This window comes from Eretmochelys imbricata, chromosome 8, assembly GCF_965152235.1.
Source record: "Eretmochelys imbricata isolate rEreImb1 chromosome 8, rEreImb1.hap1, whole genome shotgun sequence".
In the NCBI taxonomy this organism is placed as follows: Eukaryota; Metazoa; Chordata; order Testudines; family Cheloniidae; genus Eretmochelys; species Eretmochelys imbricata.
Window position 1 is genome coordinate 95,664,407 of NC_135579.1, and position 219,301 is coordinate 95,883,707.

A 219,301-nucleotide genomic window follows, 5' to 3' on the forward strand; every position below is an offset into this window, starting at 1 on the left:
CCAGGCAGACTGGAATGGGAGTCCAAGAGGAAGGAGCTCCCCCTGGAAGAGGCAGGAGAGCCGCTTTCTGGCTAGGGGACAGCCCAAATCAATGCTTTCTATGAAGGGAGGAGAACCGCCCCTGTTATAGCAAGGGAGGTGGGAATCGCAATTCTCCCAGCTTTGTCACAACCCAGCATGGCCTCGAGAAGAAGGGTGATTAGAGCCCTGCTCCAGTGCCTTAGCCACCAGGAGATCTGAGGTCAGTCCTAGCTTAGGCACAGGCTTCCTGGGTGAGCTCGGGCAAGTCACGGTGCCCTATCTGTGAAGTGGGGATACTCCTTCCTGTCTTCTACTGTGTGTCTGCTCTAGTTAACTGGCAAGTTCTGCAGGGAAGGGAAAAATCTCTTACCATGTATAGGTACCCCTAGCACAGTAGGGTTCTGATCTTGGTCCAGAGCCTCTAGGTGTTACTGTAAGACAAGTAGTAATACTATTCTGTGCACCTCTGACCCCATCCAAACTCAGTGCCTCAGACTCCCAATACCATCCACCTCACCCGGGGACGACGAGACTTGCAACACATCAAGATCCTTGGATTAGAAGCCCTGTATCATTGCGGGAGGGCCATTAGGACACATCGTTCTGCCTCACCTGCATGTTGGCTCTCAGATGTGCTCTCAGGAGTTTTGTTCCCCCTGCACTCCACCGCCACCCATATTTCCTGCTGGTAGTCTTCTTCTGCAACATCTTGCTCAGATGTTTGCAGCTGGATAACCTGTAGACAAAGGTTGCCTGGAATTAGCATATCAGGCATAATTTGTATTTTTTATACGACAGTACTAGCTAGAGACCCCAGCCCAGGTTGGGGGCCCATTGTGATCAGCACCATAAAGACACATTAAGAGAGATTTCCTGCACCTCAGAGTTTACCGTATGTATGCCTCCCTCCTTCAAATGAGATGAAAAAGGGACGTCCTGATGAGTTATCGTCATTAAAGATCCATGGCACTTTGAGGAAATAGGGCATTTCACCCCAGTGTCCTACTGGCCACATTTTAATTCTGATTGTTACACTCCAGCCACTTCCTTTCCATGCCAACGGCAGGAGAAACCATTCCGGGGTGTCAGGTGCATAGCTTGCAGAGAGCGTTGGCACCCTTCCCAATGAGGTGCTGTATCAACGCAGCACATCACCACATCTCATTCAAAGCTAAGGCCCACCCAGCCTCGCAGAACGTTCACGTCTCTGCTCTATGACAGGAGCAAAGCGCTGTTCGAAAGTGCCGTGGGAACCTGGTCCTCAGCTTAGAGCTCACCCTGACCTCTCCCCCAACAAAGGAGGAGCTTGCAAGCCAAGGGATACTTGCAGGTGTTTGCAAGCTGGTTTGTAGAGTACTAAGCAAGCCAGGGAGGCATAACACCTTCCTAGCAAGAAGCTTGTCTAAGTACGATTCACTAGAAAGTGATACCAGCACAGGCTCCCTGGCCAGGGAGGATCGGTCACAGAGCCAAGTCAAGCAAGACACCCAGGGTATCCCAATGTCTTCCATTCTCGGGCTGAGGAATACCAGCTTCTCTTTCAGACAAGGTTTAAGTGAACCTGGGCAAGTTAAACAGGATCAGACCCTGAACCTTCCTCAAACCTCAGACTGGGGTGGAGCCTATAAGAAATTGGTTAACATTGGACAGAGGTTAAGTTTTTGTTTCCCTGAGTTTCTGCCCTTCCTGGTTCAAGCCAGAAGCAGTAGTGGCTAGATGCTCAGAGAAAGGCTGGAGATGCCGCAGGAACAACTAACCTGGCAGTTTCAAAAGGTGTGGAACCAAGGAAGCACCTGGAAGCCTAGATGCCTCTCAGAGCATCTTGCAAATTCACCATTCACAGACAGGAGCATTGACAATTTGCCTGAGTTTTCACCCAGAAGAGCTACCAACTCCAAACCAGGGCTCCCATGCCAGTCCTGAAGAGCACACTGGTCAAGAGACATGGTAAGCATTCGTGACCTTTGGGCTGTGAGCTATGACCTGGATAACCCAGCAGTACTTCTTCATGTTACTGAAATCCTTCTGAGCCACAAACTCACACCAGAGTTTCCTGGGGTGCCCAAATAGCAAGCTCATGTCAAGGTTTGAAAAAGCTCTGGGGGACGATTTGAAGCATGGAGAGAGAAGCATGATTAGAGAAGAGGACCCAGCTCTGGATTCCATCACTGAGTCAGTCACTCAACGATCCCGGGCAAGTCACAATTTTACGTACAGCGGATAGTTTGATGGCTACCTTTAATAGCACTATTAATTATGTTACTACTTGGTTCATATTCATTTCCCTTCCCCTGCCATCTTCCCTTTTTCTGTTGGGAAAACAATCTTGGTGTTTGTTTTGAAAATGCTGTTTAAAGAAATATAGACTAGTCAAGTCAGACGAAAGTCCTTGGGGAAACATAGCTATTGGCTATTGCCATAAATCCCAGCTAAGGTCAATGGAAGCTGGTATGTGCTCAGGATTCTTGAAAACCTAGCCATTTCTTTAGTTACCCAAATACAGGAAAGTGAAAAAAATATGTAGGAATTTAGGGTTAGGACTCTATTCCCCCTTCCCCTTCTCCCGATCTTGGCCTAAATGCTTATCCAATCCTTTTGGTTTTTCATAAAGACAAAAAAAAAAAAAACACATTCAAAAACGTATAGGATTATTTTGCTTAATAACAGTCAAGTGTTAAAATGGGGGTGAATGCACCAAGATTGTTCCCCCACCAAAAACTTTAAAAAAATTTACAGATGAGTTTGTTTTAGTTATATGCCCCAGTCTCATCAGCAATCTGATCATCATCCTGGCTTTAAGAAGTCAGAACAACTCCAAGTGTGGCTCGCTGGATTGTCTAAAGTTTCTAAGAAAATTTTTAACTTTCACTAAATGAATTAGAAATTAATAACTTAATTCACTTCACCTCTTTCTGGGAGCAAGTTTTCCGGAACAGATTAAAATTATCTCAAAATGTATTCACTATTCAGAATTATTTGCTAAGTAGTTTCTGGGAATAATTCTTGTTTGGTGCATCATTGACAGCTTGGAGCTATTGGATAGTCAACCTCTAAGCTGTTTGATTAGACATCAGAAGCAGAAATTTATCACATAACCTGTTTAGCTAAGCATGACACTTAGGTAAGTTGCATTTGCTCTGCACACACAGACTCCTGCCAGTAAACAGTCACGAGAACACCTGCAGAACAGAGACATAAAAAGAAGTGCAAAGAGCTCTAGATCTGCAAGGTGCTCAGATACCACAGCAACTGGCAATATAGAAACGTCTTCTCAGCAGTCTGCGTTCCCCACCTCCTCTAAAAGCAGAGTCCACACAACACGTGAAGCCGAAAAATCATCCCCTTCCCGAGTTTGGCTTTATTAACTAACAAGCGAGCAAGAAAGAGGACATCAAACCTTCTCTGGGGGTTTGGCTGTTCAGCTCCTCTATTGGGACACAGCCTATATCCTAAATCCCCTCAGACCAAGAGATTTCAGACTGGTCCACACTTAAAATGCTATAGAAGCACAGCTGCACGGATGGAGCTGCACCGCTGTAGTTAATGTCAATGGGAGAAGCCCTTCCATCGATAGAGCGCTGTCTACACTGGGGATTAGGCATCGCTCATAGGGTGTGGATTTTTTATACTCCGAGTGACGTAGGTAAGTTTGCAGTGTTGACCAGGGCTCAGTGAGTTAGCAGAACCCCCTTAACCCTTTCCCGTCTGGAACACCGCATGCTAACGGAGTGGGGCATTTCAGGCGAACACTGACAGCCTGTAGCAAGTCTATAAATAAACTGAGCAAACAGCCACACCAAGCTGCAGCTTCACATGAACAGTCCCAGCACATTTTGCGGTAGGAGCTCATCTGGGATTACTGAGAATCTGAACACACTCGGATCCATGGAACATTTCGATCTGGAGCCAAACTTTGTGCTTCAGCCCACTTCTGGATGCAATCTAACCCTTCCAATTTACTCTATTAGCACCCTGTAGCATGCTTCAAAACAGTGTACCCATCCCATTAACACTACGTCCACATGTAAACGATTTTTAAGAGAAAGCTGCATTCAAAATGGGTGCCTGGGACCGGGGACTTCCCCAGGCAATAAAAAAAAAAAAAATTGCTTCGAACATGGCTTCACAGCCACCAGGCTCATCCAGTGACATCACATGGAAGATGTGATACAAGAATACATTTGTTATGCCAGCCACATGGTCAGTGAAGCTGTATACTGAGGAACACAATTTCAGGAGTTCCCCAGGCAAAGGCCTTATCTCTAAAGCAAACCAGTTCTGCTCGGTTCCCCAGAATAGCACTTGCAGCTCCTCACGGTGCTTCTCTCTCCCCTCCCCATCATTTAGATGATCTCACTAAAGCAGAGACACCCTCAGTTCCCTGCTGGGTTAGCTTCCTGTATACCAATAAATCACAGCTGATTTGACTGCTGTGACAAAGAACTACTGTTTCAATTAAAGAAGCAGGGGAAAAAAATTAAGCTGCTTAAACCAATGTACTTTTAATAGGTCCATGGAAAATGAGAGTCTGGAAAGCCCTGCATTTCATACAACTGGCAGACAAAAGGTATTCTGCGGGGTCATAACAGGACCCCAACCCCAGGCAGATTCAGCAGGGGACTAGCAAGCAATACAAAATAAAAGGAAAAAAGGAAATCAACAAGCCACAAACATTGGCAGTTAAAAGGAGGGATTCTACAGCACATAGGTGCTCGGAGGGTTCATTCATGCACGTGTACGAGGTGGAAATACTATGTGAGCAGTACTAGAGAAATACCTCTCAGTCGCATTACTTGCAAGGAACTGATCTCGCGCGAACACAAGCTCTAAGGAGACACTGCACACAAACTGGAGTGAAACCTGTGTCGATACTACAGAGGCTGAGTTCAGAGGCTAAATGTTCTGAGACAGCCATCTTACTGCAGCGACTGCTGGTAACAGTTCAGCAAGGATTCCACAGTCCGAAACATTTTCAGCATAAAATGCAACCATTACAGAATTGATGTTGGGGGAGGGGAGAAGAGCTAAAGAGGGGACACGCTTGTACCGGAGCTATTGTTCCAGAAACCGTATGTGCAAGCTTTAGTAAATCTCAGTGGTTAGTATATAAATGCTATGCAATTCTTTACCAAGAGAAGGAGTATTCGATGGCGCTTTTTAATTTCACATTCTTGTGTTTTTCGGCTAGCAGTGGCTCGTACAGAACGTGACAGACACTGACTGTCTTCCTAGAACTACTGTCGGTGCTGCAGCAGTCCCACTATAGCTCCATCACCATGGAGGAGCAGCCAGCCTGAATCTGAGTGAGTGGCGCTGTGACCTGGCACACAGGGTCACAACACCGCTTAAGTGAAGTCGTTTCAGTTCACGTGCAAACCCACACCCGTGCATGAGTGGGCAAAGGTTGTCTTCCCCCACAGCGGAGACTCATTTCCTATTCCCAACAGAGCCCAGGAGGGAGGAAGGAAGTGGGTAAAGGAACCACTTCCTTCTCCAGCAGTATTAAGCTATCAGGCAGAGATGGGAATCCACTGGCACTTACTGGAGGGGAACATCACTGAAGTGTATTTCCCCCCCCCCCGCCCCGATCTTTATGTTTCTTTCCTTCCATCTCTGCTCCTCCTCACTTTTACTACTGCATTTCCTGTCATTGTGACTTTTATACCAAACAATGCCTCTTTCGGGGGCACCAAAGCATATAAAGAAGGAACCAGAGCAAGAAAAATGCAAGTAGCAAAGGGTGGCATTAGAAAGACTTTTACAATTCAGAAATATTGGCTGAAACGCACGCATATGTATATATTGGCTGTTTGTGGTTGTTCACATTAAAAAGGTAGGAGCCCAGAAGTGAATGTTTGCCTAGGGCTCAGTGATGAGTCAGTCTGGCCCTGTTTAGGGGGAGAATCTGGATTTCTGTGCATTAGTTGAAGGCTCCAGAACAGGCAAAGATGCAGAGGCCTCATTTGGATAAGACCCCAGGCCTTTGGCTGCTTTCTTGGAGCCGTCCGATTCTACAGCATTAGGTAAAGCTCAACATTTTCATCTCTTCCTTTTCTCCCTTATGGAAAAGGCCTATAGAATTTAGCAGGGATGGAACAGAGAGCCTGATAGAATTGACTCTTAAAAGCTACAGAATTTGATGAAAAATGCTCCCCTTTCTGTAGGGTGACTGAAACATGCTATGGAGCTCTCTAACAAGTTCTGTAAGATGGACCAAAAGCCTATAAAAAAAGTCATAATTTGCTATGGCACTTCTCCATGACACTCCCCCTCCCCCGCACACCCCTGTAGGGAATAGGAAGGACCTTTTCCCATTAATGATTAGCTGAGATGAAAGATCAGTGAGCAAGTCCCACCAATGAATTCCAATGGGAACACCTTGGTGACAAGCCCAGCTCCCTCTCACATCTTCTGGGCTTCCCCTCAGGGCGCAGTCCCTGGGCTCCATCTTTTGGATCAGTCTCTAGCTAGCAGGGTTCCAGTTAATGGGATGCCCCCAAGGCCCTTCTTGCTCTCCTTGCCCATCCCCACCACTGCTTTTAGAGGGCAAGACACACGGCTCTATTACTCAGCTCTTCCCCCAGCCCACTTGTCAGTCTTCCTCCCTGCAGATAGTTCCACTGCCTGATTTTGCTGCTGTTCAGAGATTTCCCCAAGCAGCCCCACAGCAAAATGGGCAGGACTCTTTTCAGCTTCACTGCGGGCCACCTGGCTGTGCATAGCAGATGTGGAAGTGCCAGGTTCCCCTCTGCTGCTGTGGAAAGGCAGGATCAGCAGTAGAGGCCCTGGAGCGCTGTCTGCAGACTCAGTAACACAGCTGTGCCTGGGCTCATTTTGGCGAAGTCTCCTCACAACATTTTAAAAACAAAACTAAAGCTGGAAGGCTGCAGAAACCGATAACGGATTCCCTGCTTCCCCCCTCCGCAAAGTCACCAGAACTCACCAGTGGCAAAAAAAGGGAGGTTTTCCCCAAACTCACCCTGATGCTGCTCCTCTGCAGTATTGCCTCAGTGCAGTCCACACCCTTCTCCTGCTGTATCCCTCACAGAGCCAGAGGGCCCAACATTCCACATGGGGGACTCTCTTTTCCTTCCTTCATTGCCCCGATTATTAACTGTAGCATTGGTCCCACCTGATGTTTCAGGGGGGCTGGGCATGAACAAGTCCTGCTCCATTGCTAACCCACAGACCGACTAAGTCTCCTATGACCTGACAGCGTTGACACCTCAGCAGCAGCCATTACAAAGCAAGAATCAGCAGCGAAAGGGTTAAAATAACTTCTGACAATATGAAGGGTGTTCCTCCCACAATCTACTGCACTCCTGCCCTGCAAGGAACTCAAGCCGAACCCAGTTTGTGCAGTATGTCTCCAGGTGACCTGGCTTCTTCCATCCTAGAACTGAAGCCGGGCAGTCCTACGGATGAACAGAAGAGGAAGGTAATACCGGTGCCAAGGAAGAAGAAAAGGGAAATATTTGCAGAGTTCAATAAGAGACCCACGGAAGGAAAGTCACAACTGAGAATTCAGTTAAGATGAAGCAAGAACCAGAGCAAAAAGTCTTTCTATTAAAGGTGCAAAAGATCTGTGGGGTCATTGGACAGGGTCTTAGCTGAACCCTCCCCAGGACAGTTTAGCAGCAAAGGAGATGCACACGCTGCAGAATAATGTAAACAAGCAGTTCGGGAGTTAAGGGGACCAGCTCCTGAGACTGACTTTAGAAAGGAAAAAAAGAGACATGACAGGATCACCTCACAAAAGGAATAAGAAAGTTAGGTTTCCTCCACACTGGGGGTGGAAACTGCAAGGTCTTTAAGTACAGCTGTTAGAGCTTTAACTCAGCCAGGATTGCCCCTAATTAAAGCCTAGGCCAATCTAATTAACTTGGGAAGTGCCCAGATCCTATGGGGATGGGTGCCAATACTCTTCTCTGTTCCTGTCAGGTTTTGTATCTCGGGTAATCAGTAGCATGGCTTGATTTTAATAAGTGACTATTGATTACAAAACAATTATACTAAACATAGGGACAACATGAACTACAGACAAGCAGAACCCCACCCCCCACACACAGTGTCCTGGATGCTATGCCCCCGCCCCTTAGTACCTTATGTATCCCTCATTAGCACATCTGCACGGCTCTTTAGAGAAGACAGAAGTTCTTCAATTCCTCAGTGATGTCACAATTCTTAAGAGGCTCATAGAGAGTAGTTTTTTACCATATAAACAACCACCACCACCTTTTGAGAGTGGGAAAACCAACAGTTTTTCCACCTTCTCAGGATCAGTCTCTTGACACCACCCAGAGCAGCTACAATCCTTTTTTCAAAAGAGGTTTTGTAAGCCCCACATACTGCAGAAAAAGCCATAGAGCAAATCTGAGTTCCCATCACATAAGGCTCTGCATGATTGCAGGGATTTGCCCACGCGAAGCCTATTGAAGGATCCCAGCCATAATTCTAGGTCAACTGGTATGTTTTATACTGTTGCAAAATCCAACCGCAGCGCCAAATATTAGGACGCTACCAAGTAATGAGTCCACAATTCCCAGAACCCTGCCTGTGCTATAGGCCACATTTGTAGCAGTTCAGTAAGTTCCATGTAGGACATTAAGTTGTTGCAATTCCATTTTAGATCCAGTAGCATATCTTGTTATCTAGTTCAGCCTATACAGCCTGGCTTTATAACACCCGTACAAAACAAAACATCTTGGCCTACATAGGGTAGGGAGATTGTTTTAGAAATTTGCTCGCTACAGCCACATTGAAATCAGTTCAGCCAGCATGTGTATGCTCCCAGCCTAGATAGGAGTTTAGAGTTACCAAGGTAGGCAAGGTACCAGGGCCCTTAGAGCTCAGACTCCCGAGGTAGGCAGCAGAGAATAGAATAAGACTAGTGATGGGCAAATCTCCAAAGTAGAGAATCAGAAGGTCCTTTGATCTAGAAATCAGGTTGGAAATCCGAGGAGAACACACATGTGAAGATTTGATGCTGTCTGTCCTGGACAAAATCAAGAAGTGCAAAGATATGTGGAACTAAAGCTTCGACCAACAGTAAGGAACACATGCCTAACAATTCTGGTAGGATTTTACAAGGGAGTTTGGGGTGGGGAGAGATCAGTGGTGGAGTCAAATCAAGAATGGAACTAGCTCAAGGAAATTAACTGTACTTATGAGCTTTCAGGACAGCATCAGATAAAAGATCAATGTAGCAGGAGGAAAGATGTACTTGGGCTGAGGCATAGGACTGAGAGTTAGGAGACCTAGATTCTAATTCTAGCTCCACCACAGGCTTCTTGTTTGACCTTGGGCAAGTAAAGGAATCTCCCGGTCTGCAAAATAAGAGCAAGAACAGTCCCCTACCCCTAAGGGGTGGTGGGAGGGCCAGTTCATTAGCATGTGGCCAGGCCAGAGAGTAGTGAGGCACACCCCAGCAATGCCTGCAGATAAATGGGCAGGGTGTGGGGGCAGTGACAGGGCAAGCAAGAGTATCTTTCCCTTTACTGTGGTAGGAGAAACGCTAAAACCGGAAAGCAGAACTCAAATGGGAGTTGGCCACTTCCCCTTTCCTATCACTGTTTAGGATATGGTCGGCCTACTGTGCAGCCACAGACTTTTAGGTCTCATTACCTGTTTACTCTGACCTTTCCACAAGCTAGTGAACTCCCTTTGCCCATCCCACCCCAGAGCTCACCACTCTTGCCCATTAGAAATCAGGAGAACCCATGTGCTAGCAACACAGGGCTCCACACACTGAAGTGGGTCTGTCCCCTCAGAAGCCTCCCCTAGCCAAACAAAGGACAATGTGGTTTTATGTCAGTCTTGTCTAAGGTATTTCTATATCTAAACCAAACACACACTTACCAGCTCCCTTTCAGCAGCCCTGTCAGAAATCCCTTGTACGCAGCACCCACCATTTTGATCACTTTATGCACTGAGGCTGTATTGCCCTGTGGGAGCAATAATGACTCAGCTGTCTGAGGATTTTTCCATGATGCTGGTTTGCTCATTGAGGGGATATTTAATTGCACAGCTAGATATCCCTTTAAGGGAGAGAAGGGCTAGAAGGAAAGCAGGTGTAGAACACAATAGAAAGGTCTGACTCACCAGCCTCTCAGCAGTTGACACTGATGTACACAAGTGGGGTAAGAAAACTGGATAGAGAGGCAGGACCTTATCCAAGGTATCAGGGTGATTAGCATGTGATGTTTTGCTGTTAATTTGTTTGCTATTTACTGCATCAAGTTTTCTCTGGAGTCAACCCTGCCTTGCCAACTCTGTAGCAATTGAGAATGGAGAATAGAAATACAGTTATCCACTTCAGTTTGAGATCAGAAGCAAAATATGACTACTCAGTAATGGTCACTTTAGGCTAGGTTCTCAAAGCGGAGTCAAGTGTCATAACATCTAATTCCTAAGCACCCTGCTTCCTAGTAGAATTCACAGTCCGCAGCTTGGTGCCCAGGTTCCCCATGCATTGTGTGGGGAGAGTTAGGCACTGAAAAAAGGAATTCACAGAAGCCACCAAACTGAACAGGGAGCCGCTTAAGCTAGCCAGGAGTGAAACACAGAGAACAGAAGTAGGACGTAGGGACCAAATCCACAATAGTACTTAGGTGGCTGGTTCCCATGATCTGGGTCTAGACAGGGTCCTCCTGCCCTCAAACAAATTATTTTGCCCTTACATAAATAGTTTTTAAGTATCTAATCAGATACTCAGGCTAAGTTCACAACAATCCTGGGAAACAATATAGTTTGGTCTTAACGTACCAAATGGAGAATGCCCCCAGAGACAGTTCACTCTCAAAGGCACAATCTCTGTTAGAAACTCTGGACAGAAAGGCATACAGAAGACAGCATAACAGAAGTGCTCTGTCATTTGTGTTTTCTTTCATAACAGAACTCCTGTTGTCGATAATAGTGATTATTTTGCTTCGTTATAACAGTGGCATAGCTAGGAATGGAAATTTGGGTGAGCCCCAATGTATGGTGGATGGGCAATGTCCAATACCCACCTTCAGAGTGCATGGTTTAAAAAAAAAACCAGACTGATAATTAAGTTGAGTACTCCCCTGGAGTTTGTCAACCCTTTCCAGCAATTCCTCCCCCGGCCCCAAAGAACAGAGAGAAATCCATCCCCTTATAGCCCAGGGGTTAGAGCATTCATGTAGGATGTAGGAGAGCTGCTTTCAGACTCATGCTCAGCCTGATTTGGAGCAGAGACTCGTATTGGGGTTTTCCCACTGCTCTGCTGCTAACCCTCTGTGACCTTGGGCAAATCACTTCACCTCTCCTGTTTTCCCTTCCTCCCTTGATCTGTCTCATCTGTTTAGACTGTAAGTTCTTTGGGACAGGGATTTTAAATTATTATGTGTTTCTACCACCAAAGAGGCCTTGATCCTAGCATTTCTAGGTGCTACTGTATAAAAACAAATAATAACTGCACGTATCTGTATCCTGGCTGATAGAAGATGGAGTAATAAGGGAAATGGAGTAGTGGTTGGCTGACAACACACAGGACAGAAATATAACTTGAGATCTCATATACTGTTAAGTATAAAGAGACTAGGAAGGATCTGGGGGGCTGAAATTCTAAAACCTTTGGCATGAGGCTTAGAAGCAGTTCAAAACAACTAATTAAATTCTGGTCTGCTTAATCAGAGGTATTGAACACCAGTCAGAAGAAATTATTCCAGCATTTTGTATGGTGCTGTTTGAAGCCACACTTGGCATCTCATTCTCACTTCTCATCTTCTTATGAGGAAAGGAAAAGAACATACGTAGAGAATAGCGAGTGTACAGCAGATGGTGACCAGAATGATTCAGGGACTTGAGGAACTAGTTGAAATGATAGGGGTGTTCTTTGGAAAAGAAGACACATCATTTACAATACATGCAACGTAATGTTCTGAATGAAAAATTCTGCAAGACTACCTGAGCTCTTGCAAAGACGAAGAGTTTGTGAACTAAAATAGGATCCTAAATAAACATGAGCTCCTATATATAATATATTCTAAATGATTGTTGTGAAGGCCAAGTGTATAAAAGGGTTCAAAAAAGAACTAGATAAGGTCATGGAGGATAGGTCCAACAATGGCAATTAGCCAGGATGGGCAGGGTGCAAAACCGTGCTCTGAAGTGTCCTAGCCTCTGTTTGCCAGAAGCTGGGAATGGGCAACAGGGGATGGATCACTTTATGATTACCTGTTCTGTTCACTCCCTCTGGGGCACCTGGCACTGGCCACTGTCGGAAGACAGGATACTGGGCTAGATGGACCTTTGGTCTGACCCAGTATGGCCGTTCTTATGTTCTTTATATGTAATACAGTGTTTCCCAAACTTGGGACACCGCTTGTTCAGGGAAAGCCCCTGGCGGGCCCACCTGGTTTGTTTACCTGCCCCGTCCACAGGTTCGGCCGATCACAGCTCCCACTGGCCGCGGTTCGCTGTGCCCGGCCAATGGGGGCTGCGGGAAGTGGCATGGGCCGAGGGATGTACTGGCTGCCGCTTCCCACAGTCCCCATTGGCTGGGCACAGCGAAACACAGCCAGTGGGAGCCGCGATCGGCCGAACCTGCGAACGTGGCCGGTAAACAAACTGGCCGGGCCCCCCAGGGGCTTTCCCTGAACAAGTGGCATCCCAAGTTTGGGAAACACTGATGTAACAGATTATAGGCTACAACTGATTTATGTAACATAGTGGTGGTATGTAACAGAGAGGAGTAGTTCCTTTCACAACCACATATTTTGGAGAGTGGGGTGGGAGGAGGTATTGTTTCATGGTCTCTGTGTATATAATGTCTTCTGCAGTTTCCACAGTATGCATCCGATGAAGTGAGCTGTAGCTCACGAAAGCTTATGCTCAAATAAATTGGTTAGTCTCTAAGGTGCCACAAGTACTCTTTTTCTTTTTACATATTTTCTGATGCTCCCTCACTACAAAGTTGCCTTTATATGATGCCTTTCTGTGGCTGGCCCTTTAAATCTGGCTGAGCCAAACAGCTACAACCCTAACCTTTTGGGCCAAAATCATTGGAAACAGTGAAGATGGTAACATGAAGATAACATACAATGAATGCTGGGACATAAGTGGTCGACGTGTAGGAAAAAAAATCAATATGGCTCACATCAGTAGGGTTAAAGTGTGGACAAAGGATCTTAGTGAAAAGAAAGGCCTAAAAGAGGTTAAAATCTATAGCTGTGGACAAATGCTTTATAATTGGAAAATTATACCTCCTGAGGTAGATATGGAATTATATAATGAAACTGAAAGAAGAAAAGAAGTGTTAAATGTGCAGGAAGAGTGGGAGAAGCATTGTGTATTCCTACACTCAGAATCAAGAAAGCTGTAAGGCTATCAAAGTTTGTAGCCGTTTTGATGGCTGAACTGGCAGGGATAATGCTTACATTAAATTGGGTCAGAGATGTACACCCAACTGCCATGGTCATCTTGGCAATCAGTACTGCCAATCAGAAATAGTCCTTCAGATAGCAGAAATGATACACTTAGTGCAATATTACTGTTAACAACAGAATTGACACAGTTGGGTATAATCATAGTACAGTGGAACTTCAGAGTTACAGACACCAGACTTATGAACAGACCAGTCAAAAAGTTTACTACGCAGAAGAAAGTTCAAAGCTGCATTAAGTCAATGGTCAGTTGTAAACTTTTGAAAGAACAACCATAACATTTTGTCCAGTTACCAACATTTCAGAGTTACAAACAAGCTCCATTCGGAGGGTCGACTGTAACAGCACACGTAGGGGTAGTAGGCAATGAGCCAGCAGACAAAGCGGCAAAAAATGCTGTTAAAAAGGAGCAAGCTGATTTAGAGATTCCCTTTAAATAAAGTGGAGTTTCAAAATCTAATTAAAAATGAGTTAACAGAGGAATGGCAGGAAACACAGGCAAAAGAAACAAAGGGGAAACGATTCCGTGAAACATGCCCAAGAGTGGAAAATGCTGAGATACTCCAAGACCCTGAGAGAAAGCATGAAGTGACTCTATTTGGCATTTGAAATGGCCATTGTGGCTTAAATAGTAATTTGTTTCCAATAAACAAAGGCAAAAGTGGATTATGTGGGAGGTGCAAGGTCCAGGAAATGGTTGATCATCTCATTTGGGTGTGCAAAGCATTTACCATTGAAAGGGGGTATTTATAAGAAAAACTTAGAAGCCTTCCGGTATCAAAATTTCTCTGCAATGCCTAGTAAGAGCATCAGGAAAATGGGGCCCTATAAAAAAAAGCAATAATGAAATTCTTCAAGAACATTGGGAAAGGTGACATATTTTAATTCTTGAATTGTGCTTAGCTGCCATGGACTCAGCTAGGGAGTCTGCTGTGCCATGAAACACAAGAAGTAGAAGCTACAATCCTAGAGTGGCCATTTTGCAACTGGGAGCCGCTGCTGCTTGTGTGTTCTTCTCTTTCTCTCAGGCAAGTACACTGAATTCCAGTCTTGCTTTTGCCCTTCTTATTCGTAAGGCAATGGCACATTCTCAAAGCGTTCTCAACTCTTTTAAAAGGAGGGAAGAGAAACGTGCGCAACATGGCAGCAGGTTCAAGAGAGGCAGTTGAAACCAAGAGCAGTGGACTTCAGAGAAAAGCAGCTAAAATGATTAGAGCATTTTTAAGCAGTCCTGTTGCTTTCATTATTTAAAACCAAGCAAGGCCCTAGAAAATACCCAACAAGGAGAAACCTGTGCTAGGGAAATAACTTAATTGAGCTTTTTCTAGATTCACCAGAGCTTGATTGTACATGAGACAATTGATACAGGCTTACATGACCATGCTAGATACACTTGCTGGTCTTCAGTCTTTGATTTCCTGTTTAAACTTTATAGAGCTACCGAAGTAAGTTTCATATCTATGGTAAAATGTTATTTCAATTAGTCGCCTTCCAATCTTTATTGGCAGTTGTGTCCAGAATTCTGGTTTATAAACTAATGTGATCATTAGGCTGCAGAAGTGGGAAAACTAAGGGAGGAGTGAGGAGTGGGCGGCTGCCTTCCGCACTAGATGAAATCATAGCGATCATCAGGGACAGCCCAATGAAAAGCATGCTGCAGTAATCCACTATGGGGTGACAAAGGTGTGGCTAATCAAGGCAAAGTTTCTGTCTGACACCTTCTAGCCAAGCACAGCTGAAATGACATAGCTAGCTGTACTTCCAGAAGCAACCCAGCATTGGATAAAACCTCAGCATTGGAATCGTTAGAAATAAACAGCAGGCACACACTTGAAGATACATTACTTCTGTCATTGCCTCTTTGCCCCAAGCAGCCAATATTATTCCTGTTTGTATCCCAGCTGAACTTCAGCCAGCTAGTTCCCATCTGTAACCCAGTTTTGCTAGACACTGGGATAGTGTTCAGGTCCAATGAAGCAGCAATGTAGAGATGACTGTACCTGCTGTATCTTCTGATGGCAAATCATCTCGCTATTCTGTCCAGTGAAAAAGAAAATGGGAGCGTACTCAAGGGCAACTTAATCTGTCCTTGCGGACCTGCCTCTCAATCTATTCCAGGATCCAGAGGCTTGTCAGCAATACCTCACAGCTGACAGCATCAAGGGCAGCTGATGAATCTGAAAAATTCAGTGTGGAAATGTTATATGTGCCATCACCAGGAGATCAGTGAAGGTTTCGTATCACACCAAAAACAGGTGGAAAAGGCGCAAGGAAATCCAAGTCCAGTTTTTGTCTATGTTGCTTCACCATCTTCTTGGTACCTTTTCCCCCCAAAAAAGATTGTCAGCAGCAAGCAGTGGGGCTGTTTTGGTTTGTTTGTTTGAGCACGGGAAAAACTAGTCTTTTGTTGAAGGGCTCCTAGCACCTGGTCCTTCTACGGGGAGGTGTTGAGGCTCTCCACCTACAATGTCTCTCCCGAGATCCGCAGGGTGTGTCTCAATCACCAGTCGAAACCAGAAGCTCCCCTATCACCTCAAGAACAGTAATCAAAACTGGATGACAGACGGCTACTCCACCACAAACAGATCTGCTCATCCGGTACCAGTCGGAACTATCTGATCACCCTGTAGCTGAGCGAAGGCAGCCTGGATTCACCAGGCTGTCCACTCCTAGGCACAGTTCGGCTGGACTGTCCTTTGGGGGAACATGTTTGAAAAGACCCAGCAGCAGCAGCCTTGTGGGGAGGGATAGCGCAGCGGTGTGAGCATTGGCCTGCTAAACCCAGGGTTGTGAGTTCAATCCCTGAGGGGGCCATTTAGGTATCTGGGGCAAAAATTTGGGATTGGTCCTGCTTTGAGCAGGGGGTTGGACTAGATGACCTCCTGAGGTCCTGTCCAACCCTGATATTCTGTGATTACACAGCACTGTAGAATAAGAAGAGGGAGTTTAGTGAGGCAGAACCTGAGCCAACCAATCAGATTGCTAGGATGCCTATTACTCACTGATAAAGAGTTAAATTATAAGACTCCATTCAGGAAAGCAAAGTATAAAGAAAGCCTGCACGCTTATGGCTAAAGATTCTGATGGACCACATTGCACTAGAGCTGTTCTCAAATCAAAATTCAGCAGAAAAGTGAGAATCTGTTACTCTATTGAAACAACATATTATTGTGTCAGGTAAAATGATTTAGCTTTGCTCCAGTCACTTCTTACATGGACACCACCACCGGAGGAGGTTTGTAGCTTTACTGAATGCCTTAAACCAGCCAGGAGCGGCAGGTCTCATGTAAAATAGTGTTGACTTTAGTGGTGTTTTGTGAAATTAGATTTCAAATTAAAGCAAAGATCTATTTAATTTTTTTTAAAAGCTTCCAGGGGCATTTACAGTTTTTGTTACTTTAACCAGATCATAGCACATTATAGAGAGATTTTTTTTAAAAATATTGCTATTCAAAATGTTTGAGGCCCTGATCTTTCAAGTACTGACATGCACAAACAATCCCATTTGTTCCAATGGAACTACTGCAATTACTCCTGCATGTAAGTATTTGCAGGATTGGGGCCTGGGTTATTGCCTACCTTGCAGAAGTTTTGTGAGACTTGATGATGCTGAGTTTGCAAGAGCAATGGGACTGCTCATGTGCATAAAGTTATTAAAGTGTGTAAGTGTTTTCAGGGTTAGGGCCAATGTTTGTAAAGTGCAAATGATAATTGTTAATATTTTATTCTGAAAAATTCTTTAACCAGCTTGAAGTGCTATAGACTTTGAAAGCAAGTTTCTGGCTCTTGTTTGGAGAATGAGGTTAGAACAACAACATCAAGGTAGAGGCAAAGTCTGAAAAAGGGTCTCTTTCCAGCCTTTTCCTTATTTTTAGTGCTGATCCAACATCTGTTCCCGTGGAAACTGTAACTATAAGCCAGTAGCTGAGAGCAGCAGTTCTTGTTAGTTTCAGTTGCTGGCTTTCAGTTCCTGTTTATGCCCAGATTTCCATAGAAATGGCCATTGGAAGGTGAAGACAAGGAAAGGTAAGGATTATAAAATACAGCTTTTGAAAGCTTGATCTTGAGAGAAGAATGCTTGGTACAAGGATTATAACTGTGGTTAGAATCAGGACTCCCGAATGCTATTGCTGACTCTGTAACAGACTTGTTGCTTGACCTTGGTCAAGCCACTTAAGCTGAGTTTGTCTCAGATTCTCCAGCGGTACAATGAATCAAATACTTAAACCTAACTCCTGGCAGTGTTCTGAAACGTATTGAAGGCTTGGAGTTCCATAGCAAGAGCTGCTATAGAACTGCAAAGGATTATTTCCATTGCTTCAAGTTGTTCTACAGAAACGGTGTGAGGAAAACTGCTGCTAGACGGTGGGCAACCAGCAGCAGAGAAGGAAATGCTAGGGTTCAGCTCCTGGCTGCCTGCTGAGATCTGCACGTCCTACTTTCAAAATTCAGCCACTGGCTTTCAGTGGAAGTTGTGCTTAGAGGTTGCAGGATCAAGCCATTTACAAACCCAAAGGGTTTAAAATAATACCTAACCTCAGTGGAAAAGCCCAAAAATGTATCTAATCCTACTGATCCAGGACTGTTCCCTAGAGTGGTTTTCTAGTCTGTTGTCTAAATGAAATATTAAGTTTTGCATTAAACTGGGTGAATGTGCTAAGTTAAGGGAGGACTTGCTGGCTGAATTGTGACCTGGTGGTTGTCTGGATACATGCACAGCCTGACTTCTGACTAGCCAATTAGATTTCTTCTGCTGCCAGGCTGTGAAGTCCCCATTTTCATTAAACCCCCTCTAAAGCATGGAACTGCCCTGCCCTCAATAAGTGATCTGGTTATTATTAGATTGCTCAGTTTGAACAAATTTGGTGAATGTTTTAATAGCTTTGGAGATAATAAAAGACAGTCTAAAATGTGCTTCATAGCATATAACAAATGCCAGTGTGGCGGAGGGCTCTATGTCAGCTGGCATGACATGTCATGAAGTAGGATCTGGCTAGTGCAGCTTTGGGGGACTGGAAATGGAACAGGGCAAGGCCAGGGAAGACCAGGATGAAACTATTTGTGCTGAATGTCGGTTACCAGTGCTCTCTGGGACATTCTACACATAAAACTACATTTAGGTAGCTTTTGATCGGAGCATTTGCAGGTGACCTGGGTCGAACTTGCAAATATAACAAACTTAAAATATAAATTAATATTTTTCACAGTTCATCCCTTTCCCCATTTTTGAAGATGTTTAGTGGAGATGAAGGTTGGCTCCCTCCCAGCCCAGCATGCCCCTACTTGGGCTTGCAGTGAAGTCAGAATGCTGAATCTATCACATCATTCTAATTCCCCTGGTAGCCAAGTGATGTCACAAACATCGGCCTCTGATTCACTGCAGCATCCACCAGCAGAAGTTGGGCAGTCAGGGAAAAAGCAGAACATTCTACAACAGAAGTCTGCAAAAATGGCAAAGAAATGGGGCAGAGGGTAACGGGCTCAAGCATTTAGCCTGAAGACACGATCTTTTTGTTGAAGTTTTCCCCAGTGTGATGTCACTTTAAATTTAAAAAAAAAGCTAGTTTCTAAAGAGAGAGCCCCCCACTTTGAGTAACCCTGGTTCAGAAACAGGATCTGTTGTCCCACCCTGCCACTGCTGCTGTTCTTGTTTGCTTCAACTGACATTCCTAACGTGGGTGGGGAAACTGTCCACTCTCTGCATGATGTCAGTATCCCTCTGTCCTGCAGGCAAGTGCCAGGGGCTAAAGTAAGGAGGAGGATCTACTCTGATAAAAGCAAGAGAGAGATCTCACTCCTCCTTGCCCTGACATGGAGGAGTCCCTCACAGTCCTCCCTCCTCTGTGGTTGGCACTGAGAGCTCCCACTCCTGTTTCCATCTACTTTAATAGTATTTGTAGGGAATAAATAGATACTGGCGCTCTCCACCTGGAGCTTCCTACATGCACTTAAAAAAACCAGAAACCCTCCTTTCCTCTTCACCGGCTACCTACACTGTCTGCTGAGCCTCTGGAGTCAAGCCATCCCTGGAAGGATGACCATTGGAAGGGGCTGAGTGCAAATGACTGGCATCAGAAGTCAGTAGTGCATACTGAAAGCCATCTCCGTCTACCAGCTGTGCTCCCAAAGTATATGCCAACACTTGCCATGAAATACTGCTCCATACTTGCCAGGCTTTTGTTTTTGGTGGTGGGGCAAAGGGTACTGTTTTATTTTTAGAATGAATTATTACTAGCATTAGTATCCCTTATTTAAGTAACATTGCAGGAATTACACATGTATTCTGTGAGGGTGAAGAAATGTTCTTCTTGGGAAGTAGCTGAATTTGTCCAAATGTGCCTCACAAACATAGCTAATCCCCACCCAAAGGGCACAACTAGCCCATATTCTAATAATAATCTTGCAAGTAAAGGGCAGGGAAGAGATGGTTACAACTTGGCTGACAAGTGAGTGATAGATAAGAGAGCTAACCTTTGTGTTTTACAAACCAAAGATTTAAGGAAGTTCACACTAACAATTGTAGCAGCCTAATTTGATTACTGCTGGCTGGCTCAGAGAAACCCGATTTACTCCTGATACAAAAAATGGCTAGAAACCCTTTTATATTCTATGTAGAGCGTGTCTCCCCCTCCCCTGCTCCATGCCCCCCCCTCTTCTCTCCCACACAGTCACACACGCAAATCTTATTTAAAACTTAAGAGTTTCCACAGTAGACTGCTCAGCAGCCCCCTTGAATGTTACCTTTCCAAATAAATCTCAGTGACCCCGCAGTGAACAGATTAAGTCAAGGGGCGTACACAGCGTTTAGGGCTTTCGCATTTTTTGGGAGACCATTGCATTCATGGGCACACATTACTCCAAAAAAAAAAAAAAAAAAAGCCACCTAGAGTCTCCTTTCCAGACAGGCACATAGACACCGCTCTTTCCTGGCGTGGAAAAGTCCCTTTTAAAAAATGCACATTAGCACAACGGCAGTGATATTTAATGGTCTGGTGTGGTATTTTAGCTTAGATTAACCGGGAGGCTGAGTTTCCCTACTTCCACTGTGTTTTCCCCGGGACACTGACCTAGCCTCTAATTGTTTGGTGATAGGCATGTAAGGGGGAGGGGCGTTACTTGTTTATTGGAACAGCGCAGTTAAAAAAAATCAACCAAGGCGAACAGTTTCAAGGCTCCCCTTAGGATATATCCAAACAGGCAGCCAATCGGCGCGTACACGGCTTTTTCAGCTTGTCTCTTTTAAAGGGACAGTACCAACCAGCTTATATCACCTTTAAAGAGAAACAGACATGAAGGAATGGGCTGGAAACACCGCCTCTCCCGCCCCCCTCCTCCCAATCAAGAGTTTTTAACTTCACACTGGAGAGAGAGGCATGAATTGCAAATTCTGGCCTGTGGCTCTGTCGGTTAAGACAGGCTCCAGCCAGGCTCCTCGCCTGGGTCACGGAGCTCGAACCCTCGTCAATTTCCTCCCTCATCCTGGACTTTCAAGTTTGCCTTGTTTAAAAAGCAGGCGCCTGCCCCACGCCCCCAGTCACTTCCGATGGCTCCGGCGCTGCGCCAGGCTCCCCCCTGTCCCCGGCGTGAGGCGCTCCGAGTCCTCGCCTGCCAACGGCAGGGCAATTCGGACGCGGGGTGGCATGGTCCCCCGAGACAGCTTGGGCTGGGTGCCTAGGAGCACCCAGCGCTTCCCCACGAGGGGAAATAGCCTCAAGAAAAAAAGTGAGCAGCGGGCGGGGGTGAGGCACGGGGGTACACGGGGGGTACGGGTAGACTGGGGGCAGCTGAGGGTAAAGGGATTTAAGAGCAAGGCGGGGGAGGGGTGGAAAAGGGCGGCTGGGGAGGGTGGCTGCTGGGGGTCTTGGGACTAGAGGAGGGTAGGGGAACGGAGCGTTAGGGCGAGGGAGCTAGCGGGGGTGGCTCACAGGGGTGGAGAGGGAGGTGGGGTGTGAAAGAGGGGAAGGGCGGGTGGATGGGGGGATTAGGGGGCAGGGCACGTGGGAGATAGGTGGGAACACTGGGAGGGAAGAGGAAGCCAGAGGGTAAGTAAGGGAGGTAGGCAGGACCAGCACACCCCCAGGCCTCCAGCAGCAGGAGAAGCCCCACACCCCATGGGGCCCTTTACGAGGCAGGCTGAAGGCGGCCGCCTCCGCCTACCGCGGAATAGCCCAGCTCTCGCATTTAGCTCCGTATTACCTTAACATGCCGCTTGGGGGCGGGGCGGCCCCGCCCCCCGCCGGTCGCCGATTGGCCGGGGCGTGTATCAATTGTGGAACGTTGACGCCCGCCGCGTTCCATCCCAGGGTAGCCACGTTCGGTTGAGCTCGGAGTAGCCGTGGTGGTAGCGGCAGCCGGGGAAGGAGCTGGGGCAGGAGCGGTTCCAGGGTGATGGGGGCCAGGCTGGGGCTGGGGCTTTGACAGCTGGAGCCGGAGCGAGCCAGCGGGGAGGCAGCCAAGGCCGGGGCGAGCCAGAGCGAGAGGATCGGGGCTGGGAGACCAAGCGGCACCGAAGAGACCCAGGCAGCGGCGGCAGAGCCAGTGGCGGCTTCGCCTCCTCCTTACTGCGGACCATGTTCGCCAAAGGCAAAGGCTCGGCGGTGCCCTCGGACGGGCAGGCTCGAGAAAAGTAAGCAGGGCTTGCGGCGCTGGGGGAGCCCCGATGTTGGAGCGGGCTTCGGGGAGCTGGAGGTTCGGATTTGGCTGGAGGCTCCGCTCTCACGGGGTCTCCCTTAGGGCATTTTTCAGACTTGGCTGCTGCTCTGTCCGGGGCGGGGGGACGGGGACGGACGGGACGACGGGGACGTGCTGCTTCCACCGCGTCCTTTTGTCTGACCCTGTCTGTCCGTCCATGCAAGTGTAAGGGGCGAGGGGCTTTGTTTGGGCACGATCACTTGCTCCCACCTCTGTGCCCCGTCTGGCCCCCTGGCTTAGTGCTGGCTGCTGGAGTTTGTAAGCTGGGGCAGGCAGAGGAGGTTGGGGCAAAGGGACTGGAGACGAAGCATTCTGTCCTCCCGCCCCCTCCCTATATCCTTATACCCTCAGCTTTCCTCATGCACTTCCAGGGTTGAACCAACCTTTCCCCCCCCTTTTGTGTGTGTGGAGTTGCTGGGGCTCTGGCTTGCCCGCGGCTGGCTCAGTGACTGGGGATGCTGGCTGCATGCTGGATTGTGCATGTGCCTTGAGAAGTAATTTTGTTTCCTGCACGAAAGTAGGGTCAACTTTTGGGGCGGGAGGGGGGTAGAGGAAGGGGCAGTTTCCATCGCTCCCACTCTGGGGGTGGTGGTGGGGCCTTTCCTGCCATAGGTTTTGGCATGCATCTCCCAGGAGAGGAGGCACTGTTTTGTCGGAGTGGGACGGTTTCGTGAAGTATTTCCCAGTGTAATGGTGTCTCTCTCTTTCTGTACTTTTACAGGTTAGCTTTATACGTCTATGAATATCTGCTGCATGTAGGAGCGCAGAAATCAGCACAGACCTTTTTATCAGAGGTAAGTGTCTCTATTTATTTTTGACCCCCCCCCCCTCCCCTGATAGCCTTTGTTTTCAGAAGCAGCCACTGTGGCCTCCATTTTGAATTTTTATCACCTTTTGCCATTTATTGCTAGTTGGCCTCAGAGCCTCCTGGCTATTTGGAGGAGCGTCCTCTCTCCTCTCGCTCCGCCTCATCTAACCGATTTGCACGCTTTCTTGTTTGTAGATCCGATGGGAAAAAAATATCACACTAGGAGAGCCTCCTGGGTTTCTACATTCATGGTGGTGGTAAGTGTGCATTCCTAGTTCCCCCTGAAAAAAATAAAAGAAAAATGTTTGATCTTAACCCGTCTGTAAGAAGAAAAAAAATAGCCTAGGTAAAAGTTTTGGCTTGATCCATGTCTCATTTGATAAATAAATGCTGTGTAGTAACAGGGTATGGTGGTGAACTGTGGCCTTTTACTAAGGGATAAATTTTTTTTTTTCCTTTGGCATGAGTAGAAACTTGTCCTTTGTTATAAGGAAGAAGGGGAGAACTTCCTGTTGGTTTCTTTCTTCTTCTCGCTGGGTAGTCAGGGTATCAAAATAAATGCTTGCTTGTCCCTCTGCATCATTCTAAAGCAAGGGCAGAAAGGATCTCTTGCTTTCTTTGAGATGGTGATTCAGGATGACTTGATCTTTTGGGGGCTCTTTTTGGGTGAGGGGAGGAGATGCCATTTTCCATTCAGTGCCGACTGGTGGAAATAACAGTTAGACAGACCCAATAAGAGGTTTGTTTTTGTGGCTTATCTTTGGCAAAGGTGTTTTGTTGTGGCAAACTTGCAGGGCTCCTAAGTTTCTGGAGAATCTACTGTTCTGCCCTGAGAAGCAAGGGAAGACTAATTGCGTCCATGAATTACTGTCAATGGATTTCAAATGCCTTTTCATTTAAAGTTTGCAGTAGCGTTGTGAGCATGCGGCAGGTGTGTTGTTTTTTTGTTTGTTTGGTTTTTTAAATAAAAAACCAAACAAACATACTGGCTAGACTGAGAGAGATTTTGGTCATATTGCCAAAATTCAGGAAAACCAGGCATACACGCCTCCCAGTTTTCCAGAGCAGACACTTTGCATTTGGGAGTGGCTGAGACTGGAGCCACTGTGAGTTCCCCTGCAGCCAGTCATGGAGAATGTTGTATTAGCTGAGAAAACCAGTTCCTAATTGCATTTGCCAACTTAGTGCAGGATGCTTATGACATACAAAGCATATAGCGTAGACTCGTCTCGGAAGATCAGATCTGTGGTATTACTGGACGTGTGGAGGGAATCGGGTTATGTTGCATACATAGGCAGTCTAACTTCTGCCCCTGCCTGCATGTTGGGTAACATGGTTAAAGAGGAAGGGTTCGGGGAACATGGTATAGAATGAAGGCTTTTGGATCCTGCAAAACGGGATTCTCTCTGCCTGCTGCCATATATATGCTAATACTGTCACTGGATTGCCATCCAGTCAACTTCAGGCTCTCAAGTGGCAAGATGCTGCCCTGCAATCAGTGCAGGTCAACAAGAAGTAATGAGTCAGTACCTACATGCTATGCTGAGTGGGGCTCTCTGTATCTGAGGGAGAGTAGTCTAGGGGCGCTTTGAGATGTTCTTAACTAGAAATCCTGTGCGCAGTCAACACCAAAGCGATCAAAGAGAGTTTTATGTATGGCTTCCCATGCCAAAGTGAAATTTCTGTGTTTGGGTTGTACTCATTGTGGGAATACTTCCTACATGTGAGAAACGTTATTTCGAGGTTCAGTAGATTAACACTGGAACTTGAAGCTCCAGACTGGATTCTTGTAAAGGGTTGCTCAAAATTTTAAGTGTAGAAAGGAGGTTTGAACAAGCTGAAACAGCTGGCTACTGGAACACCTTTTGGGGGTAGGGGAGAAGAGGCATCCTGAGATGACAATGTTGATAACCTCTTAAGTTGAGGTTTTAGAAGTCCATGAATTACCTTTCTTCATTTCAGCAGATTGCCAGCTCACTGTAACTGTTACCAGGACTAATTTTGTCTCTTAAAATGTTTAAGGTGACCCAGTTTGAAATGCTTTTATTTGGAGTTGTTGCTAGAAGGTTTGAATGGAATGAAATGGGATGCATGATTCTGATGGACTTTAAATGTTCTCGACTACAGGCCAATTGAGGTGGAAAGCTGTTTACCTTTACTGAACTGTTGGCACAGTTTGTACTATGGCCCTGTACATTTGCTGTTTAGTATATAGGTAATAATTAGTAACTGGATCCTGTTTTGCTTTTTCTGCCATGCAGTGTATTTTGGGACCTTTACTGTGCAGCTCCTGAAAGGCGAGATACTTGTGAACATTCAAGTGAAGCAAAAGCCTTTCATGATTACGTGAGTAACCAATTTTTAATCCTTGTTGTAATTAGAGGGTCAGATAGCTTGATCCTCTTCAACACACCAAAAGCAAACTTAGCCAACTGGCCGTACTTTTTTTTTTTTTAAATCACGAGTGTTCTGACTTGGTTGAACAGTATTCCATAATGTTGCAATTATGTAAATTAGTTCAGATGTTTATCTTGAGTGCTTAAAGGTATTCCGACTATTGGTGGAATTAAGTAGTTTTGTATAACAATGGACACCAAAGCATTACTGTAGCTGTGCTTTGGGGGAGCACTACTGAGATTTCTTATGTTGAGGACATCTCCTTTACCTTTTTCTGTGCAACAAAAAGGCTGGTATGTAATCTATGGATCTGAAAAGGGGGAAATCTTCAAAGTGCAGTTTCTTTGGGGGGGGGGGGGCATGGACTCTCCACTCATTGCAGACAAAGTGCACTTAGGGCTACTAGGAAGCTTGCGCTGGACGTCCAATAATCCTGTCTCAAAAATATCAATATAAAGGTACTTCATTTCATTAAGACTGCATTGCAGTCTTTTTCTTTAACCCGTTTTTGTTGAAGGTCCGGTTTTTAAGGGCTGTGGAGTGTCTGGAAGAGAGAAATTATTTGAAAATAATTTAGGTATTGGTTGGGAGTGAACAGGTTGGACAGGCTATATTCTGGGATTGGATGTGAAGCAGTAACTGTTTGTTCTTCAGATTTATGTCCAGGGGATCCCAGGTAAATAACAGATGTGCATAATAAGGGTATCGGCAGCTGGCTTTTTTTTTTTTTTTTTCGGTAATACAGGGCAAAATGCTTCCTGAGCAACTCCATGACTAGAAGTCACAGGGCTGCTGTTGCTTGAGGCTTTGCAGCCTTCTGAAACTGTTGGTGGACATGTTAGGCTGACTGTTCTGTGTACTCCTAGGCAAACTTTGCAAATTGTCAGTCTCTGGGATGGAATTGTTCTAAAGACCCTGGCTTGCTCGCAGTGGTGATTTCAGAGTGGAAGGATTTTAAGATGCTTGATAAGAGCAGACTTTGTTCTTTTTGGATCAGGTCATATCAGCATGGCCTCCAAGGTACACATTTAAAACTGCAGTAGCCAGATAATCTTGCTGGTGCTCTGAGTGTTTTATGAAACAATTTGGCACTTAAATCAGACTTGACTAGTGGGAATCTTCCTCTGTCATCAGTGTCACTTCTACCATGACCTCTTCCAGGGCGGAATCCAGGGTAATAAAGGGTGGAGCTGTGGAGGGGGGAAATGCTCCTGTGCAGACGAGATGCTCAATTAAGACTCTAGCATTCACATGAACTTGAACATAAGTTGTTAGGATAGTGACCGTGGAATGTGAACTGAGGAATTGATGCAAGCTTGGGCTAGGTTGCTACAGGAAAATGTCAGTGAGCTTCATTTTACTATCAGCAACAGCAGCCCTCTTCTTCCTGTCCAGCTCATAGTATCTTCAGGAGAAAATGGTACAGAACCTTTTCCTTTCCTGTTGTTACTGCCGTGAACCTGCCTGTGCATCTGCCAGTCTCCTTTCGAACATATGTAAGGTTTTGTCCTGTAAATATGACGCAGTGGATGAGTTCCAGACCACACTAAAGACCTCCCAACTGCTCCATCCGTTGCCTGGTGAGGCATTTGTTGCTGGGGTGGCAAAGCATGAAAGCTCATGGGATATAAATAGTGAAGTGCAGTTTGAAAATATTTGCTGTGAATGTGTTAAAGGTGGTGTTTCCATCAAGCTAGCACATGTTTTCAGAACCGGTTAAAAAATAAATGTCTCAATAGTGGTTCAGGATGCAGAAGTAGAATTCCCCCTTGATATAAGCCAATCGGGAATTGCTGAGCTGTCCCCTAGAGAAATACAAGGGGAAACCGGCAGAAATTGCTCTGATTTCCTTGGGTCTGTGTGTTCTACTGTGATTTTTCCTCTCTTCCTTGGAATTTTGTTTTGTGACTTGCTGACCATTGGTGAATACTCTTGTATCACATGTGCCATTCTGTATGCACTGCAGATTTCAGAATATTTCAAATGATGTGGCAAGGTCCTTCATGTATTGGTTTTTTAGATAGATTGAATTAAAAGCTTAGACTTCATAATCAAGAGTATGAGATACAAAGTGACTGACTACTTGCCAGCAGACCTTTCCTATTAAGGCTAACTTTGATAACTCAAGTTCCTGAAAACTCTGCTGGAGATTGCAGCTGTGTCCTAGTGGACAGTTATTCTTTAAGCATCTCTTCTGTAATTTTCAGTTTCCTGAATGTGTTAAGACTCCATGATTGGCACAGCAGGCCAGATTTTTTTTGGGGTGGGTCTTACGTGCACAACAAAAGGTGTGCTTGATGGTATTCACAGCCAAGATATAGCAATGCTAGCAGCAGTCTTACAATAGTGTCTGAGGATTTAGTGTATTTAGAGAAATTAATCTTTTTTAGCTTGGTAATAATTCTAACAATAGGCATGAGTGCATTAGAGTCACAGACTTCTTTAATACATGTTGCTTTAAGCTTACAGCAAATAGACACAATCCTGATTGTTTTTTGATTCTCAGTATAATACAGTTTCATAACAGCCCTAATACTTTACCTTTTTAGTTTTATTATGAAGACTCATAAGAAGATTTGCTTTCTCCCCATTCCTCTCCCTTCTCTTAGTTACAGTTTTATTCTCATCATCCTCTCATTGGCCTTAAAGTGGTTGATTACGTTTCTGCTTCACGTTGTTGCTTACTGCAGATGCTTAAGGGTTTTTTCCTCAAGAATCAATGTTTTCACAGCAGGAGAATGTAGTGTACTTTACAGGGTGAGGAAACTACCTGTATAAAACTTAAATATTGACCAAAGAAAGAGAGCAAACGATAACCTTTTTATGTGAATAGGAACCCGTTTCTCTGAGAGACAGGTACATGGCCCATGGCTCTTGTGTGAGCGCTCTGAAAATGCAGAGAGACATAGCACGTTCATGGGGCAGTGATGCTAGATTCTCCTTTAATGGCAACACCAAAGCTGTCTCTTGTTGACGCACTGGTCTTTTCCATTGGGAGTTCTGTTGTAGGGTGGTGTTCGTGCCAGTCTTTGTTTATGTAATATGTGGAAGGATGAGGAGGCAGAGGATATTCTTGTTTGGGGAGGTGGAGTTGGGGGAAAATTTATCCCCTCAGGGTTACTAAGGAGCGCCAAAGTCTAAATGGAGGCTCTTGTCACCTTCTGAACTTCCTCTTAAATTACTGTTCCAAAGCAGAACATCTGTTGCTGAAGCTGAAAGGAGTGTTGAAAATGTGTGAAGAACTGCCTGCAAATCTTGCATGACCTAAAGTTATGGGGCTGCTCAGTGGTTCGAACCAGGGTTTGATTCCTTATCCCTTGCTCATTGAGTGTGAAGGGGCTGGCAGTACTGTTCCTGTGCGGTTTGCAAATCATGAACAGAGTGGCCAGATAACTAATAGTGTGTGTTGGATGTGGTAAAAATAACCCATTATACAGCATGTCACAGATTTGTAGAACATTGTTTAATCATCACCAATTACAGAACTTGGTTTTTGGAGGTTGCACATGTCTGCAAAGCATAAAACGACATTTATTTACCAATAGACTTTGCAGTTGCTCCGATATACACTTGTGGACTACTCTCAACTTTCACCTTTGTGTAAATGGAGCACTGTAAAATAATCAGCTCTAGATGTTTTGGTCTTAAAACCGCTCATGCCTGGTGCCTAGCACAGAAATCATACACCACTTTGAAATACACTTCAAACTTGGAAAGTTTCCCTTCCATGCTGCTTTCCCATTGTTTACCTTGGAGGTGTGGTCATTTGGCCACATGAAGAGGCATCTCTCAAGATCAGCTGGCTTAGGGAACACACGCTTTGGAGTAAGAGCAGCAGCATGCTTCATTAGCAGAGCGTTAAGTGTGGTATTTGCATGCTGTGTAATTTCCATTTCACTTCCCAATATAACCTTATGAAAACTAATAGTAGCAGCAGGAGAAATTACCAATTTCCCCCATCACATTTTAATATTTAAATAAAAATCACTCTTTCACTTCAGTCTCTCATGACTTTTCATGACATCTTGATTAACCCAGGTCCTCACCTGGTTAGGAAATGCTGTTTCCACAGAGTTTGAGCTCTTAGCTTAGTTTGAAAGATGCTGTGCTTCGGATGAGATGCTGTGCCATAATACCTGGTAGTGGGAGCGTAATGTATAAGAGCAGGATTGTGTTAGGGGTCATTATTCTATCCAGACCAAGCCAAACACTGAGTGTGTGAAAAGCCAACACTCCTCAATAAATTATTCTTGTTTGTAGCTTTGCTATAGCCAGCCTACTCCACAACATCTACAGAAACAGTTTATCCAATAGTAAAAAGCATTAAAAATTATGTTCATTTTAAGCCGCATACGTTGATTTCCAGTGGACTCTTCTAATTTGACCTTGTCTGAACTTTGTACGCAATCCTTATCAATTAATGTACTTTATTTTTTGGATCTTGCGTGCAGTGGGAATCTGGTCGAATTGGATACGTTTTATTCTCTGCTTCATTTTGGGGTTGTGAAAACATCAAAAGGGAGTGTGAGGGAGAAATATCCAAAATCTGTCTCCAGTTTCAGTATTTTTGTGTGCGTTTCCAATAGAAAATGTTATATTCTCTCTGGAGGTTACTGTTGTTGGCACGGCTGCTTTTATCTTGCTTCTAGGCAAAGCCCCTCTGTAAGCACACTCATATTACAGTGTGCGCTGTGTTGCCAGACACTCTTGTTGCAGGTTTCATTGTGCATCTTCTGAGCCGGTGAGCTACAAAGGGATTGTACAGCATGACAGGGAATTTCAACCACCACGTTATCTCAGAATTGGCCGATTGATGGTTGCAGTTCAGCATTTCAACATTGTGAAAGCCAATACAATTTGAGTTAGCTGTGATGACTGCCAGTTTAAATACCGCAGTGAATTTCCGTCAAATAGCTAATACATAGAATGGGGAATTGCAGAAAACTTGATCACCAGAACCACTTTAGTCGATTTTGGCCTCAAGCTACAGAAAATGAACTTAAATCTAGTTGACTGTCGCTACATACTTTTTGTGGCATTATTCTGTCTGCACAACCTCCTTCAAGCTGAACTTGAGAGGGCGAGAAGTATCGAGAAAAATCGCTCTTTGGTCACGAGATTTGAAAAAAAAAACACAAAAACCAATTTCTCCACCCCCCCGCCCCCTTTTGCATTCATATGTAGGTTTCAAAAGGTGTCTGTCCCCCTTAGGGCCGCTGATGGGGTAAGAATACTAGATCATTAGATTGTGTCTGTATGTAAAATAAAGCACTGGGTTTTTTTTAATGGTTTAAATGATTTTTAAAAATGTAAATCAACCCAGCTCTTCCTGTCCAACTTCTCCTGTCTTGTTGAAAGATGCATTTCTAAAGGATTAATGGGCAGTGCAAGGAAAGCTGTGATTAGTCCTGGAAAAGATGGTATGGCTGGTTCTGCAAAAATATCTCATTTGCTTCACATGTCTAATAGTCCATGGTTTTTTCTTTCTTTTTAACGTCTAAAAATCACCTGTTGTGTTAAATGGTACCTTTTGGAAATCCCTTATGGCAGGGGTTCTCAAACTTCATTGCACTGGGACCCCTTCTGACAACAAAAATTACTACAGGACCCCAAGAGGGGGTCCCAAGCCTGAGCCTGCCCAAGCCCCACTGCCTTCGGGGGTGGAGAGGGGGCAAAGCCCATGCCCCGCAGTCCCAGGTGAGGGCCCAAAACCAAAGCCCAAGGGCTTCAGCCCCAGGCAGGGGGCCTATAACCTAAGCCCTGATGCCCAGGGCTGAAGCCCTTGGGCTTGGGCCCTAGCATGTCTAAGCTAGTCCTGGCAACCCCTGTTACCAGATGTGCCCATTACTTCTGGGTATGCTCATTTATTAGGGTTACTCTTCGGGGTGTTTGGGGGTTGGGGTTCTGTAATTCTATTAATGTACAGTAACTCCTCACCTGATGTTGTGGTTATGTTTCTGAAAAATGCAACTTTAAGCGAATCCAATGTTCCCATAAGAATTAATGTAAATGGGGGGATTAGGTTCCAGGGAATTTTTTTTTTGCCAGACAAAAGACTGTATAGTGTGTGTGATATATATGCACGCACACACAGTACAAGTTTTAAACAAACAAGTAAATACTGTACACAGTGATGATGATTGTGAAGCTTGGTTGAGGTCGTGGAGTCAGAGGGTGGGATATTTCCCAGGGAATGCCTTACTGCTAAATGATTAACTAGTAATTGGCTAAGCCCACAAGGGTTAACTCGTTGTTGTTAATGTAGCCTCACACTCTACAAGGCAGAATGAATGGAGGGAGGGGAGACAGCATGGCAGACAGAGACGCACCCTGTGTGTGCGAGAGGTGCGCGTTTCCCCTTTAAGCATGCTGACACCACTCTTAAGTACCCTACCTTGTTAAATTAATCAGCAAGCTGAGACCACAGCTCCTGCCAGGAAGCTCGCTTGGTCCTGAACCCTGTGTTGTCCCTTCTGCTCTATGGAGATGGAGTAAGTGGGGTGCAGGAGCAGGGGGAAACCCTGACATTACCTCCGTCTCCCCCCCACCAAGCAAGCAGGAGGCTCTGGAGAGCTGTTCCAAGGCAGAGGACAGGAGCAGCACATGGCAGTGAGGGGAGGGACAGCTGAACTGCCATTGCTAGCCTGCTGGGCGGCTGCTGTACAGGGAACTTAGGGGAGCAGGGAGCTGATAGTGGGGCTACTGGTCCACTTGGGTTCAAGCCCCCACCAGCTAGCTGCAACGGGCTGCTCCTCCTGCAAGCAGTGGACAAAGCAGGCGGCTGCCAAAGGATGTTATAAGGAAACCTTGCACAACTTTAAATGAGCATGTTCCCGAACTGATCAGCAACGTAACAACATTAACCGGGATGACTTTAAATGAGGACTTACTGTACTGCCTATGTCATTTGTGTGTTCATATGGAGCTCTACTCCTTCTGCAAGTCCCCTCCCAGTGGAGCTACCCTGCAGGACCTAGGTTCCCCAGGGTTGGGTTCCTCCAGCCCTAGAACCAGGTGAGCGAACACACACACACACTAACAGAGCAGGTCTGAGCAGACCAGGTCAATCAGCACTCTCAAGGTGTGACACCCCCTTCTTTATTGAATAGTAGTGATAACTACACAAGGAGAGCCTAAACCAACCAAAAGCTCATGCTCAAATAAATGGTTAGTCTCTAAGGTGCCACAAGTACTCCTTTTCTTTAAACCAACATAAGTTACATTAATACCTGAGATAGAAAAGAAAATAGAGAGAGAGAGAGCTCATCCACTCCATGGAGCTTGAACTGTTCAGGGTTCCCAGGTGATGGTGGTAGCTCAGGGTCCTGAGTGTTGGAGTCAGGCAGAGCCCCCAGCACAATCAGTTAGGAGACGGAGCCCAGTGGAACAGATGCAGAGTTTGGGTCCATGCATCAGAACGCTGACTGGAGGGTGAGTAGGGATTTTTGTCGAGAAAATAAAATGGTTCAAGGGAGAATGCTAGATTTGTTTATAGGTAAACTGATGACTCAAGGGTTTTCTTTAGGCTAGACAATAGGAGCTGATCACTCTTCGCTATGGGTGGTGTTTTCTTCCAGGGAGCTCACAATGCAACTAGGCTGCTTCAGTATTTTGCAGAAAGAAAAGGAGTACTTGTGGCACCTTAGAGACTAACGAATTTATTTGAGCATGAGCTTTCGTGAGCTACAGCTCACTTCATCAGATGCATACCGTGGAAACTGCAGCAGACTCTATATATACACAGAGAATATGAAACAATACCTCCTCCCACCCCACTGTCCTGCTGGTAATAGCTTATCTAAAAGCCATTTCCAGCACAAATCCAGGTTTTCTCACCCTCCACCCCCCCACACAAATTCACTCTCCTGCTGGTGATAGCCCATCCAAAGTGACAACTCTTTACACAATGTGCATGATAATGAAGTTAGGCCATTTCCTGCACAAATCCAGGTTCTCTCACTCCCTCACCCCCCTCCAAAAACCCACCCCCATACACACACAAACTCACTCTCCTGCTGGTAATAGCTCATCCAAACTGGCCACTCTCCAAGTTTAAATCCAAGTTAAACCAGAACATCGGGGGGGGGGGTAGGAAAAAACAAGAGGAAATAGGCTACCTTGCATAATGACTTAGCCACTCCCAGTCTCTATTTAAGCCTAAATTAATAGTATCCAATTTGCAAATGAATTCCAATTCAGCAGTTTCTCGCTGGAGTCTGGATTTGAAGTTTTTTTGTTTTAAGATAGCGACCTTCATGTCTGTGATTGCGTGACCAGAGAGATTGAAGTGTTCTCCGACTGGTTTATGAATGTTAGAATTCTTGACATCTGATTTGTGTCCATTTATTCTTTTACGTAGAGACTGTCCAGTTTGACCAATGTACATGGCAGAGGGGCATTGCTGGCACATGATGGCATAAATCACATTGGTGGATGTGCAGGTGAACGAGCCTCTGATAGTGTGGCTGATGTTATTAGGCCCTGTGATGGTGTCCCCTGAATAGATATGTGGGCACAATTGGCAACGGGCTTTGTTGCAAGGATAAGTTCCTGGGTTAGTGGTTCTGTTGTGTGGTATGTGGTTGTTGGTGAGTATTTGCTTCAGGTTGCGGGGCTGTCTGTAGGCAAGGACTGGCCTGTCTCCCAAGATTTGTGAGAGTGTTGGGTCATCCTTTAGGATAGGTTGTAGATCCTTAATAATGCGTTGGAGGGGTTTTAGTTGGGGGCTGAAGGTGACGGCTAGTGGCGTTCTGTTATTTTCTTTGTTAGGCCTGTCCTGTAGTAGGTAACTTCTGGGAACTCTTCTGGCTCTATCAATCTGTTTCTTTACTTCCGCAGGTGGGTATTGTAGTTGTAAGAAAGCTTGACAGAGATCTTGTAGGTGTTTGTCTCTGTCTGAGGGGTTGGAGCAAATGCGGTTGTATCGCAGAGCTTGGCTGTAGACGATGGATCGTGTGGTGTGGTCAGGGTGAAAGCTGGAGGCATGCAGGTAGGAATAGCGGTCAGTAGGTTTCCGGTATAGGGTGGTGTTTATGTGACCATTGTTTATTAGCACTGTAGTGTCCAGGAAGTGTATCTCTTGTGTGGACTGGACCAGGCTGAGGTTGGTGGTGGGATGGAAATTGTTGAAATCATGGTGGAATTCCTCAAGGGCTTCTTTTCCATGGGTCCAGATGATGAAGATGTCATCAATATAGCGCAAGTAGAGTAGGGGCTTTAGGGGACGAGAGCTGAGGAAGCGTTGTTCTAAATCAGCCATAAAAATGTTGGCATACTGTGGGGCCATGCGGGTACCCATAGCAGTGCCGCTGATCTGAAGGTATACATTGTCCAAGGATTCATTACTAGAATTGGCCTGGTAACTGCTGAGCTGGGTGTGTGCAGGCGTAGGTTTATTAACATCTGGAGCAGAGATCCCCCATGATGGAGTGCGTCCCTACTTTTCTGGTCCCAGAGTTCAGTGCGGTTCTCTGTTCTCCATTCTGTATGCAAATGGAGATGTCTCCCTGTCCCATCTTTGCATGCAGATGGGGCTAGGGGAGTTGACTCTGTTCTTCATTTTGTATGCTAATGGAGACATCTTAATCTTGTCACCCTTGTCAGGAGGGGTCTAGGTGTGTCTCCGAACCCCAGTCACTGCTCTCTGGAAGTCTTTTCTCCTATCGGTTTGGCTCAAGTAGAGACTGGGGGTACGGGGAGGGGTGTCTTTCATACCCGACCCACAGTTTGAGAACCGCTGCCTTACGTGATGCAGAGACAGCAGGTGTGGTGTTAATATTTTTTTCTAAAAGGCTTAAATTATTGGTGTTAACACACAAATTTAATCAATAGGGGACAAGCTGAGGTTCCTTCAATAGAGCCTCATCTGGGCAGAATAAGATATGTATTTCAGTCCTGCTCCTTCAATGGCCACACACCAAGTATAGGATCCAGACAGTGGCTTTTGAACCCTGAAAACTAAGCTGCCAACTCCTCAGGCCAAGACTGTTCTCTGCAAGTGCTGTACTGTGGAATGTGTTGCCTTCTCAGGGAGGTGATGTGCCCTAAGGTATCTGTAGAGGTATTCTCCACTCCTATTACTCCTTCACTACCAACAAAAAAACCCTCAGCTTTTTTGTGGCCTTGTTTCCACAACTTCCACTAACCTGGCAGTCTGTGCTAGTTTAAATGTGATTGCACAATGCCTTTGTTTGGTGCCCTTTAAACTAGTGTCTGTAGGGGATGATCTTGGTGTTTTAAAGACTTTTTTTTTCTTTTTTTCCCCCTATCCATTGGTCTAAACTGTAGCTCTAAAGTACATTGTAGCTGTTAAGATCTGTTTTGTCAATGTCCTCTGTTCTTGGTACAGGATTGTTTACCATTTCAAATCTGTGCATCTTAGTGTGGAAGGCAGGATGTTGTGTCCCCTTAAGAGTGGTTCTCAACCTTTCCAGGCTACTGTACTCCATTTGGGAGTCTGATTTGTCTTGCGTACCCCAAGTTTCACCTCATTTAAAAACTACTTGCCTACAAAATCAGACATAAAAATATAAAAGTGACTCAGCGCTCTATTATTGAAAAATTGCTGACTTTCTCTTTTTTACCATATAATTATAAAATAGAACTATTGGGATATAAATATTATACTTCCAGCTCAACATATAGAGTAGTATAAAACAAGTCTTCATCTGTAGGAAATTTTAGTTTGTACTGACTACTTTTTATGTAGCCTGTTGTAAAACTAGGCAAATATCTAGATGAGTTGATATACCCCAGGAAGACCTTTGCGTACCCCAGGGGCACCTGTACCCCTGATTGAGAACCACTGCCCTAAGAGATGTAAAGTGTTTGGATGTGTATTCGGTAGGCTAGCCATGGACTCAGTTGATAAATCGTGTTGCATTTGTTCTGGGTATTCAGTGTCTATTCTAGACCATTCACGTGCATGGTTCTTGGTACCTCTTCAGCACCAATGAAGAGCTGTTGTTCTTGGCTTATGTGTAGTAGACCCATATCGTAAGACTTCATAGTGGTTGCTACGCTGTGCAACCGTGTCTTCTCAGGACTTCAGAGAGCTGGTCTTAAGCACCTCTCCTTTCGCGTCCGTTAAAGTGATGAGCAATATAGCGCCTATGAGGCCAATCGGATTCCGTCGGTTAGAGGACATCGGTGCGCATGCATGCTAGCCACTTGGTTGCATACTCTACCATTTAAAAATTTGTCCCCAAAGGCTGGGGTTGACAGGAGTCTAATGCCATCATTTAGGAGCCTCTTGTAGCCGATCAGTGACCAACTAGGAAGTCAGTTACATCTGTACTGCACTCTCTGGCCACAGCATCTTTTACAGTAGCAGCGATGCTGGAACTCCAGTTCTGCTGCTGCAAAAGAGCAGAACCTGTTCCATGCAGTAATTTTGAAGAATCCGATTTTGTCATGTTTCCATTGAAAAGAGGACATGGACAGAGGGGATTGCCAGCAAACTTCACTCCCTTGTGGCTTTGGTAAGGAGATGTTTGCACGGGCACAAACTAAACAGCCTGCTTCCCTGGTAAGAAATATGCCTCTTCTGTCTCCAAGGCATGTTCATATCCGTTCAGTAGGGCCAGAGTTTCCCAATAGGTAACGGAACAGAGGAATTTTCTTAACATTTGGCACCTTTGCAGGATTATCTGTAAAACCCCTAAAAGGAACGTAGAATTTTCTCCCAACCTAGCAACATGCTTATTTTACAATCTTCTGCACATGTCTACCCATCTCTTTTTGGATGGAGGCATTTGAGGGGAAAGGATGGTGGTCTTTTCAAGAAGAATAAATCCATGTGCCTTTAAGAGTTTCAACAATAGTCTCCAAAACAGACGCTTACGTAACTTTAGGTGTCTCTCTCCCCGCCCTCCCCATAGAAGTTCACTTTTTAATGAGCCAAAGCTGATAAATATTAACTGTCCAGACAAGTTTATTTAAGATATGTAAAAGCAAAACTGTATCATTAAAATACACCCCTTCATTTAAGCTCTCAGTTTAAAGTTGCGCTGTTTTAATAGCATTGACGGTTCTTACAGACAAAACCATCTCTTTTTGCCTTGGAATGATAATGTGCGTATAGCAAGGATTATTGAAGTGTTGGATAGTTGCACCTTCGTTTAGTTGATATTGATGGAAAAACAAGTTTAGGGCACTCTGAAGTCATGGCGCAGAACTTACGCTATATTCTTTGTGATTGGGGTTCCTAAATATTTATCCTGTTCTGTCCCTAATGAAAACAAATTGTCAACAGTTGTTCAGTAACTGACTAAATTAAAATCTGTAATTAGTCAATTAGATTAAAGAGTTGGCACAACCTGATTGTATCATGCTGGTTAGGTTATTAAGAGAAAGGGTGTGATTTTTAATTACTGAATGCTAATTTTGACAGTTTCAAATAGAAACAGACGTTTTTCCCCCCCTCTGATTCTGACTGCCTCTGTAAAGTAAGACCGCCACATTTATTTTATGTCAACAAATAGTGGGAAGATGCAAACTTTTCAGATTAAATCCCTTGTGGATTTAAACCCAAGAAAGAGTTGGGTGGAAAAAAGTTACATTAAACAAAATGTTTTAAAAAATGGTCTTTCGAAGACCATCAGTAGCAAAGTAAATCACTTTGTATTATAGCCAGGAAACACGTGCAGATGGAATTTGTGTGCCGCCCCCCAGCTCTGAAGTTGAGCACACCACGAACCGAGGCCGCCGATAGATCCAAATCTAACAATGCTCTTGTAGCAAATAAAATGATCCAATCATAGATTTGTTGGATGTGGTGGTTGTTTGGGGGTTGGGGAGTAGGAAATCTCCCCTCCTCCCCCACCCCCCACCTGTGGGTGTTGCAAATCACACTTCCCAACGTAAGGCTTAAGAAGCTCAAAGGCCTGTATGTCTGTGTTTTCTCTCTCTTCTCTCTCTCCCCCCGCCCCCCAACACACACACACACAATGTTCTTGCTTGCTGAGATCACGTATGTTGTGTGTTAGCTTTTTGGGGGTGGCGGGAGGAGGGTTACTTTGTATCATTCTTTCTCCTCCCTGCTTTCCCCTGATTAATGGCCATTTTGACCACCCTTTAGCCAATCGATGTTTAGGGCTGAGATTTCAGTGATACAGAAGTGAGTCATTTTTTCAACAACCTCCTTTCTGCCCCCCATACTGTTAGCTTTGGTCACCGTTGGAGGGGCCTTGGTGGCATTTGGAAAGTGAAGCCAGTCAAGGAGTAGTAGGTGGTTAGGGAGTGGGAATCACTTCCCCGGGCAGTATAAAAGGCTACTTTTTGTTTGTGATGCAGGATTCCATTGTTTGCTTCAGGAAAACACAGCCATGTGTAATGTCAAGCACCCAGGCTGAGCTGTTCTGAGACGCTTGCTGTAGAAATCCCTCAATGTGCTCTAGGTGTTTTGTCTGTGATTGACCACCGTCTCAGTGGAAGTTTGGAGGTGGGTGTTCTTTAGGGCCCAGACACTGACAGATTTGTAGCTCTGGATAAATCCAAAGCTTGTAAGCCTTCGTTCATTTCCTTTGTGGTCCTTTCAGAGGAACAAAGAAAATGAAGTAGAAGGTGCATATGCAGTTCACGTATGAAGCCAGGGTGACGATGACCTCTTTTATTGGGGAGCTCAGAGAGCTCTCTGAACCAACAGTATGGGCCAGTCAGGTACTACAAGGGGTGCAGCAAAGGGTGTGTTTGTGGGGCAAGGTTCTTGTTCAGAGGCAGCAGAATTTCATTCTAGAGTTGAAAGGCCAGAAGAGACTACCAGATCAGCTGGTCTGACCTCCTGTATGTCCCAGGCCACCAGCAACCACAGAAATGAGACCAAAGCAATACAGCCCTCAGGAGAAAACGTGTGTCTGCTTCTCTGATTGGCAATTGAAGATTTGTTAGGTCAGTGCAACATGTATCGGTATGAGCGAGGCTTTCCTGTTCTCCTGATCATTTCCTTCCTTACCTTGGAAACTTGGATTTTCTCCTACCTTTTGTTACATATTTTCCCTTTTCAAACCACCTCTTGCTCCATTGAAAACAGCTGCAGGCCAGTCCTAGGAAGCTAACCGAATACTCAGGGTTTTTAGAATACCGCATATGCGTTTGTGTGCTGCAGCTGCAACAGCCTGTAAAACAGAATAAAAAGTAACCTTTGCCCAGATGCTGAGTAAATTAAATGGCAACTGATTGTGCAGAATCCTTGCTTGTGCACAGGGTTTTAGAGGCGGTGTCCGTACCACTGTTGGGTAATTTCCTTTCTTTAAGGAGTCATATAAAGGTAGAGGATTAAAGAATGGGAGAGGAGAGAAACCTAATGCTGAAACTAGTTTATCCGATTGACTGTAGTCCAGCTGCGAGAGAATGGACATAGAACTGCCTTGGTTCTATACATTCTTGCGCAACTAAACATCAAATGTTGGGTGTCTGAGTGTTAACGCCTGACAAATGGCTTTGGATGCACTATGCAGTTGGATGGCTTTCTGAGGTTTCATCTCCCAAGAACCACAGATACAGTTCATTTTGTGATAAGCGTTCCTGCTATTTAGTAGGAGCCTCAGAGTGGAGCTTGTCCTTTAAAAGCATAAACTTTTGACACGTTGCTGGTGCTTGTGATTTTGTTTACCAATTACGGTAGAATCAAAAGTGACTTGAACTCCCCGTTCCGGGGGGAAAAAAGAGTACTTTGTCAAGAGAGCTCGTTGCTGACCTTTTTTCCTTTTCAGTTCCGAACCTCTGGCGAGTGAATGCAAGGGGAGAAACGCTTGCCTATGCAGATTGTAAACGCTCTGCGACCCGTTCTCTTTTATTACGGGGCGGTGTGGTCTAGTGAGCAGAGCACCGACTTGATACTTGGCAGACATAGGCTGTGTTCCCAGTTGTGCCGCTGTTGACCTGTTGTGTGACCTTCCCCTTTGTGTCTTTGATTTTCCTCTGACTTCTCCATGTAGTTTGTAAGCTGTTTGGGGCATAGACTCTGAGTGTTTACAGCACCCAGCACAGTGCGATCTGGCTCCTCAGTTGGAGGGGACCCTTCAGGTGCTCCAACAAGAAGTAATACATTATAACAATGGTAGGGTGTCATTTTAGTTGAAAATACTTGTCAGTTTGTACAATCTCTTCATACCTTTGGGGAAAGTGGAAAGTACCCCTTCTGATTTGCCATTTTTAAAATAATCCACCAACCCCAGGGGACAACGGTATGTAAATTGTGCATTTCATAACCTTTATAGGACATGTAGAAAGAAACCAGATTGCTTCTGAACCTTCTGCTAGGTGTTCCAGCTTTCCCTCTTCTATCCATGCCTACCAAATAGCTTTTGTCCATCCGGGGAGTGAGTGGATGCAGCTTTTCAGACAACCTATGCAAAACCCCTTCCCATGAGTCAGCTAATCTGTCACAGCACAGCCATAACTAGGTAAAATTCAGATCACATTTGTCACTTGCTGGCTTCTTTTGTCAGGAGTTGGCATTGAAACCTGCTCACCAGGTTCTGAGTAAACAGACATATATGTTGTAATCTGCCACAATTTATATGAGCAGAAATGAGTGGGTCTGCAGGGCTTGTAACAGGGTTGTTGAAGCAATAATTGTGCCCGATAACTGATTCAGGTCGCAGAACAATTGTGAAGATCGTTAACTTAGCAAGCACTTTCCCCGCTCTGTGATCATCTGTGATCACCTTGTGGTGAAAAGCTGCGAGATTCAGAATTGAGGGTGGAAGGGGAGTTAAGGGAAGAATACTGAAAGCCTTTTTTTAAAAAAAAAAACAAACCCCAAACGGAGCCAGAGATGGGAGTGCTGCTGTTTCTTTAAACTGAAAACGCTGTTGGTTTACTGCTAACTGTGGGGGAGGGGTGATGTTTTACCCTGGTGACTTGCTGAGAGTGAGGTTTGTAGCAAGCTTAAGCCCTGATACAGCAGGATGGGAGGAGCAAGGAGTAGCCGCTGCCTTACCAGTTGAGCACACTGTGTAGTTTAGAGGTTTCCTTGGCTTTACTGTATTAGCACGTCTTTTATTTTCTGACCAGAAAGTTAAATTACACACCGTGCTTGAGGATGAGCAGGAGTTTGTGCCTTTTGAGATCACAACGGTGCATGGTCTGGGGCACGAGCACGGAGCAGAACAGGGGTGTTGGGAATGAATACCGTGCTCTCTCCTCACCATGTGAAGTTGCATCATTAAAGCACTTTTCAAGATTCTAGCATAATGTGGCTTTGGCTGACTTCCCCTCTCCCCGGTGTAGAAAGCATCCCCTTCTGGCCCGGCCCTGACTTGACAGGAACATTTCTCTTCTCAAAATAAACAAAGGTCCGCGGCTTTGAACGTCTGATCTTTGCCACTTGCATCAACAGTGAATCTACCTGCCAAGGAGCTGGTGAGAGTGGGGCCTGTTCTCAGTGACAGGGCATTGTTGGCTTTGGCAAAGGGAGTGGGGTGGGAGATTGGGGTGGGGGACTGCAAGATGAGGATGGGTGCATACTGAAAACCTTGTGCTTTTCTCCTTCAAACTCATGTGGATTAGTCTGTTGGAAAACCTAAGACTTCCTTCCCCGTTTTTATATGACTAGAGCATCATTTCCTTCCTGTCCTCTTTATCCCCATTTCGCCTGCCCTGCAGCCTTCCTCTCCCAAGCTGCTCCAGCCCTGTGTTGTGTGCATGCAGTGGACCTGAGGAGTTTATTAACCTAAGCCTTCACTTCGCTGCCTACAGTGCTTTTGCATGCCTCAGAGATGCCCAGCGTCACAGCGGGGCTCTCAGCCCCTTGTGTGGTGTGCCCCCTCCCACCCAGTGAAAACAAAAGTGAAATTTAGAGACTGAGAATGTCTACATTACAACAGCACAGCTACAGCGCAGTAGTGTTGACGCTGCCTTTGTCGACAAAATGGGGTTTTCCATCAATGTAGCTAATCCACCTCTCTGAGAGGCTGTAGCTAGATTGCCAGGCCGCAGGCGGAATGCTGCCATTTGTGTCTACACTGGAGCTCAGGGCAACTTCTCTACGTCACACACAGTGCAACGTTTTTCACAGCCCTGAGCCAATGTGGCTAGGTCGATCTAAGTGTTAGGTGTGGGCTTAGGCACGGAAAGTTTCACTTAGTGGCTTCTGGGCAGCAGACATGCTGAGGGCACTGAAGCTGGTTGGGTAACGCTGTGGAAGTAGAGGGTGACACAGGTCCATCTGCAGGAGTGCTATGGTACTGCAGTGGTGAGTTTCTTTTGTTGTTGGGCCTGTGTGCTTTGTGTTAAAGGAAGAGGGGAAAATCCAGTCTTCTGCCAAAGATGTAAAGGTTAAATGTGTGTTGGTGGACACTGCTTGTGTTGGAATAATGGGACTCCCCGTGTGCAGAGCAAAGTGGTGGGGGACAGAGAGGCTAGTGAAATGGTGCTGGACTTGACAGGGAGAATAATGCTTTGCATGGAGCCATCCAACGCTCTTCTGACCCACAGGACTGCCTGCCTTCGTCACTCCTCTTAATTCATGGAAATTGCCATGAAAAGACAGATGGTTTTTAAAAGTTGATTTCTGTCTCGGCTTTATCTGCTTGGGATTCGTTTCTCTTTACAGAGCAGGCACTGCTTTGGCTGGTAGAAGCGGTGATGGAAGCTGTAGTACAAATTGAGGTTATTGACACCATAAGTCTTCAGTTTTTATATCTGTAGATTTCTCTTTGGCATATTGATGTTTCAGACTGGACACAGGTTAGGGAATCTACATCTGTACGCTGTTTGTCTAAGGAGAAATACTCAAGTGAGCAATAGCTTGTCAGGCGGCTGTTCAGAGTTTACCTTCACCAGGCTGATACTTGCCTTTGCATTTCAGTTTGAATAGTGCTAGTGTGGTTTTAAAAGCACAAGTCTCTCTCGGGGTGGGGGTGTGTGTGTGTGACTTTTGGGTGCCCAATGTTGATTATTCTTTTTCCTTAGAAACTTTTCATATTTTTATTTCCAACAAGCTCAGGTTTAAAATAACAAAACCGAACCCTAACCTGGATGTTTGACTTAATTTTGAAACCAGAACATTAAATCCGCATCCCTTTTTTATGAACTACAAAAATATTAAAAGTTTAAGATCCATTGTCTATATTTTGAACCCCTTTTATTTTAAGATCAGTTTGCCAACTTTCTCCATTGGAGTCTGAAGGGCATGGTTAAAAAACCTGGTTTAGCAACCCTCTGATAGCTGGGGTGTGTCTCTCATCCATGTGGAGGCGCTGTAAATAAATGTTGTTTCTGGTCGCTTTCCCAATATGAAATCTATTGGTTCTGCCAAGTCAGAAGTATGGTGCTGGGCACTGGACTTCCATTAGGAGTGGAACGTCCATCATGAAATCCTAATGAGCAAACTGTGGTATTTTATTTCTTTGCTAAGGTCAAGGATTTTTTTTTAATGAAGCTTTCCTCCTAGTTTCTGTGTGGTGCTTATAATGGGTTAAATTTGTGCATGGCTTGATGGGGGCATGTACCTCGTTAGAACATTGATGATTTTTTTCCTTATAAATCCTGTTTAAAATAAAGACTAGGTTAAATCTGCAGAGGTGCTCTGATGGAAAGCGAGAGATGGAGATGATCGCGATTCAAAAGGGAACATTTGTGGCATAGAGTTTGCATGGGCCGAACAATAGAAACACTGTGGCTTGTGCGCAAAGGACGTGGCGCAGATGCGGAGCAGTTAGACTGGCGTGTGGAAGGAATGGGGGCAGGGCTTATTTGCATAACTGATTGTTGCCCTGGGGATTAAGGTGGGGGAAGGGAAGGGAGGCGGTGGGAGCACAAAGAAATCTACAGAAAATGCAGATTTTTTTTTTTTTGCGGGCTCTGCCACTTCTGCTGTTGGGTGCTGGCTGTGTGCAGTGTTGCTTCAACCCACGCAGTTCATTCGTGCCATCCTGCTGACATACGCTTCTGCCTGGTGCTGCTACTAGAGCTGTCATCTGGGTTTGTTTTCACTCAGAGGGCAGGAGGAGGTCCACAAGGGAGACAGCCTGGTTGCCAAGGGATGAGGTTTTTAGCCGCTCCTGATGTCTCTTATAAAGGCAGTGACTCTGCAGCCTGTCGTGTCAAGATAAAGTCCAAAGGAAGACCTCTGGCTGTGCCTTATGCTAACGTTTTTTTAAAAAAAAGTGTGTGTGTAAACCCTTAAATATTTGATCTTGAACGTTTATCCCCCCAGGATGCAGGAGCTTTTTGTAGTGAAAATCTGCTTTTGCTTCCCATCTTTTACTGCCTGTAACAATTTTTTCCCCCGAGCCGTTTTTGCTTCAGAGTTTACTTTATGGAGCTTCACAAGGCTGAGCTTGTACCTCTGATGATTTTTCTAAATACAAATAAGCTTTCAAAGCAGAGGATGTGTTCTAGCTAGTGCTGTCTTACCTGAACACTTGTAAGTGAAACCTGCCTTGCAAGGGGACATGTCCACCGGCACATCCTACCCCAGGGGAAGAGGGGGTGTTTAACTTGCTCTTAAAACAGTGTGTAGCTTTCAGGGTTGGCTTTCTTATCTGAAAGATGTTTTTGCAAGTCCTGGTTGCTAATCCAAATTATTACATTTGAAAGGCAAAGCTACCGCAAATAAACTTGAAATTTAAGTTCTGTTTGGCTACAGTCTGTAGCTTAGCTCTGGCACGCTCTAGAAATGTGCTATGGACAGGGCAGTGAGGAACACTTATGGTTCTGCTGTTTGGCCCAGGGGGTGAGTAATGTGGAATGGAGGATTTCCAGGCAGCGGGGCAGGATGGATTGGGTCAGGGGCTTCTGGGTTCTAACTCAGACTGTGGCACTGACTCTGTGCATGGGCTTTGGCAAACCACTTCATCCTGTTGCCTCTACTTCCCATTCTGCAAAACGAGCTTAATTTCTTGTTTTGCAAGGTGCTAAGGGTGTTACACAATGAAAGTACTGGATGCAATAGATAGTGCTAGCTCAGAATGGCAGCTAGTCAAATGAACCCTCCTGTCTGCTTTGCCAGGTGAGTGCACGAAAGTGTGTCTTATTTACTGTAAGGAATGTAGCTCAGTTTAGCCAGTTAGTTGCTTGGACAGAGCAATTAGGTTAAAGGGATAAGGGGAAAGAAGGGCCTTTTTCCAGTGAACAAAATTAGCAGCAGCAAGGGGGGCTTCCTTGCAGAAAATGCTGTAGCCTGTCTGTTTGGGGTCAGCAGGTTTTTATTTGCAGTTTAGGGGCCACCTCTCCCAAAGTGAGATGGGGCAACACTGTAAGTGGAAATGGTGGCTGGAGCCCAGCTATGCACCAAGCAAAGCCTCTTTCTTCTGAAGGCTGAGTACAGCTGCATGTTTGTTTGAAAACCCCTTGCTCTGGGCTGATCAAGGCCACATCTACACTGGCATAGCAGCAGCCTCGCTGTGCCGGAAGGGATTTTTCTGTTGCTGTGGGTAATCCACCGCCTCACGTGACAGGAAGCAGGTTGGCATCGGTAGGGCATTCAGGCCAAAAGAATGGCTAACGGGGAGGCGAGGCTGAGAAGTGGTCAGCCACTTAGAGCCAACAGACAAGCTTCTTGCTGAGTTGGACTAGTCTTTCTCCTTTGGGCTAACAAAATGGTGGTGAGCAGTGTCCTGCCTTTTACACACCTCCACCCCCATCAAACACAACTTCTCACGTGCACCTAGATAGCTGTGGGTTCTTCTAGTTGGTAGCAGAAGGTATCGGCTCAGAGGCCTTAGTGTTTGATTCCTCAGACTTTTCCTCTTGGCCCTCAGTAGAAAAACAATGGTGCTGATGGACTATGTAACGCATAGGGCCCCCACCACCTTCTGTGGGAAGCCCCTGCCTATGATGGAGCTGCAGCTGCTAGTGGGGGCAGTTGGGGTGACTAGGTGGAGCAGCCAGTGTTCGAGTGGCAGTGCGAGCTGCCTGGTGTATGTGACTGGTGATTTACCCCACTGTTCTGTCACTGCATGCCAGGGAGACCCAGTGCCCAGTCATGGGACTTGGCAAAGCAGCAGCATGGCCTTCATTCCTGGCAGCTGCAATGGAGATGATGGCTGCCCTGAGCATTACTGATGTAACTCTTTTCCCAGTGCTCATGTCTTCTGGTCTCATCATGGAGGGGAGGGGGAAGACTGGGTCTGGGGAGGCTGTGTGGAAGTGACCAGATTCCTGTGTCCCCACTTGCATGGATTCATGCCTGAAAAGTAAGGCGTTTCATTGTAGGCTCTTCCCTTCTCCTTTCCTTCTCTCTCTTCCCCCCCCCCCCCCCCAACCAAGAGAGGCGCAGATGGGGTCTGTGTGTAAATCACATAGAAGGATTCTGTCTCCTGGAGCCTATGCCCATCTGCCTGCAGGATCGCAAGGTGAAGCCATTCTCTTTTATCTGAGAGCCTGAACTGTGACAGAGTTGCCACTTTGAATTGGCGGAGTAACCTCAGCATGAGTTTTAACACACATGATAAAGCAGTCCTGAAGTGTGGCTTTGTTCTGTAAGTTTCTCTGCCATTTGCACCTGCTCCCTGGCGACCTTCTCTCCAGCTGAGTGACCAGATGCGGCTGTTTCAGGAGCCAGCCAATGTCTCTCAAGTGCCAGCCAGTTGCAGTTGGTAGAACAGAAGGAGTTTCTCCTTTTTTCCCAGCCTCCCTCCCTGATGTGCAGCGTGCTGTGGTGATTTCCCTTGCTTCCTACGGGGGCTCTGAGTTGGGACTGTAGCTTCCGTCTAGGTTCTGGGCCCACTTCAAGGTCTTGCTGCTCTTTCAAGTGTATATTGCAGGATTCTCCATTTCTCCTCTGACACATCTGGCTACATCTCAATACTGGGTTACTAGATGAGCTGTTCCACTCAGCAGTTCCCATGTTACCCATTCAGTGTGGAATGGCTCTTTCTTAGACGTTTCTCTGTGTGAGGCAACATAGCATTAGGGATGTCACAACCATTTTCGGAGAGCAAGAGGGCTATCTGTTGCTGCATAAGGTAGGAAGTGGCCTTGGCTATTGCTTTGTGAAAGTAGGAACTGCCAGATCGGATCAGAATCAAGGTCCCATCTAGTCCGATGGCCAGTACCAGATGGTGCAAGAAGGTGCAAGAAACCCTGTGCAATATTTAACTCAGCTACTTCATTGCTTTTAGACAAACATAAAATGATGGGGTCTAATTTAGCTGTTACCACTCGAGAAAGAGATCTTGGAGTCATTGTGGATAGTTCTCTGAAAACATCCATTCAGTGTGCAGTGGCAGTCAAAAAAGCGAACAAAGTTGGGCATCATTAAGAAAGGGATAGATAATAAGACAGAAAATATCATATTGCCTCTATATAAATCCATAGTACGCCCACAACTTGAATACTGCATGCAGATGTGGTCGCCCCTTCTCAAAAAAGATACATTGGAAAAGGTTCAGGAAAGGGCAACAAAAAATTATTAGGGGTATGGAATGGCTTCCATATGAGGAAAGGTTAATAAGACTGGGACTTTTCAGCTTGGAAAAGAGATGACTAATGGGGGGGAGGTTATGATAGAGGTCTATAAAATTCTGACTGGTGTGGAGAAAGTAAGGAAGTGTCATTTACTCCTCCCCATAACACAAGAACTAGGGGGTCACCAAGTGAACTTAATAGGCAGCAGGTTTAACACAAACAAAGGGAAGTATTTCTTCACACAACGCACAGTCAGCCTGTGGAACTCCTTGCCAGAGGATGCTGTGAAGGCCAAGACTATAACAGGATTCAAAAAAGAACTAGATAAATTCATGCAGGATCAGTCCATCAATGGCTATTAGCCAGGATGGGCAGGGATGGTGTCCCTAACCTCTGTTTGCTAGAAGCTGGGAATGAATGACAGGGGATGGATCACTTGATTACCTGTTCTGTTCATTCCTTCTGGGGCACCTGGCATTGGCCACTGTCAGAAGACAGGATACTGGGGTAGATGGATCTTTGGTATGACCCAGTATGGCCATTCTTATACTGCTGGTGATCATCCTTAACACTTGAAAAGATGCCACCTCTGGGCTTCCTGCTCCATTGATACAGATCACTGCTCAAAAGATTCTTTCTTTTTTGACATGACTATCTACCTTCTCTCAGGTCTTTCAAAGGTGCCTACCATGTACATCGAAGTCCTGATTAGAGAAAGTGGAAATTTCTGCAGTTGGGGGCAGTTTGTAGTGAAAAAGTTGTTTCCCACTCTTTTAGTGGCTTGGGTGGTACTCCTCCAACCCTCTTTGACAACCAGAGCTCATTTCACTGTAGAAGCTGGGGACAAGTTCGTAATTGCCTTATGACTGGTACATCAATGGTGACTGTCTGCATCTCATTGCTGTCTTGACTTCATCATCTTGGCTGTGTAAATCGCTTCCTCTACAGCCTTAGAGTAATTCTGAGGCCTGAGATTCTTGCCAAGTCATACATGTAGGAAAATAACCTTTAGGCGAGGATGGATGGAACAGAGGTTAGGGTGCTAGTATGGGAGACCCAGATTCAGTTACGTCTGTGACCATGGGCAAGCCGCTTAAAGGCCCTGTGCCTCATTTTACTCTCACTATATGGGGATGATTGTACTTGCTTGCATCACAGGGATGGTGAGGATAAATACATCATAGTGAGGTGCTCATTGCTGTGGTAATAGGGGCCATAGGAGTACCGAAGATACATGGTTTTTGTTTCGTGGCAGAGAGAGTGGGTATTGGGGACTGAAGTGGCACCATTTAATAAAAGGATGTGGCCTGCCGCCTGAAACTAACTTTGTTCCTATGGATTTTGTGTGTGAGGTCTTATCCCAGACCTGTATTGTTGCCCACCTTGACAAATCAGTGATACTGTAGTGACTTGATCAGAAATATAGTGAGTAATGCAATACTGGGGTGTCTGGAGGCCAGGAGGAAACCTTCAACCAAGTTTCAAAGCCCTTTTTCACAAAGGTGCTGCTCTCAGGGTGAGTCCTGGAACACTGGGCTGGGGTGAACACTATTCATATTTTCCCATCCAGGCTTTTTTTTTCTTTAAAGCCTATGGGACCCAACACAGACGAGCTTTACGAGGCTGTGTTAAAAGAAGCGTTACTCGTGCTTCTCTTGGAGCCTGGTTGGTGTCATGGCATGTCTTAACAGTGCGTCTATCTTTACCTGCAGTCATTAAGGAGTTTTCAGCATTACTTATATAAAGCCTTTGCACTTTCGATTGCTTCATTGTGCAGTACGATGGATTCTCTGTCAGTGTGCCAGCTAATTAATTTTAACTTTTAATGTTGCTTCATCTCGGTTTGCTCTCCGCATTGTCCGGTTTTAGTATGTTCTAGGGAGTTTGTAGCTCCTGCGGTCCGTTGTCTTGTTGCTGGAAATGATGGAATTGGATGGCATACTTCTCCCTTTTGGTCCCCCTCTCAGCAACTAGTTGTACTCGTGTGTCTCCGTCCTTTTGTTACAAATATATTGATCGGTTTGGGGTGGGGGAGGGAAGCAATTAGGGGACTGTTCAGCAAGTTAGTTCACTCAAGCACATGGTTTATTCTGGGTGGAAGCAGGCTCTGAGTGCAGTATTCACTTAGCGTAATCTGATGAAAATAACAGGCTATCACTGCTTGGCTTGCTGATTTGTAGTGAACATGCCTTGTAGGAAATGATTGGGGAGGTGAAATAGTATTGTTTGAATCTTCGTTACACAAGGGCTCATTCATCATTCCCATGAAGCACACACAATCAGGAACAGAACTATTCCCCCGCCCACCCCCCCCCCCAAAAAAAAAAAAAAAAAAGGGCCACGGTATGTTAATTAGCAGCTTGGAAAACAAGTATTTTTGTCCTTTCTCACCTTCAATATAAGATTTTTAAACATCATTGGGGTAACATTGCGCTGTTGAGCGTAAGACTTACAAACTCTGCCGACTCGAAGGCACGGTGCTGTTTGGATGTAACACAGGGATGGTGAAATGTCACATCCGATCAGTTCATCATCACAGGGAATGTTCTGTGTGTCGGTGGTCAGAATCCTATTGAATTTAGTGACCTGCTGAAAGGGGGGATAAAAGAGAATAGTGGGGTGTGTGGAATAGGGCCACATACAGAGCCCTGAGAATTAGGGGACCTCAGAATTGACATATGGAGGACTTCAGTAAATGGAAGAAGGGGGAGAGAGGGTCATGGGTCACACGCATGGTCCTGGCATAGTGGAATAGTGAAGCACCCTGGCAAGGGAGAGCCCATGGCATTGGGGGAAGATGGAGGACCCTAGCATGTTGGAGAGCAGGGAATGTGGGGGCGGGGGCACACAGGCTGGCATGGGCGGAGGGTTGCAGCATGTCGCTAAAATCAAGGGGCAGGGAGCTTGTGTGTGGGACGGAGAGATGCAAGGAGCCCAAGGTGCAGGCAGTGCACTCAGCCTGCAGAATCTGCAACTTCTTTGGATCTTTTTGTAAGAGGCACCTCTCCGTTTCAGTTCTGAGACCCCTTTGAAACTCCTGTGTATGGGCAGACCATTGGACAGAATTTATAGAAAACCAGGGAAAGGCAGGTTTGTATTGCAATCTCTGTTTCGGGAACATGCATTTGAAATAAGTGAACATGAAACCATCCCCATCCTTCCATCCCACGTTTTCCATTTTTGGAAGATAGAAGGAACCAAGTACATAGCTCATGGACCAGGTTTTTTATTGCAAAAACAATAATTTGATCCTCAGGACCCTTCCTTCTCTCCAGCGTTTGCATCAGATGGCTTCAGTTGTGTGCACCATATCTTCATGGTGTCTTGTACGTTACCTCCCTCCTGCTCATGACCACTCATGCTACCTCTCCTCCTGTCCTTGTTTGTATAACATGCACACATGGAAAAGTAACTTTAGGAAAGTATGGACATATTTTTAGTTGTCATAGTGGAATAGACGTGATCATAGCACCAGGTGATCACGCAGGTCACTTTCTTTGGGAGAGGAAGGATGGACTGGTGGTTAGGGTGCTAGCCCAGCTCCCCCATTCCACCCAACTTCCTGTGACTTTGGGGAAAGATTGCTAAGTCTCTCTAGCCCTCATCCCTCCCCATTTGTAAAATAGGGGTGGTGGTAATTTCCCTACCTCAGAGAAATTTGTGAGGTTAGATACATTAATGGGGGCCATATAAGTAGCACTCCTGTCATCAAGTGACCAGCCAGGGATCCATGAACAGCAGCCAGGGAACTGGTGTTGAGTTTTTCAGTGCTGGAGGGTGGAGCGGGGAATGGAGATCTGTATATACATGAACTCCAGCTTTTGAATTTGAAATGGTGGGTTTTGTCTGAATGCTGCCAATTCGTCTAGGAGGAAAGGCTACTGCAATGGAAGGGAGGGAGCCCATCCTCCGGTCAAGGAATTTGAAATTGATGCCTTTGTGTTTAATCTGGTTATAAGGGCAGCTATTACAGATAATGAATTTTGCCTGTCCACATAGCTGTAATACAAGAACCTAAATGTCTTTCAATGTAGAGAAGGTTACTCCTCTTTATTTCGGGTTGTAAATTTTGCTAGTTACAGATGTTGAGAGTTGATATACATAGCTAATTAAGTTATTGTTTAAGCCAGTTGGCAAGGAGCAGGGACGAGTGTATTGAGAGGGAGCAGCTAAACTGTTTCATTATAACTTACGGAATTGTTACTAGCTATGCGCATTTGTAGCTCCCAAGCCAGGACTGCTGGTCTCCCCTGACCAGGCTTGTCTTGCTGAGGAAGCATGTCATCTGGGCTCTGATGAGGGCAGCATAAAGAAGCTATATGGCTTTGCGGGGGGGATTGAGCAAGGCTTCTGGTTTGTGTTTTAAATCTGTTTTCTTAAGCTGCTTGGGAGAGATTTCTAGTAGAGTCATATAATGTGGTAAATGAGCTGGGTTTAAAAAGAGGAGCATTTCTGTAGCAAAGAGTGTTTTTGAGAACAGCATACCTCTAAACGCTGTATGTGTAATGGGGGGGTGTGCGCGGGGTACACACTGATATCAAGGGAGGAACAGGTTGGCTGAGGCATGGTAGTTCAGAGAGATGGCAAGCCTTGATAGCCTGCATTATCTTACAAGACAAACCTACTTGGGCTACTGTTGCTGTATATGTGCTCTCGGGTCAGGTGGATAGCTGCATGTGGCAGTGGCCAAAGCTCTGAGCCCACTGCACCTGCTGCAGAGTGATCCTCCAACCCAGGTCCTTTCCGCTCCACAACTGGTGCAGGATGTGTGCACTAGTCTTGGGTGACAGCATTTGTTGATCATGGTTCAACTGGTTTGGGCTTTTGAGCCAGGCATACCTGCCTGGTGTGAGCATTGAGGGCAGGGCTAGTCAATTAGATTTTTCTCAAAGTCCAGATTTCTGGGTAAAGGTATAGTCGAGACTCCAGAGAAAATAATAATGGGGAGGGGAAAGATAAATAGATTTTTGGGGTCTGTTCAAAAGAGTCTGGCGGTCCGGGGTTGGCCCGTGGTCCCCCAATTGACTACACCTGTATTGGGGCCTAAAGCTACAGCACGGTGTCTGGGAGTGATTTAAAATGGTTTGGCCCGTTCTACATTTGCCAGGCAAACTATTTAAACACTTAAAACTAGTTCAGTGAAAGGCCAGTGGAGATGGGGGATTGAACTGACCCAGCAAAGAAGTTAAGTGATCTGCCGTGAATGGTGGTGGTGGTTGGTCCTTACCCATAATGCAGTGTGATGGAGACCCTTGCAGCAGAAGAAGAGGAAGTGCTGCAATGAACCGTTAGCCCAGTTTTGCTGTTTCTGAAGATGGCTGCTTCTCTCCTAAGATAAGCTGCAACAGTTTCCAGCCCCATCCCTTAATAATGTCCATGTGCTGCCTGGCTCCTGCCCTGACTTTGATGGCATTGGGTATATATCAGCACCAGACTTTTGGTGCTTTTCCTCTACAGGTCACCATGGAATTCATCCTCCAAGGCTTGCTGTGATGTGAACATGCATGCATGCCCCCTCCCTGCCCCCCCCCCCCCAAAAAAAAAACCCACAAAAAACAAAACCATTTCGGGTCAGGGCAGAAATCTCATGGACTTCAGTGGGGACTTTGCCTGAAAGAAGGACGGCAGGACAGTCTTCTCTCACTACCACATGCATGGCACTTTGCATGCTTGACAACCACTAGGTGCTACTCATTTGAACTCATTAATGTGAAATGAATTAGAATGAACTTCGAGGCATTCAGCTTGTCTCGACCCGAGAGCAGCCTGGGGAAAACGGGGGTGTGGTGGCGGGGGGGAAAAGAAGGACCCTGCAATACTGGAACATCTCTAACAATGGCAAATGTAAAGAATTGTGCAGTTACCATCTCATGTTCATACTTTGGCAGGGCAACCTCTTGAGGTTCTAACAAATGTCTGAAATCGGCTGTTTATAACTGCTTGGGCCCTGCACCGTGGCAGGCACTGGATATTTTTGAACCTGGCAAGTACATGGTTAATGTTTCTGTTGCCAGTTGAGGCTTTTTCTTCTCTAAAGAGATTTTGACTCTCGGAATGACAGAGTATTAAATTGCTTTGACTGCAGACCAAATGCTCCTCGCCGCCAGTGTCAAATTAGTACTTGAGGGGGGGCGCGATGGCAGTCTAACAAGGGCATCGTTTTAATTTTTGGGGGGTACACGGGGTGTTATCTTGGGGAGTGTGAGGCAGCCCTGCTAAAGCTTTTACTGTAGCTGATCATATTGCGGGGTGCCTGTCCCTTTTAGAATCCGTTGGGTAGTTTCTCAAACATTCCATATCTGTATCCCTTACATAATAAGAGCTGGCAGATTACCAGATTCAGGTTCAGTGTGCAGCCCAGCGATAAACTCTAGAAACAGTGGCTGCAGGGCCCAGCCCCAGCCCCGTTGCCATTCTATCTCTATCCCAGCATCTCTGGTCTCCTTTTATTTAACTTAATAAAAACAATGTAATTCCCCTCAGCAGTACTTAATGCTGACCAAAGGCAAAACCTGAAATTCGCCTCACTTTCCCAGGAGCTTGTTGGGACTAGCTTGGAGGCGGGAGGGAAGGGCCGCCTCTCTCCCTACAGCACATTCTCAAGTGGGGGAAGGATTCCAAGGGGTTCTGAGTGCATTTGGCTACACCTCTGTCCTATTAAAACTCAGCAGGTGCTTTCTTCCCCCTTCTCTCTGCCCCCTCCCCTTTCCTGCACTTCTCGTCTGCTTCACCCTTGAGTTCTGCCGTTCTCCATTTTCTTCTCCCTTCTGTGCATCTTCCCCTCCCCCTCTTTCTATTTCAGTCCCTTTTGTTCCAGGCTCTCAACTTCTCCAAGGAAGAGAACCCTTGTTTTCTCCCCAACATGTGCTCTTTGCCCCCTTCTCTTAGCTGTGCCTGGCAGAGACCTTTCCAGCAGAGAGCAGTTGAGTGTCTTTCCAACATGCTGTTAGTTAGCTGGTCAGAAAGGGGGTCACTAGGGACCTCAGACTCTGTCCTCCTTCCTCTTGAAACTTTTAGCTCCTGTTTGTTAGGGAGCAAAGGACTGAATTGTATCCCCCTTTGTGACATGCAGAGGACTGAGTTGTATCCCCCTTTAGTGCCGTACTCAAGCTTTTTGCCTTTTTCTCCTCCCTCTTTTTCCCTACCTGAGGATCACCCCCATTCTGATTCTGCTGTACACTAGATGCTTGCTTGGCTGGTGGAATCAGCAGCTGAGTGTAACTGATAAGATTCTAGTCAGTTTCACCCTGTCATGATGTGTGGGAGCTGTAGGGGCAGATGTGATCCCGATCAAGCTGGTGGATTTATTACCCGCACGAAGGAGGGAGGCAGAAAATAAACTTTCTGCAAAGCGGAGGGATCCCTCATTCGGCTGCTCCCAGTGAACTGTGAAATAGCCTGGGATAGTCTAGTGTTTGAACTTTACTCCTCTTTAGAAAATCCTGTTTTAAAGATCTCGTTCAAGGCCTGTGAACAACTAAAACGTGCTGATAATTTGTTCTTCCCGTAGCTAGGATGAATTCCTAGAGAGTCCCCCCGTCTCTCAAATTACATACAAAGTTGACAAAACATTTGGCAGTGCCAGCATTCTACTTTATGTTCTCTGACTGTATTTCTGTAAAGCCTTGGGCATGCCGATACAAAATTCTTCCATGCTTGTGAGTGAGAGAACTTACTGTGGAGCCATGTGGGTGCAGGCGGGTCTGCGGCATCGCTGGTGGACTTCTTTGACATGAAGCTATTTGTGTGGGGAGGGGGAGAACCTTGTCATTTGGCAGTGGGTTCCTTTTAGCCAACTGGAAGGTGCTAGTACGCCATTGGCCATCTGTCGCCCTTAGTATGGCTTCAGTCTGCCTTCTGTTTACCACAGAAGGGTTTACCCGTATTCTGTAATACAAGTCCACTAATTCTGACCACGAGGGGTAGTAAAAGTTCCATTTTTGCCTTGCATGTTCATGTTTCATATGCATAACCTGGGGTTGTTTTTTTCATTGCCTTGCCAGATGCATATGAAGTTTGCTAGATCTTTTTTTATATTGTTCAGTAATGTTCGTTACTAGGAAAATAGCTAAAACCAAGTATATCAAACAGAAATTTCTGCGGTGTTAACAGACAGTAACCCCAAATTTGTGTATGTTGCATTATTGGCATTACCCTCTTGTTCTAGTTAAAGGGTTAAAAATTATGGGGAAGTTCAGCTAGCACTTGCAAGATATGGTTGCCGTAGCAACAGGCCTTCTAATCTGGTAGGTGACCTGAGAGACTGTGGAAGATGCAGGGGTTGGTTTGGCATTTCATTATTTCATGAGGCTGCAGCTCTCCAGCTGGTTCATTTCTGAGCGTAAAGCTGCTGTTCCTGCCACTAGAATTACTGGCATTCCAAAACAAAACAAAACCTGTTTGGATTACCCAGAACAATGCAGACTACTCCTTCTAGGCTTGGCGCACTGTCCCTCTTGCAAATAATTTTTTTTAAACTTTGAATTTCTTTGTCCCCGCGAGAGGTTCCTTGTTAATATCACAATGACAGTGTGGCCTGGTTTTGTTGAGGCAATTATTGTTGGAGACAATGTGCAATTTACAAGTAGTTTTGTGATCTTACAAATAAATTAGTAAGCCAACCTGTTTTTAGAGGCACTGATGCTCAACTTGTTTCTCTTTCACCTGCCTTTTGTAGGTGATCCACAAACTCCCTTGGTGCCATAATCACACAGCAAATCTCAAGCCCAATAAATACTATTTAAACTTGTGTATTATAGATAGGATTTCCTTTTTGCTTAAAGGATTGGCCTTATTAGCTAAGCAGAATGGATTTCATTTTCTGTGGTGCTAAGGTATTTCCCTAGGCCCTTTTGGAACCTTGGCGAACCTAACTCCTTTCTGATTTGCTGATGTAATGCAACGCCAGAAGGGACAAAAGCCATCAAACTCCTTTTAAATAGGAAGCTGGGGTTTGAACAAAAGCAGAGGGAGTAGGGGGCAAATGTGGATCTAAAGGCTGGGGGGGTAAATGAACCCAGTAAAGACAATATAAGGTTGTAGAGTGTCAGACTGGTCAGTGAATGACTTATCAGCACTTTGTAGAACATGAGTCTCAAAGGAGAATTAGGGATTTGGGGTACTCTGACTGCCCAGAGTAGCATGTAAACTTTTCTTTACACCGCTGTTCAATGCAAATGGGAATGCTGGTCTATAATATATAGGGGGAGTTCATGCATTTCAGGGGTCTCACCAGTGCGTGTGGGTCACTTGCCAGGGTTATTTGGGTATAGCGCACTTAATCTTCCCCTGCCGTTGCAGGGGCTCAGGCATTGGTGAACTTTGGTCCTTCCTGCTGGCTGTCTGTGGCACATAATAGTTGAATTTCTTGTGGGCTGTCCAACTTTGGTCTAATTCCAGTATTGTGCTGGGTGGCTTGTGATATACAGGAGGTCAGACTGGAAGACCTAAGTCACTTTTGGAAATGAACATAGGCACTTTTGGAAGCGTGGTCGTCTGTGATGCCTTCAGCACCGTGATTACACTCCGCTTTGGTCCATCTCGTCAGACTTGACTAACAACTTACTCCAGCTCTAGGTAGACCTGGGGCTTGGGTGAGGATAATTGGCTCAGAAGACGGTTGTGGGAACAAACATCATATTTGCCCCATTGGAGGTAGTGCAATGACTGTGAACTACTCAAGTCCTCATTTCACATAGCATCCAGGAGCAAACTCAGGGGGCAGAAGTGTGGCCAAGGCTGCTTTTGTCATCTGTACATTTAGCTGGACCAGCATAAGGGTCACCATGGGGTGTCCGCCCTTGTCACCTTGAAACCGGGTTCTGGCAATACACTCTGCATAGAGCTGCACCTTAAGATTTCTTAAACTTAGTTTGGCCCAGAATGCGAATGTCCATTTAAGTAATACTTCACATTGAGAGCATTCATTTTGTCCGTTCTCCAAGATCTGCACGGGTTCAGAGTTCATTTCGGGGTTTAATTTAGGATGTTGGTGTTGACCTATAAAGCTCTTTCTGGTTTGAGCCCTGGGCTGCAAGAGACCACCGGTCTGCCTACGTGATACCCGTGCACTTGCAGTCATTGCTGTGGTTTGAGCTATCAATGTATGGTGTGAAAGGTGGTGATACAGGAAGGCCGGACTCCCTGTCTCTGGAACTCTCTCCTTTTGTCTGACCAAGCATCTTGAGGGTGTGGTGCAAAAGGGCCTGGGTGGTATTGAACATGATTAAGGGCAGGATATATTGAGAGCTATGGTAGATCTTTAATTGCAAAAGGCAGTTAGGAGCTGCATTAGTGATAGGCTACTGTGAAGTGTCTTCAGGTGGTAAAATTGCATATTAGGGATATTTATCCTTTGTGTTAATATTTTTATAGGTGCCTAGAGCATGGATAGATGCTATTAATAAACCTAAATAAATAAACTCAGGATTTGGAAGGCAGCAGAGAAAATGACAAGAGCCTTGCTGATTTCACTTGCTCCTGTGGGAGAAGCACTGAGTAGTAGGGAAGGGGGCAGGCCCTGTGGAGAGGGAACCCAAGGGAAGAGGTGGCGGGGGGGGGGGGAGGGACGGGAGAGAGAGAGGGTTAGGTTACAGGAGACTCCCTTCTCCTGGCAACAGCCTGAAAGCTGAGCGCCAAGCAGAGTCGTGGAGTCCCAATGGCCCGCAGATCCAGTGGGAGAGAAGGAGCTTTATTTTCCTTTCCAAACACCAGTAGCTGTGAATGAGAGCTTCACATTTCAGACATCTGCTGGTTGGGGTTGATATGAAAATGCCCCCATCCCCACCGCCACCCAACAGGGGCACACCTTGATAGGAATCCCAGCCCTGGCGGTCTAAGGCTGTGCTCCTTTCCAGGCAATTGACCCCTGTATGTGGCTGGCAACGACCCCACAATCTACCCTGTCAGCTGCTGGGTTTGTAGCCTGTGTGTCCAGCCTCTGGCTGGTGGTCGGCTTCGTTCTCTTACCAGCTGATGTTTGAGCCCTGAGGCTATTGATTGATCCTTGCTGTAGGAGGTTGCAAATAATATGTTGGCTGAGGAGCTACAGAAGCTCCGGTGGAATGAGGCAACTCCTCGCAGTGCACTTATCAAACAGCTTGCGGTTCCCACCTCAAGGCAAGTGAAGGAAAAATGCACTGTGACCAAAGAGTGCATCCTGAAAACTTCAGCGTTTTAGATGAGATGCTCATTAGCTGCAGCGAACTCTGGTCTCAGATGGCATTGGTGTGATGTGAAGCCCTCGATTACATAGTGTACAGAGTCAAATAGGAACAGGCCTTTTAGTACCCTCATGATTTTCCTGAACATGTTAATTGACTGCAGAGCTAATGAATCAATTAGAAAAATTACTTGCTGCAAAGACCCCCTAGCCAAAATACAGTGGAGAGTCTTTCTAGAAAGTGATCTGAAGGCTGAATGTTATAAATCTCTTAAGCTTTGGCTCCAGCCACAGTAAATCTTTCTGCTAAGTATCTTGCACACGCTCAGTGCTTGGCATGTGGGGAGGGGGGAAGAGGGCCTCTTTGCTAGTGAGAGCTGTTGTGAAAGTTTGTCCCATCTCTTGGTAAACCCCAGCCAGAAGCGTCTGTGTTGGGGATGGACAGGATGTCTGTAGTAAGAGTCATGGGATGGTATCTCAGCTCTCTCCATTGCCACGCTTCCCTCCCCCCCACACCCTCCCCTTGTGCGGGACTGTTTGGTGACTTTAAGCCAGCGAGCGATCTCTCTTTTCTGCCTATGACCGTTTATCTTGCACATCAAGAGGAGTTTTTGGACCCTTGCCTGTTGAAGAGACGGTGGAGTCGATACAAATGCCGGGTGGTGTCTGTTCTGCAGTTACTAAAGTACAGCAAATCCTGTCTTAACTTAATGGATAGCCAGAAGTTCAGATGTTCTTCTGTGCAGGCTCGGTCAGTACAGGGGTGCTTCATTACTACAGCTTGTGAGCTCCTCTCCTGCCTAAGCTTCTGCACTAAAATTGTGCTTCTCTCAGAATGAGTCCCCGTGTCCCCATTCCACATGCTGCCTATTGACCCCGCTCACCAGTGGTTGGTCTCTTGCCTTGTTGTATATGTGCATGTTGTAGGCAGAAGGGAGGAAAGGGGAGAAAAGTTCCCAAGGCTTAAAGGCACATGATCAGCTTGTTGGCTGAGTTCACCAGTTAAGGTAGCCTAAAAGCTGGTCAGAAGCATCGTAGCAAAGGCACCGTGACTCCCCCTATGCATGTATATGCTGATGGGTGAATATGAGTGATGCGAAAGGGAGGTTGGTAGAGCCCTGCGTGGATACAGAATTTATATCTGCAGAGCTGCAGGACTCTAGCAACAATGAGCGAGACCGGCCAGGGCCAGCGACTGGGCCAGGAACTGCAGCGGCAAAAGCAGTAGTATGTCGGGCCACGGCTTGCAGGAGTCCGCACCCAGCGCAGACAGCTCCTCTGGCCTGGCTCTGCTGCTCCCAGTCCTGCCTGCTGGGGCAGGCACCAGGCTCACCGGCAGCTGTCCCTGGTCACACTGTGTGCAAGCACCTTGCACGCTCCCAGACAGGAGTCACACACCGCTGCATGGACGGGACTGCCTCGTTGGCTCGGAACTGGCTCTGGGGGAGTGGTGACCCGCCGAGTACTTTCTGCAGCGCACAGTTTCTAATCCAAGTAGTGACCCACCCTGACCCTCATGACCTCATGGGATCCTAGTCCGGTTTACAGCCTTCTGGATTAAAAGTAAATGGTTCTCACTCAGGGCGTGGTTCTTGGCATACCAGCTATACTATGCTTTAGCTGTAGGATTGCGTGGAGATGGAAGTTGCCACGAAGGAAGCAGAGACTAAAGGATCAGAAGGCAAAATCCTTTACTTGAGCATCTTGTCTCCTCGGAAGTCTGAGACTGATGTTGATTTTTGGGGATTTTATCCCTTTTCGTGGGGATTTTTCAGAGTTCCTGCAGTTCCAAGAGCAGGCCATGGAGAGGGTGAAGAAATGCTGCCGTCGGTAGTGTACTTGTGGATCATTCGGGAGTGTATTTCTCCTGCTGGGTGATGAGCTATTAACCACCCCACCCCTCTCCACCCGCACCATTTTTACAGAGAATTTTCAGGAGGAATTTAACTGATCACCTCTATTGAAGATCCTGCCTGAGATCCTAGGTACGTAGGTGTGCCACATGGGGGTGTAAAGGTTAACTGGTTAACCGATAAGCATTTGGCTTACTGTTAACCGGCCTTAACTATTAACCCCCTGTGCGCTGGCTGGAGGGGCCTCGGGGCCAGCCTCGTTGCGCTGGCTGGAGCGACCCCAGGTAACTGGTTAAGTGATATAATTTTAATCGTTCAACTCATTAAGTTTTCTAAGACTTCACTTATATCCCTAGTGCCGCACCCACCCTGCTATGTCTAGCATGCACAGGCAGAGCTAGCATATGTGAATTACACCTCCCAGCGGCACTGCAGGCGTACCAATTGGCAGTCTCTGTTTAGGAAAGCGGAATACCATTGGATGGCTGGGGGGGTTGCGTTATTGTGGGGGTTTGCGTATCAGCCCATACATAACCTATAGATCAAGCTACAGGTCCCATTCACTGGCACATGTTGTCTTTGGCTATTTATAATGCTGTTCAGGGAGGGGTGGGGGAATAATTCCAAACAAATGTTTGCTTGGGACTCAAGTTGAGATCAGCAATCTTGTTTTCACAAACAGCTTCTGTCTCCAGAGGGCGAAGAAGGTGGTATTAAACCAGAGCAATACCTAGTTCTCTAGGTAGCTACTGATTTTATTGCCACACGTTCGATCAGCACTGGAAAGGTTATTCCAAGCTGCTTGTTGTTTTTTTCCCTTCTTCCTCTTAGAAACCGTGATGATTGCTTTACAAACTAAAAGAAATAATTCCTTAATGGAACAGGTACTTGGTCGAGTGTCCTATTGAGGAAGTATCCAGAAATTCTGCAGAATGTGGACAGTGAGTATTGCCAAGCCTCGTGCTGCTTAGTGATTTCCTGTTGAAAGTGTACATGGGGAGGAAACAAATTTCTCCTCCTTACCCATGTAGGAAAAATGGGATCTTGCACTGGACACATTCAGTCATAAACACAAAGATGGAAAAGTGTCTGGAAGACCTTTCTTGCCAGTACATTTTGAAGAGGGAGGATGGTAGCTGTTCTATCAACCTGAAACCTAATCTTGTTCAAACCCACTGCCACAAACTGTTCTTAATCACCTCCCCAGTCGTCTTGAAACTTGGCATGCCACATCTCATTCCAGGCCAGGATTTTTCTAGGAAGTTTGAGGAAATTTTCACAACACCCTAATTGTAGTACACCTCTTCTTCTTTTTTTTTTTTTTTTTAAACCGAAATTTGAGTTCATTTGAATTTTTTCCCAGTTTATTCTTTGGCTCATGTTTCCAATCTGGCTTGACCTGGAAATGCCAAATTCATGTAGATTTTCCCCCCCACCAACCCCCCACCTTGCTGAGAAATGCCCTTTCATCTTGTCTTTGTTCTTTGGAGAGGGGGAAAGGTCCAGCACCAGTTACCTAATTAAAAAAAAACACTTGTGATTCTGAACACCAACATAGGCAGAGAAAGGGTTACCCATGGGCTCATAAAAGCAGTAATAGAAAAGGGAGCCTGTGAAATGCTCATAGAGGGCGCTGAAAGGAAAAGTAAGGGCCTGCCGAGCCAAGCCACGGGACCATGAAGCAAGGAGGGATGGGAAATTGAAGGGCAATTAATATGCTTAAGATTTCTAAGTTAAGAACTGATAGTTTTATTTCTTTACTTCAGGGGAGAGTTTGCGGGGAGAGTTTGGCTCAGTATGAAGAAAAGCCTGGTTCTGACTTGCTTTATATTAAGCTGGGGTAGAGAAATGGTGGGTTGAGTCCCTTAACTGTTCACCTCCAGGCTTTAACTATTTGGTTTATTTAGAAGATGCAGTATTCTCGTAAAAAAAACATATGGGTACTTGGGTGCTAAATGGGCTCTGCTGAAATGTAGCTATTTTTAACCAGGCTTTTTTGGGGGGGGTCTAACAACTTGTTTAGATTTCCCCTTTAACCGGTGTGAATTTTTAGCGATTACAGCTATAAATTAACTGAGTAGTCCACTTCATTTAAACTCCTGGGTACAGAAGATTGCCTCCGAGTGCGGGCAGTGCGCTCGGAACCACACAACATTAGTGAAGGGACCAACTCTCCTAAGGAGCTTACAATCAAAAGACAAACAATAGACAATAGTTTAGAGAGAGAAAGCATCAGGTGACGATGCAGTGGGTTTATCACCCAGCAGTGTGCTAATGGGGTTGCAGAATGACACTGATCGGTTTCATGGTCACTCGTAAATGAAGCGGTTTAATGTAGACGTACACCCTGTAGTTAGGATAGAACAATTGACTTTTACTGAGAGGAGTACTCATGTTGCTACAAATCTCAGCTGGCAAGCTTGAGCAGTGACTTTGCAATGTGCGTTTTGCTCTTTATTGGCAACTACCGTGGGCCAAGCTCATCTCCAGAAACGTATTCTAATTGATTACAGCCTGTCTGGCTGTTGCCCAGAGTAGCTACTTTATAAACTTTCATTTGTGATTGTGTTCTCCATGAAGCTGCCAGGAGAGTGAGGATTTGTGACTCTAGATTCTGAGTTGTTTTTGTTTTGTTTTTTTCCCCCTCCAAAGTTTGTGATTTACACTTGAGCTGTCACTTGCTGTGAAGTGTTTGGGAGTTCAGTTTGGTGCTCAGGAAACCAACAAGGCAAACAGTCCTTGGGAAGGTTTTGTAACCAATATCCAAGTCTTCTGCGGAGAGGCTGGGTGTTGACATACTGTCACCTAGCCACACATTGCCAGCTTTGGTGATGCTATTGGATTCACTTACACCCATAAGTCACTTCAAGGTGAGTAGTCCCATTAAGCTCAGTGGGATTACTCAAGGGTGTAAATGTTTGTGGGATCAGGGCTTTTATTCTTGTATAATGTGGGGTGGGGACATTCCTTCTGGACACAAGGTAATAGCTTGACTGTCTTCTCCCTGCCATCCATGCCAGCTTTGCCTCCACTGGGAATTTCCAGCAATCGGAAGTGAGGCACCAGTGTTAGGTGCAGTTGTGCAAATCCAAATTGTAGACAAGGAAAGCTGAGATTTGAACGGTTGCAAACTTGCCTTTTGCTGGAAGCAGTGGTTAGCGAAACTGCTTTTGGCCCTTTCTGCCGTTGGGTTTTGTGCTGGTGCATCAGTTGCTGGCCATTGGCTGCGGGAAATGGGGCTGGTTCCAAGTGTGGGCAAGGCTTAGGTTAGGTATAAAGTGCACTGAAGCATCTTGTTTGACTGTAGATATTGCAGTTTGACACTTGAGTACGTTTCTGGGCACCCCAAAGCGTATCTTACTGAAATGATTTTATTTCAGTCAGCACATGCCTAAAAGCTAGCAAAAATTGTGCAAGTACTATAAATGTTCTACCAAGATTAGTAAGATCCAAATAAACTCTTGTCAGGCAATTTCTGCAGTATGCTTCATACATCCTTGTAATCAAAACTAGTGTAAATGAAAGGGTTTGTACGCATTATTAGCACGTCTTGTTTATGAAATCCTTAGGATTATGGAGGGTTCTCAGCTGCTTTCAGTAGAGCCCTACGCTGATATCACACTTACATGTAGCACCTTTCATCTAAGGGCACTTTATCTGTGACTAAAGTTCATCCATATGTGGGATGAGTAGCAGTCTCTATTTCAGATCTCACAGCGACACTTCAGAATGCAAAATGTGTGACATGTAAAGTATAGGTGGAATCGAGGGATGATATGAAATACTCAGATTTCCATCTTGCAAGGATGCTAACACCCCTATTTACATATGAGGTGCCATAGATTGAAAACAATTAGTCTTGTCTTAAACCTCTCTATGCCTTAGCGGAAAGATATCAATCACCTTGGAACGTCGTCATACTAGGAGGCAGTGGTTCACTGCCCGCTTAAAGAAGATTCAGCCTGCGGCAGTCACAACCTCCCTGTAGCAACATCCTTGGGATTGTGAAATCTGATACTTCTGCTGTGTTCCAGTCCAGGGAACTGGCGGATTCTGGCTGAGGTTCACTCAGTCTGAGCAGGGCAGAACCAGGTTCCTTTCCAAGGGTGCAAAAAGAAAAGGAGGACTTGTGGTGCCTTAGAGATTAACAAATTTATTTGAGCATAAGCTTTCGTGAGCTAAAGCTCAGTTCATTGGATGCATTCAGTGGAAAATACAGTGGGGAGATTTATATACACAGAGAACATGAAACAATGGGTGTTACCATACACACTGTAACGAGAGTGATCAGGTAAGGTGAGCTATTACCAGCAAGAGGGGAAGAGGGGGGGAACCTTTTGTAGTGATAATCAAGGTGGGCCATTTCCAGCAGTTGACAAGAAGTCTGAGCAACAGCGGGGGGAGGAAATAAACATGGGGAAATAGTTTTACTTTGCGTAATGACCCATCCACTCCCAGTCTTTATTCAAGCCTAAGTTAATTGTATCCAGTTTGCAAGTTAATTCCAATTCAGCAGTCTCTCGTTGGAGTCTGTTTTTTGAAGTTTTTTTGTTGAAGAATTGCCACTTTTAGGTCTGTAATCGAGTGACCAGAGAGATTGAAGTGTTCTCAGACTGGTTTTTGAATGTTCTAATTCTTGACGTCTGATTTGTGTCCATTTATTCTTTTACGTAGAGACTGTCCAGTTTGCCAATGTACATGGCAGAGGGGCATTGCTGGCACATGGTGGCATATATATCTCAGTGAGGATAAGTGACAAGGTGTGGGTGCACGCGTGCACATCTTGAGTGAGTTACAGTTTTATTGGGGGTGAGGGGAGACAACAGGATGAAATACTTGGAGTGAAATTGCTTGGAAGAAGAGTGGATTTCCTGCACAGGCTTTAAAGTGTTCCAAGCTGGCCAAATTCCAACAGGTTTCCAGGAGCTTCAATCAGGAATCCCCTGGTACTGTCCACACCCTTCCGCAGTGATTTGCTGTGCAGGATAACTGAGGCCTTCAAATCGTGTTGCACGTTGGTGGTGGGTGTTCCATTATTCCTTGGGACCCAGTATTGTGTGTTAGTAACTCTGGAGTCTTTTTTCCTCTTTAAACCTGTGCTGCTTGTGAAGGGTTCTGGGCTAAGAGCTCTAAAGAGTGAATCCCTTTGTTCACGGAACAGGTTCAGCATGGGCAGAAGCAGTGCAAATTTGGTCATGCTTTTCCCTTCTTTGAGTCAGGGAGTGTCTAGATGCTTTTCAAATGTAAAGGAAGAACATCTGGGGTGCTACCTCAATCCAAGTAATAGGACAGTGCTCCTAACAGGTTTGGAGCAGGCAAAGTGGAGTGGAGCAGGTTTGGAGCAGGAAGTGGTGAGAAGGTGGTTGTCTCCATGCCTGGTCTGTCCTGGACCTCTGCTCAGGCTGTTGACAAGGGTACCAATTTGTGATTTAGCTTCATGCCTTCTAAGGAAGGGGGTGAAGCCTGAACAGCTTTCAGACTGTAAAGACTCAGTCATTACTGAGCTGGGCTGGATTTCAACCAGAGGGTGACATAGAGGTGAAAGTCTCTCTATATCCCATTACCAATCCCCTGAGCCATCCAGTCACTCATCCTAATAAGGTATAATACACTGGGAGCCAAATTACAATAGCCGTAGCAGAAGAAACCAGTGTATAGCCTACCTTATTTTGTAAGCCCTCTGTCCCATCTGAAATACGTTGGCATCTAAATTGACAGTCTGTTTTTTGTCTCCTGACTATATAATGCTTAAAAGACCCCAGACACTTTGTAGGTGTATCTGGAGTGTAATCTCCTAGTATAATGGATGCCTGGTAGAGAAAGTTGTGAAGCAGTTTGTACTTCAGTAAGCCCCTGTTTTCAGATAGTAGCTTTGTGACCTGATCGCCAGGTTTAGTCTGTTGCCAAAGGTGAAAATTTGAGCAAAAAAATAGTTCAGCCATTGGGATTAAATTAAAAACAAAGCATCCTCCCCCCTTGTTTAAAAACTATACAATGATGGTGACTTTAACACAGCTGCTGAGGTAGTGCCTGGTGTCTGAAGTTTGGCGTGGAAGGCGTCCTTGCTGGGAAGCGGTGTTTGGCCTTAGGAGGGAATTGGTTTTGATTCTACAGTTACAAGCATTTGAAAGTTGTATCCCAAGCACGTACACTGTAGGTTTTTTGCAGCCTTAAATGCTTATCTAAGGAATGACCTACCGGGCGTGTGCACAGAGATAGCTCTGCTTCACGGTAGATTGTTCGGTCCCTTGAATTGCTCTGAACTAGCCCAACAGTGGGCCAAATATTTCATGGAAAACCATGGGCCAGCAACAGGGATCCTCTTGCAGTAACTGTGCTCCCCATCAGAATGCCCCAGGAATTAGGGTGTTGAACACAGGGCAGGGTGGTAGGAGATCCTGTGTTCTGTGCTCTGCTCTGCAACTGGCCTGCCTGATTTCTGTCCACTCTTCTGTCAGGCTGCCTGTAAATGGGGGCTTTGTAAAGCCCTCTGAGAGCACCATATTAATAAATTAAATAAAACCACTAAGGGTCCGGTGTTCATGTTAACTGGAGATGGAAGGTGGTTCAGCAGCTAGGGCATTTGGGTGGGGTCTGCTCTGCTACTGACTTGCTGTGTGACCTTGGGGAAGTTGCTTCACTTCTGTGCCTCTGCTTCCCCTCCTACTCCTTTTCTTGTCTATTTAGGCTGTAAACTCTTCAGGGCAGGTTGTCTCATACGGTGTTTGTACAGTGCCCAGCTCAGTGGCCCTTGATCTTTGTTGGAGTCTCTGGATTCTGTCATATGGATGCTTATGAGGATAGTGCCTGGAGAAGTTGTCCTTCCTAGAGAGAGGCCCTATGGTCTAGTGGTCAGGAGAGCTTACGCCTAATGCAATAGACGTGGATTTTAGACTTGGTCTGAAACTTGCTGTGTAACCATGAGCAAGTCACCTCAGTCTGCCTGTCTGCCCATCTTTAAGCTGATACTTGCCTAGCCCATGTGCATGGAGCTGGAGGTTGTGCTTCTGTTGTAATGTGTGCACGCCAGGGGTCAGAGTGAGGGGTTGGAGTTGCCTGGCTTGTAGTGCTTGCACATGCAGCCTTGCAGTGTTAAATTCACGTTTGCTTGCATTTAATGTTACAGTATATCCCAAATGCCAAGTTTGTTTTCTTGCTCTCCATGACAGTCAAGGTTGAAAATAAATTCTCTTGTTGTGTAGGGGCGGTTAAATAGGATTGTGGAGGTAGGGTAAGTAGGTCTCGTTTACGGTAAAGTGTATGTAACGCTTGCACCTTTTCTGCATTAACTTCCTCCAGAAGACCAAATCTGAGATCTTTGTGGGTCTCTTATTAAGCCTGGAGACCAAGCTAGTAATCAGTTATCCTCTGGTGGTGGAACACTTGTGGCTTGAGCTATAGACTAGACCAGGGGTGGCCAACCTGAGCCTGAGAAGGAGCCAGAATTTACCAATGTACATTGCCAATGAGCCACAGTCATACGTCAGCAGCCCCCCATCAGTGCCTCCCACCCACCAGCAGCCTTCCTGATCAGTGCCTCCCCCTCCTGATCAGCTGTTTCATGATGTGCAGTAGGCTCTGTAGGGAAGAGGGGGAGCAGTGAGGGCACTGCAGGCTCAGGAGGTGAGGCGGGAAGGGGTGGAGTGGGGGCAGGGCCTGTGGCAGAGCCAGGGGTGGAGCAGCGAGCACCCCCCGGCACTTTGGAAAATCGGTGACTGTAGCCCCAGCCCCGGAGTCGGTGCCTGTACAAGGAGCCGCAGATTAACTTCTGAAGAGCCGCATGGGGCTCCGGAGCCACAGCCTGGCCACTCCTGGACTAAACTGTTCTCTCTCTCAAATAGAGTGCGGGCTGAATCCCACAGCCCGGTGTCCAGTATTCCGACGCTAATGAGAATATGTATCTAAAGTCTTGGTGCGATGCTTGTCTGTCTTGGTGTCACACTTGAAAAATGCTTACCCAGAAGGAACTTTCCTTTTAAATTGAATTAATCCTTTGAGTGCTCTAGGATATACAACATTGCTCCCATTCAAGGAGACTTGCAGGGCCCTCAGGATGCTGCTTTCTTACTTCAGTTGAAGAAGTAGAAATTAAGCGGTCCTTAAGAGTTGTGGCCAAGGGGATGTAGAGGGCAGCATGGGAGTAGTTTTTGCTAAGAATCTCAGGTGAATTATTCTAGCCAGATAACGGCGGAAGACGCTATTGAACGCAGGAGATACATTCCCCCCTACAGCTCCCTCCCCAAAAAGTCTTAACTTCTTTAAAATAAAACTGTTCTGTGTGATCTAAAATTAGTCTTTGCCATCTTGTAATACATTTTAATTATGAAATTTAATTTAAGCTCCTGCCATGTCTTTCATTCCAGCCTCCCAAAGTGTTCCTAATGGTGGACTAGCCGGACTTTTTGGCATTATTTTAGCACGTCTCTTGGTTCCAGGAAAATGTAGCTCTTCCAAATCCCTTTTCCCTAAAATATTATGGGAATGTGATAAACCAGATTATGTTTACACTTGAGATACAGAACTGGTTGCAGTGATATGTGGCAGGCAGGGGAGACTTTGTGCGGTTTACTCCATATGGTTTTATTTTGGAAGCGTAATTTTTTTTACTTATGAGTTAGCTAACAAGAGACTTGTTCCTATCACAGAACCAATTTAAGAGTAAAGTGGGGAAGTTCAGAGTATATTGACTGCCTCTCTAGTCTCATGTGATTTTTAAAAGCTGGCTTTATTTGAGTATTAAACAGCTTGAACCTTCTAATTGACCACACCTCAGCCTGCATCCCCCGGGTCCTTGCCAGTGCAGAGCAGGGAGACACCTGGACAGCTGTGCTCCAGCCCACTTGAGAGCAGAAGTGCTCTGTGGATGTGAGGGTGCTAGCGATTGTCCTCTGCCCTGACTTAGAAGTCATTGTTGCTCTCCTAGTGTGCCTGGTATGTTACATTGCTCGTGCAGCAGTGTGGACTAGTGGCTAGGACACTGTGCTAGGAGTCAGACCTGGGTTCTATACCAGCCTCTGCCAGTGACCTGCCCTGTGACCGTGGGCAGATTACTTTCCTTCTTCATGCTTCTGTTTCCCGTCTTGCCCCTATCTGTTCAGACTTGTACCTCCTTGGAGGTAGGAACTTTCTCTCCCAATGTGTATACAGCACCTAGCGCATGGGTGTGGGGGGGGTTGGTGATGTTTCTTGGGGCCTCTAGGTGCTACCACAATTCAAAACTAACCGAAGCATTAGATTAAAAAGGGGCAACATGTGGGCAAAGACTGGGCTTGTATGGGTTTAAAATCCTGATGCTAATGAACTTAACTACACTCTTGTTAACTTTGTTTGTTTTGGTAGTGCCTGAAGACCAATCAAGAAGGGGTCCTCGCTGCACTAGGCCCTTTACAAACAGTAGCAGACAATCCTTGCCTTGAGCAGCTTGTAGTCTAAACAGACAAGACAGCCGCAGGGTGGGGGAAGGGGTAGGACACACAAGCAAGGGCGTTCACCAGGATGGCAGCAAATGAGACATTACTGCCCCTGTGTTTTAGGGGTGGCTTTGGTTCAGGGGGGATCAGCTGACTGGGAAGAAAAGTGAAGGGGGGTGAATTGAAGGGAAGCAGGGGACCAGGTGGGGAGAAAAGGGAAGGAGGGGCAGGTGTGAAATACTGAGGGGAGGAAAGACAGAGACTTACAGCAAGCAGCCGATCAGTACAGGCAGAGAATGACCAGTTGAAGCTGTAGAAAGATCTCTGAATGTGCAAAGATCCAGCTTTGGCTGCTTCTGCAGCTGCTCCTGCTGGCTGGAGTCTGTCTGGTCCGGTCGTCGTGTCCCCCCGCCCCCCCCCCCCCCCCGCCTTAGCCCTTCCCTCATGCCTTGCTTCTGGTGCTAGGCAGGGGTCATTTGGCACCCATTCAGCTACGCTCTGGTTAACCTCACACTCCAATTCATGCTCCCCATCATTTTGTCATTTTGCACTGGGCAGGATCAAGCCCCTAATCTCAGAATAAGTTAGTGTGACCATCTGATAAGGACCAAAATGGAAACAACTGCAGTATCGTCCAGCTGACTAGTGTGGCTTCACAGACTTTTTTTCTGAGGGTTGTTTGCCTCGTTACTTTCAGAACAACCTTATTATATGTTCCCCATTGACTGCTTTAAACCATGGCTTTTTGTGGGTTGCCAGCTCAGCCCCAGCAGTTCCAGGCTGGTGGAACTGAAGGGGGGGTCAGTGTGGGCAGGAGGGTGAGACAGTGAGTACACGCGTGTGTACGCCTCAGCCCACCCACCCCGAGCCTTTTCTTGTGTTCAGCGTTATAACAATCCTCACAAATCTTGCACGGATAAATGGAAGGAATTTGTGGTGGGTGATGCACAGGACTGGAACTCAGGAGACCTGGCTTGTAGTAATGCTACACACCAGCCGCTCAAAATCCGGAGCGTGTGGATCTTTTGGTGCTGTGGCTTCTCAGAAATATCTATGGATCCCCAATTATTTATGCTGGTGGCTGATTGGTGCTTTGGGCACTTCCCAAAAAGTGAAGAAGTTCATGCCTGGCTCAGAGGAGCTCGCAGTCCAACTGACAAGACAGACTTGATTTACTACATGCAGCACAGGAGAAATAAGTCTTCAAGAGGGACTTTAATGTGGACAGGTTAGAGGTCTTGTGGAGAAGCTCAGGGGCGTGTCTCATACTCGGGGGCTGTGTGGAAGAGGCCCAGAGTTGAGAATCTGACAACCTGGCACACCAGGTTGGAAGTATGGGAAGATTGGAGGGATGCCAAGCAATGTCAGTTTTGCGAGAGGGGATGAGCCAAGTCATGAAAAGCTTTGGTGGTGGTGACGAGGCTTATATTTGGGATGATGCTGGTGGCGAAGCCAATGGAAGGATTCACAGGGGAAGTTACAGGATCAAACTGGGCAAGGAAGAGGAGGTGTTCAGTGGGTAACCTTTTGTATGGGGGCAATGTGTACGCTGAACGCTTGGAGGGGACGGAGGGAGGATGTTGCAATAATAAAACTGGGTTGTGATTAGAGCCTGAAAGGGAAATACGAGAATGAAGAGAAAAGGATGGAACGTGGAGGAAGGAGCAGCAGGATTGGGAAATTGCCTTGCTCCAGACAATAAGACTGAGGAAGGAGTTGAAAATAAATAATCCCCAGATTGCAGGTGTGAGTGAGGGAGAAGATTCGGGGGGAGGGGTGTACAGTGGTAGGAGAGGAGATGACTTGGAAAGTTTTGGGTTTGGCTATGTTCAGGTTGAGCTGGTGATAAGACATTCAAGAGGAGATGTCAGAGACAAGCTGAGATGTAGAGATGGATCGAAGGCAAGGCTTTAGGGGTGGAGAGAGATTTGTGAGTCATCAGCATGCAAATGATCACTGAATCCTGTTAGCTGAAACCAGACACATGGTGTAAAGTGAGAAGTGCAAAGGGCTGAGGACATGCCCACAGACTAGAAGTGGGGGAGTAGGAAAATAAGATCCACTGAACATGCAGTCAGAGGGGTAGGAGGAGAACATATGTCCAGGATGTCAAGGAGAGGATGTCAGCAGCAGAGATGTTTGGACTCAGTAGACAACTTGAGATTTGGCCAGCAGGAGGTCATTCGAGACCCTATTGGGAGCAGAATCAGAGAATGTCAGGGGTCTTCCAGTCTGAATTCTAAGACAGAGTTGCGGGAGGAGAAATCAGTCGAAGGGTTGAAGGTTAGAGATTAAGTGATGACGAGAAGGCCAGGTGGAGGGGTAGCTGGGGAAGCAGGTGGGGAGGGGGGTGTTTATATGGAGAGGGGAAGGAGTCTGAGGACAATGAATGGGGTTGATATGGAAGGTGAGGGAGGTGGTGAGAAGGGATGGGATCAGAGCAGAAGGTGGAGAGATGACTTTGAGAGGCTGTAGTGTGTGTTGTGGGGGGAATAGATAGCTGGGAGGTGGTGTTGGGAGATCTTGAGGGAGGGAGTAGTTGCAGATTAGTAACTGGGATTGGCAGAGGGAGAAGTGTTGCTGTTTGGCCTAGCAATGGAGGTGCAGGACACCTGTTGGAGAACATGGATGCCCTTAGGGTTGCCTAAAGGTAGGTTTGCTGTGAACTGTACAGGGTACATAAGGGCTGAGTTCTTTCCTCCTGCAGCCTCTGCTTTCTCCTTGGTGTGCATGGAGACTTTCCTTCTTGCTGTTTGCTTGATAAAACTTTGTTACCCAAAAAGATGGCATTTATAAGCTGAACTGACAAATGCACCTGCAGTGCGCACCTCCCAGACACACAGGTATTAGTTGTAATCTCTTTCTCAGAAGGGGGAGAGGCGGGGCTTGGTGAGACCTCCAGTAGTGCATTTTACATCTGTCTGCCTTGTCGTCTGTCAAGGACAGCTGACCACACAGGTTAACTTTTGATCCCTGTGTGGTGGATTCCTTTGGGTTCATTGGAAAGTCTTGTGAATTTTGTAAAGCAGCGAAAGAGCCAGCCTCTTGATCTTTTGTTTTTCCCCTTTTGCAATGTGCGAACTGCATTACAGTTGGAAGAATGTCAGCAAGGGGTGTTACTGATATTGACATTTTGTAGAAGATCCCCTGGGATCACTGGGTCACTGCACTGTGATCTAGTGTATATTTACTACCTGCATGGTCTGCTGCTGAGGGCAGGCGATATCTGGTCATATAAAATGTCTGAATTGCAATGTGGTCTAGTGGCTCCAGCAAAGTGTTGGTGGATAATGAAATCCAGGGTTTCAAAACGAAAAAGCTGCAACTCACTCTGTTCAGACAAGTCACTTTGACACAGGCAAAAATCAGTAACCAGTCAAAAAATTGAGGCCCTGGAAAAGATGTGGAGTTGAGTGAAGGAGAGACAGACTTGTATGTGAGGTGCCATAGAAATTGATGGAATAGAAAATGTAGTGTATAGCAGAACATCTCAAGACACTAAACACCCTTTTCATGGTAGCTTTCCTTCACATTATTCATAATTCATTTGATTTTATAGAAAACAAATTCATTTGCATGCATTAATTCTGGCAACGGTGCTGTTTTCACGGAAGGAAAAATATAAACAGGTTTATTCCTAATCTAACAAGCTTAAAAAAAATGCATCTTTGATTTAAGGATCTTGGTTTTTTGGAGCATACTTACAATGTCACTGAGAGAAATTTGTAGTTCTTTTTTTATTGTGATAGTCTGTGGTCTAGTTTTAAAAAGAGAATTTAAAGCCAGTCTTGGAGCATTATAAAATGTTGTTGGCTGCCCAGTCACCCATCTTTCTGTGCTGTTAATCTAAATCTTCCTGGTGTTGCAATGACTGCTGATAGTGGACATAAGGAAAGTAACCAAAATATGCCAGATACACATCACGTTTCAGGTATTGGTGCTGAATTTTTTTCAAGTCAGCAAGTGGAATAGCTGCAATGTGTATAATCATGTAAGTGAAGAGCTGTGTATCAATAATCCAGTTGCTTGCTGCGTGCAGTGTTCGTTTGCTTTAGAAATGATATGGCAGAACATCCCTGAGGGTGTACTAATATATATTTGGCATTGTATTCCACTGAATTTAAAGGCGGGGTCCTCCTTGTGCAGAGATATCCAAGTCAGTGGAGCAAGAGCTTTAATTCAGCTGTGTTTGTGGCCCGCTAAACTTCATTCCACAGGTGCATGGATCAATTGAAACTTCTAACCAGACTAAAGAGCGCCTCAGACGTGACTTCTGAAAAGGATTTGGCAGTGTATTTGCAACAAAACTCCTAGAAATTTAGGGTTACTCTATCACTGACATGTGCATTGTTGGAACTGCTGAAATGCTGGTTTTGAAGCCAGAAATCAGATAATTATGGCAGAAGGTCTGTGACAACATTTTTGATCTTTGTTCTGGGCTTAATTAACCTGAAATTTTTGGAAAAACAAGAAATTTAGTCCTTTTGATCACTACATGGTCTTCATAGAAGGAGGTGGGAGACAACATGGAGCATAGTCAGGAGCATATAGCACTGAACTGTTAGTAAGAATGAACTAGTACAGATGCTAACCCGTAGAGCCAGTTGTTCCAGGGCATACTGTGTGCTTGGGGTTAGCTTCACATGGAATTTATTGACCCACTTTGTATAGAATGTGGTGGTTGTAGAGACGTGGGCTCTCTTAATATTTGTGCTTTCTTTTTTGTTTCCCCACTTTTCTGCAAAGTATTTTGGAAAACTCTGACAAATGCGTATTGAGAGCTTCATGACACGGATTCTCTTACTCAGTGTTCAAAAATAAATGCTGGCTTTCAGAACCATATTCGTACAAAAGCATCTTCCATTTAAATGTATTTAAAGAGCAAGCCCTTTATTCTAGGGGCAAAAGGAAGCTTAGAAGCCAAGTAGTGTCAGGAATAGGGTGGGTGAGGCTAAGGATGGTTAAGTTGTAGCTGGGTTTGTCAGGATGAAAATAGCTGCGTCAATCCCATTCAATCTCTCGCCTCTTTCCCTGGGGACAATTGCAAAACAGGTTTACTGGTGCTTACAAATTCATAGAAAAGCATTCCTTATCACAACGTCATAATTGTTATGACTCAGAAAAGTAGAATTGCCATTTTCCTTTGCTTCCCCCCGCTCCCCCCCCTCTTTGTTGCATGAAGAGTCCCTAGCAGCAGCTGCAGAATCCTAAAAACAGGGCAATGCTTTATTTATGCTAACTGCTACATTTGACTTGAAAATTGTGTCCCACTGGGTCTTGTGGTCAGCATATTACTGCTTGATTGATAGCTGTCAGAATGGCAGTTTGGGGCAGACTGCAAGGGGTGGAGGAGAACAGATGCCCATTGACTTTAGGGACTGAGTGTAGCCCAGGACTGAAGAGCACATTTGAAAACAAAAGCAGATGGGAGGGCTCTGGTTAAGCCAACTATTCTGACACTTGCCAACCAGCAGAGAAAGGAAAACCCGTAAGGTGGCCATGTTGCTTTCATGCTGCTCTAGATGGCGAACACGTCTGCCTTGAGGAAATTAAAAGATGAGCCCCACTTGATGCTAGAACTTAGCTTAAACGTTTGTTCGTGTTCTCAGCCATCCGTAACAAGCATTTTTTACAAAGGCCATTAATGCAGATATCTGAATGGCAACCTCTCCTGTTCTCACCCCAGCCCCCGAAAAGAATAACTTGTCTCTAGTGGGTTTGTGCTCCTTTCCATGGTTACCGGTAACCCCCGGTCCCAGTGACACATCCACGATTACATTTCCTACCCCAACCAGTGAATTTTCAGCACAACATGTTGTGGGAGCTGCGCTGAAGGGAAGGATGCAGCTGGGAAGAATAGCGGATTGAAGGTCTGTAAATTGCAAAGCCAGCTCAGTCAAGTTAATTGTAAGGATTACAGGTGACCATAACCCCCTTGCTGCCGTTTTGACTCCTGTGTCTGTAGCCTTCTGGTTTTTTTTTTTCTGTCTTCTACTTGGTCCCTGCCTCGAAGGGCTTACAGTCTGTCTCACTGTAGCACAACAGGGTGACCGCAGTGCAAATGAGCTGGATGAATTATGGAAGTGACAGGAGTCTGACACCCTGGTCTGAATTGTCTAGCTTAATGCTCCCTTGGGGAAGACTCCTCCTCCTCCTCCCGGATCCACAAGATGTGCTCCTGCTGCCATCTGATAATACAAGCGAGTGCAGAAAAAGTACCTAAAGAGAGGGGACAGATGGTCAGTGAGTCTCTTGAATAGTTTTAAAAAATAGTTTTTTCCTCTTCCATTTTCATTCTCAGAGCTGGGTGACTTATCAGCTGATAATAGAGGATAACATTTTTAGATCATGCTTGCTCACTGGATTCAATTTGAAACTTTCTCTCTCTTAGTTGTACCAAAAGCAGCTAAGACCAAAATGTAAAGGCGCCCTTGAAAAATGTGCCCAACACTTGCTAACCTGAGATTAAGCCTGCCAACCTGGCTGATAAATGCCTACCCACCATGCCCTCTGTGATTTAAAAGGAATCAAAGAGCTGGGTACTGTTCGTTGTGTTTTATTTAATTGTAGATTGTGAATTGCCTTTCTATTTGATACATTAAGTGTTATTAGCTAGTCAAATAACAAAATAATTTTTCATTTGTTTACTCAATGGATTTCACTGGTTGTGTCGGAGCAGAAATTAAATTAATTCAGGGAAGTCCTACAGTCCTTACACTGTGTTATGCAAGTGTGTCAGACTAAATGATTGTTGGTCCCTCCTGGCCTTCAAATCTATCCATCTTTGATGTGTTTACCAACTAGTATTTGATCATCCAACAGAGCTGGTAGAGAACCACAGGAAGTACCTGTTTAATAGATTATTCCACAAACAGTGGATTTTGAATAATCTATCCACGGTTCTGCCAACCTACTTGACATCTTTTGCTTCTTATACCCCGTTTCCCTCCTGGCTTCACTACTTTGCTATAATGGATCATGATCTGTCATTTTCAGTATTTGCCCGCAGTTTCCTTTTGTCCCTCCAACTCAACTTCACTGCCCCTCATGTTCTGTAGTTCCTCCCATCTGTTTTCTTTCCTTTCCCCCCCAAATTCTTTCTACTGTTTCCTTTTTCTTGGTTATTTCCCCAAATTCTCCCTATCTTCCTGCTTACCTCCTTGTCCACCCACATTTGCACAGGCTGCCAATGTCTTCTGAACTCCCTGGTAGGGGATTGGAGAGCAAAATGGTTGTTAATGGAGGAATTTCATTGCTGTTTTAAATTAATTGAATCATCAGCATGAGTAACGGGAAAGAGCAGTATCATAATGTATATGATATGGATCTTTACGTTAGCTTTGCTACAAAATCTAGAGGGCTAGATCTTGGTGTAAGTGATTGTTAACTGATGTATTGCATCTACATCTGCAACACTGAGACGTCTGCTGCTACTTAAAATGTTCAGGTCATACATCTGACTTGTATCCTTTCTATGTTGCACCTAGATTGGGCATTAAAGGAATATTGGAGCCAGCTTTTGTCTATGATCTGTTCAGCTGCCGTCGTTAATAAAATACATGCGCATGCATAAATGCACTTATTTTTGATAGTAAAGAAATATTGAAGGTGTTAACCTCCAGTGATCCCAACGTTCTCCTTAAATGCTGCTGTACTCAGCCAGATCTAGGGGCTCTGGAAATGTAAGCATCTTAACCGCCCATTCCTTTGCTTTTTAGATTGCCAGAGGAATTCTGTTGAATCAGATTGGTTTGGGTCTCGAATAAAAATCTCAGCCAGGGGTCTAAATTTGAGACAAACGTGCAGGAATGGAGTTCCTTCCCATTTTTTGCCCCTCAGCATTGCTGTGGCATCTTTTCCATACCCCGTCAGTAAAGTCATTGCTTCCTTCGTGGCACTGGCGACACTGGTCTGAATCATCAGCATGAGTGAAGCCAAATAGTATCTGTGACTCCCTTCTCCCACGTTGAAACAGGTATTGGGGAAGAGACCTGGTTGCTTCTCTTCTGAGCAGACAAATCAAGCTTAAAGCTCCTTTCTGTTAAAGGATCTGTCTCGCATGCTGAGTTTCTATACAGATAAGTTTCAGAACCAGAAAACTTTCTCAGTGTGTCTGGGTACTCCATATTGGACTAAACTAGTGATAAAATTTGGCACCATGTCAGACAATCCATCTTAAAAATCGCCCTTACAAAACCACCTCATTTAGCAGATTTACTGACATATTGGAGACATTAGTTTGCAGGTACTAAATCACCGCAAATCCACTGGACTTCATCTGCTCAATGCAGAACTTTTCAAACTACGAAGCAGGATATATTGCTACTACATCAATTTCATATCATTAATCTGTCCCTAAAACTGGAGTTTTCCCAAAGGACTGGAAGAGAGCTAAAGTCATTTCAGTCTATAAATCTTAGGAGACCAACAGCTGTGGACCTCAACCCACCTTCCCCATTGTATGCAAAGTTATGGAATGTTTAGTTTGCTATCAAATCTCCGAGCGTTTACAGTAGAATTCACCACTGAATATGATGGGCAGTCAAGGTCGAGGCTTCTACAACTTATTCTCTGTAAGTCACATACAGTGTGCTTTGCCAGGGTTTTTTGGAAACATGGGAGAACCATGTTGTTCTTTTTCTAAAGAGAAGCTTTGACACAAAGAACCAAGATATTTAGAATCTGTTTCAACATCTGGACTTTTCTGATAGGCCATAACTCTAAAATGGTGTCAAATCTGACTTGGAGAGAGAACAGTAAAATGTAAAACCTAAATCTTTACCCTCTGTTCTAGAGGCATTGAGAAAAGAGCTCAGTTGTGGGCCCCTTACTGCATTTAGGTACACATAAATGTAAAGCTTTCCTTGGTGCGTATACTGAACTGGATGCACTTAATATGCTGTCCTGTCTTATCTTGTCTAAAAGCGTTCTTAAGCTGTTCACTACTGCGGTGTAGCTGGTTGTCCCAGTTACTGTGCTAACAGGCTACTAGTTGAAGTCAGAGGAATGCAAGGGCATAACTGTTATATCCAGCCACACTGGCAAATCCTTTTTTATGTGATACTTTGTGTCCCAGGAGATCTACTATTTTGATGCATCCTACATGCATCAAGCAAATTCTTATATTTAATTGGTTTAGACTGATCTGATTGGAGCAGATCATGCTTTGTGGCATGTGCCTTTCACCTGAAGATCTTAAAGTATTTTATAAGCACTCTGGAAGGGAGGTAAATATACCCAAATTTATGTATGGGTAAAGTTAGTCGCGGATTGACTTGCTTATGGGTTTGTAGTAAATCTATGATAAGCAGGCATAGAATGGTTTTAGAGTAACAGCCGTGTTAGTCTGTATTCGCAAAAAAAAAAGGAGTACTTGTGGCACCTTAGAGACTAACATAGAATGAGTCCTGATTTCCAGTTCTAAACCCGAATGCCATTCTTATGCTCCAAACAGTGGAGCATCTGTGAACTCCGTACACAGGGAAAGGGGTTAATGGATATCTATTTCAAAACTTTTTTTTAATTCCATGAAGAACGTGTTCATTTTCACCCAAACCAAATTTCTGCATTCTAGCCTACTAATCTGATGTTCACTCTTAATGGCTACTTACTCCAGAGAGTTCAGTTCTACAAAGTATCTTGAGTGTATCGTACATTCATTACTGCATTTCAAGGTACAAATCTCAAGGCTGCTTAACCAACTATAAAACCAATCAGATGCTGCCTTGTTATGAATATTGCTCTTCACTTTTAACTTGTGCTTTACCCAGTTTATAACGTACGGCTATTGGGTCCAGCTCAAGAAAAGACTCTTGGGAAGATGTTTCACTTTCCCCAGTCTCAGAATTCCTCGGTGAGCATTTTCAAATATGAATGCAAATGGCTGCTGCTCTTGTGCATGGATGTTTCTAGAAAAACTCTATATTGAGCGTATCACAAATCAGTGCTGAAGCGCTCATCTTGACAAATTATTTTAAGCTTTATGTTTTGAAGATCACATAATGACCAATTAAAAGTGGCACTTCCTGGAGGAGAAAAGACTCATTTATTGTATCTGCTAGTTTATCCCTCTACGCAGTGTTGTTGTAGTCATTTTGGTCCCAGGATATTCGAGACAAGGTGGGTGAGTTTGAAAGCTTCTCTCACCAACAGATGTTGGTCCAATAAAAGATATTACCTCACCCACCTTGTCTCTCTAGTTTGACACATGGCATACCCACACAAGGATATGCTTACAGCCTTGCAAATCTGCAGATATCTGCTTTATATCCATGGAGCATGTTCGCGGATCGGATGCGGATACAAATTTTTTATCCATGCTGGGCTCCAGGTACGCTGAAGAAAGCAAGAGGCTGACACAATAGGGAAGCTAGTAATTATACCTCAAATATTAGGAGTAGGAAAAGACCATTAGGGCCAACAGACCAACTGCTTCCATGGGGTTTTAACCCACTGTCCTGCTTGTTCCCCCTACACCTCAACATCTTCATTCTCACCTCCCTGCCCTCAGTACATGAAGTGGGATGTTCTGTTTTGAGGACCTCAGCTCTGCAGTGCCTGTTAATGCTGATGGGAATATGTACAGAGACAGCATCCACTCATCAAGGTGAGAATAACAATGTTCACTGATCTCAGTTGGAACCCATTCGATTTAGACAATACGCTCTTGTTGTAGAGTTGTGCTTACCCTCTTTTCTTCCTGTCTACTTAACGAGTAAATAAATCCTGGTCTTCTGTGCCCATTGCCATGTAGCAAGCTGTAGCTCACGAAAGCTTATGCTCAGATAAATTTGTTAGTCTCTAAGGTGCCACAAGTACTCCTTTTCTTTTTACAACTATTTACGTGGTCTATGCTGCATGGCTGCCCTGTGGCACTTTCTTTACTATGAAATCTGTCTGGTTATGTCCATCTAGTGCACTTACTTTTAATATATGGCTACTACTTACCATGTCTACAAATGCAGTCTTTTCCTATTGTATATTATTGTGTGCTCTGGCACTTGGCAAATTTCTCCTTTTCCAGATTCACGCGTTTCTAAAATTCAGGCATTTCTCAGATAAGCTTTTGCTCAAAAACTTTTTTTTTTTTTGCTTTATCCATTTAATATATTAAATCTCTTGTGCATTTCCTAACATAAAAGCAAAGTAAACTAGTCTGGCTATGTGGACAGAAGTTTGAAATTGCGCCATGTCGCCATAAAGAAATACTTTACTAGTAAATCGTGAACTGAGTTTCAGAAGTTCTCCGTTTTTAAACAGTTGTTTGTATTATAAACCAGAAGCCTGAATTGTAGTTGATTTTCTATTTTAAATCTATACACTAAGCCCATCAGCATGAGGCCTGCTCTAAAATAGGCTAATTTGATATCCTTGCTCTGTCTAAATGTCCCTAATAAACAAAAATGCAGAAGTGTTGCTGATCAGCTAGGCTGACCAGAGAAGAGTTTGCTTGATCAGATCAAACCTGTATTTGTATTCCCTTTCCAGATTTAAAGTCTAGAACCTGAGAACTTGCCTGATCTCTCCAACAATTGAGATGAGACAAAGGAGGAGGGGTGTCTGGGAAGAAAGTATTAAATGTCAATTTACTCCTAAAGGGGGAACGTACCCAAGGATTTCTGGGTGTGTTTGACTACCTTAATTTGAATTAATCTCTCTGTTCCCGTAAAGCCTTGCTAATGTAAAACTGAGCTTCCTGTCTGGATTTAAACAGTTACTCAAACCATTCCCTGCCTTTTCATTAACCACAAGAGTAAGCATTGAGTCATGTCAAGAATTTTAAAAACAGGGTTAAAGTTTATGCTCCCGAAGCTATGTTTAGGCTTCCAAATAAGCTTGACCTGATTGAAAAACAGAGTACCTACCCTCTGCTTCTGTTTGTTTGTGTGGAGCTTTCATGTAGCAATAAGGGGGTGGGGGAAGAGACTGTCTGAGGTTATTGGGAACTGAGCCGGATTTATTTATGACCTTAACTTTAAGCACCCATTTTTGAAAATCTCAGTCAAAACTTCAGGCTTCTATTTTAAAAGTGCCTGTGATCTAAGTGCATCCCACAGTAAATTAAGGGACACTAGAGTTGGCTACTTTTCAGGTTGACAAAGAGTTAAGTTGTTTCCACAGTTTTCCTTGCCTCTGATGACTTGTGTTAATTTTTGTGGGTTTGTCGCCATGTTCTTTTTTTCTTTTCCCTCAGTCGTTTTCTCTCCCTTATTGTAGTGTATGAGACTTACACAAAGTGAATGGGTGAAGCTGTAACCTGACCTGACCTCTCAAATTCACAGGGTAAAACTGAAAAACAAAGTCTGGTTTCTGATCTTTGTGTTACAGTAATCATAGGTGCTACTCGCAACATTTACTTGTTTATTATGTCCCTTTAAGAAGTCGGAATGTTGAGCATGCCGTGCAAAACGCTTCATGTACAAGAATGACACGGTTCATTCCTTAATTCTGGCATCTTTACACACTAAGGCTGAGATTTGCACATAGGAGTTAGTGATTTGGGTGCCGCAGTTTCTCAGGGTCCAACCAGAGACACCTCAAAGGCAACTTGATTCAAAAAGTGTTGAACAGCCATCCACTCTAAAAAAAAAATAAAAAAAAAAAAAAAGGGGGGGGGGAGAAAGAAATAAAAATAAATCCTTGAAGGTGTCTCAGGTTGGACAAGCAGAATCACTAGTTAGTCTTGAAGATATTGATCTAAATCTCCCACTTTCCATATAGTAGAGTTCCCGGTAAGAAATTGGATTACATCTGTGGATAGGCTGGGTAAGGTAGGTCTCCATTCCCTCCTCTCCTTCAACTATAGGCTGTCTACACTGCAGCTGGAGGTGTGATTAGCAGCGTAGGTAGGCGTGCGGTAGCAAAGTAACAGTGAAGAGATGCAGTGCAGACTAAAAACAAGAGTATGTACCCGGGGGATGGGGCATGTTTGTGTAGCCCATGCTGAGTTGGTGTTGCCATGTCTTTAGCAATCTAGCTCGATGAAAGCTCACCACGGGGCTGCCTGCCTGAACTGCAGTCCCACTTCTGACTGCAGCGTAGATCAACGCACAGACTGGATGGCCCTGTTCTTGGTTGCATGACCCTCACGGAAGCCCTGGACCGTGCCTGATGAATGGGGGGGCCTCACTCTTGGCCCTGTTGCTCCTTGTGGTCACGTCAGCTCATTTTTTCCATGGCATATGTGGGTTTTTAACTCTTTCCTGTTCCTTTTTCCTCACCATTAACCCATGTGTGTTGGAAGTGGAAAGGCACCTTTGGGCAGATCTATCAAAATATTCTCAAACAAGCTTTTTTTTTTTTTTTTTTTTTAAAGCTAATCATTGTGACTGCATCCCAGCTGCATTATGTTGTTTTTGCAAGTTCCTTTATGGCCCAATGGAGGGGGGTGATTTTGCTGTTATTGCCTCGCGGTAAAATCAGCCGTAATTCCATTCGAAGGAGGCCCAGCTTAAAGATGATAGTTAACGAATCCAGTCAAGGCTGTTGTGGTAAAGGCACCACAAAAGCTGCAGCCTGGGGGAAGATTTGAAGGGCCCTTCCCTGCAATAAGAGAACCTTTTAGAATCCACATTGCCGCTTTGTAAAGCTTAGCAGGGTGCTGTGCTAATAAAAGCCCCTGGCTTCTGATGTCACTTCCTTTGGCTATGTGGAAAAAGCTTTCCCATGATGGGAATTGCCCGGCTTGTAGCTAAGTCATCTCTCATAGGTTTGCACTAAAATATTGAGTCTATTCATTGTTGTTCACGTACTGCCTTGATTCCTTCATGTCTGAGGAAATCATTGAGAGTGTGTTTTTTATTTATTTATTCATCGGAGTCTGGCTTACAAATGCAGTAGTTGTTTTCCTGGGGTACGTACAGGACAGAGGTTGTGTGTGCTGCCTGCTTCCCATCCCTTTTTTCCCCATCACCCCCACCCCCAACCAGAAGTTTGTGTTAATGAAGGGTATTGTACAGACTTTAGTCACTTCCAGTCTAACCTGATTTGAACGTGTGATCTCAGTTGAAAGTCTCCATATCTCATTACGAAGCCCCCAATTTCACCCATTGAATGATGCAAATTGTTGTACGTAACAAAGTTGAAAAGATTTTTAAAATGTAATTTTAGTGCATGTAAATGATGCTAGTCATAAACTCAAAAGCCAGGTGTCAAGAAGCTGAGAGAGCCTCCATACGGATGTGTCACAACTCTGCTGTTCGAGCACTGGACCTCACTTGAACTTTGGCCGTCCATCATACCAAAACAAGAATTTGATATAAATCCAGCAGAGGCCAGATTGACTTACTCCAGTGCTTTACTGGAAAACATCTAGTACGAGGAGCTAGCAGTGTGCAAACTCTCCAGATTTTAGCTCCCACAGCATTCTGCCAACTTTCTCCTCGATCCAGTTCTGTTCCCAAATCATAAAATGTGAATGCACAGCTTGAAAAATCTATAGATATGCAAGTTCATACCCCCACAGTCACTGTTCATTGCAAGCTGGTAGGTCTCATTGTTTCCTCTAGCACAGTGGACAAGTGTGGTCCGTCTCCCCACCCACGCTGTAGATTCTGGGTTTGTAGAGTGGGGGAGGAAGTGATGGCTGGGTGAGGCAGATGTATTTTTTTAAAAAGTACCCACTTCATGTCGTGCACATCTGTGGCTATTTGAATACAGGCCAATATGTCTGTAATGAGGTAAAAAATCTTATCCTATAGCTGGCCAAGGCATGCCAAATTGCAGCCTGTACTGTTCTGAGAAGCTCTGGGACAGCTTAAGTCAAGAGGAGTACCCCTAGAAGCTATCACCACATAGTTAGAACCATCTCAGGTTTACCAGTGTTCCACCACTCAATAAAGCATTGGGCCATTTGACTTCCCTGGAGTTGCCTACATTAGGACCATGTTATTGAGAACAGCAATATGTCACATAGCAGGAGTACATGAGGTGTGCTGCAGAGGAAAACATGCCCTTCATGTGAGCACTTTTGGCCCACTGCTGCCATGGGGCAAAGCCATCTCTGAACTGCAAAGATTTGTCCGCTCTTCTGCATCAGTCTGTTCTCCTGGTCATCCTTCCTCTTGCTTGTGGGCACGGTTTTATGGTGTCATTAATGTAGCAATTTGATGAGGAACCCTCTATAATCGGTCTCCATAACAGCATCCACTTTGATGGATTCCCTAGCCTCTGACATGAGCCTCCATAACTGTTGCTTGGCTTTGTCTGTATTTGATATATTTAAGATGCCTTCAAGCAGAAGCTCAGAGGTTCCTAGGTGGAACTTCAGGTTGGGGGAGTGCCAGCGTTGAATAAGCTGTGGCCTGTCTTCTCTCATGTGTCTAGCTGTGTCTTCTTGAACATGCCACCCTGCTGCAGTCTGCTCTTGAGTCTGATCAAACGTTTAGCTACTAGGCGATAACTGAGAGAATTCCAAAAGATGGTACTGGAAGCCAAGGGGCTTGTGGGCTCTGTTAGGAGTAATAGTCTGTAGGTGTCACTCTGATGGCATAAGACAACTCTGGGTTCCAGAAAAGCATGTAACACTGGGAGGTGCTTACATCTGGCCAACAAAAATGAGTTTCCAGAAGAAAAATAGAAGGTGACAATTACACTGGGTCCTAGGCTGCTCAATTCAGACATATGCACATGAGGGTTAAGACTGTGTATGTAGGGGGGAATTTGAACATTTCCGTTTTTCCAGTTGGTTTGAAAATTCAGCAGAAACGCAGCCCTGCTGGGAATCTAGATGAAAATGGTGCCTGCTGAACTGCACCGATTCTCCTGAGCCGATGTAATTGTCTCCCTCATGTGAACAGTCTCAGCGGTCCAGGCTCCAGCTCTGAATGCACAGAGCAACCAGCAGCCTCTGATAGTTCAAGAACCCGGTAAAGCAAAATAAACAAACCTAGCAAGACGTTTCTATGGGCAGTTTGTAGTCCCAAGAATTCCCCCTCTTTATCGAATGCCTGTTAGTTCCTGGGTGCAAGTCAAATTCAACCAGTGCTGGGATATTTGACCATGCTTGTTGTTTGAGTTGAACAGATCTGACAACTTAATCACACACATTTAATTCCCTTCCTCATCTCAGTGTTTTTCTGTTGAATCCTTTGGATTCTTTTTCCATCCACTCCAAAACCAGTGTTTCTTTAATATTGTTGGGGGGGTGATGGTCTCTAAACAAGATCCTGTGATATTAACTCCTTTTTAAAATGAGTCCCCACCCCCCGTTGTTTATATTGCCCCTTGACAGTGATAAACTAAAATCTCCTGCTACTGAGGCCTTGTCTGCACTGGCAATTTACAGCGCTGCAACTTTCTCGCTCGGGGGTGTGTGTGTGTGTGTGTGTGTGTGTGTGTGTGTGTGAGAGAGAGAGAGAAAAAACACCCCCCTTGAGCGCAGCAAAACGCCAGTATAGACAGCGCTCCCAGCGCTGGTAGCTACTCCCCTCGTGGAGGTGTTTTTTTGTTTTGTTTTTTAAGAGCGCCAGGAGAGCTCTCTCCCAGTGGTCTGCCGTGACTACACAAGCCACGTTAAAGCGCTACCGCGGCAGCTCTTTAGCGTTGCCAGTGTAGACTAGCCCTAAGACTGGTTTCCCTGCATCGTACTCCAATTTATTATTGGGTGAAGAAGTCAGGGTTTTGAATCCTGGTGTGTTAGGGTTACTTGTGAGCCTGCTTCCCTAAGCTGAGTTTGTTTTTAACCGATTCACAAATGTGTCCAGCTTGTATTAACTTTTTTTCTTTCGAAGAGGAAGCATCTTTAAAAGAAGTGAATTTTGCAAACGTTAGGAACAGTGTAGTGCTTGCATTACCAAACCGACTGTTCCTTTGCAAGCTAAAAATCTGATGGGGTGGGAGGCATTTTCTTCAAATTCATTACTCAAACACTAGTAAGCTTAAAAAAAAAAAAAGTATGGTTTTGATTTAGGGTCCAATAAGCAAGTGCATAAGTCTCAGCAGGATCGGGATCTTTTGCTTTTAGGTTACAAAATCTTGCCACAAAAGAAATGTGCAGCATTGCAGAGCTTTATTAGATAAGGGGTTCCCCCACCTGCAACTTGGAAGTTCGTATTGCATAGGCAATTGGAGTTGTGGGTATTGAGGGTACCTAGGAACAAGCAAAATCCATGGTAGGCTACAGTAAGTAAAATTTTGGGTCCAACACAGAGGTGCTTCCTCATGCTTGATTAAGGCAGTAAGCAATGGCAAGGCTTCTTGTCTTTTTAACCCCTGGTGGAATAAAAATCTGGAAGCAAGTACGGGAGATGAGGGTAGTAGATGCTGAAAGGTGAAACTTTCTGGGCACTGTAAGAGGATTTAATTGTATTAAACCCAGAGATGTTAACGGGAGGGTGTCATGCAGGTAAATCCCCATGTAGCATCCAGGAACTTCACAGTATCAAGTGCATTTCAACTAAACCTCCCAAACTGGAGACCAACTTAACATTCTGGCTAGTGGTCCAGAGAGTTTGTGGGGAGTGGGAACTTGGCTGATGTAGCTGAAATCTTGGAAGACTGTAAGATGCCTGTTGAAGGGAAAACAAGACGTCCTTGGCTAACAGTAGCAGAAAGATGTAATGATTTGTCCTTGGAAGTCTTGCATTGTGTTGATGCACAGATGAGGCTGTATCGGCTTTTCCTTTCCTTTTCACTGTACAGTTGCCATAATTAGTTCCCGCGGGGCGCCCCCCCCCCCCCAATGTGCACTCTGTATCCTGCTCTGGAACACACCTAAGAGTTAAATCACTCTGGAAATCAGACTGCTCTGACCTATCCTCTTCCGAGCCAAAGGATCTTCCTACCGGTCGTTTGAAATCTGACTGGCCTCTATAGCTAGATTAGTCTCTGGCTTTTTCAGTGTGGAGAAAGCCACCAGTGATAGCAAATAATGCTGAAGTACATGGTAGCTTACCTCAAATTTACTTCCCATCACTCAAGCTAGTCTGTTAACTTTAAAATGTCTCCAGTAAGTACTGATTCTGGGAGACTGGCTTTTGGAGCAGTACCCCACAGATAACTGCAGTAAACTAATTACTCCATGGAAACAGGTCCCCATGCTTATTTTAAAAAGCCCTCGTCAGTGTGCTGACTGAAATTTTGCCTTTTCAGTCTTCCCTGTTTGTTGCATCCTGTAATACGTTGTTAAACTCGCTTCAGCACAACACTAACAGGTGGCAGGTCTCCTGGATCCCTTTGCAACAACTAGATGTGACTGGGTGTGGTTATCAGAGGCAGTGTGGCCCAGTGGATAGAACATTGGGCTGGTACTTGAGACCTGAGTTCTGTTCCTGGCTGTGCTGGGTCAGCGCTGGCAAGTCGCTCCCCCTCTGCGTCATTATAAAATGGGGATAAGGTCTCCTTTGTAAAGCACATTGAGACCTACTGATGGAAAGGAGCTGATTTCCAGAGGTGAACCGGAGCTGCTCCTGCTGCAAACCAAGAGAATCTCCATGATAGTCATTTTCTTGCGGATATTTAGAGGATTTAAAAGCTAAACCAAATGGTGCTACTCGGGACATGGTGCATGGTCCATCTGTTTCAGTGTGTTTGTCTCAGCGGGGAGATGAGCTGTAGCTATACGCCTGAGTAGAGTTTGTTAGTAGTCATTAGTCACCTTACATGGGTGGTGGTCACTTTTTCAATGTGTTTTGGAGGTAGTAATAATTTAAGGTGTCCAGATGCTGCAGTGCTGGTTAACATGTGCAGTTGCAAAAATAAACAATGTGAGGGAAATTGGCAGTAGGTGTGCACTATTCAAGCCATTACTGCTGCATTGTATTGGAGACCAGATACACCCTACCCTCTAAAGTGAGCCTAATTTGTGTTCAGGCCTGATTGCAAATCTGATAAAAAGCTGGGAGAAGGGGGAAACGTAGCTCTTGGCCTACTGAGTCGGTTACCTTGCCCAGATAAGAAACTTGAGCCTACAGAAAAAGATGAAAAAACATGGGGCAGTCCCCCATCTAACCTGTGCTCCTCCCTGCTCTTCTGTGGCTGCATAAATTCCTTTGATACAAGAGCAGTGGTCCAGCTCTCTATTCTTGTAAATCACATGGCTGCTCCTTATCATGCATTTCAGAGGGGAATGGGAGAGAAGAGGCAAAGTCTTGTGGATGAATGGAGGTTGAACGGTTCAGAAATGTTTGAACATTTAGCGGTGGTCCAGCAATTGTGAGAACCTGGCAATGTTGTATGGTTTGCAACAGAGGCCTGAGTCTCTCTCCCCATCAGCCTCTCAAGCATCTTTGCATTAGAGCTGACCTTGACATGACTCAGAGTTCCTAAGAGAGGGAAGGGAGGGGAGCAGCGTTTCTGGGTGGGTCTAATCCCTCACCACCTTTCCCTGGAGCCATCAGATCTCAGCGGCATTCTGGAATTTTGTGTCTGCTGCTGCAGCTGCACTTACAAGGTGCTGCCCCATCCAGCACTAAATATTCTGGAGGCATATTTGGGATCTGAATGGTTCAAGCGCCACATGGCACAAAGGGATCAGTCAAGACTGGTCGTGTGTGGGGTGTCCTATGGAAAGGAATACTCTAAGGACATGGGAATAGGATATATATTTGTGCATTGTCCAGTGAATGAGTTATGTTTGCATTACATCAAGTGCACATGGTCGTTTGCAGACTAGTAAGAAGACAAGGTCCAGTGACGTGGCAGGCACAAGTGTCCTGGAACAAATCTTACAGTGAGGGGCCCGTGGCATTCATCATCTTGTTTTCGGTTTCTCCATCTTGCAGGAATAGAGATTTAAAAGGCAACCTGTGTGATAAGAACCTTAAAAACTTTCAGGGTGGCACCAATGTCCTAGCACCACATGTAACGTTTACAGTCCCATGTGTGGCTGTGTAGCTAGTAAATTCTGTTTCACTTGTAGCATTTAAAGATACTTGGTCTTAGGAGGATTTTTCGGGAAGCTTTTCAAGCTCACCTTTTTCATATAAAAAAAGCCTACCCAAAAATACTTGACAAAGAATTTCATGGTAACGCCCCTGTGTGATTGTTGCGTGCTGTCCAGAGAGCTTAGCAAAGCTAGACAGCAGTTGGTCCACTCTCAAAGAATACAACCACAAAGTCCATGTACCATTTCCAAGCCCTGCAGGGCCTTTGAAATGCCTTCAGGGTGAAAAACTCTGAGGACTCACCGAGGGAGTCCTCTCGTAAACCTTGTGGTTGGATTATAATGCACAGGACTGCCAAAGGAAAACCTCCCCTTTGTCAGGATAAAGCAGGCCCTTTTGGGCTTTGATTCACTGTAACACGCCTCAGCCGTGTTTCTTTTGTGGCTTACTCTTTCTAGCCAAGTGTTCCCTAACCCCACAAGCTGCCATCTGATACACCCCATGATTTAACCTCACTGCCGGCTCAGCGCTGACTTGAGGGATTTTGCTGTGACCTGGGCAGACTGGAAATGTTGGTCTGTGACAGCCATTCAGCCGCAAAACGTTTGGTGGCCCCTAGTTCTACTGCCTTAAGTTACAGCCGGTTCTTCCCCATATGACGCAGCCAGACTGGCTTATCCCCCTCCTTCTGCAGTGGTGACCTGACAAACTCCTTGCGAGGATTCTGCACTGTAAGCTCTACGGCTCTCCTCTCATCCTGTGTGACTGGAGTGGTCCCAGCAGGCTTTTAGCAATCTCTTCCTCTCCTTCTCCCTTAGTGACAAGCTCTGGCCATTGCACTGGGCACTTATGAACAAAGCCCCATTGCTCCGGCAACAGGATCTAAGTGGATGGACAGTTAGGCCCAAGTGGAGCCCATTTGACCTCAGTGGAACTTTGTGGGGCCTAAGGATCCTCTCACGTGGATCCGATTGCAGATTTGGGGCACAAGAGAGCATTGTGGATGCAGTCTCCCATTTTGAACAGCCAGGAGTGAGAATCCACTGGTAGCTCCCTGCTGCTGGACTTCCTCCGGGAACTAAGAGTGTCACGCCTGGCTACGTTGGGGGCTGCCACTGGGCTGGACCATATTAACCTACGTCTGACACTACAACGAGAATAGGATTCTGGTACTCTCTTCCCATTGCCAACTTCTGTTTTATTCCTCCACGAAGAACCCTGAGAATACCTCCTTAATCTCCCCAGTGCTCCCATCCCATTGTGCTTCACCTTACAGGTCCCCATGCCTCCAGCTAAGAAGGCCTAGATATGGGAGAAGCCCTCCCCTTAACATAGCGCTGTCTACACTGGGGGGTTAGGGCGGTGTAACTATGTCACTGAGGGTTGTGGGGTTTCCATGCCTCTGAGCGACATAATTATACCGACATAGGTTGGTCATGTAGACCAGGGCTGAGATTTGAGAGCAAAAGGGAGGCAGTGTTGAGCAGCATTGGGTGTTCGCTCTTCTCTGGCTCAGAGCTCTGCATTTTCAGCCTTTGCTTGAATCTTGGGATCCCATGTGGCGATGGGGGGGAGGCTGAACTTTTCAAGGCAGTCTGTCTTGGCCCTGTATGGGTTTACAGACGGGGATAGTCTCAATACTAGAGACCTGTCCATCAGTAAATGATTCTGTAGCTTCAGTGTTCCTCTTGGCTTCCTGTAGTCTGTCACCACCCAAGCCTTTATATCCTTGTCCAGGGGTGCCCTTGTGGCTTGGATCAATTCTAATTGACTGGTAGCTTCTTCCCAACTTGGTAGCCCAAGTACCCCAGCTGTCGGGGTGAGAGAGGGCATGTGATAGCATTTTCAGTAGTGATAATCTTCAAAAGCTGTCTGAGAAGGGACATGGATAGTAAATACCTGGGGATGATGGATAGTTAAGGCAGTCACCATCTCAACCCTGTTCGCCTCAATTTAAGCCATTTCCTTCCTGCTCTGTTGGCGTATTTAATACTTATCACTAGCGTTCTGTAGAATAAATTATAAAGCCAGTTGCTACAAATGGTAATTTTTTTCTTAACCTGCCACTTTGTTACACGTGGGGGGGAGGGGGGGAAGGAATTTTTTTTAAAAAGGCTTTTGTGGAAAACTTACTCTTCACAGATCAGTAGGCAAGTCAATTACAGGCCTTTCTGAAAGCATGCTCCTCTCCAGCCTGCCTGTGAGGGGCTTAAAACCTGGAGATGCTAGAGGAGAAGTGTTGTTGCTTCTGTAGGTACACAATGCCTATTTGAATATCTGTGGAGGGTTACAGCAACATTTCAAAAGGCTTTCATATTATTGCACGAAGATGGTGGCCACATAGCTGTCAGCTTTTTGTCTAAGTGAAATGGGCATCTTGTCAGGGACGGGCAGATGGCGTTCACCTGCTCTGGAAGAACTCTCTCAGACTCGCCATTGGTGTTGTAGAATAATAACAGACAGCTGCTAGCAGTAAAATAGGCTTAAGCAAAAGCGATATTTTGGCATTCAGATGCTTGGAAGTGCACAACAAGAATGGGAGAATGTCCATAGTATTTGCATTAATTTTTTCCCTCCTCTTAAAAGATAATATACAAAGTAGGAACATTTTCTACAGAATAATCAGTGCCTTGATTTGTGATCCCAGAATCTGGCCTCAGTTTCCCCCATCATTCCTTTTTTTCAGAACTGACTCAATCCTGCAGTTCCCCTCAGTTGCCCCCTCTTATACCTGACTGACTGTTCTCTTTGTAGCATTCACACCTTATAGTGAAGCCAGAGCTGATAAATTGCTAAATACCAAGTCAGAAAAGATTATGTCAACGTGTGTATGCTTCTAGACCTAATGCAAGGTTTTCTTTCCCCTCCCGAAGGCATCTGACTTTCAGAACTAGGAGAGGGGGGATTGTTTCAGTGCAGACAAAATTGTTTCCTGCTAACCCTTGCCTAGGTTTATTGCCGGGGAGGGGGGGAAGCATGTGAAGCTAATTGCTTTTATTTGGGTTTCTTGAATTTCAGAACCCTTTATCTCTTGTCAGCTCTTTTAAATGTAAAGTTAATGGCTTAGTTAACTTTGTATGATCAGTTGATGCTTGTTTAAGATACCCTTACAAATAGGACAGCTGTAATTTTATTGATAAGATCCATCCGTTTAAACGGGGCTGCACAGAGTACTTCCCATTGTGTGTCCCTTTTTGCTGTGGAGTAATAGCAACATCTTGGTTTTGCAGATTTTCAAAGTATCATGCAGCATTCTGTGTAGCTCGACATTGAGTGGCAAAACCTTTATTCAGAGCAGCACAATGTCTGTAAACGTTTTGGATAAGTAGAGACTTCTTAAAAGAATAACTCAGTAGTGTAAATATAGTTCAGTGCACGCTTTATCATGGATTTTTCTTTTCACTTAGGTTCAGTTTAAATCTAGCCCTCCTCCTCCTCCTCCCCTTCCAAATGTCATTACCGTTTGAGCTGGCCAAATAAAAAGGCAGAGAAAGCAACAGTGAAAATCATTTGCACTAAGAAACAGCAGTCCCATCTCTTGAAGCCAACAGGCTTTTGACAAGGGATTTAGGGTTAAAGACGTATTATACCTGTTCACTTAATTATTAGTATTTACACAGTGTCATAACTGAATGGTTTTTAGCAAGCAAGACATGGTCACTGCCCTGAAGAGCTTATGATCTGAACATATCTATCTCAGTGGTTTTCATAGTAATCTGCTCCAAAGTTTTAATTTTCAAAGCTGTTTGGAAAACAATGGCTCTGTCTGCATGGTTGAAGGGGAAAATATTTTTTCAGACTTAACTTGTCCTAAAAATCACTAAACCTCTTAAATTGATTACCCAGTGACAGAGGAGCTGGATGATACCACATTCCACTTTAGCCCCTTACCCAGAGATGCAGCCCATTGGCTTGTGTATGTTTGCATGTAGTTAATTTTGTCTAGACACACATGTACATGTAATGTGTAACCCTCTTCCTTACTTCTGCTCTGTTATAGGCACTGCGTGAAGTGCCATTTCTCCCTGTTCTAGCAAGTAGGCGTGGTGTTAAACACAATATCACGCTCTGCCTTTCTTTTCAGTACCTTTGCGCCCATACAAGAAAGGATGATATGCAGGCTAAGGGAAGAGCAGACCCATACCAACCCTAGTGATGTGATGTTGCCTTTGCTGCTTCACTAGATAGTTAATCCCTTAATTGCACTCAGGCAAGCTTTCTATCTTAATTTTTTCTCTGTTTTGAAGCTGCTGCTACTTGTTTTGTTTCCACAATTGCTGTCCCTCCCCTCACCTGTTCCCCCACCCCCACGACACCTCAGATACTGGAAAGTGCTTAACTGCCTTCTTCACCAGATGCACTGGGTGTCTGAACTTCACTGCCTCTTCTTACAGGTTGAACCTTCTGATCCTTTTATGAGTTGTCAGCCTTCATATGCCCTTTCTGGATAGGTGTCCTGGAATCTGCCCTCCTACATATCTGGCCCCTATCATGCCAGCATCTGAGCATATCCCATTCATTATGGCTCCGTTGATGTGAGCTGTAGCTCACGAAAGCTTATGCTCAAATAAATTGGTTAGTCTCTAAGGTGCTACAAGTACTCCTTTTCTTTTTGCGAATACAGACTAACACGGCTGCTACTCTGAAAGGCTGTTGTGAGGATAACTTCATTATGATATTGGGGTGGTGGTATTCTCCCTGTTTTACAGATGGGTTCTGGGACATAGAGTAAGCGAGTTGCCTAGGGTACAGCTGGCAATTGAACCCTGATCTCCTGCATACCAGTCTAGAGCGTTAGGCTCGGACCGTCCTTCCTGTCCCAGTCACCTCTGATAACTCATTGAGCGTGAAGATGAGAGGACGGATTTTCAGGGAACAGGTAAAACCTGGGACTGGCTTATAAATAAACACTAGTGTGGGGTGGCAATAAAACCAGAATGCATTTTGGTGCTCGTTGTGCGTTCCTTTGGTGAGCCGCACTGGGTAACAGCTGTCAGTTGACCAGCAGAGTTAGTGTATTTTTTCACTATGCAGTGGAGAACGCTGCTTACGACCTTAGCCATAGCAGTCTGAAGAGCCACAGCGCTCTTGCAAAGCTGCCTCACGCATTGGGCATCACTGCTTACTCTTACAAGGGCTAATCTTTTGCTACCTGTTCTTCTGGAAAGCTAATTCACCCCTCCCCTGTGTGTGTGGTCAAGGTGATCACTTCCAGTTTCTGGAGGAGGTAAAGTTCTCCAAGTGCACTTCAGCACTGCCTGTGGCCAGACAGTGGCATTGAGGCAGAAGCATGTGGGGTGTGTTCAGGTGGAGTCCCTCAGTTGCTCTCTCCACTGGGGATGTGGATGTTAAAGACTGCCTACGAAAAGGGAGAGATTTCTGCTTTCCTTATGGGTAGAAGCAGGGCCAAGTCAACCCATTGTCCGTTTGGGGTCAATTTAGGCTCTGCCAAGGAGATAGCACTGGGGACGGAGGAGCAAGCTTATCAATTAGTTTCTTTTAGAGGGAGGTATTTCTCTTCTAGTTCAGCCTTTTCAAAGGTAGCTAAATAAGAGAACTCAATTTGGAGAGCTCCATTGCTTAGCCTCATTCTAATGAGGCTTTTATTGTGAACATAAAAGAAGATGAAATGCAAGTACATGTGTGTGTCCAGAAGGGAAGTATGCTGATGAGCATGTGGCTGAGTGACCCTTCGTAATTACAACATGGTGGTAACAGCACATGAAGTGAGAAGCGATGCAAGGAGTAAACACCCATCTGCTTTAATGCTCACAACTTTGCAGAAACTCTGGCAAAATTGCCTCTCCTAGCAGCTTTGTTGTGTCACTTTTCTTTTGTTTCAGAACTCCGAAATTGAACTGTAAGCTTTCTCTAAATCTTGCATAGGTAGGAAAGAAGCAAGCCCAGAGGGAGCTTAGGTGGCCAGTATAGCCATAAAAAAAAGGAATTATGCCTCTTTGTTGTAGTAATGTGGAAACTATTTGCTGTGGGTTAGGGTGTCAAAGAGAAAAGTATAGTCGTGTTGATTGTCATGCTGCAATGAGGTCAATAAAACTGAAGAACGCTTGGTAATAGATGAATGGTAGATTAATTGCCTTAAGCAATTGCATTATCTAATGAAAGTTTCATATAATTATTTTATATAACTTTTTGGCAGGTGGGTCCTTAAATTGATAGTATTGATTGCTGGAAAAGAGCCTGGTGTTTCTGTTGCTGGAATTATTAGAGGAGAATTTATAGTAATTAATATCTGTGTATTTACATAATTTTTTTTAAGCTTGCTAATTGCGTGCTTCAGTGAAACCCATTTGAGCTTGTTTGGCAGCATTGGAAGTTCATAAACTTTTTTAAATGTTTAGGTTGGAAGTTGATTTTGCGCTGGAGGTTTGGCATTAAAATAAATCCTTGTAACCCTTCGATTGTCAGCGCTTTCCAAGCTGCCAGTGAAAGAAACGAGAGCACAGCGTGTTCACATTGGGAAGGCTGTAGTTCAGGTTGCAAAATGACTTCTGTCAGAACGTCATGAATTTACTCAGTACATTTCTGAAAACTTTCTTCTTTTTTGGGCTAAGGAGTCACCAAAGGTCAACTTTTGGGGAACTTCTGAAAATCTTTTCAGCTGCTGGTTAGCGGTATGTGTGTATATCGAGAGACTTTTTTTAGCTTTAAATATATATTTGCCGTTTTACAAAATGAATTACAGAGCCTGATTCTGAGTACACACCAGTGTAAGTGCTGTGGAGTTACTCTTGACTTCCAGCAGGGTAAATCCATTTAATATGCAGTCCCTAACTCTTCACATTTTTGAAGCCAATCCACAGTGAGGGATGATTACTGAGAGCTGAGTTAAAAACAAGTTACAAAATCATAGGAGTAAAATATGGCTATGCATGCACAATAAAACACCTCCCTAAGTTGTGTAATTACATGCATCATTCTGGAAGTGGGCCGCTGGGTAAGGGAATTGTGTAACTATCTAGTGCCGTAGCTAGTTACTCTGGGAGAATTTTTTTAAAATGTGAAGAATGGAGTTGGGAAGAAAATCCCATTGAAAGTCAGTGGGACTAGTGCTGTTAAATCCTTTCAGCACTTGTGAAAATTTCCCCTTTTTTGTGGCAAGCGTGTTATACCTCAGGCAATATGAGCCATTTATATTATTCTTGACACCTCAACTTTACGTTTCCAGACATGTTCTCAAACATGTAACAACATTGCGTTAGTATCGTTTTTATTATACTATGTTATAGTGTTGCCCAGAATGTGCCATGTGCCGAACAAACGTATGGGAAGAGAGACCCTTGTTTGTCTATTTTTATAGTGCCTGTCTAATCTACAGTTTCCAAAGCTAAAACTACCTGCCCTCATCGCTGGCAGTGTAGCCAAACAGGGGACTGCAGGTTTCAGAAGGATTTTCCCTGCCAGCTAGTCCGTAAGACAGGAAAGCTTGGAACTGCACCCACTTTCATACGTACTGTATTGTGCTTGGCTTCTTGTATGAGCCATGAAACTGCCACTGGGAAAGCATGTGTGCTCTGCACTCCCAGAGCTGAGGCAAAAACCAAAGTCCGTAGATCTGAAAACAAGAAGTTGCCATGAAACTTATTGAGAATGAGGTTGAAAACACCCTTCTATCACCTCTTTTACGGCATCTTAAAAATAAATTAATTAATTAGATAAATCCAGAATTGCAAGGGGACCAGAATAGCTTAACCCCCTTGAGTTGAATTTTCCAGTTGACCAGCTAACGGAATGATTGAGGATGCGTGCGCACAGCTGTCGCTTGCTTCAGTTTAGCACTGTATCCTTTTGAGTAGCTTGTCAATTATATCTGTGTAAACAAGCTTATTGGACAGTTACTGAGCAAGCATCACTTTAAAAAAAAAAAAAAAACAACCCATTAATTGCCAGTAAATAATATTTGGCCTTATTTAACCTCTGTGTATGTGTGAGCCCACGAAGAATCTTGCTCATCTTCCTTTGTTTTCTTAGTCTATTGTCTTACAGCTTTCATTTTGATTTTCTCTCTCCTTTTTTTTAAATTTGGTTGCTGTGAAATTTTGCAGCACTGCCAACTTATTTCCTTAGGATATATTTAGATAAAGCAAGATCAGCAGAGAGTGATGTGTGTTTGCGTAAGGATGTTTGTAAATGTTAGCAGTAACACTGTCAGGATTGTTGAGCAGATGTCCATGAGATGCTACCAAGATCCTTATTTACAAATTTGTAAATGGCTGAAGGGGTTTCCTTCCCAGGGATAAGGGGGCCACCGCCTTAAAAGATTAAAATCCTATTGTTTTGAGTCTGAAGCTACTCTGTTGTAGCTGCCGTCTCAGATTATCCATTACAAGGGAAAAAGCTCTGTATTAGCCTGGAACACCATTGAACCAGTGTTGCCTTTTTTAAAGCATTGGCTTTGTATGTGAAAATGTGGGGTTTGGTTTTGTTTGTGGGGGAGGATAGAAAAATACACGCTTGTTCCTGGTTGAAAAATAAACTGCTACTTTAAGGATTTCCTTGGTATGCAGCTATCTGAGATGGTGCATTATAAGTAATCATAAAAATCTGCTAAAATATTAGAAACATAAGTAGAGTAAGCTAGTCATCCATCAAAAAGTCTCCTTTGCAGTAAATACCCTTTTACCCTCCCCCCCCCCCTTTAACCTTGAGGTCGTAGTATAGGTCAGAAGCCTGGCTCTCGGATACCATTCATAGAGTTAATGCATAGTTACGCCACAGCAATCCTTAGAGTCTTTTTTTTCTTCCTCCCACTGTTAACCCAAATCTTCACTATAGCCTGTCTGTCTATTACATGATCTTAAAGTAAAACGCAATTAATGTCCTATTCCAAAACCTCTAGTTCCTTTACTTACAGCAGAGAAAATGTTAGCCTCTTGTTCTCTTTTGGGAACCTCTGCAAATTACCACAATCTCCTCTTTTTTGGAAAAAAGTGTGTGTATGTATGTATTCACCATCACTGAATATGTATTTGTGACACCTGTTTTAAATGTTTGTGGGTTTGGCTAGAACGAGCAATGTACATCTGACCTTCGATGGAAAATTGCCATCAACCCCTCTCTGCACCATCTCCCTCATTCTTTTCAGGGCTTAAGAGCGCTTAAGTTTTGCCTTCAGTCTGGAATCTATTTGAATTGATGCGATACTGAAGCTTTTAAGAATGTAGAGGAAATGCATCTTCAGACTGTTCCAAGGTTTAAATTGAATTGTGTAGGACAGTAAGGCACTGTGACTCCTACATATATGGTGAGCAGCTTCTCATGTAGTGAAGTTGCTAGTTTCATGCATTGCATCTTAATTGGGGAGAGAGGGAAAGAGAGAGAGTTAAATGTAAATTGTATGACCATTGCTCATACCTTATTCTGCCACTAGCTTTTAAATCTCTGGAATAGTGAGGCAGTCTATTTGAATTATTACAGTTACAGGCTATTAGCACGGTAAGAGAGAGAGTAAAGTGCTGTTACTGTTAATATGGAAACTATTCCCAAATACTTGGTACTACATCCATGGCTTTTTCTTTTTTTCCCTCTCATCCCCCTCGGGGAGTTTTGGAAAGAGCAGACAAAATGGTGGTGGGAAATATGGTGGAGAAAACACTTTTTATATAGTATTTTAATATGTTAAAGCTGTAAGCTGATGGACGTAGTAGTTGAACTTTAACTGCTGGAACCATTGCTTAAATTCCTCCCTCCCCGCACGCTGTCACTGTTTGCATAAAATTTTCAGAGTTATTAGCATGTTGCAGTTTTTTAGTGTAACAAATTATGGCGTCTACAAAACAACAGTGTTACTCTGTCGTGTGGTGTAAACTCTAAAAAGGGGGCGGGGAGGATCATTTGATGTAATGCAGGCACTACTAGCCCAAAGAGACTAATGCAGGAAATCATCTGATGTTTAGATCTGTATGAAATGGTCAGCATAGTGCCATACTCTGTTAATCAGGTTACTGTGAGGTGTAGTAGAGTTCTATTATTAAATTTAAAACCTCACTATATAAGATGAAGGCAGCTTTAATGAGATGAAAAGGCTTAACTGGAGTCCAATTAAATTGTCTTACCTGTTTATGCCGTCTGCTGAAGTCCTGACCGGTAAGTTAATTCTTTCCTTTATGCTCTCGAAGCCTATGTTGAGGGCGGCGAAGTAGATAGATACCAGATCACCCATCTGTCCCAGCCATCTCTGAAAGTCTGTACTGGGGATGTGAATTCATGTTGCGTACCTCCAGGGCAGATTTTAAACAAGGCACCATACAGAGTTGTTTTGTGAAGTAACTGCTGACTCACCTAATATTTAGTCGCTGCTAATGTAAATTTATTTCAGTACATCCAGAAGCACCTTTCTGAGACTCTAGGGGTACGGCCAGCTGTGATAAGAACCATAGCTGGCTTGGGTCAGCTGATTCAGGCTCGTAGGGCTCTGGCTGCAAGGTTATAAAATTTGCTAGCGGAGAGGGTTCCACTCTGAGCCTTAATGTCTACCCTGCAATTTTTAGCCCCCTAGCCCGAGCCAGCTGACCTGGCCTCTGAGATTTGGTGCCAGGGTTTTTTATCACAGTGTAGATTTACCCTTACTGTTTAGGCCCACAACCACCATGTCCAGTTGCCTCCTGCTGTTCTGATTTGCGGTGATTGTGGTGTAGGCAGCAGGCAACACCCAGAGAACCTCAGATGAGAGGGCTGTATGGTGCAAAATACTCCACAAACATGAATCAAGCAGCCCCATTAGGTAAATAATACTGCTCCTATTTTCCAGATGGGCAGACTGAGTCAGAGGGTAAATAACCCGGCCACAGTCACACAGGAAACCAGCAGCAGTTGAAAATGGAGTCCAGGAGCGCATCTCCTAAGCACCATGCACCACACTCCCTAATGAAATGCATTACTTTAACTAAACTCCCTTCGTGGTCTGTGGAACTAGAAGGCTGGAGGGGAAGGGATGTGGCTGTGGCCTGTAAGTGCCCTTTCCAGTTCTATGAGGAAGAAATGCAGTGAGAGGGGAGAAACTCAAGTTTTCACCTCAGGTTAACAATTCTCTTTTCTTCACGGATTTGATGTGGCTCAGGGCCCTGCTCTGTAAAGGGGTCCCAGTGTGCAGAACCTGTGTTATGATAGTGGAATGCACATGTCTGTCGGCCCTGGCCCTGCACAGAGCCTCTGAGGCCACTTTATGTGGGTGATTTGCTCTTTCCTCCTCTCCCCATGCCCTACTTTTAAGATGTATTGCCTGGAATAGCCCAGCTGTGAAAATCAGGACCCGGAGGAGTTGGAGGCAGGGGTGTGTGTGTGAGAGAGATCTTGTATGTTCTAGTCAAAACTATACATTCACTAAGGCTTTATTCCCCCACCCTCCTCTCCAACATGCTGGCCGTATGAATATTGTCTGATGCTGAGGGCTTGGCTGAGCTTCCTTTGGACCTTAAAAATCCCTCTCCGTCATCAAGCAGGTGTTGCATTGATCGAGACAAAGCCCCCCATATCCTGCCCTCCCTGCTGGCTCGGGAAGTGAGACCCAAAGCCAGGAATTATGCCTGTGAATCAAGTGGGAAATATATACCCAAGTGTCTTGAGGTTAACTTCAATTTTCAACTGTGTGACCCGTTAAGCAGCTTTGCTTCGTGCCACTTGTGACATGGGAAAGAAATGATATGATGGCAGTGTGATTATCCTGACAAGGGGGAGAGAATGGAAGTGCTGTGTTTACTTGCAACAGCATTGTCTGAGGGCTGCCTTGTTAAATAGGGCACTCTCACGCTGGGGCCAAGCTGAAAGGCAGGCCGGGGAAGAGAATATCTTGAGCCTAATGCGCAAATGCTCAGCCATCAATTTTTTTGTCTTCTCTTTGCTTCCTGGCAGCAGTCTTGTCTCCCTCCCAACCCATCTGCTAGAGTCTGAAGTGCTATGTCTGATAGAACTGTTTGTACTTGTTTGACACCCTGTTACAGGGAAAGAAAGCCAGTCATAAGCAGGGCTGGCTGGCTTGAAGGGTTTACTGAGCCTCAGATCCTTTTGCCTCTAATGCTCATGTACTCTAAGTAGCCACCACCTAATGACGTTGTTTATTTTAGTCCAATTTCTAACAAACTTGTGTCTATCTCATTAATATTATTACACCCTCCAGTACTAGCTAGCAACCTCAGCTGGAAGGTCAAGGGTTAAATTAGCATAGAGACAGAACTCCTTTAGTCCCTGGAGGATAGTCCTTTCAGAATAGATCAGGCATGGGGTGGGGGGGAGAGGAGAAGATTGTACTGCTGCCTGAGATGTGACTAATCTGTGGCTAGACTGTGGGCTTTGGTCTTCACTGCTGGCTTTCACTAGCATTGGAGGTTAAGAAAAATATATTTTCAGTGGAAAAACAGTGCCCTGTGTACCCTGGAATTATTTTTCAGCTCGCTGAATCATAGAATATCAGGGTTGGATGGGACCTCGGGAGGTTTAGTCCAACCCCCTTCTCAAAGCAGGACTAATCCCCAATTTTTGCCCCAGATCCCTAAACGGCCCCCTCAAGGATTGAACTCACAAGCCTGGGTTTAGCAGGCCAGTGCTCAAACCACTGAACTGTCCCTCCTACCCAAGCGAGTGAGGTGCTTTGTAGGAGCAAACGAAGACCCAGTTTCTGCCACAAAGAGTATGAAAGCCATACGTGACACAGCTAATGAGATTCTTGCGGGTTGGGGGGTGGGGTGGGGAGGAAGGAGAAGGGTGACAGTGAGACGTCACTGAGGCATGTGCACGTGTTGATTGTTCCCTTAAGTTTAGTTCTTCTTTTGAGCTCTTGAGGGTATGGCAGAAGTGGGTTTGTAGAAGGGATTTGGAAGAGGGGGGACCAGGGCGTGGCTTGGCAAAGTGGCTTAAGGAAGGTGTTCCATACCTAGGTGGGCACTGCAGAAGATACGAATGTCGGACTTGGGAGAAGAAAAGAAAGGCCTTGACTTTGGCATCAATGGGGGGTGGAAATACAGGTCAGCACTGAGGGATGTGGGCCCTCAAAAGCCAGGGTTAAGAGCTGGTGCATAGCACCATGGGGTGCCCATAAGGGATTCAAAGGGGAGTGACAGTGAAAATGTCAGGCAGGTGAGGGCTTTGGATGGGCAGGAGGATTGCAAAGAAAACATCTCCTGGACCAGATTAGAGGTGGTAAGTAGGCTGTGGACATGTGAATTAGCCCTTGGGATAGAAGGGAAGGGGTGGATTTGATGTGTGACTATAGAAGCAATGGGATTTGTTTACTGCCCAGGTGTGGGAAGGATTCTTGTCTTGCATATTTTCAATCCCATACTCTTCAGCACACTGAACATGTAGAGGAAGAGTCAACTTGAGTTTAATAATGAAATAAATGCTGACCGTGAGAATTATTCATTTTTCATTCAGTAGAAACAGTCCGTTTCTGAAGTAACTGAACTGGATGCATCATTTAGACTGAACGTGAACCAAAGATTCTTGTCACAGAACTTTGGTCCAACTTGCTGCAGAAATACCCATAGGGCATCAGGAACAGGATCGTGTAGAAAGATAGGGTGAAGTATTAAATGTCCTTTATTGTTGAGCCAAAGTGGCTAGGTTGCATGCTCCATCAGGATCCTCGCTGCTCTGCTTGCAGCAGGGCCTGGTTTGAGAGCAGATGGCAGGAAGTCAGCTCTTTAGAAGAGAAATATAGTGCCATGTAAATTAGAAAGGGGGAACTCTTGGGAAATAGGTCTTGTATGGAGACCTTCTTTTAGTATTTCATCAATTAGTGACCTACACCAGGCAAAACGATCATATAGACCAGTGGTTGTCAACCAGGGGTACGTAGAGGTCTTCTAGGGGGTACTCAGCTTATCTAGATCAATGCTTCTCAGTCTGGGGCTTGAAGCCCTGAGGGTAGTCATGGGACAGGTTTAGGGGGTTGCATATGCAGTGCTGGCATTGGGCGGTGGCAAACAGGGCAGTTGCCTGTGGCCTCCCACAAAGCTAAGTTATGTGCAGGACTTTGGGCTCCAGCCCCGGACGGCAGGGTTTGGGCTTCAGACAAGGCTCACAAGTGAAAAACAGGCTCAGTATTGCAGTGAAATGTAAGTACAATACTTGTATTCCAATAGATTTATTTTGCAATTATATGGTAAAAATGAGAAAGTCGGCAATTTTTCAGTAGTACTGTGCTGTAAGCAAGCAGTTTTTAAGTGAGGTGAAACTGGGGATACTCAAGACAGATCAGACTCCTGAAAGGGGTACAGTCATCTGGAAAGGTTGAGAACCACTGATATAGACAGTCTTTGGGTAGAAAGAAATAATGAATGCTAAGAATCCAGTGAACAATGACTTACACATTTGAAGTACACATTGGGAATGTCATAACTGATCAACTTTCAGAAGCTCAGATCACTCAATGGAGAGTCGGGAGGTGAATATTCATAACTTTTATTTCTTGCCAGCTTGACCAATTACTGACTCTTAACAAAACCCAGAAATGTTGCGGCAGTTTGAGCTTTTATTATTTTTTTTTTAATGGGGCTTTCCTTCATTACCTATCGCCCTGGTATTCAAGCACCTCGAACACTTGAATGGGGTTTATCCTTACAACTTTTTTCCTGAGAGACAGGAAAGTATTAGCCCCATTTTACAGATGGGAGCAGAGGCACAGGGATGAAACAGCCTGCAGAATGTCAGCCAGGAAGCCTCTGGCAGAGGCAGGAATAGAATCTAGATTTCTTGAGTGCCAGTCAAATGCCTTAACCACACAACCGATCTTCCTCTTGCCTCTTCCTTACCTATCAGATGCTGCAGGGTTTCAATGGAGAGCAATTTGACAATGGAACCAGCTTATCTTACTGCTCTAAAAGGATACTTTGCTATTATTCCCCTTTTCACTTCAGTCTGAGCCCTAAAGGCACTGTGTCCCGTGCCTCGGAGTTGTGTTCAGACTCCAGGATCTGCTTGAGTTACTTGGCTCCCTCGCTTAAAACTAGCATTTCCCTTTGGATGTTGGGTCTGATGGAAGTGAACATATTGTTGTTTGTGTAATTGTTAATCAACTGAGTGCCTCCACTAACTTTTATTATTTGTATTACTGTAGCACGGAGGGGCCCTAGTTACGTACAAACAGAACTAAAAGATGGGCCCTGCCCCGAGAGATTACAATCTAATTATACAAGATGTGCATAGACAGGCAGGAGAGTGTATTTTCCTTAGTGTGCCTGTGCTCTGAAAAGTGAGTCTGGAAAAATGCCACTGCGCTGCTCCACAGATCTGCCACTTGTGCATACGTGCGTATCTGCTGGCTTCAGTGGCGGGAATAGGGTTTTCCTGCTTTTTACTCCTAATAGCCCTGCAGAGCCTCTGCGGCTAAGAAAGCGAGCAGGACTCTAGTGCTTCTCTTGTTGTGTATCAACCGTTCCAATCAGCTACTCCTGAGCAAGCTTATTGAAGGCAGCGGAGGGGTTCTGTGTGTGTAACCAAGGGCAGAACTCAGCCTGCGGAAACTTTTATCCCGGTGGTGATGCTTGAGAAGGCAGACTGACTCATTGATCTTGGGTTGAGTCTACAAAGCTGGTAGTTAGGAGAAAATACCTTTTTCCTTGTAAAGTGGGCACACCTGTGAAGGAGTCATAGCTAGGCAATAAACCTGGAGCCCTGGGATGCTGCCACTTTTACAAAGTCGCTTTTTATAGTATATAACCACCCTTTAAACTCTACCCCACATTTTAAATAGGGCTCATTAGATGATGTAACTGAGTGTGCCTTGCATGCTACAGGTTTTTTGATACCTTCTGGGTAGGCTGTGTGGTTGTGGAATTTTAGAAAGAGGATCAGTTCAGCATAGGGCTTTTGATTTCCGGTTCTGGTCTGCTCCAGGTCTGTAGGAGCTGATAGTGCTGGTAAGGTGGCTGATAAAGGAGAGCAGGCTTCTGTAGTCTAGTCTCCTGTGAGCTATAATGTTTTGGTTTGGGGGTTTAATGTGTGGGAGGTGGGTGGTGCTGGTGGGCTGTGATATGCAGGGGGTCAGGCTAGATCTGGTGCTCGCTTCTTGCCTTAAATTCTGACTCAACAGTAATCCAGTGGTGCTGAAAAGCTCGCGTCCTGTCCAGGCCTCTAACTAGAAGGGTGGTGAAGTGATGTCAAACAGGGTGTGCCCAGCAAAATGCCCTTTCGTCTTCCAAAGTCGCCTACCCCCCACAACATCGCTGGTACGAAACAACTCCTCGGTCCTCCATTACACAGGAGCATGAAGTAGTGAATTGTGGCATTTGAGCTCTGGTTTCCCCATATGCGGTTAAAGTACCACACTGAGCGTTTAGCAGCTGCAGCTAGAATGCAGCATGCAGAAAGGCTCTGTCTCATTTAGAGGTTAGTCCTTGTGTGACAGCCCTCTTTACTGGACACTGTCCAGCACACAGGGCTTCCGCCTAAACAGAGGCAAATTGTTTTCATTGTTAATCTGGACTTGGAAGGTGAATTGCTGTTTGTCTTTCACGTCGTGGGCCCTGGGTCCTGTCTGCGGATGTGTAAATTGCACCACTAGTGAGGTGTGAGATACAGGAGCAGAATAACTATTCCTGTGGAGATTACATCACTACCTTCTGCTGGAATGACATGCTCCAGATCCTTCACCAAAACACACTGAGCCATGTGAGGATATGTCTCTTATGATTGTGACACATGCTGCAGAAGGCTTAGGTGAATAGTTACATGTATGGGTGTGTGTATATATATAATATAAAATTTCCCCCTTGAATGCAGTTAACATGGTTGGGTAATGTGGATTTCATATTAAAGATTAGTTTAGGAAAACAGCCTTGTTTTTAATCTCTCCTTAAGTGCTATATACATTTTGACTTAAAACCATTATGCCCTTGGTCTTCAGAGTTTTTTGCATTGCGTATGAATTTAATACATTGAGTATGATTATGCTCCACTACAGGAAAATCTTTCCCTTCTATGCTTCCTGTGTTACTGGACAAGATCTACACAGGCTGCCAGTTACATGCTGTAGACACACCCATACACATATGGACTGCTTCTGGCATGTGTACGAGGTGATGCCCAAACCTCGTACATGGATTCCTTTGGCTGCTAATGCACTCTGGACTTCAGATTTACAAGTGTCTGATTGTAGATGCAGGTCTACTTTGTGCATCTCAGCCAGGGAAAATTCTGCTCCACAGAGCATAATGGGTGGGGATGAGGGTCCTGTTCGCTATTGAAAGGGGATAGAGGCAGTTGATTTACAAGGAGCATGCTGAAATAATCTGCTGCTGCTCAGTCTCCACAACAAATTAGTGGACTGTGGAAGTGCTAGAGAAATGTACATCTCGAAGAGTGAGGGTTTTAAGGCTGCCGTTTCATTGAATAATTTCAGTCTGGCTGAAGCCCAATTTGGGTATCCTGTACCTCCAACACTTCAGTTATTGTCACATCCTTTCTGTTGTGTTTCTAGTTCTGCTGCCAGGTACAGGGGATTGCATTACAGGAGTGCATGATTATTAGCTTTTGGCAGTGGTGAGAGCCTGAATGGCTTCCTCGTGCACTGGAAGGCTGGTGTTTAGTACCACAGCTTCCCCCTGCTGATAGGCTGTTCCAGTTAGCAGGGCTTCTGGCAACACCGCCAAGCAACACACAGTCTTTTTGTGTACCCTGGTGTCAGGGAGCCTGCATGAGTGCTCTCCTACAGATAATTCAAGTATCCAGCTCCTAGCTGTGGTGTTTTGTCCAATTTCTATTGCGTTCTGACCTACATCATTCTTTATTTGCAAAGCTATACTCGCAGGCAGCAGTAATAAATCAATTAATGACTCTGATGAATCGTTTAATGGCTGACAAAATAACACTAAAGCCAACAGCTTGGATCTCTACAGCAGTACCAGAAGACGCTGGTTGACTCAGGGTAGGGAGACGAAACAGAGACTGTTAGCTCAATTAGTGCAATTAGTGTGCGATTTAAAGGCTTAGACGGCATCTGCTGGAGTACCAACTTGGTGTGTTAACTGAATGTCTAGGTTTGGAAAGCAAAACTCAGAGATCCAGATTTTTGCTATCCTACTGGCTGCTTCTGTTTTTAAAAAATACAGATCTATTCAGAACTGTTCCACGAGTTGAGTTGTGTGTCCCGCCAAGAATAAACTTACCCTGTCTCAAATCATGCAATGCTCCAAGTGCACGAGGTCAGTCATAGCTCAGGCCCCTGGAAGGAGGTAAATTACCTACTCCCTACTAAAGTTGAATGCCAGCAACAATACCAGGGTCACGGAAAGATGTGAACCATCCCAGGAATTGCTGAATGATTTGAGGAACTTGAGTTCATGAATTTTATAAAAGTACCATTGCTTGGAATTGCTTGAAGCACTGTCAGTCTGGCCTGGACTCTGTCACAACCAGAAAGTTAGGGAAGATGAACAGACAGGAGCTAATGGTGTACTCCACCCTTTCCATGCCTGGAATCCAGCTGGGATATTCCCTCCCACACATTTCATTTAGCACGATAGGAAGAGAAGCTGGCCACAACCCACTTCTCCCTCCCACCCAGTGATAGCCCCTTCTTGATCAGTTTAGAACAGGGGATTTTTTGGGTGGGTGTGTGTGGGGGGGAAATGAGACCTCTTTCGCCTACTCCTGACTCAGATACCGTGTGTGCTTGGGCTAGCGAGTTTATCGCCGGGCTGTAGTCCCTGTTTGTAGGCTGTCAAGCTGCATCTGCAAAGAGTTTGGAGATCCTTGGGTGTAAGTGCTCTGAGTGTGCAAGTATGTTTGCTTCTAAAGTTACAGCTGCCGCCGTGGATGTGAATATCTCATGGCCAACAAGGTTTTACCACTCAGAAGTGACTGTCAATAGGCATGTAACAAGATGTGATTTGCCTAATACTGCGTGTTTATTGAGGTTGGCAAAGAGCCTTTAACATAACTAGACAAATAAAAACAGCATGTGTGTATAATCTGATAATGAACATGGCTGCACACAAGACTTCCTAATCTTGTGCTGTATAAATAACACTGTTTACCTGCTGTACCCCCATCACAATCTGTGCCTTGCAAATATCCACAGTAGGAAGACCCATCTCACATCCGGTTATAACAGATATGCCCTCATACAGTAAGGGGGACTTTACAGGGGTCTGTTTTACTAATTGTCCAAAATATCAAATGTGAGGAGTCAGAATCATCAAACATTGAGTACTGTTATCCTCTTCTTACCTAGGCCTGTGGGTCTTGCTTAGACATCCCCCTCCCTTCAACCCATCCAAAATGCAAGCGCAAATAGCCCTGCCTTGCCTGGTTCTTTTGAATCCCTTCAGTATCTTCCCCTTACCTAGAGAAGTGGTAGATACTCCATTACTTGAGCTCTTGCATTCAGGGTTGGATGTCATTCCAAAAGAGATGTTATAGCTCAAACAGCAGTTTATGGGCTTAAACCAGCAGCGATTGGATGAGGTTCTACATTATGCAAATCACACTATAATCGTCCCTTCCAGCCTTAAAATAGCCGAATCCCTTTCAGCAACAAATTTGAATACTACCACCTTGCACAAGTCAGCTCCGCCCTGGCTTCGTTTCTTTGCTACCCCCTCTTTGCTGTGCCCAAGCTATAGAGGTAACCGCTCCCATTCTCATCCGAGTCTTCCAGTCCTGCTCCCTACATTGAGGAAACCCTACCCGTTGCACCACTGCTCCATCCTCTTGCTTTACAATCTCTTCCCTCCCACTCCCCCCAGACTTGTGTGTGTTGTCTGCTTAGGGGGAGCTCTCAGGCACTCTTGGCACTACAGAAATAATGTTGAACTTTGTTCCTTGATGTCGCACCCAAATTGAAGCAACACGAGAGATACCGTAGCTCTTGGCGTCCTCAAAATGAAAACTCTTTCCCGGGCTCCTAAACACTTTCCCCATGCAGTCTGGTGTATTGAAAGTACTCCACACCTGCAGCTTCCATTGAAGTCAGTAGGAATTGTGGCCTCTCAGCATCTCGGAAAATCAAGCCAATACTGTAGCTCTTAGTGTGACAAACTGGCTCAGTGGTAACATGGGTCCCTCGCATGTGAAGAATCCCTCTTTAGCCAGAAAATGGATCAAATGGGGAAAAAAAAAGGGGGGGGTCATCTAGTCAGTGCCTCCTAGGGTGACCAGATGCCCTGATTTTATAGGGTGAGTCCTGATATTTGGGGCTATTTCTTATATAGGCACCTATTACCCCCCACTTCCTGTCCTGATTTTTCATATCTGCTATCTGGTCACTCTAGTGCCTCCAGCCATTGCAGGATTTTTTCCTTGGAGAAAATCTAGAGGAGAGCAACAGAAACGATTAAAGGTCTAGAAAATATGACCTGTGAAGCAAGATTGGAAAAAAATTGGGTTGGTTTTAGTCTGGAGAAGAGAAGACCGGGGGGGGGGGGTGGGGGGGAGGACATAAGTTTTCAAGTACGTAAAAGGTTGTTACAAGGAGGACGGTGAAAAATGATTTTTGTTAACCTTTGAGGATAGGACAAGAAGTAATAGACTTAAATTGCAGCAAGGGAGGTTTAGGTTGGACAATAGGAAAAACTTCCTGATTGTCTGTGTAGTTAAGCACTGGAATAAATTGCCTAGGGAGGTTGTGGAATCTCCATCACAGGAGGATTCTAAGAACAGGTTTAGATAAACACCTGTCAGGAATGGTCCAGTTATTATGTAGTCCTGCCTTGAGTGCAGGTAACTGGACTCGACCACTCCAGGTCCCATTCAGTCCTATACTTCTCTGATTCTATAATCTCTAGTGCCTTGCCCGGTCTAATGTTAAGTGTCTCCATCAAGGGGTACCTTTCCCCTTTGAAAAGCGTTCTGCTAGACCTCTTGGGTAGAATACCTTTTCTGGATCTTCTGCCTAAATTTTCAGTTGTTCCTAGTTTCTTATCACCCCACAGTTCTTATCAGTTCTCCCTTCTGAACTATGATTTGTATTCCTGGAGTACCTAAGTGTCCCAGTCAAGATCGTACAAGCCCGTAGTAAGAAAGAGTCCCTGCCCTGGAGAGTTCATAATCCAAATAGACATGACAATGGGTGGGGGAGAAGTAGTAGTACCCCTATTTTTCTAGTGGGGGACTTGGGCACAGAGAGATTAAATGACTTGCCCAATATCACAGGAAGCATATGATAAAGCTGGGAGCCAAACTCGGATCACCCATCTAGTGCCTTAACCACAAAACCATCCTCCCTCTTTTCTTGGTATGTGCACCCTTCAGGTAGTTGTGGGGTTGAAGTGTAGCAGGAGAGGAGGCTAACCTGGTTTAGACACTCTTGGTTGATACCAGGCAACGCAAGGGGCTGGTAGTGAATTCAGAGGTGGATGCTTTTACCCACTCACCACTTCAAAAGACACCCATTTAATGTAGAGCATGTTAGTGTGGCATCTGATGGCATTGTAGTGACTCTTTACTGGGGCCACTGCCAATTCATTCATGTCATGTGTTCTTGCAGAGCTGGTCCAAGTGCCATGCATTTGGGGATATACTGTTTCTCTTAGGTCATAGGTAGGCTGTTGTATAGAGGGACCTTCATGTTTAACTTAGTGTTACTGGAGAACAGAGGAGTTGGGGAGGAGAATTAAAAAATAAAATTTCACTTTGCAGTCTTTGAAATCATTCATCAAGTACTGGCCAATCTGGCTCCAATCCTGCAATGTGCTCGGGCACTTGGCAGAATTTAATAATTAAACACCCACAAGTGCCACGTGCATGGAACTGTACATGTAAATGGAGTGTGGGGGTATGGATCATGGAAAAACAATTCTGGGATTTCATGGAAAATGGGCACAGGCTTGAAAACATTTGTATTGTGCCCTGTTTACTCTGCTCCTTAGCTCTTGCCTAGAGAATGCAACACAACATTCTGTTTCAACCAGGAAAATGTAATAACTAAATTAGATGGTGGGGGAGGGTTCTGTTTACGCTAGCAAAACGTATTTTGTGGTGCATAGTTCTCTGCCATTGCTTAGGGCAGCCATGATGACTTTATTGCCAGGGTACGGTAGCCTTGATAAATGAGTATTTTAGCTCAGGTTGACCTAGGTCCCCCTACATGGTGTTAAACCCATGTGTTCTTTGCCCGTTGGCAGTAACCAGTCAGATCGCAACACCTTTGCTTTCTATGGCACATAGTTCGTATCTGGTATAGATGGGCCCTGAAGTGCCCAGATATGTGAACTGTATTATTCTAAAATGCTTTGGGATCTGTTTAGCTTTGGGAGGTTTCCCATCAAGGGATTATGGTGTGCTGGAAATCTCTTGAAACCATAAAATACTGCCTGGCAGCTTTATTGCAATGCTGCCTTCTTCGGAGAGAAGCATTTTGTATGATAGAGGGCTTTATAAAGGAAATGTTAAGTGGATTTGCTGCAGTTTGGCGCTGGGTCTTGTATATTTTCTCATTAAAAGCATTCATCTGCCTTGCAGAGAACCTGCAGTGTGTTCAGTGGGCTTGAATTAAGATTTCATGTCACTTCTAAAGTCTGACCTGCAAAGGGGAGAGAAATTGGGCTTGTGCCCCTTTTTGCTGCTCTGTATTGTATAAAGACAGCCTGAAATGGGTGGGTTTGCTTTTCCTGCTAGTTATTTTTAACTGTACAAATACCAGGAATGTCAGATCTGGTTCTTCCTTGTTTTATCTGGAGGATTCTGCTTCTGATGCACAGTTGCATTCTCAGCCCTTAATTTGGGCTGAAGGGGTGTTGAATCCCCAAGGGAAAGAATGTTTTCTCCCGAGTGCTTTACTTAGATAAGTGGTGTAACAAATCTAGGCTTTAAACAGCCTGGATAAACATTACTTCTCCGTCATTCAGCTTTTGCTTCCTTGTACTTGTGATGTCATCCACAGTATTCCAAGGTCCAGGCCTGGTTCTTTCCCCCTCTCCAGTGTCAGGTCATGTTTAAACACAGGCTTGCATGGATGGGGCCATGTGTATGTTGAAGGCAGCCTGGTTGAAGCACACCAGTGGCTTTGAATAGTGCTGAATTCAACAGAGGCTTGGTTTTGGGGACAGCAGTGATGGGTTGCGTGGCTCTTGATTGCCTTAGAGCCATTTGCAAGGGATATGATACACCTGCAGGCTGTCTTAACTTCTACAAATGGGTGGGGGAAGAGGAGTGGTGAAGGGAGGAGATGGGTAAGTGAGAAACTTAGTCAACATAGTAGAGACAAAAAGTGTTAGGCTGAGTTTTGGGGGTTTGTTTTTTTTCACTTGGGCAGCGGTAGATGCGCTACACCAGTGCACACCCTGTGTTGCACTGGGGCAGCATTGTCGTCTTATAGAAGTGTAGGACTGGAAGGGGCCTGAATAGGCCATCTAGTCAGTTCTGCCTTGAGGGCAGGGGAATGAAGTCATAAATGAGGGGTTTGTTCTTGTGTGTTATATATGGTTTTTATTTTGGTAGTTCCTTGAGGTCCTAATAGAGATCAGAACCCTATTGTGTTTAGGGACTGTATGCATACGTGAGAGTCCCTGCCTCAGTGAGTTCACTGCCTACATAGACAAGATGGACAATATGAATGGGATGGAAAACAAAGGCATAGAGAGGTGAAGTGACTTTTTGCAGATTACTCAGCAGGCTTCTTGACTCCCATTCCAGAGATCTCAGTTAGACCACACACTGCCTCCGATATAAACTTCCCTCATCTAGGGACACCCTATACTATTCACTGAAATGATTTAAATAAAAATAAGCTTTCCACCTGCCTGTGCTTTTGTGAGAGCCAGTTATGACCATCAGAATTGGTGGAGGTGGGGTGAGATGAGGCCTGCTTCATTGTGTACAGGAATGGGACGTGCGTATTTGACAGAATCACTGCTGGCTCCTTAAATGTATGATCCACCAAAAAGGATGCTCAGATGTTGTAACCAGTACTACAGAGATTGGTCTAGGTAGCACCTCCTGAGAGTTGACAGTTGCTATTAAACCTGGAATTTTAGGATTCATAATCTAGTTCTGTAAATTGACAAAATGGATTAATTTACATCAAACAATTTAAATCACTGACTTCAATCATGATATAAATAGCAAGTAAATCACCTATTTTAATCATGTTTTACATTTGTACTTTTTTAGTTCTTTTCCTAAAGGACTGGTTCTCATTAGTTTGTAACTATTAAAATGTGTTGATTTGCAACTAAATATAGCCTTTGCACTGTTTTTGTTACTACTTTTTGCTAAGCAGGAAGAGTTTGTGTGTACACACTTATTTAAGCAGTTAAACTATGTAAGTTACATTTGTTCAGCTTCTTAATCTTTACATTTTTTACTATGCCAGAAAATGGCAAATACATTCTTTATGTACCAGATTAATTTTTTACTTGTGATTTTTTTGTCAAGTTCTACTTGAATGGTAATTTAAATTCAATTAAAATGCACATGTAAACTTTTTACTTTAAATAAAATTACCTAAGTGCTGGATACTTTTTAAAAAAAAATCGAACGTTTTGCATTTAAAGCTAATTGATTTATGAAACACTGAAAATGTTATCTGTAGCTAACTGATTGAACTGATTGTCTCTGGTCATCATGTTCTTCAAGATTTTTAGAACTAGTAGAGCTCATCCTCTTACACCTAGTTTTTATTTAGATTGGATGAGGTAAACAAGCTCTCCTGCCTTTTCAGCTCCCAATTGGTTTCTTAACTTTGAATGAACTGAGCTAGTTCAATAAACTGAATTGAAGAGAATGTTCTCTCTGCACCTGCAGAAGAGGCTAAGGTGTCCAAAAGCTGGTTTAATACTTCTATAAACTCTGGTTCTAGGTGCTTAGCCAGTGACTTCCATCGGTTCAGGGGTTTGCCTTCCTTTAAAACTTGGCAACAAACATGAACTGCTTAAAATTATTTGTTGTATTTAATTTAAATGACTTTACTAGATAAGAAGTTTAGGGCCTTAGTTCATTTGGAAATGTAATTGTAAGTAGGCTTGTTTTTGTTTTTTTAATTAATTTAAATAAAATCTGATTTAAATTTTAAAAATTAAATTTGACTTTTTTTTAATCTACCCTGTAAATTGCCTTTGGTCCAAATAAGCTTTGCAAAGGTGAAAGCGGTGGCTTATGATGTTTGCTGTGGATGGCTTTGTGGGGAGAGATTGTTGCCATGTTCTGACTAAAAGATTTTAGAAGCAGCCCGTCTATTTCAGATCCTTATTGTTTGTAATGTTTAATAAAAATGCTTTATACTGATTTGGCTATAAAATATAATGCAGGTAGTGGGGCGAACTACAAACCCATACAATCTAAAGCAGCACTTTCCCCTTGCTTCCCCTCTGACTAGCCAGCGCCCAGAACCATTCTGGAGTAAGTAATAGCTGTGACTTCACAGCTCATTACATGCGGCTGGTGGAGCAGGAGCTGGCTGCCTGCAAAGGCAGAGAAACCTAAACCAAAAGTCAGGAGCGCGAAAGTTCCTTCTGAACTAATTTGCGCAGAAACCGTCCTGTGCCCTGGCTAAAAGGGGCATTCCCCACAACCAGGCTGTTGTTTTTTCCTTCAAAAAACACTTACTCTGAAACCTGTTATTCTGCAACAGCCGTGTTAGTCTGTATTAGCAAAAAGAAAAGGAGTATTTGTGGCACCTTAGAGACTAACCAATTCATTTGAGCATAAGCTTTCGTGAGTTACAGCTCACTTCATCGGAGGGGGGAGGTATTTTTTCATGCTTTGTGTATATAAAAAGATCTTCTACACTTTCCACAGTATGCATCCGATGAAGTGAGCTGTAGCTCACGAAAGCTTATGCTCAGATAAATTGGTTAGTCTCTAAGGTGCCACTTGCAGAATAATGATCCCATGCATATGAGGGGCTTTATTTATGCTCAGTAGGTTATTTCTCAGTCTTTCTGCTTAGTATTGTTGTGTTGGGTTTTGTACTTTGCATTGATAACACAGCCTTTTCTCACAGCAAGGTGTAAATAGCTTGACAGTTTCAAATTACACTGAACTGAAACCCAGGCATACAGGTTGTTAGCCTCGAGGCAAATTTTCTACCCAAAACTGAAACTGGCTTAATAATTTAAAAGCGCTATTAAACTGGCTTCCCTCCCCTCCCTGTTTAAATACATACAACCAATGACGCGCTTGGAGTGAAGGATAGACTAGAGAGGCTATGGAGGAGAGGTGAATTCGGTTGGGTGATGTGCTAACTGTCATATGGGGCTTTCTGAACCCAAACTCGCTGCCTGGACTCTGAATCTGAGGGCTTTTGTTGGCTGAAATTGGGTGAAATATTGTGGTGTTTTTCAGCTGGTTCCTGACTTGTCATAAGGCTTACCTTGCCCATTCGACTGTCTTCCGAGTTTCTTGTTTTGTTGAAATTGCCATCGCATAAATTACAATAAACATTTGAAGAGATGCCATTTACCTTTTTAAAATGGACTCTCCAGTGTTTCTCTCTCTAAAGAAGTTTTGGTGGGAAGGGGAGATTTGTAGGTGTGGGACTTAAACCAAGAAGAAAGAGGATCTTGCTGTGTTTTGATATCTTGTGGGTTTTCCTTTGTGAATGCAATTTAAATGACCGGAGGAAAAGAGCAATAGTTCTGTTACGTAACATCAGGTACACAAGTTTATCATAAAAATTCAAAGGAAAGTCATCACTGATTGCATTAAACTCGGTCACGTTGGTTTTCAAATTACTCTGATCTTTAAAACGGCACTGGAAGTATCGGTGTGCTCGTCTACAGATAAGTGAGCAAACAGCAGAATGATTATTGCTGTCCTAGAAGGGACATTTCTGTCAGCTGTGGTGTTGAGGGAAGAAATCTTTCTTTTCCTTCTGAGTAGCAGCAGCCTTACATAATGCTGCTCCTTTTTTCAAGCAGAAACTGCCACTTACATTAAGTAGCAGGCCAGTTCAGTGTGTACAGCTATTCTTTTGACACAAGCAGAATCTGCCAAATTTAAACTAAGATCCTTCAGTTTGTTTCCACAGGTGAAAGGCCAAAGTGGAGTGATTGGTTCATTAAACTGAAAGTGAATACTCAGTTTAGTCTTGCAGCTGTTTATCTTTACCTACTGTCGTTATAAAAATGGCCAGTTCACTCAGCAAAACCCAGAAGGTATTCTCTGTTTCACGGCCCGCTACGGGTTTGATATGCACGCCAGAGAACTCCCCTTTGCCCCACAATGTATATAATATAGAGGGAGGAAATACGAATTCGGTTGCTAAATGGGAACAAGTGTTATCCAAGTAACCTGCAGTCTCTGCTGTACACAAGGGTGAACAAAACCAAATCATTTGTCTACCAAAACAAAGGCTTTCAGCAGAGCCACTTGCAGTTTAGGTATGCAGTCCAAGCAACTAAAATGTAAGGAAATGCAAAAGCTTTGTGAGGGATCTGGAGGGAAGGGGCTGTATGTAGAGCTGAAGCATTTGCAGTTATTACAAGACACTTACTGGAAAATAAATAATAAAAAGGTGCAAGGTGGGGGATGCATCTTCTTCGAGGACAGAGCAAAACAGTGTGGCAAATCTGGAAAAATAAAGCAAGGACTTGTTAAGTTTATTTTTTAAATAGTTCCAAATTCGACACATTAGAATCCAAAATCAGATTCTCCAATGGATTAACGATACTAAATATCTTGGTTACTTTAAAAAACCAAAAAGCCTCAGTTTTTGTAGGGCCATGAACAGGGTGCAACGTGAGCTCTTCCTCTTGTTTGTTAATGGATAATGTAAACTCCATTCCCAGAAGCATGCTGACCAGAGAGAGAGAGAGAACAGTGATGCAGGAACAAGGAAGTAAATAAATGGGAAGGGGTAGGGGACAGGGTGTTAAGTCAATTGGAAGCCCTGACCAGTGGGTTCAGAGTCCTCACTGGTGATCTGTGAAGAGAAAATCAGTAGGGAAAGAGACATAGGTGCTTTTGTTCCAAACCATCTTGAAAGGGGTATTTTCGTTGTTTTTTTAACTCAAGTTAATGATGCCTTACCTGAGGGCATCTTTGCTGATTTCTTTTGCCATGAATGCCGCTGTTGTATTTCTAAAATACGTACTTACCATAATTAAATGGATGGTGTGGAAAAGTTGTTTAAAAAGTCACTTTAGGGTCAATCCCTGCCCTCAGTTGCACCCAGGCATAGATAGAGGTGACCTGAGCAACATTTGGTCCCAAGATATTAAACCTAAAGACCATCATCGGCTTCCATTTCGGTTGAATGCTTAAGCATAGTGTTCTGAAAATGGGCATAGAGGGTGCAGGTTGATTTCATACCCCTTTGATGCTATCAGTGATTAGTTGTGGGTTAATTGGTATAGTGGGGTATGACAGCAGAGGTTGCCTTTTAAATCTGACATGAAATCAATTTGTCCATCTTTCTGTTTCCTGCAGAGCGCAGCTGCAGCCCCAAGTCCAGTACTAGGAAACATTCCTCCTAATGATGGAATGCCAGGCGGTCCCATCCCTCCAGGTTTCTTTCAGGTAGGTTTTGAACTTCCTGATTCTTTTTGGTGGTGTTGGTCCATGTGTCTCCTTGGCTTCTTAATGTCAGCATTGCAGTTTCCAAGAGGATCCCAGAAAATAGTCTCTTGATTAATTTTTTTAATTAAAAATGCCAGAAGTAGCCAATCAATTGTAACGTTCTGCTGCTGTTCCACGTTGCTTTTTGTAAGCACAGCAAATTAGTCTCTCTGATTCTTTTTTTACAATTGATATTTTTCCAAAATGGCTTTTTTTGGGGAGGAAGGGGGGGGGAGAGATTTTATTTATTCTTCGGTCATAACGGGCTTGTGCATAATTCAAAACATGCTGGATTTTGGTTCTTGGAACCTTTTCCCTCTGGTTAACCACTTGATTTTTTCCAACTGCAATCACTGAACGCATTTAACAAACACTAGCTTAAATTGTAGCCACAGGCAGAAGCAGATTCAATATGGGTCAAAAATCATTGCATGTCAAGGAGACACCTTGTAAGAATTTGCTGTAAGTGTCCTCTCCATTTCCATGGTTCATTTTACTTATGCCCTGATTCAAGACTTGGCAATATAATCTATGCGTGATCCTAATGGGAAGGACTTTAAAGAGCATTTGGAATGGAAGCTTTAAGATTTATTACTTGTAAGATGTTTTTAATTTCTCTGGAACCTTTTTGTATGTCATGTATATGTGCTGATTGCCACAATGTGAAATCTTGGTGCGTTATGATCTTATTTCTTAAGGAATAAGTGCTTGTTCATGTAACAAATGAGCTGGCTGTTGGTGGGCAATACTTGTTCTGACCAGTTGCTATTGTTATCTGGGTTCATGATTTGCATACAGGAGAAGTTCTTGGGCAATAGACAGCTTTACTTGATAAACTGATCATGATTTGTTGTGGCAGTATTGTGGTTGATGTGCATGCGTGGAGAGATGGGATCTTTTTGTTAAACAATTCCCCATTTCCTGAACACGCTCATGTCAAAATAAGAACATCTGAATATTGATTTGGCCTGTTGCAGGGTTTACCAAAGCGCCTCTGATATTGGAGGAGACAAAGAGAAAAGAGGCGATGCCTTGCAGATTATAGCTGCTGCCAGCAACTTGCGTTCTGTTCCCTGTACATAACAAATGTGTTTCCAGGGTTTTAATTTTCATTCTGCTGAGTGAGAAGTTGGTCCATACCCATCCCGCCCCAGCCTGCAACCTCACACCTCTGTGGGGTTTCAAATTTCAAAAAAGTTGGAGCAGATCCAGAAGTGACACATTTTATTTAACCAAAGTGGGTGTGGGGTAGGAGTGACAGAGGGAATTTAAGCTTCTTTTTTCCTTCCTCTGGTTTATAATGGCCCACAGCTCTAGTAGCCGTGGTGTCCATTGGTGGGCTACAGGGCTCCCTCCACATGATTCACTTGTCATAAGCAGTGCTTCCCTAAAAGCTGCCTCCCACCCCAAATTCTACCACACGCGTTTCCTTCCCTAAATGCCAGCCCCAACTGCCGTCTCCCTCACCCCTGGAAAGGAGGCCACGTTTTAGCGGTGTCTGAACTTTGTACCAAAACCACCGTAATTTTTTTTTTTTCGGTGTTCAGATCGTTTCCACTTTTGGATAAGCTGGAGACTGCAAGCTCTGCCTGCTCCAGCATCTTGCTAGTGGGTTTCTGTGTTGAGCTGTTAGCTGCTTTTTAGTTAGTTTCTTATCTTCGCAGGAGAACAGAACACTGAGTTGGAGAGGGCAATGTCTGAAGGGACACAGGAAATGCAAAGGATTGAAGCAGCTAGGATTTCCCTCCCTGACCCTAATGTGTCAGCCTGGGCAACAGACTGACTAGTCCACTAGCAGATGGAGGCAAGGAATGGGACCAGAATGTAGTAAAGGCATAATGTGGAGTCCGATCACTGAAGACCATTGACTTGGTGTAATATAGGGGGTGCTCTAACTGTGCCCTAATTGTTTTCCAGGCTTGACCCACTACATTGGATTTTGTCTGTTAGTGGTTAGTATGGATTCCAGTAACTTCAGAACAAAAGTTCTGTTACAGGGTGGCATTAATCGGCACCTCAGAATCAGATATGACCCCTTCCCCCAGTGAGCTTAACACCAGATACAGGATAATTCAGGATGGGAAGGTCTGGGGGTTACTGAGGATACCAAAGGAGGAGGGATTGCCTTTCAAAGCTAGTTTTTAGCAGGGTTAGAGGAGGAAGAGGCCTGGCATATGAAGCCAAAGAACTAGTTCCAGCCGTCAAGGGAAGCATGGTAGGAGGTGCAAGGCCAAGAATGGGAAAAGGAGAGCAAAGGAGAGAAGGGTCATGGGGGACAATAAGATCAGCCCAGTCTGTCTCTAAGGCCTGTAGAGTTGTCAGTGAAGATTACAGGGGAAAATAAGGTGGTCAGTTTGGGGGGTGATTAGTTTAGAGGTGATCATGGACCTATCCAGAGCCAAAAGCCTGAAGAGTAGGAGAGACTGGAGATAAGGGGGCAGGTTTTGGGTGTATTGGAATAGAGGTGGTGGTTGAAGCCATAGGGTCACTGGGACGGAGTAGATCTGAATATAGCGTGCACAGCTATGCGCTCAACAGGCTCTCACATCGTAATGCTGGGTACGAGGTTCTCTAGGGCTGATGAGGTTTGTAAAAACTCTTTGTGAAGCTATTTACACTATAGCCTGTGGGCTAAATGCGTGGCCGGCAGAGTTCTGAAATCTAGCTATATCCAAGATGATGGTGGCCCTGGGAGACTACTGGTCCCAGCATGCAATGCCACAGCTGCAGGCCACAATTTTGTGTTCGAGTTTGTGGTGGAGAATGCATACAGTCTATTCCATTTAATAAAAATTAGCTGCAACCTTTCATCTTGTGGCAAATGGTAAATGCAGCCTTCAGTTGTGCAAAGCTTGGACCCACTTTGATGGTAAAGCATTGTCATTAGATCCCCGTTGCTGCCGGGCACCTTGCCAGAAATGAAACGCTGTATTTAACAAGTGCTGTGTACACATATATGGGTTCAGAATGCTAATGAACTAGTGGCAGGAAACTCTGATATGTTGATCATGTGACTGTACTGTGGTCACATGGATGGTTACCTGCTAAAATTCCCTTCTCCTCCTAAGAGTGACCTTTTGTACAAAAACATTTTTTCCCTTCACTCACCGTCAAAAAGATCAGGGAAGCTCTTCCCATTCTAGTTAGAAAGCTAAATTTATGCCTAATGTCAACAGCAGTAGAATAGACCTCTCCTGTTCCTAGTAGTGGACAAAAGGGTTACCGTTCAAGAGCTACCAGCAAAAGTTTAAGGCATTGTTAGTGATGAGTAAATGCTGTGTGTGTGTGTGTGTGTGTGTGTACACATGTATGCATATATAATAATCACGAGACGCGCTCTGGTTATATATTTTCTCCAAAGTTTGAACTCTGTATGTAGCTCTGTAACACACTCTGATGAAATGGAAAGTTGAACATAAATCAATGTCGGTTGCTGTGTTAGCTATGCATCAGCAGTTAGTGTGAGAGGTGCACCATAACAAAGCACTAGCTAGTCAGTGTTCCTATACTGCCCCCTAATGCTTAGAGATCTTGGGAGTTGTGAAAGACGGTGGGATTTCTGAGTTCGTTTTTCATTCGCTTCCTTAGCGTTCATTACCCAGTATAAATGCATTTGTTTACTAGCTTGTAAGCCTGTTGGTAAAACAGCAATGAGACTACTGGAGGAGAAACTGAGGTACTGTATGTAACTCATGATCCCCCTAGGTGAAGCTTTCAGGCTCCCAGGCCTTTTCTGGTATCACATCAGATGTCTCTCATTAATATTTCTAAAGCCTTGATTATTACACTTCCAAGTAGCTCTTATTGAATTGTGTGAGTGCTTCTGTGTTAGTTATTTCTCTTGTGCTGGAAAAACTGGAGATCCTTGTCATTTCATTTATTTTCTTCTTGGGTTTCCGGCATAAACGCATCATTCCCGATAGTGTAGTAAAGCTCAGCATATGCCTTAGCTTGCTCATAAACCAGTGGCAGTCTGTTTTCTCTCTAAAAATATGGGGTGGGAACTGATTGGTTTAAAAAAAAACCAAAACCTCCTAGTAGTGTAGACACCAGATTGCTGCTTAGCTAGTTAATAGGGATAGACAAAAAGAGAGCGTAAGCCTGACTCTGCAGTTCTAGGCTCCCCGGATCAGAATCGCTGGGCTGCTGCTGCCCCACCAATGCGCCTCACAGGCTACGTGAAGAGTCCTGATCCAGAGCTTGAGGGCCAGAACGTTGCATCTCTCTTGCCACAGTTCCAACTTTCCTCCCCCAGGTAGTCTCGTGCCTTGGGGAAAGGACAGCAGTAGCACAGAGCAGACCTATTTGCACTTATTAAGTACATGTGTAGCCAGCCAACCCCGGCTCTTCCACTGGGCCAGAGAATGAAGTCACCATCTGTCCACCCTGGTGGGGTTAGTGGGAGGATGGCTTTAAGAGGATGGCTTCATTGCTGGCAGGGCCATTCGCATATAATATGAATTTAAGGGGAAACGGAAGGGATTTTCCTTACTCTGCTACCATGTCAGGAACCACCATTTTTCACAAGTTAGCCTTGTTACATGGGCTTCTCTACTGGAATGTAAGCAATTTCTGACACCGATTTATTACCCTCTCACTACTCTGTGGACCCCTCAGAATAACAAAGTGTTGGCAACAGCCACAGAACTTTCCTCTCCTTAACCCACCACCTCTATGAATCTGTCTTTGCTAGACAGCATGAGAAGGGCAAAACATCCTGTTGCCTGCTCCCAGGCAAAGTGAATGTCATGAGACTCCTAGGAAGCAGCAAGAAAATACAAGGGGTGAGGGCTTATCCTATTTTTTCTGCCTGTGGAAAATACTCTCCAATGGGCTTCTCATACCTAGCCCCCAGGAGGGCCCACACAGATCAAATCTCTAATCGTTCCCCATGGGGATATCTCGATTCAAAACTCTCTATTAAGCGGTATGATGCTGTCTAGCCAGGGTTCAACATGCTTACTGGACATTGCTCCCCATAGTGGATTTGCATTTTCCACCAGCAGCTTCTACATCTTCCCTCCCAATTGAGGATGACATCTTCCCAAGAGAGCATGGGACTAAAGATTAGTAGTGGTCTTAGTCTTCCAGCTGCTCACAGCAGAGGCTGGCTTTGTCTGGCTGATCATTACATCTGGGAATGATGTTCAGCTCAGCTAGTGGAACAGGGTTTTCAGTCATATAAGAAACCTGCAATTTAGAGTTTGCAACAAATGCTGCCCCCTTTCCTGTGAGACAAGGGCTGATCCTTACAGTGCTCTTTGTTTTCTCTTGATGCATTGCCCCAATTTCAAGCCTCCGTTCCAGGCTTCTCCTCCTCCTCCTAAAACAAAGAGCTCTCTTCCTAGAAGCTCAGGGCACTTGAATAACTTTACCTTCAGCAGTCCTGTTTGCTTTTCTAGGGAGTAGAAAGCTGTGGCATTATGCGTAGAGCTCAATTATGGCTTGGCTTCTTTTGACAACTAAAGCCCATTTTTCCAGCTCTCCAGCACATCCAGTGCCTCAGACAGTTTGTGAGAGATGGCCAAAAGCTTAGCATATAAAGGTATTAGCAACAAGAGTGGTCTGGAGAGCTCCAAGACAATCTTCTGCAACAGTAGGTTGTCATGGCAAACTCAAGCCCACAATACAGGTGCCAACAGACAAACCCAGGGGAACGAGGGTCTAGTTGTTGTGGAGAGAGATGAGTTGCTTTCTACCGAACTGGGCAGGAAGTCATTACCTCACGGTCGGCACAAGTAATCTAGCAGGAGGTTATTTGAGCAGGCAGAAAGTTTTTCCCAGGGAGTGGTGTGTGCATGCGGAAGCATTCACAATGGGTGTATCAACATTGCCCTAGTATTTGGATTGGTGAGAACTTGCCAGATCTGTTCCACAAGGGACTCATTCTCATACTTGGAACTGGTTACTGTGTTTTCCTGTGCCTTCCCCTGCATATGATGGGATTTCCAATAGATTCTCTCCTTGGTGGTTCCTTGCAGAGGAAGTGGGCTTTGTTGGCCTCCTCTGGCATTTTGGTTAGTTTCCAGGAGAAGTCACATGTTGGTTGGCTTTGATACCTCTTAAAATGAAAGCTCCTGACCTCGCAAAGCCATCAGATGGGGAAAAAGAGGCTTTTCTGGCAGGATCTCTCCTCCTGATGGTAGTATTAATTTGAACCAGCTTAAAGAATTATTGTCCTGTTTTGTCCTTTGTTTCTTTGCATTGCAACTTCATTGTCCTTTAAGCACCTTCTGCCATCTGTCTTTCTAAACAGTGTTGTCTGCCTTGGAGAGTTCCCAAGCTGGCAGCCTGGGCATGCAGAGAGCTGTATTTGGGTTCTTGCAGGGAAAGGGTGGGCTTTCCTTTCATTATTTATGCCAAAGAGTCACATGCTCCTTTCGTTTGAATTGGGATGCAAGACTCCTCCCTCAAACTATTGTCCTAACCTAGTCACACTTGGACTGTAGGTGGTGGTGGGGGCTGCTGGATATTCTAAAAGGGCACTAAAATGTTCTCATGAAGACAAGAGAGATGGAAATCTTTTGATAATCTTGGTAGTGTGGGAGGGAATGTAAGCCTTTGAAATTCAAACTCGTAAGCTAAAGGACCAGGAAGTGTATAGGAGAAGACTGTTCTAGAAAGAATTCCCTGCACCCAGGAAAGTAGAGCTCATGAGACATGAATTGTAGCTGGAGCCTTGGCAAAGAAGAGGTTTGCAGAGTGGTCCCTTCTGGCATTCACAAAGGGTTGCAGGTTTAGACTCTTCTCCCCTAGGTGCAGCCATAAGTCGTAGAGCTCTTCAGACAGTAAGTACCTGTTTCTTATTCTGTCACTAAATCCTTGTGTATTGGGTGTATTTTTAAAGAGCATTGCTGTAAAGACAATCTCAGACAATGAGGATTCTTACCTGTCAGTAAACTTAATTTCTGATTTGCTTTGCCAGTTCTGATGGCCACCTCCTTCCCAAGTCACTTCATAGCTGGGTGACTCTTTTGGGGAGTGAGGATATGGAGAGGGAGATGAGGAGTTATTGAAAGTCTTGTCTTTTATAACTTTTTTCTTTTCAAAGCTCATGTGGTCTGTAACTTATCGCTGCTGGAGTTTGATTTGTGGGACAGAACAATTGGTTAAAAGAACAAATAAGTATTGTTGAGCGAAGGAGATGCTTGAAGCGTTTGATGCCAGGAAGGAGTCTACGTAAAGTTTATACTAGGAGTGGTGGGATGAAATGTAGAGAGAAATGTAAACTGGCTCTCAGGATAAGCTTTCAAAAGTACCATAGTGATTTAGGAACTAAAGTTCTGTTTTTCATAAGTGACTTCGCAGTAGGTGAGAGAATGTTAGTCATCAGGCCTCGCTTGCTATCCAGAGAATTAACGCTCTGTCACACTCAAACCATACACATGTAATAGTCAGGATTACAGCCCCATAAAGTAAGGGAGAAATATCTACCCCTAGCACCATCTTAAATAATTCCTCTTAACATCTGAACTCACATCTATCTACCCAGTCCATCTACACATTTTCAAAAGTGACTTAAGAGCCTTTGTCCCATTGAAAGTCAGGCACTTATGGACTATTAATATTAATATCATTAAAATATTTTTTCCAAAACGGCATTACAAAAGTGACACCCCAGCCAAACTAGCGGTAAAACTACAGCAGTGTAAACATTTCTGAGCATGGTCAGCTTTGCAGTTGGGAATGCAGCCTCTAGCCCTGTGGCAGTCTCCCGCACGGGCAGTGAGGGATGCGCTCATTATTTGAAACATTTAAATTCACTGCACAAAGCCCACAGTAAATGTAAGGAACTATGGAGAATAATCGTGAACTGTCAGGAGGATGGACTCCGTGACATATAGCTGGTCTCTTCCTTCTCTTAATTTATATGATTCTGGAATATCACAGCTATGGGGAAGGATGGGTGTTTGACAGTGTTCAAAAGCAGGATTGGTCCAGCTTGACTGTCACTTACCCTGAGCAGGGAGAGTAACCAAGCTGTTCAGCAATGTGTGGGACACTAAATCCAAACTTGCAGGTAAGAGTCGTCATTTCAGATGCCCATAGGTCAGGCAGCCATTTGAGTCTCCTAGTAACTGAGGTATGGCTTGCTAAACACTGAATTTTGCGCAGCTGCTGCCAGAGCCCTGTATCCTGAACCTGAGTACATGATGAATCATGCTGCTGCTGCTGCAGGACAGGGTTTCTGTTTGGGTTTTTTTTTTTTTTTTTTTTAAGTTTCCTGTCGTTTGGGCTGTAAAATGCGGTTGCATTCCTGACTATTGCATATATGGCTTGAGTTAAAGTAGAGCATTAATCCTTTGGATAGCAAGTCAGGCCTAATGCCTTTAATATGCATCTTACCTACTGCTAATGTTGTCGTGATTAACTGTGGAGTTCTAAAGTAGGGGGGAATGATGGTATCTGCTGCTATGGAAAATGCCTCTTTAATCTCTGCAGTGTTTTCTGATAGAATGGTTGAAGGTTCTTTGATACATTCCTGCACTTATTTTGAAGGATTCCAGAGTTTCTCTAATAAAGAATTTGTGATTTAATTTTCCCAGTTGGCATCTTAGAATTCTATCTTTTAAAAGGGGGGCTAGATTCTCTTTTTCTACCCAATAAAATATACAATTTCAGACCTCTCTCTAATGATGGCAAATCATATTTTGGGTACCCTCTTTTATGTTGGAATGTGTATATAGAGAAATATCATTTAAAATGTGGGATGCCTTCCTTTAGCGAAGTATAAATTGTAGATAACTTGTTGTGTTGATACTTTACCTTGTTATACTATTCTTCATTATTCTCCCCACCCCTAGAGGTACTTAAAAATGTTTTTAAAAATAAAAAAAAACCCATTATCTGAAAGTGTGCATCTCATAAAACATGATCCATTTGTGCTAAATTACTCTTGAAACATAAATTGACACACATATGCAACTGTGATCGCTTGTGCAATTTTCCATGTTTAATATTTTACAAGAAGGTTGAGAAGTTGAGCTTATGAAAGATAGAGTGGAGATAATCTCATCAGCAACAACAAAACACTTCTATTATCTATTGGTATAGATTTGTCTCTGAGAAATGGAGTACTTGTGGCACCTTAGAGACTAACCAATTTATGAGAAATATCTTTCTCATAGTCTGTCTAGTTAAGGCCACGGTAATGAGCCGTGCTGACAGAAATGGACTAGAACACCTACAGGTATCTGTAATTGTCTTCCCAGACCACTCTGATAAGTCTTTCAGAAGTACCTGAGAGAAGATAAAGCAACTTGTGTCAAGCAATGAGTTAAACCATTGTTTCCCAAAGTGTGGGGGGAGACTGGGCAGGTTGTTTCCTGAAGTCTCCTCTTTCATTTAAAAAAGTTTCTAGCTGTTATGATTGTGAAGAAAACTTTCAAAAAGCGAATTGAGCATAAGCAATGTAGACTCAAGCAGATCTCTGCCAAGAACTTGAAATGATGTCTGAGTTGCAGACCGCCCCATTCGTTCCATTGGGTGCTAAGTCAGATGCCGATGTGTCAAATGTCAGCATAATTAACTATTCACTGCTCATCAACGTATGTAAGAAAGAATAGGAATTATGTTCAGAACATCTACCCCAGCCCATCTCAAAGTGGGGATGACCCAAAGAACTAGCCAGAGTAGGGCTGCTGGGAGGGGAAATGAGTTCAATTTTTCTGAAAAGGGGCACAGCTGTCACAAGTTTGGGAAATAGTGCGCTAAACCGTCTAAAAGAGATATTGAAATAATCACAAAGTTCAGCTCTCACTTGCTCAGAAGCACTTGTTTTTCCCTCTTAATACGGAGTGAAATCCCTGATAATTAGTCTTGTACCTGAACAAGCATTTTTAAAAAAATCAGGATTTTTTGTGTGGGGGTCTGGCCCCATCCTATTAGACAAGTTTAAGTAATGTATGTTGAACATCCCAATAGAAGCGTTGGCTCCCCTGATTGGAGCCAGTTCATCGTCTCATTAAAGCATTCCATATTGCTGAACCGTTGTGATCAGTCAGATGAGTTCACTGATAGATTTATAACCAAAAGAACAATTGTCTTTTTTTTTTTTAAACTAGGAAAATAAAGACCCAACAGGCACTTTTGGTTGAAATGCAATTCTCCTTGGTTGTAGAACATCTGCAAATATTTAGAGAGAACATCCAGACGTTCTGGTCTTTTTTTTTTTGAATAAGAGGTACGAAATGAATCTTAAGCGGTGCTGTAAAAGCTGGAAGGGATTGGGATGTAGGAGAGCAGAAGAAAATAGAATGGAAGGCTGCAGTTTAATTTGAGCACAATGGATTTAGTGGCCTCAGGGTAGCAGACAGGAAGTAGCTAACATTTTCAGATGCTTGTTGTTGTTGCCGTTTGAAAACATCCAGCTCCTCCCATGCTGCATAACAAGTTGAAAGAGCATGCAGTGTTTGCCGAGATGTTTGCATAAACTGTACATCTGCAGTTATATTATCCAGAAGTAGCTGTCATGAGCATTACTATTGAACAATAATGCGGCCATGAGGATTTGATTTACTGCCATGTGCTGCTTGCCAACAAAATGTTTCACAAAGTCTTGAATTTCCTGGGAGTATGTTACAATTTCTCGCGTGCTTGCAGCTTGCACAGGGCCATTACTGTCTGTCTGTCTATTGTGGAGCGGATGGGGAAGAGGGGGCAAAGATTTGGAACTTCTTGGAAAGGACTCAATTAACCGCTGCTGCTCTTTATGCTGAGCTGTATTTTGGCAAATTGTGAACTTTTTGGAGATTAAGCAAGCTGTACCAGAAAAAAGGACTGTCTGCTTGGAAGCGTGCAGACAGATCCCAGTCCAAGACCAGCTTTTCTTCAGAGGAATTCAGAAATGTGCTGTTGTGAATTGCAATGATCTACTTGCTGATCAGTCTTACTTAAGAGCAGAGATTGATCTCTCCCCTTTTAATTAACACCGGCAGGTAGGGCAGAACCACTCTAATGCTTTTCCATGTAATTTGGGTGGGAGGTGACACACATGTCAGACTGCGCGCTTGCTTCATGCATGCAAGTGTCGCTTTTAACCTCTGCTGCTTTGTCCCAGGTGATTGTTCTCATGTAACACTTCAGCAGGGGAAAAGCCCGGGCTAGTTGAGCGTGAGCGGAGTATACCTTCACAAAGCTGTTCCATTAGGAACGGAAGGGTCAAAAGATGAAAGCCCCAAGCAATAGCGATGGCCAATTCCAAATTGAGGCATGGATGTTTTCAAATATCTGAGCGCCGAACTCCTTTTCCAAGTGGCTTAAACGGTACCTGAAACTGTTCTCAAACACAACTGTAAGCAGTCTGTGCCCTCATCTAACTCCTTCTAAACCATATGACAAGGCTTGTTAGAAGAAGGTAGACAGCATCTTAAGGGGAAAAGCACCGAGTCCACAGTTGATGCATTTCAGTCACAAAAAATCCCAAGATGTACTTCCAATTTGAAGGCGGGGTGGGGTATTCATTCTCTGTCAAATTGCTGATGTTTTACTCTGAAACACTTATTCTGTGAAATAGATTTCCTGGTCTTAAAGCTTTAATCATAGCTCCAAAATTTCAGTCTGCTTTACAACAATGCCCTAAATGTATGTTAACCACACCTACTTGCACGCTGGTATATGGAAAACTCCTCTTTGGCAGAAGCTGAGTCACGGCTGCATTGTGGGTGCTTAACTCTGCTGTGACGAAAGTGCAGCTTTATTTGTCAGGGCAATTTAATGATGGGTGTGTTTTGAAACTCTTGCTGTGCATTACTGTTCTCTGCACAGCTTCAGCAGTGCTGTTCTCCTGTGCCACTTCCAGTCCTTCTCCACGCTGTCGTTGAACCCAGGCTGAAATGTTCTTGCCGATAACAGCTTTAGCCACAGACGAGGTGTCACAGATTCTATTGAAATCAGTGTTCAGGCAGGACATTGACTATTCTCAATTCTTCTCTGAGATCTTTCCATTTTTGGAGGGATGTAACTGACCATTTGGGCATGTGTGTTCACTGGCTAGAAGTTTCTTGAAAGTTAATTAAAAGTCGCTGGCTACCTTGATTTCTCCAAAAAGAGGTACTCACATTTTGGGGAAGCCACTGGATTTCCTGTAGCAGTTCCCTAACGATGCTTTTAGGAATGATAATGATCTTTACTACTTTTTTTATCCCTCTGATGCCTTGTGCAATTAACAGTAGACCATTCCGCTCTGAAACTGAAGTCCATTTAAGATAAAGGCAGAAGGTGTTATTGAGATGTGTGGCAAAATGAGAAATCCATCTTTTAGCCTTATTTTAAAAAGCAGCTTAACTGTAACGGTTAATGACTTTCATTGGTCTCTCCCCGGACGTAGATAGAAGAAGCTAGGCTGACCAGATGTCCCGATTTTATAGGGACAGTCCCAGTTTTTGGGTCTTTTTCTTATATAGGCTCCTATGACCCCCCCCCCCCCCCGACTCCCTGTCCTGATTTTTCACACTTGCTGTCTGGTCATCCTAGAAGAAGCAGTACCTCCTGGTGGTAGGGAAACTGTCATATGTCGTCATAGTCTTCTTACTCCATTCCCATCAGAGCAGCAGTATACCTGGTGCACTCTGAAACCATTCTTAGGGTATGTCTATACTATGAAATTAGGTCGAATTTATAGAAGTCGGTTTTTTAGAAATCGGTGTATATATATACGCTGGAGGGCAGGGATAGGATACAGAGGGACCTAGACAAATTGGAGGTTTGGGCCAAAAGAAATCTGATGAGGTTCAATAAGGATAAGTGCAGGGTCCTGCACTTAGGACGGAAGAACCCAATGCACAGCTACAGACTAGGGACCGAATGGCTCGGCAGCAGTACTGCGGAAAAGGACCTAGGGGTGACAGTGGACGAGAAGCTGGATATGAGTCAGCAGTGTGCCAAGAAGGCCAATTGCATTTTAGGATGTATAAGTAGGGGCATAGCCAGCAGATCGAGGGACGTGATCGTCCCCCTCTACTCCAGATGAGGCCTCACCAATGTCGAATACTGTGTCCAGTTTTGGGCCCCACACTACAAGAAGGATGTGGATAAATTGGAGAGAGTCCAGCGAAGGGCAACAAAAATGATTAGGGGTCTGGAACACATGACTTATGAGGAGAGGCTGAGGGAACTGGGAATGTTTAGTCTGCAGAAGAGAAGAATGAGGGGGGATTTGATAGCTGCTTTCAACTACCTGAGAAGTGGTTCCAGAGAGGATGGTTCTAGACTATTCTCAGTGGTAGAAGAGGACAGGACAAGGAGTAATGGTCTCAAGTTGCAGTGGAGGAGGTTTAGGTTGGATATTAGGAAAAACTTTTTCACTAGGAGGGTGGTGAAACACTGGAATGCGTTACCTAGGGAGGTGGTAGAATCTCCTTCCTTAGAAGTTTTTAAGGTCAGGCTTGAGAAAGCCCTGGCTGGGATGATTTAATTGGGGATTGGTCCTGCTTTGAGCAGGGGGTTGGACTAGATGACCTCCTGAGGTCCCTTCCAACCCTGATATTCTATGATTCTATGAGTGTGTGTGTCCCCACAGAAAATGCTCTAAGTGCATTAACTCGGCGGAGTGCTTCCACAGTACTGAGGCAAGCGTCGACTTCCGGAGTGTTGCACTGTGGGTAGCTATCCCACAGTTCCCGCAGTCTCCGCTGCCCATTGGAATTCTGGGTTGAGATCCCAATGCCTGATGGGGCTAAAACATTGTCGCGGGTGGTTCTGGGTACATATCGTCAGGCCCCCGTTCCCTCCTTCCCTCCCTCCCTCCATGAAAGCAAGGGCAGACAATCGTTTCGCGCCTTTTTTCCTGAGTTACCTGTGCAGATGCCATACCACGGCAAGCATGGAGCCCGCTCAGCTCGCTGTCACCGTATGTCTCCTGGGTGCTGGCAGACGCGGTACGGCATTGCTACACAGTAGCAGCAACCCATTGCCTTGTGGCAGCAGACGGTGCAATAGGACTGGTAGCCGTCATCGTCATGTCTGAGGTGCTCCTGGCCACGTCGGCCAGGAGCGCCTGGGCAGACGTGGGCGCAGGGACTAAATTTGGAGTGACTTGATCAAGTCACTCTCTTTAGTCCTGCAGTCGGTCCTATTGAACCATCTTATGGTGAGCAGGCAGGCGATATGGATTGCTAGCAGTCCTGTTGCATCATCTTCTGCTAGGCAGGCAAGAGATGAGGATGGCTAGGAGTCCTACTGCACTGTCTTCTGCCGAGCAGCCATGAGATGTGGATAGCATGCAGTCCTTCTGCACCGTCTGCTGCCAGCCAAAGATGGAAAAGATAGATGGAGTGTATCAAAACAAGAAATAGACCAGATTTGTTTTGTACTCATTTGCTTCCACACACCCCCCCGTCTAGGGGACTCATTCCTCTAGGTCACACTGCAGTCGCTCACAGAGAAGGTGCAGTGAGGTAAATCTAACCATGTATCAATCAGAGGCCAGACTAATCTCCTTGTTCCAAAAAGAACAATAACTTAAGTGCACCATTTCTTATAGGAACCCTCCGTGAAGTCCTGCCTGAAATACTCCTTGATGTAAAGACACCCCCTTTGTTTTTAGCTCCCTGAAGCCAACCCTGTAAGCCGTGTCGTCAGTCGCCCCTCCCTCCGTCAGAGCAACGGCAGACAATCGTTCCGCGCCTTTTTTTCTGTGCGGACGCCACACCAAGGCAAGCATGGAGGCCGCTCAGCTCACTTTGGCAATTAGGAGCACATTAAACACCACACGCATTATCCAGCAGTATATGCGGCACCAGAACCTGACAGAGCGATACCGGGTGAGGAGGCGACGTCAGCGCGGTCACATGAGTGATCAGGACATGGACACAGATTTCTCTGAAAGCATGGGCCCTGCCAATGCATGCATCATGGTGCTAATGGGACTGGTTCATGCTGTGGAACGCCGATTCTGGGCTCAGGAAACAAGCACAGACTGGTAGGACTGCATAGTGTTGCAGGTCTGGGACGATTCCCAGTGGCTGCGAAACTTTTGCATGCGTAAGGGCACTTTAATGGAACTTTGTGACTTGCTTTCCCTTGCCCTGAGGCGCATGAATACCAAGATGAGAGCAGCCCTCACAGTTGAGAAGCGAGTGGCGATAGCGCTGTGGAAGCTTGCAACGCCAGACAGCTACCGGTCAGTTGGGAATCAATTTGGAGTGGGCAAATCTACTGTTGGGGCTGCTGTGATGCAAGTAGCCCACGCAATCAAAGATCTGCTGATATCAAGGGTAGTGACCCTGGGAAATGTGCAGGTCATAGTGGATGGCTTTACTGCAATGGTATTCCCTAACTGTGGTGGGGCCATAGATGGAACCCATATCCCTATCTTGGCACCGGAGCACCAAGCCGGCGAGTACATAAACCGCAAGGGGTACTTTTCAGTAGTGCTGCAAGCTCTGGTGGATCACAAGGGACGTTTCACCAACATCAACGTGGGATGGCCGGGAAAGGTACATGACGCTCCCATCTTCAGGAACTCTGGTCTGCTTCAAAAGCTGCAGGAAGGGACTTTATTCCCAGACCAGAAAATAACTGTTGGGGACATTGAAATGCCCATATGTATCCTTGGGGACCCAGCCTATCCCTTAATGCCATGGTTCATGAAGCCGTACACAGGCAGCCTGGACAGCAGTCAGGAGCTGTTCAACTACAGGCTGAGCAAGTGCAGAATGGTGGTAGAATGTGCATTTGGACGTTTAAAGGCGCGCTGGCGCAGTTTACTGACTCACTTAGACCTCAGCGAAACCAGTATTCCCACTGTTATTACTGCTTGCTGTGTGCTCCACAATATCTGTGAGAGTAAGGGGGAGACATTTATGGCGGGGTGGGAGGTTGAGGCAAATTGCCTGGCTGCTGGTTACGCGCAGCCAGACACCAGGGCGATTAGAAGAGCACAGGAGGGTGCGGTACGCATCAGAGAAGCTTTGAAAACCAGTTTCATGACTGGCCAGGCTACGGTGTGAAAGTTCTCTTGGTTTCTCCTTGATGAAACCCCCATCCCCTTGGTTCACTCTACTTCCCTGTAAGCTAACCACCCTCCCCTCCTCCCTTCGATCACCGCTTGCAGAGGCAATAAAGTCATTGTTGCTTCACATTCATGCATTCTTTATTCATTCATCACACAAATAGGGGGACGACTACTAAGGTAGCCCAGGAGGGGTGGTGGAGGAGGGAAGGAAAATGCCACACAGCACTTTAAAAGTTTACAACTTTAAAATTTATTGAATGACAGCCTTCTTTTTTTGGGCAATCCTCTGTGGCGGAGTGGCTGGTTGGCCGGTGGCCCCCCCACCGCGTTCTTGGGCGTCTGGGTGTGGAGGCTATGGAACTTGGGGAGGAGGGCGGTTGGTTACACAGGGGCTGTAGTGGCAGTCTGTGCTCCAGCTGCCTTTGCTGCAACTCAACCATACACTAGAGCATACTGGTTTGATCCTCCAGCAGCCTCAGCATTGAATCCTGCCTCCTCTCATCATGCTGCCGCCACATTTGAGCTTCAGCCCGCCACCTCTCCTCCCGGTCATTTTGTGCTTTTCTGCACTCTGACATTATTTGCCTCCACGCGTTCGTTTGTGCTCTGTCAGTGTGGGAGGACAGCATGAGCTCAGAGAACATTTCATCACGAGTGCGTTTTTTTCTTTCTAATCTTCACTAGCCTCTGGGAAGGAGAAGATCCTGTGATCATTGAAACACACGCAGCTGGTGGAGAAAAAAAAGGGACAGCGGTATTTAAAAAGACACATTTTATGAAACAGTGGCTACACTCTTTCAGGGTAAACCTTGCTGTTAACATTACATACATAGCACATGTGCTTTCGTTATAAGGTCGCATTGTGCCTCCCCCCACCGCGTGGCTACCTCCTCAACCCTCCTCCCTCCCCGTGGCTAACAGCGGGGAACATTTCTGTTCAGCCACAGGCAAACAGCTCAGCAGGAACGGGCTCCTCTGAATGTCCCCTGAAGAAAAGCACCCTATTTCAACCAGGTGACCATGAATGATATCTCCCTCTCCTGAGGATAACACAGAGAGATAAAGAACGGATGTTGTTTGAATGCCAGCAAACATACACTGCAATGCTTTGTTGTACAATGATTCCCGAGTACGTGTTACTGGCCTGGAGTGGTAAAGTGTCCTACCATGAAGGACGCAATAAGGCTGCCCTCCCCAAAAACCTTTTGCAAAGGCTTTGGGAGTACATCCAGGAGAGCCGCGAATGCCAGGGCAAAGTAATCCTTTCACATGCTTGCTTTTAAACCATATATAGTATTTTAAAAGGTACACTCACCGGAGGTCTCTTCTTCGCCTGCCGGGTCCAGGAGGCAGCCTTAGGTGGGTTCGGGGGGTACTGGCTCCAGGTCCAGGGTGAGAAACAGTTCCTGGCTGTCGGGAAAACCGGTTTCTCCGCTTGCTTGCTGTGAGCTATCTACAACCTCATCTTCTTCGTCCCCAAAACCTGCTTCCGTGTTGCCTCCATCTCCATTGAAGGAGTCAAACAACATGGCTGGGGTAGTGGTGGCTGAACCCCCTAAAATGGCATGCAGCTCATCATAGAAGCAGCATGTTTGGGGCTCTGACCCGGAGCGGCCGTTCGCCCCTCTGGTTTTCTGGTAGGCTTGCCTCAGCTCCTTAAGTTTCACGCGGCACTGCTTCGGGTCCCTGTTATGGCCTCTGTCCTTCATGCCCTGGGAGATTTTGACAAAGGTTTTGGCATTTCGAAAACTGGAACGGAGTTTTGATAGCACGGATTCCTCTCCCCATACAGCGATCAGATCCCGTACCTCCCATTCAATCCATGCTGGAACTCTTTTGCGATTCTGGGACTCCATCATGGTCACCTCTGCTGACGAGCTCTGCATGGTCACCTGCAGCTTGCCATGCTGGCCAAACAGGAAATGAGATTCAAAAGTTTACGGTTCTTTTCCTGTCTACCTGGCCAGTGCATCTGAGTTGAGAGTGCTGTCCAGAGCGGTCTCAATGGAGCACTCTGGGATAGCTCCCGGAGGCCAATACCATCGAAGTGTGTCCACAGTACCCCAAATTCGACCCGGCAAGGCCGATTTAAGCACTAATCCACTTGTCAGGGGTGGAGTAAGGAAATCGATTTTAAGAGCCCTTTAAGTCGAAATAAAGGGCTTCATCATGTGGATGGGTGCAGGTTTACATGGATTTAACGCTGCTAAATTCGACCTAAAGTCCTAGTGTAGACCAGGGCTTACTAAGGTTCCCCTCCAGGTCATGCCAGGTTTATATCGCCTTTTCCTTATGCGACAACCTGCCATACCCCAGAGGCAAAAGCCCCTAGATATGCAGCCAACCCATGTAACTCGTGTGTGAGACCATTAGGTTGACCTAGACACTTGCCATAGCTAGGTTAAGCACCAATGCAAAGGAATCGTATCTGCTCAGTTTGGTAATTCTCCAGGGTGTGGCAGCTGGTGGGAGAGGGTGGTTTAGTAGTGCTGTTTCTGAAGCTATGTGGCTCTTGGGATAAGCCCTCTGCTCTCAAGTAATTCCCTCCTCCTCCCCTCCCCCCCCCCCCTCCACCCCCTGAAACAAGGTTCCTGTTGGTTTGTTTTTTCCCATGTCAATTCCTGCAACCCAGCTTGGCTTCTTGGAATGAAGAGAACCTTCATGGAAGGACTTTAAGGAAGACTAGTGACCCCTCCACCCCCAGCCTTTCCTGGCATGTTCGGCGCAGGGCTCTTAATTTGGAGTGCAGTGCTTGTGAGCACCGAAGGATTCCCCAAGCACTTACCACCCCATTGGCACACCACCAGGTCTGCACTGCCTCCTGGTGTGCTGGACAGCAAGGCAGTCTTCACACTGGGTGCTGGCCTGTATCCCCTTCAGTAATGGCCTTTCCTGCAAGCCAGCCTGCCTCTCTCTCTCTCTCTCTCTCTCTCCCCCCTTCCTCCCCCCTTTTGCTGACAGATGGGTTGGAACTCCCTTGGGGACTACAGCAAAACACTGCCTGTCTGCTCCCCCTGCAGAGTCTGAATCCAGCCGCAGAGCCTGCAGGCATGTTCCAGTACAGGGCAGAGACTCCCTCACAGGGGGTCCAGCATCAAACCGTGTGCTCTTCTGGATAGAGCAAGCCCTGGTTATATCGTGGTTCCTTGATGCTTCCTGATCTCAGCTCCTGCTGCTGCCTTGGACTTACTGAGTCCATACAGATTCTGGCATCAGTGAGGCCCCAACAGACAATGCCTCTCCTTTTCCCCAGGAGTTACCTTAGGATCCCCCTAAAGAAGGCCTTTTGCACAAGGTCCGAGAAGGTGCTCACTGAGACTAGTCTCATCACTGTGCCACGCTCCCTCCCCTGTTGAAGTCATTGGTTGCATCCTGATATCTCTCACTGTGTGTAGCTGTAGCTGCCGGTTGCCTCCTGATTAGGTCACCCGGGGAGCCAGAATCTCGTTAAGTGGTGCCACTGGCCCTTACTAATGCTCCTTTCAAACAGCCATGCTTGGTGTCTGTTTCCTGACTCGCCAGATCCTTTCACCTGTCTTGCAGCTTGGTCAGAGGGTTAAGCGAGCTGGGTTCCTTTTTATTGCATTTTTGTAGACCTGTAGTTACAACTCTCTCTGGCTGGGCAGGTTTGCATGACAGCCCTAGACTGTGCTTGGCTTAGAACACTGAGCTCCTCCTAAAGCAGTCAACGGGAAAAGGAACTATCCGTCATGAGCCTTTATGCCACTTAGAAATGCACTTTCATTCTCAGGAAGCAGTCTGGTTAATAATTTCTATCTGAACCATTCTCATCTGTGGGGGAAGGTGTAATGCCTTGCTCATGGCGTTGGGCAGTCTCATGAAAGCGGCTACCTTCTCTCGCTTCGCCACAGCGAACAAACAATCCCATTCCCCAGGTAGATGAATCAGCACACCAGGAAATGCTGTAGAGATTGGGGTTCATTCTGCCAAAGATGCAAGGTATTGGATGGAGAAACATCAGCCCTCTTAGCAGTCTTATAGGTTTCTTCCCAACTTGTGGTCAATTCCTTCTTTCCCAGAGCGTTACGAAATTGAGTTGGTCTTTTCTCTTTGGATACAGTATTTGGGCAACAGGCCCGTCTCTCTGTTCTGCATATGTTTTTCAGGATGAAGAGGGAGTGGTGTGTAATCTATAAATAGAGAATACTTCTTGTGGGAAATGGCCATTTTTGAGCTCAAAGCTACCTGAATGTACATCATAAAGGATCTCTTTAATCTTGAGGCAGTTTTAACTAGCAAGGGTTTCTCTGTGGTGTCTTTCATTTGACCCACAATCACCTTTTTCTTTTATTTGTAGTGACTGTTGTTTTACTTACTCACTAAGCTCCAGTCCTGCAATTTGCAGCATGTTGAGTGGACTTCATAGACTCCAGTGGAGTTCTTCACAGGCTCAACAGTCCATCTGCATGTTGTCAATTGCAGGATCCGGGGCCAAATTTACTTTCTTCACATGGGTGGTGATCACACTGGCAGCTTCCCTGGAGGTCTGACTTCTGTCTAGCATAGTGGATCCATCACAGAAGAAAGGCAAAATGAGATTTATTATTTTTTTTTTTTGCATGTGACTGATTTCTCCTAGTGAGATCCATTACTCTGGACAGACTCCATTCCCTGTGCTTGTCTAGTAGGTATTCAGTAGATAGTTGGTTTATTATGGGATTTTCTCCTCTTTCAGTTCAGGAAGGGAATGTTTAAAAGGGCCTCAGTGAAATAAACAAAATGATTGGGGTTCAGATTGCGATGTTTCTAGCTTTGTCTCCTCTGCTTTGGAAGGATTTCTTTGGGGAGGGGGTGACATCAGTTCTGCAAACATGCCAGCAGGGGGAAATATTCAGAGGGGTTTTTTTGAAGTGGTGGTGGGGCATGGTGGGGTGTTGCAACTCTGAGTTAATACTTGTGCCAAGAACAGTGAATCTAGAAGAGGTAAGAGAACTATTCTTGCCTTACTGTACTAGTTATAAATTACAAGGTAGTACTAGTTATGTATGTCCTGTTAATGCAACAGATTCATTTATATGAGCATATAAACTAAACATGGAAGATTGACAGAGGGCTGTTCTGTTTTAATCTTTGTGGCTGTGTCTTTCTGTGTAACACTTAAAAAAAATTCCTCTTACTTTATTTAGGTTGCACTCAAGTTTCTGTAGTACAAAAGATTTGCAGGTGCAAATGTCCTGCCTTCATTAACTTCCCCTCCCTTTTTAATTTATGTGATTTCAATTTTCCTTCCCTGTACTGTTAATTAGGGGACCCCTCTAATCAGTACCATTATCACAGTGGTATTCATGTTTAGGAAAGCTGCTAAACAAATGCTTGCAAAATTGCTAAATGGCTAATTAATGTCTGTTAATTAAGAAAATTGCTCATGGTAACAAACCATGCCATTGCTGGCAGCAGCTAGAAGGCGAACACTTGTTGAAATTAGTAATGTGGCAGGTATAGAACATCTGCTGCTGTGCTTTTCCTGAAGTGTGTGGCTGCTTCACATAACATACTTACAAGGCTTATTTGCTTTCTATACCAATTACAAGTTCTTGGACTTGAATTTTTTTTTTTTTTTTTTTTGCATTAACATGCATCAGTGTATTCTTGCTCAGAGCTCACATTTTCCAAACAAACTTTCTTTTCATGCTTTAAAGGGTGGGGGTGGGGGGGAAAATTGGTGTTCAACCCCAAAATGTCAGAAACTGCTGTCTTGTGGTGTTAAAAGCTACATGAACTAATCTTTCTTTTTTCCCCCAGACATGTTTAGTATCGCTTTACTCAAAAGAAACTTTACTTGCATCATTTAGGTAATTCGTCTTGAGGAAGGATATTGCATCTTTAAGGGTAACAACACAGCCCTGCATGTAGAAATGGGTTGGAGTTGTGCCATCCATTTATTGGAGCTAAACTAGGCTTCAACTTAAATATCTGGCACAAACATGGGATGTGCTTCTAAGCAAGATCTTTGCCTCAACACTATTTTTAATACCTTGTATTAACCATTTGACCCACAAATCAAAAGGAAGCCCTTTAAGGTGTTCCTTACCTTCAGGAAGGTGTGGGAGGGTAGTGGAGAAGACTTTTTTTCTCTCCATACACACACTTTTTTAAAGCGTATCCAAATGTATTTGTCATTGCAGACTGGTTGAATTCTAAACCATTACTGTAAGGTTGCTGGTGTGCTTTGACAGATGTTCTATTTTTTTAATTAATTTTTTTTTTTGCATATATCATTATTCGTTGTTCTTTCATTACAAATGAATAGAAACTCAGCTAAAACGAGACTGGCCTCCCTACAAACAGATCCACCAGTAAATCCTTTTTAGCTCTTTCTGCGCTTTCATGTGCTAATCTATAACCTCCTTCTACTGTCTGACCTCACAGGGACCACCTGGTTCTCAGCCCTCGCCACACGCACAGCCTCCACCTCACAATCCTAACAGCATGATGGGACCCCACAGTCAGGTAAAGACACTAGAAATATGTAGACCACTGATAACGGGGCTTGCGTTCTATTTTGCTCTTTAAGCTTGTTGGGTCTGATTGTCAGCTGATGTGAATCAGCATAGCTCCTTTGATCCTCGTGGAGCTTCGCTGATTTACGCCAGCTGGGGGTCTGATCCTCAAATTTATTCTTCCAACATCATGCCAGCGCCAATATGAAATGCTTGTTTCCTTTTGATTTTGTATGTTCAGTTGACAATGGATTAGAAAGTCCATTCGTAAGTTTCAAATATACATAGCTGTGACAGTGTGAGAATTTTGTTAATTTGTGTTGTGTTTTTTTTAAATTGCATTCATAGCACTGATATGAATATATGGTTTAAGTGCTTGGCTTTTGGTTCTTGGCATTGGGTTTTTTTGCTTCATTTACCAATTTTCTTTTTCACTTGGAAAGTGTCTAATAGTCAGGGTCTCCCATGTACTAATTTTAGCAGCCTTATATAGTACTGTCCAAGTATGTTAAACCATCTCTCCAACAAAAATAAATCTGTGAAAAATACAAAAATGGACTGTGAAGATCTGTTTTTACCAACTCGTTTTTAAAAAAGAGATTTCTCCAGAAAAATGTGTAGATTGTAACCAGAGTCTGTATGGAATGTAGTAATTCTCTTTATCTCCATGCTGTGAGTGCATCCTGTCATTGAACTAATTTCATGTAATTACAGCCTTTTATGTCACCGCGATATGCAGGAGGTCCCCGGCCCCCCATCAGAATGGGAAACCAGGTATTGTATTTCCTTCCTCTGTTACCTGAGTTAAATGGGGGATTTTAAACTGAAACTTTTTTTGGCAGTGGGGTGAAAACCAGACTTTCACAGAGCTGAAGGTTTCTTATATTCTTAGACAACTTTGTGGTATCACAATTCAAATAACATTAACTCACTGATTAACAAATTCCATCACAACATTTTCTCCGCTTTTCATGAGGGTTTGTAATGCATTGAATCTCAAGAAACCATTTGCTGGTAGAAACTCCGTCACATAAATGTAAATATCAGGACCTGGCATAGGAATTGTGTTCTGTCCACTGCCAACAGCTTCTTCTCTATCAAGAGAGCTTCCATGTAATACGCAGTTCTGAGTTCTCCTTTATAATCGCACAACTTCTTGGTTTTCCCTGACTGTCTCCCATGATTTCAGCTGATATAAACAAAACTATGCTATGCGACTGATGATGGTTTACAACAAAGCTAGCTTGAAATGTAAATTTTCCCTGGAATCTTTAAAAATTAAAGTGATGCATATAATCCTGCTGTTAGAGAAATGATCCACCAGAACACTTCGATCAGCTGCAGGGTTAAATTTTAGTTGTGCTTATCCTCTTCCTTATGGCAGCTTAAAAGAAAATGGAGTTTTGTTCATATAATTATGAACATAGCCTGTTTATGTGCAGGAGTTTTAAGATTGTGGCATTTTGTTGTAATTTATCCTGTTGAAGCATATGCTAAGAATTTAACCAATTACTTTCCTTCAGTTTCTTTTTAGCAAAAGGTGTAGCACAAAGTACATCAGAAAAATAGTTACCTACTTAGTTTCTATTCCAATAAGATGTCACTTTACTGTTAACAAAGGAAGACCTTTTAAAATAAACCTTGTAACTCTTGTTAGTGCATTACGCTGTCTGTTAAAACACTGTTTTATAAATATGATTTAGAAAACGCCATTTAATTTTTAATACTTTGCTATGACTTTTTTTCCCCCAGTAGTAAGGTGCTCTTGTTACTTTCGGTCACCAGAACTCACTCACAAATGGTGCATATGCATTCTTTCTGTTTGAAACATTTAGGCATCCATTTTTTCCCTGTATCTCTGTTTAGCTGTCTGATTGTAAGAAAAACTTGTGAAAGAGAAATCCGTCTTACAGCCAACAAGCTTGTCAGTTACAAGAGACCGATTTGGTTCCCAAAGTGTTGTGTTGGTAGAGATAAACACTGATTATCTTACCAAGTACTAAATAAGATGAAACTTCTTATAATGCACTGAAACCAGTATAAACTCTTAACTCCAGCTTTTCCCTGTGCTGTGAGGAATCTTTAAAAATAAAAACACAAAAGCCTGTCCTGGACAGTGTATGTTTCTTTTGGGGTTATAGGGAGCGAATGGGGAGGATTTGAGGAAGGAAGGTCCACCCGGCTTTACACAACTCCTTCACCTTCTCTGAATTCTCATCCTCATTAGTGCTGGTGAAATCTCTCAGCCCTGCAATGAGAAACCTGCACATGGAAAATGACACTGATTAGGCAGCTCCATGTAACTTTTTTTTGGAGTGCTTTACAATGGAGGACCTCCCCCTAGTTAGGACCTTAATCTCATGCTCTCTGGTGCCTGGCACGGTGGGTTCAGGGAAGAGGACTGAAGTCAAGTGGCTAAGCACATCTCTTTTACCTAAAGATGGAAGACCAGAGGATGAGATCAGCTGCTTGACACCCTGCTAGGACTATTGATGATGTCCCACCAGTTGAGAATGGCTACGCGACAATTTTCTCACATGTGCATGCATAAGAGTGCACAGGTGTGTTCAGATTTTCCTTAGGTAGAGGTTCTAGCTTCCAGCTAGAGGTTCTAGCTTCTGCCTAGTGTAAGAAAACAGGAAAGTGAAACTGATTAGGAGCAGAAGTTAAACAGACAAGTCAATCTGTGCTGTCCAGGCCTGGTGAAATGCAGAAAGACAACTCTTTTTGTAAAGGGCAGTTTTACAATGTCCCTTTAAATCAGGCTTGCAAGACGTCCCAAGTTCTTGCTGCTGAAATATGGACAGCACAAGGAAAATGCTGGATTATCTGTAAGTGCTCTGGATATTAGTCTTGTACAAATTACATGTTGTAGAACACTATTTTGATTTTTGTCTAATAGCGTCAAGGTGGAGTCATGGTTCCTTTCGATCTCAAGTTGCAATGATGTACCGGAAATGTTTGTGAACGGGCATTGTGAGGGATATATTTGTAATGTTGCAACTTCAGAATCTCGGTGTTCTGTGCTTTTTGTTTTTATACACTTGATAATTTAAGTTAATGAGGAGGATAAAACTAATTTGACTTGAAAATAAAAAACCAAAAAAAAAAAAAAAAAAAAAACCCACCACCAAACCTGCTGCATTGAGAAATACTCTCACAACTTAGCTAGGTTACTGGCTAGATCCAGAGGCGCAAAAACATTACAGCAGGGCCAAATAAACAAGAAATGAGGCAGTAACGATTAGGTGAGAAACACGTTAATAGCAATGTGAACCATATATGAAAAGTGTGTTTATTATTTTCCTACTTCTGTCTCCCAAGCTGTAAATCTATAAAGATTTGGAATGAAAACCTTCCCTCTGTTACCTGAGTTACCTACTCATGGCATTGATGTGTTGCCTGGTCTGCGTAAACTGACATCCTTCCTTATTGGAGAGTCTCTAAATTTTTACAGCATTATCTATTTCATGTTGGTATTCAAATAAAAGAAAAGCAACAGTGTTTCAAAATTGTTTACAGTTTGCTTCCCCAAGGTGTATGGTATCTGTGTTTTTTTTCCCTCTGTATTTGCACTGAGCTGTACATGGAAGTCCTCTTTTGAACTTTAGATTTGTTGTCCAAGTGGAGTATGACTTTGAAAAAAGAAATACAGTGTTCGGGATACTAGGAAATGAGTAAATATACATTTTTAGTAGTCCTAAAGGCCATCTTCATAAGCTATTCAGTAATTTTTAAAATCATCTTTGCAGATGAAATGTCTCTTCACTGGCAAATAAATAACTTTAATATATTTACATAGCATATTTGCCAAGTGTATACCTTGAAATTACATTGGCATCAGTATCATTTCACTGAAGTGCTTTGATCAGACATTCTCTCATCCTGACAGCCATGTGGGTCCCCTCCTTCTATTTACTTACAACTAGAAGCTTGGAATTGGACCTTTAGTACAGTAGTGTGAAGTATTACAAGAGAACTGGGGGTGGTTTTTTTAAAGGCTGTGAAACAAAAGTAGGAGGGTTAGGAAATCGAAGTTGGGCAAATTACAGGGATTTAGAGAAACACGTCATGGGAGATGGCTCCACAGATGTATACAGGTAGGAGCTGTGGGTAAGCAGAGGAAGTTATGACAAGTCCCTCGTTTCCCAGAAAATAGACCACGTCACCTGAATTCTTTGTGTTTAAAGCCTTGAATTTAAACTACATATTTTGGTTACATATCTGAGAGCTTATTTTTCTTCTCCCCCACCCCCTACCCCCTTTTCTTCCCCCCCACCCCCAATTTTTCTAGCCTCCAGGGGCTGTTCCTGGTACACAGCCACTGCTGCCCAATTCAATGGACCCTACACGACAACAAGGTAAACATGCTCAAGGATGCCTGAAGGTGTCTCTCTGTTGGCTTTGGGCCAAACACTGTTACTCTGCTATAATGACTTCATTGATTCTACTCCCAACAGGGCACCCTAACATGGGAGGACCAATGCAAAGGATGAATCCTCCACGAGGGATGGGCCCCATGGGTCCTGGTCCGCAGGTAAACTTAAACTCCTGTCCAGTGCCAAATAACATCTTACGACTTCATAAAGTTTATAAGCAAAACATCATCCAAACAATCTCTAGGGGTTTAAAGAGCTGGGAGTTCTTCTCACATACTCTCCATTAGCACGAATGCATTTTACATTCGCGCATTGCAGCTGGAAAGCCCGCGTTCCAACAGTTGTATCTTCAGAGCTCAGCATCCTCATTAGGGATATTGCAGAAGCCCCTCTTGCTCATTAGTTGGAGGCAGTGCTGTTTAGCTGTGACCACGTAGTGATGGTGAATGCATTATCCAACTTGCCTTGATAACACTTCAGAAAGGGAGTGCCCACATAAAAAAGTAAGCCATTTATAACGGGAACATAAAGCTTCCCTCTTCTGTATTCTGTTTTTCCCTATCCTATTCAATAGACTATTTCACTTCTCTGGCATTTAAGCCATTCTTTGTTTCCTGGATAAATCTAACGCTTGCCTCTTTCCCCTCTCCCAATTTTACCTTTAAACTTCAGATTGGGGATTTTCGATGAGGGAAAAATTTGCTGATGAGGTTTAGGGATTTTCCCCCAAAGTGGGATATGCTGAGTGATCTTCTCATGAGCTACAGAAAAATTCTGACTCCTTTTTTTTCCTGTAACTTTTTCCCAAGTATATTTCAGAAGCTCTTGTCCTTTCCCAGGCGATTCAACGAACTTGTTAGTTTCCTTTATGGTAGGAGCTAAGCATCGGCGTTACTGAAGAATCCTCAGTTTGTTTTTTTAGTGTTAGCGGAATATCATTCTCCTCTGAATTTTCACTAGCATGAGTAGTAGCTCGACATCCGACAAAATCTTCCAATTCCTGAATGATGCCAAATCCCTCTTTGGTTGCATACATATCAGGGAGTGGGGGAACCAGTCCAATTATGAGTAAATTTTAAATGAAGTAAATCTGGGTTAATCTATTCTGTCTTTGTGTTGATTCCTTTTAACAAGTGAATTTGCATGCTACTATGTTGACTCACTCCTGTTTGTTTGTTGTGATAGACTTTAAACAACGTACTACCATATCTCGGACGTAGGTTTATCCTCCCTGGCTTCTTGTTTCCTGTGTTGTCTTCAGAGCTGTGTAACCCTGGAATAAATGAATGTGCGTTGCACAGGTTTCCCAGGAGGCTGTTGAGCTAAAGGGGTCTTGTGTGAAGAGAGTTAAGAAATTATTTAACTTATGAGAAACTATTGAATACTGACAAGAAGGGAGAAAAGTTGATTGAATAAAAATGTACATCCCTCTCCTTGGGCATGGGTGTGAAACTCGGCTAGATTCCCCACACCTCAGAAAAAATCCCAAGCATTCTTTGCAGGCAAGCTTAGATTCCAATAGCTTGGCTATACATTTTAATGGTCTGGCACTGTCAGGAACTGGTACAACAAAGCACTTAATAGTCCCACATGTATGATTACAAAAGTCTGCATCTGTTGCACTTGCATCAGCCAAGCAAAAAGTGCCATGAAAGTTCTGGGTGCTCTCAGCAGTTTGGACAAACCAAGGTGATTGCCATGGAACTTGAAAGCTGTTGTATTTTAATCAAGCACTGTATAGGTTTTCCCCAGTCCCAGGTGGTATTGAAAGTTTTGAGTGTTAGGGCTTGCTTTCTTATGCCGGGACTATTAGAGCATGTACGTTAGAGAGAGCGCCTTGTTTAATGTTCCTTTAAACAAGTGCAAGCCTGTGAAAATGGACGTGCAGTCTCATCAGCCGGTTGGCATGTTTTTGAGTCTTCCCAAAATGCTCAAGAAGCAGATGCCCAGAAGCTTTAGTGCGTGCATGAAATAATCAAAAATATTGAACAAGTCACCCTTTTTGTTGTGTGTAATAAATCAGTGTACATGCTGCACACCCACTACCTTCCCGAAGTGTTTTTTCAAGATCTTCTAAAATATTACTTAATAAGCATTTGTATGGAATACATTTTTATCCAACCAACGGTAACCTGCAGGCATGTACCAGCCACCTGATATTAACTGAAAACCAGTCATCTTTTACAATCTAGCATCATGTTTTAAACTCTTGACTTCCGATCTCTCTTTTTAATGATTGTAGCGTTAATTCTGTGAACAGTAAAAAGGCATTTGTTGGTGCTGCTGAGGTTAGATGTGTCAGTGCTTCTATTAAATACAGGCTTCCAAGGGTTTATAACTTTCCCTTTTTAATTCACATTTTGCTGAAGCTTGACACCCAGCTTCTCAGCACAAAGGCACCTTTTCCCCTTTCTCTAACAGCTTTAAAACTCTTTGGCCTGTTTGGCTGTTTCTTTCAGCACCAATTAGAAGTACTAAGTTTTAACATGGGGTTTTATGTAGCAGTTCAGCATAGAAACTGAGATTTGATCAGTTAAGATTTGCTAGTGACCTCTTCGGGTAACCCTTTTCATCCTCCTAAAAGTATGCATGTAGATAAGATAATGGGCCCTAATTCAGCAAAGCATGTCAACGTGGGCTTAAATCCAAAGAGTTCAATGGGACTTCAGTACATGCTTAAAGTTAAGGAGATGCTTAAGTGCTTTGCTGAATTGGGACCATAATGAAATATTTGTACTCCTGCAACACCATTCTGTTGACCTAGCTGTTGTGCTTTGAGTTACAAATAAAGGTATGATGGCAGGGGAACCAAAAAAAAAAACAAACCCCAAAATGCTCTGTCTTATGAGAAACCAAATTTCCCAAATAAGCCAACCCCAAATTCACTGGTGTAAATCAAAAATATTAGTGGAGTACTACACTGCCAAGCATTAGGTACAGCTCCAGTCCTAGGAACGAACACGGAATTTGCTGGAGACCCCATTTATCCCCTCATTCGTGGCGAGAAGAGAGCCTCTTAGCCGCTGACTCCATCTACACTGCATGCCTCTTGGGAGGGCATGTAGGATACATGGAGCTACACGCCACTGTGAAAGGCAGGCTGTGTCCACACGGCGATGCGTAGCGACACATGTCGGGGAAAGGCTCTGGCACGGGGAGGCAGCAGGAAGCTGCCAGAGCCTTGGGGTCTTTCCCTGCTTTGGGGAGATTACGTACCCAGAGGGTTCAGGAGTGTGTCTTACTCTGTTTGCCTAAGCAGCACCTCGTGGTCTCCATTGCTGTTATACCCATGCTAGGGGAACTAGCCATGTGCGGCGTAAGTGTATCTCAAGAGCTCTTTGGGGACAAATAGAAGTTGTCCCATTCCAGTCCCAGAGGGACAGCTGTCCGGATACAGAGCCTCAGGAATACGCACAGTCAAGTTAAAGTGGGGGAGGGGGGCAGTTCTCTAGGCTCTCTCAAAGAGATGGGGGAAACCCGTTGAGTGAGTAGAAGTTTGCAGGGGGAAAATGGGAGTCTGTGTCTGTGAAACCCGGGAGCCACACAGGTTTTGTTCCTCTCCTTGAATGGAAACCCCCCCTGCGTTTTCTGAAACGGGTGGCGTAAGCGACTTGCACTGCCATGCTCGCAAACACAGGGAGCGCAGAGCAAGTCTGAGGGAGAACCCTTTTGATCAGGCACTTCATCTAGTGACTGCACCGTTTTTCCCAGTTGCTGGCTGTCAACATCCTCCTCCTCTTTATCCCTTTTACAGTCGTGGTTTGCTGGGATGGGTGCTTAGCTCCGTGTGTGGGAGTGGTGGTTTCCTAGATAAACCAGCCTTGCAAAACTGCTGAGGAAATAAACTGGTCCAGGCACAGAAGAAACAAATGCTATTTTACCTTGAATGAATGGATAAGAAGAATTTAGCAAGGCTGATGCACACTGCGAAAGGCATGCCCAGATCCGTTGGTGATGGGCAACTGACTTGGAGAGAGGCAGAGAAATTCAGCATGAGGATTCCTGCTCCTGGAGCCACAGCATTCTCTGGCTTGGCATTACAATAGATATGTTCTTATAAGATCAGGTACACTGATCGGAGACTCCTGTGATAGGCAAAGCCAGGGGGTGACATAAGAAAGGAGAGCAGGTGCCTGAGTTGTTTACAGCATTTCTGTGTTGCATGTCACCTTCCATCCCACCCCCTGTGCATGCGTTTGGGTTTTACTTGCTGACGCAGCATCAGATTTGACTATGAAGAGGTGCGAGTCAGTGACTTGGTCAATCTGAACAGTTCTGTAGGAAAATCGAAGTCCCGTCCCTTCCCTTCCCTTGCAACTCTGCGGGCTGTGAATCTGTGTGTGCGTGCGTGTGCGTGTCTGAAATGCACACTGTTCTGTAGTGACTTTAAGACCAATCTTTTTTTCTTTTTTTTAAGCTTGAGATGTAACCCTAGGAGGACAGGTTGCTTTTCCGTATTTAGAAGGCTACTGCAAACGTTCATGCTGTTGGCATCTCTTCTGTGCATCCCATTGCTTGCTCATTACACTGTAGCAATGATCTTTCAAGCAGATACTTTTTTTTCTCTGTCCATCCACCCCCAAACAAAAGAAAGGGGGGGAAAAAGAAAAACCACAGGCCAGAAACTGAGATGCCTGCTGGAGCTGGGAGGGAACTTCCCTCACTCCATAATAATTGTATTGCACGGTTGGCCGGGGCATTCTCTTTCCTCTGAAGTGGGCCACTCCCAGAGGGCAGGGTCCAGGCTTAGGATAACCCAGTGCTGTGCTCCAGTCTGCAATAGGGAAGCCATAATGCAAAATCTGTCTGGCTTCTGTATAAACCTTTAACAGCCTGTGATGTCTTGCGGAGAGTCAATGGAAAGATACCATAGTCCTGTTTTATTTTAAAGTTTAATTGCTTGTATGTTCATCATCATCTAATTTTTTATTAAAGTTCATTTTCACAAACTAACCCTCTTGTTTTTGTTTGTTTGTTTTTTTCCCTTCTCTTTTCTTCTCCGGTTTCCCTTCTCGTTATGGTAGACTGATCCTTGGTTATCATTGCAGAACTATGGCGGCGGAATGAGACCTCCACCCAACTCTTTAGGCCCCGGCATGCCTGGAATTAACATGTAAGGCAAAACCCATGATGCTTTAACTCTGGTGTCTGACAGCAGCTTTGACCCTTGATTTGAAATTACTTTGGAATCCCAGTTCTACATTGCTGTTGAGCTGTATCTTGACGTGCCATGTATAAAAAGCTTTTCTTTTTCATTTAAACTCTAGGGGCCCGGGAGCTGGTAGACCATGGCCTAATCCTAGCAGTGCTAATTCAGTAAGTGTCTGTCTTTTTATCAGTATTAGACTAGAGCAAAAGTTTGTACATGAGCATCTCTTCAAATATGACTTCCTTCTCGCGTCTTTTGTTACTTCTGACTAAAGCCTCGTCTTTCGAGCCAGCCAGTGTACAGGTATTACGTGGACATGCCTGAGTATCAGGACAGGAGAGTAGTGTTATACCCATAATGTGGACAAACCCCCAGGCAAACATTCACCATCCTCCATACCATCGAGTGCTTCCCAGCGAGCACCCAGCTAAGTAGAGAAGATTTTTATGTTGCACAGTGTTCCGTTAATTTGGTTACTGCCTTGGTGTGTCTAAAAGTTACAGTTGTGTTTCTTTGTTCTAATCTGTTCCTTAGCCAGTTTTCTGTCCATTTTCTTTGTGATTCAGGGAAAAGGTGTGATACTGTGCAGCACTGTGGGCGCACACACACAAAAAAAAAAAAAAAAAAGTAGGGGGAAGGAAGGAGACAGGATCTTCCAGCAGCAGCCTGGTCATTCGGTGACCACAGATGTGTCTGATGTAGTGCAGAACACCCACAACCTTGCTCTTGAACCATTAATTATTCTTGCCTTTTTATATCCTGCCAATAGTAGGGTTTTAGGGACGGGGTAAGTGAAATATTGTGTGCCAGCATATTCAGTGCATGGTGGGCATTTATAACCCATCAGAGGCCACTACTGTAATTCAACCGAATTTCCGCTTCAGTTTGACAAAGCAGAATGTGCGCACCCGAGTTAAATGTGTAAATCGGGATATTACTGATGAAATGCTGCATTTCAGATAGGTGACTCTCTCCTATGATCTGTTTATAGATTCCATATTCTTCTTCATCGCCTGGTACATACGTGGTAAGTTCCTGGGCCGAGTTCTTATTTCTAGCCAGATTTGTGGTCAGATTTCAAGTATATACGTTACAGGTCATTGACTCTTTGTACACACACATGTGTATGTAGATATAACTTATTCGGACTTATAAATAGATTCTCGGTGTGAGTTAAACGTATATAGCGTAGCCATGTCCCTCTATCCTGAGTTGGTACAGAAGTCTGGGTAGAGGCAGAAATTCTAAAATGTAAGAATGTTTGTTTCTAGAAATCTGCGTGTCTTCTGAGTACCCAGAACAGCCTCCCTTTCCTGTAAATCTAAAAAATGTTTTAGAAGGGGTCCCGTGGACACTGCAAATGATTTCCACTCTCTCCCATATACACCTCTCAGATGCTTTTTTTTTTTTTAATTCTGATTTTGCTCGAGGCTTAAACAAAGCATTGTACTTTGGCTAGGAGAGTGCATCAAAGGTTTTAGCAGGAGATTAATGCTTGGCTGAATACCAAGGTGAGACATTGTTGCTGACAGCAGCAGGATCATGCTGACCTATTGCAGTATATGTTATCACAGTGGTTTTTGACGTGTGTTTAATCTTGTCTACAGGGGCCCCCTGGTGGTGGAGGTCCTCCAGGAACACCGATCATGCCTAGTCCTGCAGGTAAAATTCAACAGCCGACGAATTCAGCACTAAAAAACCCAAATTTGCTGATTGTTTTCAGTGATAGCCTCCTAACTCCTCAGCTCACGCTCAGCTGCCATTCCATTGGATTTCTGATCACGTGCAATCGTATTGAAAGAAGCTTTTGGTGGTTGTTAGGATGGGGCTTTGTATTCACTTCTCCGCCCAGGATTGAGTTTCAAGAGGATGAAAATTCACGGTGGGGGGGGGCGGGGGAGGGGACTCTGAGAGCACGTGTGAGCACATATGAAGTAGGGAAGAGGAGGGAGCTCTTCTCAGTGTCCGGATTTGTCTCCCTGAGAAGCAGCAGTCACTTCACGTTTAATCTCCGTGTTACTAAAGTGAACCAGCCTTGTTTACATGCCTCACTAGAAATGTGCAAAATGCTGCTTGTTCTTTGACAAAACGTCCTTATAAAAAATTGACTCTATTTATTTGTCTTTCCTTTCAGGCTGGTTAGCAAACAAAAAGCGAGGGAGTCATTTTGTACTGTTTAGGGGCTGACATCCCAGCTACCGCTTGCTCTTTAATAAAATAAAATACTATTTTTAACCTTGGCTTTGTTTATTGGCTACAGAAAAAAAATCCAATCTCTATTTACTACAAATGTTTCGTGTGCCCCTTCTTCCCCCACACACATTAACTGTGACGCTTTCTCCCTCAAAAAGACCAAGTCAGGCTGTGGAGGCTGCCATTGTGGTGGTCAGATTTATAATGTGGACTTGCAGAGGCTTTTGAAAACAGCTTTGCAAAATTCTGCTTGTCACAGGGAGGCTAATTCCCTCGCCCCCAAATTTCTTGTTTTTTGGATGGGTCACTAAAATTTCCCACATTGATTTTTTTTTTTTTTTTTTTTCTCCTTCCCCACATAAAGGTGGGCATGTAGATTCTGCATCAGGACTGGTAAATTTCTCTGGCAGTTTTGCAAGGCTGATTTTGTAATTGTTGTAGTGATCAATCGGAGGGGATGGCGGGTGGGTGGGCTCCAGGGAAGTAGCCTTGCTCTGTAACTGTGGTATTTCACAGCTGCAGGGGTGGAGCTAAAATGTAATATTACGACTGTCTTTCTGCTTCTGCATTTTTATGAGAACTCTGACCTACATTTCAGACTAGGTCATAATAAAACAATCCATATGTCAATGGGTGCTGCTAGTCACTCCCCCAGTATTCTGTCGCTGCAGCACACTTGTAATTCGTGCATTTATGTATTGTGACGTGATTAAAATGGTTTGTCTGTTACCATGTGCACTATAAAGACCCAGGTTCCTTTTCCATACTGGTTCGGGGATTTGTTTTTAATACCGGTATTGTAATAATCTTGGATAATGTTTGGATAATTCTGAGGTGTTAAGTGATACATAGAAGCAAATTATCTTTCTACGCTGCTTCTGACGAGCAAGCCCTGTGATTCTCAGTAGTTGAATTATTTTCACAGTTGAATTTCTGTGATTAAAAACTTTGTGAATCTTCATTAAATACAAATTAGCCAGAAAATGGTGGTACTTACAGGGAATTTTAGGTGATAAAATACAAAAGAATGAGTTCAAGTGGCATGAGTTTGTTTTAATTAAGAAATGAATTAATCACTCTGACTTACTGGGCTTCACTGTTCTACAGATTCAACCAATTCAAGTGACAACATCTACACAATGATTAATCCAGTACCGCCTGGAGGCAGTCGATCGAATGTAAGTCTGCTTTCTAATAATTTACATATCAGATACCATAACAAATCATAATTAACTTCATCAGTTGAGGGTAGAGCAGTTTAATTGATTTCAGCCATTGGTTACAAAATAGAAATAAAACAAACCATCAGAAAGTGATTAACTCTTCATCAACTTTGTTAATTTTTTATGCTTATTAAAATGGGGCTGTTCATGCTGCTCTGGCCAAGATCATGTCAGTAATGCATCCAGTTAGCAGTCGCATTTAAAGGGATACAGTCGTCTTATAAACTACTCGTTTTCAAAAATTGGTTCCAAGCACTGCCTGTTTCTGAGATCCCTCTGTCAGCGTGGGTGGATTTTTGTGATCATTTGAGAGATTTTTTTTCTCTCTCTCCCCCTTGGGAGGGTGAGTATATAATAACAAAAGCTCGCGCCAAAGGGAAAGCTGACTCTTCAGGGGAGAACAGCAAAACTGACTAGACCCAAAGGTAGGGATTTTCAAGGGATGAACTGAATTTCAGTGGGATTTGGGCTCCTCTGACAATCGCAGCCCAAATCAATGAACTGGATAAGGGGAAGTGCAGAGAAGAGGGCCATGTTCATTGTGATGTTGATGGGTGTTGCAGGTGAAAAAGATCAGACCAGATTGACTTTTCTTGACTTTAAGGGTATGTCTGTCCTGGAATAAAAGACCTGTGGCACAGCCGTGGCTAGGCCTGGGTCAGCTGACTCGGGCTCATGGCGCTTGGGCTGCAGGGCTAAAAACGGTTGTGTTTGGGCTCTTTGCAGGGTCCTGAACATCTACACAGCAATTTTACAGCCCTGTGAGCCTGAGTCAGCTGACCTGGGCCAGCTGTGGGTGTTGGCTGCGTAGATGTACCTTAAGGGGCTTTATAACTGGGCCCTGAAGCTTCATTCTGTGCTGCAGCTTGGCACATAAAACAGTAAGATGTCAAACCCATTATTGACGGGTTTGGGGGTGTTTTTGTGCCCATGTTGGCTGCATGTCTGTTTGTACAGATATTTGCTGGTTTTGACTCTGTTTTGTCTTCAGCTTATGAAGGTAAAGTGACTCGAGTGGGAACTCCCTTGGCCATTTCCAGTAATGTGATCTTTGCAGATTTAGGGACAGGGAAACAAAATGAGGGAGGAGATGAGGATAAACAAAAACCTTCTTCCCCCACTTCTTTACAGTAGTGCCCACTCTGTGCTCGGTGCTTTCCAGTCTCCCAACGAGGGTGGGCCCTGCTGCAAGGAGGTGACGCGTTATTGAATCTGCCTGCCCCTGTTCAGTGTGGAGCATGGGAGTGTGGTACCCATAAGTGGCTGCGTTGGCTGGATCAGCTGTGAGGATCCATCACTCCTGTCTGTGTGCTGAGGAGGAATGGTGTGGGGGGTGGGAAGACATCGCACCCATCCACTTAGAAAAAGAAATGGTGGTGCCAGAAGGTGGGTGTGTCAGAGCATGACGGTTCCACCTGAAGTCTGTTTTGGTTCGGTGCTCGGTAAGGGAGGAGCTGACGGCATTGGCTTGGAGGAGCTGTACAGCAGTGAGGAGAGTGCTCCTCCATCCGGCCCGATAGCAGGCCTGGTACTCTGGGTCTCTAGGCCTTGCCTGAGCAGAGGCTGCCAGTTGGCCTGAATCCTGGAGTGCTCTTCGGCTTGGTATGGAGAGTGCAGGTTGCTAGCTAGCTTTGATGGCTTTATTCACCAGGAAAATGGCAGAGCCGGGTTCAATTCGCACCCCTGTGCTCGTGGGTCAGGAGCCTGGCAGATGTGAGGCACTTGACGCCCAGGCTTCAGACTGCTCAAGAGCAAACCCCATTGTCTGACTTGAGGAGCTGCATGGGTAGGCCCCAAAGGGAGGCTCATCCGTTCCCCCTGCAGCCAGATGGATGACGTTCACAGCACAGGGGGCTGAGGGGTGGATCTAGCTAAGGTGATCATGTTGAAGCCTCACTGATCCCTGGGAATGAGCAGCACTGGGGGAAGGAAGATGAACGGTGGTGTAAGGAAATATGGCCGGCTCTCTCAGCCGGCCATTGAAATGTGCTGGCAGGAGATCTTTGGCCTGGATTTGCAATGGTAGATCAGGTTGCGCACTCTTCAGGCGAGAGGTGGTTTTGCCATGCAGTGATCTTGGAACACCCCCTCATGGCCAGAGAAGGATGTCACAAGCACAGTGGAGTGAAATGGGGGGAGCCAATCTTCGTAGGGCACAGCATGTTGACCCCCGCGTTGGGTTATAGTGGCTGGTTCACTTGGGGATATGCTGGTGGGGAGAATGTGTGCCCTTTAGACATCACTTCCTGGCTTCAAGGAAGTGTAACTGTTTGGGCTGCCCGTGCCCACGGGTGGGAAAGTAGCTGCAGAACCATTGTGCTACTGCGTGTGTGCCTCTGTCCGCTGAGAGAGCACTGAGTGCTGCTGACAAGGCAGCTGGGGGTCACCCACCACATGTGTGCATGTCCCCGCCCTCCCTGCCGTTCTTATTGGGGCAGACCGTCTGATGGCGGGGCAGGAGGGGTGAAAGGGTCACACGCATGTGTCTGAGCACGGGTTTCACTGCTGTGTGTTTGTGACTGTGTTTCTGGAAGAGGGGTTTGAACCCCCGCTCACCATAGCACCTTAGAGCATTAAACCAGGTGGGAGAAAGGAAGCCCTCCCTATCGCGCCTGACACCCGTCATATTACCCGCTTGCCTCATTGGGTGTCTTGGCTGACTTGATAGCCCTGTGATTCAGGTCCTGTCAGCCTGCCACAGTGAGTTATTTCCAGAACGGTGGGGGGCCCTGTCCACTGCGGGTGTATGGTCCCAAAGGAGGGATATTAGTTTCTCTGTAAACACTGTTCATGGTGGAGGTCGCAGAGGGTGAAACCAGAGCCCTGCTATTCTGTGTAGCTATAGAGTCGGGGGTAATTGAGTCGAAGGCCAGAGGGGACCACCAAAGTGTCTGAGACCTCCTGTATGTCACAGGCCACACCACCATCCGCACACTAAATCCAACAGCCAGAACTGGACCAAAGTATTACCGCCTGCACCCCCTAGTGATGTAGCCATGCCAGCAAAACCCCCAGGTAGATGCAATGGTGCTGACAGAAGAGTGCTTCATTTGTGGACATGGTATTCCTACCCTGTCGGAAAAACTCCTTCTCTCCACATACTCTGTCTACGCTGGAGGCTGTGTAGGCATAGCTGTGCCAATGTGGGCTCTGTAGTGTAGACGTAGCCTTAGTGACCAAGACTGTAACTTTCCTGAGGCGGATAAGTTTTCAAGGGATATTGCTTCCCAGCCCAACAGGAGCCAGGTCACCTTTCCGTGTCTGGGCAAAATTTGGATCATAGAACATTCTGCTCTGTTTTGAGGCCATCTTTGCCAGTGAGAGGGCTGGTGTGCTTGATGCTGATAGGAGTACGGGTCTCTTATTTTGGGGTTACATTTTCTGCTGTTTCCTTTCTCAGTTCCCAATGGGGCCCGGTTCTGATGGCCCAATGGGAGGCATGGGCGGTATGGAACCACATCACATGAATGGATCGTTAGGTAAGCTCAAGGTTGGCTGAGCGGGAAGCGCACTAGAGCTGACCCTTAACAAGCTGTTTAATGCTGATTAGAGCTCTGTGAGGGAGATACTATTGTCCGGTGGCTTTTCCTGCCTTGCTCCTGGTGTACTAGCCAGTGATTTTTGGAGGCACATGAGCACTGTGAGCTCTCAGAGGTCTGAGAATCACCCTATTTCCTCCGGCCCATACCCCACACAGCCTTCTTTTGCCTTGACCTACCTGCCAGCTGCCTGTCCGCCCACGTGGCTGGATACTCTTCTGTTGTAGCATGGAGCACTATCGCAGTCTCACTGGAGCAGCATTGATAGATTCAGTCAGAAAAGGAGCTTAAACGCAAAACCAGTGTTGGTGTTTAATTGAAAGCAGTAGAAAGGCCACCATTAACCTAGAGTCTGTCTCCTATGTTGTCCTGCTCTAGGAGCTATGCTATAGCTTGATCAGTGTCCGAGTGCCACAGGGAGAGCCAAGGCCCCTGCAGCTAACCTGCCATTTTTCTAGTGCCATTCAGTAAGAGTGCCCAGCGCTTTGCAGTCAGGTGAGCCGTCCTCCACTCCCTGGAGGCCAGCATACAAAGGAAAGGCAGCTGAGGCCCCCCACCGTTCCCTTTTACCAGAGGCAAATGTTAAGAGGTGTGGGATTAACACAGCTGTGACCTGTATTGCTTGCTGCTAGCAATGCCCTGGAGTAGCTGCATGTAGCAACCGCCTCCTGTTTCTGGATGGCATTCTAGGCACCTGCCCAGCACCTGCTCGAGCACTGAATGGGCTAGCCAAGGAGAACTGCATTAACTCTGAGCAAGGAATGTCACTAACCTGCAAATAAAAGTTCTCTTTCTTCCCCTCTCTCGATAGGGTCAGGCGACATAGATGGACTTCCAAAAGTAAGTGTGCACTCTGGTGACCGTAAAGGTGAATCATTTTCCTTTCAACTGTAGTCCGTCTTTCCCTCATAAAGCATCAGCAGTGAGAAAATTGTGTGTGTGGTTGGAGAGTCCCCAATGTAGGGGGAGCAATAGAGGGACACCAGAGGCTTTCTCCCATCCTGTAGCCCTTTCCCATGAGACATTTGCTTCGGCGCGAACAGAAGGTTGTATAAAACACAGCCGTTCTCTCCTGTTTTCCCACCGGCTGCTCACAGTCGTTAGCGAGGGATCTTGCCAGTCTGTGCTCAGTGACGTATTTGAGGCATACTCCCCTTCTCCTTCTTTTGTCTCCTTAGAATTCTCCAAACAACATAAGTGGCATTAGCAACCCCCCGGGCACTCCGAGAGATGATGGTGAACTGGGAGGTAACTTCCTCCATTCCTTCCAAAATGACAATGTGAGTTGCTCAGACACCCAGTCTCTAAGCCCCCTCTCTTTTGGGATCACAAAATTTATAAGGCTCTGTCTCTGCTTCCTGGTGGGGCCTGAGGTCTGGAGGGGCAGAGGTGATCGTGCTTTCTTTGATGATCGTAGAGAAAGCATGTTGTCATTTAATACAGATCTAGCTGTGGTCCAGAGGACTCGGCACAGGGCTGGGAGCGGAGAAGCCCTGGTTCCTAAACCTGATTCTGCCACTGCCTTTCTGTTTGACCCAGGGAATGTTGCTTAACCTCTGTGCTTTGGAGACCCCTATCCAAGCGAAAAACAAAAAGTAGCGATAATAAATCTTCCCTGCCATTTGCGCTGCATTTTGAGATCTATTTCTGAACAAGGTATTGAACCAAAAAGCATGCAGACTAGACAAGATGGCAACCGCATGTAACAAATGAGGCTGAGGGGGGAGAAAAAACATGACAGCAGTAGGGTCACGTGCTTGTGTAACCCGGCTCTGTGCCCAGTTGGTAGGGTTTTTTAATAAAGGTGTAAATAAACCTTGCTGGCCCCCTTTCTAGCCATCGTGTGCGTGAAATTGACTCTGGTGAAAGTGAGCTATTGTGGTGAGCTAGAGACAAACATCTTCGCTCTGTGAAAACCTCCGTATACAGCTGTGCTGCAGTTTGGAACAGCAGGGAAGCTGCAGGTCTAATCTTGGGACCCCCTATTGATGCTTAAGAGCAGTTTTGCTCAAGCTTGCAACACCCCCTGCTGTTTCCGAGCTGCCCCTGAGCAGACACCGCTAACCATGCTCGCTTTCAGCTGCCAACAAATGTGCACGCATCTTTGAGATCTGCAGAGTATTTTCACGATGGATTTCAAGCTCTACAGATGCAAGAGGCTCCCCCTCTTTTTTTCTCACTGTATTTAGCATTATATACATGCATGCATTTAAATTGCCTCCTACCCCATACTGTTTTGCTTATTTTCTCCCTGGAAAGACCATTATGCAGCGGATTATGTGCTGATAAATTAAGAGTCTCTAGCATATTCTATCTTTCTGATTTATTACATCCAATTATGTTGCTTTATAGTTTTCATAAGCCCGAGTCTTACTTTCATATCCCCTCTTCCCTGGCCTTGGCCGCGTTTAGTATTTCAGTCCTGTTTGCCCAGTACTCATTCTGTGCTTGTCTCTCTTTCAGTATTCCCCCAGCATGACGATGAGTGTGTGATTTCCCTCCCCCTTCCTCTTCTCCAGGATAAAGAGAGTCAGCTGCCATTTGGAGGATCTAAAAGAAATTATGCAAGAAGAAGCTAGGTGTATTGGCAGAGAGACGCGAGGGGGCCAAACCCCAGTTTTAGTTTCATGCAATAAAAAGGCTGAACTTTTTATTCCATAAAACATGAAGGACAAAACTTAAAATATTTCAAGACGTGACAAGATCCTTCTTGTGCGGAAGGATTTATATATGTACATGACACTTTTTTTTTTTTTTTTTTGGGAAACAAATGGAAGCCTCCAGTACCCAACTCCAACCTCTTTGCTTTGTTCTTTTAAACCTGTTGTATGTTTGTGCTGTGCTACACCAGGAAGCTAGTCTAGATATGAAATCTCATGTTGTCTCTGTTGTAGTCCTATTTTTTTGAAAATAAACTGGACAGTTTACAATTGGCGGTTTTTGTTCGGAAGGCGTGTTCTTGTTTTTGTTTTTCTTGTTTGCAGCACAACGCCGCCTCCTCCAGAAGAGACTCCTCCACCTCATAGAAAGTTGTTAATGCAGTTGGCCCCTCATAGGATCACATCCTCAAGAATTAATTGTGATCTTACTATCTGTGACCGTGGCATGCACTGTATTAGTCTTTTTTTCCCCCTCTTGGAATACAAGGAGAGTTCAGTACTTCCCCCTGCGAGAATCCTTGAGCTATATTTCCCCCCCACCACTACCACCAAAAAAAGAGAGAAAGAAAGGGTTAATCTGACCTGGGATTTTGTAACTGTGATCTCAAGCTAACATCTTTGTTGATTTTTGGTTTTGTATTTTTTTAAAAAAAGATGTGATCTTATCAGGGTTTCGCTGTATGTGTTTTGGAACTGGATGGAGATATTTTAAAGTAATTGTTCAAATGTATACTTGCTCTTCTGTAGGCTCACTCTGTAACAAAAAAAAAAAATAAAGACAAAAATGAAAAAATTACCTTTCTTCTCTTGGTAGAGGTGACTACAGAAAAGTAACCAACCAACCATGTTAAAGTGACACTCGCCAGAGTCTGGGATCTATGTACATTACACTACCCTGTAGTTGGTCTTTGTTTTATAAATCTCCACTTCTGATCCATGTATATCACATTATGTAAAATATTATCTCCCTGGATTTCCCTTTGTGCCGATTATTGAGAACATTGTATCTTGTTTCAGTGTTTTTTCTTACCTTGTAGTCTGGTTCTAAAATAAGAGAGGGAAAAAAAGTAATTATTATACATTGTAGTTTGTGTACGATATTTGTTGATAATGTTTTATTAAAGGGATGTCTTTTTTTCTGCACCCCTTCATTGAGATGTTTTTTGGGAACATTGGCTGGTTTTTATTATTCTGACTGCAAGACATGAGATGACAAACTTTTTTTAGTGTGTCATATGAATTTTTTTAAATGTTTGCCTTCTTTTTCCTAGGCATTTTAATTGTGCTTTACCTGTAGAAGGTCGTGGGGGGGGGTGAGGGGGGGGCTGGGGGGGGAAAAGGGTGTCAGTCTCATAGTTACAGTCAGGTTAATATTTAAAAATAAAAAAAAAAATCAAATGAAGATTTGTTGTATTGCTGATACATCCGTGGTCTCCAGAATGGATCATCTTTTTTTGTTTTGTTTTTGTTTTTTGAAGTGAGAAATGACAGACCGGTTTTAATGTATTTTAAAATGGATAGCTAAATTATTGTCTTCATTGGTATGGGATGGTTTTTGAATGAAACGGTTTTTTTCCCCCTCCATGCTGTAATAAATATAAACATAAACATTTGAGTTCAGGTCTCTGCTGTTTGTTACTGGGATTTGCCATGAGAAAGCTGGGCACTTTTTTTTTTTCTTCTAATGACTCAAACACTTTCTGTACAGTTTTGGGGGGCGGCGGGCGAGTTGTATCTACTGAGGATGGGCCGTTTTAACCCCTCCCCCACAAGGAACTTGTATTTAGACATTCGGTTCCAGACAGAGCGGTAGGGTTTAGAAGGGGTGGCAGATCCTAGCCCCAGCTTTTATCCGCTGCTTTGGCAGTTGCAGAGATGCCGCTCAGGGGCTGGTGGAGAATTCCTTCAGCCCAGAGCAACAGAAGACGGAGGAAAGCAGCTCTGTGCTCTTTTCCCCGCCCCGTTGGGCCCTAGTGTAGAGGTGTGCCCGTAGCAATGGGTTCTGGGCTACACCGCCGCCTTGGAGAGGCGGCTATAAATTAGAAAAACCCCTTATGCCAGTGGCCATTTCAGCCCACGGAGTGGCCCAGAATCTGGGCTGCACCAAGGTGATATAAAGTCAAGCTGCACCTCCTGAGCTAGGCCTCTCAGGAGGTGCCGCGTAGAACCTGGGCCCCCGGGGCAGGGGCAGTGGGATGAGTGAATGCCATGGTATGGATAGTTTCCTTTGGGCTATGCCTGCTAAGGACTCCGATCTGTGGGAATATCTCTGGAAGCTTGTCTCCAGCCACGCTGGGATTGGAAGCTTTAACAGTAAGGTCGGGTGGAGGGGGTGTCGAAGTCAGCGTTTCTTCATCTTAAAACTGAAATGTTGATGGACGGCATGTGTCTTATCCATTGGAAGAATGTTACAATTCCCCATCCTGTGAGCGTGCTCATTGGGAGAGAACTGATGGGGCCTGGGGACCCTTCTGTTAAAAGTGGATGTCAGTATTTTAAAAGCACCTTTAGGAGCCTCATTGGGAAAGTGAGATTCCCTGCATGCGGGAGGCTCTCCACACCACAGAAGGCCCTGTGACTCTGTGGGGTGAAAAGGTCCTCCTGCCCCCCCTATATTTGCTGGGGAAGTTGAGCCCATTAGCAGCCAGTGCAGATGGGCGTGTGGGGCACCCATTAGATCTGCACGAGGAGTCGTACTGGAGCACCACTGCCTGCTATGCAGGTGGGAGCAAGATGAGCCAAGTCCATTTAGTCAGTCTACATGGCAATCAGAGGTGTGATTGCAGCTCAGACATACCCACGCTAGCTTTAGTCTAGCCAGCCTGGCTACAACTAGCCATGAAGATGTGGTGGCACAGGGCCCCAGCGCTGGCTAGCGATGCAAGTATGTACCCAGTGTTACGGGCAGGCTTGCACAGCCAGCCCTGAGGCCCACGCTGCAACAGCTTCACTGTGATTTTTAGCCATTTGAGCTAGATTAAAGCTCTAATGCGAGCGTGCCTAACTGGGCTGCCGCCATCTCTGATTGTAGGCTAGACAGCCCAGACTCTGGCTTCATGCTGGCTTGTGGGCTGAGAGAGAATTTCACCCTAGGAAAATTGTGTTAAGTGTATGCCAGGTATCCATCTTCATTAAAAAAAAAAAAAAAAGTTGAAAATTCCTCCTTTTCCCTTTCAGGGGTCTCATCTTCATGCAATTGTTGATTGTTTGCCATTTGTAGAGCAGGGAGTGCTTTATACACAAATATAGACAAGGTCAATTACAATGTAGCTCCCAGGTGACATCAAACTGTGTGTGCTGGTGATAGGCATCAGCAGACTAAGCAGTTGCTGAGAGCCCCAAGCAGCTCAAGGGGGCCCCCTATTCTCTTTTTATAAGAGCTTGTCTGTTTTAGAATTGGGAAGCCTAAAATATTCCTACTTAGGACCCCCAATGGGCTAGCACCGGCTCTGCAAACGCTCAAAACAAAGTGGAGAATGTAGGAAAAGGAGCTGGATTTTATTTGTGGCCAGCATTTGTTGCAGGAGATGCACAAAATCCTGATTGAAGGTGAGGAAAGGATATTGGAGTGTTAAGTTTACAGCTTTGTTTTTAACGAATCGTAAACATCCAGTCAGCATGTGCTGTTCTCACATACATCATGTGGAGGTACTGGTGTAACTCCAAGGGGAAGGTTACTTTTTTATACCCTCACCCCCCCACACACACAATATGAAAAGACCCAATCTGCAGCACCGAGCACAATGGGTTCCGTAATTCCCAGGTGATATTGCAATACAAGTTAATCTTTAATGTAGCTATTCTGAAGAAAACACTCCGTGACAGCTCTTCTCTCCGATTTTGATGTGACTGTTCTCGTTCTGAGCTAAGGCTGTTGTGAACTGTAACTACAGAAAACCCCCAGTGTGGGGTTTGAAGGACTGGCTCCTGTCAGAGTTCTTTTTGGAGTTGGGGTGATCTCTGGTAAGCTTATTAGCATGCATGCAGGGGTTTGTTTTTAATGTTTTTTTCCTCTGAAATGCCTTTTACCTTAAGAATAAATGTGCTTGCATAGAAAGAGCTGTTTGGTAACTTGTGACTGCTGACAATGCCAGCTGTTCATAGCGTTCGGAGAGAGAGCAAAGTGCAGATGCTGGCCTGTTTAGGCAGTCTGGCTTGCTGGGGATATCGGTATAAGCAGGGAACTTTGAAGCCTGGAAAAACCCTGGTCAGGCAGAGGAGAGATGGCCTCTACGGAAGAGGGGTGATGGCTGGGAGCCTAGAGCCCAAAATACAGGTGCAATTACCCTGAACAGTGACAAGGTGCATCAATGTTTTTCTGCATGACCTTCTGACCTTACGGTGGAACAACTATTACCAGATCTAGGATTCGTCTTTTTTGTGAAGAGAAAAAACTTTACCGAGGTTCTGCACTTCAGAACTTGTCTGAAATGTTCTGATTTCTCAATCTTTAGATAACTGAGGGATTGTATGCTGGATAACTGCTAATCATTTGTTGTGAACTGTTTGACACTTGTCCTCTCCATTTTTCATAACTGATTGGCATAGAGAAGGTAAGTTTTGACTTGAATTTTCCTGCTTTTTTTCCTTTTGCTTGTGGAAAGCTTTAATATGGTTTGAACTAGCCTTTCTAATAAATGGTCTGGAAATGTCTCTCTTAAACAGAGTGATGCAGCTTTAATGCTGCTCTCTGGAGAGCTTTTCTTCAGGGGGAACATATTTTGTATCTTGTATCATGTAAGAATGGTATACTGTGGCTGTGCAAAACAAGCCCTGAACCAGGAACCAGTTGCAACACTCTGAATGTTCTAGCTGGGTGGGTGAGGGGGGGGTGTTTTTGCAGAAGACGGTTTAATCAGTTTTAGACCCATCTCTGCTCACTGCAGCCCATGATTTGCTTCTCAAAATGTCTTTGCATCCCCAGGAAGGGTTTCCTTGCTGATGACCCACAGACCACTCAGTGCAAGATGAGCTGTGTGACACGGTTGAATTGTTGCACTGAAACTCCTGTGTGGTTTAGAAAACACCAAGAAAAATCTCCCTGTCTACTAAGTCCATTAGCATAAGGGTCGACTGGCAGGGTAAGTTACCCTTGTGAAAACCAGAAAGTATTTGTGTTTCTAACAAACCTTTGACTTGCGCATTTAGATTTGTTTCCCATCTCGCCCAATGCTGCAGATTTGTCTTAAATTGAGACTGCAAACGCCAGACTTTTTGTTCAGTGTAAAGTTACTCTTTGAGTGCTTGCTCATATCGATTCCATCCTAGGTATGCACATGCCCATGTGCGTGGTCATCTGAGATTTTTGCCTTAGTGGTATCCGTAGGGTGGGCAGTGGTGTCCCCTTGAGTGCCGCGTTTATGCGCCGGTATATTGGATGCTGCCAGCCCTACGCCCTCTCAGTTCCTTCGTACCGCCCAGGGTGGTTAGTTGGAGCACCTTTCCTTGCATAGCAAGGGCTAGCAGTTTTTTGTATTTATCACTTTAAGCCTTAGGGCCTTGTAAGTAGTTGTTTATAGTAGTTAGTGTTAAGTGTAGTTAGATGTTAGAGTCCCAGTGGGGACTTTGCCCCAGGCAGGGCATGCCCCAGTCTCTCAGCTTTAAGCCCTGTGTGGACAGTAACAGGCCTATGCCGGTAAGTGACCCCCCACAGCAGCTGCCTCAAGTGCTTGGGGGAACCACACATGAGGGATAAATGCCATATTTGTAAAAACCTTCGGCCCGGACTCAGAGCAGGACATTCGTTTTATGGGCACTCCTCATGGAGTCCGCCCTTCGTCTGGCTTCCGAGCCACCCTACCAGGACTCACTGGGTGCCTCACTGCGCCCCCATCGCCAGTGCCCAAAAAGAAGTGAGAAAGCGCGGCTCCCTGGGCAAGAAGGGCCACGGGTCACTGGGCAAGGAACCCACTTCGGGCCGCCCAGCCACTCTTGAGCTGTGCATTCGTGCCTCCCAGGTCAGGGCCCTTAGCCCCTTAGAAGGTCCTCTACCGACTCCCAGGAGCGGTATGGGACCTAAACCACTGACTGCACCGACACCTTCCCAAGCTCCCCTGGTGCAGATAGCAGAAGCTTCCGCCCATGCCGCTGATGCAGCACGTGCCACAGGAATCAGCGAAGGCTCCCCACAGGGGCAAGCCAGCCTCTAAGACCCCTCAGAGGGCAGTGGAGCGCTGCTGATCCCCTGAGACAAAGCAGCCCTCTCCACTTCTGTGCTGCAGATCGCCGGAGTCACAGCCCAGATCCTCTACAGCTTGCCCTCGGTCACGGGCACCACAATGGCGGTCCCCGCCATCTCGATGCACGTCACCTGGAGGAAGATGCCTGTCTCTGTACTACGACCACCGTTCGCACTCTGGCTGGTTGTCCTCTCGGCGCAGATCCTGCTCGCGTGTCCTGTGGGAGTGTTTTCAGTCACATCTCCGGTCCCCCCAGCGCTGGTACCAGTCTGCTCGATACCGGCACCAATCCCCTGGCTCCAGGCGATGGTCAGCAGGCAGACTCCGGCATCAACAGCCCCACCATGGTCACCAGAAGGGGATTCCTCTAGCACGGAAGGGCAATTCAGCCCCTCGCCTAGACCCCACCAGCACAAATGGGCACCCAAGGCTGCATCTACATTGGAACCACGTTGGCAGCACAGCCAGGGGCCAGCGCAGTGGCCTTATTGGGGCACATGGGAAATGCCAGCCACGGCAATGCCCCCTTCACAGTGCTCATCGGCGGCTGCCGCCTCAGAGCAACAGCTGGCGGCACCAGGCTCGGTGCATGAGACCTGCTCGGAGATCAAGGCAGAGAAGACTGCACCCACCTCCAAGCCTCTCCCGCCCTTCCCCCCCATGGTAGAAGATGCCCCAGGGCCTCCCCCGGTGGTACAGTAGTCATACTCATCCCCAGACGAAGCAGTTGTGGGACCCTCAAGGGCCAGCCCGCCGGACGAGTTTAAAGAACACCAGGCCCTGCTTCAATGGGTGGCCGAGAACTTGGGCCTGAAGGTGGAGGAGATGGCTGAGCAGGCGGACACCTTGTTTAACACCTCTTCTCAGCCTCTACCCTGGCCCATGTCACACTACCAGTGCATGACGGAGTCCTTAAAATTGTCAAGATGCTCTGGCAAACTCCTTCATCCATCCCTCCCACCTGGGGCAGAAGAGGAGGTCCCTTGGGACATGACAGGATTCTAATCCTGAAAGCAAAAGGGGGCTTAAGACCCATTCTGGACCTGCAACGCCTCAAAACAAGTCTCTCAGGAAGTTGGAATTTCACATGGTCTCCCTGGATCCAGGAGACTGGTACGCCGCCCTCGACTTGAAGGATGCCCGTTTCCATGTTCTAAGGTCAGACATTTCCTCCATTTCATATGGGAGGATGCCATTTCCAATTCACGGTGCTGTCCTTTGGCCTTTCATTGGCCCCAAGGGTCTTCACAAAATGTATGGCGCCAGTGGCCACTTACCTGAGATGTTGAGGAGTCCAGGTCTTCCCATATCTCGATGACCAGCTCATCAAGGGCAGGTCTCAGGAACAAGTGCAGAGGAGCCTTGATCTGATGCATTGCACCTGCCGCAACCTGGACCTGTTGATAAAGGAGCAAAAATCCATATTAAGGCCAGTCATAGATTCATAGATACTAAGGTCAGAAGGGACCATTATGATCATCTAGTCTGACCTCCTGCACAACGCAGGCCACAGAATTTCACCCACCCACTCCTGCGAAAAACCTCTCACCTATGTCTGAGCTATTGAAGTCCTCAAATCGTGGTTTAAAGACTTCAAGGAGCAGAGAATCCTCCAGCAAGTGATCCGTGCCCCATACTTCAGAGGTAGGCAAAAAACCTCCAGGGCCTCTTCCAATCTGCCCTGAAGGAAAATTCCTTCCCGACCCCAGATATGGCAATCAGCTAAACCCTGAGCATATGGGCAAGATTCACCAGTCCAACAAATAGAGTTCATCGGAGGGTTCTCAACTCCACGCGAGCCAGAGCCTTCATTTCAGTGGCTCATTTTCAGGCCAGGTCAGACCTGATTTCCCATGTGAAGAACCACCCACTCACCACAACTCACATCTGCCTGATGTTCCTGGGCCACATGGCCACCTGTACATATGTGGTGAGTTATGCCCGGCTCCATCTACGACCTCTGCAGGCATGGCTGGCGTCGGTTTACATCCCCAACAGACACGACCTAGACCAGGTAGTCAGGATGTCAGATCACATCCTGTCTTCCCTGGAGTGGTGGTTGAATCCTGGGTCGATGTTGGAGGGAGATCCCTTCGTGGCCCCGGGCCTATCGCTGACCCTGGTCTCAGATGCTTCGGACCGGGGCTGGGGAGCCCACCTGGGCGAGCTCAGTGCTCAAGGCCAGTGGCTGTGGGACGATCTGGCCCTTCATATCTATGTCAGGGAGCTAAAAGCAGTTCACGTGGCCTGCCAGGCTTTCTTGCCCCACCTAAAGGGCAAGGTGGTACAGGTCCTCACGGACAATACTGCCATGATGTATTACATCAGGCAGGCAGGGCGGAGCCAGGTTGTTGGCCCTTTGCCAAGTTCTCTGCCTGTGGGACTTTTGTATGCGTCATGCCATTCATCTGGTAGCCGCAGGGCTTACACCTGGTAGACTGGGACATGCTCTGCCTGGGGCACTCTGGGATTCTGTCTAACTACACTTAACTACTTAATGCTAACTACTATAAACAACTACTTACAAGGCTCTAAGCCTCAAAGTTTGCCCAGGACCGGGAATGTGCTAGCAGATTATCTCAGCAGGACCTTCTTGTCTCGCCATGAGTGGTCACTCCAGCCGGAGACAGCCAATATGATCTTCCAAAAGTTGGGAACTCCCCAGGTGGACGTGTTCGTTCATTCCAGGGGATGGACGGGTTCCCTGTCAGATGCTTTCCTGCTCCTGTGGTTAGGGGCCCTGATGTATGCCTTCCCACCAGTGCCACTGATCCACAGAGTCCTTGTGAAGATCAAACCGGACAGGGCAAATGTTATCCTGGTAGCCGCCCTGCCGTGACTACCTCTCTGGCCAGACCTGCTGTCTCAGGACTACAGCAGTATTCTGCATCTGAACCTGGAGGTGTTACTTGTCGGCATGGCTACTGCATGGCTGAATGCGGAAGAGTGGGAATGCTTGGCCCATGTTCAGCAGGTCTTGCTGGGTAGCAGAAAGCCCTCCACCGGAGCGACTTACCTGGCCAAGTGGAAAAGGTTCACGTGCTGGGCTTCAGAACAACGTATCCAAGATTATCTTCTGCACCTCAAACTTCAGGGCTTGTCCCTGACATGGTTCAGGGTCCACCTAGCCACTATTTCAGCTTTCTACCCTCTGTTCCAAGGCAGGTCAGTCTTCACTCACAACATGACAGCCCGGTTCTTGAAAGGTCTGGAGCATCTCTACCGTCACGTCCCTGTCCCTCCCTGGGATTTGAATCTTGTGCTGTCAAGGCTCATGGGGCCTCCCTTCGAACCTCTGGCTTCCTGCTTCTCTCCTGGAAGGTTTCATTCCTGGTTGCGATAACTTCTACCCTAAGGGTGTCTGAGATCAGGGCTCTTCAGAACCAGCCTGTGTGGTATTCTATAAAGATAAGGTCCAATTGCAGCCTCACCTGGCATTCCTGCCCAAGGTTGTTCCACAGTTTCATACCAGCCAGGATATATACTTACCAGTCTTCTTCCTAAAGCCCCATAAATCCAAAGAGGAACACAGGTTGCACACCCTGGATATCAGGAGGGCGCTGGCCTTCATATTGACAGGACAAAACTATTTTGCAAGTCAATGTAGCTGTTCGTTGCAGTGGCAGACAGGATGAAAGGTCACCTGGTGTCTGCTCAAAGGATTTGGTCCTGGACCACAGCTTGCATCCGATGCTGCTATGAGCCGGCGAAAGTGCTTCCATCTGCAATAGTGAAGGAACACTCAACTAGAGCACAAGCATCATCAGCGGCCTTCCTGGCTCGGGTGCCGATCCAAGAGCTCTGTAGAGCTGCTACTTTGTCGTCTGTTCCACATGTTTACCTCCCATAATGCGCTTAGCCAGCAGGCCCGGGACAAGACTGGCTTTGGCAGAGCAGTGCTGCACGCTGCAAGACCGTGAACTCCGAGCCCACCTCTGTTGATACTGCTTGCGTCACCTAGAATGGAACTGACATGAGCAAGCACTCGAAGAAGAAATGGTTACCTACCTTTCGTAATTTGGAGATGTGTTGCTCATGTCCATTCCATTACCCGTTCTCCTGCCCCTCTGTCGGAGTTGCCAGCAACAAGGAACTTAGAGGGCATAGGGCCGGCGGTGTCTGATATATCAACGCGTGAGCGCAGCACTCAAGGGGGCACCACTGCCAACCCTATGGATACCTCTAAGACAAAAATTTCCAACAACCGCACACGTGGGCACGCACACACCTAGAATGGAATGGACACGAACAATGGAACAGTTACGAAAATATAGATAACCGTGTTTTCCTCCTTATGTGCTCATCACTCTGTAGAAAATATGCATATTCCTTACCTTGAGCAACCCAGGTTATCCTGTGTGAATATCGGTAATAGCTGATAACACAGCAGGAGGAAATGGGGGTAAGGAAACTTCGGTTCTATTCCCAACTCTGACCATTGTTCAGTCTGACTTTGGGCAAGTTACTTCTTGGTACTGCAGTTCCCCCATCTGCAAAATGGGGGTGATATATCCCCTTTGTAAATGGCTTTGAAATCCTCTGGTGCAAGGAGTTTGTAAGAGCAAGGTGTGATCATGCCAATTATTTAAAATGTAAGGAAGGATTGTGGTATTTTCATGTTAGAACAGATGATACCTGATGGGGGGGTATGCAGAGGTCAAGCATGGCATAGTTACTGCTTTTTCCAAGCACTTTCAATGCAATATAACTTTAAATAGTTTTTATCAGTTACTGATGAGAAATGAAATCCTTCTCCATCTGACTCTTAGGGCTTGTCTTCATGTGAAAATTAACCCGGAATAAGGGATGGTGTGAATTTAAAGCAGATTAACTATTCCCAATTAAATCCATGTGTGGACATGCCTTTTCCAGAATAAGATTGCCATATTCCAAATTAGCTCAATCCACTTTCTGATTCTGAATAAGGCATTTCTACCCTAATTCCTGAATGAGCATGTCCACTCATGGAGCTTATTCCAGAATACCTCCCCATGTAGTCAAGCCCTATCATTCAAAGACAGGAGTTGGAAAACCAACAGCTGTCTCTTGGGCTGGGATGAAAACAGCACAGAAGTGCCAAACCTACTCACAAATAAGCTTAGCATTGTAAATTTGATTTTTAAAAGTGTATTTTAACATCACTGACCTGTATCTGTGCCACATGGGCTCCTATGCAGGCATATACAGTAGGGAGGAGTTGCTGGGTTGCTTACTGAGTAGATAACATGTATTTCCTGCTACCCAGCAACCCATCTGCACGTACAGAGAGCAGAAGCTGTTGCTATCCTGGACCTAGTTTATCCTTTGACTTGGGTATAAGGTGACCTCTGAAAGCTGTTTGCTAAACTTGATGCCCTGTGGGGTGCGGGAGAGAGTGGGGATTAATTTGGAATCTTCTGATGCTCTCATGTTCTCCATCTCTCTACTTGGCCCAACAGCTGAGAATCAAAAACCCTTCCAGCAATTAGAGGAAAAAGCAAAGTTGTCTGTGTGGACATGCAAAGATTCCACTCTCAGTGCACGTGCAAATGAGTTCAGATTCTTTTCAATACTAAAGCCCATTGGGGCCCTGCCTGTGCCCCAAGTGCCCCCTCACAACCCATAGTCTATGGCCTAAAGGGCAGGGCTGTTGCAATCCCCTCAGTTCCTTACTACCACACAGAGCTTTGAGATTGAACTCTATAGTGTCCACATTCTCTACTCCTAGCGAGCAGTTCTCTCCTGTTGGGAAAGGATGGTTGTTCTTAAGTTTCGTGGTGTTGGGCTTTCTTTGCTAATTAGCTTAAGGTACCTAATTTTAGAATGCAAAAAGAAAAGGAGGACTTGTGGCACCTTAGAGACTAACCAATTTATTTGAGCATAAGCTTTCGTGAGCTACCGCTCACTTCGTTGCCATCCCTGACAAGGGATCTCTCCCTAGTACAGACCCTCTGTACATTAGCTTAAAATGGCTGGGTTTAAATTCTGCCCCACACGCACTGCTGCTATGCCAGTGAATAGCAGGCACTTGCGATGCATGCTCTCGTGTGCTGCTCAGTCTGCAAGTCCTTCACCAAAAGAACCTGGAAGGTAAGAGACATGAAGCACCACTCCAGAGCTGGAAGGGGATGGGGAGTTAACAATAGGAAGAGCTCTCCCCTTTCCATTTCACCATTATGTATGGTATAAGGGGTGAACTCATTCACACCAGAAACCCGCTGTTCCTTAAGCCCTTTAGACTGCTTTTCTGTTCTTTAAGGGATGCTGTTCCTATGGCTGAAGTTCTCCGAGCTTCCAAAGTGGACTGACAATATTGTCAGGGATGACTGAAAACCAGCCCAGCCCCCAAAGACCCAGTGAGATAAGAGTGAGAAGGCTCATGAGTGTTCTGATTTTCCGGTACTTGCCTTTCGACCAGGCCATCCCTTCCCTCCTCCTGTATAACCATTGCAATGACTGTGCTCAGAGAGACCGTAAAGAGCATTGGTCTGACTCTTCCCAGAGTGGCTGCAGTGGATGTCAGGGCTGTCTCAGTTTATTACTGTGTGGCTATGGACAAGTTACTAAGTTCAAAGCTGTTCTGTTCACTCCTCACTGAGGAGAAAGAGCCTTCCCAAGAATGACAAGGAGTCCGGTGGCACCTTAAAGACTAACAGATTTATTTGGGCATAATCTTTCGTGGGTAAAAAAGAAGTGGGTTTTTTACCCATGAAAGCTTATGCCCAAATAAATCTTAGTCTTTAAGGTGCCACCGGACTCCTTGTTGTTTTCAGACTAACACGGCTACCCCCTGATACTTGTTCCCAAGAATGGTCAGATTCTGGCTGTAAAATCCTTTAGGCCAGGAGCACTCAAATGTTGCCCTCCCCCAGCTGAACCTTCCTCCATTTCTTCATCTGGCCTATGCTGTTCACGGCAGAGTTGATGACCCCTATGGGGCCCTGCTTCAAAGAGGAAACCCACATGCTTTTAGATGTCTCGTCCCTCGTTCACATCTCTTTTGCTGGGCTGCTAAGGGCCTGAGAAGCCATTGAGGGTGTAAGAGCTTGAAGGAGCAAAATGGGCTCCCATCTTGGAGAAATGCTGGTTTGTTTGTTTTTATTTTTGTTTTTAAAGCAGTTGACAAGCCAAAGTTCAGGCTCAGCCTTCCCTTAGTCTGTGTGAGGGCCTCCCCCAGGGCCAAATGAAATCACCCCTGCTCTTTGTGAAACCCCAAGGAAGGTGTCAGATTCCTCTCAGATAATCCTTTAATCCTGGTGCACTGTTTTCAATGGCCCCTTGGGAACAGCTCATATAGACAGTTGGTTCTGTAGCTCCTTGGCTTGTGGCCCCCTCCCACAGAATAGCCAGCATGCAAACTCTTCCCTGTGCCAGCGAGTACAGCTGCCAGAATTGCAAGCCAGCCGGCTGCTGTCCAGGGGCCTCTTGCCTGGCTCTGCTGTTCCTACTTTCCTCTCCAGCTGCTGCTGTTGCTTTCCACACCTCATTCCTGAATCCCCAGGGAGGAAGGGGTTTAAGCATCTTCCAGGTGGTCCTGTTTAGACAGGAGAGTCAGGGCACTGCAGGGTATATTATGCCACCTGGCTTTCCATCAGCCTATTCCCTATTATATTCCCCCTAGAAATCTCTTTTCTCACTCCCTTTGCTCTGACACTGCAGAACTGGATCAGGTATGAAGGGACCTCTGTGTATCTACCTGAAAAGGCCTCTAGCACTTGGCTGTCACAATTCTTCAGCACCCCTTAAAATTGTGTCCATTCTTCCTTGGCACCTCCCTGCGGCCATATATATTTCTGCATAAGTCTAATTCCCTTATAAGCAGGGAATTGTTTTCAAATGTAACATCTAAATTGGGGTGGTGGCTTATATGCAGATATATATGGTATCTTTGTGCCATGTCCATGGTGATGGATGATCAATCTTTAAGGTGGGACCTAACAGGGCTCCTGTGCCTTTAAGGCTTCAGTGGTTTATCAGATTTAAGAATGCATTGAGGAGGCAGTCACTGCTCAGCATAAATAGGCTAGGTCCCTACGTGGCCCTCTTCACTGTTGTATCCAGGCACTCTCATTCCATTAGACCTGTCTTTTGGGCTCAAACGCTTTTTTCTGTGAAGGGTGTAAAGCAGGCACCTGGGCATCCTTTCTCCCATCGTGATCTCTGCACCGCAGTTGTGGGAAATGAATACTGCACAGTGTAGTTTAAGGGTACGTCTCCACCTGAGAAGGAAGGCAGGAACTCCAGCTTGAGGAGACACACCTGCGCTTGCTTTCGTTGAGCTAGCCTGCTAAAAATAGCAGTGTCGCTCTGGCAGGAGGAGCAGCAGCCCGAAGTGCGTACTTGTGGTCCCACAGCTTGCGCCTCTGCAGCTGCATTCTATTTTTAGTGCATTAGCTCAATCAGAGCTAGAGAGGGTATGTCTCCTCAAGCTGGCAATCACACTAGTTTAGACTTATCCTAGTCGTCGGGTGCCCCCAGCGTCCTGACACTGGGGTAACGCTGCTGGAATTTGCACTCCTGCTGTCCACGCTGGCATTAAGATATGCTTGGGCAGTGTAATGTCCTACTTGTTTAATATTTCCAAATCCCACTGTTCCAGGCAGGGCCCCAGCTCCCCGCTTAACTCCTCCGATGGTGGTGCTGGGATTGTATGGCAAATGTTTGCTCTGAACGTACTTTATAGAACGAATGGAACCTGCACTACTCAGGACGTCAGAGCAGCATCTGCCAATACACCCGTATTAGAAGGGGAGTAGCTGAGTGAACTCTTCTGCCTGGAATGTGTTCCCTGGTAGAAAGACTTGTTCCAACAGGGTTTCTCTTGCACCTTTCTTTGATGCAGCTTCTGCTGGCCAGTGACAGAGATGGGATAGGATTAGACCATTGATCCATCTAGTCCAATATGACCCTGCCTGTGGAGTAGCATAGAGCCACTCTCAGAAACCAGCTTCACTGGCAAGGGCTTTCCTGTATTACAAGGTGGGCATGCTCACTCAAGACTGTCAGAAATGTAACATTCCAAAACTCAATCTTGTTTACATTAAAAAGGAACCTCTTGTTTGTTCCCTTCCCCATATGACCTTCATTTCTGTTAGGCAGCCACCTCTCCAATACAGCTACCAGATGAGGACCACTGGCCCCTTCCATGCTGTGCTTCTGCTATAGTAAGACTGAGCCACGAGACATCTGCTGAATGGAGAGGAGTGGCAGGGGACAAAGTGGCTGAGGATAGGTTTCCCACCCCTCCTTGGGGAAAATAGCCCTGAATGATTTTAGAAATCCATGAGAGGAGAGTGCTGGAAGATCAACTCCCCGGTGACCAGGCGCTCCAGTGAGCAGCATTGTCACAGGGTGGACAGGAAGCAGACTGGGATCCCTGTATAAATGTTCAGCCCCTCAAGATCTAACAACAAGCCCCAGGGAAGTATTATCCATGATGTAGAGACGGGGAAACTGAGGCAGGGTGGATGGTAGCATTTTTTGGGAGTTCCTAGCTCTCAAGCTGCTGGCCTAGGTTGCTTCTCTAAAACCTGAAACTCTGGGGGTGGGGAAGAAACCACTACCAGAGGGAAACAGTGAGGACGCTGTGTGGCTGACCAACTTTCCCCAGCTCCTTATACTTTTGACAATAATACTCTGCAATGGCTCCCAGTCTCTGTGGCTGTGAGAATGCTACTGAACTCTTGTGTCCAGCTCTAGCGGTCAGGGCAATTGGGCATGATTTAAATAGTAGATTTTAATTCTGTTTTGCATTTGTTCTTTTGTTTTCCTGAAGAGAGATTGATTCTTATTGGTTGGTAACCATTAACCAAAAACAACTAAACTATAGCTAACAAAACTAAAATTTTGGTTCTTCCTTTTACTAACCAGGAGGCTGCACAATGTCTACACACAGTTATTTAAGCAAATATATAAAATAACAAAATATGTAAAAACTAAGAATCTGAATAAATGTATGTTAAGAAATGCATCACTTACCATTTTCTATTTGCTCTATTCTTTTTACCTGTGATTTGTAGTTGAGCTCTGGATGGAAATTGGAATTAAATTAAAAATGCACAAAAACATTTTAAAATTGGTTTTTTAGTTAAATAAAGCTATCACAAATGCTGCACACAATAAGGAGTAAATTTTATCAAAACATGTTTTTCATTTAAAACTGATTAGACCAAGGAAGAATTAATAGTACTTGGTAGATTGAACTGATTGGTGGCCACAAATCATGTCCTGCAGGATTTTAAAACATTCTCACCTAGTTTTTATTTGGAGATTGGAAGAGGAAAACAAGCTTTCCTTTTTCCATTCCCAATCAGTTTTCTAACTTTGAATAAACTAGTCATTGAAATGAATTAGTTGAATAAACTGAAATGAAGGATATATTCTCTCTGTACCTGCAGAGGCGGCTACGGTTGTCAACAGCTTGTTTAGCACATCAACTAACTCTGCTTCCAGGTGTGTAGCCAGTGCCTTCCACCAGTTCAATGGTCTGACCTTCTTTAAAACTCTGGCAGCAAATATATACTGCTTGAAAATTACTTTTACGTAATTGGAAGTATTTTAATAAATTATAGTACATTTTGGACCTTAAAATAGATTATCATTTCAGATTTCATTTTAAATATTTTTATTTTTAAAAAGGAAAAATGTATTTCATTAAAAATATAATTTAAACTAAAAATCTTATTTTATCATTGACTTCTTTTTATCCTCCTACTGCACAGCTCATACAGCTATAGGAGGAGGACTGGATTTTATTCCTGCCCATGTGTCCTCAGCAAACTTAAGTTCTGATTACAGTTTTAATTCTGTCCTTGGTGCTAAGAATTCAGCTTAAAAATAACACAAGATTAGGTGCTGATGCATTAGCAGAAAAGAACTCAGGTTGACTTTCAGATCCATGGCTGAGTGAGTTATGGAAGAAAAACATTGTGCTGCAGGTCCAACCTGCTGAAGTCAGGATAACTGGGGGGAGGGATAGCTCAGTGGTTTGAGCATTGGGCCTGCTAAACCCAGAGTTGTGAGTTCAATCCTTGAGGGGGCCATTTAGGGATTTGGGGCAAAAATTGGGGATTGGTCCTGCTTTGAGCAGGGGGTTGGACTAGATGACCTCCTGAGGTCCCTTCCAACCCTGATATTCTATGATTCCTTCACACTTTGGCATGGTGGCCATGCCTGAAGAACAAGCCTAGTAACTCCATGTTTTCACCACTGTCAAGAGCCCATGCATCTCCTGCATGTTAGTGCAGGGTAATGTTCTTTCCAACTGTGTATTTGCACAGCCAGCAGATACACTCAGTTCAATGGTAGATTTTTCTGGTGGGTCATGCCCTTCCAACTACGTGCTCTATCAGGCATAACCCTCCTTAGCTTAGAAAATCAGACAAGAATAATAGCCCTTATCTATGCTTCTGTTGCTTTTGTATAGGAAGGTACAGAAGAAATTTTCCCGTTGGTTCTTGTTGGGTTACATACTAATTTGTTAATACAGGAATAAGAAATTGCCAAGATGCACAAAAAAAAAAATAGTCTCCGGGGCCTAGCCTAGGGATAATTCTCTCCCACATTTGTTTTCATTAGTTAAATGCACAAGGAGGGTATGTACCAGCCGGGGTTCCAGTTGAGTACTGAGTTGACAGGGTAGCACTATTTGCCCAAGCTGTAGTTTGATTTTATACCAGGCCTGCTTCAAGGAAACATACTGTTTAAGAAACAACTCTCCCCTTGAACAGCATGAAGGATTCAGCATGAGAAATGTTTTATCTAAGCCCTGAATACCTGTTGAAATAGTACAGACAGGAGATCAATGAGTGGGAGCAGCTTGAAAAGCCTGTCACAAAACACTCTGGCTGGTCCCTGCAGGGGCCAGCCTTAGAATTGTCACAGTACTGTAGAAATCGGAGGAGGAGGTATTTCTCTGCTCATGAGAGGGAAACAAGGGGGTAGTCGAGGCATGTTGAGAATACTGATTACTCGTGGTTACTGAGTATACGCCTTTTCCTACATTCATATGAGATGCTCACAAAACCTAGCCTGGTCTCCAGCTGGTGCTGGGTCTGCTCTGTACATAGAGCAGGGGTGGGCAAACTTTTTGGCCTAAGGGCCACATTGGGGTTCTAAAACTCTATGGAGGGCCGGGCGGGGAAGTCTGTGCCAAACAGCCTGGCCCCCGCCCCTGACTGCCCCCCTGGGCCCATCCAATGCCCCTGCTCCTTGTCCCCTTACTGCAACACCCAGGACCCCACCCCCCCGTCCAACCCCCCCATCCCCTGACTGCCCTGATGCTTATCCACAGGCCCCCTGGGACTCCCACACCTATCCAATTGCCTCCTGACTGCCTCCCAGGACCCCCTGCTCCTTATCCAACCCCATCTCCACCCCCTTACCATGCTGCTCAGAGCACCAGTACCGGCAGCCACACCGCCGCGCAGCCCAGGGTGCTGGCAGCATAGCGAGCTGAGGCTGGGGGGGAGGGGGGATAGCAGGGGAGGGCTGTGGGCTGGCCTCCCCAGCTGGGAGCACAAGGGTCAGGCAGGAGGGTCCCATGGGCTGTAGTTTGCCCACCTCTGATGTAGAGCCTGTCCAGCTTTTACTGGTGGCTCCTGCTTAAGTGTGTTCCTCCATGGAGCCTTTACATTCTCTCTGCAATGTCTGACACCCCATTACTGCCTATATTTAGCTAAGTGACAATCCCAGAGACTCACTTTAGGCACCCTCTGGGCTAGATTTCAAAGCATGTTAGCCAGAACAAAGCTCATGCTAGCAAGGGCCTATCACTGCTTCCCTGGCCTGCAAATGTAAGAATGAGCTGTGTGTGAAACAGTCCTACAAAACAGTGTCTGCTCTAGTTAATGGCACACTTCTGTAAAATGGCCCCCTGGGGCTTCTTGCAGCCTTAAGCTTCGGCCTGTGTTCCCCCTATTGAACCTCTGGGGCACTGTTCTTTCTTACTGCCTTTCTAAATTGCCCTTCTCTTCACTCTCACCCCAGCCAGCGATCTCCAAGCTCTATTCACCCTCTTCCATAAGAAGGTAGTGCGTCAGCCTACTCAAGTCTCTTCTGCGGGGTGTCTGAATTTCATTTGAACTGCTCCATCTCTCTTCCCTACCCCCAGTCATTCCTGGAGGCAGCGATCCTGTGAAGTGGAGCTGTTCCTGTACTGAGAGCCCTAAAGGTTTCTGTAAATAATCCTGCCTTCTATTTTGCCTGTCAGTGAAAGTGTTTAGAGGGGACTCAAGCTCAACACCAGCCTGTCTAAAGGGCCAGTAGAGTATATTGAAAGCTGCTGTACCCAAACAAGCATGTGTGGTGCTTTGCCTCAGGTGGAATGGACTCTTAAGAGGCAGGGCCACCACCTTTTGGCAACCAGCAGTTTACTGCACTAAGGCCTGGGTGCTTCCAGCTAGCGCCAATGCTGCTGTGAGGGAGCCAGTAGGGGAAACTGACACCTCCGAAGCAAACCAAACAAGCATTTTTCTGTTTTTTCTCCCATCTGTGAGCCCCCTCCTACTCACGTGAACATTAAACCTCCCATTTTGGGTGGGAATCCAGGCTCCATGCTGGGCTGTAGTGTAACGCTGCCCTGCCTACTTCCCACATGTGCATGAATGAACCTGCAATAGTTCTTGGAGCATTTGGAATCCTGGGCCCTGCCAGCTGCTGTCAGACTGGGGTTTAGAGTTTGAGTTGCAGACAGGCAGCCGATGGCCCGCGGGCCGGCACCAGTCCACGGACCACCACTTTGGTACTTTAGACCACTGCTACTCAGCTGCAAGAGCCAGGAGTGGTGCTGCTCTAAGGCTTGCCTCAGTAAACTTCCCATTGCTGAGCTCTGCAGGGAGGTTACTTCCACACGGTCGCTATCTAGGTGCACAGCCAGGGTCCCGTGCACATGTTGGAAGATGGTGGTACAGCCCTTCCCCCCCCCTCACCCCCCCCCGGGGGGGTTTACTGCCCACTTCTGGTGCAGGAGTTCATCATTCCTAGCTACTCTCCCAGCTCTGGTGGAGATACTGCCACGTTTGACAGCTGATAAACTACTGTACCTGCCGCATCAGTATTAAACCTGGCCGTCCTGGGAGTGCAAATAAGATTGTAAATGTTGACCATCCTCAGGATACTTTCTCTAGGATAAGTTAGCACCTAGAGCAGGAATGGAGGGAGCCAATTTCATGGAGGTACTTGGGTTATGTTGCTTCTGCAGTGTGTCATCTTTATTCTGGAAAGGAACCTAAGGGAGCAGGGCCATTGGCTAGCCTATTCTAGGCCAACTGCTTGTAATTGTTCTGAGAGCCATGTGACACAGCAAATGCCAAACCAAGCTGGAGCAGCAATATATTGGCACCTGACAGGCAATGCAGTTTTTGTATAGCTATTAGTCCAGATTTATTCCTATATAATTATATGCAAAGAATAGACTCCAACACAATTTGAATAGATGAGCTATTCATCTCTTGGGCAAGCAGAATTAATATAATCTAGATAGATGTAGTACATCAATTGATTTCCCCCCCCCCCAGCATTTGCCCTTGCATATTGAATTTTTCAACTTGAGTTTACAGAAGTTGACTTCAAGATTTATTGGGTAAAACTGCTGGGTATAACCCAGAATTTGGCTAGTGAAACTCTGAATTCCTAAACAATTTGAGTAGGGGCTAAGGCTCTTTGTTTTCTATTATAGGACCACCCAGGTGGTTTTTACCCAGAGCATCAGCCAAGATAAGAAAGCAGAGACTAGTATCAGATTTGAGGCACTAGTATGCTCAAGAATTCCTTTAGCACTGAGCCTTAACACTGCAAACCATCATATTATTTCCTACATGGGAGTGTGGAGTGAGAAAATGCTTACATGTGAGCTACAGCCAATCCAGCCTCCTTGCTTTCAATTACAGACACTGATCTGAAGGTAGAGAGTCTAAATTCATAAGGGTGTGTGAGTAAGAATTCATAGATTTCAAGCCCTGACAGGATCATTATGATGATCCAGTCTGACCTCCTGTATAACACAGGCCATAGAACTTCCCCCAAATAATTCCTACAGCAAATCTGTTAGAAAAACATCCAATCTTGATTTAAAAATTCTCAGTGAGGAAGAATTCACCCCAACCCTTGATAAATTGTTCCAATAGTTAATTACCCTCATTGTTAAATTTACACTATATTTCTAGTCTGAATTGGTCTAGCTTCAACTTCAAGCCACTGGCTTGTTATACCTTTCTCTGCACATTGAAGAGCATACTATTAAATATTTGTTCCCTGTATAGGCACTTCTAGATTGTACTCAAGTCACACTTAACCTTCTTTGTTAAACTGAACAGATTGAGTTCCTTCAGTCTATCATTTAAGGCATGTTTTCTGATCTTGTTAAGTCATTTTTGTGGTTCTTCTGACCCCTCTCCACTTAATTAATACCTTTCTTGAATTGTGGTTCTGAGGCCACTTACTATTGTAGCACCACAGGGTATGTTTACACTACACCTGGGAGTGAGCTTCCGAGCCCGGGCAGACAGACTTGAGCTAGCATGCTAAAAAGCAGTGTGGTCATTGCAGCTCTAGCAGAGAGACACTCTGGCTACCCACCCGAGCTCAGAGCTAGGGGCTCGATCCTTTCCCCACCCCTAACTAGTAACTATAGAAACAAAAACTGTTTTGACACCTTTGCAGGCTAACAGGACTCTACCAGTAATTGTGCCCTGAAGAATTTCAGTTCTCTGCCTCCAGAGAAATGCCATTTTGATGGTAATACGATAATCTAAAGCAAATCACTAATAAGGAGCTGGGCACCAAGTTATCCAAAAACATACTAGAAGTAAAACCAAAGTGTGGTGATTGTGAAGGCCCACTGTCCCCCAAGACTTTATGCATAAAGCTTTATAAGGTGGGTTTTCTACATAATGCAACTTGGAACTATTGTGCTGTTTGCTTTGGAGTCAGGTACCCACTCAACACATTCTGTGCTCAGGTTCTGCTCTGTGTGGATTTCTGCTCTCCCAGCTGCTACATCCAGAATTTGCTCCTACAAACAGAAATAAATGGCAGTTTGTATATTCCCTCTTGGTGATGGTGGAAAGTTGGGAAAGTACTAACTATGGCTGGGTTCATTAACTTAATGCATGTGTGTATAATGGTACAGTTAAGCCATTGCAATGGAAGTTTATATTCAACAGCACACACTTACTTAAAAAAAAGTCTTTATTTTCAAAAATTGTTAGGTTTTAAACCCTTAGATTACTTCATTTAAGAGCAGTATACTATCACATTTGCTTAGCTGTACGATCTTCTGATGAAAAAATAGCAGAAATTAACTTAAAGGATTTTGGTATGAGTAGAATCTTGCACAGCTCCATGCAAATACAGTGCCAGAAACTTCTTGAATGTGTCAGGTCGATAGCCATATATTCCAGGAGGAAACTGTGGAGAAGAGACTTGGATATTCAGTTTGTAGTGAACTGATACTTAGCCAAGTAATAGTCTTTTATTTTACTCGAAAACAACTTGAAATATGGCAGTCTATCTGAAACAAGCCTTCTTTGACAGGCAAGTGGGTTTGAGTATTTCCATTGGCATTACACTGATGGGTGGGGAATTTACCTAATGAGATTGAAGAGTCTTCCTAGTCTAAGGGGAGCTGACAGTAATATTCTCTCCATTTACTTTATATTGAAGTTGACTGTTGCATGCAAACATACATTTCCTTAGTTACTTCACTGGAGAATAACTTTTCAATAAGCACAATGAAATTGTACATCTATGTAAGAGGTCTCCATTTTAGCAAGTTTAATATAAATTGCAATGCAGCTGAATACATGGATGGATATATATAAACAAACAAAACAAACAGACTGATAGTTATTCTCTATTAATTCAGTGTACCAAAGTTTTATCAGAACTAAACAGCCTATTGTCCTATCTATATCAATACCATCTGTACAAGCGCCCAAGGCTCAAAATATATGTAAAGGGGCAGGATTTCCACTATATAATTCTGGTGAGTAAACTAGTTCTCTCAAGCCTGTTAACTTACCTTGACAACTCTCTTCCTGATTCCTGGAAGATACCGGATGTAGTCATACATATACTGATCAGAATCAATCCAGACAAGGTTTTTAACACCAGCGCTAGAAGCCAAGTCTGTTGTATTTAACTGGAACACCATGAACTGGAAAATACGACCCTCTGTACCAATGCTTTGTACTACTACCGGGTGTTCTAAAACTTTGGGATCATCCTGGGTGGAGGTGGAGGAAGAGTTACAACAGACACTGGATGAGAAGATGCAGAATCAGCAATCATTTGGTTTAAAGCCAGGACTTTAACAAATGTGTTATCTTGCCCAGAAAGTTACTCTATTCAAACAGGTTTTGAATATAGATTTTGCATTTAAATTAGGGCTGTTAACTCTCACAATTAACAAAAAGATTAATTGCGATTAATTGCAGTTTCATTGTTAAACAATAGAATACCAATTGAAATTTATTAAATATTTTGGATGCTTTTCTACATTTTAAAATATATTGATTCCCATTACAACACAGAATACAAAGTGTACACTGCTCACTTTATATTTTTGATTACAAGTATTTGCACTGTAAAAATAGTATTTTTCAATTCACTTCATACAAGTACTGCAGTGCAATCTCTTTATCGTGAAAGTGCAACTTAAAGGTAGATTTGTTACATAACTGCACTCAAAAACAATGCAAAACTTTAGAGCATACAAATCCATTCAGTCCTACTTCTCATTCAGACAATCACAAACAAACAAGTTTGCTTACATTTACGGGAGATAATGCTGCCCCCACTTCTTATTTATGGGACCTTTGTAGCCAGCATTGCAAAGTATTTACGTGCCAGATATGCTAAACATTCGTATGCCCTTTCATACTTCGGCCACCATTCTAGACGACATGCTTCCATGCTGATGATGCTTGTTAAACAAATAATGGGTTATATTTGTGACTCAACTCCTTGAGGGAGAATTGTTTCTCTCCAGCTCTATTTTACCTGCATTCTGCCATAGGTTTCGTGTCATAGCAGTCTTGGATGATGACTCAGCACATGTTCATTTTAAGAACGCTTTTGCTGCAGATTTGACAAAACGTAAAGAAGGTACCAATGTGAGATTTCTAAAGCTAGCTACAGCACTCGACCCATGGTTTAAGAATCTGAAGTGCCTTCCAAAATCTGAGAGGGATGAGGTGTGGAGCATGCTTTCAGAAGTCTTAAAAGAGCAACACTCTGATGCGGAAACTACAGACCCCGAACCCCCAAAAAAGAAAATCAGCCCTCTGCTGGTGGCATCTGACTCAGATGATGAAAATGAACATGCGTCGATCCGCACTGCTTTGGATTGTTATCAAGCAGAACACATCATCAGCATGGACACATGTCCTCTGGAATGGTGGTTAAAGCCATATGGGACATATGAATCTTTAGCGGATCTGGCATCTAAATATCTTGAAACGCTGGCTACAACAGTGCCATGAGAACACCTGTTCTCACTTTCAGGTGACATTGTGAACAAGAAGCAGGAAGCATTATCTCCTGCAAATGTAAACAAACTTGTTTGTCTGAGCAATTGGCTGAACAAGAAATCAGGACAGTGTGGACTTGTAGGCTCTAAAGTTTTAATATTTTTGAATGCAGTTTTTGTACATAATTCTACATTTGTAAGTTCAACTTTCACGGTAAAGAGAGATTGCACTATCGTACTTGTATTAGGTGAACTGAAATATAGTATTTCGTTTACAAATATTTGCACTTTAAAAAGCAATCAGAAATATAAAGTGAGCACTGTACACTTTGTATTCTGGTGTAACTGAAATCAATATTTGAAAATGTAGAAAACACCCAAAAATATTTAAATAAATGGTATTCTATTGTTTAATAGTGTGATTAATTGCAATGAATTTTTTTAATCATGCATTCAATCACGATTAATTTTTTTAATCGCTTGCCAGCCCTAATTTTAATTAAATATCATTCAAATGGCAATGGAATATAGATGTAAACTGAACTACATGTCTGTTCTAGCTTTTCATTTCAGTTACACACAAGACAGTTGCTTCACTGATTTCTACCCATTGCCAGTCTACTCTTAACCTTCATTAACACATTAAAATAATTGCTATTGGTATAATAAGGTGTTACTCTGAATTGGCAAACATCTTAATCAAAACATGTCTATAAAGGTTACCTATAAATCCCTGGCCTACAAAATCACTAGATATCAATGCAGATTTCAAAATATTGCAATGTCAGACTTAATAGAATTCACAGGCTCTCACCTCTAGGTCATCAGTTCAAATTCAATCCAGATCAACAGTGACTAAGTCATTGCCATCGAGTGGCCTCTGATTCTCACTCCCGTTTCAAAGGGAGAGGTGTCCACATCACAAAAAGTCCACTGTGGTTGGCATCCTTCTTGGAACTTTCAGCTACAATGCTAAGGACTGAACTACCCACTCCCACCTAGTGTTCATTCTTCTAGGTCAGGATTGTGGCACAAGGATGGGATGGCATAGGAAAGCTTGAACCACAAACTCTGTGCTATATTTGTCTGAATTAAAACTCAGCAACAGATACTTACTACCTGCACTTTATCTTAACTGTGGAGAGAGGAGGTAAGTATTTCAACAATCTACCTTCAAGTCTGTGAGCTCCAATTTTGTACACTTGAAAGCAAAACTCTCTTTGCTGCTGGCTTGCAATTTATTCATCTCCAACCACCCCGCTTGTACTGCACCTTTAGATAATACCATTACAACAGCCTCCATGAACAATGACTTCTACTATAGAAATAGTAAGGTATGACAGTCATTTTAATACGTACCCCATACAGAATCTTGGCCTTTGCCAGTGCATTGCCAAAAGCAAACATGAGCATTTTAGCCCGGAGTTGTTCTGGTCTAAATCGGACTGGACGAACGTTGGCTGATTCCACAAAGTACAGAGTGTGAGGATGAGGGTAGGGATAACCCTCTCTAAAACCTGGGTTATAGGTAACCATGAGATACAAAAAAACAGTTTAATACAAAGTTAGTCTCTTTTACTCTCTTCAGTAATTATTAAATTTGTGTTAACACAGATTAGACTTACTGCTGTGAAGAACATGTAAGATACCCTATAGCAGCACTAGCCAATTGGCTAATCCATTCTCAACTGTACACCATCTAACCTCAGCACATGAAACATTTAAGGGAATGGGGAAGTTAAAGATTTTAGTGCTGTCCACTAGTACATAAATATTCAAGCTAATGTTTAAGTGCTACGTAACTTTTACCTGTATAATTTCGTTCTTCATATACATTAACTTCCTGAAGATCAATTGTAGGAGAGATAGGATGGAAGGTCTCTAGAATGTGGTTTTCAGTAGCCAGAATCTCATCCTTGGAGGCTATTGGCAATAATGGATTAATGGCATTCAAAAGTATTCCATTCATGCCACGAACCTGAAGAATAGATGATTCTGTAAAAAGAGATTATATTGCATGCACACATTAAACAAAGACTCACTAAACATTCATACTTAATTTAGAATAAATCTACCACACTATTAGATTTATTCTTCTATTGCTATAATTTTACTGTAATATGTATTCTAAGGAAAAGATGCCCTAGGTTTCATTTGCTAATGTTTAATACTCTATGGAAAAATGAAGCCATAGGCTGACCCCTGCAGAGTCAACCATGAAGTGTCACAATAGTATTACTGCAAAAATACTGATTTATTTTGCAAGGCACCTCTCTTTTCCCTCCTCCTCCCGCCCACGATTGTTAAGTAGCAGCCCAACTGGAGACAACATTTTACACAGAATACAAAAATAACACTTCTATTTATTTAGTTCACTAGCTACTGATCCCATGTAAGTGTGGCTTGAAAGATTGTACAGATTTCATGCACACACTGTAGTAAACAAATGATCAGTTCTTTAGGATTCTATCAGGATTACAAGTAAAGAGAAAGAGAGAAGTGTTTTCTACAAAAAAAAGAAAAAGAAAGAAGTTACTAACCTCTCTCCCATGTAGCCGCCACTTTGTAGTCTCTAGCCAACATTCTTTTAGCGAGGGAAGGATACTTGCTAGCCATTGTCCTACACAAATGTAACAAGTCTTCCAAGAGTACAGGGCTTTAGAATGAGACAAGGATTAGTAGGATAGGATACAAAAATGACTTTGAAAGTTATGAAATATGTAACGTTTCCAAATGGTTAATGCAGATTTGTTTAATACTTCAATCCATCTGACATACCAATCATGTTCCAAGTTGGCAATGATAATGTTTACTTTCAATTATTAAAACAATTGACATCTGTATTAGCTAGGATGTGATCCAAAATAGAACTAAGTTTGTACAAACCCACAGACTGTTACACACTTTGACATAAGATGAAAACAAGTTTTGAATATACTCACAAGTACAATTGTAAACAAGTGAGTGCTGGCAACCAGATACAAACTAAATTCACCTCAGTAACATTAAACAGTAAATATAATGTTCTGCTGGTAATATAGTTTTAAAAAAACCTGATACTTTTAACGGGCTGTTTGAAGCAGAGCTGCCCTGAAAAGGCTGCAGTATAAGTAAAGATTTCTTTAACTTTTGAGGACTTACCAATAACTCTCTCTCTTGGGAATAAGTTCAGTGGTATTCCAGACACGTGCATGAGAAACTGCATTTTGTACTCGCTCATCCTGATTCTCTAGTTGGTTGGCTGGTTCATCAATAATACTAAGTACTTTTGGAGGTAAGCCTTCCATTAGCTTGGTCTTTGTTAGCCAGAGTGCTTGCCTTACTCCTTGGAGTCAAATCAAAATATATTTATTGAAGATATTCAGCAGTGTTACCTATGCCATAAATGGGTTAATATAAAAATGGTCTTTTACCTATTGAATCTTAAGCACTTATGCTACCACTAATATAGAATACTTCTCAGCATGACCAAGTTATCAGGAACATTAATTTTATGTAGTCTGACCACTTTCATTTACGTACAACATCGAAAAAAGTATGCATGCCTCATTAGCACCATATAAGTTACACCATGCAATATTTATTGAAAGAGGTTAGTTTATAAGTGTTTTTCCCTACTCATTTTTTAATTCTAGTATATTGGCTTATGAATTACAAGGAAACAAGATATGAGGGACTACGTACAGCACAGCAGAGAATGGGGTAAAAACATTTCTTTGCATATTATACTTAATGTTAAACATAAATGGGATCTTGCATTCTGCTGCATGCATAGTTCATCTGAAATTAAGTGCTGGTATCCCAAAGGGAAAGAGAGCCTGTACCCCTTGCCAAAGTTTTAGCTTTCTGTTTAAATTATCATAGTAGCTGGGGCCCCAACAAAAGTCAGAGCCCCACTGTACACAGCCCTGTACCTTAAGGGGACATAGTTCCTAACCTGCAGCCCTTACAGACTAATCCAGTATTTTTGTTGGTCCACCCTCCTGAGAAAGTCGGTGCTAGACTACTATGCGCACCACTATTCTTGTATACAAGTGAGCGGCGGGGGGGGGGGGGGGGGGGGGGGAGAAGAGCGCAGCAGAGCCCACACCCCATCACAAGTCAGGTTACAGCCACTCCAGCCAATGCAAAATGCCTTCTTGATATGAGCTGTTTTAGGACAACAAGCAGCCTCCACCTGAGTTATAGGTAGGGCCCTACCAAATTCACGGTCCATTTTGGTCAACTTCATGGTCATAGGAGTTTTTAAAATTATAAATGTCATGATTTCAGCTATTTAAATCTGAAATTTCAATGTTACAACTGTAGGGGTAGTAACCCAAAAAGGAGTTATGGAGGGGAGGTGGGTTGCAAAGTTACTGGAGGAAGTGTTGTGGTACTGCTACCCTTACTTCTGCACTGCTGGTGACAGTGCTGCCTTCAGAGCTAGGCCGTTGAAGAGCAGAAGTTGTTTGCTGAGAGCCCAGCTCTAAAGGCAGACCGGCTGCCAGCAGCAGTAAGGATGGCATAGTATGGTATTCCCACCCTTACCTGTGAGCTGCTGCTGGTGTGGTGCTGCCTTCAGAGCTGAGCACCTGGCCAACAGCCACCACTCTCCAGCCGCTCAGCACAGAAGTAAGGGTGGCAATACAGTGATTCCCCCCCCAAAAAACCCCCACACTTGTGATCTCCCTGCAACTCCCTTTTGGGTCAGAACCCCCTATTTGAGTAATGATGGTCTCCTCTCTGAAATTCGTATAGGGTAAAAGCACACAGAACACCAGATTTCACAGTCTGTGATGTGTTTTTCATTGCCCTGAATTTGGTAGGGTCCTAATTATAGGCTAGGTCTGGCAGCTAGTTGTTGCATATTATTGTAATTGTCCCTTGACTGCTACTCCTGCTCTCTCAGGCAGGCCTCTCTACACCCCTCCTCCCAATCTAAGGTATGTATACGACCCCAACACTTGTAGCATCTGAGCACCTCACAACCTCATGTATTTATAATAGCGCGATGGGGGCGGGCAGGGCAGCAGCCGTTATCCCCAGCTACAGCAGCGGCAGTGAGGCACAGAGCTGCAGTAACTTGCCCAAAGTGACCCAGGACAGCAGTGCCAGCTCAGGGAACTGACCCTGGCTCTCCCGAGGCTGGTGCCCGAACCGGGGGCCGCCCTTCACCCCACCCCCACCCTGCTGCCTGCCTAGGCAGGGCTGGGCGCTGCTGCCCCCTCCCACCCCCCGGAGGCCTGGCTCACCCACCCACCCAGCACCTCTCCCCCGCGCCCGCTACCTTCCAGCATCTTGGTTCGCTGGTGGCACACGTAGCAGACGCGCTCCTTGTAGAGGGGCATCGCCTCGTAGCGCGGCCCCGGGGAGTGCCGGGGGTCGTGCCAGCCCCGCTCCCAGCGCGGGTGGCGGGGCCGGGCCAGCCAGGGCACGAAGTACTGCTTGCCCGCGTAGGTGACCTGCTCCAGCCCGGGGATCTGCTCCTGCACCGGCCGCTTGTCCTGCCAGCTGCGGGGCAGCGGGGCCCCCGGGGGCGGCCCGCGGGTGGTCCAAGGCGTGCGGGGCAGCGGCCTGCCCGGGGCCTGCACAGTCTTGCCGCGGTGCGGCCCACGCGGGCCCCACGCCCGCAGCGCCCCGGCCGCCGGCCTCACAGGCCACCACAACCCCGCCATGCTCGGCTCCCGTCAGGGACTCCGGCCCTGGCCCTCCTCGGCCCAGCCACCCGGAAGAGTCACCGACTGGGGGCCGCCATTTTCCCTAGCGCGGGGCACACCGGGTACGCAGCGCGCTCGCTCGCTATCCCGGCGACTGGCGGCACCGCCGGCCAATGACGCCTGCGTGAGCCCTTTCTGTTCCCGCCCTCCCGACGAAAGGGGGCGTCGAAGGGCGGGGGCGTGGCCTAGGGCACGCGGCCGTTGGTAGGTCGCGAGCCGGAGGATGGCTCAGGGGCAGGGTGAGGAGCCGGGCCTGAGCGGCGGGCGGGATCCCGGTCGGTCCCCGAGCTACCCCCGCGTCCGGCCCAGCAGGGCCCCTGGCCTCCGGGGGCCCCCAGCGTCCTCCGCCAGCCACGACCCGTGGGCGCCAGCGGCCGCTGCCGCAGCCTCTGGGGGGACCTGGTGCGTGGGGGGCTGGGCAGAGGCGCCCCACGCCCTGGGGTGCCCACCCCACCTGGGCTATAGAGAGTCCTGACCGGAGCGGGGCCGGGCCCTGCCCCGCCAGCTGCGGAGTCAGCAGGGTTGACAACTTTCTAATCCCACGAACCCGCACACCCCTGCCCCGCTCACCCCGTCCCCCGTCGCTCGCCCACCCGCGCTCACCTTCACCGGGCAGGGGGCTTCGGCTGGGGATGCAGGCTCTGGGGTGGGGGTGGGGATTTGGGGTGCAGGGGGCTCTGGGCTGGGGGTTGGGGTGAGGTGGGGGCGTGAGGGCTCCGGCTGGGGCCAGGGATGGGGGGTTTGGGGTGCAGGAGGGGGCTCTGGGCTGGGGCCGAGGGGTTCAGAGTGTGGGAGGGGGCTGTGAGTGGGGCAGGGGGTGTGGGCTGGTATAGGAGGGGGCAGAAGGTGGGGGTGCGGGCTCTAGCTGAGGGGGTGGGCTCTGGGGTTGAGCTGGGAATGAGGAGTTTGGGGTTCAGGAGGCGACTCAGGGCTGGGAGTTGGGGTGCAGGGTGCAGGCTCTGGGAGGATGTTTGGGTGTGGGATGGGGCTCAAGCCTGGGGTAGGGAGTGGGGGTTGTGGACCTTATTAGGGAGTTTGGATGCAGGAAGGGGTTCTGACCTGGGGTAGGGGGTTGGGGTGTGGGAGCGGTTTGGGGTGTGGGCCATGGCCATGCAGCTCTTACCTCAGGTTGCTCCCAGAAGTGGCCGGCATGTCCAGCTCCTGGACAGAGGGGCTAGGGGGCTTTGCGCACTGCCTGCTCCTGCAGGCACTGCCCCCACAGCTCCTGTTGGCCGCAGCTCTCAGCCAGTGGGAACTGCGGAGCCAGCTCTCGGGGCAGGGGCCAGTGGCCGCCCCTGTGCCTAGGAGCCAGACATGCCGGCCACTTCCGGGAGCTGTACGAAGCCAGGTCAGGCAGGGAGACTACATTAGCCACACTGTGCTGCTGACCAAACTTTTAACGGCTCGGTCAGCAGTGCTGACCGAAGCCACGTGTGTTCTGCTCAAAAACTGGACACCTGTCAACCCTAGCTGAGGGGCCCATTTTCAAGCCTGTCTCTGCCATGGCACAGGCTGGAACTGTCCATCCATGAATGCAGAGTTTCTCCCATAATCCTGTGACTCCGGGAGCTGGGGCTTCAAGAGAGCTGCCTTGCAATCTGCCCTGACTCTGGGTCCCACCAACTGGGATGATTAGCTGCCACCTCCCATAGCTACAGAGAGCAGCAGGCTCCCAGTCTCGCCTTTGCCTGGTAGCATGATGGAGTTGCGTGGCTGGGCTGGACTGCAGGGAGAAGATGGATTTATCATACTACAGCCATACCTGAATCACAGAGCTGAGGGGCATATGGAACGCCCTCCCCAAACACTGCTCCTGTGTTGTACAGGCCCCTTTTGCCTACTCTCAGTCCAGATTGGAAACTCACCAAAGCAGAGACCTGCCTTCCCTAATGTCTTAGGCTCTTTTCCATCAGAAAGATAGGGGCATAGTACCTGCTCATGCTGAGCACCCATGACTCTTATTGACTTTGCTAGGGGCGATGAATGCTCAGCGTGTTGCTCCCTCTAGCTAGACTGCTAAAATCAGTGGCCGTTTTTCAAAATACTGGCCTTAGTGTTCCATTTCTCCATCAGTAAAATGAGAATAATAATATGTTTGTCACAAGTGTGAAGATAAGTTTTAATGCTCATAAAGCACCATGAAAATGGTTATAGGTGTTAAGTATTCTTCAACGCTGCCACTTGTGGTTTTATAATTTTCCTCATGTTTGAATGATAGAGCATTAATAATATCTAGCTCTTATCAAATACTCTTTAACAGTGTATGCCAAAGCACTGAGAATAATATCAAGTTTAGCAGTACATTAAAAAGTTATGATGTTCCACAGAGGTCAGTTTTGGGACTTCTGTTGATAGGACATGATCTAGGACTGTCTAATATAAGGATATTTGGATGGGGAGTTAAAGATAATTCTACAAGTCCTTGCCCTCACCTACTTATTCGATCTCTAACCCTGTAGCAACTCTCTTGCTCACCAAAATGGCCCTTCACTCGACTGATTTCACTAAACATTGCTCCCTGTCAAGTTCCTCTCTCTAACCACCACCTATATTTCTCCAGCATCGCTTATCTTCCAGCCTCCCAGAGGTTGGACCTCTCTATTAAAAGCTGGGGCAGCTGAAGGCCACATTTTAGAATGTTACTTTTTATGTTGAATACAGCACTTTAATAAAGAAGGAGGGGATTTAGAGAAAGATGCAAGATAAAGATGGGACCAGAGCACACCCTGTATTTATCTTTAATGTAGGCCCACAGAGATAATAAATTTTAGGTCACAATGCTCCTCTTTGGTTACTGAAGCTGAGTCTAGGATTTAAAAAATATAGCAATTTATATGAATACTGAGAACATCCACAGTTAAATTCTTTTTTCTGTCTAATGTGTACACAATACAGACAATTATTCTGCTGGGCATAAACCGGTCACCAAACTGATAAGGGGTTTCTTACACCTTCCTCTGCATCATCTGATATTGGCCACAGTCACTGACAGGATACTAGACTTTGTAGGGCATTGGTCATATGCAGTATAACAATTCTGTGTTAAAGTAGAGGATTGCAGCCACTAAATGAAGATGGAGCGTTGCTTGTATCAAGTTAACTGATGTGTCTTCAGCTAGATAAAGTTTGGATGCCTCCTGAATTAAATCTTCAACATATTGAGATGGATGTCTCTAAAGCAGCAGATAGCTAGCACCAGATTCATGTGTGCCTCTTCCTTAAAACAAGTAGCCCTGTGAATGATGCTTGGGTTGTGTTTTGTAGGTAATGAGTGAAAGTGAGGATGACTGGCTCTCTCTTATGCCTACTGAACCCTTGCCATCTCAGTGCTGTGGCAGTGGCTGCAAACCGTGTGTCTATGATGTGTATCAGAAGGAGCTAGCCCAGTGGGAAGAAGCCAAAGCAAAGAAAGACAGAAGCCTCCTGAGCAAACAGAAGGAGGAGGTAGGGACTTTAAAGGCCTTTTTCATAGCATCGAGTCAGTGAGTACTTTTATCACATTTGTGTTTGTAAGCGTTTGATAGCTGTTTGATAGCTGAGGGTGGGGTGATCTATAATGGTCTTTTACTAGAAGAATTTAGACTTCCCCCACAATATCTGCTGTAATGAAAGTTCCGAAACTCTCTGGATTTCATTATGTACCTCATTAAAGTGCAGTTTCTGGTGCCACTGCAGCAAGTTCACATCCCATGAAGGTGATACAATAAGGATAAGGCTTGTTTGTGCAGGAGAACTTTCTTTGGGGCCAGTCTGAGACTGTGGAATGAACTCACCCAGAAAATTAAGGGCCATCATAAACTTCACCATCTTCCACTCCAAGCGCAAGGCGCATTTCTTTGATCTTGCTGTCGCTAACATAAATACATAGCAACATGTAAAGTCCTCTAAAATCCTACCAAACCAAGACACCTTCCTGCACATACGTCTTCCTTTGGGGAGAGGATGAGAGAACAAACAACGCATGACAGGTGTTATGCACATTTTTAATGCACTACTGAAAGTGTTCAGATATTACAGTGATGTGCCCTGTGTAGAATAGAATAGGTGATGATTCCACAGCATGAGGCAACAAGTTTTTAGGGAAAAAGGCAGAGTGTTGGCATCTCTTCTACCATGATAGCATTCACTGTTCACCTTGGACAACTTTTATTTTACTTCATTTTCAAGTTCATATATTGAGGATAAAAAATTAATATTTGACATAGCATTCAATTATTTGACTCTTCAAAACATAGTTTTATTCCTGTCAAATGCCCTTTCAGATATATCCAACCATGCTGGTAAAGCTGGAGGTTTCTACTAACATAATCAGCAGTGAAATAATTAACGGTGTTGGTTTTTAAAATGGTCATCACTGGAGTTCAGCGCTAAGTCCCCATTAGGATTTTAAGCTCTCTTAGAGCCGTTTCTACTGAAGTCTCTCTGCACAGTCAGAAAGACAGCATTGCACTGAGTCATGTTTAGAAGGTTTTCTTCCTGGTCGTAGGATCGGAAATCTAACTTTTTTTTAAAATGACATCTTAGATTTTGAAAACAACACTGCAAAAAACAAACCAGCAGAGAGACCCTTAAATCTGTGCTTGTCCCTAGAGTTTTCAAGGCACATTTTTCTGGGGTCCTAAGTTTCACCAGCTCTAAATTCACACACAAGTTTTTTTAAAAATAAAAGTGAAATAAAGGATGCTGTCCACCCCAGTAATTGCTTATTGTTGTTCTTGCAGAGTAGTAATTCAGAATTAAATCCGGATACATTTACTGCGTTCAAGATAAGCTCTGTGGAACAGCTAACAGAGGACACCTGCCAGTATACATTTCAGCTGCCAGGAAATAGCAGCCTGGGATTAAGTTTAGGACAACATATTGTGTTAAGGTACTGCCCTGTCTCTAATTAAACAGGCTACGTTACATGACTTAACATGCAGTTTGTCAATATACAAAGATTTCATACCAAGTAAATCAGCATTTCTGTGCTTCTGTAATGATACAGTTGAAAGAACTCATGAGTTTAAGTTTGTTAATTTTATGGTGAAAGCCACTCCATAGCTTCATTTTTACCCAACATTAGCTTTGTGTTGGTGGTGGGGAAAGAGAACTAAGGGTGGCTAAGGAGAGCAATTAACAGAAGGAAAAAGAGAAAAAGTAGTCGTTTCAGCAGATGATTTATATCCATGTAGCAGCATGAAGGCAAACTACTAAATCAGGAGTTCAGTGTTAGGCCCTGTAACTTGGGGTGGCTAAGCACAGTGCAATATTGTATCCAAAGTCTGTATGCTTTGTGGCTGATTGCCAGCTGAGGTCAGGAAAAACGTTTGCTCCCCTGGCATAGTATTTGCCAAAAAGGGGCCACATGGGAGGAGCTGTCATCTGTGCTAGTTTCTCATGGTGACCACTGTCAGATACAGAAGAAGGTCAAACTGTAGGCACCATTGATATGTATCAGTTATTATATATTTACTGGATGCTGTACAAACAGTGAAAAACAGCCCCTAGCCCAAACAGCGTACAATCCAAATTTACCAGTATAGCATTCCTCACGATACTGCACATTCATCTGCTCCACACAAAATGTCTGTTACTCTCCTTTGCCGGATTTGTCTGGGGAAGCTGCATGTGCGACATAGGTGGTGCCATTGCCTAGAGAATTGGAGGAATACTAGGGAGTGTCATAAAGGGTCTGCAGAGAAATCTGAGGTTATTTCACTCCCTGGATGTGTAGCTAATTGAGGGAACATCTGTCTCAGCAAAGGATGACCCATGAGGAGGAAAGACTGCTGTTTGTTTCAGACAATAGCCTTTGCTCATTGCTCCAAAGAGTATAAATTAGTGATTCCAGTAATGGTTTCCTGTACCATCTTTTTTTCTTCTCAGAGGGATGGTGAATGGTTTGGACGTTCAGAGAGCTTATACTCCAGTTAGCCCTGTAAATGCTGAAGGATACTTTGAAGTTTTAATAAAAGTAAGTAGTCTATATTAGATAAGATTGTAAACAATTTGGGACTCTGTTGGCAATTGTGCTTTGCTGATAAGAGTGGTCATTTCACGTACACAAAACTGAAAGAGAAAAGGTGTCTTGTAAATAAAGATTTACAACATATTCCCTATTAAGTGATCCTTACAAAATCAAGGCCAGAGTTTTGCAATTGACTATGGTGGGAATAGGATCAGGGTTTAGTTCTAAATCCTGTCCATTCAACCCCTGGGGGAATGATGCCCCTCTGGTCCTGTTTCACCCCTAAAGTCTGTCATGTGAGTGCAGCGTCAATGCCAATGGAGGATTTTGAAAGTTTGTGATACAGCAGGAAATGAACCCAGCTCTCCTGCATCCCTGGTCAATGCCTTTATCACAAGCTGAACCTTCAGCAATTAGGCTTCTTGAGGGGTTGTTTGCTTTAAGGACACTTTTCAGGGAAACTGAAATTTTCCTGCAAAATGTGTAGAACCATAAAGCATCTGTTTTGTGGTCTTCGCATTTAGAAACTGATACTGAGACCTGTTTGGAGTGAAATCCTGGCTCTATTGAAGCTAATGGCAAAGTTCCAATTGACTTAAACAGGGCTGGGATTTCACCCCTCGACTTAGGTGGAAGTTTTGCCTGAATAAGGACTGTAGGACCAAAGTCAGCAAAAATAATTATTTTGTGAAGAAAATCAAAATCAGTTCGATCTTTCTTGTCAAATTTACATATCTCTGCTAATTTCTGGTGGGGGAGGATGAATTTTACTCCACGTGTAAAATTCTGAGAGCTACAGCTTCCAGGCAGATTAGAGTACAACCTCTGCCTGTCTCCCAGGAGTTTATACTTTTGAGGATTTATTATTCATTTGTATGATAGAACGTAGTCCTTTAGAAATGTGGTAGCTTTGATAAAAGACATTTATGGGTGGGTTATTTCACTATTGTGGCAATCGGGGAAAAGTGCTACATTTGAGGTGCATTAATAGGATACATTTATAGGTTGACTGTGAAATTTCATGTATACGTGCTTATTACACAGGTTTTGCGTTTCAATAATAATAGTAATGATTATAATAATACCTTTCCTTTATATAAAACCTTTCATCCCAAAGGGAACTATAGTGATTCTCTGGCAGTAATAAAAGACCTGCAACACCTCCTCAGAAAGTACCCATTTTTATAACTTGCTGTGTAGGTTATAGTATATTTCACACTATTCAGGCAATTTTGGGAAGTACTATATTATTATTACTGTGCAATCCAAGTACTGTTCAAACCCCTCTGTTTCTTATTGTTACACTATCACGTTTATGATATTACAGTTTAGAGTGAGGGAGTTGCTATTTACCATGCATAACCCTCTGTAACAGGGTCAGCCAGCTTCTGAGCACTCCCCTCGTGGCCTAGGGTTACTCTGTTTCCCCTTCTTCGGGGCCCCTTAAGAACTGCACAGTCCACAGTACTTAAAACAGTCCCCTTCTGGGATCCAATTTATTCAGTCCTCAGAAACACATTGCCCTCCAGGCCCCAACCCCCATTCAATATCTCTCTCCCCTTCAGTAGAAAGTCCCCATTCCTCTTTTCCAGAGCTGGGTCCTAATTTAACAATCACTCCCGTGCTTTACTTGGCTGGAGTTCATCCTCCTGGCTCTGAGTTCTCATGTTCCCTGCAGGAACCTTTCCTCACTCTCTACCACAGCTTCCTGCTGCCCCTTATAGGGGAATCAGCTGTCTTCCTCAGGGCCCACAGCACAGGTGGGCTGGAGCAGTTCCTTCAGTAATCAGAGTTGGCTAGCCCTAGGCCTCTAGTCCTTAAGTGCCAAGCCATACTTTTACACCCTTCTGTAAGTAGTTTTATAATGTTACAGTTTCTTTTGGTGTAAAACTGAGTGTAGAAGTTTTCACCCCAGGAGATATTTTTTCTTTTTGTTTACAAAAATTAATTATAAACCAGTTCAGACATTTCTCATTTAGATTGAGAGGGGATATTTGGGTGTGGAGAGTGTTTCAGTTCCAAATGCTTTTCCCCCAGTGCTGTAGGGAACAGGAAGTAAATGCTAATTTGCTACTGCCTTATACCTTGTGTTGCCATTTATGCTTGTGGCAGGTGAGTGTAAGATGCTTACCATACAAACCGTTCTAATCTGATAACATTTTCCACCCACTGTGCATAGGTGTTAAATGACTACCCAAGATGAAGCCCCATTGAATGTAAAATGTCTCTGATAGTATCTTACAGCATGGATGCCACTAGGGATGGTAACAGGACTAACTGGATGATCCCATGGTTTTAGCGTTTCCCTTTGTGTCCTCCTCTATTGCAGGCAAGCTCTGACTCCTGTCAGTAACAGAATAACAGTGTTTTCACAGTGGTTTTGTACCCGTTAGGAAAAAGAGCAGTTTTTGTGAATGCCTTTTTTAGTGAGGTTCATGTCAGTATTTTTGAAAATCTCAGAGCATCCTTTCACATTCAGATGATCTGTACTAAAAATACCCATTTTAACATTTCAGATGGGAAACCTGACTCTGGTTCAGTAGTTACTTGCTGTGCCATTGTAGCATCTGGGAGATCTGAAACAAAGTATACAATATGTGGTGTTCATTTGAATATCAATACCCAGAATGCACTTCCAGCTCCCAGTCATTTAATAACCATGTTACGTGGCCATGTTCTGAGCTCTGGAGAACACAGGAAAGCTTGCTGTGCTTTTGACTGTGAGGAGTTCTTCTTTGTGTGCTTTGTAAATGAGAGTTCTGATAGGCTTTCCTAGCTTCAGAAAGCGTAGGCTTCATAAGTGTGTATTGTGTTTACATTATATTCAAGCTGGATTTAATCCAGTATCATTTCAGTTAAATGTCTTTGCTACTGTTACAAGTTTATATTATTTTGCAAATAGAACAGTCATTTTTTAAACCCCTGAAATGTTTCCTCCCTTTTGTTTAAACAGAGATAATTTTGTAATTAACTTTAAGCTGGGAAACTTTCCAGCAAAGTATAATTATTCTTTCCTTTTGTGTGATTTTTTTAAATAGTGCTATGAGGCTGGGCTAATGTCACAATATGTAAAATCCTGGATTGAAGGAGACACAGTCTTTTGGCGAGGGCCATTTGGAGGCTTCCCATATAGCCCTAATCAGGTTAGTTGTATAATAAATACAGAATGGCTCAGCACATGGCAGTTCACTTTGTGTAATGTACCAAAGGGAGATTGTCAATTAGATTACTATTTTGATTATTTGAAGGATTTACACATTTACTGTACAGTGCTACAGCATTTGAAGTTGATTGGAGTAAATGGATCTTGTTAGAATGCAAAATATGTAAGGAGGAAGGAGATTATAAAACACTAGCAAGGGTTGCTGACCATCCTTTTTATTAGTGTTGAAATGAAGAAACCTGGTCAGAGTTATCACCAAAAATTAGTGCAAATTTGTTTTGCATCACTTTGAACTACATTGATGTTTCAAGACCAAGTTTGACCAGAGCAGAGGTGTCAAACTCCTGGTCCCAGGGCCAGATCTCAAGCATTTAATATATTTATGCGGCCCATGACGTATCATCAGATTATGCAGACTTCAGTGAGGTGTGCAGTTTTATGTCCATGATGCTGCAAATAGTGATCCCATGTATGGATGCCAAACCCCCAGCAAAAATGACTATATCAAATTTTGGAGAGATTTCCCACAAACATAGGGACTGTTACTTAATCCCCACCTTTTTGATGAGATGTAGAATTGTGGCTCTGGTCGTTAGAGATCCCATGGCACTTGCAACGTAGGAGTGTGAAAACCCCAGGGATCTGGCCAAATTCCAGGTAGAGCAATTAGATTCTGCCTCCTGAAATCCCCCCTGCTGTTTCAGTTGGGAAAGTTATTCTTCACTTCTCCTTCAGAACTCGTGGATCAAGTTTATGCTGGATTGCCAGAGGTGACTGCATCCTAACAGAGGGTGAATCATCCCTGTAAATACAGCTCATAAAACACATTCTGACCCTTGGGTGAAAGTCACCATAGAAGCTCAAACTGTTTATTATTATTTGTATTATTTATGAATAATGATAATAGATGGAAAATATTTTATGAGTTCTGCGAACACCTGAAAATAAAATTCCCTTTTATTTTTGCATTCAGAGCTATTTGTTACCAAAATACAACAAAACTTATCTTACTTTAAAAGTGGATATAGCTCAGCAATTTAAATAGGTCATTCACAATAAACTGGACAGTCAAAATATATCGCAAAATAGTCCCAAAACACTATCTCTGTGCCCTGCTTCTAGCCTGCTCAGCTAATTTACCAATTCATAAATTAGAATAGGTTTTGCAAACTGTACCACGGGGAACCAGCCTTACTGGTACCCTAGGCACCTATAGGACCTGGTTTGAGCAGTGCTAAGCACCCCTGGCTCCCACTGATGGCAGTTCCAAAGAATTAATATGCTGTATAAATCAGTGGCCTGTATAAAAGGAAGATGAAAATTTCATAGCACTTAGGATAGATTTTTTCATAAAAGATCGGATCCAACTTCCACTGAAGTCAATAGGAGTTGGAGTGGGCCCTTTAGTTTGCAAATCTATTCTCAGTCTAATGGAGCTTTGGGCTTTGATTTCCACAGGCCACTAACTTTTCTGTTGGGATACAGCTCAGATGTCCTCAATCCAGCTCTTGAATGAGAGTGATTCATTTGGCTGTGAGCACTTCATCTGATTTTGTATGGATTCGTAGGATTTGCCATTATCAGATCTGACCTGGTAGTTCATCCAGTCCGATATCCAGTCCCTAGCCATGGCTAAAGGGGGCAGGCCACCAGACTGGGAATCAGGAGACCAGGGTTCTCGTGACATGCTGTGTGAACTCGGGCAAGTAGCTGAGGTCCTTCAGCTCTTCTGAAAATCAAGCCCTCCTCATGCCTGAACTTCCTAATCTATAAATTGGGGATTATAATGCTCACCCATCTTTTGTATGTGCTTTGAGCTCTGTGGATAAAAAGTGGTAAGTATTACTATTATTTGTTTGGAATGTCCACTGCTGCTGAGGAAGGTAGAGAACTTCCATAATGCACCAAATAGTTGTACAGAGAAGGAAAGAGTTCCTTCCTGCAGCGGTCCAAACCACACTCTACAACTTGTGATCTGAGTGCTTTCATCTTTATCTCAGGGCATGTCTACAATGGAAATATAAACCACTGCTGATAAGGGGTGTTGGCAAGGGGTGCAGCTGAACTGAGGCTCAACATGTTTTAGCTGAAATCAAGGTTAAAACTCAGGGGTATGTTCATATCCAAGAAAAAATCGTTTTCATTTGATTTTTTTTTTTAAATCCTGAAAATGTTTCTGTTGAGCTTGGGTTTTGTAAAATCTTGCCTTTGAAAAAACTAAATTTTGTGCGTAAATGTACCTGACACAGTCCCCCATGAGAGAATATATCTGATATTATAGGTCTGCTATCGCACCCTTTCAGAGGAATGGAGTAATCTAATAGGTTTTTCCATTTCCAATTACTATAATCCAATCAAAATCCTCCACTTAATTTCTAGTATGGAGAACTTCTTATGCTTGCCTCTGGTACTGGCATAGCACCAATGCTCCCCATCCTCCAGTACATAACAGAAAATGAAGATGATGAAACCTTTATAACCCTGGTTGGTTGCTTCCAGACTTTTGAAAATATTTACTTGAAACCTCTTCTCCAAGATCAGTCTCGATACTGGAACGTCAGAACATGTTACGTCCTTAGCCAGGTAACATTCTGATATAAATACACTCATCCCTGGGTTCTCTGTGGTGAACAACTCTCTGCCTCCTTTGCCTTAGTGTTATCTAAGTTGATTGCTTACCAGTGGACAAGGCCATGTGTTGATCCAGTAGTATCTGTCTGATAACACGTTCTTAAATCCTGTTCATACTAACTAGCAGACTTTCAACTGTATCACTCACTAGTTGACCTGTCTTCACAAAGGTTCTGTTAGGAAGCTCCCATTGCCCTGTGTCCGCCATGGAATATTTTCCCCCTCCAAATTGATCATTGCTGCATCTGAAAAATTGTATTTATAAAACTCTCAGCTCCCTGTGAAACTCACAATAAACAAACTGCACCCAAAGGATCTTCTTTTTTCAGCACCCATGCATTGATTTGTTAGCTCCTTTCATTCGCTGCTCACATTCATTAGCTAGTTTCAGTCATCACAAATGTTCACTGCTAGCTTGGTGTCTCACCTTACAGCATGTATCCACCCAGCTATTCATCAACTCATCTCACGCTGGAGTCCTCTGATGAAGCCAGTGTCACGTTTATGTGTAAAAATGTTGGGGCCACATACTTAAAGTTGCTAACTATACCAAATTCATGGACAAGAGCCTACCTCTAAAGTAGCCTTCATTTTCAGGGGCGCTGCTCGTTTAGTCTCAAATTTATGTATGTTCCACACAAATCTGGTGTTCCCTCACTATTATTGTTGAAAATTATTAACATCAGAAATAAAGATTCATTGCATTCAGATTGTAGAAAGTTGTTTATGCTAACAGTGTGAATCACACAGCATTTTAAGTTTTCTGCATATATAATTTTTTGTGTCCCTCATTGTGGAACTTTGGGTCCCACATTTAGCCAGTTTGGGCAATGGGGAGTAGAACTTATGACCTTCTGCTCCTAAAAACCTTTTTGCAGGGCAGCCACCAAAGAATAAGATGGTCACAAACGTTGAGGAGGTCTTGAAATTCCATCCTGTACAGGACAGTGGTGCCTGTTTGACGCTAATCAATACATGGCAGTCCATACTTTTTTTTCTCTTATCTTGTCTCATTGTGATTTCCTCTCATAAGAGGTTTGTTCTAAGCACCAAGTTGTTCAGCTTCCTTTTCATAATTCTATCTGTCTACTTATCAATCAGCTTTATATGGTTGCCCATCATGGTAGTATGTGAGCACCTTCCACATAAAATCAATAACAATAGCAAAGGCCCTAGTGGACTTCATGGAATATCTAGCATTTCTCCCTTTTCAGGGTCAAAACTCTGCTTGGGGTAGGGTTTTATTTTTGCAGAGGGGGGCTAGGGGGTTGGGAATAGAGGGAGGTTTTCATATTGTGAGTGTCACTTCTGATGGGAAGGCTGACTCAAAGAGGAATGTTTTGCAACATTTCCTAAAAATGGTCAGATTCTGGATTTGCCTGATCTCCTCTGAAAGATTGCTCCACAGCCAGATCCCCTTGACAGAGAATGCTTTGTTCCCAGCTCACACTTGATTCATCCTGGGCTTTGTGATTTGCATTGTCCTGGAAAAGCACAGCTGTGGCAGTGGTTCATTTACATCAATTATTGACCTGGAAGAAACCACCTTGATGCATTCCTGAAGGGTAAACTTTCAGATGAAACACTGTCAAGGGAGGTCGGATGTTTGGTCTAAGCATTAACTCTTTAAAGTATTAATCATCCTTTTTTTCTAAAATAACTTGATACAGTGTAAACTTTTTGTTTTTCCAGGAATCTTCCCTGGAAAAACTTCCTTGGAGCTATCAAGAAAACACACACACTGGCCGTATAACTGAGAACTTGATTAAGAAAATGATAAATTCCTGTAGAAGAAAGCCATTTGTGCTGATTTGTGGCTCAGTAGCATTTAATGAAGATATGACTAGATGTTTGAAAGCCATAGGACTCAAAGAGGATTCCTATTTTGTATTTTAGCAGTGTGTTCCAGACCTGCTTCCTCTGAAAAGAAGTGCAGACCAAGCATGCACCTGTTTGCTGTTTCCTATGCAAACATCGATTTGAACTTGTCCTTTGACCAGTTTGGGTTTCTCGTGCATATATTTTCATATGTTTTTGTATAAAATATTTTATACAGTGTCTTTAATATAATTCTTAATATATTATTTTAGAAATCCCTACAAGCTAGCTGACAGACCATACTTGCTACAATAACTTGGCACAGCCAGGAAAGAGAAGAATGATAGTGGAAGCAGTAACTCAGAGTTTCATGAAAGAGACATTTAACATTACTTTTACCTCATTTTTTTGTGTCATCACTTTCATTTTGTAATTAAAAAGTAGAAGGTAAGTAACTCTGCTCCGATCTGTGCATCGTTGTCATGGCACTAACACCCTGAAAGCCATTTGGGTCTATCATGTCACTGTGCACTATTGGGAACTCTTAATCCAGAGGTTATTGCCATAAGGGACATTAAGTGTATGTCTACACTGCACAAAAGACCAGGCTTTGATGCAGGTTTGAACCTGAGCCCCTTCCAAATCAGTCAGATTCAAGTCAGCAAGTAATCAGGACACAGGTCCTAGGACCTTCCTAGGGCGGTGGGTCAGAGCCTGACTCCTGTTGTGACTCAAGTCCAAGCCCTCTCATTTTGCAGTGTGAACATAGGTCAAACCGAAGGTCTGTGTAGTGTAATAGTATGGATGCGTTAACACAGCTATGAGACCTGGATCCAGCAATTGTAAACCCAGGTTTACAAAGCAGTGTGGATGCTCAAACACGGGCTTGGAAACACTGAGTCCACGAGCCTGGGTCCCGGAGACCCAGGTTTACAATGCAGTTAGACATAAGTTACCTACTACAGGACAGGCCTAACAAAGAAAATAACAGAACGCCACTAGCCGTCACCTTCAGCCCCCAACTAAAACCCCTCCAACGCATTATTAAGGATCTACAACCTATCCTGAAGGATGACCCAACACTCTCACAAATCTTGGGAGACAGGCCAGTCCTTGCCTACAGACAGCCCCGCAACCTGAAGCAAATACTCACCAACAACCACATACCACACAACAGAACCACTAACCCAGGAACTTATCCTTGCAACAAAGCCCGTTGCCAATTGTGCCCACATATCTATTCAGGGGACACCATCACAGGGCCTAATCACATCAGCCACACTATCAGAGGCTCGTTCACCTGCACATCCACCAATGTGATTTATGCCATCATGTGCCAGCAATGCCCCTCTGCCATGTACATTGGTCAAACTGGACAGTCTCTACGTAAAAGAATAAATGGACACAAATCAGATGTCAAGAATTATAACATTCATAAACCAGTCGGAGAACACTTCAATCTCTCTGGTCACGCAATCACAGAAAATGAAGGTCGCTATCTTAAAACAAAAAAACTTCAAATCCAGACTCCAGCGAGAAACTGCTGAATTGGAATTCATTTGCAAATTGGATACTATTAATTTAGGCTTAAATAGAGACTGGGAGTGGCTAAGTCATTATGCAAGGTAGCCTATTTCCTCTTGTTTTTTCCTACCCCCCCCCCCCCGATGTTCTGGTTTAGCTTGGATTTAAACTTGGAGAGTGGTCAGTTTGGACGAGCTATTACCAGCAGGAGAGTGAGTCTGTGTGTGTATGGGGGTGGGTTTTTGGAGGGGGGTGAGGGAGTGAGAGAACCTGGATTTGTGCAGGAAATGGCCTAACTTCATTATCATGCACATTGTGTAAAGAGTTGTCACTTTGGATGGGCTATCACCAGCAGGAGAGTGAATTTGTGTGGGGGGGTGGAGGGTGAGAAAACCTGGATTTGTGCTGGAAATGGCCTAACCTGACGATTACTTTAGATAAGCTATTACCAGCAGGACAGTGGGGTGGGAGGAGGTATTGTTTCATATTCTCTGTGTATATATAAAGTCTGCTGCAGTTTCCACGGTATGCAGCTGATGAAGTGAGCTGTAGCTCACGAAAGCTCATGCTCAAATAAATTGGTTAGTCTCTAAGGTGCCACAAGTACTCTTTTTCTTTTTGCGAATACAGACTAACACGGCTGTTACTCTGAAACCTAGTACTTCTGTTCTCTGTGCATTTATGGAGCCTTGCCTCATGATGTATTGATGCACTGGTATGGGTTTGCACTGTATACCCAAAAAACGTAAAATCCTTTATCATTTGTGTACAACACTTCACATGGAGAATAAAAATGTATCCTAAAAATCTATTTGAGAAAGTGTGTGCATGATGTTCTAGCTGCTGTTAAACCTCAGTTTCTCAGGGATGATGATTATTTGCTTTTCTTGCTCCCAAGCATTTGATAATCTCTGTTGTTTATGAAATGGAAGCTATTTTCAAGGTAGAAAAGCTATTTCATGGTGACTGCCTGACTTTTCCATAGGCAGAGGGCTGCCAGAACTGACTTTGTGAACTTCCCAGGAACACTGCCTCATATCTGGAGTAATGTTTGGGTTTTCCACAGGGCTGTTCTGGAATGCTCTAGCATTGTGGGGGGAGAAGGGGGCAGTGCATAGAAGCTGCTAGGTAAAAATACATCCAGTGATACGAGGATACTTAGCTTTGTAAAGCACTTTGAGGCAGACCGGTGAAAAGCCCTATGTAAGAGCCAGGTATTGTTATAGGATATGATAAGGCATCTTGTGCACATAAGTGTACATGTGATGTATGGCGCACATAGTCTCTCTCCACATCTTTAAATTCATCTGTTAATTAGCATTTTTATTCTGTTTTAGAGTTTCTTCCCACTGTGTATGCTGTAGCTATGGCATAGTTCCAAGTTCGTCATCAAACACCCGTGTCTGAGTGTCTCTCTTTACTTGTAGCTAATAACATACCTAAGCTCTTCCTATGCGAAGGAGATGTATTTGGATTGTTACTCGAAATAAACAGCATGAACCAAAACAACACAATAAAGTGTCTCATTCACATACTGGGAGGATGTGAAGTTATCTGAATGAGGGTCCCACAGACACTGGCTAGCCACCACTATATGCACAGTCTCATCTTTGCTTTTGTTTCCAATGGTGACGTTGACAACTAACTTATACCGAGGAGGAGTGACTTGCTTGACCAAGTGTTTTCTTTCTTCACTTAAAGCAATAGTGAGACTGGCACATTTTGCAGGCTCATAAGAGTAACGTTGGTGCGTTTGGTCGGTAAATATTCCCTTAGCAGCCCTTCCGCTCTGCCACAAGAGGATTTCTCTTGCGGTATTGCCGACGAGACTGGACTCTGTAACAAAGACCTAATGCTATAATATGATTTAATTAATTTATTTGTATTACGGTCACGCCCAGCACCCTTAGGCAGGATTGGGGCCCCATGGTTTTAGACCCTGTACAAACACACACACTGTTGTGTGTTACAATTGAACCACAATAAATTCTGTTCCAACAATGTGAATCTCTACATTTTCAAAGAGCTACGAGGTTTAACCAGGCAACGTCCAGGCAAGTCAGTGAGGGTTGACTCCAATTACTGGGAGTCAAGAATTAACCCACGCACACACACACACACACACACACACATTAATGGAACTGGGTCAGAGTGCTGGCTCACAATACAGTTGTCCCCACAACACAAAATGTGGTTCTGGTTCCCCAGCATCAGTAAGTGCTAAGATATATCCAGGGCTTTTGCCCAATTCGGACACATGGTTAAAACCTGCTTAGGTCTGCACTGGAATATGAAACCATATTTTAACCGCCTTGGGGGCAGCCACTATACTATTGTGGTAGATGGGGAAGTTCTGTGAACCTGTCCTCTCTAGTAGGACTTCTATCCCATGCTGACTCCCAAGTCCTGCCCCAACATATGTTGGGTGTCATAAAGCCTGAGATAGATTCTTCAGTAGCTGGCTGTACTTTGGCCCTGGTTAGGAACACAGGGGAAGGCATCATCTTAGACCATTATAAGCCAAATTTTCGAAGACTTGTTCACATGCATTGAGCTTTGAAAATCTAGAGGTTTTGCTAAACGCCTGTGGGTGCGTCTACACTGCAGCTGGGAGCGTGCTCCCCTACTTGGGTAGGCTAGGCAGGTGCACTAGCTCTGCTCAAGCTAGCACGCAAAAAATAGCAGTGTAGCTGGGGTAGCACGGGGGAGACTTGGGCTAGCTACCTGAGGACAAATCCACCCAGAACCCCAGCTATGCGCACATGCATTTAACCTGAGCCACTGCCTGTGATACCCCCAACTACACTGTTATGTTTAGTACGCTAGCTTGAGCAAATTGCATCGGTGTGTGTGTGTGTCCAAGTCCATGTCTGAGCAGGGAAGCATGCTCCCAGCTGCAGTATCGATGTACCCAGTGTGACTCTTTGAAAATGCAGGGGTATCACTTCAAGTTAGCAAAGAATGGGAGAGTTAAAACTGGAACTGTTACTTTAAATTCCACCCCAACATGCCTAGGTATTTCAGCACATATGGAACACGATGGGGCAGAACCCTGCCCAGCTGGTCTGGCCCTTCTGCTGCTAAGCCTTCTCTCTTTGTTCCTGGCTAGAAGGGAGGGAAGTGAGAGACACACAGACTAGGCTGTGAATATTATTGGGTTGCAAGCCTGCAAAGGCAGACTGCAGGGAGAGAGGGTGGCATTTTTGTATGCGGCTCCGCCAGCTCAGCCATCTGCATTCCCTGGAGGAGGGAATTTCTTCAGTGGAATTTCCCCTTAGTGTGGGAGGTGGCCCTGGAAATGTGAAGAGCCTTAAACAGCAGCTCTCAGCGCAGCAATCTCTAAGGCAACGGTGCCCAAACTTTTCCTGTCGCACCCTCCCCTTACAGTAGTGGAATCTGTCCGCACCCCCCACCCCCCCCAACTACTGCATAATTGGCTCAGCAGAGGAGCTTGGGCGGAGCTGGGGGCAGAACTGGGGATGGGGGAGTGGGGAGCTGGGGCTAGAGGCGGAACTGGCCTGGGGGGCAAAGAGGGAATGAGGGCAGAGCTGTGGCCAGGGGCGGGGCAGTGGGGTGCTCCCCCCTCCCCTTGGGGGCTTGCCCCTCTGAACATTCCTCTGTGCCCCCCTGGGTCCCCACAGTGGGGACCACTGCTCTAAATAGAGTTCACGTCTGGGCAGACCCTAATGATCTTTATTCTCCACTATCCACAGACACTCTCCCCCACTCCACTTAGTGTTTTGTCTTGGTGGGTTAGGTTAAGATTCCCTCTGCCTAACCTCGGATTTACACCTTCCCTTGCTCAGGCAGCCCCGTTTGGAGGAGGTAGGGGCCCTTGCTAAGTGTGCTGAGCTTGAAAGCCATGCTGCAAAGACAGGCTGTTCTTGTACTCCAGCCCCAGCCTGTGTGGGACACTAATGCTCAGTTGGCAGGATGCTGCCTGGGCTCTTTATTTACTAAAGGAAGATGGGTTTTCCCACTTTTCAACAGACTCTAGGAGCAGAACAGAGAAATATCCCATAGGAAGAGTTTCATTGAAAAAATGCTTCGATATTGATTGTTGCATCAATTATTAAATGGATTCTTAGTGCTGTGTGTGGGCAGAGTCATCTCTGGAGATGCAGATGGCTCATTTCATGTCAGAATGCTGGGATCAGAGAGATCAGCTCATCTCCTGGCCAATGCAGGATTGGTCCCTACAGGACATTTCCAGTGCTAGACCCATGACCTAGCAATGAGGCTTTCAGTACTTCCCCAAGGAGACAAGTCCACCCCCTAATGCAGCTCCCTGCCAGGAAGGTTTTTCCAATACGCAGCCTAGATACTCTCTTTCTTAATTTCATCTCATTACTTCGTGTTCCTGCCTAAGTAATTCCTCTCCCTACTTGGTACTGTGGTAAACCCTTGATCAGCTCTGAAGTCCCACTGTTTGATAACATCCCTTCCATTTAAATTAATCCAAGTCTTTTTCAACTTGTGGTTTATAGATTCTTACATGGTAGAAACTGTGTGAGACCCAGATATGGCGTAACTCTGTTTCTAGTGAAGCAAAATGGTTTCAGTACAAACTAATCAATTGTGGGCCTGATGCAGAGGTCTTTGCTGTTAATGGCAAGACTCCTCTTTGACAGGACTGACCTGGCTGGTCACCATTATTCCTCATCCCGTTCCCCCCCTCGCGCAGGACTGCTTAGCTGACAAATAGCAATCCCTCAGTTCAGGCACAGCAGCTGAATTGCAGGCCCCAGGTCACACGAGGGTGAACGTGTCATGAGGCTGATATATGCTGTCTCTTAGGAGCACATCACTGCTAGCCTCCCTGGTAGAGAGCTCTCTACCCCCTCTCCTGGCTTCCTGAGTAATGTTGTATCCAGTGGGTACAACAAATAGCACAAACTGGGGACACGGCATGCAGCTGGATGGAATGGGGAAGATAAACCACACAAATAAGAGCATCCTAGGCACTGCCATCCCAGACCAGATCAGTGAGCCATCCAGGCAGGCATCCTGTTGCTGACAGTGGCCAGTGATGGATGCATACTTTGGAGGAAAGCAGGGGAAACTAGGAATGCTCTGGCCACCTGTACAATAAGCGAGCCTGGAGGAAGCATGTTCTTTCTAAGCCCAGATGATCAGTCTGTTCCAAGCAATGCGAGGACTAATCACCACCCTTGTAGTTTTATCCATGAGCGTAGCAATGGCGGCTATTCTGAACAGCAAAGGCCTGACCCAAAGCAGGAGTTATGGGCTCAGCACCACTGAAAATCAGACATGAAGGCCTTGTCTTCACTCAGAAACAAGGTGTGTTCTTAACTCAAGTTAGCTAACACACGGTAACTAACATGAGGTAAAATCCTAGTGCTAGATCTAGGATCTTGCATAGTCTTTAACTCAACCCACTAATATGTGAAACACTACCAACTGCCTGGTCTTCACTAGGATTTTAGCTGGTGTTAGCCTACTCAAATTGGGAACACACCTCTTCAGCTAGAAAAGACGCATTCCTATAGGTTTGATCCAAACCCCATTGATGTCAGTGGGGTTTGGATCAGGCCCAAAGGGCAAAATTTTCAAATAAGCTCAGGTTCCATTTAGGCACCAGAATCAGTGCACATTGGGTGCTGAACTCTTTGGATCTATCATATATAGACCACTGGTACCTGAAACATGCACGTATCCTAGTCACTGAAAGAGGCCTGAGCCCAGCCCAGTCCAGATCTTCAAAGCTCTTGGAGCAGTTCCTAGACAGGGCAACTCCTCTGTGGTGTGTCCCACTGTTATTGGCATAGAGTGTTCAGTCTTCATTGCTAATTGAGGGGATGTCACCATTCTCTTCAGCCCCAGGAATGTCCAAGAGAAAACTGCACTGAGCATGTCATCGGAGAGACCCTGTGCTAGGCGGACAGAACACGTACCTTCTCATTGATGATGGTGATGGGCTTGTGACGAGAGATCTGGAGTCTTGACTTGTTTTTCATAGTGGCTCGGTTCTACAAGTCAAATCATGCTTTACCAGGTGCTAAGATACATGAGCAAGACAACAACGCTCCAGGCCGCCTTTCATACCCACACACTGGTCAGCTCGTCAGGACAGGGAGTGGCTGACTGTGGGCGTGTGCACGGCTCAGTACAATGGGGCCTGCAGACACTGCGGTAGCCTTCACCATTCTTCAGCATCTTTCATCAAAGGATCTCAAAGCACTTTACAAAGGTGAACTAATTAAGCTTTGCAATGTCCCTGTGAGGCAGATAAGGGATCACTTCACCTACCACTGCAACACAGCCACCTCTGGAATTGAAGGCAGCAACAATACACAACATTTTAGGGCTGGAACTGAAGAACAACACTATATTCACAGCCATATTGAACTATCTGTATTCACATAGCCTGCATTTGACTTACAAGCATCCAAATACAGCCTTATTTTGTTTGCTGTAAGGGGATCTCAAAGCACCTTATGACTGTTACTGAGCTTAGCCTCACTCCATCCCCATGAGGCAGGTACCGGTGTCAGTATCCCTGTTTTATAGCTGAGATGCTGTCATTTGACAACGTTGCACAGACGGTCACAGTAGCTGAGCTGGGAACAGACCCCAGCTCCCCTTACTCCCTGCCCTGGGCGAGGGGAATTTAGCTAGAATGTCATTGCCTGAGTTGGAATTTGTCCCAGACGCTGTGGTTAACATCTCCACTCCTACTGTAGCACTTTTCTAAGGGCTCCTTCGGGCTTTGTTTGTTTAACTAGGCAGTCCTTTAATACACTCTGTGGCTTAGATGGAAGCTATCCACTGTCAGACTATTAGCCGGCATCTCTAGCTATACTGTACATCCTGGAACTGTCTCCAACAGAAAATGCCTGAGCCCCAGTATTAGGCATTATACGTTTTACCTGAGCCCGAAAACAGTGTCTGTGTCTGGACGACAGAGTCGATGGCCAGCCCACTGCTAGCAGCTGCCTTAAACAGGTAGGGGAGTTAAACACATCATCATCGATTCGTGCCATGAGTCAAATGGATTTAATCCCAGGGATAATCATGTTAGCGGAGGCCAGTTTCAAAGGGTAGGTGGGATGATAAAGAGAGTCTGACTGGCTCTCCTTCAGGGATTCACTCCAGGACCGAGCATGGTCCCCAGGAAAGGGGCGCATGCGGATGTCTCTGTTAACCATGCTAGCGAGGGTAAGTAGCTCTACAGCACAGCTTCGAACCTCTGCAGTCGGGGCCAGCCTGACAGGGGTGGGGCTGATCAAAACCACTGGGCTTTGTCCCACTGCCTGTGGGGGATGATCACCTGCTCGTGTGTGTGTGTGGGAGCAAAGGCTGTGGGCCTGCAGAGGGCTGGGAATTGTGGAGGTTGCATTGGGCAACAGGGCCCCAGGCTCCGTTTTACAGTTTGTGCCCATTAATAGGACCTTGGAAAAGATGCTTTTAGCAGCCTCTTTTTAGCCTCTTTTGCTCATGTTCTGAAGCCTCCTGGTGTCTGCTTGAGGGGGATGATTACAGCTATAGGACACAACAGAAGGGTCACTGGAGCCTTGCTCTTAAGAGGCTCTGATTAGGAGCATCTCTACAGCAATAATCACAGTACCTTAAATTCCTTAGTGAGTCTCTGGGCGGCTAGAAGTCCCCTCAGGCTGACAGTGGCTGGGTTAGAAGTTGTGGCTTCTGAAGCTCTTGTGGTTTCTATGCCCTTCTGAAGCTTGGAAGGTGAGTAACCGCCAGCAGCAGGAGCATCTGGGGACTTAAGGGGAATATACGGACCAAGAAGTAAGTGTGTGTGGATGTCTGAGTGAAGAGACATGCCAGTGTCATGACACCAGCTGCAGGAGCGTCTGGTCCATGGCGTCCGTCTTGGACTCTTCCCCAAATGGAATTTTGTGACACACTCACTGAGCCCCAGCAGCTCAAACCCTTGGCCTGCCCCAAAGTGAAGATAACAAAAATACCAATTGAACCCTTTAACCAAACAGGCAAACCCCAGCCAACCCCACACATCCCACTGCACATCCCAGCCACCCACAGTGAGTGTTAATGGGGGCAGTGAATGCCCTGCATCTCTGGGTGAGGATACATCACCTTGCTAATCTAGGTTCTTACATGGGCCCCAGCACCACAGTAGCTGAATGCCTTTTCCTCGCTGATATTAAATAGGACACACACATACACACACACACATGTTGAGCATTTGTATTTGAAGAGGGCAGTCTGTATTCATGTGTACCCTATACTGTATTTGATTTGCTGCTGTTGCATAGCTCTATAAGCACTTCTGCTGGGGTGGGGTCAAGGGAGGAAGTATGATTATTGTTATTATCACCCATAAAATAAATCCAGGCACTTAATGACCTTGGCAGAGAGCATTTCCTGGGGATTAATGACAGATTGGTGTTCATGTCCCTCAGGCTGTCAGCTCCTCCCAGCTGGACATTAATCCACAAGAAATGTCTTGGGTATTGATCCCTATTGCTTAATTAATAAATGCACCATGTCTTACTGGCTTAGATTTAGAGGCGGCCCTTTTTTCTCTTCCTGCTGCATTGAAAGTGACTTTTTTAGCACCTGTCACTCTTTCTTTTGAGGCCTTTGGGTCTTTTGGTTTCCTGGCATTCATCTGAGTGTTGTTTTGTTGCCGCACCAGAGAATTTCACCCTTAGAAGGAGGGAGACAGATGACACGCTTGCTGTCTTCTGCGCTTCCCTGGCTAATGTGGCACGGCACGAGAAGCAAATCTTTCAGAAGCAACACAAAGTCTTGATTATCCTCAGCTGATTACATCCGCTTTACAAGAGTCTGCACAAAAAGGAGCATGAGCTGTCGAGCAAGAACATTGTAATTCACCAAGGTTTTAAACGTTTTCTGTAATAATCAATTTCTTGCCTATGAGTCACCATTCATCTTCAGTACTTTCTTCATTGGGTGGCTTTGCTATCTTTAGTTCTAGGCTACCAACTGTCTTTGAGAAACAACCACACTAATTAGGAGCGATTACCAGTCTATCAAGTTTTAAAAGTCAGGTGCACTGTCCCCATCTGACTTGGAGCCCTGTTTTCAAAAGTGGTTTGTGGTTTTGGGTGCCCAGCCTGAAGGGGCCTGGTTTTCAGAAGGCGCTGAACACCCTCCCCTGTAAATGAGGTCCCTTAAGGTGTCTCAAGTTCAGACCCAAAAAACTGAGTCATCCAAAATCACTAATCCCTGGCTTTGGAAATCTTGGAGCCAAGATCATGCACTTTTTAAAGACTAGGGCTGCGCTGTCTCACCCAATCAGATTTCAAAACAGAGTTCATCTGAGTGGCATAGACTAAATGATCTGCTTCTTCCTTAGATTACAAGGCAGTCACATAAACATTACTGTGTTCAGGGTTGCCTTTGGTAAACGATGTGCTTGCTATCTTGCCTGGATCATTCCTAAATGGCATTATTCTTTCACTGCCTGTCTTAGAGCTGCTCACATGTATTTTCTCATGTTGAGAATGCCAATAGTATTGGCCAGGAGAGTCAGGATCCAGTTCTGGGTTCACTTTCAGGACTGTACATTCGGAGTAACTCCCATCAGATTGGCTGAGTTACACAGGTGTAAATCTGAGTGAGCAGAGTCGGGCCCTCAGTGTACCAAAAAGATTTTCCCTTTGCAAATCTGGAATGCATTTTGTATTAGGAAAGGTAAATATGTAAAAATGTGCACTCAGAAGGTAACAGGCTTAATGTCTACACAGTAGGGCCACACTACAGCCACCACCCATTGTATCTCATGGGCTCCAGGGACGGTGACACTCCACTCACTGACAGATAGGAAGAAGAATTGTTTTTGTCCTACCTGCAGATGGCCTTGGTGTAGCCTCTGTTCAAGGTGCTTTGCTCTCCTTGTGACAGCCACGTTAAACACTGACAAGATTAAGTTAAAATAAAATGAAGCCACTTCTATTTAACATGACTGCCTGCCCTCCAGTGTGTACAAAATGGATGGCTGACATTCCTCCTGCTACTGATTCTGGCTACTGTGTTGACTCTATCCAGGCCTCCACCCTCCATAAACATTAAGGCAAACAAGATTTGCATTTCTTTTTCTGGAGAGAGAGCAGGAGAAAGAAGCATTATTTATATAGTATTTGCTTTGTTCTTCCTCAGTCAGCTGGTGAGATGTTACTCTATTAACCATTAGAAATCCGACCCTTTATTGACAAAATTGGTGGTTCTTTGGCATGGCTCTCCGTTTGTAAGCATAAACTCTTCATGGCTTCGGAGCATGTGGCTGGTGAAACTAACATCCATAGTAATCTGAGGGGGCGATATTAAGTAAAGCAGTTCAGGAATGTTGCCTACATTGAGGTCATAAAATTATAACAATATGGCAATGTCCTAGGACTAAATTGTTTCCTGTAGGGGTTATTTCCATGGGAAATAGTATGGTCAAGAGGATAAGGAATGAGAGGAGGCAAGCAATGTGGTTTCTATTCCCAGCTTTGCCACTGACCTGCTGTGTGATCTTGGGCAAGTCACTTCACCCCTCTGTGCCTCAGTTTCCCATGCAACTCTGTGACTTGTCTATTGTAAGCTGTTTGGGGCAGGGGCAGTTTCTTGCTATGCATATGTATGGTGCTGAGCACAATGGGGCTCTGATATTTGGTGGGGCCTCTGGGACCTATTGTAATACAATACAATAATAAGAGGAGACAGGAAATTCAGGGTATGTCTGTACTGTAATAAAAGAGCACAACTGGCCAAGGTCAGCTAACTCAGGCTTGCAGGGCTTGAGTTGCGGGGCTATAACATTGCAGCATAGATATTCGGGCTCGGGGTGGACCCTGGGGTCTGAGACCCTCCTGGGGTCTCAGAATGTAGGCTGCAGCCCAAGCCTGAATGTTTACACTGCTACTTTATAGCACCATGAGCCCAGGTCAGTTGACTCTGAGACTCGGTACCCAGAGGTTTTTTATCGCAGTGTTGACGTACCCTCAGTATCTTTGGACAAATGTTGTTTTGGACCAATTCTTCTTTGGAAGCAGTGGGTTGCCCCACCCGCCAGTCTACCAGGAGAGGGGTTCAGCACTGAAAATCCACAGCTCTCCTGAGCTTTATTGGAAGCCAGGACCATCTTTGTGGTGTCCCTGTGCTTCCAAAGTGCCTCCTGACCAATGGTTCCATAGTGTCTCGGGATGTCCCCGGGGCACTGGGGATGGTAATCCTAGTGTAGGAGGAAAATCAGTGTACAGATGCCAGCAGTGTCATTGCTAGTTTACTCTAGAGATTCCCACTGATGTTGAGTGAGGACGGCGGTGACTGAACCAGCAGCAGCCCAGACTAGTTCTGTTCATGTCTGTGAACCTCTGACTGGGAAGTTTTTGGTGCTAGCTGGCTGTCCACGAGCACACTTTGTGGCTGTGCTTGGCCAGTGCATTTAGACTGTGCCTGTCAGGGGGCGCATCACTCACCACGAGTCTGGTGCCTCCTCCTGGGGATTAGCTCAACGCCAATGTCCTCCCATCCGTGGTTTGCACTCTGTTGCTCTGTCTGCAGGCAGCCCTTCCCATGGCCCCAGGAACTGCAGTGTCCTCTTCGTAGCTCAACCCCCGGCCGTGTCACCATCCATGTTTCCCGCTTCTGGCGGTTAGTATTGCAGTCCAAATCCTGCCACTTCCCCAGTGGTGAGTTGGAGGGACCCGGGCCTGCCTACTACTACAGGTCCCAGCCCAGGGTCCCTGTGTAGAGCAGCCTCCTGCTGCTCCTCTCACTCCTCTCACTGCTGTTACGATTCCCTAGACCATTTCCCCATGGCCCCAACTCCTCCTTCCCCCTTACCTCAAGGCCCTCAGCTGCTCAGTCCCTGGAGTCAGCCAGGAGCTGTCCCTTGTTCCCCTGGTCCCTGCCAGCAACTGACCTGTCCATGCTGCTAGCTTTCTTTCAGCCTTCTAGGGACACAGTTCTCACCCCTTGTGCTCCCAGCAGCAACCAACCTCTGCTCTGCCTGCAGCTCCTTTTCTGTGAGACTCCTGAGCCCTGATTGACTACTCCTCGCTGTCTCTCTCCTATTGGCTGTTTCCCGTGCAGCCTCCCTAGGGTTTTAGTAACCTCTTGTATGCCAGTGTGGGGTAAACACCCCACCACGGTACCCACTTGCTCTCTCCCACCTTTGAGCCTGGAAAGGCCAAATGGTATTCTCCAGCAGTGCCACTAGCCCCACTTCTAGTCCCAGTCCCCCAATGAGCTCACACTTAGCGTGCACAGAAGCTGATGCTTTATAAGTAGATTCAGGCAGGCAGAGCACAAAGGCATTGACCCTAACCCTTCCCTGTGTGCACCCACCAAGATTTCAAACTTCAGGGCCTGTGAGCCCATGTGACCTGGATCTGGCATAAAACATTTGTGAACCTCTTTGGATTTAACATTAGAAGGCTTTGCATCAATGTCCGATGGGAGATCTAGCATTTTGCCCATCTACCCTGATTGGTAACCATTGAATACCTCCATCATAGTCACCATTCCTGGTCGAATGACCAACTCAAAATATGTTACTTGCAGGAATAATCCTGTCAATACACAACATTGCTGAGGGAATGAGCATGATGACTTCAATATGACCAACCCCAGGCCTTCAAAAATCAGGAGATTGGCTCAAAAAGCATGAGAGAAAAATTATTGTTGGGTTCTTCTTCTTGAGCTTCTGCTGTCTGAACCTTAACTTTACAGTCAGGTCACATTTTTCAAGCTTTTCTCTGCAGCCATGAAAGCTAGAAACGTACTGGGTTTTTTTTTTAAATGAAAAGCTGGGGTTCGCATGTAAGCATTTTACTCCAGGAGCTGATGATTTCAGGAAAGTACCAGGTATCATGAGACTAGAGATAAAATTAAATTAACAAAGAACATGGCTGGGCTATTGTCTGAATAAATGCAGGGGATGCGAGTTGGTGATGGAATACAGCCTTTAAAATCTTGGATTGAATTCTATCCCAGACTGGCATTATTTGACAACTGCTGGAATGCCTGTGTGAAATGACTTGATGGGTCCCAGTCCTGTTCTTAGGGGCTGAGTGACCACATCAGAAAAACCATCCTTGTACTTAATATCTTCCTCTTTATCCTTCCCAAGGCAGAATGGGCCTGAGGCTTAATTATTCTCATCCCCAGAAGTGATCCCGCCCCATCAGGGTTAAAGCATATTGGCTGACGACATGGAGGAATCTTCACCGTGGCTGCTGCAGCTGTACCTCATCAGTGAAGAGAGGACCCTGGTTTCCAAGACTGCCAGCTCAGCACCTTTCACCAGCTCAGCACGGATACATGAGAAGGACATGACGCCATCATCTGCTGAGGACGTGGTGTTTTGCCTGATCATACCACGCTAGAAGCAATGCTTCATCTCACCACATTTAACGAGGGCAGACTCCCCTGCTTAGGGAGTCCAGGGCTAACTCGGGCATTAGTGTGTACTTAAAACAGCACCAAATAACCCCTGCTTCCCTCAGTTGAAATGCTAATGCATTCTTGTAAGTGAATGCTGTGAAATAGTTCTCAGCGTTCATGGAGGTTGGGCTAGAAAAAAAATCAACAGAGGAGTTACAACAACAAACCTGGAGTGGTAGCAACCTATCTGTGCACAGCGGGAGATGAAAGCCAAGTCAGACATGCCAGTGAACCAATCCCGGTCCTCTCACACATAACTATTTATTGTTTAGACTGTGCCACATAAAGAAAAAGGGACTCAGAAGAGCTGAGTCCAGAACTGCTCTGCTACAGAATTCTTGTGTGACCTAGGGTAAGTCACTTCATCTCTCTGTGCCTCTGTTCTCCATTTGTGAAATGTAGATAATATTTCCTTTCTTCCACCTGTTGCCTGTCTAGTCTATTCAGATTGTAGGACAGGGGCTGAGTCTTTCAATATGTATGTACAGGGGCTAGCAAAATGGGGATCTACTCTCAGTTGGGGCCTTTGCATGCTACTGTAATACAAATAATTATTA

At 45.0% G+C, this 219,301-nt stretch overlaps 3 protein-coding genes and 1 pseudogene across 12 annotated transcripts; 2 read left to right on the plus strand and 2 right to left on the minus strand.

Moving 5' to 3' along the window:
- Positions 1-21,478: 21,478 nt before the first annotated feature.
- SSBP3 (single stranded DNA binding protein 3) lies at positions 21,479-161,549 on the plus strand. Of its 7 annotated transcripts, none has more exons than XM_077825135.1 (18): positions 21,481-22,053; positions 22,840-22,912; positions 23,122-23,183; positions 25,188-25,272; positions 118,247-118,336; positions 140,721-140,801; positions 141,506-141,565; positions 145,086-145,152; positions 145,252-145,328; positions 150,195-150,283; positions 150,438-150,486; positions 151,311-151,346; positions 151,927-151,981; positions 153,620-153,690; positions 157,136-157,214; positions 158,086-158,114; positions 158,453-158,554; positions 159,738-161,549. In XM_077825135.1, the coding sequence occupies exons 1-18, from the start codon at positions 21,998-22,000 to the stop codon at positions 159,765-159,767; spliced, it is 1,191 nt and encodes a 396-aa protein (XP_077681261.1). In that variant the 5' UTR covers positions 21,481-21,997; the 3' UTR covers positions 159,768-161,549. The 7 variants fall into 7 exon arrangements, with proteins under 7 accessions (XP_077681265.1, XP_077681263.1, XP_077681261.1 ...); XM_077825136.1 differs by having other exon boundaries at positions 21,486-22,053; positions 150,219-150,283; XM_077825137.1 differs by lacking the exon at positions 140,721-140,801 and having other exon boundaries at positions 21,480-22,053.
- A 20,715-nt stretch (positions 161,550-182,264) lies between these two features.
- Positions 182,265-190,335, minus strand: MRPL37 (mitochondrial ribosomal protein L37). Its single transcript, XM_077824266.1, has 7 exons — positions 189,831-190,335; positions 187,703-187,886; positions 187,102-187,217; positions 186,371-186,556; positions 185,921-186,078; positions 183,113-183,316; positions 182,265-182,499 (listed from the first exon to the last, which is right to left on the minus strand). The coding sequence occupies exons 1-7, from the start codon at positions 190,216-190,218 to the stop codon at positions 182,395-182,397; spliced, it is 1,341 nt and encodes a 446-aa protein (XP_077680392.1). The 5' UTR covers positions 190,219-190,335; the 3' UTR covers positions 182,265-182,394.
- Positions 190,336-190,441: 106 nt separating this feature from the next.
- Positions 190,442-204,962, plus strand: CYB5RL (cytochrome b5 reductase like). 4 transcript variants are annotated; one of them, XM_077825152.1, is made up of 7 exons: positions 190,442-190,499; positions 193,525-193,704; positions 194,982-195,130; positions 196,129-196,216; positions 199,249-199,353; positions 201,753-201,956; positions 203,697-204,962. In XM_077825152.1, the coding sequence occupies exons 2-7, from the start codon at positions 193,528-193,530 to the stop codon at positions 203,898-203,900; spliced, it is 927 nt and encodes a 308-aa protein (XP_077681278.1). In that variant the 5' UTR covers positions 190,442-190,499; positions 193,525-193,527; the 3' UTR covers positions 203,901-204,962. The 4 variants fall into 4 exon arrangements, with proteins under 4 accessions (XP_077681278.1, XP_077681280.1, XP_077681279.1 ...); XM_077825154.1 differs by lacking the exon at positions 190,442-190,499 and adding an exon at positions 190,515-190,662; XM_077825153.1 differs by lacking the exon at positions 190,442-190,499 and adding an exon at positions 190,811-190,906.
- A 1,861-nt stretch (positions 204,963-206,823) lies between these two features.
- On the minus strand, positions 206,824-213,957 carry LOC144269173 (uncharacterized; annotated as a pseudogene).
- Between the last annotated feature and the right edge of the window lie 5,344 nt (positions 213,958-219,301).

Excerpts from the sequence above, each read along its gene's own strand:
- SSBP3 (XM_077825135.1), top strand. The coding sequence starts at position 21,998 with ATGTTCGCCAAAGGCAAAGGCTCGGCGGTGCCCTCGGACGGGCAGGCT. Across the intron at positions 22,054-22,839 it reads GACGGGCAGGCTCGAGAAAA|GTTAGCTTTATACGTCTATG; the intron begins GTAAGCAGGGCT and ends GTACTTTTACAG. Across the intron at positions 141,566-145,085 it reads CCATCAGAATGGGAAACCAG|CCTCCAGGGGCTGTTCCTGG; the intron begins GTATTGTATTTC and ends CAATTTTTCTAG.
- MRPL37 (XM_077824266.1), bottom strand. The coding sequence starts at position 190,218 with ATGGCGGGGTTGTGGTGGCCTGTGAGGCCGGCGGCCGGGGCGCTGCGG. Across the intron at positions 186,079-186,370 it reads TGAAGAACGAAATTATACAG|GTTTTAGAGAGGGTTATCCC; the intron begins GTAAAAGTTACG and ends CCTATAACCCAG. Across the intron at positions 183,317-185,920 it reads AGGCCAAGATTCTGTATGGG|GATGATCCCAAAGTTTTAGA; the intron begins GTACGTATTAAA and ends ACCTCCACCCAG.
- CYB5RL (XM_077825152.1), top strand. The coding sequence starts at position 193,528 with ATGAGTGAAAGTGAGGATGACTGGCTCTCTCTTATGCCTACTGAACCC. Across the intron at positions 193,705-194,981 it reads TGAGCAAACAGAAGGAGGAG|AGTAGTAATTCAGAATTAAA; the intron begins GTAGGGACTTTA and ends TTGTTCTTGCAG. Across the intron at positions 201,957-203,696 it reads CATGTTACGTCCTTAGCCAG|GAATCTTCCCTGGAAAAACT; the intron begins GTAACATTCTGA and ends TTGTTTTTCCAG.